The sequence below is a fragment of the Elephas maximus genome, chromosome 11 (assembly GCF_024166365.1).
Source record: "Elephas maximus indicus isolate mEleMax1 chromosome 11, mEleMax1 primary haplotype, whole genome shotgun sequence".
Taxonomy (NCBI): Eukaryota; Metazoa; Chordata; class Mammalia; order Proboscidea; family Elephantidae; genus Elephas; species Elephas maximus.
The window spans coordinates 92,653,264-92,880,239 of record NC_064829.1 but is presented as its reverse complement, the minus strand read 5'-3'; the positions used below and the strand labels follow the sequence as shown (position 1 = coordinate 92,880,239).

Here is a 226,976-nt window from a genome sequence, read left to right as displayed (position 1 = left end):
CACAAGACCGTGGTTTAAAGCTAGGCGAAACCATTTGCTTTACCCGGCCTCCAGCTTCTCATTTAAGAGGAAGGCGAAGCCACCAAAGCAAAAAAGATCCTTTGAAGACGAGTTGTACTCATAGCCATGAGTATAAAACGGAGTAGGACTGCCCCATACGGTTCCCAAGGCTGCAGGAATGCAGACCTCCACATCTTTCTCCCATGGAGCAGCTGGTGGGTTCAAACTACCGCAGTCCAGCGCTTAACCCCTGCGCCGCTAGGGCTACTTGGCAGGACCACAGACTTTGTTGTTAGGTGCCATCCAGTCCGACTCAGCGATCCTGTGTACAACAGAACGAAACACTGCTTGCCCCTGTGCCATCTTTACAATAATAGGTATGCTTGCGCCCATCGTTGCAGCCACTTTGTAAATCCATCTCCAGGGTCTTCTCCTTTTTCGACGACCCCTCTACCTTACCAAGCATGGTGTCCTTCTCCAGGGACTAGTCCCTCCTGATAACATACGGACTTAGGCAATACGAAAGAGGCCGTGATGGGCGTATTCCCAAAGGGGGCAGGGGACCAGGGCCAGGGTAATGAGCCTTAAAAAACCAAAAACCAAACAAACCCACTGCAGTGGAGCCTTAAAAACACCAAAATGCGGAACCAAAGCTGCGGCGGTGTTCCTAGGCGGTGCGACAAGGGGGCGGGGCCAAGGTGTTATACTTTGGGAAAGGGTGGGGCCAAGGAGTTCTACGTTGAGAAGGGGTGGACTACAGACTTCCCGCTTCGAGGTGGCGAGATGACGAAATTTACGCAGGGGGTCGGCATGATGGGAGGGGGAGGAGAAAGCAGCGCGTGGCGCGCTGCGTAGGAGGTGGTTCTCCGTGCACTGCCCGTAGATGTTTACGGGGAGACAAGCGGGGACATTCTGAAAGGAAACAAGGACGCAGACTGAGCGCTCACAAACAGGGTGAGCCCATTCGAGCAGCGAACAAACGGCAGGTCCTGGGGGGCGGGGCCCTGGGCTGTGGAGTTTAGCTGAAACTCCGGAGCTGGGGCAGCCGCGCTCGGAGGGGGTGGGGCCTCAGGGTGTGAGATTGACGGGAGCCGAGAACGCCTGAACGCATACCCACTTGGTTCGGGAAAGGGCGGGGCTTCAGAGTCGGCCGAGCCGAGAGCTACCGAACGCCGAACTGCCAGAGCTCGGAGGGGGCGGGGCAGCGGATACTGCCGAGCTGAGGGCGCCCGAACGCGGTTGCTTGCATTTGGAGGGGGCGGGGCAGTGGGTTCAGTTCAGCCGAGAAACACAAACCCCTGAACCTCATGCATTCGGGTGGGGGCGGGGATTCATACTTCTAGAGCCTGAGTCACAGCGGGAAGGCCTGAACGTTTTGGGGGGTGGCGCCAAGCTCTGAGCTTCCTGAAGAGGGTGAGGCCTGCAGTTCCTGCGTGGTGTAACTCAACGGGCTGGGCTCCTAACCCCGCGCTAACCGAAAGGTTGGAGGTTCGATTCCACCCAGAGGCACCTTGGCAGAAAGACCTGGCAGTCTACTTCCCAAATACCAGTCATCGAAAACTGTTTACTCTGACACACTTGGGGTCGACATGAGTCGAAGCCTACTTGATCACAACTGGTTATCACGATGAGAAAACGGAGACCCTGCGGCCTTCCCGATGGGGCTGGCTTTCGGAGTGGGCTGGACATTGGCCTCGGGAGGGCCTTCACCTAAGCGGAACATCTGAAGGGAGAGGGCTATGACAAAACGGGCACTTCGAAGGGGCTTTTTTTTTTTGGCCCCGGCTGGCAGTGATTTCCCTCTGATGCATGAAGGCGCCATGGCAAGTGCATCAGTGTAGGGAAAACGCGAGGAGTGCTAACCGCGAGCCTCAGGGGCGCGCTTGGAGCTTCTGCAATCCAGCGGCGCCCCGCGGACTCGAGAGGGGGCGGGCCTCTGTCTCCGCCGCCCGAACTCCGCCGGGATCGCCGGCCGGAATTCGTTCAGGTGTCGGGTCCTTGGTCTCCAGCGGCCGGAAGCTTGGCCGGATTGCCCGAAGAGATTCGGGGGCGGGGACTAGGGCTCGACAGGTGGCGAAGGGCCGGCCAGCGAGACCCCGCCCCCTGAGGCCTGGGGGCGGGGTTTCGCTGAGTCCTGGGAGACGGTGGGTGCGCTGGGCGGCGGGAGGCTGCAGCCGTGTCCGTGATCGCTTCCCTCGCCTCCCACAGGAGGATGCTGGTGGTGGAGGTGGCGAACGGCCGCTCCCTGGTGTGGGGGGCCGAAGCGGTGCAGGCGCTGCGTGAGCGTCTGGGCGTGGGGGGCCGCACGGTGGGCGCTCTGCCCCGCGGCCCCCGCCAGAACTCGCGCTTGGGCCTCCCGCTGCTGCTGATGCCTGAGGAGGCACGGCTGTTGGCCGAGATCGGCGCCGTGACCCTGGTCAGCGCCCCGCGCCCGGATCCCCGCAGCCACGGCCTGGTAAGGGGATCGGACACGCGAACTCCCGAGTCCTTTGGGGACAGGGGATGGGAGCCCCAGACACCGGGTCCCTGCAGTGGAGGGGGGCTGGGAGCCCTGGAGTCTAGATTACTGCCGGGGTAGGGGGCTGGAAGCTCAGGACGCGGGGTCCCTGCGGTAGGAGGGGCTGGGAGAGCCCGGACTCTGGGTCCCTGAGGTGAGAGGGGGCTGGGAGCTCAGGATCCTAGATTACTGTTGAGGTCGGGGGCTGGGAACTCTGAGGTGGGAGGGGGCTAGGAGTCCTGGACTATACACTCCCTGAGGTAAGAGAGGGCTGGAAGTCCCGGATTGTAGATTACTGTTGGGGCAGGAGGCTGGGACCCCTCAGGTGACAGGGAGCTGGGAGCCCTGGATTCTAGATTACTGGTGGGATAGGGAGCTGAAATCCCTGGATTCGGGGTCCCTGTGGCTGGGAGCCCAGATTGTAGACTATTGGGGTAGGGGACTCAGAGCCCTGAGGTGGGAGGAGACCGGGAGTCAGAATTCCTAGCTAAGGGCCTGGTGGTGCAGTGGTTAAGAGCTAAGGCTGCTAACCAAAAGGTTGGCAGTTCGAATCCACCAGCTGCTCCTTGGAAACCGTACAGGGCAGTTCTACTGTGTCCTGTAGGGTCGCTGTGAGTCGGAATCGACTCGACGGCAACAGGTTTGGTTTTTCGGTTTTTAAGGGCCTGGGGGAACTGAATACCTGAGACCTGGGCTTCCAGCTAAGTTCACTCCTCAGGCTCTGGCATCATTCAAGCGCCAGCAAGAGCAGGGCTTCCAGGAGCAAAGCGCCTTAGCAGCTGAGGCCCGTGAGAACCGTCGTCAGGAGCTCCTGGAGAAGATCACAGAGGGCCAGGCTGCGAAGAAGCAGAAGCTAGAACAGGATTCAGGGGCTGGTGGGAGCCAGGAGGCTGCTGGGAGCCAAGCTGTTGGAGAGAACGAGGCTAATGCTAGCCAGGGTTCCAAAGAGAACGAGGAAGCAGGTGAGGTTATGGGTTGGTGTCCAGGGACCAGGGGAAGGAGGGCCTAGAGATCTTTTGGAAATTCTGGTTGGGAATCTAGGGCCTGTGTCTCCCTGGGGGTGGGAAGACCTTGCCCCTTGGGTTCACCAAATTCTTTCTTCTCTGTATCTCCTGCAGGTTCCTCCTCTTCCCTAGGTTCCTCCTCTTACCAACCAGGGCCTTCAGATGGGGCAGCCCCCTTGCCTAGGTCTGCTCTGCTTGTTCAGCTGGCCACTGCCAGGCCTCGGCCCATCAAGGCTAGACCCCTGGACTGGCGTGTCCAGTCCAAAGACTGGCCCCATGCTGGCCGTCCCACCCATGAGCTGCGCTATAGCATTTACAGAGACCTATGGGAGCGAGGCTTCTTCCTCAGTGCTGCTGGCAAGTTCGGGGGCGACTTCCTGGTCTATCCTGGTGAGTTTGGGTTGGTTGATGCCACTTCCCTCACAACCCCATCATCTAGAAGTATTCTGCATTTTTTTTGTTTTTGCCTCATTTTTTCTTAGCCTCTGAAACCTACAGAAGGACAGGAAACACTAGCCCAAGCTTATTTGGAGGGTGGTTAAGTAATTTTGGAAGGGGCCCTGGTGGTGCAGTGGTTAAAGTGCTTGGCTGGTAACTGAAAGGCCGGTGGCTTGAACCCACTAGCTGCTCCATGGGAGAAAGACGTGGCAGTCTGCTTCCGTAAAAATTAAAGCCTTGGAAACCCTATGGGGCAGTTCTGCTTTGTCCTATGGGGTTGCTATGAACCTAGCAATGTTTAAGGAGGCTGTTGGTAGTTTGAGTCGGATTCTATTTGCAAAAGGAGTTAAATGCTTTTAATTTTTTTTTTTTTTTTTTGATGTTCTCTTTGGTTTAGTGTTAAGAATCAGTGAATACATATATAGATAACAAGTCAATATGAAATACTGAATATTTAACAATAAGGACATTTTAATGAGTTAGTCATTAAGTAACTTTATAGTTGTCATGAACCAAAAAAAAACCAAACCCAGTGCCGTCGAGTCGATTCCAACTCATAGCGACCCTATAGGACAGAGTAGAACTGCCCCATAGAGTTTCCAAGGAGCGCCTGGCAGATTCAAACTGCCAACCCTTTTGTTAGCAGCCGTAGTCCTTAACTACTACGCCACCAGGGTTTCCATAGTTGTCATACTATAGAAAAAATGTCATGGAAATTTAAACAATTAGCAGTTCTTAATTTAATAAGATAGTTGGCTTGAGAATGCATTTTCTCAAGAATCTAGACTTCTCTCTGCTTCAGATTGATTTCGGACATTTTGGGGAGAGCATTTTTAATTCCCAGGGCTCCTTAATATAAATATAAAAAAAAATAATAATAAAATAAAATAAATAAATATACTCTCCTTTTTATAGTAAGTGCTTTTAAATATTACAAAAACCCTTTGGTGAGCAGCCATAGCACTTAACCACTATGCCACCAGGATTTGTCTTTAAATATTTTCTGATTTCGGAACTTGCCTAATAATTTATTTCTAATAAATTATAAATGCAGTAACTTTTAAATTCTCTTAGATGTTCTGACACTTTATAAATTTACTAAAACTTAAGATTAAAATAATTTTAAATCAGTCAATTGCTAAGTCACACAGTATTTAAATGCAACCACAAGGCTGACCTGTTAGTTCTAAAATCAAAAACCCGTTGCCATTGAGTTGATTCCGACTCATGGTAACCCTATAGAACAGAGTAGAACTGCTCCATAGGGTTTACAAGGAGCGCCTGGTGGATTTCAACAGTCAACATTTTGGTTAGCCGCCGAACTCTTAACCACTTCGCCACCAGGATTTCCTGTTAGTTCTAGTGAGCCAATATTTCTAAAACAATAAGTACTTAGCATACCAATGTGCATAGATTCCTTGTCTGCAAAATGTTAGTATTTTGTGTTAGTATTTTGTACTAGTGTTATATATTAATTCATATAGTAATATAAATATTAGTATTCAAGGTTTGAATTTATCTTAAATATTTCTAAGCCTAATTCTAAATCTTCCTGAGGTTAAAATATGCTAAGCCTACAAGGAGACAATTTTGGAGTTAATATGTCTGCTTCTGAAAGGTCACAGCCTTGAAACAGCTATGGAGCAGTTCTGCTTTGCACACATGGGGTCTCCTCCATGAGATGGAACTGACTTGACAGCAAGTAACAACAAACTGATAAGACAAAAATGTCTAGTAATGTAATTACTGGGTCCAAGGGAATCTGTTTTAAACGTTTGGTAGTGATTACCAAAATGCTTTCCAGTCTGCTATCAATGTCTGTTTCAAGGTTTTCTACCCATTTGCCTTTGGAAACTGCTACAGTGAAAATCCTTTCTAGGCCCTGGGGGACCAAATTGATGGGCTGAGAGCTGGGGACCATGGTCTTGTGGGACATCTAGCTCAATTTGGCATAACATAGTTTATAAAAAAAATGTTCTACATTCTACTTTGGTGAGTAGCATCTGGGGTCTTAAAAGCTTGTCATCGGCCATCTAATATACTCCACTGATCCACCCCGTCTGGAGCAAGAGAGAATGAAGAAAACAAAGACATAAGGGAAAGATTAGTCCAAAGGACTAATAATGGACTGCAACTACCACAGCCTCCACCAGACTGAGTCCAGCACAACTAGATGGTGCCGGCTACCACCACCAACTTCTCTGACGGGGATCACAATAATAGGTCCCAGACAGAGCTGGAGAAAAATGTAGAAAAAAATGTAGAAATTGAGCTAGAAAAAATTCCAACTCACAAAAAAAGACCAGACTCACTGGTCTGACAGAGACTGGAGAAACCCCAAGAGTATGGCCCCCAGACACCCTTCTAATGTATCCCTCTCCCTCACCCAGGTGACCCGCTACGTTTCCATGCTCACTACATTGCTCAGTGCTGGGGTGCTGAGGACCCAATCCCACTCCAGGACCTGGTTTCTGCTGGCCGCCTCGGAACCAGCGTCAGAAAGACCCTGCTCCTTTGTTCACCGCAGCCTGATGGTAAGGTGGTGTACACCTCGCTGCAGTGGGCCAGCCTGCAGTGAACTCCAAAGGCCTAGGATAATGATGTGGCTATGTCTGCGGCAAGAGCCTTTCTAGAAGTTCCCGAGCTCATCTCCGCGTGGCAGGCTAGAACGTCCTCCTACCTCGCTCTGTGGTTAGTTTCAATTCCAGGTTTTTAAACACTATGTCTTTCTTATATCCCTCCCTGTTTCAAAGCACTTATTGGCTGCATTATTTTTGTAGTTATCTATTTCCAACTGTTTATCTCTTAAACTATGAGCTTCTTGAGTATGAGGGCTGGGTTTGATTCATCTCTGTTTTCCACAGGGCCTAGCTCCCAGGAAGTCTCAATAAACTTGTTGAATAAATGTCAAGTCTGATTTGAATCCATACAACAACCTTGGGAAGTGTGGTATTTTCATCCGCGTACACAGATGAGAAGAGGGCAGTGGTGGTTAAGGGGTGGAATTCTTGCCTTCCATGAGGGAGACCTGAGTTTGATTCCTGGCCAACGCACCTCGAGCACAGCCACCACCCATTTGTCAGTGGAGGCTTGCATGTTGCTATGATGCTGAACAGGGTTCTGCAGAGCTTCTAGACTAAGACTAGAAAGAAAGGCCTGGCAGTCTACTTCCGAAATATCAGTCAACGAAAACCCTATGGATTACAACGGACCAATCCCATTTTACATGGGGTTGCCATGAGTTGGGCCAGCTAGCAATAACAACATACAGATGAGAAAAAGGCTTGGAGGAGAGGGAAATGACTTGCCCAAGGTCACACAGCTAGGAAGTATCAGAGCTGGGATTTAATACCTGGTCTTTTTGTCTCCCAATTCTGACCTCTTCCCACCATACTAAACTTCCTTTCATAAAGCTTTTTAAAAACGTTTCAGATGTGTACAAAAAGATAAAGAACACAGCATAAAGAAAAGAAGGAAGTGAGCGCTGTCATTTCAAGATAGGAGTTTGGAGTGGGGAGGGGAGTATCAGGAAGGACACCTGGGGTTTCTGGGATGCTGACAGTGTACTTGGCTTGGGTAGTGTTTATTCAGGTATTTGATAATTTTTTTTTTGAAATACTATACATTTATATTTTAGATCTTTTTTTAATGGGTCTATTCCATAAGTGGAAACCTTGGTTGCATAGTGGTTAAGTGCTACGGCTGCTAAGCAAAGGGTTGGCAGTTCAAATCCACCAGGTGCTCCTTGGAAACTCTATGGGGCAGTTCTACTCTGTCCTGTAGGGTCACTATGAGTCGGAATTGACTCAACAGCACTGGGTTTGGTTTGGTTTTGGTTTATTCCATAAGTAAGAAGCCCTGGTAGTGCAGTGGTTAAGTTCTTGGCTAGCTGAAAGGCTGGCAGTTTGAACCTACCAGCGGCTCCTTGGGAGAAAAGACCTGGCTATCTGCACGCATAAAGATTACAGCCTAGAAATCTGTATGGGACAGTTCTGCTCTGTCACGTTGGGTTGCTGTGAGTCAAAAATCAATGGCACCTGACAACAATAACATTCCATAAGTTTTACAAAAGGTAAAGCCTATATATGTATAAAATGTCTATATAAAACAAAATTAACCTTTCTGCTTAAGAAATTGTCAGATGACCATCCCAACTGCCAATATTTGAACATACACCTAAACAGTCCAGCTTTATCGGCACGGATTTCCTTAGTGTAATATATACACCTAGTAGAAAATTCTGTGACTGAATGTCTCTACCTCTGGTTCCCCAATTTCTTTCACCAGAGGCAGCCCCTGCCTCCAGAGTCAAGATGTGCATTACATTTAGAAAGAAACCGGATAGCTTCCCTTTTTTACCTTTCCTAGACAGTCCTACGGGAAGAAATCTAAGATGAAAGATTTGTGACTAGCAAGTAAATTCATGCCACTGCGGAGAGATGGAATTAGAATATGATTCTGAATGTATCAAACACACCATACTTTAAAAATATATATATTTTATTGTGGTAAAACATATAACACAAGACATTTGCCATTTTAACCATTTTTAAGCGTGCAATTCAGTGACATTGAACAATTACCACTAACATTACTACTAACCATTTCCAAATGTTTTCCATCACCCTAAACAGAAACAAATTATTCCTTAAGCAATAACTCCCCCTACCCTCCTCCTTCCAAACCAAACCAAACCTGCGGCTGTCCAGTTGATTCCAGCTCATCGAGTTTCCAAGGCTGTGACTCTGGAAAAGCAGGTTGCCAAATCTTTCTTCCTTGGAGCTGCTGGTAGTTGATTGCTTTAACCACTGTGCCACCAGGGCTCCCTCTTGCCTCCAATCCCTGGTAATCACTAACCTCCTTTGGCCTCTACGCATTTGCCTGCTGTGGATATTTCATATAAGTGGGGTTATCCAATATTGCTTTTGAGTCTGACTAATTTCACTCAGCATAATGTATTCAAGGTTCATCCATGCCATAGCACGTGTCAGAACTTCATTTCTCTTTATGGCTGAGTAATATTCCATTGTATGTATGTGCCACGTTTTATTTATCTATTCATCTGTTGTTGGACACTTGGGTTGTTCCACCTTATAACGAATATTTTTAAATGGTCCCTAAGTGCTTGGCTGCTAACCCAAAGATCGGTTTGAACCCACCAGCTGTTTCATGAGAGAAAGATGTGGCAGTCTGCTTCTTTACAGATTTACAGCCTTGGAAACCCTGTGGGGCAGTTCTACTCTGTCCTATAGGGTCGCTATGAGTTGGATTCAACTCGACGTCAGTGAGTTTTTGGTTTTTACTTTCCTGTAAGGTTCCTAAACCCATTGCTGTCAAGGGTTTCCAAGGCTGTAAACCTTTACAGAAGCAGACTGCCACATATTTCTCCTCCAGAGTGGCTGGTGGGTTCGAAGCACTGACCTTTTGGTTACTAGCCAAGCACTTAACCACTGTGCCGCCGCCAGGACACCTTGAAAGGTCCCTGGGTGGCGCAAATGGCTTGCGTTCGACTATTAACCCAAAGGCTGACCATTTGAACCCACCCAGTTGGCTGTGGAAGAAAGGCCTGGCCATCTGCTTCTGTAAAGATTATAGACAAGAGAACCCTATGGAGCAGTTCTACTCTGTAACACATGGATCTGAATCAACTCCGCAGCAATTTTTTTTTTTTTGGGTCGGGGGCGCCTGTGTGCAGAGTGAAATTGGAGGCTGTAAGGAAGCTGCTGCTCTGGTCCTGGAGGGAAAGGATGAGCCCTAACCTGGGGCCTGGCCTGGGGAGATAGAGAGGGGGAGGAATAAGACAGAAAGGACAGGATTTGAGTACTAATGGACCACAGCCAGAGGGTGAGAGGTGGGGGTCTGAGAGTGAGGACAACATCAGAGTTTTACTCCTGGATTATGGGACAGATGATGAGAGTATTCCTTGGCTAGAAAGTCTAGAGAGAAAAACAAATTTTTAGGCACAGATCAGGAGCTTTGTTTGGGATGTGGTGAGTCCAAAGGTAGTAGGCACAGAGGTAGTGGTTTAGAAGACTGGGGTGGAGACTATCTATGGAAAAAGAACATAAAGATGATGCACTTGGTTATTTATTCATACCTTGAACAATTTATTGACTGTCAACAACGGGCCATTATGTAGATCAATTCCTTGTCCTGATCAGTAATTATTTGTTGCATAAATGAATGAATGAGGTCTATGTTGAAGGAGAACTACTTCTAAAAAAAAAAAATTTTTTTTTTTTTATAGCAAAAAGACACTAAGTGATCATTCCAGGTATGACAAAATTTCTACCAAGTTTTTAATGCTTGTCTACAAAAAGCAAGGATGATGGTTGAACAGCATGATTAACATATTTTAATGTCACTGAATTGCACATGTGAAGATCTGTTGAAATGGCAAACGTTTTGTTATCTATATAAGTACCACAATAATAATAATAATTAAAATATAGCAAGGAAAGCAAAAATGAAATAGTATCAAGATGGAAAGGTGAGCAAATCAGAAGTGAAATTTCAATTAGTCCTAGCTTTCTGCACCCACTCCGGAGACATTTGTAGTCAGGGTTCAAAAGGATTGACTTTTGGTTAGGCTTCAGGCTCACATTCTGGGTAGGACAGACTCCATTATTCATAGACTCAGTGGAACATCTGACCTCGAAGGAGCTTTATTTCCGAAGCCCCTACGTTTTCAGGGCCATTTCAGAGAGAATGGAATAAAGTGTGGAGGTAATTACTCCAACATTTATACCACGACTCAGAGGCAGGGTTGGCACCCTGACCTCTTGAACATTACGCTAGTTTGCGTGACTAAACCGTCTCCAAAAAAAAAAAAAAACCCCAAGCACGTTGCCATCCCGTCGTTTGCCGAGTAGAACTGCCCCATTCGGTTTCCAGCGAGCACCTGGAGGATTTCAACTACCTTCGTTTAGGTTAGCACCCATCGCTTTTAACCACTACGCCACCAAGGTTTTCAAGAAACACCTCAGAAAGGCAGAAAAGCAGGGTTCTGCACACCTTTCCCACTTCTCCGGTCATCCGCCTTCCCACCCGCCATCAGGAGCCGGCTTTCCTGCCCAGCCTAGCACGCCACTCTAGCCCAACCTCTCGTCTCGACTTCTTTTCCGTCTGCGATACGCCTCTTCTGATTGGCTCGGGTGTGCGCCATGCGTGCTGGCGTCACGCAGCAGCGGCGTTCCTATAAGAGCGCGGCTGAGGCGGTTGCGTTTCTTTTGCTCGGCGGGGTCGGCCGTTAGGTGATGTTTCGCGTTCTGCTCCCTCGTTTGGGTTTCGGTTGTAAAGTTAGGGTTTGCGAACTAAAGTTAATTATTTAATTAACATGCTAAAGATGGGGAGGATAAGAGGGTGGTTAGATAGAATTGCATGGTTAGAAAAACAGTGGGCCTGTTACAAAAGCTTTAGGGCTGTTCTCGCGAGGTTTACTTCGGGCGCCACGAGGCTCTAGAATCAAACGGGTGCGCAGTGGTGGAACTGCGCAGGGGCCTCCCGGATTGCTCACGTCCGGATTTCTTGTGCAGGTGCAGACGGGCAACTGGAGGCAGCATGCCTGTGGCGCGGAGCTGGGTATGTCGGAAAACCTATGTGACCCCGCGGAGGCCCTTCGAGAAGTCTCGTCTTGATCAAGAGCTGAAGCTGATTGGTGAGTTCTAGGGACAAAGGTTTGGCTTCCGGAATTGGGAGAAGGCTAGCACGTGGGTGCGTCCGTCCACGTGTTCATTGTAGTCTCGTCTTCTTTCTCGAATTTGGTACCATTCGTGGTTTAGAAAGATTTTCTAAATCCTGTAGCCAACAGTCTCCAGTTTTTGTGCTAGTCCGCCGAACTGAGTCTTATCCCGTCAACTCCCTCCCACGTGTAGGCGAGTATGGTCTCCGGAACAAACGTGAAGTCTGGAGGGTCAAGTTTACTCTGGCCAAGATCCGCAAAGCTGCCCGGGAGTTGCTGACGCTGGACGAGAAGGACCCACGGCGTCTGTTTGAAGGTACGTAGAAGTTCACTGAAAGAAACAATTTGGAGGGTTGCTGAGATTATGCTTTCCAGGCGGTCTGTTCTAACCGTGAAAGTGACATTGAGCAAGCGAAGTTAGTCTTTTAACTTTAGTGTTTATTGGGGATTGTGGAGTAGGAAAGGGGCCAATGGATTCAGATCCCATCCTCATCTTTTAGGTGTCTGACTTTGGTTTAGGCAAACATTGGAGTCTTAGGTTACTCAGGTAAAACTAACTTAAGTATTTTTGGGCACCTAGTTCTTGCCGTATGTGATGTAGCAAAAAAGTTCTCATGTAGCCTGCATTCTGATGTCGACATAGACAAAACTGAAATTTCTGGAATGGCTAATAGTCGTGAGGGAACTTGGGTGTGTGCAAGGTGACATGTAAGCGACCTGGTCAGGAAAGGAAGCAATCCACCTGGATCTCGCAGGGGAGAGTGTTTCAGTGATGACACTGGAGGGGAAGGCAGATCATACAAGGCCTTAGACTAATTTTTTAAGGTCCTGAGCTTTTACTCCGAGATGAGAGTTTTGGGAATGAGTTGGAGAATTGCTTTCCAGAGTGGAAGAATGACAGGATAGAACTCATTTTAAGTAATACCAGTGAGGCAGTAATACTACAATGGGTGATGTAAGGGCTGAAGCGAATTTTTTTTTTTTTTTTTAACACACCTTATCATGTACTATGTTATTGTAGGAGTAGGTGCTGATATTCCCATTGTACTGATAAGGGCAAATTGGTCAGGGAGGCCTCATTATACGTGGGAGTGGTGGACAGGCACCTGGCTCCAGAGTCTCGTGAATGCGGTGTGAGACCAATTATAGGAAGCTTCCAGTCACGTGTAATGAGCTACTACTTGGAAAATGAGGGTACTGTGGTTTTAATTACGGAATACAGTAGATGTTTAAATGATACTTAAACGTAAAAATAGCTTTTTAATTTGGTGTGTCTTTTTCCATTGTATCTAAGGTGTGGGTGCAGTTACACATTTGATTTCAGCAGATGTAAAAAGTTAGGTGATTCCGTAACTTGTTTATAGTTGGCCTTTGAAATGGGCTACCTCACAGATTTCATCTTGAAACAATACTACTTTTAGTCTGACCATGCATGGGTAATCTTAATTTATGGTGAAATACAGGAAGGACTGGGAATTGGAAGGCTTGGCTTCTTTGGGCAATTAGCTTTTCTCATAATTTTCAAATAGGGTTTTTAGTGTGATTTTTCCGGTCTTTCATTAAGGTATGTAGGGAGGAACTGCCTCTACACCTGTGGAGGCATGAGAGTAGTCATGCACAGTAGAAATTGAGAAAGGCCAAATGCATGTTTAGCCATCACAGGTTTACACATCCTTGAATCCATCCCAGACTTGTGGATGGTGGAGGTTTCCACTATTTCTGTAGTTCATATACCCCGTTGGACAAGCCTGTGAAAGCTCTGGGGATGTTGATTTCCAGAATCTCATGGGGGGAGGAGGAGCTAGCCACAGCTAGCTCTGGCTTCAAGCGGGGACTTTTCTGAAGATAGAACTGATCACAAAGGAGCTTATTTGGATACGGTCATGTGGGAAAGTAATGAAAAAAGCAGTAGTGAAGACAAAGTGAACACAAGGGTTACTTGTGGTATTCCAGGGCAGAAGTGAAAGTTGGATGGCAACTCGTCAGGTGCCAAGCTTTCTAGTCAAGGAAGCCATTTAGCCACGGGCCAAGGAGGAACCCACAAGCTCTACCTCATTTGTAGGTCGTTTTGTTTTTTAAACCATCACCGTGACCTTCGCTCATTGAAATAGGCAAGCCATGATGCTGAACCAGGCTATCCTGCAAAGCGGCGTGACACTGAGCTCATTTGTTTCAAAGGCTTTATAACAGCAAGTAAGGTAAACACCTTACAGGTATGAACTGTATCGTCACAGCACCTTAAGTGCAGGAATTGTAATCTGTATTTCACATTAAAGGACTAAAGCATTTTATAATTTGTATCTCATGCCATCAAAGACTAGGTGAAGGGCATGCCTGTTGTGGGCAAGGAACAACACCTGAGCCTGGGGTCATTGGAAGTAGTTAGGTTGTGGCTGACTCTGTTGGATACTTTTTTGCCATGCATCGTTATGTTATTTACATGTACTATCTTCCACGGAAAATGTCACAAATAGAGTGGTATAGTGAATGACGTTACACATTTAAACATAGCTACTCTTTAAGTTTTTCTGTTTTCATGCGTGAAAGCATAGATACTGATACTCCTCCCGTGTTACAGGTAAGAAAAGCTATGTGCCCCTACATCTGGTTAACTAGCAGGGCTTGCCTGACTCTAGTCTCTGAGCTTCTAATCAGAGTGCTTCGTTAGTGCTAGTAGTGGTTTAACAGCAGCCAACACAAGCCTGAGGTCAGTTGGAACCCTGAGTCGGTGCTTCCTCTCCCCTTTCCCAGGAAATGCATTGCTGCGGCGACTGGTCCGCATTGGAGTGCTGGATGAGGGCAAGATGAAGCTGGATTACATCCTGGGCCTGAAGATCGAGGATTTCTTGGAGAGGCGCCTGCAGACCCAGGTCTTTAAGCTGGGCTTGGCCAAGTCCATCCACCACGCCCGGGTGCTGATCCGGCAGCGCCACATCAGGTACTGCCTCTGGAGGGCCCCCTGGACTCCCCCTTCCCACCCCAATCCCTGTGCTGGCTGCCCTTACTAAGTCTGCTGTCCCTATCTCCTATGCAGTCCTCGGAGGTGGCAGGTGTGAGCTTACTTTGAGGGCCCAGATTTGCCCCCTACCAACAGCTCATGTCCCCATAGCCCAGCGCAAGGGTCACTGCGGCGCAAGCCGTACACCTTGTGAAGGCTTCCACCAAGCATGTGTGCAGCTGGACAGGTAATAGCTCTTGGTGTCCCCAGGCAAGGGAGAAGCCGCTGAACTGACTGGTGGGTTCACCTAATCTACTGGGCCCACTTGTAAAGTCTGTTACAGACTGATGTTATTAATTTGGTGAAATCAGTGCCAGAGGTCTGACGCTTGAACACCAGGGTGGCAGCTGGTACAGTGAAAAGGGCAGTCAAGGCAAACTGGGCTTTATCTGGGGGCTCATTTCCTCTTGTAAAACCTAACCATTAGGGGGAAAGCTTACTATACATGGTATAGTAAGTGGGCAAAATGCTTGCTAGTCTGCCCAAAATGCATTTTTGGTTCAGCCATCCTCTAGCCCTGTGTGACCCATGGGCAAGTGCTTTTATTTGTATATGAAATGGGTTCAGAGAACCCTGCCTCAAGTGCCTGTGCCTAAGAGAGTGAAACTGTACCTGAGAGTAAAGCTCAGGGCCTGGTACAGAGTTCAGAGTGTTTGAAAACCCAGCCTGGGTCCATGTGGTACCTACCACCTTATTGGCTTTGTAACCTTGTATGAGTTATGTGGGTAACGTGAATGAGAACTTGTCTGCTAAAGCAGTTGTGTAGATGAGGTGATGCCTTAAAGCCCTTGTCAGTACACAGGGATTTCCATGGGGTCTAGAACCCCACCCTGGTATTTATTCAGCATCAGTACAGCCCTGTCCACTGGAAGAAGAGGAGAAAGAATGGTGTCTTGTCTTGCAGCGGGGACCCTATTTTTCCTCCCAATCCTTTTCACCTACCATCCCTACCCCCTCCAGGGTTCGCAAGCAGGTGGTGAACATCCCGTCCTTTATCGTCCGCCTGGACTCCCAGAAGCACATTGACTTCTCCCTCCGCTCCCCATATGGTGGAGGCCGCCCAGGCCGTGTGAAGAGGAAAAACGCCAAGAAGGGCCAGGGTGGGGCTGGAGCTGGTGATGATGAGGAGGAGGATTAAGCCCCCCCACCCTCTCCTGGGTTGGGGACATTATCAAGTTTTCCAATCAGATAATAAAAACCGGATCAGCACTTTGGAGTTGGTGTTTATTATTGGGTCTCCTCTCCCTGACTTAGATTCTTTCCTGGGATCCAGTCTAACCCCTGTTGTGAACATTCAGTTCTGTGTAGTGAGGGGAAGCTCACACTGTATCCAAGACAGGTTGTCTACTTGCTTTAAAAAAAAAAAAAAATTTTTTTTTTTTTTTTTTTAATTAAAGTAAAAGCAGAAGAGTTTTATTGAGGGAGATATGATTTGTGAGTTTGGGGCACAAGGCGAAAGCACAATGTGCTCGAAGCTCAGACGGTGCAGGGGGTTTTTACAGAATAAAACAAGCACTTGATCACAACCACATCTTGCTTAACATCGGCTGAGTTATTGCTGACCCTGACGTTTCTTTAGCTCATGGTGTGTCAGCATTTTTCCTAGAAGTGTCTTGGACCTTCCTGGAATATGTCATGCATTGGGCACAAGAACAAAGTGCCATATCCTTGAGAGGGCATAACCACATTTTTCCCCCAAAAGTTGTTTTGCAGGGTACAATGGGAGGTTACAGGGTACAGAAGCTGCAATTTTTTTTTTTTTTTTGTATATATAATTGTGCTGTAAGTGAAAGTTTACAAATCAAGTCAGTCTCTTCACATAAAAACCTATATAGGCCTTGCTACATACTCCCAATTACTCTTTCTCTAATGAGACAGCCCGCCCTCTCTATTCTCTTTGTGTCCATTGTGACAGCTGCTAACCCCCTCTACCCTCTCATCTCCCCTCCAGGCAGGAGATGCCAACATAGTCTCAAGTGTCCACCCGATGCACTTTTAAAAATTTTTTAAAGGCATTTTTCCATCAGGGTTTATTTTCAAATACACTTTTTAGACCAGTACACTTTATGTGGAGATAACAAATACCAGTATTAAGAAATTATACAAAAATAGTCTGGTAGATATACTTATTTTTGGTAACACATTCAGTGCCACTAACACAGTAACTATAAGGTTACGTTAAACCACAGAACTGTAACTGCCACAGTTGCATGGACTTGGGCCTCTCCAGCTGAGTACATTTTCAAAAAAGGAATCCTGTTCGGCTATGCCAGTGAAACCTATTTAGGAGGGATGTTCCGAAGTGATCAGCAGCGTATTGCAGCTGACAAATTTCTAGAAAAAAAGCTAAATCCCTTGAGTTGGCACCTGGTGTGTGGTGGGGGTGCAGAGGAGAGTTGTTAGGGCAGTGTCAGAGGGACCCTGGTGAGCCTGAGAGGTTAGGAGTAATTGTGGTTGGCTTCCAAATACTAGTAGCAGGGTGACATCTGATTTGTAATATTAGAGAAATTATAGGGAAAAAAAAAAAAAAGGCCAGTAACCATTTGTTACCCATTGTTGAGTTGATTCTGACTAAATGACCCTGTAGGACATGGTAGAACTGCCCCATACAGATTCCAAGGAGCATCTGGTGGATTTGAACTGCTGACCTTTTGGTTTAGCAGCCTTAGCTCTTACCCACTACACCAGGGTATCCAGTCATAGATTAGAGATTGATAAATAGCACTGCATGAGGGATGTTCTTGCAAGGTTTCACAAGAGGAGGCACCCAGATGTTTTCTTCCCACGTTTCCACTTTTTGAATGTGGCCGAGTGTATAGAAGGAGTCTGATTACTTTTGTCATTCAGATACTTGAGTGCTTACTACATGGCAGCCCTTGTCCTCTTAGTGTGGGGGTTGCAGTAGCAGTGAGCAGAATGAGCATCTTTGCAAGATGCTTCCATCATCAAAGGGGGAGGCTGACCAACAGTGTTAAAGAAACAGCTCTATTTGCATATGGCCTGGGAGGAGGGGTCATTTCCAGACAGTGAGTAGCAAGTGGAGGTCAGGGCATCCCCTGGCACATCCGGCCATCTTACCCTGGTTCCTGGGATGAGATAGGGTAAGTAAGGTTAGGTGAGTGGAACAAGAGGACAAGCTGAGCCTGGCAGTCTTGGTTGCTGGTGAAGATGGAACGGTTGTGGTTTTTTGGCGGTAGCACTTGAAAAAATCTATAGACTACTTTGAAAGCAGGGATTTGAACAGATTCATATGTTACTGATTTAAAAGTAGACAATAAAAAATATCGGGCATAAAATGAAAAATGCACCTAAAGCATCATTTCACAAAGCATATGTAATAAGTTTTAAGAACAACATACAAAACAACCCCTGAGGATATTGTTAAAATGTAGATTCCGATTCAGTATATCTGGGGGTGGAGCCAGAATGAATCAGTTCGAAACCATGTTTGAAAGCTTGTTGCTTTTGAGGTGTGACATCAGACAAGGTCCCAGGTTTCTGTCTTACACAGATACGGGTCCAGTGAAATGGAAAATGGAGAATATGTTGTCTAGTGACATAGATGGCAGGTGACATTTAAGGAACCCTGCTCCCTCCTCCCCTACCCCTTGCTTCTGGGGGTTTCTGAAAACACTCATGGTCAGGAGGAAACCAGCTTCCCCTTTCCTCCGCCTTGTTGAGAAACTGCATCGCCCAGTGAAGGAAGGGACTTGGAGGAGAGATGTTGATATTAAGCAACTCGTTTAGTCTTTTGTAGCCTAGTTCCCGTTTGGGGGCTTTCTTACTTTGAGGTCAGTTAAAAGCTCAGCTTCAGAGCAGTGACATGCTTCTGGGTCCTTTGACACTGTTAGGTTGCTGTTCCCAAACATGTAAATATGAAGCCCGCAGAAGATTCCAGGTCTGTTTCAGGTAGCAGATAGTAGGCCCCCCAGGTTTGTCACTTGGTTAACTAGGGCCTGGTTGATGACAGAGTGCCATGAGATTATTGCAGTTGGCTGGATGAGTTTGGCAGGGACTGTAAGATCAGCTGAGTAATTTGGGTGGAGTCTGGAAACAATTTCCACAAGGTCCCAGGAGCTCCTGGGGTCCATGTCAGGTCTCCAGGCTAGCTGCAGTTCTTCAGTTAAATGCTCATGGGGGCAGCTCTGTTGCTTTCTGGGGTTCTTGCAGGCCCCCTCCGTGGAGACTGGGGCCTGGGTCTTGTCCTGGGTTAGTGAATAGCCACAGCTGCATACACGCTAGGTTCATTGGAGGGCTCCCCTGACTGGGAGGAAGGGGATGTGGTTGTCTCTGGTCTGAGGGTTGAGTGAATCAGCTGTGCATACGTCACTTCCTGGGGGTCTTCAGGTGCAGCAGCCTGGAGTGAGGGAGAGTGAGATGCAGGCACAAAGTTGTGGGGGTTTACCCATTACCCATTGCCCGTTGGGTCGATTCTGACTCATAATGACCGTATAGGATGAAGTAAAACTGCCCCATAGGGTTTCCAAGGCTGGAAATCTTTAGGGAAGCAGATTGCTACATCTTCCTCTCGAGGAGCTGCTGATGGGTTCAAACTACCTACCTTTTAGTTAGGAGCTGATTGCTCGATTACTGTCCCACCAGGGCTCCTGATGGGGTATGGGGTAGCCTGGGAAAATGGAGAGAAAGGACCCACCTGACTGTCCCTCTGACTGTCTTCTTCCACTTGTCTGTCCTTCATATCCTGCAACTCTCCAGACAGGGAGGAAGGACAGGGAGCCGCTGCCCACCTAGATCTTGAGTGGTGATTCACCTGGGCACACATCCTTGCCTGAGGGTTTTGATCTTCAGGGCTCTGCTGTAGAGAGAGTGAGGGCAGACTGGTCTTGGTTACATTCTTGCCCGCAGTCCATGTATATTTGGGGGCAGCAGGGGCAGGAGTGATGTGAAGTTGAAATGCCTGTCACGTGATCACAGAAAGCAGGCAGGTGGGGAGTTGGGTAGGTGAGTCTGGTGCTCAAGGGAGGTCAGGACTGGAAGTAGGAGTTGGGTGCGGAGCCATCCAGGTAGAGAGAAACAGTGAAACCCCACTGTACAGCTACAAGTGAGTTGGAGTCAGACCTACAGTAAGGTGAGTGGGATGGTGGGGTGAGCCTGCTATGCTGTATGGGAGCTGATCGTCACCTGTGTTCTAGTTGAGATACATTACTTGGTTTCCTACAGCCAAGGGGCTGAAGGAAAGAATACACAGAAAGCGGAGGCTGAGCTAGACCATGGGACTCCATAGTGGAATTTAAAAAGGTCCCCCCTCTGACCTCTCTATAAACCCAAGGCTTGGCTTTTCATCCCCACTAGATGAAAAGGCACCCTGGTGGCACAAGAGTTGAGCACTCTACAGAAAGTCCGGCCGGTCCAACTCACCAGCCGCTATGTGGGAGAAAGATCTGGTCATCTGCTACTGAAACCCTATGGAGCAGTTCTCTGACCTATATGGTTGCTATGAGTTGGGATGGACTTGAAGGCACACAACAACAGCCTTTGGCCCTGCCAGTCACACTTCGGCACTCAACAATTTGAAGGTCAGGAGAGGAGACAATGGCAGAGCAGTGTGCTTCAAATTCCTGCTGCTAATGAGTTGGGTGCTGGGAGGGTGGACAGGTATCCACCGGATTGAGTCAATGGACAAAAAGGTTGTTGGGGCGTGGTCACGGCCAGAGGGGACTCACCTCACTGTCCATCTCCATTTCTTCCTCAGGCTGTATGTCTCTCACGGCAGCATCTGGTGGGGACAGAACAAGGGGAACCTGTGTCTTAGCAAGATTCCCTGAGATCTCATACTGCCTCTCCCCCTCATTGATGGGGAGGCTGAGGCCCAGAGAGTGTCAGTGATGTGGGCCTGCCACATGGTATCAGATTTATTCTGTCTTACCCCAGGCCCAGGACCATTTCCAATCACCCTCCCTACCCCCATTTCCCACAGACATTCTGGGGGATGGATCACATCTTCACCCCCCAGGGTGACCCCTCCTCTCCCCCTCACACAAGTTCTCGTCCTGGTCCATGGCGGCTGGACTGGAGCTGGGGAAGGAGAGAGGAATGTTGGGTGGTGGAGGGGGAGCTGTGGGCAGGGTGGGAGGCCTGGGGTCTTTGGGGTGGTCTTACCTTTTCCGCAGGCCTCTGTCCTTTGGCTCTGATGCTGTGGTCCCTATAAGAAGTTGGAAAGCAGTCTCCAGCCCACCCTAGAGCCCTCCCCTAGGACTGCTTTCAGATCCACAGGGGATCTAACAACTGGAAAGATAGCAACTCTGTTACCTTCTCCATACAGAATTCATGAGAAAACAGTTCTAAACACTAAAAACAAAACTTGTATGTGTATCTCAACTATGAAGCTTGAAAAGCCAAAAAGATGCAGGAAATATTTATAGGTACGCTCACTTCTTTTTTCTTTTTCTTTTTGTTGAGAATTTACACAGCAAAACCCGTCCCCATTCCACAGTTTCTAAACATAATAATCGGTCACGTTGGGTACGTTCTTCACACTGTGTCAATATTATCATTTCTGTTCTAGTTGTTCCACTTCCATTTTCTTAATCTGCCTGCCTCCCAACCTTCTCATGTGTGCTTTAAAGTAACTTGACTTTTTGTTTATACTAAAACGACATCTTTACTCTTTGGCCTAAACTGTTACTTAGTTTAAAGGTGACTTCGGGGCGGGGGGAATAGTGTCACTTCAAGGTTTAAAGAACAACCCAGGGCTACAGTTTCAGGGACTCCTCCCGCCTTAAGAGGTCTGGATTCTTTAAGAACTTGAAATCTGTTCCACATTTTTCTCCCTTTTTATCAGGATTCCTCTCTTATGTTCCTGATGATATGCTCACTTTTAATCTCTTCGTTCTAGCTTTTCAGATCGTGAAATGCTGAAGGAATCTTTCTATGCTGACCTTCTCTCATCTCTTTGGTCTCCTTGGCCGTTGCCCTCAGAGTACCCTTGGTCTGTCCGCAGGGAACCCACCACCTCACGTGGCCGCCTCATCCCATTCCATACTCATGTCACTTACTGCCTTTTCCCTGGCGATGGTGTCTGATGAGGAGGAAGAGGAGGAGGAAGAGGACGAGGAGAAGAACAAAGGCCACCAAGACTCCGATCAGAACTTTCAGGTACTGTGGGAGACCTTGGGCATGAGTGAGGTCATAAATAAACTAGTGATGCCCATTTATTGAGCACCTATGCATGCCAGCACGTGCTGGGACTTTTGCATTCATCACCTCTGACCCGCTCAACAGCCATGCAACACTTGATTGCCACCCTAACCCAGCTCATGTTATAGAAGAGGAAACTGAGGATCAGAGAGGTCAATCATGTGCCCCAGATCATCCAGCCAGGAAGTGGTAGGGCTGGAATGGGGGGTCTCTGAATCCCCTTGTCCTTTTTTTCCTTGCTGCTCCTCTCCCTTCCCCTCCCCCCGATGGAAAACCAGAGAAGTGACCTGTCCACTAAACCCCAGCCCCAGCCCAGCCCAGCTCCATCCCCTACTCTGCAGGGCCCTGACACCCCGTCTCGGGGCCTGTCCGGACATCAGGCCTATGTATCTGGGAGGAGGGTGGAGAGTGGGGAGTCTACCCTGTACTGTGCACCATGTTGGACCAGACCCTAGGCCCAAGACTTTCACTGTTGTAATTTCCCTGTGTCTCCTAGCAGCCCTGGGGCAGGTGGTGGGAGGCCTGTTGTATAGGCAGTGAGACCGAGACTCAGAGAGGGAACATAACTTGCCTGAGGTCTCACAGCTGGGAGGTGGCAGAGCCAGGATTTGAACTTGGGGTGGGGGGTGGGTGCGGGTGGGGGTGGTGGTGGTGGTGTGTGACTTCTAAGCTCCACTCTTTGCCTATCACTACAACAGCTTCTGCAAAGACGGGGCTCCCCTAGTATGTGGAAGAACACAGATGTCCTCCCCCACATGGTGTCACAGCTGGGCAGCTTCCCCTTTTCAAGTGAAGACATGGATTCCAGAGAGAAAAAGGAAAGGCCTTTTCTAAGATCACTATCTCAAAAAGTGGCTGAGCCAACACAGAAGTCAGCTCTTCCAAACGAGAGACCTTCACTTACCCCTTGGTCGATCTGAGTCCCTGGGTGTGTGGTGCTGATTCTCGGAGCCTCCTGGGGAGCAAGACAGGATGAGGGGCTTCAGCCCACTGTTCCTCCTCCAGGCTGGACCCCATACCTCCCTCTGCTGTAAACACCCTGCTCCTCATCAGGCCCCAGCCCCACAATCCCTGGGAGCCTGGGGTCACCACTCTCATATCTGCCCATCTCCTAGCCCCCCAGGACACAAGCTATGCTGGAGAGATGAAGGAAAAATTCCAGCAGCTGAGAGGGCAAATCTAGGGTCCCCCTGGGGAACAAGACCTCTGTTACTCACCAGCTCTTGGTGTGGTCTCTGGGTGTGAGGCTACAAGGATTAGAGATTCAAGGAGGATGAGAGTTGGGGTGCCTCTGCCCTTTCCTCTTGGTCAGCTTTGATCCTCTCCAGCCTCCCTCTACCCACCATGGATATATCCGGTCCTCAGGGATGAGGATTGAGGATGAGGCAGGGATGTGAGCTGCCCTGTCTTTTTCCATCCCTCTGAGGGATGGATCCCGTCTGGGTGACCCTCCTTCAGTGGCCTTTCCCTCTCACCCTAGCCCAGAGCTACCCTGGGGACAAGTCACTGAACCGACCATCATGACATAGAGGGGACAGGTTCAGGGGGTTCTCACCTGAGACCACCAGCTCCAGGGGGTCACTGGGTTGTGACAACAGGTAAGGGAAGGCGCTGTGTGAGCTGTAACACCTGTAGGTCCCTCCATGGGCTGAGGTCACAGGACTCATGGTGAAGTTGGTCTGAAAGGGCCCAGTGTTGTTCTGCCAACTCATCTGCTGGGGAGGGGCAATCAAGCCCTCCTTGAACAGATGGAATGTATCAAAAAATTGGTCTGAGCGACACTGCAGAGTCACGCTGTCTCCCAAGGTCACTGAGGGGCCAGGATGGGCCGAGAGGGAGGGTTTCTCATATGTTCCTGTGAGAGAAGGAGGCCACAGTGTACAGGGAGCCATCTGGTCCCCATCTCCCTTGAGCTGACCACCATCTCCTCTTCAGGAACTCTCCCTCTGTGGCTCCTCTTTCCCCACCTCTCAGTTTCTCTGTTATGGTCTCTCTCATCCCTGTGTTTCTCACTCTCCCTTTCTCACACCCCTCCCTGAATGAAAGCCACCATCTCATCTCTGCTCCAGGACCGTGTCTCCCTTGACCCCATCTCTACCAGGGGAGACCCTGGGTCCACACCTCAGCAGACCATCTGGACATCGTGCTGGGCAGGGGTCCATACCTGCCACCAGGACGTACAGGGATCACTGGGGGCCAACCACCTGGAGAAGAGTGTGCATGCACCATAGCACCTGTACTGTTCCTTGTGGGTGTGGTTCACATGGCACAGGGTGAAGATGGGACTGTACTGCCTGTCAAGGCACTGGGAAAGGGAGTAAGAGCTGCTCATCCTTGGTCAGAAGGAACCTGTCAAAGCAGGCCTCAGAGCCACACTGCGGGGTCAGGCTGGCTCCAGAGAGCACCAGTGAAGCCTGGCTGGGCTGAAAGGGAGGGCTTTCTGTACACCCCTGGAGAAGAGGAGACAGTGGCATGGAAGGAAACGCACATCCCCACTGTCCACGGGGCTGCAGTGAGTGCACACTCGTCTCCTTCACACCCCCCTGTGATGCTGCTCCCAGGAGGCCACTGTCAACAATCCCCCATCATGACCAGGGCTCCCCTGGGCACATGGCCTATATCTGTTATTTTGGAGCCCCCAGAAAGAGATGCGATTGGGTGGGGGCTCCCTCACCTGTGACCTTGAGATCCAGAGGGTCGCTGGGGTGTGACCACAGGTGGGAGGAGGAGCGGACAGAACCATAGCATCTGTAGGTGCCCCCATCGTAGGTGCTCACAGGGCCCATAGGAAAGATGGCCTGGTGCCTCCCAGCAGAGAACTGAGATTTCCTGTGTTGAGGAGGGTCAGCTCTTCCCTCCTTGAGCAGATAGAAAGTATCCATCCTGTCCTGTGAGCTACAGGAGAGGGACACACTCCCTCCTGAAACAACCAGCGGGCTTGGATGGGCTGAGAGGGAGGGTTTGCTGTAGGCTCCTGAGAGAGAAGGAGGGAACTGAGCTAAATGGGGGGTACAGTCACCCCACATTACCCTACAGCCTACAGGTATAGTCTGTGAGGTTCCCTTTCCCCTGAGGCCACATTCCCTTCTGATACTGCAGGGTCAGACTGTCTCCAGAGAGCACCAGTGAGCCTGGCTCGGCTGAGAGGGAGGGCCTCTTGTACACTCCTGGGGTTGAGGAGGCAGTGGAATGGAAGGGGACACCCATGCCCACACTGTCCATGGGGCTGCAGTGGGTCCATGCTGGTCTTCTCCCCAGGCCCCTTTCTGTGGTTCTGGACCTGAGAGGACAGTGTCACTGACCACCCATCACCACCAGGGCCACCCTGGGTGCACAGCTTCGATCAGGCATCTTGGGGGTTCTGAGAAAAAGATGGGGCAGTGGGACTCACTCACCTGTGACGGTCAGATCCACAGAGTCACTGGGCTGTGACCACACATATGGGTAGTTTCTGAGAGAACCATAGCATCTGTAGATGCCTCCATGGGAGGTGCTCACAGGGCGCACAGAAAAGGTGGCCTGGTGCCTCCCAGCAGAGAACTCAGATTTCCTCTGTTGGGAAGGGTAGGCTTCTCTCTCCTTGAGCAGATGGAAAGTGTCCATTGTGTCCTGTGAGCTACAGGAGAGGGACACATTCCCTCCTGAAACCACCAGATGGCTTGGATGGGCTGAGAGGGAGGGTTTGCTGTAAGCTCCTGAGAGAGAAGGAGGGAGCTGAGGTAAAGGGGGATACAGTCACTGCACATTACCCCACAGGTGTAGTCTGTGAGGTTCCCTTTCCCCTGAGGCCACCGTGCCTTCCCTTCTGCCTGTGAGGAGGAGCTCACAGTGAAGGGGGATGTCCTGATTCCTCCCTCTTACCTGTCACAACAAGGAGCAGAGGGTCGCTCAGCTCTGACCAGCCACTCGAGCTGTGATATGCACACTGGAACTGCCCTGCATGGTGTATATCCATGGATTCGATGAAGAAACTGGCCCTATCCACAGAGTTCCTTGGTGGCCACGTTTCCCAGTACTGAGAGGCTTGCTCTTTATACAGACGGTAGGCATCAGCCTGCCGAGACCCTCGACACCAGATGGTCACAGAGCTCCCCATGGTGGTGATGGAGCCTGGATTAGCCCCGATGGAGGGTTTGCGGAGGGTCCCTGGAAAGGAATGAGATCTGGAGTTCTAAGGGGCTCCTCTTCCCTCAGTTCCCACAGCTTTCAGTTCGACGCTTCTCCCACCCTGGTCACCAGCAGCTCAGATCCTCTGTGCTTCCCCTTGAGCTGCCCAGGGACATTCACTGTGCTGCCCAGAGGTTGGAGCTGGGAGGCCTGGGGAGGACTCACCTGTCTTTACCTGGTTCCGCAGGCCCTGGCCCAGTCCTGTGAAAGAGTTCCCTGTGAGAAGCTCATGCTGACACCTACACACAGAAGCATCCTGTGTGGTCTGGGCCCCTGAGCACTGGGATGTGGCTGAGAACATTCCTCCCCTCAAAGTCTCAGATTCCTCTTGAGCCTCCTGAATCCCTGGGGTCTCCCAGGGACCAGGACCTGTGTGTGAGGAGGGGGTCCTCATCCCTTGCCCTTTTCCCCCAAGCTTACCAAGACATAGAAAGGCGGTGAGGGTCAAGGCTGTGGCACTGCCTTGCATGGTTTCCAGCACTCCAGACGAATTATAATGACCACAGAGCCTGGCAGGACAGACATGCACAGGGTGTGACAAGTCCTAGGCCCTGTGTTATGTGTCACGCGGTTTCCTTTTCAGCAGCCTCACAGGAAGGGGAACAGCCCTCAGCCCCTCTCTGTGGCCTGGCTCTGCTTTCCCCAGATATTGGGGCTGAGGACATAGCAGACTCCCTGGAAACCTTTCACACCAAATCTGAGTTCCAATCCTGCGTCTGCCTTTTACAGAGGTTGGATGAACTGGAGCAAGTCACTTTCCTTTTTGGAGACCCCATAAATGCAAATTTTCTTCCTTCTTTCCACCAGCCAGGCATTCCAAAAGTTTTATTGAGCATTTACCACGTCCGATCAGGGAGGCAGATAGTAGAGATTCGTTGATGAAGCACACAGATTCCTCCTGGATTCACGGAGCTCAGGTGAACACAAGACAGACCTTCAAATAAAAAGGAGCAACATAAGGACAATGAGACTAACAGGTGGACATCAAGTACCTGCACCATGGGAGTGAGGAAGACGTGGAGGAGGAGAGGTGATGCCATTAGGGTGAGCACCGAGAGAGGTGAGGGGAGGACACCCTCCATGAGAAAGAGCTTGGGCTGTTGTAGGAACTGAGAGCAATCGGGGGACACGGGGTCCCGATCACTCAGGGTTTTGTGCACTAAGGAAGTATTTTGGATTTTATGTTTAAGGCACCAGGAATTTTTAAGCAAGGGACAATATGGACAGATTTCTGTTTCAGGAAGACCCCCACTATGCAGAGAATGGCATGTAGGAGGGTTCTATTAATAATAAAGAATAATAAAACTCCAACATTAATTTAAGCCCTGGGTGAAGTACCAGTCAGTATTCTACAGGATTATGTGGATGTCTTATGTAACGCTTATACGCAGTTTATCACACAGGTAATTTACAGTTCAGTGTAATGAGATAGGAACTCTTCTTGGTCTTTATCTTATTCTGGGAGGTTGGAAACAAGTTTGCTATGTTCAAAGTGGCTAAAGGAGCAGCCCGTGAAAAGGCGCAAAACTGTTTAATAGTTCAGTGTGTGTGTGTGATATATACGTATGTACATTTAATTGTGATGACTTTGGTTGTGGAGGGAGCCCTGATGGCACAGCGTTCAGTGTTTGGCTGGTAACCAAAAGGTCAGCAGTTTGAATCCACTAGCTGCTCACTGGAAACCCTATGGGACAGTTCTACCCTGTCTTTTAGGGTCGTCATGAGTCACAATCCACTGAGAGAAGTGGGGTTATTAATTGGGAGTAGGGAGCTGTGTTTGCTGGAGATGGAGAGTTTTATCTCAGGCCTGATTATCAGCAGCTTGAAAAGTCAGGTGGAGGTACTTGGATCTTATTTCGAGGAAGATGGAAACTTGTGGAACAGTGAACTAGGGAAGAGAAGAGCCAGGTAGGATTGTTAGAAGAGCTCTCTGCATGTGCAGTGAGAAGAATGTACTGGAGTAGGGAGTAGGGGGATTGAGAGAGGGAGAGTAGGAAAGAGGCTTTGTGGTGGTACAGGCAAGATGTCTTCATCTTCAACTGAGCATGGAACGTGGTGAAGGATTCGGGGACATGGCTAAGACGGTTCACGGGCAGAGCTATTTAGATTTGATGATTGAATGTGAGGTGGAAGACAGTAAAAATTTGAGGGCTATCCCAGTCTCTTCCTTAATTGACTGTGGAAGGCAGTAAATCCATCACCAAGTGGATGACCCCAGTTGAAGGAGAGGCTATGGGGTGGTGTTTATAAGATTGTTCATTGTCTCCCAGTAGAAAGTACAACTTTTCTTCCTGGTCTGGTGTTGCAAATTTTCTTTCTCCCTAACACTTCCCCTCACTGACTTCCCTATTTCTATATGTAACAGCCTCTTTCTCCATGTCACCCTCATTCAAATTTTCTCAAGTATTTCTGCCTCATCAGTGCCTCTTTCTTCTGGGGAAGAACTGTCCACCTTATACTGTGGGTTCTTTCTTCAGGAACTGTGTAACAGCACTGGTTGGAGGCAAACTCAGAGACAGTAATTGAAGATGTGGCTGACACATTTACTGTCAATCTTGAGCAGGCAACTTCCTTTTCTGGAGTCTCATTGTCCTCCTCATAGTAAGGTGATAATGACTTCTCCTCTCGGGGTTGACGTGAGTATCAAGTGGGGCTTGAGACATGGAAGGAGTGCACTCTGGAATGGTCTCATGGGTCAGACAAAGTCATGTGGACGCTGAGATGATCATGGTATCAGATTTCACATCCAGGGACTTATTAAAGTCACACCACAGGGCCCACTTCTGCTCCAAGCACAAGGGATGGTGGATAAATGTTTTTAGATTATGTTCCCACAGACAGAACAAATGAGACAGATGAAAGTGCCAGAAAAGCAGAGTGAATCCTTTGAAGTAAGCAGGTGCCAGTGCTGGGTAGTCTTGTGGTGTGGTAGCAGGGAATGGGTCACAGGACCTGGTTGACTATGTCTGTGTGGAGACGGGAGGTGAAGCCCCAGCGGCGATACTGGACTCCTGGTTTGAAGCTGGACTCTATGAACCTACTGCCTGTTTATGAATAAGGATTGCAATTTCTCTGCTCACTGTTCTAGGGTTGTGGCCAGAATTCAGCTCTCTTCCCTAATGTATGGGTGAAAAATAGTCGCTTGAGTATGTGCAGATGTCAGTGTCTATTCCACATATGGTATGGGGACAGTTTTGAATAATGTGTGCAGAACCCTGTGTAGAACATTGAGATCAGAACACTTAAAAACCATGAGTCAGAAACAACTTCAGCAGAGTCACCTATTTGGGGCTTCACAGTCCAAGAGAATATGGATTATAACTTGTGTGAATGATTAGCACAATGGCAAAATGACAAAATATATGAGCTCAAACTGTATCCTCAGGAATACACTGATCAGCTCAATAATTGTGGAATTTCTCAATCAAGACAATAGAGATGATAGAGAAAATTGGAAGAGACTTAAAAATAAGCAGTCTTTAAATCAAACGGTTAAAGGAGGGAGTGGCATCTCTGATAGAAGGAAAGATGTTTATAGAAAAAGTAGGTGGTAGGGAAGTGTTATAGAAAAAAATCTGTCATGGAACAACAACAACAAAAAAACTCCAAAGTTTAATTCTGTAATAGGAGATAGGTGATGAACAATATAGTAATTGGGAAATAATACTCAGGAAATATCTCAAAATGTAAGAAAAACAAGTAGAAAAGTAGAACCTAAAAATCATAAAATGTGAGAGAAGAATAGAGTAATTAGGTCCCAAAATATATCTTTTATAAGTTTTAAGAGGAGAGGAATGAGAGAATGACAAACTGGCAGTAATCACATATATCAGCAGAGGGTTTTCTAGTAATAAAAGAAGACAAACAGCAAAGCATAGACTTTGAAAACTGAGCTGATACTGAGACTACATCACCCAAAGGTAAGTTGGAATTTTGAGCCAAAATGTAACCAGGTTGATAACCTAATAAAACAAACAAAAAAACACTGATCAATCCATAAAAAAAAATTCCACTTTCTTCAGGTGGCTTTAATACCCAATGTCTTATAATGGTAAAATTGTACAGAATACAGTAAAAAATTAGTCAACTTGCATAGAACCAAGAAAAAACTCAACAGTAATCAAAGGAAAAAATGAACGTTGAGTTGACCGAGATTTTAAAGCAGATTTTGTAACCAGCACCATGAAGCAAAGGAAAACACTCTTGAAACGTATGAAAAGATAGAAGTTCTCAGCATAAAACTGTCCATTTCATGTTCTGGTTATTAATGGATGTCTGCAGCTGTTTTGTCTCATTTTGAGTCACCCTACATCAGCAGATGAAGTTCCTGAAAGCTTTACTTCACCCACGTCATTAAGGGCAACACTACTTTGAGGAGGCAGCTGTTTTGAGTGCCTTCAGTTCTGAGGGGCTCATCTTCTGGCACTGTATCAGACAATGTTCTGTTGCTATGCATAAGGTTTTCACTGGCTGATTTCTTCAGAGGTAGATCACCAGGTCCTTCTCCCTAGCCTGTCTTAGTCTGCAAGCCCTGCTGAAACCTGCCCACCAAGGGTGACCCTGTAGATACTTGAAATACTAGGGACGTAACTTCCAGCATCACAGCAACACGTAAGCCACTACGGTAGAACAAGCTGCCTTGGAAATTCTCTGGGGCAGTTCTCTTTTTTCCTATAGGGTTGCTATGACTCGCAATTCACTCGATAGCAATTTTTTTAAATACGTATTAGGCGTATTTATTATTATTATGGATCAGATTAATACGTTATCAGAAGAAATAGTAGTAATTCTATTTCTGTTTGCTTTTGTCACTATTTTTAGAACTTTTGTAAAAATAATTTTTATTGTGCTTTAAGTGAAAGTTTACAAATCAAGTCAGTCTCTCACATAAAATTTTATATACACCTTGTTGCATACTCCCAACTACTCTCCCCCTAATGAGACAGCCAGCTCTCTCCCTCTACTTTCTCTTTTTGTGTCCATTTCACCAGCTTCTTTCTACCCCCCTCCACCCTCTCATCTCCTCTCCAGGCAGGAGATGCCAACATAGTCTCAAGTGTCCACCTGATCCAAGAAGCTCACTCCTCTCCAACCCATTGTCCAGTCCAATCCATGTCTGAAGAGTTGGCTTCAGGAATGGTTCCTATCCTGGGCCAACAGAAGGTCTAGGGGCCATGACCACTGGGGTCCTTCCAGTCTCAGACCATTAAGTCTGGTCTTTTTATGAGAATTTGGGGTCTGCATCCCACTGCTCTCCTGCTCCCTCAGGGGTTCTCTGTTGTGTTCCCTGTCAGGGCAGTCATCGGTTGTAGCCGGGTACCATCTAGTTCTTCTGGTCTCAGGATGATGTAGTCTCTGGTTCATGTGGCCCTTTCTGTCTCTTGGGCTTGTAATTACCTTGTGTCCTTGGTGTTCTTCATTCTCCTTTGATCCAGGTGGGTTGAGAACAATTGATGCATCTTAGGTGGCTGCTTGCTAGCTTTTAAGACCCCAGATGCCACTCTTCAAAGTGGGATGCAGAATGTTTTCTTAATAGATTTTATTATGCCAATTGACTTAGATGTCCCCTGAAATCATGGTCCCCAAAGCCCTGCCCCTGCTACACTGGCCTTCGAAGCATTCAGTTTATTCAGGAAACTTCTTTGCTTTTGGTTTAATCCAGTTGTGCTGACCTGCCCTGTATTGTGTGTTGTCTTTCCCTTCACCTAAAGTAGTTCTTATCTACCAACTAATTAGTGAACACCACTCTCCCTCCCTCCCACCCTCCCTCCTCTTAACCACAAAAGAATATTTTCTTGACAGTTTGAACTATTTCTCAAGTTCTTATAATACTGGTCTTATACAATATTCGTCCTTTTGCAACTAATTTCACTCAGCATAATGCCTTCGAGATTCCTCCATGTTATGAAATGTTTCAGAGATTCGTCACTGTTCTTTATCGATGCATAGTATTCCATTGTATGAATATACCACAATTTATTCATCCATTCATCCGTTGATGGACACCTTGGTTGCTTCCATTTTTTGCTATTGTAAACAGTGCTGCATGAAACATGGGTGTGCATATATCTGTTCGTGTAAAGGCTTTTATTTCTCTAAGATATATTCTGAGGAGTTGGATTGTTGGATCGTATGATAGTTCTATTTCTAGCTTTTTAAGGAAGCGCCAAATCGATTTCCAAAGTGGTTGTACCATTTTACATTCCCACCAGCAGTGTAGAAGTGTTCCAATCTCTCCACAGCCTCTCCAACATTTATTATTTTGTGTTTTTTGGATTAATACCAGTCTTGTTGGAGTAAGATGAAATCTCATTGTAGTTTTGATCTGCATTTCTCTAATGGCTAATGACTGTGAACATTTCCTAATGTATCTGTTGTTGTTGTTAGGTGCCATCGAGTCGGTTCCGACTCATAGCGACCCTATGCACAACAGAACGAAATGCTGCTCAGTCCTGCACCATCCTTACAATCGTTGTTATGCTTGAGCTCATTGTTGCAGCCACTGTGTCAATCCACCTCATTGAGGGTCTTCCTCTTTTGCGCTGACCCTGTACTCTGTCAAGCATTATGTCCTTCTTCAGGGACTGATCCCTCCTGACAACATGTCCAAAGTATGTAAGATGCAGTCTCGCCATCCTTGCCTCTAAGGAGCATTCTGGTTGTACTTCTTCCAAGACAGATTTGTTCATTCTTTTGGCAGTCCATGGTATATTCACTATTCTTCGCCAACACCACAATTCAAAGGTGTCAACTCTTATTCACTGTCCAGCTTTCACAAGCATATGATGTGATTGAAAATACCATGGCTTGGGTCAGGCACACCTTAGTCTTCAGGGTGACATCTTTGCTCTTCAACACTTTGAAGAGGTCCTTTGCAGCAGGTTTGCCCAATGCGATGCGTCTTTTGATTTCTTGACTGCTGCTTCCACGGCTATTGATTGTGGATCCAAGTAAAATGAAATTCTCGACAACTTCAAACTTTTCTCCATTTATCATGATGTTGCTCATTGGTCCAGTTGTGAGGATTTTTGTTTTCTTTATGTTGAGGTGCAATCCATACTGACGGCTGTGGTCTTTGATCTTCATTAGTAAGTGCTTCAAGTCCTCTTCACTTTCAGCAAGCAAGGTTGTGTCATCTGCATAACGCGGGTTGTTAATGAGTCTACCTACAATCCTGATGCCCTGTTCTTCTTCATATACTCCAGCTTCTCAGATTATTTGTTCAGCATACAGATTAAATAGGTATAGTGAAAGAATACAACCCTGAAGCACACCTTTCCTGACTTTAAACCAATCAGTATCCCCTTGTTCTGTCCGAACAACTGCCTCTTGATCTATGTAAAGGTTCCTCATGAGCACAATTAAGTGTTCTGGAATCCCCATTCTTCGCAGTGTTATCCATAGTTTGTTATGATCCACACAGTCGAATGCCTTTGCATAGTCAATAAAACACAGATAAACATCCTTCTGGTATTCTCTGCTTTCAGCCAGGATCCATCTGACATCAGCAATGATATCCCTGGTTTCACATCCTTTTCTGAAACCAGCCTGAATTTCTGGCAGTTCCATGTCGATATACTGCTGCAGCCGTTTTTGAATGATCTTCAGCAGAATTTTGCTTGCGTGTGATATTAATGATATTGTTGTATGATTTCCACATTTGGTTGGATCACCTTTCTCGGGAATAGGCATAAATATGGATCTCTTCCAGTCAGTTGGCCAGGAAGCTGCCTTCCGTATTTCTTGGCATAGATGAGTGAGCACTTCCAGTGATGCATCCGTTTGTTGAAACATCTCAATTGATATTCCATCAATTCCTGGAGCCTTGTTTTTCGCCAATGCCTTCAGAGCAGCTTGGACTTCTTCCTTCAGTACCATTGGTTCCTGATTATATGCCACCTCTCGAAATGGTTGAATATTGACTAATTGTTTTTGGTATAATGATCCTGTGTATTCCTTCCATCTTCTTTTGACGCTTCCTGCGTCGTTTAATATTTTCCCCATGGAATCCTTCACTATTGCAACTGGAGGCTTGAATTTTTTCTTCAGTTCTTTCAGCTTGAGAAATGCCGAGCGTGTTCTTCACTTTTGGTTTTCCATCTCCAGCTCTTTGGACATGTCATTATAATACTTTGTCTTCTCGAGAGGCCCTTTGAAATCTTCTGTTCAGTTCTTTTACTTCATCAATTCTCCCTTGTGCTTTAGCTGCTCAACGCTCAAGAGCAAGTTTCAGAGTCTCCTCTGATATCCATCTTGGTCTTTTCTTTCGTTCCTGTCTTTTCAGTGACCTCTTGCTTTCTTCATGGATGATGTCCTTGATGTCATTCCACAACTTGTCTGGTCTTCGGTCACTAGTGTTCAATGCGTCAAATCTATTCTTGAGATGGTCTCTAAATTCAGGTGGGATATACTCAAGGTCATATTTTGACTCTCATGGACTTGCTCTGATTTTCTTCAGTCAGTTTCAGCTTGAACTTGCATGTGAGCAATTGATGGTCTGTTCCACAGACAGCCCCTGGCCTTGTTCTGACTGATGATATTGAGTTTTTCCATCGTCTCTTTCCACAGATGTACTCAATTTGGTTTCTGTGTGTTCCATCCGGCGAGGTCCATGTGTATAGTTGCCGTTTATGTTGGTGAAAGAATGTATTTGCAATGAAGAAGTTGTTGGTCTTGCAAAATTCTATCATTCGATCTCCGGCATTGTTTCTATCACCAAGGCCATATTTTCCAGCTACTGATCCTTCTTCTTTGTTTCCAACTTTTGCATTCCAATCACCAGTAATTATCAATGCATCTTGATTGCATGTTTGATCAATTTCAGACTGTAGCAGCTGATAAAAATCTTCTATTTCTTCATCTTTGTCCCTAGTGGTTGGTGGGTAAATTTGAATAATAGTCATATTAACTGGTCTTCCTTGTAGGCGTATGGATATTATCCTGTCACTGACAGCGTTGTACTTCAGGATAGATCTTGCAACGTTCTTTTTGACGATGAATGCAACACCATTCCTCTTCGTCATTCCCAGCATAGTAGACTATATGATTGTCCAATTCAAAATGGCCAATACCAGTCCATTTCATTTGTTGATGTGGCATGACTCAAAATGAGAAGAAACAGCTGCAAATGTCCATTAATAATGAGAACCTGGAATGTACGAAGTATGAATCTAGGAAAATTGGAAATCATCAAAAATGAAATGGAACGCATAAACATCAATATCGTAGGCATTAGTGAGCTGAAGTGGACTGGTATTGGCCATTTTGAATCATACAATCATATAGCCTACTATGCATGTATCTGTTAGCTATCTGAATGTCTTCTTTAGTGAAGTGTCTATTCATATCTTTTGCCCATTTTTTAATAGGGTTATTTGTCTTTTTGTAGGTGAGTTTTTGCAGTATCGTGTAGATTTTAGAGATCAGCGCTGATCAGAAATATCATAGCTAAAAACTTTTTCCCAGCCTGTAGGTAGTCTTTTTACTCTTTTGGTGAAGTCTTTGGATGAGCATAGGTGTTTGGTTTTAGGAGCTCTCAGTTATCTAGTTTTTCTTCTGCACTCCTTAATAATGTTTTGTATACTGTTTATGCTATGTATTAGGGCTCCTAATGTTGTCCCTATTTTGTCGTCCATGATCTTTATCATTTTAGATTTTATATTTAGCTCTTTGATCCACTTTGAGTTAGTTTTTGTGCATGGAGTGAGGTCTGGGTCTTGTTTCATTTTTTTGCAGATGGATATCCAGTTATGCCAGCACCATTTGTTAAAAAGACTGTCTTTTCCCCATTTCACTGTTTTGGGGCCTTTGTCAAATATCAACTGCTCATGTGGATGGATTTATGTCTGGATTCTCAATTCTGTTCCATTGGTCCATGTCTCTGTTGTTGTACCAGTACCAGGCTGTTTTGATTACTGTGGAGGTATAATAGGTTCTAAAATCAGGTAAAGTAAGGCCTCCCACTTTGTTCTTCATTTTCAGGAACGCCTTATTTATCCAGAGCCTCTTTCCCTTCCATATGAAGTTGGTGATTTGTTTCTCCATCTCATTAAAGAATGTCATTGGGGTTTGAATCGGAATTGCATTAAATGTATAGATCGCTTTTGGTAGAATAGACGTTTTTATAATGTTAAGTCTTCCTAGCCATGAGTAAGGTATGTTTTTCCACTTATGGAAGTCTCTTGGTTTCTTGCAGAAGTGTACTGTAGTTTTCTTTGTATAAGTCTTTCACAACTCTGGTAAGATTTATTCCTAAGTATTTTATCTTCTTGAGGGCTACTGTAAATGGCATTGATTTGGTGATTTCCTCCTCGATGTTCTTTTTGTTGGTGTAGGGGAATCCAACTGATTTTTGTATGTTTATCTTGTATCCCGATACTCTGCTGAACTCTTCTATTAGTTTCAGTAGTTTTCTGGAGGATTCCTTAGGGTTTTCTGTGTATAAGATCATGTCATCTGCAAATAGAGATACTTTGACTTCTTCCTTGCCAATCTGGATGCCCTTTATTTTTTTATCTAGCCTAATTGCTCTGCTAGGACTTCCAGCACAATGTTGAATAAGAGTGGTAATAGAGGGCATCCTTGTCTGGTTCCCGATCTCAGTGGGAATGCTTTCAGGCTCTCTCCATTTAGGGTGATGCTGGCTGTTGGCTTTGTATAAATGCCCTTTATTATGTTGAGAAATTTTCCTTCAATTCCTATTTTGCTGAGAGTTTTTATCATGAATAGGTGTTGAACTTTGTCAAATGCTTTTCTGCATCAATTGATAAAATCATGTGATTCTTATCTTTTGTTTTATTTATGTGGTGGATTACATTAATTGTTTTTCTAATGTCGAACCATCCCTGCATACCCGGTATGAATCCCACTTTGTCATGGTGAATTATTTTTTTGATATGGTGTTGAATTCTATTGGCTAGAATTTTGTTGAGGATTTTTGCATCTACATTCATGAGGGATATAGGTCTATAATTTTCTTTTCTTGTGGTGTCTTTACCTGGTTTTGGTATCAGGGATATGGTAGCTTCATAGAATGAGTTTGGTAGTATTCCATCCTTTTCTATGCTCTGAAATACCTTTAGTAGTAGTGGTGTTAACTCTTTTCTGAAAGTTTGGTAGAACTCTGCAGTGAAGTAGGATAGTTTGTCTCCTTTGTGGTTACCTTATTATTTACCCCTATTTTTCTAAAGTTAAACCTAACTTTCATTCCTTTGTATCGCTGTATCTTCCTCTCCATATGGAAGGTGTGTGATTATATTTCTTAGTCCCTCTTTATTATTCTAATGTTGTCTTCTTTTATATAATAACATCAGCATTACCCTGTTTTGAGCTTTTTTTTTTTTTTTAAATCTTGCTTTCTTTTTTTTGGATTTCCCTGTCTAGGTTGACTTCTGGTTGCTCTGCCCAGTGTCCTAGTCTTGGGTTGATACCTGATATTATTGATTTTCTAACCAAAGAACTCCCTTTACTATTTCCTGTAGTTTTGGTTTGTTTTTTACGAATTTCCTCGACTTGTGTTTATCTGGAAATGTCTTAATTTCGCCTTCATATTTAAGAGACAGTTTTTCTGGATATATGATTCTTGGCAGGCAATTTTTTTCCTTCAGTTTTTTAAATATGTCATCCCATTGCCTTCTTGCTTGCATGGTTTCTGCCAAGTAGTACGTGCTTACTCTTATTGGCTCTCCTTTGTAAGTGACTTTTCTTTTATCCCTCACTGCTCTTATAATTGTGTCTTTATCTTTGGTTTTGGCAAGTTTGATTATAATATGTCTTGGTGACTTTCTTTTAAGATCTACCTTATGTGGAGGTCGATGAGTATCTTGTATAGATATCCTCTCATCTTTCACGATATCAGGAATGTTTTCTGCCAACAAATCTTCAATAATTCTCTCTGTTTTTTCTGTTGTCCCTCCCTGTTCTGGTGCTCCAATCACCCGTAGATTATTTCTCTTGATAGAGTCCCACATGATACTTAAGGTTTCTTCATTTTTTAAAATTCTTTTATCTGATTTTTCTTCAAATATGTTAGTGCCAAGTGATTTATCTTTGAGTTCGGAAATTCTAGCTTCTAGTTGTTCAGTTCTGCTCCTCTGACTTTCTATCGAGTTGCCTACTTCTGTAATTCCATTGTTAATCTTCTGAATTTCTGATTGATGTCTGTCTATGGATTTTTCCAGCTTATTAAACTTTTGATTATCTTCCTGAATAATCTTTCTAATTTCTTCAATTGCTTTAAATGTGTTTTCCTTGGCTTGTTCTGCATATTGGCTCATTTCCTTCCTGGTGTCTTGAAGGGTTTTGTATATTAAACATTTGTATTCTGCATCTGGTAATTCCAGGAATGCACTTTCATCTAAAAGATCCCTGGATTCTTTGTTTTGAGAGCCTGTTGAGGTGATCATGGTCTGTTTCTTTTTTTGACTTGATATTGACTGTTGTCTGTGAGCCATCTATAAGTTATTGTATTAGTTTATGCTCTCTTACTGTGTCATAGCTTCTTGCTCTGTTTTGTTTTTGTATACCCCTATGGGTTGCTTGAGTGAGCTAGCTTGATTATTTTTGCCCTTGGAGCTCTGATGTCCTGTCCCCAGATGGTTAGAGCTGTTATCAGGTATATTAGTCTAGGAGTCCATTCAGTTTTCTTATATGAATTCAGCTTAGGTTTCCAGGTAGCTGATCATCAAGTGTGTGGTACAGGCTGTGTCCTACAGTCTTAGAGGGGCAGGGGTGATTGGCGTATATACTGGTATCTGATTGCAGCAGAGGGTCACGCTCTGAACAAGGCAGGGGGCTGAGAACCGACCCCTGAGTGTCTCTGAGGAAAGCGTGTCCCTGTTCCCTAGAGCGTGCAGGTGGGTGGGTTCTGCAGACAAACCATGGGCACCCAAAGTTTTTGGTTGTAAGGCCTGGGAGGTACTAGTTATCTTTGGACCCCTGTAATGGGTGGCTCGGTGACCTGAGTGGAGCTACCAGTCCTTAGGTCCCTCATGTGGGTAGCTGGGGATCTTGTTTAATAGGCAAAGCAACATCAAACATCAAACACTCACCTCTCCACTGCACAGCTGAAATGGTTGGAGTCTGCCAACATGGGCCTATTCTCCGAAAATAGGCCCACACATGTCCATGCAGAAGGGAAAGGTGCTCAAAGTCCACGGAGAGTTTATGCCTGGACAGGAGCTGCTTCTGTCCTGAGCTTCCCTGGTTTGTGGAGCTAGCAAATTATCTTTTCCCCCAAATTCAAATTTTTTCCTTCCCCAAGGCCAGGAGGATGGCTCTAGGTGCTCAACATTGCCTATCTCAGGCCCAGGCAATTCAGCCGCTGAAGCCAGTTTGCAGGTGGGTGGGTGGGCGGGGGGGGGGGGGGCGGGCAGCGCATCAAAATATATGCAAGTACTTAGCTTTTGCCGAGAGCGCTGTTCTCCTCAGGTTCCGGAGGTGTGAGTAGGCTGTGTGGCTGGCTGCTTCTCCCTGAGGAAACTGCGCTGAATGCTAGTACCAGCCTGCCGCTGCTGCTCCAGGAGTGGTTCCTGAGGGCTCCCCGAGATTCAGGTCCAGTAACTCCTCTCCCCTTCTGAACGGCCTCTTCCTCCCCCTGCCCCTCAATTCATTGTCTAAGCTTGCCTTGAAGCTCGGGGCTCCCAGCTTTTCACAAATATACTCATTTCACTTGTTTCTTCATGTCTTTGTTGTAAAGATGGCTCCCTGGAAGAGTCTGTCTATTCCGCCATCTTAGCTTCACCTCTATTTTCAGAACTTTTTGACTCTAGGTCACTCATTGTCCTTGGAAAAATATTTGTGAGGGTTCATTAAAGCCTAAGCTGAAAGAGGGTTTGGTTTCTCCAGTGGGGATTTTTTCTAGCTTCCATCAGGCTCACTTTAAATTCAATGATCTGCTCTGGGGTATTTTTTGTAGTCGGGTACACATAATTTGGGCTGTATATTTGCCACTAAGTGTCAGTTGTGTTGTATCTTTTCAGGGCTTTGTTTCCTCTGTTCTTTGAGAGTGAGGGTTGCACTCTTGGTTTTAGGTACATTTAGCCTGAGGGGACCTTGGGAAAACTCGTATATCTGGTTGTCTACCCAGGGAGTGCATAGCACTGTCAGGACACCATTTTAGGGAACAGATATCCATTAAAGCCCCTCGTTATTGTTGGGCTTTGTCTCTTGTCCTCAGTGTCCAGAGAGATGTAAAGACTTAATAATAGTGATGGTGTGTCCTCACAGCACAGGCGCATCATCTCAACAGCATTAGTTTGTGCAATAACATTTGCTTTTTGAATTGATACAGAAACCGTGTCTTTGAAAGGAAAGGTGATCTGTCTGTATTAAATTCGCCAGCGTGTGATAATCTTTGATAGGTGTGGGTGGTTCATGCTTCCAGTTTAATGCTCCTTCCACCCACATCTACCACCTGAGTTTTCAGGTGCTATGAGATACAGAGCTATGGAAGGTAATGGTGGATTTCAGCAACAAAGAGTCTCGGAGTGCAGAGTGTGAGGATTCTCTACTGAAAGAGCTTTAAGAGCTCTGCTGAGCCAACCAGGTATAAACCCTTCTGGCCTTAAGTGGCCTTTCCTGAAGGCGAGGCTTTTGGCTGAATGAACACATGCCCTTGTTCCACAGTAAGTCCTACACTGTGTTCGATCTGAATAGTCTCAGCGCTAGGACAGCCTCTCTGTCATGTGTCTTATGCACCCTCTGCTGGGCCCAGAGGAGATGGCTCCATGCTGGAAGCAAACTACCTTCTCCATCTACATTCAGTCTTTTGCCATTAAGTATGATGCAAGCTGCAAGTTTTTGTAGATCACTTTTATCATTTTGTGGAATATCTTTCAATTTCTAGTTTGCTGAGGTTTTTTTTTTCTCTTTTAATTATGAATGGGTATTGAATTTTCTCTAATGCTTTGCCTACACCTTCTGATATGATCGTGTGTTTTTTCTTCTTTGGACTATTAATACGGTGTATGATATTTTAATCTAGAAAAACCCATAAATTTAATCTAGAAGCATCCTCATATTCCTGGATATGTCCTACTTGGACATGGTGTAGCATCTTTTTTATTTTATTGTTGGAAGTTGATTTGCTAATATTTAGTTGAGGATTTTTGCATCAGTATTTATGAGGGTATTTGTCTGAAGTTATTTTTATTATTATTTTTTTGTACTGCCTTTGCTGTTTTTCCATCAGAGTATTTTTGGCCTCATAATATGAGTTGGAAAGTAGTCCGTCACCTATTTCCTAGATTATACAGAACTGGTAGTACAACTTAAAACATTTTAGTAAAATTTAGGTGAAATTTATGGAACTTAAATGTAACCCTTGAAAGTGAACAATTAAGTGACATTTAGTACACTCACAATATTGCACAACCATCACCTCTGTGTAGTTACAAGACGTTTGCATCACCCGTTAATTGGTTGCTCTTCATTTGCCCCTCTCCCTGCTCCTTGTTACTGCCAATCTGTGTTCTGTGTCTATGGATTTACCTAGTCTGAGTATTTCATATGAATGAAGTTATGCAATATGTGACCATTTCATTCAAGATAGTAAAAGGAAGAAGAGCCCTGGTGGCGTAGCGGCTAAGAGCTCACCTGCTATCCAAAATCAGTTGTATAATTACCACCTTTTTTTTTTCATATGGGAGGTCTGGGTTCAACTTCTGGTAGGTGCACCACACTCCACCTGTCAGTGGTGTTTTGTGTGTTTCTATGATGCTGAACAGGTTTCAGCAGCATTTCCAGACTGTGACGGAACAGATTTGGCTACCTACTTCTGAAAATCCACAGCAAATACTCTGTGGATCACAACAGTCTGATGTACAAATTATCATGAGGTTGCCATAAGACCAGGCATTGTTCGTTTGGTTGTGCATGGGGTCACCATGAGTTGGGACTGACTTGATGACAGCTAACAACAACAATAGTAAACCTAATATTATAAAGAGATGCGAGATAAACAGTTTATGTCTCATTTCTTTAGTAATAATAATTTTTTTAAAAAATTTTTGTTGAGCGTTAAGTGAACGTTTACAAATCAAGTCAGTCTGTCACATCTAAGCTTATATACACTTTACTCCATACTCCCACTTACTCTCCCCCTAATGAGTCAGCCCTTCCAGTCTCTCCTTTTGTGACAATTTTCCCAGTTTCTAACCCTCTCTAGCCTCCCATCTCCCCTCCAGACGGGAGATGCCAACACAGTCTCAAGTGTCCACCTGATACAAGTAGCTCACTCTTCAACAGCATCTCTCTCCAACCCATTGTCCAGTCCCTTCCATGTCTGATGAGTTGTCTTCGGGAATGGTTCCTGTCCTGGGCCAACAGAAGGTTTGGGGACCATGACCACCGGGATTCCTCTAGTCTCAGTCAGACCATTAAGTCTGGTCTTTTTATGAGAATTTGGGGTTTGCATCAATTTTTTTTTTTTTTTTATCCCACTGATTTCCTGCTCCCTCAGGGGTTCGCTGTTGTGCTCCCTGTCAGGGCAGTCACCGGTTGTGGCCAGGCACCATCTAGTTCTTCTGGTCTCAGGATGATGTAAGTCTCTGGTTCATGTGGCCCTTTCTGTCTCTTGGGCTCATAGTTATCATGTGACCTTGGTGTTCTTCATTCTCCTTTGATCCAGGTGGGTTGAGACCAATTGATGCATCTTAGATGGCCGCTTGTTAGCATTTAAGACTCCAGACGCCACATTTCAAAGTGGGACGCAGAATGTTTTCATAATAGAATTATTTTGCCAATTGACTTAGAAGTCCCCTTAAGCCATAGTCCCCAAACCCCCGCCCTTCCTCCGCTGACCTTCGAAGCATTCATTTTATCCCGGAAACTTCTTTGCTTTTGGTCCAGTCCAGTTGAGCTGACCTTCCGTGTATTGAGTATTGTCCTTCCCTTCATCTAAAGTAGTTCTTATCTACTAACAAATCAGTAAGTAACCCTCTCCCGCCCTCCCTCCCTCCCCCCCCATAACCACAAAAGAATGTGTTCTTCTCAGTTTATACTATTTCTCAAGATCTTATAATAGTGGTCTTATACAATATTTGTCCTTTTGCCTCTGACTAACTCCAGATTCCTCCATGTTATGAAATGTTTCACAGATTCGTCACTGTTCTTTATCCATGCGTAGTATTCCATTGTGTGAATATACCACAATTTATTTACCCATTCATCCGTTGATGGACACCTTGGTTGCTTCCAGCTTTTTGCTATTGTAAACAGAGCTGCAATAAACATGGGTGTGCATATATCTGTTCGTGTAAAGGCTCTTATTTCTCTAGGGTATATTTTGAGGAGTGGGATTTCTGGGCTGTACGGTAGTTCTATTTCTAACTTTTCTTTTTTTTTTTTTATTAACTTTTATTGAGCTTCAAGTGAACGTTTACAAATCAAGTCAGTCTGTCACATATAAGTTTACATACATCTTACTCCGTACTCCCACTTGCTCTCCCCCTAATGAGTCAGCCCTTCCAGTCTCTCCTTTCGTGACAATTTTGCCAGCTTCCCACTCTCTCTATCCTCCCATCCCCCCTCCAGACAGGAGATGCTAACACAATCTCAAGTGTCCACCTGATATAATTAGCTCACTCTTTAGCATCTCTCTCCCACCCACTGTCCAGTCCCTTTCATGTCTGATGAGTTGTCTTCGGGGATGGTTCCTGTCCTGTGCCAACAGAAGGTCTGGGGACCATGGCCGCCAGGATTTCTCTAGTCTCAGTCAGACCATTAAGTATGGTCTTTTTATGAGAATTTGGGGTCTGCATCCCACTGATCTCCTGCTCCCTCAGGGGTTCTCTGTTGTGCTCCCTGTCAGGGCAGTCATCAATTGTGGCCGGGCACCAACTAGTTCTTCTGGTCTCAGGATGATGTAAGTCTCTGGTTCATGTGGCCCTTTCTGTCTCTTGGGCTCTTAGTTGTCATGTGACCTTGGTGTTCTTCATTCTCCTTTGATCCAGGTGAGTTGAGACCAATTGATGCATCTTAGATGGCCACTTGTTGGCATTTAAGACCCCAGACGCCACATTTCAAAGTGGGATGCAGAATGTTTTCATAATAGAATTATTTTGCCAATTGACTTAGAAGTCCCCTTAAACCATGGTCCCCAAACCCCCGCCCTTCCTCCGCTGACCTTTGAAGCATTCATTTTATCCCAGAAACTTCTTTGCTTTTGGTCCAGTCCAATTGAGCTGACCTTCCATGTATTGAGTGTTGTCTTTCCCTTCACCTAAAGCAGTTCTTATCTACTAATCAATAAAAAACCCTCTCCCTCCCTCCCTCCCTCCCCTCCTCGTAACCACAAAAGTATGTGTTCTCAGTTTTTACTATTTCCCAAGATCTTATAATAGTGGTCTTATACAGTATTTGTCCTTTTGCCTCTGACTAATTTCGCTCAGCATAATGCCTTCCAGGTTCCTCCGTGTTATGAAATGTTTCACAGATTTGTCACTGTTCTTTATCGATGTGTAGTATTCCATTGTGTGAATATACCACAATTTATTTACCCATTCATCCGTTGATGGACACCTTGGTTGCTTCCAGCTTTTTGCTATTGTAAACAGAGCTGCAATAAACATGGGTGTGCATATATCTGTTTGTGTGAAGGCTCTTATTTCTCTAGGGTATATTCTGAGGAGTGGGATTTCTGGGTTGTATGGTAGTTCTAGTTCTAACTGTTTAAGAAAACGCCAGATAGGTTTCCAAAGTGGTTGTACCATTTGACATTCCCACCAGCAGTGTATAAGAGTTCCAATCTCTCTGCAGCCTCTCCAACATTTATTGTTTTGTGTTTTTGGATTAATGCCAGCCTTGTTGGAGTGAGATGGAATCTCATCGTAGTTTTAATTTGCATTTCTCTAATGGCTAATGAACAAGAGCATTTTCTCATGTATCTGTTAGCTGCCTGAATATCTTCTTTAGTGAAGTGCTTGTTCATATCCTTTGCCCACTTTTTGATTGGGTTGTTTGTCTTTTTGTGGTTGAGTTTTAACAGAATCATATAGATTTTAGAGATCAGGCGCTGGTCAGAGATGTCATAGCTGAAAATTCTTTCCCAGTCTGTAGGTGGTGGTAATAATAATTTTTTAAAAATTGTGGTTATGTATGTATGGAAACGCTGGTGGCGTAGCGGTTAAGAGCTATGGCAGCTAACCAAAAGGTCAGCAGTTTGGATTCAGCAGGCAGGCACTTCTTAGAAACCCTATGGGGCAGTTTTGCTTTGTCCTATAGGGTTGCTGTGAGTCAGAGCTGACTTGATGGCAAAGTTTTCTTTTTTTTTTTTAAGTATATATATATATATATATATGTAAAACAAGCACTTACCATTCCAACCATTTTTATGTGTACAACCCAGTGACATTAATTATGTTCACCATGTTGTGTAGTTACCAACAGTAGGAAAGTAATCTTTTAATATCAGAGTTTTTCTAAAATATTTATTCCATATATGGAACTTTTACATTAATAGACATGTGAATTTCAGAAGATTTCATCAGACAGAGGAACGGAAGATTTTACAGTCATTTTTAAAAGTTCAACATTGTAGTTTTCTCTATGTTGATAAGTGCAGGTACTACAGTAAGCAAAAATTGAACTTTAGGTTATTTTTCACTCTTGGATTCCATGAATACAGAAAATAGATTTAAAAAAGCACCACACGAAAAACAGTGAGACGAAAGATGCAAAGTTAAAAAAAATAAAAACAACAGCAGAGTATGAATAAGAGTAGGAGGAGGAGGAAGAGGAGAAGGAAGCAAAGGAGAAGCAGAAGAGGAGGAGGAAGAAAAATAAGGTGAAGTGGGAGAAGAAGAAGAAGGAGCAGAGGATTATGAGGAGAGGAGGACTTGAGGAAGAAGAGGAACAGGAGGAAGAAAAAAAGGAGAATGGAAGAGGAAAAACTCACTTGAGGAGCGGCATTCCATGTAATGAGAAGACCGAAACCAAACCAAACCCACTGCCGTTGATTTGATTCCGACTCATAGTGACCCTAGAGGACAGAGTAGAACTGCCCCCATAGAGTTTCCAAGGAGCGCCTGGCAGATTTGAACTGCCGACCTTTCGGTTAGCAGCCGTAGCTCTTAACCACTATACCACCAGGGTTTCCATGAGGAGAAGGGAAGGAGATAAATAGTCTGAAACATGAAACAAACAAACAAACCAAACCCGTTGCTCTAGAATTCGGGGATCTTTAATGTGAACTATTCACTGCTCACAAAATCGAGAATCCTGTGCTAAGTCCACACACATCACCTGGGGTTAGAGTCCCCACTTACTCAGGAGATTTGAACATTTAGCCAGTGTGAGGCTATGGGATCCCCATTTTTTGTGGGCATCAGGAAACATTCACTGTACTGACTGTTATCTGGAGAGGATACCTGCTCAGCTCTTTAGTTACAATGGCTTCTTAACTCTGGGGAATGGGCTGCGACGAGCTCTTTGCTTCAGTCTAATCATTTGGAGTGACAGTGACAGACAGTGGAGTCTTGAATATTAACAAAAGGCAATGATTAAGGTTTTGTGAGTGTCTCTTTTAATTCTTCCTCACAAACATTCTGCTGATCTTTACCTAAGCACTTATACACATATACACCCTCATGGAACCAACAGTCTATGTAAATGAATGACAAGCAATCGTCATAGATACACAACTATACAGGCATATTTCATTTTACTTGGATCCACAATCAATGCCCACGGAAGCAGAAGTGGAGAAACGGAATGATGCAGTGCATTGGGCAAATCTGCTGCAAAAGTCCTCTTTCAAGTGTTAAAAGTAAAGATGTCACTTTGAGGACTAAGGTGCATCTGACCCAAGCCATAGCATTCTCAATCGCCTCATGTGCAGTGGAATTCTGGACAATGACTGAGGAAGACCGAAGAAGAATCGATGCATTTGAATTGTGGTGTTGGCGACCAATGAACTGCCAGAAAGATGAACAATTTTGGAAGAAGTAAATCCATAATGCTTCTAGAAGTGAGGATGGCGAGACTTAGTCTCAACTTACTTTGGACATGTTATTAGGAGGGACCGATCCCTGTAGAAGGGCATCATGCTTGGTAAATTAGAAGGTCAGTCAAAAAGAGGAAAAACCTGAACAGGATGGATTGACGCAGTGGCTGCAACAATGGGCTCATATGTAGCAATGATTGTGAGGATGGCACAGGACAGGACAGCATTTTGCTCTGTTTTACATAAGGTCGGTTTCAGCCGGAATCGACTCAGTGGCAACAGGTTCCCTTTTTTTTTTTACAACAACAATAGAAATGGATATAGGCAAAGTATATATAAAGGTGATTCTTGGAAAGTAATAGATAGTGTGTTTATATGGGAAGTCCTGGGTAGAGATCTTACTGTCTATAGCAGTAGGATTCACATTTGTGAGCTCATTTTAATAAACTGGGGAGCTTTAAAAATGCAGTGTTGGTGTCCCCTTCCCAGAGATTCTGGTTGAATTCTGATTTTAAATATAGTTTTTTTTTTTTTTTTTAAGATCTAAGATTGCTTGTAATCATGAATCAACACTGAGAACATGTTATTGAGAGAGTTCTAACGGAAATCTTTTCTAAACAGTGAGAAGTTTTTACTGAAATAAAAAAGAGGATAAAGTGCTAGCTATGAGTCGGAATCGAATGAATGGCAATGGATTTGGTTTTGGTTTGGTATGGTGGTTATGTCATTAACATACCAAGCATGAACCTGTAAGACCAGCATCTCCGAGGAGTCATTTCTTACTCTGCTCCAAGAAAGGGAGGCAGAGTGGCTGCAGTGTCTGACGGAAGTTTCGGTATGTGATGGTCGGTTGAAGAGCATACAGGGCATTGAAGGTCACAGAAAGAAGTTGGGCTTTTTTCTGAGTACATGGGGAGCTATCCAGGAGTTCAATGACAACAATTGTCTGAATGGATTTATGTTTGGGAATGATCATAGCAAAGGTACCAGTTCCATGAAGCAAAACACTAAATATATAGTTTCACAGTCAAGGTCAACCAAGTCTTGAAGGAGAAGCTAACTCCAACTATATTGACTGTGCATGTTTTGTGAACAAGATGGAGAGTACATGTGCACACATACAAACATGTGCATCTGTGCGTGTGCATGCAAACACACACACACACACACATACACACACACAGTCTGTCCCACTTAAGTCAGGTTGCCTCCACTTAAGGGCAGTAGGGCCCCTGGAAGTCCTGTGATTGCCCCCACTAGAATGCCTGAAAGAGAACACCCTCCTCAAGACTTAAAATTGTAGAGAGAAAGTGAGAGAGGCCCAGGGTTGGAAGATGCCTCTAATCAAGACACATGGCCTCCCTCCTGAGATGAGTGGTAGCTATCTGTGCTCACCACCTGGGAATAGCTCTGTGGGTGAGAGGTCAGGAGGGGCTTCTGGGAAATTGGTAATAGTGAGGGCCTGATGCAACCCCTCATCTCCCCAACCAAGTCCAGCCTCTTCTCCTTCTGGGTCTGACCTGACGTCTTACTTCATTTGCGTGAATACATAAGACCTCAAACAAGGCATGGAGGTGGGCTTTGGAGGGATTTAGCCTAATGTTCTAAGGCTCAGTAAGCTTAGTGACTAGAAGGAGCAGAGCCATGATTTGAGCCCAAGAGACTGACTCCAAAGACTTTTCTTTCAAGGACTATACAGTGCTCCCTCACTAGGCTCCCTGTCCACCTCTCCCCTTCCTCTGTCAGCCCAAGTATGAGTTTCCACTTAGTGAAATAGAGGAACAGGGAAAATGTACATGGCCAAGGCCACCCAGGCTGGAGATACCAAAACTAGGCTTTGAGATCTCTCTCCAAATGAGTCTACCTTGGGTTTTTACTGAATCTACTCACTCAACTTCTCCACCACCTCCTTCATAACTAAGCTGCTATAATTTTTCACTGCAATGACTTCCACAGCCTCCTACCAGGCTCATGGCTTCCATGCATCCTCCTTAAAATCAATTCTGTTTACATCTGCCAGTATGGCTTTTCTAAGGTTCAGTGCAAAGTATGACGCTTTTCTGATTAAAACCTTTTAATGGCTGCACATCTCAGAATAAAATCCAAACTCTCTGTCATTTCCTTTTATATAATTTGGCTCCTGTCTATGTCACTCAAGTCCACCTCATTTGCCACACATCATGCACAGTGTTGCTTTGAATAATACCAGGTTCATTGCTGCTTTGGGGCCATTGTACTTGGTGTTCTATCTGTTGGACATATCCTTCCACCAATCTTCTCATGACTGATTCTCCTTGTCATTAAGATGACACCTGAAATGTGATCTTCTCAGTGGGCTCTTCTCTACTATCCAATCCAAATTATCCCTTAGACTTTTGCTATCACATGATGCTATTTTACCTATTGTAGTCTTATGCAGGGTATTCTGTATGAATTTTTTAAAAACTTCTTCCTTTCCTCCTCACAGAACTGAAATATGAGTTTCGCGAGGACAGTGGCCTTTTTTTTCTATTTATTTTTTATTGAACTGTAGAAGAAGGTTTACAGAACAAACTAGTCTTTTGTCAAATTGTATACACATTGTTGTATGACTTTGGTTAAGAACCCCACGACATGTCAAAACTCTCCCTTCTCAACCTTGAGTTCCCTATTACCAGCTTTCCTGTACCCTTCTACCTTCCATTCCTTGTCCCAGGGCTGGTGCGCCCCTTTAGTCTTGTTTTGTTCCATGAGCCTGTTCAATTTTTGGCTGAAGGGTGAACCTCAGAATTGACCCCATTACTGAGCTTAAGGTGTGTCGGGGGGTCGTACTCTCAAGGTTTCACCAGTCTCTGGAGAACAGTGGTCTTTTCATCCTTACCTACTGCATATTCAGCAATGCAACATTGACAAGTGGACGATTAATATTCATGGTGCTGTCTTCCACTCATCCTCCCCACATTCTCTTCCTTACAGACCCTGATAGAGACAGGATGAGCAATGCTCCTTGGCAAAGAGTCGGGTTCACTGTGGTCCCTTCCTCCCTTTTGGAAGAGATCTCAGTCCCAGAGCAGCAAAGACTAAAAGTCTTCACTGATTTCCATGGTGGCCACAGTCTCCAATGCCATTGGAGAGCAGGAGATCAGAGTTGCTGAAGGTCAAAGAACTGGGAGGTGGCAAAGCCAACAGTCACACGTAAGACTTGCATCTCCCCATGGATTCATGAACTAGACTAAGAGTCCTTTTTTCTCACCAGTTTCAGTGGTTGGTTTTGTGGGTGATGTGCTCCTCCCAGTGTTCCTCCTTTGCGTGCAAGTGCTAGGGATTTCTAGGAAGTAGAACATAGAGGGAGTGAGAAAGTGTCCTAACTATGCCTCCCTGAAGTATTCTTTTTCCTCCTGGAGGGTTGGTCCCTGCCTACCCCTCACTCTGTCATCCGTCTCAGGACTGTTGGAGGTCCTGGGCTCCCTCCATTAGAATCACCAGGGAGATTATTTCCTCCCTGAGATGAGAAGGTCTAGAGAGGAAATGGAGTCCTTGGGTGGTGCAAATGTTTAACGTTGTTGGTTGCTATCTGAAAAGTTGGAGGTTGAAGTCCACCCAGAGGCACTTTGGAAGAAAAGCCTGGTGATTTGTTTCCAAAAAAAAAATCAGCCATTGAAAACCCTATGAAGAGGTGGGGCCAAGATGGCTGACTAGGTAGAAGCTACCTCGGATCACTCTTGCAATAAAGACTCAGAAAAACAAGTGAATCGATCACATACATGACAATCTACAAACCTTGACCATCAAACAGATCTAAAGAGTTGACCTGAGTGACAGAGACTGAGAACGAGCAACCACGGGGAACTGTTTTTGGAGCCTGGAGCCAGCATCCCAGTCAGAAAACCTTGGCGCCGGGCTTTGGACTGGGCGCAGGGGAACTGAGCACGGCATCCTGAGATGGCGCAAACACAGGACACAGCCCTAGCCCCCAGAAGTGACATTGGGGGAAGCCCAGCCAGTGCACACAGGCAGCGCAGCTACACAGCTGACAGGAGGAGAAGTCACCAGGAGGCAGCAACTGGTTTTGGAGCTTCCAGTGCAGCATACCAGCTGGGGAACCTTGGCGCTGGGCTTTGGACTGGGAGCGGAGGAACTGACCACGGCTTCTGAGATAGCACAAGCACAGGACGTGGGCCTGACCCTCGACGGCAATCTCGAGCCAGCCAACGCACACAGGCTACACACCCCTCAGGAATCTCAGATAAAACGGTCATCACCAAGCAAGATAAGTAACTTTGTCTATATTCTGGGGTGCTACCCTCTTCTATCTATCTGAGCCCTCCCCTCCCCTTCCCAGGCAGCTTCATTAACATTGGAATTTCCTGAGCCAGAGAGTGAAGTGCTCTGCGGTTTTTCTTTTTTGTCTCTTCCTAATCCATCCTCCTGGCCTGAGAGAAGCAGCTACAAAAAAACCAGGGACCAAAAATCCTTCCCTGACTTCCCGTAATTGGACTAAAAATACAGAACCAGCTCCAGCCAAGCATACGAGATCCACAGTCTTGGGCTTTCATCCCTACAGGGAACAAGGTGGTTATTATAATGTAAAGGCAATTCTGATAGGGATCTGACTGTAATTGTTTTAGCAGATTACTAGAAAGACAAGGTTCCCAGGTCTGATATCTCTGCGTATTCAACAGAGCCCTCACTGAGCCACAACGGGGAACTGAGGGCTGAAGCTCCCCCCAGACCACCTAGCCTCCTGCCATAGGGGTCTGAGGATGGTGACACCTACCAATCTGTAGAGGTACATGCATTGATTGCCTAAGGTACAGCTGCAGAGCCTACCCACCAAAATGCTTTAGGAATAGAGACACACCTACCTCACTAGCACTTGGGGGAAGCCTGTCAGCATCTTGCCCCCCCTGGAGTGTGAACCCCAGCTGCTACTAGAATCTGGTGCACACAACTATCACCACTCCTCCTCTAGGTGGATAGATGACAGTCTGCACCACACACTTGGTGACCCAAAATCAGATTCTACTCAAGAATAGTGAATGGACTCTTAGGCTTATATATCTGGTAACAGCCCAAACCAGCTGGTAATAGGACATAAGTGATTCAAGGGCTACAACAATCAAGACAGTGCAATCTAGTAGCCCATCTGCGTATATTGAAAGAAAACAAAACAAGATAAGACTCAGTGAGCAAATATAAAATAAATCATTACAATATCTTATAGATGGCTCGGAGACAGCAGTTGATATCAAACCACATAAAGAAGCAGACGGTGATTGCTTCTACAACTCCCCAAGTTAAAGAATCAAAATCTTTCCCAAATGAAGATACGATCCTGGAATTGCCAGATGCAGAATATAAAAAAACTAATTTACAGAATGCTTCAAGACATCAGGGATGACCTCGGAAATGAAATAAGGCAATCTACAGAAAAAGCCAAGGAACACACTGATAAAGCAGTTGAAGAACTCAAAAAGGTTATTCAAGAACATAGTGGAAAAATTAATAAGTTGCAAGAATCCATAGAGAGACAGCATTCAGAAATCCAAAAGATTAACAATAAAATTACAGAATTAGACAACTCAATAGGAAGTCAGAGGAGCAGAATCGAGCAATTGGAATGCCGAGTGGGGGAGATGGAGGATAAGGCAATTGACACAAATATAGTTGAAAAAAAATCAGATAAAAGAATTAAAAAAAAAAGAAGAAACCCTAAGAATCATGTGGGACTCTATCAAGAAGAATAACTCGCGTGTGATTGGAGTTCCAGAACAGGGAGGGATAATAGAAAATACCGAGAGAATAGTTGAAGATCTGTTGGTAGAAAACTTTCCTGACATCATGAAAGATGAAAGGATATCTATCCAACATGCTCATCGAACCCCATATAAGATTGATCCGAAAAGAAAATCACTAAGACATATTATCATTAAACTTGCCAAAACCAAAGATAAAGAGAAAATAAAAGCAGCCAGGGATAAAAGAAAGGTCTCCTACAAAGGAGAATCAATAAGAATAAGTTCAGACTACTCAGCAGAAACCATGCAGTCAAGAAGGCGATGGGATGACATATATAGAGAACTGAAGGAGGAAAACTGCCAGCCAAGGATCATATGTCCAGCAAAACTCTCTCTCAAATATGAAGGTGAAATTAAAACATTTACAGATAAACATAAGCTTAGAGAATTTGCAAAAACCAAACCAAAGCTCCAAGAAATACTAATGGAAATTTTTTGGTCAGAAAATCAATAATATCAGTTACCAACACAACACAAGGTCACAGAACAGAACATCCTGATTATCAACTCAAATAGGGAAATCACAAAAACAAATTAAGACTAATTTCAAAAGAAAAAAAATGTTCAAAACAGGGAATCATTGAAGTTGATATGTAAAAGATCACAATAATCAAAAAGAGGGACTAAATACAAGAGGCATAGAACTACCATATGGAGAGGAAAACAAGGCGATATAGGACAACACAAGTTAGGTTTTTACTTAGAAAAATAGGGGTAAATATTAAGGTAACCACAAAGAGGTCTAACAATTCCATAACTCAAAATAAAAACCAAGAAAAACATAATGACTCAGCAAACATAAATTCAACTACTATGAAAATGAGGAACACACAATTTACAAAGAAAAACGTCTCAGCACAAAAAAGTAAGTGGAAAAATGAAATTGTCAACAACACACACAAAAAGACATCAAAATGACAGCACTAAACACATACTTATCTACAATTATGCTGAATGTAAGTGGACTAAATGCACCAATACAGAGACAGAGAGTCTCAGACTGGATAAAGAAACACAATCCGTCTATATGCTGCCTACAAGAGACACACCTTAGACTCAGAGACACAAACAAACTAAAACTCAAAGGATGGAAAAAAATATATCAAGCAAACAACAAGCAAAAAAGAGCAGGAGTAGCAATATTAATTTCTGACAAAATAGACTTTAAAGTTAAATCCACCACAAAGGATAAAGAAGGACACTACATAATGATTAAAGGGACAATTGACCAGGAAGATATAACCATATTAAATATTTATGCACCCAATGACAGGGCTGCAAGATACATAAAACAAACTTTAACAGAACTGAAAAGTGAGATAGACACCTCCACAATTATAGTAGGAGACTTCATCACACCACTTTCGGAGAAGGACAGGACTTCCAGTAAGAAGCTCAATAAAGACATGGAAGACCTAATGGCTACAATCAACCAATTTGACCTCATAGACTTATACAGAACACTCCACCCAACAGCTGCAAAGTATACTTTTTTTCCTAGTGCACATGGAACATTCTCTAGAATAGACCACATATTAGGTCATAAAACAAACCTTTGCAGAATCCAAAACATTGAAATGTTACAAGGCACCTTCTCAGACCACGAGGCCATAAAAGTGGAAATCAATAACAGAAAATCAGGGAAAAGAAATCAAATACTTGGAAACTGAACAATACCCCGCTGAAAAAAGACTGGGTTATAGAAGACATTAAGGAGGGAATAAAGAAATTCATAGAATGCAACGAGAATGAAAACACTTCCTATGAAAACCTCTGGGATGCAGCAAAAGCAGTGCTCAGAGGTCAATTTATATCGATAAATGCACACATACATAAAGAAGAAAGAGCCAAAATCAGAGAACTGTCCCTACAACTTGGACAAATAGAAAGCGAGCAACAAAAGAATCCATCAGGCACCAGAAGAAAACAAATAATAAAAATCAGAGCTGAACTAAATGAATTAGAGAACAGAAAAAACAATTGAAAGAATTAAAAAAGCCAAAAGCTGGTTCTTTGAAAAAATTAACAAAATTGATAAACCGTTGGCCAGACTGACTAAAGAAATACAGGAAAGGAAACAAATAACTTGAATAAGAAACAAGATGGGCCATATCACAACAGACCCAACTGAAATTAAAAGAATCATATCAGATTATTATGAAAAATTGTACTCTAACATATTTGAAAACCTAGAAGAAATGGATGAATTCCTAGAAAAACACTACCTACCTAAACTAACACAATCAGAAGTAGAACAATAAATAGACCCATAACAAAAAAAGAGATTGAAAAGGTAATCAAAAAACTCCCAAAAAAAAAAAGCCCTGGCCTGGACGGCTTCACTACAGAGTTCTACCAAACTTTCAGAGAAGACTTAACACCACTACTACTGAAGGTATTTCAAAGCATAGAAAATGATGGAATACTACCTAACTCATCCTATGAAGCCACCATATCCCTGATACCAAAACCAGGTAAAGGCACCACGAAAAAAGAAAATTACAGACCTATATCCCTCATGAACATAGATGCAAAAATCCTCAACAAAATTCTAGCCAATAGAATTCAACAACATATCAAAAAATAATTCACCACGACCCAGTGGGATTTATACCAGGTATGCGAGGTTGGTTTAATATTAGAAAAACCATTAATGTAATCCACCATATAAATAAAGCAAAAGACAAAAACCACATGATCTTATCAATTGATGCAGAAAAGACATTTGACAAAGTCCAACCCCCATTCATGATAAAAACTCTCAGCAAAATAGGAATTGAAGGAAAATTCCTCAACATAATAAAGGGCATCTATACAAAAAAAAAAAAACTTTTTTTAGTTTTTTTATACAAAGTCTACAGCCAACATCACTCTAAATGGAGAGAGCCTGAAAGCATTTCCCTTGAGAAAGGGAACCAGACAAGGATGCCCTTTATCACTGCTCTTTTCAACATTGTGCTAACCAGAGCAATTAGGGCAAAGAAATAAAGGGCATCCGGATTGGCAAGGAAGAAGTAAAATTATCTCTATTTGCAGATGACATGATCTTATACACAGAAAACCCTAAGGAATCCTCCAGAAAACTACTGAAACTAATAGAAGAGTTTGGCAGAGTCTCAGGTTATAAGATAAACATACAAAAATCACTTGGATTCCTCTACATCAATAAAAAGAACATGGACGAGGAAATCACCAAATCAATACCATTTGCAGTAGCCCCCAAGAAGATAAAATACTTAGGAATAAATCTTACCAAAGATGTAAAAGACCTATACAAAGAAAACTACAAAGTACTAGTGCAAGAAACTAAAAAGGACCTACATAAGCGGAAAACATACCTTGCTCATGGATAGGAAGACTTAACATAGTAAAAATGTCTATTCTACGAAACGCCATTTATACATACAATGCACTTCTGATCCAAATTCCAATGACATTTTTTAATGTGATGGAGAAACAAATCACCAACTTCATATGGAAGGGAAAGAAGCCCCGGATAAGCAAAGCATTTCTGAAAAAGAAGAAGAAAGTAGGAGGCCTCACTCTACCTGATTTTAGAACCTATTATACAGCCACAGTAGTCAAAACAGCCTGGTATTGGTACAACAACAGGCACATAGACCAATGGAACAGAATTGAGAACCCAGATATAAATCCATCCACATATGAGCAGCTGATATTTGACAAAGGCCCAGTGTCAGTTAATTGGGGAAAAGATAGTCTTTTTAACAAATGGTGCTGGCGTAACTGGATATCCATTTGCAAAAAGTGAAACAGGACCCATACCTCACACCAACCACAAAAACGAACTCCAAGTGGATCAAAGACCTAAACATAAAGACTAAAATGATAAAGATCATGGAAGATAAAATGGGGACAACCCTAGGAGCCCTAATACGAGGCATAAACAGAACACAAAACATTGCTAAAAATGACGAAGAGAAAGCAGATAACTGGGAGCTCCTAAAAATCAAACACCTATGCTCATCTAAAGACTTCACCAAAAGAGTAAAAAGACCACCTACAGACTGGGAAAGAATTTTCAGCTATGACATCTGTGACCAGCGCCTGATCTCTAAAATCTATATGATTCTGTTAAAACTCAACCACAAAAAGTCAAACAACCCAATCAAAAAGAGGGCAAAGGATATGAACACACACTTCACTAAAGAAGATATTCAGGCAGCTAACAGATACATGAGAAAATGCTCTCGATCATTAGCCATTAGAAAACTGCAAATTAAAACTACGATGAGATTCCACCTCACTCCAACAAGGCTGGCATTAATCCAAAAAACACAAAATAATAAATGTTGGAGAGGCTGCAGAGAGATTGGAACTCTTATACACTGCTGGTGGGAATGTCAAATGGTACAACCACTTTGGAAATCTATCTGGCGTTTTCTTAAAAAGTTAGAAATAGAACTACCGTACAACCCAGAAATCCCACTCCTCAAAATATACCCTAGAGAAATAAGAGCCTTTACACGAACAGATATATGCACACCCATGTTTATTGCAGCTCTGTTTACAATAGCAAAAAGTTGGAAGCAACCAAGGTGTCCATCAACGGATGAATTGGTAAATAAATTGTGGTATATTCACACAATGGAATACTACGCATAGATAAAGAACAGTGACGAATCTGTGAAACATTTCATAACATGGAGGAACCTGGAAGGCATTATGCTGAGCGAAATTAGTCAGAGGCAAAAGGACAAATATTGTATAAGACCACTATTATAAGATCTTGAGAAATAGTAAAAACTGAGAAGAACACATTCTTTTGTGGTTACGAGGGGGCGGGGGAGGGAGGGAGGGTGGGAGAGGGTTATTTACTGATTTGTTAGTAGATAAGAACTACTTTAGATGAAGGGAAGGACAATACTCAATACACGGAAGGTCAGCTCAACTGGACTGGACCAAAAGCAAAGAAGTTTCTGGGATAAACTGAATGCTTCGAAGGTCAGCGGAGGAAGGGCGGGGGTTTCGGGACTATGGCTTAAGGGGACTTCTAAGTCAATTGGCAAAATAATTCTATTATGAAAACATTTTGAGTCCCATTTTGAAATGTGGTGTCTGGAGTCTTAAATGCTAACAAGCGGCCACCTAAGATGCATCAATTGGTCTCAACCCACCTGGATCAAAGGAAAATGAAATACACCAAGGTCACACGACAACTAAGAGCCCAAGAGACAGAAAGGGCCACATGAACCAGAGACTTACATCATCCTGAGACCAGAAGAACTAGATGGTGCGTGGCCACAACCAGTGACTGCCCTGACAGGGAGCACAACAGAGAACTCCGAGGGAGCAGGAGAACAGAGGGATGCAGACCCCAAATTCTCATAAAAAGACCAGACTTAATGGTCTGATTGAGACTAGAAGAATCCCGGCGGTCATGGTCCCCAAACCTTCTATTGGCCCAGGACAGGAACCATTCCTGAAGACAACTCATCAGACATGGAAAGGACTTGACAACGAGTTGGAGAGAGATGCTGATGAAGAGTGAGCTACTTGTATCAGGTGGACACTTGAGACTGTGTTGGCATCTCCTGTCTGGAGGGGAGAAGGGAGAGTAGAGAGGGTTAGAAACTGGCAAAACGGTCACGAAAAGAGAGACTGGAAGGAGGGAGCGGGCTGACTCATTAGGGGGAGAGTAAGTGGGAGTATGGAGTAAGGTGTATATAAGCTTATATGTGACAGACGGACTTGGTTTGTAAACTTTCACTTAAAGCACAATAAAAATTATTAAAAAAAAAAAAAAAGACAGTCCAGACTTGCTGGCCTGACAGAGACTGGAGAAACCCTGAGAGTATGGCCCCTGGACAGGCTTTCAGTTCAGTCATGAGGTCACTCCTGAGGTTCACCCTTCAGCCAAAGATTGAACAGGCCTACGGAACAAAACAAGACTAAAGGGGTGCACCAACCCTGGGGCAGGGACTGGAAGGCAGGAGCGGACAGGAAAACTGGTAATAGGGAACCCAGAGTTGAGAAGGGAGAGTGTTGACGTGTCATGGGGTTGTTAACCAATGTCATAGAACAATGTGTGTACTAACTGTTTGATGAGAAACTAGCTCTATAAATCTTCATCTAAAGTACAATAAAAAACGAATAAATAAATAAAAAGAAAAAACCCTATGGAGCACAGTTCTCCTCTGATGCACGTGGTTCATCATAACTATGAGTCAACTCCATAAGAACTGCTTTTTTTCTTTGTTTAGAGACGGAATGGGGGATGCCTGTGGATGGAAGATGCCCACAGTCAAGAGACATCATTTTCTCCACCCTCAGTATGAGTGGCATCTGTGCTCCCTACTTGGGGAATCACTCCGTGGATGAGACATCAGGACCGGCTTCTGAGAAATAAGGGAAAAGGGCTGAGGCTACTTTTGATCTTTCCAAATTGAGCCTGGCCTGTACCACTCCTGTTGAGTCTGTCCTGATCTCCTTCTTTGGCAGCCTGCAACATATGAACCCAATGTGGGCCTCAAACAAGACATGGAGGAAGGTGTTGGAGGACTTCTCTCTGACTCCCTCCATGACAGTAGCTGGGTCACCCTAGGCCTTACAGGTTCTTGCATTTTCTTACTGTCGTGTTCTTTGTCTACTTCCTTCAGAATCCCTGGCGTTCCCCATCACCTTCTGGGGCTGCCCTTAAAAATTAGTCTGATTATTGCCATAGGACAGGTTCCTCACCTGTAACCAAAATATGCAGTGGGTCACTTGGTTCTGACCACTTATAGGGAGATCGAATGAAAGATCTGTAGCATCTAAAGGTCCCACCATGGGCTGGGGTTACAGGGCCCAGGAGGAAGGCTGCCTGGAATGTATCACTCAAGCTCTGCGCTCCAGGGAACCAGGGTTCACGGACCTCCCCCTCCCTGGATAGATGATACATGTCAAATGAGCTCTCTGAGCTGCAGCACAAGGTCATGTTTCCTTCTGACAGCACTATGGGGCCCAGCGGGGGTAAGAGAGAAGGTTTCATGTATAGGGCTGGAAGAAAAAAGACCTTGTTTTTAGAGCATGGCCGTACTGACACTATCCTTGAGCAGGAACGCAGGGTTCTTCCTCATTTTAGTGAGCTATGTCTGCCTCTCCTTTGGCCACATCTCGAATCTCCATCTTGTGTCTCAGATGCATCTGTCCAGAGCACCAAGCACCGTGGAGTCCAGAGAGTTATTGCAGGATTCCCAGTCAGTGGCTCTCTGCTTCTCCTTTTTATCTTGATATCCTTTGCCCAGTGTGTGTATATGTGTGTGTGTGTGTGTGTGTGTGTGTGTGTGTATGCAAGCATGTGTGTGCTTGTCTTTCTATGTCTTTGATTTTTTTTTTTTTTGGACTCACTATTGCATCTGCTTGTATCTCTGTGGATCACTGTCCCTAAAAGTTGTATGAGATATGGAGTCCTGCTAGAACATGGAACAAAGTGGTCATGTTGGGGACCTCAGAAAACATGGTGCTCGGCAGGAACCAAGAGGTCATGGGTCTCACTATTTTCCAACCACAAGTAGCAAAATATGCTAGACTGCATAGGATTGTGAATGTCTCCTCGGCTGATACTCTGATACTGCAGGAAATAGCCAGCATGGCCCTGACACTGAAGGACTCGAGGAAGTGACCACTTGGTAGTGGAAAGTTGAAAGTAACCACTCCCCCTCCTTGTGCAGAAGGGACCCTTGTTAGGTTGTTGTTGTTAGGTGCTGTGGAGTAGGTTCATATTATAGCATGTTACTGAGCTCCATCTCAGGGTCATGACCTCTGTTCAGATCTCCCAGGGGCATGGCTGTCAGATGATATATGTTGTATCATTTTATTGTCATGGTAGAGGAAGAGGGCTGTGGTGTTAAAGTGGGAAATCACCCCTCAAATGTCACCCAGTACTTGACCTGGTGACCAACCGCTTCCCTGTACCCATACATCTTTCTTCCTCTTTCACATTGTCTGTCTCCCTGTCACTGTATTGTTTTCTCTTTGGCACATGATAAGTTCTCTGTTTTTTCTCATCTCCCTCCATATTTTCTCTCTTTCTCTGCTGAGTTTGTAAGTCTCTGTATACCTGTATCTGTTCTCCTGTACTGACAATGTGCTCAACAACCACGTCCCACCTTGAGGCACCCAGGACACACACAGACCAGGTGCTGGACAGACCATACTCACCCGTGATCCTGAGCTCCAGGGAGTCGTTGGCGGCCGACCATTTATAGGGGGAGTGACTGAGAGAATCTCAGGGTCCATAAGTCCCCACATAAGCAGACATTAAAGGACTCATGGTGAAGTCAGCCTGAGAGTGACCAGTAGAGAGCCTCTATGTTTCTGTGAATGCCGTGAACCCTGCTCCTTGTATAGGATGAATTTATCTAACACTAGTTCTGAGCAACAGTGCAGTGGCACATTCCCTCCTGAATTCAAAAGGGAGCTTGGGTGTACTGAGATGGAGGGTTTTGTGAACACATCTAGATAAAAAGAGGGTGTGAGCTAAGTTCCCCTTCCACACCCCTCCCCCTGAGACCCACCAAGTGACATTCTTCCCTCTTTCCCAAAGCCTGTCTAAGTCCTTTCCTGTACATGTTGCCTTGCATTTACTCCATGCATCATTCTCCATGTCTCTGGCCCACAATTTTTCATAGTCTTGGGTCCCCCTGCCTCAGCTTTATATCCATTTCAAGCTCTCCTGGTGGGGACCCATCCTGCTGTGTACTGGTTCTTGCCCCTTTCACTGTTAGAGCCACCCCTCACTCTTTTTCTTCCCTGCTGTCTATGGTGCTGGGGTGGAAGAGACTCAGTAGGTTATATTCCCTAGGCCCCCTCAGAGCTCTGCAGATCTCTTAGAAGCAAAGACGATGAGTGGCAGAGTATAAGGGGAAGGAGGTGGAGATGAAAGGGTCTGTTTCTCAATCAATGACTCAATCTGTGCCCTCTGGAGGCATCTCCTGAAGTGTTCTGTGTGGTCTGAGATTCCAGAACCTTCACAATGTGGTTACAACATCATTAGCAGAACCATTGTTTCTGGGATCAGGTAACATTACTCTTCCTTGTACCCACCCACCCCCCTCCCCCACAACTACCATTGCAGGCAGTAGCTGCATCCTGCTCTGACTAATCTGTAGGTTGATTCTTCTTATTGGCTTCTTACTTCTTCCTTCACCAGAACAGTCAATTCCCTGTATCAAATACCCCAGCAGCGTCAATGGAGGAGACGGGGAGACTGCACTAGGTAATGCTATCAGACAGTGTGACACCAAAATGACTGTTTCCGAAATTTTTGTGCAGGGTTTCTGCAAACATTTTTATTTTTTATAAAAATATCCCTGTAGCTAATTGTAACAACTAAAACATATTTCTGTAAGACCAGCTTACATGTATCACTATACCTACAATATATCCAGAACTCCATGCTAATTTACTTTTCGAACCTTCTAATGTGCTTCTGTGAGAGCTGTCACTGTTACCCAGTTCCAACGAGGCTTTGAATCATGTAGTTCCATCTGCATGTGCTACAAGCACGCACTGTTTTGTTCATAGCCGCCAGTGGTTTTATACTTGCTGATTTTGTCCAATTTTCTGGTGCTACAATATTGTGGCAATTAGTATTTGTGAACTTATACCAATAACTTTTTTGAGAATGAAGTAGTAATTAAAGGAAAAGGAGAAAAATAAAAAATGGTTTCTGCTCAGTTGCTAATAATGCCGGAAATAATAATATTATAATTCAAAGTAGAAGGATAATTTTACAAAACAATTTTGTTGTTGGTATTCATATAATCTAAGAAATATTACATTTATGTAATGTACAACTATATTACACATTATTCTATGACTAAAATTGATAATAAACATTACTAAAGATTCTGTATGATCTGGTGAGGGAGGAGGCCTACGGGGGGGCATGACACCATGAGTTACCCCCCTAGGTGACCCCAACCCTAGTGATGCCACTGAAGTACCTTCTCCTTAAATTCACTGAATGTCTTCTCTTTTCATAATTAGGTCCTGACTAGGAATCCTACAATAAGTGTCTGGGCCCAACTGGAATTTAGATTCCTGACAGAGTTGTTTTAGACAGAGGTGGGCATGGGCTGGGCTGGGCTTGTCTTACCTGTGACTGCAGTCTCTAGGGTTTTGCTTTCTGCTGATCACATGGAGGGGATGTGGCCACAAGACCCAGAACATCTGTAGGTCCCCACATGTGTTTTGGTCATGGGGCTCAAGTGAATTTTTTGTTGAAAATCTATTCAAGGACATGGGTATACTAGCTTGAATGTGACAAAACCAAGATGAGATGAAACCAAAGAGTCATTTTCCCTTCTAGTTCAGGCAGTTTGGGCTTCTTATGACCACTGGGGTGAGAAGGAGGTGTCAACCTTAGAGAGCAAAATGTGGAGCCTCCCTTAACCTTACTGTCTTCAGGGGCTTCTCCTCTCTCACATTCTTCCCGGGCTTCTCTCCCAAACTGGAGTCCCTGATGCTCAGGAATACTTGGTGGTGGGCTAGGGACACAGTCACCCCAGAACTGACATGACAGGTCTTCCCAGAACAGCAGTTTTACTTGTTGTTTTTGTTGAGTGCCATCCAGTCGGTTCCTACTCATAGTGGCTCCATGTACAACAGAATGAAACACTGCACAGTCCTACACCATCCTCACAGTCGTTGTTATGCTTAAGCCTATTGTTGCAACCACTGTGTCAATCCATCTCATTGTGTGACTTCCTCTTTTTTGCTGACAGTACACCACACGTGATGTCCTTCTCCAGGGACTAATACCTCCTGACAACGTGTTCAAAGTATGTGAGATGTCATGTCACCACCCTTGCTTTTGAGGAGCACTCTGGTTTACTTCTTCCAAGACAGATTTGTTCCTTCTTTTGGAAGTTCATGTTATATTCAGTATTCTTCTCCAATACTACAATTCAAAGGCGTCAATTCTTCTTCAGTCTACTTATTCATAGTCCAGCTTTCACATGCATAGGAGGCGAGTGAAAACACCATGACTCGGGTCAGGGGCACCTTAGTATTCAAGGTGACGTGTTTTCTTTTCAACACTCTAAAGAGTTCTTTTGCAGCAGATTTGCCCAATGCTATGGGTCTTTTGATTTCTTGTCTGCTGCTTCCATGGGTGTTGATTGTGGATCCAAGTAAAATGAAATCGTTAACAACTTCAATCTTTTCCCCATTTATCATGATGTTGCTTATTGGTCCAGTTTTATTTAGTGTTGAGAAAATGTTGAACAAATGTTTTATTTTCTTTTTTCCTTACATCTCCAAGCCTAGATGAGTACAATTTCATTTTTTGTTGTTGTTGGTCCTGGCAACCTTAGTTCTTTATCTCTCTCTTTTTCTTTTTTTCCTCTAAATTTTATTTGTTTTGTTGTTGTTGAGAATATACACAGCAAAACATACACCAATTCAACAGTTACTACATGTACAATTTATTGATATTGATTATATTCTTCGAATTATGCAACCATTCTCACTCTCCTTTTCTGAGTTGTTCTTCCCTCCTTAACATAAACTCACTGCTCCCCAATATTTGTATGTAATCTTTTGAGTTGCTGGTGTCAATTTGATCCCATATAGATAGTTGCAAAAGAGCATAATGCTGAAGGCAGACCTTTTTACTAGTTAAGCTAAAATATTATTTGGTTTTGAGTTCAGGGGAAATTTTTAATTTAAAGTTTAAATATTTTCTCAGGGCAATGGATTCAGGGGTTCATCCAGCCTCTATGGCTCCTAGAATCCATGAGAATCTGAAATTCTGTTCTGTATTTTCAACCATTTGATTATGATTTTTCTATGAAATCTTTGATCAAAATGTTCAGTAATGGTAGCCAGGGACCATCTAGTTCTTCTGATCTCATGGCAAAGGAGGCAGTTGTTCACGGAGGCAATTAGCCACACATTACGTATCCTTCTCCTATTCCCTGACTCTCTTTCTTCCTCTGTTGTTCCAGGTGAATAGAGACCAATTGCTGTGCCTTTGATGTCAGCTTGCAAGGTTTTAAGGCCCCAGGCACCATGCAACCAAGTAAGAAGTAGAACAGAATCGCTGAACTCATTATTAGGCCAATTAACTGGACTGTCCTGTGAAACTCTGTCCATAAACCTCCAAAGCAAGAAACCAAATCCCATGAAGTGTTTGGTTGTACATAAGCAGCCCCAGAAGCTACTGTTTGTTTTGTTTTTTGCGTTGTTTTAAATAGATCTATCACACAACTTTGCCAATTCAGCTTTTTACAGGCGTATGACTTATTGTCAGCAATTACAATAGTAGGCTGCACAACCTCCCTCTGTTTTTGAGATCTTCATTTTATTTTCATTTGTAAAAGCAATGCCTCCCCCCATTCCCCTCTCCACTGAGCCTGGCAAACTCTAATCTAGTTTTGTCTCTACGCATTTGTCTATTCTAGATATTTCATATGCATGGGGTAATGCAATATGTGACCTTTTGTGTCTACCTTATTTCACTAAGCACTATGTTTTCAACGTTCATTTGTGTGGTAGCGTGAATTAGAAGTTCATTTCTCTTAATGGCTGAATAGTATGAGCAAAGTTTTCTTAAAAGGCAATTTTCTATAACAACGAAAACTATACATGGGAGATGAGGGCAAGTTTACTTGATAAAAATATAAGGTAAAATATGAAGCTGGACTTAAAAAATTTGTTGTCCTACACCAGAATATGCCATACAAGGTTCAGTTGGTACTGTCTGGGGAAGAGTCTCTTCCCCTGAGATAGTGCCAGTGGGATGCCCTGCAGGTCCCTATCTCATGGACAGACCAGAGAATGCATCTTAGCTTCTGGTCCTCAGGGGGTTCTTTTGGGTCTGGCATTTGATTCTCCCCGCATATAGAGGTTACAGTAATTCATTCCAGATACTGTAGCTTTGGAATGTCACAGCCTCCATTATAAGAATGCAGAGCTGTGCTTAACCTGGTGTGGCGTGTCTAGGTAGAGTGTCCAGGAGAACTGAGACCCTAAGATCCACAGGGGATGCCAAGTTCCTGCAAGAATTTCAACCACAGGCCCCCCAGTGTTATCCCATCACCTCTAGCTCCTTGCTCCCCCCTCTTTCCTTGGTAAAACCCTTTGTATTCAGCCCACACAGTAAGTGGCTCATTCACTTGTGCCCAGATCCTCTGGCTCAGACAGAATCCTGGAAAGCAAACCACATTAGAGATGAGTCATCTCTATAATATCCGGAACACCTGTATGTCCCTCGTGTGCTGTGGTCACAGGGCTCATGGTGAAGTTGTTGAAAATCCTATTTTGGAGCTCAGGGACATGGGTCCCATTTCTTTGGAATATTTTGAATATGACAAACCTGAAATGGGAGCCACACTGAAAAGCCACTGAATCCCAGGTTCTCATAGGCCCCCAACTCCAAGGAACCCAGGCTATGAGTTCACTCAGGCAGGTAGAGGCCAGTTTTTCAGGCCTGTGTTTTCCACCATAGCCCTCTCCTCCCTTCCCTTTCAGGATTTACCAAGACATAGGAGGCTGATGAACTTGGAGTCCATTGTGCAGCTTCTGTTAGACAGGAGGAAGGAATCCAGCAAACTTTAAGCAGGGTCCCGACATCACAGCCCCTAGGCTTTGCATGTTGAGGACCACACAGGAAGATGACTGGCTCTTCTCACCCTAAGGATGGTGGGTGCCATGGGTCTGACTTGGAACCACATACCAGAACAGTCCTTCATACTTAAAGTATGAAATTTCATTTCCCTAAATTCTGAAATCACGTGATTTTAACATATTTTTCTGACTTTTGTTAGAAGTATCTTTCAATTTGTAATATGCAATACTCCCCTGCCAGACTAATACACACATATTATCAATGTTATAGAAATGTTTGCAAAGAAAACTGAAATGCGTTTCCCCCTGAGTATTTTTTAGTGGTTGTGTGCCTTTGAGTTGCTTCCAACCCATAGTGACTCTACAGGACAGTGTAGAAGCTCTACAAAAGGTTTCCTAGACTGTAATCATTAAGAAAGCAGATTGCTTGGTCTTTTCTACAGCGAAGCTGCTGATGGGTTTGAACTGCCAGCCTTTCGGTTAGCAGCTGAGCGCTTAAACATTGTGCCACTGGGGCATCTTTTTAAATGTAGTGTTGTTAGGTGCTGTCAAGTCGGTTTGGACTCATAGAGACCTTATGTACAACAGAATAAAACATTGCCCGGTGATGCTCCATCCTCACAATCGTTGTTATGCTTGAGTCCACTGTTGCAGCCACGTGTCAATCCATCTCTTTCAGGGTGTTCCACTTTTTCACTGACCGCCTACTTTACCAAGCATGATGTCCTTCTTCAGGGACTGATCCCTCTTGATAACATGTTGAAGGTATGTGAGATGTAGTACTCTGGAGTACTAGTTGTAAACTCTTCACTGACTCCAAGGGCAGAAGTGTGGATGCAGAGGCCAGATAGGGTAGCACTGTTGGTACAGAGGCCAGGAACACAGGGACATCTGCAGGTCAAGAAATCCTGAGGATAAAGCATCAGCCACAGAGGATTAGTCTTAGTCCTTGACACCTAATGTAAGTTTCCCTGAGGGTTTTCCTGCTAGCTTGGTCCCCAAGACTCCTTTTTTCTTTCCCATTTCTCCATTTGAATGGGATTTTTTTTTTTTTTTTTTTAATCTATCCTGTGCCTCTCCATCACTGCATTTTGGAAGCAGATAATTTGTTTTCTGAGTTCCCAGATCTTCATGTTGGGAGGAATGTTTCTCCAGGATGAATCATACCCACATTTCAATGAATTAGAAGATGAGATTTGGAACTTTCTGAGTTGATGATATCTAGGTGAGATTTTGGACTTAGTGTTGATATTGCAATTGGTGAAGACTTTTGGGCATGTTGGAATTGGGTGAGTGTATTTTGCATTTGGGCCAGACATGAATTTTGGAGCCCAGGTGGCAGACTCCCCCAAATACTCATGTGCACCCAGAACCTCAGAATGTGACTTTATTCGGAAATATGGTCTTCACAGATGTCATCAAATTAAGATGAGATCACAGTGGATTCGTACAAGCCCTACTCCAATGAATGGTGTCCTTATAAGAAGAGAGATATTTGGACCCAGAGACAGTGAGGGGGGAACATTATGTGACAAGGAAGAAGGATTGGAGTTATGTTTCCATAAACCAAGAAGTGCCAAAGATTGTGGGAAACCACTGGAATCTAGGAGAGAGGCAAGGAAGGAGCCTTCCCTCGAGCTTTGAGAGAAAACACTGCCCTGCTGACACCTTGATTTTGAACTTCTGGCCTCCAGATCTATGAGAAAATAAATTCTTGTCGTTTGAGGCCATCCAGCTCATGGTACTTTTGTACTGCAGCCCAACGAAAAAGATACATTGCACAAAAAAGCAAGCTTACCTTGTAAATGGGTTTTCCCTTTAAAGAGGATATCAGAGGTGTTTGTGGGGAGTACTGTTTGTGTTTTTCATTTTTTTGTGTGAGTATACACCACACAACTGTATCCCTTACAGATAGTAAGCAGTTGTGTCCTATAGAAGCACCACATTTTCTGTAAATGTAATTCATCATGACCCATTGCCATGGAGTAGATTCTGACTCAAGGTGACCCTATAGAACAGAGCAGAACTGCCCTGTATGGCTTCCAAGCTGTAAATCTTTAAGGGAGCATCCTGCCACATTTTTCTCCTGGAAACTCATCATATACAGGCTGTTTAGAGCACTGTTATGGTAACTGTTATTGTTGTGTGTCGTCGAGTCGAGATTGACTTATAGTGACCCTATAGGACAGAGTAGAACTGCCCCATAGGGTTTCCTAGGCTGTAACGTTTACAGGAACAGATTGCCAGGCCTTTCTCTTGTGGAGCTGCTGGTGGGTTCAAACCGCTGACCTTTTTGTTAGCAGCCAAGTGCTTAACTGCTGTGCCACCAGGGCTATTTATTTACACACCCTTATTACATCAACTGGAATTGTTTTCCACTGTATGTTGTGCATGAGACTTAGCACAGGGCTCTAGTTGGACCCCAAAGAGGAATCTTTAAATTCTGGGGCACGTTACAATTGTGCTTGTTCAAATATTCTATTATGGCAGAGGATCAGGAAGAGGAAAAGGATGGTAAGATTAGCTGCATCTTTTTTTTTAAAACAGTTGAAAGTCTCATTTCTTTCTCCAAAAACAGACTAAGAATCCTAAAAACAAAGTAAAATAAAAGTAGTCATCATGACTTTGGCAGGTGCTGGGAAACAAGGGTGAATAAAAGAGTGTCCTCTCTCAAGAAGCAATGGGGGAAAACGGTGAAAAATGAAGACAGTGTGGAGAAATTGGGGCATTTTTTTTTTATCATGATGATGTTGTTGTTGGTTGCCTTTGACTTGATTCTGATTCACTGTGATCTCATGGGTGCAAAGTAGACCTGCATATTGTGATAGATCTCCTGTATGCCATGGTAAAGATTGTGGACATTAACCTGCAGGACAGTGTTTAAACAAATATTTCATCAGCCAAGAACATTTTGTCAATTTTTTTTTTTAGTAGGATCGTAAAGCAATGTTTGGGGGTTTCCAGACCAAAAAAATAATACAGAGTATAAAAATTCACTGTATGAATATTTCTTTTCAATATTCCCTGCAGATTTACCCTCCTGGGGTGTGCGTGTTACCTCCTTCTCACCAAGAGGTAACACTAGGCAGTTGTTCAGGGAGAGGAAGATGCTTTGCTCTTTTGTTTTTACCTCTCTTATCAAAGTTGATTATTGTGGGACCCTCCCAGAATTAGAGTAGACACTGGCAAGTCAGAGGCCATCTAAAATAGCCTGGCTTGAAGTGTGTGTGTCATTTATGTTGACACCCCCTGTCCACAATGTGCCTCTTAGCCCCTCATATCTCAAGTGGTCAAGGAAGCATAATTCTCCCTTGTGCCCAGAGAAACTAGTTTTGAGTCAGCATGAGAGGCTGTTACCATAACACCTAGATCTAATAACATCTAACTAATAATAAACATGAAAAAGATTTCTCCCCATTGAAGGTCAAAGTGCAGGGAGTTATGATGAGTTATTATGTGTTACCTATTAAATTGGGGGAGTCCCCAGTGGTGCAAATGGTTAAGATCTTGGCTATTAACAAAAAGACTGGTGGATCGAATCCACCCAGAGGTACTTCAGAAGAAAGGCCTGGTGATCAACTTCCATAAGATCACAGCCATTGAAAACCCTGTGGAGCACTGTTCTACTCTCCCTCAAATTGAAGAGTCAGAGTCAGCTTGATGGCAACTGTTTTTTTTTTTTTTAAATAAATTGGAAAATACGTCAAGATATTGACTGAGATTGGAAATTTGTAGAGATATAGAGAACACTGTTCTGTAGGAATAAATTAGACCATCCCTCCTAAAGAACAGCATAGCCATATGCACTCAGGGATTTAACTTCTAAATCCAACTTTACCTAGATATTTCTCTATTAGCCATGTGACCTACAGAGTAGCCGTGAGAGTACAAAGATTTAGCCAGCAGAATGCTCACTGCTGCGTGTATATTAATCTATCAATAATAATAAAATGGCGGTGAATTTTAGTTTGAAATACATGTATTAATAAGTTCTCAATATACTGAATTACATGAAAATGTTGAATAAACAATGATAGACACACAAGTAAAAATTAACATGAAAACTGAAGAAAACACCCATAGGGAATTAAAGTAGATATCTGAGGTGGATTTATTAGTTATTTTTATTTTCTACTCTTTCCTATTAGTATTTTCCAGATTTTATACACAGAATATCATTGCCTAAATGAGAAAAGAAATCATACTAATGAAACAAATAGTCTTGGGATATGTTCTTTGATGTTTGCAAGACCCTCCTTTGTCTGGAGGGGTGTTGGGATTTTCGTCATTCATCAGACATGAGGCCTCCTATGTGCAGAATCCTCAGATGGTCTCTTGGGCTGCAGAGATTCATCAGACTCCTTCCTCCATCCTGTCTCGGGAAGCTCACAGTCCAGGCATGATGGACCAATGGAGAACAGTTAATCATTACTCATCATATTGGGCACATGGGAATGGTAGAACAGACATTGTGGGGTCAAAAAGATGCATCTAACTTAAGGTCATAAGATAAAGATACTTGTGTGAAAGTGGATGTTGCTATGAGTCGGAATCGACTTGACGGCACACAACAACAAGAGTTAGGCGATACAGTCATGTGGGAAAGCAGTGACAGAAGCAATGGCAGAAGGCAGGGTGAACACCAGGTGCTTAAGGGTTATTTGTGGATTTCCAGAGAAGTGGAAGTAGGGAAGGGAAGGCAGCTCCTCAGGTGTTAAAGCTTTCTAGTCAAGGAAGACAGGGACCCAGAAGGAGGAACCCACAAGGTCTGTTTCCTCTGCTGGTGGTTTTTTTTTTTACCATCACCTTGACGTTGCTTGTCGGTACAAGCAAGCCATGTTGCTGAACCAGGCGTTCCTTCGACGCTGTGTGACTGAGCAAAGTTTCCTCAGTCTCATGTGTTTAAAAGGCTTTAACTCTTTAACAGCAGCCAACATTTGACAGTGCTTCATTCAGTAAGAGGTGCTGGTAGGTAAGCAGCTTACAGGTATGAACTCCCATTCTTACTGCAGCATAAGAAGTGCAGGAATTGTAATCCATTTTTCAGATTAGGGGACTAGGGCATTTTACAAGGCCTACTTCCTGTCATCAAAGACTAAATGAAGTCAAGGGCCTGTTGTGGGTAAGGAAGAACCCCTAAGCTGCTGGGGGTCGTTGGAAGAAGCTGAGTAGTAGCTGGTGTCTATTGGATACTTTTCTCTGTACATTGTTAGGTTATTCACATATGCTATCTTTTACAGAAAATTTCACAAATAGAACGATACTATGAAGGACATGTACCCATTTGAACATGGCTACTTTTAGATTTTTCTATTCTCAGCCCTCGAATGGTAGGTACTGATATTACCCCCCATTTTACAGGCAAGAAAAGTGATGTACACTCACATCTGGTTAACTAGCAGGGATTCTAGTCTATGAGCTCCTAATCACAATGCTTTGTCAGTGGTACAAAAAAGAAACAAACAAAACAAGACAAACGAACCCATTGCTATCAATTCAGTTCTGACTCACAGGGACCCTATATGACAGAGTAGAGCTGCCCCATAGAGTTTCCAAGGAGTACCTGGTAGATTCAAACTGCCGATCTTATGGTCAGCAGCTGTAGCACTTAACCACTATGCAACCAGGGTTTCCTTGTCAGTACCAGTAGCCAAAACAAGCCTGAGGTTGGTCAGAACACTGAGTTGGTGCTTCCTCTCCCCTTTCCCAGGCAATGTGCTGCTGTGGCAGCTGGTTTGAATCAGGGTGCTGGGTGAGGGCAAGATGAAGCTGGATTACCTGCTGCGCCTGAAGATCGAGGATTTCTTGGAGAGGCGCCTACAGACCCACGTCTTCAAGCTGAGCTTGGCCAAGTCGGTCCACCATGCCCGGGTGCTGATCCGGCAGCGCCACAGCAGGTACCACCTCTTAAGGGACCCGGGTTTCCTCTTTCCCACCCCATTCCCTCTTCTGGCCACACGCACTAAGCCTGCTGTCCCTGTTTCCAGTGTAGCCATCGGAGGTGGCTGGTATGAACTCACTTTGAGCCCCTAGATTCACCCCCTGCAAACAGCTCATGGAGTTAGGTGTAACCTCATGTCCCCATAGCCCAGCGCAAGGGTCACCACAGCTCAAGCCATACACGTTGTGAAGGCTTCTGCCAGTCAGAGGAGAAGTCACTGAGGTTGAATTGACTCAGGTGTGTTTACCTGTCTATTGGGTCCACTTGTGAGGTCTGATTGTCATTAACTTGGTGAAATCACTGCCAGAGGTGTGATGCTGAAACCCCAGGGCAGCAGCTGGTGCAGTGCAAAGCACAGTCAGAGGGCAAATCGCTTTATCTGGTTACTCATTTGCTTCTTCTGTAAAATTTCACCTTTGGGGGAAAATGCTTGCCAGGTTGCCCAAGGTGAATTTCTGGCTCAGCCCTCCTCTAGCCCCATGTGACCCACAGACAAATGCCTCACTTTTATTCATCTCTGAAGTGGGTTCAGAGAACCTGCCTTGGGTTGCTGCACTTAAGACAGTGAATCTGCACCTGAGGGTAAAGCTCAGGGCCTGCTACAGAGTTCAGAGTGTTTGAGAACCTGACCTGGGTCCCCACGGTGCCACCTTACTGGCTTTGTGACCTTGTGTGGGTTACATGGGTAACATGTGAACGAGAACTTGTCTCCTAAAGCAATCATGTAGATGAGGTGATGCCCTAAAGCCTTTGTGAGCACACAGGGATTTCTATGGGGTCCAGAATCCCACTCTGGTATTACTTCAATATCAGTACCACGCTATCCACTGGAAGACGTGGAGGAAAATGGCGTCTTGTCTTGCAGTGAGGACCCTATTTTCCTCCCAATCCCCTTCACCTGCCATCCCCACTAGCTCCAGGGTCCGCAAGGTGGTGATGAATGAACATCCCATCCTTCATTGCATCCGCCTGAACTCCCAGAAGCACATCAACTTCTCCCCCCTGCTCCCCATTTGGTGGAGGCCGCCCAGGCCATGTGAAAAGGAAGAACGCCAAGAAGGGCCAGGGTGGGCTAGAGCCGGTGATGATGAGGAGGAGGATTAAGCCCACCCACCCCCTCCTGGGTCGGGAACATTATCTAGTTTTCCAACCAGACAATAAAAGCTAGATCAGCACTTTGGAATTGGTGTTAGTTGGTGTATCTTTCCCCTTCATGACTTAGAGCCCCCTTTGGGACCCAGTCTGACCACTGTTCTGAATGTTCAGCCTTATGTTGTGGGAGCAATCCCAGGCTGAATCCGAGATAGGTTGTCTACTTCCATTTTTTTTTTTAAGGTCTTTTCCATCTGACTTTTTTTTTCAAATTTTCTTTTTTAAAAAAATCAATACAATTTATGGGTAGATGACAAATATCAGTATTAGGAAATCCAATTATACAAAAAATACATCTAGTTTTGGGGTAGATGTATTTATTTTTGGTAACATACATTAAGTGGCACTAGTGACAGTTACCATAAGGTAATGTGAAACCACAGAACTGTAACTTTGCCACAATTGCATGGACTTGGGCCTTTCTGGCTGAGCACATTTTCAAAAAGGTGGAAACCCGTTCAACTATGTCAATGAAACCTATCTAGTAGGAAAGTTCTGAAGTGGTGACTCATCAGAGTATCTTGTAACTGACAGGCAGGATATGTTAATTATAATGTTGACTTAAGAACCCTATGTACAATAGAACAAAAAACTGCTTGTTCCTGCGCCATCCTCAGAATCATTATGCTTGAGTCCATTGTTGCAGGCACTTGTCAATCCATCTCATTGAGGGTCTTACTCTTTTTCACTGACCCTCTACCAAGCATGCTGTCCTTCTCCAGGGACTGGTTACTCCTAATGACCTGTCCAAAGTGTGTGCTGTTAAGGAGCATTCTGGTTGTACTTCTTCCAAGACAGGTTTGTTCATTGTTTTGGCAGTCCATGGTATACTCAGTACTCTTCACCAACACCACAATTCAAAGGCGTCAATTCTTGGGTCTTACATTGTCCAGCTTTCATATCCATATGAGAGGATTGAAAACATCGTGGTTTGGGTCAGGCACACATTAGTCCTTAAAGTGACATCTTTGCTTTTTAACACTTTAGAGAGGTCTTTTGCAGCAGATTTGGCCAACGCAGTACGTCATTTGATTTCTCGGCTGCTGCTTCCATGGGTGTTGATTGTGGATCCAAGTAAAATGAAACTCTTGACAACTTCAATCCTTTCTCCATTTATCATGATGTTGCTTATTGGTCCAGTTGTGAGGATTTTTGTTTTCTTCATGTTGAGGTGTAATCCATGCTGAAGGCTGTAGTCTTTGATCTTCGAGTGTTTCAAGTCCTCTTCACTTTCAGCAGACAAGGTTGTGTTATCTATCTTCCTCTAATCCTGATACCCTGTTCTTCTCATAGCCCAGTTTGTGGGATTATTTGCTCAGCATACAGATTGAATAAGTATGGTGAAAGGATACAACCCTGACACACACCTTTCTTGACTTTAAACCACGCAGTATCTCCTTGGCAATGGTATCCATAATTTGTTATGATCCACACAGTTGAATGCCTTTGAATAGTCAATAAAGCACAGGTAAACATCTTTCTGGTATTTTCTGCTTTCAGCCAGGATCCATCTGACATCAGCAATGATATCCCTGGTTCCATGTCCTCTTCTGAATCAGGCTTGCATTGCCGCAGTTCTCTAACCATGAACTGCTGTAGCTGCTTTTGAGTTATAAGGTAGTTACAACCTAATTCACAAGTTCACCAACTTTTTCTGGAAGCAAGAAGTTAAATCCCTTGAATTGGTACCTGGTGTGTCAGGTGGGAGTACAGAGGAGGAATGTGAGAGCAGTGTCTGAGGGGCCCTGGTGGGACAGAGAGGTTGGGCATCAGTAATCATGGCTGGCTTCTAAATACTGGTAGCAAGATGACTTCTGACTTGCAATCTTAGGTAAATTATAGATAAATGGAAAAGGCCAGTAATCATACAATTAAGATTAATAAATGGCACTTCAAAACTAACCACTTGAGGGCTGTGCTTGCATCAAGGTTTCACAAGAAAAGGCACCCAGATTTTTTCTTCCCGTGTTTGTACTTGCATTTTGAGTGTGGCTGAGTGTATAGAAGGGGCCTGACCACTTTTGTGGCTCAGATACTTGAGTGCCTACTACATGTCCTCTTAGGCTTGGTGCAGGGACTGCAGCAGTTGTGAGCAGAACAGGCACCTTTGCGAGGCATTTCCATCATCAAAGGGAGAGAGGCTGACCAACAGTGTTATAGGAACAGCTTCAGGAGTTAGCCATTTGCTTATGGGGTTGGGAGGAGGAGTGATTATTCCCAGGCAGAGTGAATAGCAAGTGGAGGTCAGGGCATCCCAAGCACTACAAGCTATCTTACCCTGTCTCTGGGACGAGATCAGTCAGGGTAAGGTAAGAGCAGAGCTGAGCCCTCCAGTCTTGGCTGCTGGAGAAGATGAACTGTGAATGGTTGTGGTTTTTAGATAGTAACACTTGAAAAACATCTATAGACTGATTTGAAAGCAGAGCCTTGAATGGATTCGCTCATACATTACTGATTAAAAGTAGACAATATCAGGCATCATAAAATGAAAAACTCACCTTAAGCAGCATTTCACAAAGCATATATACTAAATTTTGGGAAGAGCATTCATAAGAATCACCTGAGGATCGTGTTAAAATGTGGATTCTGATTCAGTATATGTGGGGTGGAAAGGCAAATTCTTAGCAGGGGGTTGAACCAGAATGAATCCATTTGAAGCCCTGTTTGAAAGCTTGCTGCTTTTAGGTGTGATATTTTTTTTATCAGGTAAGGTCCTGGGTTTCTGTCTTACAGATGTGATTTTGGTGAAATGGAAAATGGTGAATATGTTGTCTAGTGACATAGGCTGAGATGGCAGGTGACATTTAAGGAAACCTACACCCTCCTTCCCTATCCCCTGCTTTTGGGGGTTTCTGAAAACACTCATGGTCAGGAGGAAACCAGCTTCCCCTTTCCTCTTGTTGAGAAATTGCATCGTGTAGTGGAGAAAGGGAGTTGGAGGAGAGACTACTGAAATTTAGAAACTCCTTCAACCTTCTGTAGTATGTTCCCTGTTTGGGGGCTCTGTGACTTTGAGGTCAGTTAAAAACTCACTTTCAAAGCAGTGACACGCTTCTGGGTACTTTGACACTGTTAGGTTGCTGTTCCCAAACAAGTAAATATGAAGCCCGCAGAAGATTCCATTTTGAAATCCATTTTCAGGTAGTAGATAGTAGACCCTCCAGGTTTGCCATTTGGGTAATTAGGGCCTGGTTAATGACAGAATGCCATGAGATCATTGCAGTTGGCTGGATGAATTTGGCAGGAATTGTAAGATCAGCTGTGCGATTGGGATGAAGTCTGTGGAAGCAACTTCCACAAGGTCCTAGAGGCTCCTATGGGTCCATGTCAGGTTGCCAGGCTGGCTGTGTTTCCTCAGTTGAGTGCTCATGGGGGCAGCTCTGTTGCTTTCTGGGGTCTTTGCAGGCCCTCTCCTTGGAGACTGTGGTCTGGGTTTTGTCATGGGTTAGTGAATAGCCACAGCCGCATGGAAGTTGGGCTCACTGGAGGGCCCCCCTGACTGGGAGGAAGGGGGTGTGTTTGTCTCCTGTCTGAGGGTCCAGTGGTTCAGTTATGCATACAAAACCTCCTGGGGGTCTTCAGGTGCAGCAGCCTGGGGTGGGGGCAGAGTGAGGTGCAGACACAAAGTTCTGGTGGGGGTTTACCCATTACCCATTGCTGTTGGCCTTTATCTCGATTCTGACTGATAACAACCCTATAGGACAGAGTAGAACTGCCCCATAGGGTTTCCAAGGCTGTAAATCTTTAGAGGGGCAGATTGCTATATCTTTCTCATGAGGAGCTGCTGTTGGGTTCAAAGTACCCACCTGTCATTTAGCAGTCAATTGTTTAACCACTGCCCTACCAGGGCTCCTGATGGAGTAAGGGGTAGCATGGGCAAATAGAGAGAAAGAACCCACCTGATTGTTTGTCCTTCATGTCTTACAACTCCCCAGACAGGGTTGAAGGTGAGATGGCCCCTCCCCACCTAGGTCCTGAGTGGTGGTTCACCTGGGCATACACCCTTGCCTGAGGGTTTTCTTCTTCAGGGCTCTGCTGTAAAGAGAGAGTGATGGGAGACTGGTGTCCTTGATTCCACTCTTGCCCTCCCTTAGTCCATGTATTTTTGAGGGCGGCAAGGGCAGGAAGTATGTGAAGTTAAAATGCCTGTCATGTGGCTACAGAGCTGGCAGGTGGGGAGTTGGGTACATGAGTCTGGAGCTCAGGGGAGGTCAGGACTGGAAGTAGGAGTCAGGTGTGAAGCTATCTAGGTAGAGAGGAACAGTGAAAGCCCACTGTACAGCTCTAAGTGAGTTAGACCCAGACGTACAGTGAGGTGAGTAGGATGGCGGGGTAAGCCTGCTATGCTGTGTGAGAGCCGATGATCACCTGTGTTCTAGTTGAGATACATTACTGGATTTCCCACAGCCAAGGGGCTAGAGGAAAGAGAATACACAGAAAACAGAGGCTGAGCTAGACCATGGGACTTCGCAGTGGGAATTGAAAAACGTGGGCCCTCTGACCTCTTCATAAGCCCAAGGCATGGCTTTTTATGCCCACTAGATGAAAAGGAACCCTGGAGAGTTAAGCACTCGGCTGCTAACGGAAAGGTCGGCAGTTCAAACTCAACCAGCCGCTACATGAGAGAAAGACCTGGTCATCTGCTACTGAAAGCATATGGAGTACTTCTCTGTGCTGTGGGGTTGCTTGAGTTGGGATTGGCTTGAAGGCACACAACAGCAACAGCCTTTAACCCTCCAGCCAGACCTGGGCACTCAACAATGTGAAGATCAGAAGAGGAGACAGTGGCACAGCAGTGTGCTTCAAGAGGGAAGAGGCCAACTGTCTGCCACTGCTGAGCTGGGTGCTGTGAGGGTGGACAAGCGTCCAATGGATTGAGTTTATGGGCAAGAAGGTTGTTGGGGGCATGGTCACGGCCCAAGGGGACTCACCTGACTGTCCATCTCCATTTCTTCCTCAGGCTGTTTGTCTTTCACAGCAGCATCTGGTGGGGACAGAACAAGGGGAATCTGTTCCTCGCAAGATTCCCTGATATCCTCACATCACCTCTCCCTCTCCTAGATGGGGATGCTGAGGCTCAGAGAGGGTCAGTGATGTGGCCAGGGCCACACAGTATCAGATTTATGCTGTCTTACCCCCAGGCCCAGGACCATTTTCAATCACCCTCCCTACCCCCATTTCCCACCAACATTTTGGGGGCAGGTTCCCATCTGTGACCCCCAGGGTGACCCCTTCCTCTTCTCCTCACAAATGTTCTCTTCCTGGTCCTCCGTGGCTGGACTGGAGTTGGGGAAGAAGAGAGGAATGTTGGGTGATTGAGTGGGAACTGTAGGCAGGGTGGGAGGCCCAGGGTCTTTGGGGAAGTCTTCCCTCTTTGGTAGGCCTCTGTCCTTGGGCTCTGTCATTCTGGTCCCTGCAGGAAGTTGGAAATCAGTCTCCAGCCTACCCGAGAGCCCTCCCCTAGGGCTGCTTTCAGATCCACAGAGGGTCTAACAACTGGAAGGAAGGATGGCAACCCTGCTTTCTTCTCCGTACAGAATTCAAGAGAAAAGAGCTCTAAACACTAAAAACCAAACTTGTATTTGTATCTCAAATATAAAGCTTGAAAAGCCAAAAGGATGCAGGAAATAAATACCTGCATGCTCATTTTTTTTCTTTTTAATTTATTTTTGGTGAAAATATACACAGCAAAACCTGTTCCATTCTACAGTTTCTAAACAGAATGATCAGTGATATCGGTTACATGCTTCACACTGTGTCAATATTATCATTATTTCTCTTCTAGTTGTTCCACTTCCCTTAATCTCCTTGCCTCCCAACCTTCTCATCTTGCTTTAAAGTAACCGTTGACTTTTTGTTTATACTCAAATGACAGTGTTTGCTCTTTGGCCTAAACTATTATGTAGTTTAAAGGTGACTTCAGGGGATAATTTACCTTCAAGGTTTGAAGAACAGCTAAGGGCTACAGTCTAAGGGACTCCTTCAGCCTTTATAGGTCTGGATTCTTTAAGAACTTGAAATCTGTTCCACATTTTTCTCCCTTTTTATCAGGATTCCTCTCTTATGTTCCTGATTATATGCTCACTTTTAATCTCTTCGTTCTAGATTTTCAGATTGTGAATTGCTGAAAGAATCTTTCTACGCTGACTTTCTCTCATCTCTTTGGGCTCCTTGGCCGTTGCCCTCAGAGCACCCTTGATGTGCCCACAGGGAATCCACCACCACCTGTGGCCACCTCATCCCATTCCGTACTCATGTCACTTACTGCCTTTTCCATCGTGGTGGCATCGATTGAAGAGGAAGAGGAGAAGGAAGATGAGAAGACTTATATGGGCCACCAAGTCTCCGATCAGAACTTTCAGGTACTCTGGGAGACCTTGGGCATGAGTGAGGTCATAAATAAATTAGTGATGCCCATTTATTGAGCACCTACTGCATGCCAGCACATGCTGGGACCTTTGCATTCATCACCTCTGACCCTCTCAACAACCATGCAACATGCAATTGCCACCTGACCCAGCCCATTTTATAGAAAAGGAAACTGAGGCTCAGAGAGATAAATCATGTGTGGCAGGTCACCCAGCCAGGAAGTGGCAGGGCTGGATTGTGGGGTCTCTGAATCCACTTGTGCTTTTTTTTCCTTGCTGCCCCTCTACCTTCCCTCGCCAGGCAGAACACCAGAGGAGTAACCTGTCCACTAAACCCCAGTCCCCAAATGTCCCCAGCCCAGCCTAGCTCCGTCCCCCATTCTGCAGGGCTCCGAAACCCCCACTCGGGGCCTGTCTGGACATGGGGCCTTTGTATCTGGGAGGAGGGTAGAGGCGGAGGGTGGGGAGTCTACCCTTTACAGAGCAGCATGCTGGGCCAGGCCCCAGGCCCAAGACTTTCACTGTTGTGATTGCCCTGTGTCTCCCAGCAGCCCTGGGGTGGATGGTGGGAGGCCCTTTCTACAGGTAGTGAGACTGAGACTCAGAGAGGCACCATAACTTGCCTGAACCTCACAGCTGGGAGGTGGCAGAGCCAGGATTTGAACTTGGGGTGGAGGGTGGGTGCAGGTGTGGGTGCTGGTGGTGGTGTGGGATTTCCAAGCCCCGCTGTTTCCCTACCACTGCAGCAGCTTCTGGAAAGAGGGAGCTCCCCCCTAGTATGTAGAAGAGCACAGATGCCCTAGTCATTGCCCTGCCCCTCCCCCATAGTGTCACAGCCTGGCTGCTTCCCCTTTTCAAGTGAAGACATGGATTCCAGAGAGAAAAAGGAAAGGCCTTTTCTAAGATCACTATCTCAAGAAGTGGCTGAGCCAACACAGAAGTCAGCTCTTCCCAAATGAGAGACCCTCACTTACCCCTTGGTGGGTCTGAGTCCCTGGGTGTGTGGCGCTGATTCTCGGAACCTCCTGGGGAGCAGGACAGGATGAGGGGCTTCAGCCCACTGCTCCTACTCCAGGCTGGACCCCATACCTCCCTCTGCTGTAAACACCCTGATCCTCATCAGGCCCCAGCCCCACAATCCCTGGGAGCCTGGGGTCACCACCCTCATATCTGCCCATCTCCTAGCCCCCCAGGACACAAGCTGTGCTGGAGAGATGAAGGAAAAATTCCAGCAGCTGAGAGGGCAAATCTAGGGTCCCCTTGGGGAACAAGACCTCTGTTACTCACCAGCTCTTGGTGTGGTCTCTGGGTGTGAGGCTACAAGGATTAGAGATTCAGGGAGGATGAGAGTTGGGGTGCCTCTGCCCTTTCCTCTTGGTCAGCTTTGATCCTCTCCAGCCTCCCTCTACCCACCATGGATACATCCGGTCCTCAGGGATGAGGATTGAGGATGAGGCAGGGATGTGAGCTGCCCTGTCTTTTTCCATCCCTCTGAGGGATGGATTCCGTCTGGGTGACCCTCCTTCAGTGGCCTTTCCTTCTCACCCTAGCCCAGAGCTACCCTAGGGACAGGTCACTGAACCGACCATCATGACATAGAGGGGACAAGTTCAGGGGTTACTCACATGAGACCACCAGCTCCAGGGGGTCACTGGGTTGTGAGAACAGGTAAGGGGAGATTCTATGTGAGCTGTAACACCTGTAGGTCCCTCCATGGGCTGAGGTCACAGGGCTCATGGTGAAGTTGGTCTGAAAGGGCCCAGTGTTGTTCTGCCAACTCAGTTGCTGGGGAGGGGCAATCAAGCCCTCCTTAAACAGATGGAATGTATCAAAAAATTGGTCTGAGCGACACTGCAGGGTCACGCTATCTCCTGAGGTCACTGAGGGGCCAGGATGGGCCGAGAGGGAGGGTTTCTCATATGTTCCTGTGAGAGAAGGAGGCCACAGTGTACAGGGAGCCATCCAGTCCCCATCTCCCTTGAGCTGACCACCATCTCCTCTCCAGGAACTGTCACTCCACAGCTCCTCTTTCCCCACTTTTCAGTTTCTCTGTTATGGTCTCTCTCATCCCTATGTTTCTCACTCTCCCTTTCTCACACCCCTCCCTGGATCAAAGCCACCATCTCATCTCTGCTCCAGGACCCTGTCTCCCTTGACCCCATCTCTACCAGGGGAGACCCTAGGTCCACACCTCAGCAGACCATCTGGACATCGTGCTGGCCAGGGTCCATACCTGCCACCAGGACGTATAGGGATCACTGGGGTCCAATCACCCGGGGAAGAGTTTGCATGTACCATAGCACCTGTACTGTTCCTTGTGGGTGTGGTTCACATGGCACAGGGTAAAGATGGGACTGTACTGCCTGTCAAGGCACTGGGAAAGGGAATAAGAGCTGCTCATCCTTGGTCAGAGGGAACCTGTTGCAGCAGGCCTCAGGGCCACACTGCGGGGTCAGGCTGGCTCCAGAGAGCACCAGTGAGCCCGGCTGGGCTGAGAAGGAGGGCTTTCTGTGCACCCCTGGAGAAGAGGAGACAGTGGCATGGAAGGAAAGGCACATCCCCACTGTCCACGGGGCTGCAGTGAGTGCACACTTGTCTCCTTCACACCCCCCTGTGACACTGCTCCCAGGAGGCCACTGTCAACAATCCCCCATCATGACCAGGGCTCCCCTGGGCACATGGCCTATATCTGTCATTTTGGAGCCCCCAGAAAGAGTGATTGGGTGGGGGCTGCCTCATCTGTGACCCTGAGATCCAGAGGGTCGCTGGGGTGTGACCACAGGTGGGAGGAGGAGCGGACAGAACCATAGCATCTGTGGGTGCCCCCATCGTAGGTGCTCACAGGGACCATAGGAAAGATGGCCTGGTGCCTCCCAGCAGAGAACTGAGATTTCCTGTGTTGAGGAGGGTCAGCTCTTCCCTCCCTGAGCAGATAGAAAGTATCCATCCTGTCCTGTGAGCTACAGGAGAGGGACACACTCCCTCCTGAAACAACCAGAGGGCTTGGATGGGCTGAGAGGAAGGGTTTGCTGTAGGCTCCTGAGAGAGAAGGAGGGAGCTGAGGTAAAGGTGGATACAGTCACCCCACATTACCCTACAGCCTACAGGTGTAGTCTGTGAGGTTCCCTTTCCCCTGAGGCCACATTCCCTTCTGATACTGCAGGGTCAGACTGTCTCCAGAGAGCACCAGTGAGCCTGGCTCGACTGAGAGGGAGGGCCTCTTGTACACTCCTGGGGTTGAGGAGACAGTGGAATGGAAGGGGACACCCATGCCCACACTGTCCATGGGGCTGCAGTGGGTCTATGCTGGTCTTCTCCCCAGGCCCCTTTCTGTGGTTCTGGACCTGAGAGGACAGTGTCACTGACCACCCATCACCACCAGGGCCACCCTGGGTGCACAGCTTCGATCAGGCATCTTGGGGGTTCTGAGAAAAAGATGGGGCAGTGGGACTCACTCACCTGTGACCGTCAGATCCACAGAATCACTGGGCTGTGACCACACATATGGGTAGTTTCTGAGAGAACCATAGCATCTGTAGATGCCTCCATGGAAGGTGCTCACAGGGCCCACAGGAAAGGTGGCCTGGTGCCTCCCAGCAGAGAACTCAGATTTCCTCTGTTGGGAAGGGTAGGCTTCTCTCTCCTTGAGCAGATGGAAAGTGTCCGTTATGTTCTGTGAGCTACAGGAGAGGGACACGTTCCCCCCTGAAACCACCAGATGGCTTGGATGGGCTGAGAGGGAGGGTTTGCTGTAGGCTCCTGAGAGAGAAGGAGGGAGGTGAGGTAAAGGGGGATATAGTCACCCCACATTACCCCACAGGTGTAGTCTGTGAGGTTCCCTTTTCCCTGAGGCCACAATGCCTTCCCTTCTGCCTGTGAGGAGGAGCTCACAATGAAGGGGGATGTCCTGATTCCTCCCTCTTACCTGTCACAACAAGGAGCAGAGGGTCGCTCAGCTCTGACCAGCCACTCGAGCTGTGATATGCACACTGGAACTGCCCTGCATGGTGTATATCCATGGATTCGGTGAAGAAACTGGCCCTATCCACAGAGTTCCGTGGTGGCCACGTATCCCAGTATTGAGAGTCTTGCTCTTTATACAGACGGTAGGCATCAGCCTGCCGAGACCCCCGACACCAGATGGTCACAGAGCTCCCCATGGTGGTGATGGGGCCTGGATTAGCCCAGATGGAGGGTTTGCGGAGGGTCCCTGGAAAGGAATGAGATCTGGAGTTCTAAGGGGCTCCTCTTCCCTCAGTTCCCACAGCTTTCAGTTCGACGCTTCTCCCACCCTGGTCACCAGCAGCTCAGATCCTCTGTGCTTCCCCTTGAGCTGCCCAGGGACATTCACTGTGCTGCCCAGAGGTTGGAGCTGGGAGGCCTGGGGAGGACTCACCTGTCTTTACCTGGTTCCGCAGGCCCTGGCCCAGTCCTGTGAAAGAGTTCCCTGTGAGAAGCTCATGCTGACACCTACACACAGAAGCATCCTGTGTGGTCTGGGCCCCTGAGCACTGGGATGTGGCTGAGAACATTCCTCCCCTCAAAGTCTCAGATTCCTCTTGAGCCTCCTGAATCCCTGGGGTCTCCCAGGGACCAGGACCTGTGTGTGAGGAGGGGGTCCTCATCCCTTGCCCTTTTCCCCCAAGCTTACCAAGACATAGAAAGGCGGTGAGGGTCAAGGCTGTGGCACTGCCTTGCATGGTTTCCAGCACTCCAGACGAATTATAATGACCACAGAGCCTGGCAGGACAGACATGCACAGGGTGTGACAAGTCCTAGGCCCTGTGTTATGTGTCACGCGGTTTCCTTTTCAGCAGCCTCACAGGAAGGGGAACAGCCCTCAGCCCCTCTCTGTGGCCTGGCTCTGCTTTCCCCAGATATTGGGGCTGAGGACATAGCAGACTCCCTGGAAACCTTTCAGACCAAATCTGAGTTCCAATCCTGAGTCTGCCTTTTACAGAGGTTGGATGAACTGGAGCAAGTCACTTTCCTTTTTGGAGACCCCATAAATGCAAATTTTCTTCCTTCTTTCCATCAGCCAGGCAATCAGCAAGTATTTACTGAGCATTTACCACGTCCCATCAGGGAGGCAGGTACTAGAGATTTGTTGATGAAGCACACGGATTCCTTCCTGGATTCACGGAGCTCAGGTGAACACAAGACAGACCTTGAAATAAGAAGGAGCAACATAAGGACAATGAGACTAACAGGTGGACATCAAGTACCTGCATCATGGGAGTGAGGAAGACGTGGAGGAGGAGAGGCGACGCCATTAGGGTGAGCACCGAGAGAGGTGAGGGGAGGACACCCTCCATGAGAAAGAGCTTGGGCTGTTGTAGGAACTGAGAGCAATCGGGGGACACGGGGTCCCGATCACTCAGGGTTTTGTGCACTAAGGAAGTATTTTGGATTTTATGTTTAAGGCACCAGGAATTTTTAAGCAAGGGACAATATGGACAGATTTCTGTTTCAGGAAGACCCCCACTATGCAGAGAATGGCATGTAGGAGGGTTCTATTAATAATAAAGAATAATAAAACTCCAACATTAATTTAAGCCCTGGGTGAAGTACCAGTCAGTATTCTACAGGATTATGTGGATGTCTTATGTAACGCTTATACGCAGTTTATCACACAGGTAATTTACAGTTCAGTGTAATGAGATAGGAACTCTTCTTGGTCTTTATCTTATTCTGGGAGGTTGGAAACAAGTTTGCTATGTTCAAAGTGGCTAAAGGAGCAGCCCGTGAAAAGGCGCAAAACTGTTTAATAGTTCAGTGTGTGTGTGTGATATATACGTATGTACATTTAATTGTGATGACTTTGGTTGTGGAGGGAGCCCTGATGGCACAGTGTTAAGTGTTTGGCTGGTAACCAAAAGTCAGCAGTTTGAATCCACTAGCTGCTCACTGGAAACCCTATGGGATAGTTCTACCTTGTCTTTTAGGGTCGTCATGAGTCACAATCCACTGAGAGAAGTGGGGTTATTAATTGGGAGTAGGGAGCTGTGTTTGCTGGAGATGGAGAGTTTTATCTCAGGCCTGATTATCAACAGCTTTAAAAGTCAGGGTGGAGGTACTTGGATCTTATTTCAAGGAAGATGGAAACTTGTGGAACAGTGAACTAGGGAAGAGAAGAGCCAGGTAGGATTGTTAGAAGAGCTCTCTGCATGTGCAGTGAGAAGAATGTACTGGAGTAGGGAGTAGGGGGATTGAGAGAGGGGGAGTAGGAAAGAGGCTTTGTGGTGGTACAGGCAAGATGTCTTCATCTTCAACTGAGCATGGAACATGGTGAAGGATTCGGGGACATGGCTAAGACGGTTCACGGGCAGAGCTATTTAGATTTGGTGATTGAATGTGAGGTGGAAGACAGTAAAAAATTGAGGGTTATCCCAGTCTCTTCCTTAATTGACCGTAGAAGGCAGTAAATCCATCACCAAGTGGATGACCCCAGTTGAAGGAGAAGCTATGGGGTGGTGTTTATAAGATTGTTCATTGTCTCCCAGTAGAAAGTACAACTTTTCTTCCTGGCCTGGGGTTGCAAATTTTCTTTCTCCCTAACACTTCCCCTCACTGACTTCCCTATTTATATGCATAACAGCCTCTTTCTCCATGTCACCCTCCTTCAAAATTTGTGAAGTATTTCTGCCTCATCAGTGCCTCTTTCTTCTGGGGAAGAACTGTCCGCCTTATACTGTGGGTTCTTTCTTCAGGAACTGTGTAACAGCACTGGTTGGAGGCAAACTCAGAGATGGTAACTGAAGATGTGGCTGACACATTTACTGTCAATCTTGATCAGGCGACTTCCCTTTCTTGAGTCTCGTTTTCCTCCTCATAGTAAGGTGATAATGACTTCTCCTCTCGGGTTGATGTGAGTATCAAGTGGGGCTTGAGACATGGAAGGAGTGCACTCTGGAATGGTCTCATGGGTCAGACAAAGTCATGTGGACGCTGAGATGATCATGGTATCAGATTTCACATCAAGGGACTTATTAAAGTCTGACCACACTGCCCACTTCTGTTCCAAACACAAGGGAAGGTGGACAAATGTTTTCAAATTATGTTCCCACAGACAGAACAAATGAGACAGATGAAAGTGCCAGAAAAGCAGAGTGAATCCTTTGAAGTAAGCAGGTGCCAGTGCTGGGTAGTCTTGTGGTGTGGTAGCAGGGAATGGGTCACAGGACCTGGTTTACTATGTCTGTGTGGAGACGGGAGGTGAAGCCCCAGAGGCGATACTGGACTCCTGGTTTGAAGCTGGAATCTATGAACCTACTGCCTGTTTATGAAATAAGGATTGCAATTTCTCTGCTCATTGTTCTAGGGTTGTGGCCAGAATTCAGCTCCCTTCCCTAGTGTATGGGTGAAAAATAGTCGCTTGAGTATGTGCAGATGTCAGTGTCTATTCCACATATGGTATGGGGACAGTTTTGAATAATGTGTGCAGAACCCTGTGTAGAACTTTGAGTCTAGAACACTTAAAAACCGTGAGTTGGAAGCAACTTCAGCAGAGTCACCTATTTGGGGCTTCACAGTCCAGGAGAATATGGATTACAACTTGTGTGAATGATTAGCACAATGGCAAAATGACAAAGTATATGAGCTCAAACTGTATCATGAAGAATACCCTGATCAGCTCAATGATTGTGGAATTTCTCAATCAAGGCAATAGAGAGAAGAGAGAAAATTGGAAGAGACTTAAAAATAAGCATGATTTAAATCAAACAGTTAAAGGAGGAGGTGGCATCCATGATAGAAGGAGAGATGTTTAGAGAAAAAGTAGGCGTTACTGAAGTTTTATAGAAAAAATTCAGACATTGAACAAAAAAACTCAAAAGTATACTTCTGTAATAGGAGATAGCTGATGAACCATTTAGTAATTGGGAAATAATACTCAGGAAATAACTCAAAATGTAGCAAAGAAACGTATAAAGATGGAACCCAAAAAGCATCAACTTTGAGACAAGAAGAATGGGTAATTAGTCACAAAATAAATCTTTTATAAGTTTTAAGAGGAGAGGAACGAGAATGATGAACTGGCAGTTATCCCATATATTGGCAGAGGGTTTTTCTAGTAATAAAAGGAGACAAATAGCATAGCATAGGCTTTGAGAATTGAGCTAATACTGAGACTACATCACTCGGAGATAAGTTGGAATTTGCAGCCAAAACAGAACCAGCCTGATAACTTGGTAAAGCAAACAAAAACACCCATCAATTCAACAAAGAAAACTCCACTTTCTTCAGATGGTGGAGACACCCAATGTCTTATAATGTTAAAATTGTACAGAATACAGTAAAAAATTACTCAACATACAAAGAACCCAGAAAAAACTCAACAACAATCAAAGGAAAACATCGATGTTGAGTTGACCGAGATTTTAAAGCAGATTTTGTAACCAGCACCATGAAGCAAAGGAAAACACTCTTGAAACGTATGAAAAGATAGAAGTTCTCAGCATAAAACTGTCCATTTCATGTTCTGATTATTAATGGATGTCTGCAGCTGTTTTGTCTCATTTTGAGTCACCCTACATCAGCAGATGAAGTTCCTGAAAGCTGTACTTCATCCACGTCATTAAGGGCAACACTACCTTGAGGAGGCAGCTATTTTGAGTGCCTTCAGTTCTGAGGGGCTCATCTTCTGGCACTGTATCAGACAATGTTCTGTTGCTATGCATAAGGTTTTCACTGGCTGATTTTTTCAAAAGTAGACCGCCAGGTCCTTCTTCCTAGTCTCTCTTAGGAAGCTCTGCTGAAACCTGTCCACCAGGAGGGACCCTGTTGATATTTGAAATACTGGGGACATAACTTCCAGCCTCACAGCAACACACAAGCCGGTAAAGTAGAACAAACTGCCTGGGAAATCCTATGGGGCAGTTCTGCTCTTTCTTACAGGGTTGCTATGAGTCAGAACTGATAGCGATTTTTTTTTTTATACGTATTAGGTGTATTTATTATTATTCTGGGTCAGGTTAATACATTATCAGAAGAAATTGTAGTAATTCTGTTTCTGCTTGCTTTTTCATGATTTTTAGAACTTTTTGACTCTAAGTCACTCATTGTTCTTGGAAAAACCTAAGCTGAAAGACAGTTTCTCCAGTGGGGATTTTTTCTAGCTTCCATTGGGTGACTTGACACACCTACGATAAGGCTCACTTCAAATTCAATGATCTGCTTTGGGGTATCTTTTGCAGTCACGTACACATAATTTGGGCGGCATATTTGCCAGTAAGTGCCAGCTGCATTATTTCTTTTCAGGGCTGTGTTTCCCCTGTTCTTTGAGAGTGAGGGTTGCACTCTTGGTTGCACCCTAGTTACACTTAGCCTGAGGAGACCTTGGGGACACCCATATATCTGGTTGTCTACCCAGGGAGTGCGTAGCACTGTCAGGACACCATTTTAGGGAACAGATATCCATTAAAGCCCCTCATTATTGTTGGGCTTTGTCTCTTGTCCTCAGTGTCCAGACAGATGAAAAGACAGTAACAGTAACCGTGTGTCCTCACAGTACGTGCATCATCTCATGCAAGCATCACCATTAGTTTGTGCAATAACATTTGCTTTTTTAACTGATACAGAAACTGTCTTCGAAAGGAAAGGTGATCTGTCTGTATTAAATTAGCCACCACATGGTAATCTTTGATAGGTGTGGGTGGTTCGTACTCCCAGTTTAATGCTCCTTCCACCCACATCTACCACCTGAGTTTTCAGGTGCTTTATGAGATGGCAGAGCTATGGAAGGTAATGGTGGTTTTCAACAACAAAGAGACTCGGAGTGCAGAGTGTGAGGATCCTCTACTGAAAGGGCTTTAAGAGCTCTGCTGGGCCAACCAGGTGTAAACCCTCCTGGCCTTAAGTGGCCTTTCCTGAAGGCGAGGCTTTCGGCTGAATGAACACATGCCCTTGTTCCACAGTAAGTCCTACACTGTGTTCGATCTGAATAGTCTCAGCCCAAGGACAGCCTCTCTGTCATGTGTTTTATGCACCCTCTGCTGGGCCCAGAGGAGATGGCTCCATGCTGGAAGCAAACTACCTTTCCCATCTATGTTTAGTCTTTTGCCATTAAGTACGATGCTAGCTGTAGGTTTTTGTAGATGTCTTTTATCTGTTCGTGGAATATCTTTCAATTCCTGGTTTACTGAGGGCTTTTTAAATTTTAATTATGAATGGATACTGAATTTTCTCTAATGCTTTTTCTGTACCTTCTGATAGGATCGCATGTTTTTTCTTCTTTGGACTATTAATACGGTATCTGGTATTTTAATCTAGAAGCATCCTCATATTCCTGGATATGCCCTACTTGGACATGGTGTAGCATCTTTTTTATTTTATTGTTGGAATCTGATTTGCTAATATTTAGTTGAAGATTTTTGCATCAGTTTTTATGAGGGCATTTGTCTGAAATTATTATTTTTTTGTACTTCCTTTGCTTTTTTCACATCAAAGCATTTTTGGCCTCATAACATGAGTTGGGAAGTAGTCCATCTCCTATTTTCTGGATGAGATTATGTAGAATGGGTAGTACAACTTCAAACATTTCAGTAAAACTTAGGTGAAATTTATGGAACTTAAATGTAACCATTGAAAGTGAACAATTAAGTGACATTTAGTACACTCACAATATTGCATGACCATCACCTCTGTCTAGTTCCAAGACATTTGCATCACCCCAAAGGGGTTCTTCACACCCATTCAGTAGTTGCTCTTCATTTGCCTCTCTCCCTGCTGAGGTTTTTTGTCTCTGTTTTTCATTTCAAAAATTTATTTAATTTTTATTGTGCTTTAAAAGTTTACAAAGCAAGTTAGCCTCTCATATAAAAATTTATATACACCTTGCTATATACTTCTAATTGCTCTCTCCCTAATGAGACAGCACAGTCCTTCCTCCCACTCTCTCTTTTCGTGTCCATTCCACCAGCTACTGATCCCCTCTGCCCTCTCATCTCCCCTCCAGATAGGAGATGCCAACATAGTCTCATTTGTCTACTTGATCCAAGAAGCTCATTCTTCACCAGCATATTTTCTACCCGATAATCCAGTCCAATCGCAGTCTGAAGAGTTGGCTTTGGGAATGGTTCCTGTCTTGGTCTAACAGAGGTCTGGGGACCACGACCATGGGGTCCTTCCAGTCTCAGTCACACCATTAATTCTGGTCTTTTTACAAGAATTTGGGGTCTGTATCCCACTGCTCTCCTGCTCCCTCAGGGGTTCTCTGTTGTGTTCCCTGTCAGGGCAGTCATCGGTTGTAGCCGGGCACCATCTAGTTCTTCTGGTCTCAGGATGATGTAGTCTTTGGTTTATGTGGCCCTTTCTGTCTCTTGGGCTCATAATTACCTTGTGACTTCGGTGTTCTTCATTCTTCTTGCTCCAGGTGGATTGAGACCAATTGATGCTTCATAGATGGCCACCTGCTAGCATTTAAGACCCCAGATGCCTCTCTCCAAGGTGGGATGCAGAATGTTTCCTTAGTAGATTTTATAATGCCAATTGACTTAGATGTCCCCTGAAATCATGGTCCCCAACCCCCGCCCCTGCTACACTGCCCTTCAAAGCATTCAGTTTATTCAGGAGTCTTCTTTGCTTTTGGTTTAGTCCAGTTGTCCTGACCTCTCCTGTACTGTGTGTTGTCTTTCCTTTCACCTAAAATAGCTCTTATCTACTAATTAGTGAATACCACTCTCCTTCCTTCCTTCCCTCCCCACTCTTGTAACCATCAAAGAATATTTTCTTCTCTGTTTAAGCTATTCAGGAGCTCTTATAATAGTGGTCTTACACAATATTTGTCCTTTTGCAACTGATTTCACTCAGCGTAATGCCTTCCAGATTCCTCCATGTTATGAAATGTTTCACAGATTCATCACTGTTCTTTATTGATGCATAGTATTCCATTGTGTGAATATACCATAATTTATTTATCCAATCATCTGTTTATGGGGACCATGGTTGCTTCCAACTTTTTGCTATTGTAAACAGTGCTGCAATTAACGTGGATGTGCATATATCTGTTCGCGTAAAGGCTCTTATTTCTCTAGGTTATATTCCAAGGAATGAGATTGCAGGATCGTATGGTAGTTCTATTTCTAGCTTTTTCAGGAAGCACCAAATCAATTTCCAAAGTGGTTGTATGATTTTACATTCCCACCAGCAGTATATAAGTGTTCCAGTCTCTCCACAACCTCTTCAACACTTATCATTTTGTTTTTTGCATTAATGCTAGCCTTGTTGAAGTGAGGTGGAATCTCACTGTAGTTTTGATTCGCATTTCTCTAATAGCTAATGAGCTTGAGCGTTTCCTCGTGTATCTGTTCACCACCTGAATGTCTTCTTTAGTGAAGTGCCTGTTCATATTTTTGCCCATTTTTTAATTGGGTTATTTGTCTTTTTGTAGTTGAGTTTTTGCAGTATCATGTAGATTTTAGAGATCAGGTGATGATTGGAAATGTCACAGCTGACACTTCTTTCCCAGTCTGTAGGTAATCTTTTTACTCTTTTGGTGAAGTCTTTGGATGAGCATAGGTGTTTGATTTTTAGTAGCTCCCAGTTATCTAGTTTCTTTTCTGCATTGTTAGTAATGTTTTGTATACTGTTTATGCCATGTATTAGGGCTCCTAAGTTGTTCCTATTTTTTCTTCCATGATCTTTATCGTTTTAGATTATTTGTTTAGGTCCTTGATCCATTTTCAGTTAGCTTTTGTGCCTGGTGTGAGGGTATGGGTCTTGTTTCCTTTTTTTTTGCACTTTTTGCAGATGGATATCTACTTATGCCAGACTGTCTTTTCCCCATTTAACTGACTTTGGGCGTTTGTCAAATATCAGCTGGTCAAATGTGGATGGATTTTTGTCTGGATTCTCAATTCTGTTCCATTGGTCTATGTATCTTTTGTTGTACCAGTACCAGACTGTTTTAACTACTGTGGCAGTATAATAGGTTCTAAAATCAGGTAGAGCGAGGCCTCCCACTTTGTTCTTCTCTTTCGGTGATGCTTTACTTACCTGGGGCCTCTTTCCCTTCCATATGAAGTTGGTGATTTGTTTTTCCATCTCATTAAAAAATGTTGTTGGAATTTGGGTCGGAACTGCATTATATCTATAGATAGCTTTTGGTAGGATATACATTTTTTCAATGTTAAGTCTTCCTATCCATGAGCAAGGTATGTTTTTCCACTTATGTAGGTCTCTTTTGGTTTCTTGCAGTAGTGTTTTGTAGTTTTCTTTGTATAAGTCTTTGACATCTCTGGTAAGATTTACTCCTAAGTATTGTATCTTCTTGGGGGCTACTGTAAATGGTATTGATTTGGTGATTTCCTCTTCGATGTTCTTTTTGTAGGTGTACAGAAATCCACTGATTTTTGTGTGTTCATCTTGTATCCTGATACTCTGCTGAACTCTTCTATTAGTTTCAGTAGTTTTCTTGAGGATTCCTTAGGGTTTTATATGTATAAGATCATGTCATCTGCACATAGAGATACTTCTACTTCTTCCTTGCCAATCTGGATGCCAGTTATTTCTTTAGCCTAATTGCTGTGGCTGGGACCTCCAGCACAATGTTGAATAAGAGTGGTGATAAAGGGCATCCTTGTCTGGTTTCTGATCTCAAGGGGAATGCTTTCAGACTCTCTCCATTCAGGATGATATTGGCTATTGGCTTTGTATAAATGCCCTTTATTATGTTGAGGAATTTTCCTTCTATTCCTTTTTTGCTGAGAGTTTTTTTTATCATGAATGGGTGTTGAACTTTGTCAAATGCCTTTTCTGCATCAATTGATAAAATAATGTGATTTTTGTCTTTTGTTTTATATGTATGGTGGATTACATTAATAGTTTTTCTGATATTAAACCAGCCTTGCATACCTGGTATGAATCCCACTTGGTCATGGTGAATTATTTTTTTGATATGTTGTTGAATTCTATTGGCTAGAACTTTGTTGAGTATTTTTGCATCTACGTTCATGAGGGATATAGGTCTGTAATTTTCCTTTTTTGTGGTATCTTTTCCTGGTTTTGATATCAGGGATATGGTGGCTTCATAGAATGAGTTTGGGAGTATTCTGTCCTTTTCTGTATTCTGAAATACCTTTGGTAGTAGTGGTGCTATCTCTGCTCTAAAGTTTGGTAGAACTCTGCAGTGAAGCCGCCCGGGCCAGGGTTTTTTTTTTTTTATTGGACATTTTTTGATTACCTTTTCAATCTCTTATTTTGTTACGGGTCTATTTTTTTGTTCTACCTCTGTTTGTGTTAGTTTAAGTAGGTAGTGTATTTCTAGGAATTGATCCATTTCTTCTAGGTTTTCAAATTCGTTAGAGTACAATTTTTCATAGTAATCTGATATTATTCTTTTAATTTCAGTTGGGTCTGTTGTAGTATCGCCCATCTCATTTCTTATTTGGGTTATTTGCTTCCTCTCCTGTTTTCCTTTGTTGGTTTGGCCAATGGTTTATCAATTTTGTTAGTTTTTTCAAAGAACCAGCTTTTGATCTTGTTAATTCTTTGAATTGTTTTTCTGTTCTCTATTTCATTTAATTCTGCTCTAATTTTTATTACTTGTTTTCTTCTGGTGCCAGAGGGTTTCTTTGGTTACTCTCTTTCTATTTGTTCAAGTTGTAGGGATAATTCTTTGATTTTAGCCCTTCTTTTTTTGTATGTGTGCATTTATTGATATAAATTGACCTCTGAGCACTGCTTTCACTGTGTACCAAAGGTTCTGATAGGAAGTGTATTCATTCTCATTGGATTCTATGAATTTCCTTATTCCATCCTTAACGTCTTCTATAACCTAGTCTTTTTTGAGCAGGGTATTATCCAGTTTCCAATATTTGATTTCTTTTCCCTGCTTTTTCTGTTATCGATTTCTACTTTTATGGCCTTATGGTCAGAGAAGATTTTTTTTTTTTTAATTTCAATGTTTTAGATTCTGCTAAGGCTTGCTTTATGACCTAATATATGGTCTATTCTAGAGAATGTTCCATGTGCACCTGGAAAGAAAGTATAGTTGGTTGCTGTTGCGTGGAGTGTTCTGTATATGTCTATGAGATCAAGTTGGTTGATTGTGACATTTAGATCTTCCGTGTCTTTATTGAGCTTCTTTCTGGATGTTCTGTCCTTCACCGAAAGTGGTGTGTTGAAGTCTCCTACTATTATTGTGGAGCTGTCTATCTCACTTTTCAGTGCTGTTAGAGTTTATGTGTCTTACAGCCCTGTCATTGGGTGCATAAGTATTTAATATGGTTATATCCTCCTGGTATATTGTCCCTTTAATCTTTCTATAGTGTCCTTCCTTATCCTTTGTGGTGGAATTAACTTTAAAGTCTATTTTGTCAGAAATTAATATTGCCACTCCTGCTCTGTTTTGATTGTTGTTTGCTTGATATATATATATATAATTTTTCCATCCTTTGAGTTCGAGTTTGTTTGTATCTCTAAGTCTAAGGTGTATCTCTCGTAGGCAGCATAAAGATGGATCTAGTTTTTTAATCCATTCTGCCATTCTCTGTCTCTTTATTGGTGCATTTACTCCATTTACATTTGGTGTAATTATGGATAGGTATGAATTTAGTGCTATCATTTTGATGTCTTTTTTTGTGTGTTGTTGACAGTTTCTTTTTCCCCACTTAATTTTTTATGCTGTGTAGTTTACATATTGTCTTTTCCTCTTATTCATTGTTGATTTTGTTTCTGCTGGGTCTCTATTTTTTCCTTGTATTTAATTTTGGTAAGTAGGATTGTTAGTCTACTTTGTGGTTACCTTAATATTTACCCCTCTTTTTCTAAGTTTAATCCCAATTTTTATTTCTGTACATCACCTTGTCTTCCTCTTCATATGAAAGATCTATGACTACATGTCTTAGTCCCTCTTTATTGTTTAATTTTGTCTTCTTTTACATAATAACATCGCTTCTTCCCTGTTTTGAGCATTTTTTTTAATCGTGATTTACTTTTGTGATTTTCCTATCCGAGTTGACATCTGATTGCTCTAGCCCAGTGTTCTATTCTTAGGTTGATACCTGATATTATTGATTTTTCTAACCAGAGAACTCCCTTTAGTATTTCCTGTAGTTTTGGTTTGGTTTTTACAAATTCCCTAAACTTCTGTTTATCTGGAAATGTCCTGATTTCACCTTCATATTTGAAAGACAGTTTTTCAGGATATATGATCCTTGGCTGGCATTTTTTTTTCCTTCAATACTTTATATAAGTCATCCCATTGCCTTCTTGCCTATGTGGTTTCTGCTGAGTAGTCAAAGCTTATTCTTATTGACTTTCCTTTGTAGGTGACTTTTCGTTTATCCCTAGCTGCTCTTAAAATTCTGTCTTTATCTTTGGTTTTGAGAAGTTTGATTATAATATGTCTTGGTGACTTTCTTTTAAAGCCTACCTAATGTGGAGTTTGATGAGCATCTTGGATAGATATCGCTCATCTTTCATGATATCAGGGAATTTTTCTGCAATAAATTTTCAACAATTCTCTCTGTATTTCCTGTTATCCACCCCCCCGCCCCGTTCTGGTACTCCAGTCACTCGTAAGTTATTTCTCTTGATAGAGTCCCACATGATTCTTAAGGTTTCTTTATTTTTTTAAAATCTTTTATCGATTTTTCTTCAAATATATTGGTGCCAAGTGCTTTATTTTCAAGTTCACCAGTTCTGCCTTCCAGTTGCTCAGTTCTGCTCCTCTGACTTTGTATTCAGTTATCTAATTCTGTAATGTTATTGTTAGTCTTCTGAATTTCTGTCTAAGGATTCTTGTAGCTTATTAAATTTTTCATTATGTTCTTGAACAACCTTTTAATTTCTTCAACTACTTTATCTGTGTGTTCCTTGGCTTGTTCTGTGTGTTGCCTGATCTCCTTCCTAATTTCATTCCTGATGTCTTGAAGAGTTGTGTATATTAACCTTTTGAATTCTGCATCCGGTAATTATAGGAAGACACCTTCATCCAGAAGATTCATTGATTCGTTGTTTTGAGAACATGTTGATGTGATCATGGTCTATTTCTTTATGTGGCTTGATGTTGACTGTTGCCTCTGAGTCAGCTATAAGTTATTGTATTAGTTTATTTTATGTTTGCTTAGTGTATCCTAGCTTCTTGCTTTGTTTTGTTTTGATATGCCCAGATGGGTTGCTTGAGTGAGGTAGCTTGATAATTTTCGCCTTTGGAGCTCTGATGTCCTGTCACCAAATGGCTAGAGCTGTTATCGGATATATCAGTATAGGAGTCCATTCACTTTTCTTGTATCAGTTCAGCTCAGGTGTCCAGGTAGCTGATCAGCAACTGTGCAGTTCACGCTCTGTCCTACAGTCTCAGAGGGACAGGGGTGATTGGTGTAGGTACTGGTATCTGGTTGCAGCAGGGGGTCATGCTCTGAACAAGGCAGGGGGCTGAGAATTGTCCCCCAAGTGTCTCTGAGGAAAACGTGCCCCTCTTCCCTAGAGTGTACGGGTGGGTGGGTTCTGCAGATGGACCATGGGCACTCAATGTTTTTGGTTGTAAGGACTGGGAGGTTCCAGCTACCATTGGACCCCTGTCACGGGTGGCTGGGTGACCTGAGTGGAGCCACCAGTCCTTAGGCCCCTGATGTGGGTAGGTGAGGACCCTATTTAATAGGTAAAGTGATGTCAAACATCACTCACCTCTGCACTGCACAGGTGAAACAGTTGTAGTCTGCAAACAAGGGCCTATTCTCCTGAAATAGGTCCACACAAGTACATGCAGCGGGGAGAGGCATTCAAAGACCACAGACTGTTTATGCCTGGACAGGAGCAACTTCTGTCCTGAGCTCCCCTGTTTAGTGGAGCTGGCAATTTATTTTTTCCCACACTTGTGAATTTATTCCTTCTCCAAAGCCGGGAGGATGGGTCCGGGTGCTCAACAGGGCCTATCTCAGGCCCAGGAAAATCAACAGCCACTGAAGCTGGCTTCAGTGTGGGGTGTGCGGTAAACTATATGCAAGTACTTAGCTTTTGCCGAGAGCGCTATTCTTCTCTGTGTCCGGAGGTGTGAGTAGGCTGTGCGGCTGGCTGCTTCTCTCTGAGGAAACTGTGGCCAAAGGCCACCACCAGTTCACCCCAGCTGCTCCCAGGAATGGTGCCTGAGGGATCCCGGCAATTCAGGTACAGCTACTCCTCTCTGCTTCTGAACCATCTCTCCCTCCCCCTTCTGCTCTGTCCATTTTCAAACTTTGCCTTTGATGTTCAGGGCTCCTAGGTTGTCATAAATATAATTGTTTCACTTGTTTTTTCTTGTATTTGTTGTAAGAGGGAATGGCAGGAAGGGCCTGGCTATTCTGCCATCTTGGCCCCGCCTCCTTCCTTTTTTGTCCTCTTTTAATTATGAATTGATATCGAATTTTCTCTAATGCTTTGCTTGCACCTTCTGATATGATCTTGTGTTTTTTCTTCTTTAGACCGTTAATATGGTGTCTGATATTTTAATCCAGAAGCATCCTTGTATTTTGGATATGCCCTACTTGGACATGGTGTAGCATGTTTTTTATTTTATTGTTGGAAGTTGATTTGCTAATATTTGTTTGGAGAATTTTGCATCAGTGTTTATGAGGGTATTTGTCTGAAGTTATTTTTATAATTTTTTTTTGTACTGCCTTTGCTGTTTTCATACCAGAGTATTTTTGGCCTTATAATATGATTTGGGAAGTAGCTTATCACCTATTTTCTGGATGAGATGTATAGAATTGGTAGTACAACTTAAAAAGTTTTAGTAAAATTAGGTCAAGTTTATGGAACTTAAACCATTGAAAGGGAACAATTAAGTGACTTTTAGTACATTTACAATGTGGTACAACCAACACCTCTGTCTAGTTCCAATACATTTGCATCACCCAAAAAAGGTACTTCACACCCATTCAATAGTTGCTCTTCATTTGCCCCTCTCCCTGCTCCTTGTAACTGCCAATCCGTGTTCTGTGTCTATGGATTTACCTAGTCTGAGTATTTCATATGAATGAAATTATGCAATATGTGACCATTTTAATTTGAGATGGTAGAAGAAGCAGAGCCCTGGTGTCATAGTGGCTAAGAATTCATCAGTTAACCAAAAGGTTGGCAGTTTGAATCCACCAGCTGCTCCTTGGAAACTCTGTGGGGTAGTTCTACTCTGTCCTATAGGGTTGCTATGTGTTGGAATTGATTTGACAACTTTTTCTTTTCATTTTTTCTTTTTAAGAGGAAGCAATAGGTGGGAGAATAAAAAGAAAACTAATGTCCCCAAAGAAGGGAGTAGTGACAATTGGTGTTCAGTGGTATAATTCTCACCTCCCATGTGGGGATCGGGGTTCAATTCCTGGCCAGTGCACCTCACTCCATCTATTAGTAGTGATTTGTGTGTTTCTATGATGCTGAACAGGTTTCAGCAGCATTTCCAGACTGTGACAGAACAGATTTGGTTACCTACTTTTGAAAATCAACCAGTGAAAATGCTCTGGATCACAACAGTCTGATCAACAAATAATCATGAGGATGTCACAGGACCAGGCATTGTTTGTTTGGCTGTGCATGGGGTCACCTTGAGTTGGGACTGACTTGATGACAGCTAACAACAACAATAGTAAACCTAATATTATAGAGAGATGAGAGATAAACAGTTTATCTCTCATTTCTTTGGTAATAATAATTTTTCTAAATTGTGGTTGTATATATATGGAAACCCTGGTGGTGTAGTGCTTAAGAACTATGGCTGCTAACCAAAAGGCTGGCAGTTCGAACCTAACAGGCGCTCCTTGGAAACTCCATGGGACAGTTCTACTGTGTATTATAGGGTTGCTCTGAGTAGAAATTGACTAGACGGCAATGGGTCTTTTGGTGTATATATATATATACATGTAAAACAAACACTTGCCATTCCAACCATTTTTATGTGTACAACTCAGTGACATTAATTACATTCACCATGTTGTGTAGTCATCACCACTAGGAAAATGATCTTTTAATAGCAGAGTTTTTCTAAAATATTTATTCCAAATATAGAACTTTTACATTAACAGACATATGAATTTCAAAAGATTTAATCAGACAAATGAATGTAAGATTTTATACTCATTTTTAAAAGTTCAACTTTGGAGTTTTTTCTGTGTTGATAAATGGGGCTACTACAGTAAGCAAAAATTTAAATTTAGGTTATTTTTCACTTGGATTCCATTAATATAGAAAAATAGATTAAAAAGAGCACCAGAAGAAAAACAGAAGAAGAAAGATGAAAAGTTAAAAAAAAAAAAAAAAAAAAAAACCAACAACGGAAGAAGAGGAAGAATAAGAGGAGAAGGAGGAGGAGGAAGAAGAGAAAGAAGCCAAGGAGAAGCAGAAAAGGAAGAGGAGGAGAAGAAATAAGGAGAAGAGGGAGAAGAAGAAGGAGCAGAGGAGAAGGAGGATGAGGGGGGAGGAGTTGTGGAAGAGGAAGAACAGGAGGAAGAAAACAGGAGGAGAATGGGAAGAGAAGGAAAAGAGACAGAGGAGAAAAAACTCATCTAAGGAGAGACATTGCATGTAATGAGGAGAAGGGAAGGGGATAAACAGTCTGAGATGTAAGAGAGGACTGCAATTAACCTTATGAGGCTTTCCGTGAATGGAACCAAGCATTTTATGGCCCCTTTCCCCTAGTGTCCTCCAAGTAGATTTCTTGGTCTCCAGGAAGCATTCCCTGGATCTTTTTGAAGGCCTGTCTTATTGCAGAGCCCCACAGAAATCCCATAAATACTTGATCTTGTCTATATTTCAGCCCCATGCTTGGCAATGGCCACCATTTGGGGCTTGTCCAGGGTCCATTTTGTTGAACCCCTCCATTCACTCCAGCTGAGTTCAGACAAGTTTCTTTAGCCTTCCTGCTGTGGCCTCTCACAGCTCCACAAGGTCTCAGCCAGCAATGCCAACAGAGCCATGAAGATCAACCCTGCCCCACCCATCCTGATGAAACTCTCCCCACTGTAATCGTAGAGAATGAGGGCTAGGGGAGAATTCAGAGATCTTTACACATAGGTCATGACCATCCCTCCCCAGGAACTCCAAAATGGAGTCCATTTTCCTTTCCCATCTTGCCAAAATTCTGCCTGTCCAGACTCGTTCCCCCTTCCCCTTTGTCCTGTTTCGTCATGAGCCCTTATGAAGAATCCATGGTTGGTGAACTCTGTTTACCCTGGTGGCACAGTGGTTAAGCACTTGGCTGCTAACCAAAAGGTCGGAGGTTGAAACCCACCAGCTGCTCTGTGGGAGAAAGATGTGTCAATCGCTTCTGTAAAGAACTATAGTCTTGGAAACCCTATGGAAAGTTCTACTCTGTTCTGTAGGGTTACTACGAGTCTGAATTGACTTGATGGCAACAGGCTGGGTTTTGGTTTTTTCATTCTAAAAGATTTTGCTTGAGGCTTTCTGGTTCCTTCCTAATGAAAGTTCCTCAAAATCTCTGCAACACGGCACCCTCATTCTCCCTACACCTACTCTACCTCACACAGCCAGGTGTAAGCGCCTCTCCTTGTCCTGGAGAGTGAGCCCTCTTGTTGCCTGGAAGCAGGTGAGGAGGGGAAATTGAGAAAAACTCAGTTCAAATTCAGCTCCACTGAGATGTGGCTTTTCACCTGTAATCCTTGCTCATGGAAACTCACTTTCCTCATTAGTTACATAGAGTGCAGTAGTCCACGTTCCTCTCAAGTTTGTTCTGGGGATCCAATGAGATCTTGGTACTAATCTTAGTCTGTTTCCCTTATGTATATTTCGACTTCTCTCTCCATTCCGCCAAAAATTGAGACCAAAGCAAACCCCTCCTCCAGAGTGAAGGTGTTGGAGACATTCAAAAGCTCAGGAGTTGTCCTATCTGGATGACATTTGAAAGAGTGAAATAGGGAGTGAATCTAGCTAATGACCAGCAGGAGGATTCCCTGACAAAAGGATGAACTAGTCCCACTCAAGGAGCCCTGAGATGTTGTCTTATTTCCTTTCTTTCATTGTGAGTTTCTAAACCAGTTGTGTCCCCTTCCTGTGAGCACTGAGTTCCTGCTACCTTACTGGTCTGGAATGTGGCTTGATAACTGCCCGGATGGCGTTCCCAGAAGCTCCTGGAACTAGGAACACAGAAAGGACGAGGAGTTGGAATCTGCTGATAGTCATAGCCCAGCCTTCCCCTGATCCTGAAACCTCTGGTTTACTTTCTTTCTGCAGATTAATCAGGATTTTGGTTTCTCCTGAAGTGATGACCTCATCCTTGAATTTTACTTTTCCCATGGTCGGGCGTGGTTGCAATTCCACATTGCAGACTGAGTTTATACACTTTTCCTCGAACTCAGGGATCTTTTTTTTTTTTTTAAGTTGTATTTTAAGTGAAAGTTTATAGTTCAAATTAGTTTCTCATACAAAAATTTATATACACTTTTTTTTTTTTTATGTGACCCTATTTGCTATCTGTATAATATGACAGCACACTCCTCCTTTCCACCCTGGATTTCCCAGGTCCATTCAACCAGCTTCTGTCCTTTTTGCCTTCTCATCTTGAGTCCAGGCAGGAACTCTCCATTTAGTCTCATGTATCTACTTGATCTAAGAAGCACTCTCTTCATGAGTATCATTTTATGTCCTATAGTCCAGTCTAATCTTTGTCTGAAGAGTTGGCCTCAGGAATGGTTTCGGTCCTGGGCTGACAGAGAGTCTAAGGCTATGTCTTCCAGAGTCCCTCCAGTTCCAGTCAGACCATTAAGTCTGTTTTTTTTTTTTTTTTTAACTAGAATTTGAGTTCCGCATCCCACTTTTCTCCTGCCCCATCAGGAACTCTCTGTTGCGTTCCTTGTCATGGTGGTCATTGGTGGTAGCCGGGCACAATCTAATTCTTCTGGTCTCAGGCTGATGGAGTTTCTGGTTTATGTAGCCCTTTCTGTCTCTTGGGCTAATAGTTACCTTATGTCTTTGGTGTTCTTCATTCTCCTTTGCTCCAGGTGAGTTGGGACCAATTCTTGTATCTTAGAAGGCCTTTCCCTAGCTTTTAAGATCCCAGACACCACTCACCGAAATAGGATGCAGAACATTTTCTTAATAAACTTTGTTATCCTAATTGACCTAGATGTCCCCTGAAACCATGGTCCCCAGACCCCCACCTCTGCTACTCTGTCCCTCAAAGTGGTTGTATTCAGGAAACTTCTTAGCTTTTGGTTTAGTCCAGTTGTGCTGATTTCTCCTCTATAGTGTGTTGTCCTTCTATTCACCTAAGACAATTCTTGTCTACTATCTATTTAGTGAATTCTCCTCTCCCTCCCTCCCCACCCTTGTAACCATCAAAGAATGTTTTCTTCTGCGTTTAAACTATTTCTTGAGTTCTTAGAATCGTGGTCTCATACAGGATTTGTCCTTTTGCTACTGACTAATTTCACTCAGCATAACACCTTCCAGATTCATCCATGTTATCGGATGTTTTGCAGATTTGTCATTGTTCTTTATTTTTGTGTAGTATTCCATTGTGTGAGTATACCACAATTTGTTTATCCATGCGTCCATTGCTGGGCACCTAGGTTGTTTCCATCTTTTTGGTACTGTGTACAGCGCTGCAGTGAACATGGGTGTGCATATATCTATTCGTGTCATGGTGCTTATTTCTCTAGAATATATTTTATGGAGTGGAATTGCTGGACTGTATGGTACTTTTATTTCTAGCTTTTTAAGGAAGTGCCAAATTGATTTCCAAAGTGGTTGTACCATTCTACATTTTCACCAGCTACATATAAGTGTTCCAGTCTTTCCACAACTTCTCCAACATTTATTATTTTGTATTTTTTGTATTAATGCTAGCCTTGGGAAAAAAAAAAAAATTTTTTTTTGTTGTTGGGGCAAGGTGGTATCTCATGGTAGTTTTGATTTGCATTTCTCTCATGGCTAATGATTGTGAGCATTTCCTCATGTATCTGGTAGCTGCCTGAATATCTTCTTAGATGAAGTGCCTGTTCATATCCTCTGTCCGTTTTTTAAATTGGGTTGTCTTTTTTTGTTGATGTTTTGCAGTATCTTGTAGATTTGAGAGAGTAAACATTGATTGGATTTGTCGTAGCCAAAAATTTTTCCCAGTCTGTAGGTTGTCTTTTTACTTTTTGATGAAGTCTTTTGGTGAGCCCAAGTGTTTGATTTTTATGAGCTCCCAGTTGTCTAGTTTTTCTTCTGGTGTTTGTGCATTGTTAGTAATGTTTTGTGTTGTCTTTATGCCATGTATTAGGGCTCCTAGCGTTGCCCTGGAATTCAGGGATCTTGAATGTGAACTCTTGACTGCCCACAAAATTGAGAATCCTGTGCTAAGTCCACACACATCACCTGGGGATAGAGTCCCCACTTACTCAGGAGATGTGAACATTTGACTAGTGTGAGGCTATGGGATCCCCATTTTTTGTGGCATCAGGAAACATTCAATGTATTGACTGTTCATTATCTGGAGAGGGTACCTGCTCACCTCTTCAGTTACAATGGCTTCTTAACTCTGGGGAGTAGGCTGTGAGGAGCTCTTTGCTTCAGCCTAATCATTTGGAGTGACAGTGACAGACAATGGAGTCTTGAATATTAACAAGAGGAAATGAGTAAAGTTTTCTGAGCACGTCTTTTAATTCTTCCTCACAAACATTCTGCTGATGTTTATGTAAGCATCTAGAAATTTGTCCATTTCCTCTGGGTTTTCAAATTTGTTGGAGTACAATTTTTCATAGTATTCTTTTATGATTCTTTTAATTTCAGTTGGATCTGTTGTGATATTGCCCATCTCATTTCTTATTTGGGTTATTTGCTTCCTCTCCTGTTTTTCTTTTGTCAGTTTGGCCGATGGTCTGACAATTTTGTTGATCTTTTCGAAGAACCAACTTTTGGTCTTGTTTACTCTTTCAATTGTTTTTCTATTCTCTATTTTCTTTCTGCTCAAATTTTTATTATTTGCTTTCTTCTGGTACCTGAGGGCTTCTTTTGCTGCTCTCTTTCTATTTGTTCGAGTTGTAGGGTATCTTAGTCATCTAGTGCAGCTGTAAGAGAAATTCCAGAAGTGGATGCCTTTAACAAACAGAAGTTTATATCTCACAGTCCAGTAGGCTAGAAGTCCAAATTCAGGGCTTCAGTTCCAGGGGAAGGCTTTCTATGCTTACTCTGGGGGAAGGTGCTTTTCATCAATCTTCCCCTGGACTAGGAGCTTCTTTGTGCAGGAACCCCTGGTCCAAAGGGCATGTTCTGCTCCTGGTGCTACTTTCTTGGAGGTATGAAGTCCCCTGTGTCTCTGCTGGCTTCTCTCTTTTGTAAATCAAAAGGATTGTCTCAAGACACAATCCAATGTTGTAGATTGAGTCCTGCCTCATTAACATAACTGCCTCCTGTCCTACCTCATTCAATCATAGAGGTAGGATTTATAACACATAGGAATATCACATCAGATTACAAAGTGGTGGACAATCACAGAACACTGGGAATCATGGGCTAGCCAGATAGGTACATATAATTTTTGGGGATCACAATTCAGTCCATGACATAGGGTTAATATTTTGATTTTGGCCCTTTATTCTTTTTGCATGTCTGCATTTATTGGTATAAGTTGACCTCTAAGCTCTGCTTTTGCTGTGTCCCAAAAGTTCCTGTGAGATGTGTTTTCATTCTCATTTGTTTCTATGAATTTCTTTATTCCATCCTTGATTTCTTCTATAACCCAGTAGTTTTTAAGCAAGGTGTTGTTCAGTTTACAGGTATTTGATTTTTTTTTTTTCCCTTCCTGTTTCTGTTATTGATTTCTACTTTTATGGCATTATGGTCAGAAAAGATGTTTTGTAATATTTTGATGTTTTGGATTCTTGTCATTGAATTATGTCCCCCCAAAAATGTGTATATTAATTTTGCTGGGCCATGATTCTCAGTATTGTGTGGTTGTCCTCCATTTTGTAATTGTAATTTTATGTTGAAGAGGATTAGGATGGAATTATAACACCCTTTCTAAGGTCACATTCCTGATTTAATGTAAAGGGAGTTTCCCTTGAGTGTGGCCTGCACCACCTTTTATCTTACAAGGGATAAAAAGAAAGGGAAGCAAGCAGACAGTTGGGACCTCATACCACCAAGAAAGAAGCACATGGAGCAGAGCGCTTCCTTTGGACCGGGGTTCCTGCATGGAGAAACTCCTAGTCCGGGGGAAGATTGACAACAAGGGCCTTCCTCCAGAGCTGACAGAAAAAGCCTTCCCCTGGAGTTGCTGCCCTAAATTTGAACTTCTAGCCTATTAGAATGTGAGAAAATAAATTTCTTTTTGTTAAAGCCATCCACTTGTGGTATTTCTGTTTTAGTAGCACTAGAAGAGTAAGACAATTCTACTAAGGCTTTCTTTGTGGCCTAAAATGTGGTCTATTCTGGAGAATGTTTCCAAGTGCCTTGGAAAAGAAAGTATACTTAGCTGGTTTTGGGTGGAGCATTCCGTATATGTCTATGAGGTCAAGTCGGTTGACTGTGGCATTTAGATCGTCACTGTCTTTATTGAGCTTCCTTCTGGATATTCTGTCCTTCACCGAAAGTGGTGTACTGAAGTCTCCTACTATTATTGTGGAGCTGTGTGTTTCTCTTTTCAGTGCTATTAGTTTGTTTTATGTATTTTGGAGCCCTGTCATTGGTTGTGTATATACTTATGGTTATGTACTCCTGGTGTATTGACCTTTTAATCATTATGTGGTGTCCTTCCTCGTCCTTTGTGGTGGATTTTGCTTTCAAGTCTATTTTGTTAGAGATTAATATTGCCACTTCTGCTCTTTTTTGGTTGTTGTTTGCTTGATATTTTTTTTCCATCCTTTGACTTTTAGTTTGTGTCTTTGAATCTAAGATGTATCTCTTGTAGGCAGCATATAGATGGATAGTGTTTTTTTTTTTTTTGTAAGTTTAGTGCTGTCATTTTGATGTATTTTTTCTGTGGTGTTGAAAGTTTCTTTGTTCCACTTAATTTTCTGAGTTGTTTTTCTTCATGTATTTTCTTTTCATTTTTTTATTATGTGTTTGCTGAGTCTTTATGTTTTTTTCTTCTTTTTTATTTTGATGGGTAGGTTTGTTAACTTCTTTTGTGGTTTCCTTAAAATTTCCCTTTATTTTTCTAAGTTTAAACTGATTGTTTAGTTCTCAGTATCTCCTTAACTTCCTCTCCATATAGGATTTCTATGGTTACACTGTTTGTTTCCTCTTTTTTTTGTTTTGACATTGTCATTGTATACATATTGATGTCTCTGTTTCCCTATTTTCAGTCTTTTAGCTTTAACTTATTTTAGCAACTTTCCTACCTGGGTTGATAACTGGTTGATCTGTCCTGTGTTCTAGTCTTGGATTGTTGTCTGATATTGTTGGTTCTCTATCCAAAGGACTCCCTTCAATATGTCTTGTAATTTTGGTTTGGTTTTTACAAATCCCCTTATTTTATATGGAAGCAACCTAATTTTGCCATCAAATTTGAGAGACAGTGTGTGGTGTAGACTCTCACCTACAGTCCTAGACGGGCAGGGCTATATAGGGGTATTTAGAGCAGGCAGCGGTATCTGACTGCAGTAGGGTGCAATGTGTGGAGCAAGGTAGGAGTCTGACAACTGCCCTTGGGTGCCTGGGTAGAGGACATGTCCCTGTCCCTTACAGTGCATATTGGGGGGCTATTGCATCTGGTCCTTGGGCACCAGGTGCTATTGGCTGGAGGGACTGAAGGCACTACTTATTCTCAGGCCTCCGTTGTGGGTGGCTAGATGGAGTGGGTGGTATGGCCAACCCTCAGGCCCCTGGTGTAGGTAGGTGAGGGCCTTGCTTAAGTGGCAGGGTGGCATCAACTGTCATGAATCTGCAGCTCTCCCTTGGCTGCTGCAGTTGAAAATGGGCTTCAAATACAAGCCCTGCTGTTTTATGCTAATGAGGGCATGTGGTGTTGAATTGGCCCACACAGGTCTAGGCAGGGGTGAAGGATGCTGCATGTATATAGACTCCTCATACCATTGGCTGGGCAAAGGGGTAGGGCCTCCTGGCTGGCCTTGAATTCCTGGCTTAGGGGGCTTGTTTTTTTAAAGCTGGAAGACTGGTGTGGTCACAGATAGCCCTGAGTTCCTGGCTTAGGTAGCGTGGCAGTTGTTGAATACTGCCGGACTGGTGTTGGAGTAGAGTAGGGTAGGGGGCAGGCAAGGGGAAGGAAACACTTTTCTGCTGTTAAACTCTAGGGGGAGGGATATTTTGCCCCTGTATGGTAGATTAGACCCTTGCACTTAACCTTCCCAGGTCCAGCCCCCCCTTCCTCCTGGCTCCAGAGGCATCTGCAGACTTGTCACTACCCGGCCTCACCTGATATGATGAGATGCATCCTGAATGCGATCCCCCAAATATGCATGAAGAAGAGGGGACCACTTCCCACCCAGCTCTTGAGTGGCATGTATCACTGCTTGGGGGTTTTCATCTTCAGGGATCTTCTGGAGAGGATCAGTGAGGGGAGACTGGTCTTCTCCATTCCACTCTTGCCCTCCTTCGGTCAATTTTTCATACTGTTGGCAGAGTAATTCTTGAAATATTTAAATCAGATATATTCAGGCCCATGCTGACATAAAACCTAAGACTGCAGAATCTGGTCACTTCCTGTAGTTCCGGCCTCTTATCCTAATACTCTCTTTTTGTCTCCAACCACATGATCCATCATCCTCACTAAGTTTTTCCTGTCTCAGAACCTTGGCACTTGCTGTTTCCTCTGCCTGGGTGTGCTCCTCTATTAACTACTTGTATGTTTCTCTTCATTCAGGTCTCACCTCAAATGCCACCTTCTCAGCAAACCCTTCACTTAAATTCAGATTGTTGTTGTTATGTTGTTAGGTGCCGTTGAGTTGATCCAACTCATAGTGACATTATGTACAACAGAATGAAACACTGCCTGGTCCTGCGCCATCCTCACAATCGCTGTTATGCTTGGACCCATTGTTGCAGCCACTGTGTTAATCCATCTCATTGAAGGCCTTCCTCTTTTTAAATGGCGCTTTACTTTTTTTTACTTTACTGAGCATGATGTCCTTCTCCAGAGGCTGACCCCTCTTGATAACATGTCCAAAATATGTGAGACATAGTCTCATCATCTTTGCCTCTAAGAAGCATTCTGGCTGTATTTCTTCTAAGACAGATTTGTTTGTACTTCTGGCAGTCCAGGGCATATAGAATATTCTTTGCCAACACCACAATTCAAAAGTGTCAATTCTTCTTCTGTCTTCCTTATTCTTAGTCCAGCTTTCACATGCATATGAGGCGATTGAACACACCTTGGCTTGGGTCAGGAGCACCTTAGTCTTCAAGATGCCATCTTTGCTTTTTAACACTTTATTACCTGATTAGGGTCCATGCCCTGGAGCAGCTGAGCCAATGAAATATACTACAATTCAGAAAGAGTGAGAACGTTTATTAAGGAGATGTATACATCACCGGGGACCCAGCAGCAATACAGGCTGTCTCTATGGAGTCCCAAAGAGCAGTTTTACATTAGAGCTTATATAGAATCTTACAGGGTTAGAAGTGTCTTTGTAGTCCCCTGCCATGCATTTCTTTATTAGGCTAAAGACGTACATATCTGATACCTGGGCTCCAACTTTCCTGTGGGGGTTGTAGGCCACAGGTGGTTGGACATAACAAAAGGTTATTTGCATCGGTTTAAAACAAAGAACAAAGTCATTAACATTTGGTCAAAGCAAAGTCATTAACAGAGGCATGTGAAGGAGGAGGCAGGCAGAGGGAGCAGAAGAACTTACAGGTTCATCACCATATGTCAAGCTCTCAGTCACCCACTTTGAAAAAGGAGAAAACATGCTGGGGAGTATTGGGGTCACATATTCCCCCCTTTGCAACGTGGGTGACCATATTCACCTATCCCAAATTTCTACCTATTCTTTATAGATCACAGTGTTTCAGCCGAAAGCACCTTCTGCCAGCGACAGATTTGAGCCATCTATTGGACAGAGAATGTAATCTCACATATAAGCATAAATTGGAGATGGTAAGAGATTAACGGGCCTATAATAACCAATCTAATTTCACTAATAAATAAGATTTTTAGTCAGGTAAAATCTAGCAGTCAAGAAAAAACCTTTTTTGCGGGGGGGAGCGGTTTATAACAACCAATCTAATTTCACTAATAAATAAGATTTTTAGCCAGGTAAAATCTAGCAGTCAAGAAAAATCAAATCTTTCATGAATCTTGTAACAGTTCCCAGCTATAAATATCAGAATATTAACTCTGTGTACAAGAGTACAAACCTTGATGAGACAGGACTTGAGGGCCGAGTTAGGCATGTAATCCTCTGCCCAGAGAGGGCAGACAGAAATTAGTAATGTTTGACACTTCTCCAGTGATATAGACCTAAAAATTTTTATCTTCTAACGAGGGGTTGGGGGACATATGAAACAGAGAAAATACATTTTCTGTAGTGTTTTAGTATTAAAATAAGAGAGAATATATTTTCCAGTTTACCTTATAAGCTGTGATTAAGATCTTTAGTCTTTGAAAACATTGATTATTTGCTCTGGAATCTGTCTCACGATTGTTCCTTTGTAGAAAAACAAATTCCATTGTCAAAAAACAAGGTAATCAAGATTTTTTGTTGCTGATTAAACCATGTTTCTCTCTGAGGTGACAGAAACAATGAGCGATACTATCAGGACCTGAGATAATTGAACAAAACCCGGACCCATCTTGTGACCGTAACCAGGATGGAGCAAAGAGGCCCGCAAGACGTCAACAATAAGTCACTTTGTCATTATGTCTCCGTCAACGAAGAATCAACATTCCTGGAAATTTCTAAACCCTGGCCCTCTCCCTGTAAAACCCTCTTGTAGCCCTCTTGCGGCAGACAGAATCTGAGGGAAGTTTTGCCCCCTCTGTCTCTTGAACACGGTGTTCAATAAAGCCCTCTTGCTGCTTACCTCCTCCTGTTTCACTACTGGCTTTCACGGCAGGCGGCTCGAATCTGCAATTTACAGCAACATGTTTTTCTCAGGGACAAAGATTCTCTGGGGAAAAATCTCTCTGGCCCCTAGTAGTAATCCCATCCAAGCTAGCATTAAAAACATTTGTACTTTTTAACCCTAGAAAGTCTTAACTTCAGTCCATCGATGGGTTGGCCTTTTCACTCCTTTTGTCACTGTAGACTGGGCAAGGCTTGACTTGGAATGATAGATCCATGGTTTGACTCCTGCAAGCATTATGACTGTGTCAGTGCTGAGTGGTGCAGTGAAGGATCCAGTCCACTTAGGCTGTAACAGGAGGTCTTTCTACTTCCAGAGGAGCACCTGGTCACAGTTATCTTGAGAAGGAACTTCTGCCCAATGTAACTGGGAAACAATTTTGGTTAGAGAAAGCAAATATTTAAACATCATTACATTAGAGGGCTGGATGGAGGGTTGCGAGGAGAGTTGGTTGAGACAATATGGTCTCTCATAAAGTATCTCAAAAAGACTGATTTTAAGCTTTCCCCAGGGTACACTACGGACTCAGAGGAGGGCCAGTGGCAAAACATCTGTCTAGGGCACAGTTTACAAAGTGTTGTTTTGTGGTCTGATTCATTCTTTTACCCTTTTCCAATAGATTGAGGTCTCCATGTTGTGTGGAGTTTTCACTTTATTCTTAAAGCAGTTGAAACCTGTTGTACTTCTTTCTAGCTGTCTTGGTCCAGCAGGGAAAAGTCTCTACCCATCCTGAAAAAGAATCTATACACATCAGTAAATATTTCATCCGATGTTTAGTTCTGAACACTTCACAAAAGTTAGATTTGATTTCTCTCAAAAGCTGTGTTTGATGTACTGTTAGCTGACTGGCGGTGCGCCACAAATGTCCTTTTTGTTCCAATACTACAGTCACTGGATGAGGGACAAACACAATAGTATCATGTCCCAAAGTAAATTTGTTAGCCTCTTCAACAATAATGTTAGCTGTGGCAACTGCTCGGAGCAGGCTGGCCAGCCTTTTGAGCCAGTGTCCAGATTTTTGGAGAAACAGGCGACAGGGTGTCTCCATGATCCCAAGAACTGGGTTAATACTCTTCTTCTTTTATTTATATAATTTAAAGGATATTTGATAATCTGGCAGCCCCAGGGCAGGGGCTTTTATCGACTGGGACTTTTAAATCACAAAAGGCTCGTTGACACTCAGAGATCCATTTGAAAGGATCTCTCTCTGCCCCCTGAGTAGCCTGATTGAGGTTAGCTTCTAACTTTCTTAAAGACAGTCGGTCCAAAAAGTTTAAGACAGTCGCAGTATTTGTAAGAGCATTTCTCAGACTTGTTCCCTATCAGGAGGTCCACATATTGCAGGAATATTCCTCAGCTAAAGGGAGGTAATAGCTCTAGATCTCAGGCCAGTGCTGTTCCAAAATTAGTGGGGAGTTCTTAAACCCTTGAGGTAGCACAGTCTAACAGAGCTTTTTCTTTCTTATGCCCCCTTCCCATTCAAAAGCAAAGATTAGCTGACTCTCGGAAGTCAGCAGGATAAATCCAAAACAGTAAACTGAGTACTGGAAGGTGGAAGGGCTGATAGTAGGGCATGTAGGTTTAGGAGTACTGGGTATAAGGTCTTCACAACTTCATTAACAGCCCACAAATCGTGAACAAAATGGTACTCACCAGTTGATGTCTTCTTCACTGGAAGAACAGGAGCGTTGAGTGAGGATTGGCACTCCCGCAACGGTCCTCACTCTAGGTATCCAGTGGTAAGTCTCTGCAGCCCCAAGCGAGCAGAGCCTCAATTTGTTTAATCCGAGGAGGCATGACGTTGAGTAATCGCTCCACTGTCAAAGGGAGGACAGTCTGAGCTCGTCCTGGCCAGCCACTGGCCCAAACCCACGGGGTCACAGGATCGACCACTCTTTGAACTGTGGGATAGCACTGTTTGGGTGAGTGCTGAGAGCTGTTTCCACATTCCAGGTATTCCCTGGTGGTACTGTCATAGACAGGCCTTTTTTATCAAGTGATTTCAGCATGTACTTTACTTAGGAAATCTCGTCACAAAAAGTGGGATTGAGCATTTGGGCATGTATAGAAACTGGCAGGATAGCTTAGTTTCTCTTATTTCACAGTCTGTTGGCTGCAAAAAGGGTTTAGTCACCTCTTTTTCAGTCACGACTTGAGTATTGCTGGTTAAGGCAGTCCGTTTTGGCTCCTGGGTGAGTACTGAGAAGGCTGCTCTGGTATTAACCAAAAAGTCTACTGGCTGTCCTCCTCCTGGTCTTTCATAATTCTTTTAAAAAGCTTCTCTCCCTTTCAATCTTGCCTAGCCCTTTTCCATTCTTCTTTTTGGGGCACTCATTTTTTTTTCAGTGTCCCTCATCTTTGCAAAATGCACTTCGGTTTTTCTTTTAGTCAGGGCCCGTCCTTGTCTTGGTCTCATTGATGAAGTAAAAGGGCCAAACAGAAAATTTCAAAGGGCAGCTCCAGAGACAAAGTAAGGCATTATAATGAGATTTGCAGAGACCCGGGTTTAGAAACCAAAAGGGCAGAACGCACTCAGCATTTCTCAAGCCGAAAGAACCAAAGGAAAAATTCAAGCCTTGAGTTTGCAATACTGAAGAATTCTACAGAGAAAAATATTAAACGACACAGGAAACATCAAAAGAAGATGGAAGGAAGGCACAGAGTCACTATACCAAAAACAATCGGTCGATGTTCAACCATTTCAGACCATAGCTTATGATCAGGAACCGGTGGTACTAAAGGAAGAGGTCTAAGCTGCACCAAAGGCATTGATGAAAAACAAGGCTCCAGAAATTGACGGAAAACCAATTGAGATGTTTCAACAAAGGAATGAGGCACAGGAAGTGCTCACTCATCTCTTCCAAAAATTTGGAAGACAGCTACCTGGCCAACCAACTAGAAGAGATACAATCTTACAAGGGTTAGAAGTGTCTTTGTAGTCCTCTGCCATGCCTTTCTTTATTAGGCTAAAGATACACATATCTGATACTTGGGCTCCAACTTTCCTGTGGGGGTTGTAGGCCACAGGTGGTTGGACATAGCAAAAGGTTATTTGCATCGGTTTAAAACAAAAACAAAGTCATTAACATTTAGTCAAAGCAAAGTCATTAACAAAGGCATGTGAAGGAGGGGGCAGGCAGAGCAAGCAGAAGAATTTACAGGTTCATCACCACATGAGTTATGTCAAGCTCTCAGTCACCCACTTTGAAAAAGGAGAAAACATGCTGAGGAGTATTGGGGTCACAACTTTAAAGAGATCTTTTGCAGCAGATTTGTGAAATGCAGTGTGTTGTTTGATTTCTTGACTGCTGCTTTCATGGGTGTTCATTGTGAATCCAAGTACAGTGAAACCTTTGACAACTTCAATCTTTTCTCTGTTTATCATGATGTTTATTGGTCCAGCTGTGAGGATTTTTGTTTTCTTTATGTTGAGGTGTGATGCATACTGAAGGCTGTGGTCTTTGATGTTCATCAGTAAGTGCTGTAAGTCCTCTTCACTCTCAGCAGGCAGGGTTGTGTCATCTGCATAACACTGGTTGTTAATGAGTCTTCACCCAATCCTGATGCCCCGTTCTTCTTCCTATTGTGCAGCTTCTTGAATTATTTGCTCAGCATACAGATTCAATAGGTATGGTGAACGATTACAACTCTCAGGCACACTTTTCATTACTTTAAACCATGCTGTATCCCCTTGTTCTCTTCGAAGGACTGTCTTTTGATCTATACCAGGGTCTTCATCAGTAAAATTAAGTGTTCTGGAATTGCCGTTCCTTGCAATTTTATCCATAATTTGTTATGATCTTTTTTATACAGTCAAATGCCTTTGCATAGCAATACAACACAGGTAAACAGCTTTCCAGTACGCTCTGCTTTCAGCCAGGATCCAGCTGATATCAGCAATGATATCCCTGGTTCCACTTCCTCTTTTAAATCCAGCTTGAATTCCTGGCAGTTTTCTGTCCTTGTCCTGCTGCAGCCCCTTTTGAATGATCTTCAGCAAAATTATACTTGCATGTGATATTAATGGGATTGTTCCATAATTTCTGTGTTTGGTTGGATCACCTCTCTTTGGAATAGGCATAAATTTGTATCTCTTCTAGTCGGTTGGCCAGGTAGCTGTCTTCCAAATTTTTGGAAGAGATGAGTGAGCACTTCCTGTGCCTCATTCCTTTGTTGAAACATCTCAATTGGTTTTCCGTCAATTTCTGGAGCCTTGTTTTTCATCAATGCCTTTGGTGCAGCTTAGACCTCTTCCTTTAGTACCACCGGTTCCTGATCATAAACTATGCTCTGAAATGGTTGAACATCGACCAATTCTTTTTGGTATAGTGACTCTGTGCCTTCCTTCCATCTTCTTTTGATGTTTCCTGTGTCGTTTAATATTTTTCTCTGTAGAATTCTTCAGTATTGCAAACTCAAGGCTTGAATTTTTCCTTTGGTTCTTTCGGCTTGAGAAATGCTGAGTGCGTTCTGCCCTTTTGGTTTCTAAACCCGGGTCTCTGCAAATCTCATTATAATGCCTTACTTTGTCTCTGGAGCTGCCCTTTGAAATTTTCTGTTTGGCTCTTTTACTTCATCATTTCTTCCTTTTGACGTTCAAGAGCAAGTTTCAGAGACACTTCTGATATCCATTTTCGTCTTTTCTTTCTTTCCTGTCTTTTGGATGACCTCTGGTTTTCTTCATGTGTGATGTCCTTGATGTCATTCCACAATTTGTCTGGTCTTCGGTCATCAGTGTTCAACACATCAAATTTGTTCTTGAGATGGCCGCTAAATTCAGGTGAGATATACTGAAGTTTGTACTTTGGCTCTCGTGGACTTGTTCTAATTTTCTTCAGCTTCAACTTGAACTTGCAAATGAGCAATTGATGGTCTGTTTGATAGTTGGCCAGTGGGTTTGTTCTGACTGATAATATTGAGATTTTCCATCGTCTTTTTCCACAGATGTAGTTGATTCGATTCTGGTGTGTTCCATCTGGTGAAGTCCATGTGTATAGTTGCTGTTTCTGTTGTTGAAAAAAGACATTTGCAATGAAGAAGTTGTTGGTCTTGCAAAATTCTGTCTTGCCATCTCGGGCATTATTTCTATCACCAAGGCCATATTTTCCAACTACTGATCCTTCTTTGTTTCTAACTTTCTCATTCCAATCACTAGTAATTATCAATACATCCTGATTGCATGCTCAATCAATTTCAGATTGCAAAAGTTGGAAAAATCTTCAATTTCTTCATATTTGGCTATAGTGGTTGGTGTGTAAATTTGAGTAATAGTCCTATCAACTGGTCTTCAGTGTAGGTGTATGGATATTGTCATATCGCTGACAGCTTTGTACTTCAGGATAGATGTTGCAATATTCTTTTTGACAATGAATGCAATGCCATTCCTCTTCAAGTTGTCATTCCTGGCATAGTAGACCATACGTTTATCTGATTCAAAATGGCCAATACCAGTCCATTTCAGCTTACTAATGCCTAGGGTATCGATGTTTGTGTCTTCCATTTCATTTTTGACAATTTCCAATTTTCCTAGATTCATAGTTTGTACATTCTGCATTCTGATTATTAATGGATGTCTGCAGCTGTTTCTTCTCATTTTGAGTTGTACCATATCAGCAAATGAAGGTCCCAAAACATGACTCTGTCCATGTGATTAAGGACAACTCTACTTTGAGGAGGCACCTCTTCCGCAGTTGTCTTTTGAGTGCTTCCAACATGAAGGGCTCATCTTCCAACACTGTATCAGACAATGTTCTGCTGCTATTCACAAGGTTTTCACTGGCTAATTCTTTTCAAAAGTAGATTGCCAGGTCCTTCTTCCTCATCTGTCTCAGTCTGGAAGCTCAGCTGAAACCTGTCCACCATGATGACCCTGTTGGTATTTGAATATCTATAGATAGCTTCCAGCAACACAGCAGCACGAAAGCCCCACAGATGTGTGGGGGTAATTCAGACTAACCCTCTCGAGTTTCTTTTTCACTTTTTTTCATAACAGCACTTTGCACACCTGAATTTCTTTTTTTCATAACAGCACTTTGCATACCTGAGCACTATTCATTTATGTGTATGTTGTCTCAGACTTGCTAGAAGGTGAACTCAATGAAGATGGAGACGGGTTTGCTCAGTGCTGTACCTGCGGAACTTAAATGGAGCTTATAAATGGTGAGATTCCTCTAAATATTTGTAGAATGAATGAATGAAGGGAAGCAGAGGGGTCTTTCAGGTTATTTATTTAAGCATGTACTCCTTTAAGTTTTGGAGCCCTATAACCACCAGAAGGTCAAACAAAGGAAGAGGAGCTAAGAAATGGGACCATGAAGAAGGGCCCCATGAAATGGCAAGAAAACCAGGAGACAGTGAGGCCACAACAGGCAAGAGGCAGTATTTCTAGAGGGAGAGGTCAACTGTAGGATGATGAAGAGAATGGAGAGATGTGAGGACAGTGAAGCGTCTACTGGAATAAGTCTTTCACAAGAAGTTTTTTTTGGTGTCATGTCAGGAGTAGGGGACTCACTCTGTCCAGCTGTCCTTGCTCCTCAGGCTGTTTGCCTTTCCCGGCACGATTTGGCAGGGCCAGAACTAGAGGGTTTTATCTCTTGTAAAGTATTCCTGAGTTCTTTCAGTGCTGCATACTCCTCCCCTGTTTGCAGATGGGGCAATTGAGGTTCAGAGAGGGACAATGAAGCTCCCAAGGCCACACAGGATTGGACTGCAAACTGTGCCACCTCTCAGCCCCATAAGCATTCCCAGTCTATCCACTCCCTGGCATTGCCTGTGAAATCTCTGTGTCCCCATGTCTTATCCCAAGATGCTTCCTCCTCTTCCTCTCACAAAGATCTTCTTCCAGGACATCAGCAGCTCGGCTGGAGGCAGAGAGGAATGTGAGGTGGCCGTGAGGGAACTGTGGGCAGGGCTGGGGCCTGGAGATTTGGGAGGAGGAAGTGCCTGTTCTGCAGTCCTTGTTCTTGGATTCTAGATTTGTTGCCCCTGCAGGAATTTGGAAGTCATACTCTTGCAGGACAAGGTTAAGATCTACAGAGTCTAAGCCCGGGAAGTGTTATAACTTCCCACCCTCCATATGCATTTCATGAAAAGGAAAGCAAACCTTGAAAAACACTTGCATGTACTTTTCAAATATTTCCTAAAACTGAAAAAGCTGAAAGAACACTTTTAGTATGTGCAATGCAATGAATTGATATTTTATGGCTTTTTTAGTCATGGTCTGGTAACTCCCACAAAACGATTGGTTGAGACTATGCAAATAAGGTGCTTATGTACCACTAAGAACGTTGGGAAGTCTGCTAATGCAAATAAGGTGCAGGGAACTCTTGTGAGGGTGAGAGTATGCAAATAAGATGCACGGAACCCTTGTAGGGGATTGGTTTGTTTTGCCATCTGCTAGAGTTATAGGGAGCCAATTCCAGAAGTTACATGGGGAATTTACTCCCATCAAAAAGAAGAGCCAGGAGCAGAGTGCTACATTTGGACCCAGGGTTCCTGCTCTGAGAACCTCCTAGATCCAGGAGACAGGGAGAGCTGTAACACTGGAGATAGCACTCCATGTTGAGGAGATGCAGCAAGCATGGCAGAGTCCAGCAGCAGAGAAATGGAGACAATAGGAGAGGCATGTGATGGCACTGTGGGCTTCCTGGACCACAGAATTAAGCGATTACAGTGGGCTTGCTGACTCACAGAGTGAGGGAACTTAGCACATTTGAGCAGGAGGCTTCCTGATGGAGTGGAGTGCCTCCAAACATTTACTGGTGAAGCAAAAGAAAGAGCTTCAAGACTTGCCCAAGTGGGGCAGAGGCCAGGCCTGCTGAGAGGCAGGGCCAAGGTTGAGCAGAACCTCTCAAGCAGAGCCTGGTGGCAGAGTCCTGCCTAAGGGCATGATTAAGAAGAAGCTGTCCTGATCAGAGAACTACATCCTGAGTTGTTCCTCTTACTTCCAAGTTCATCCTGATCCTGAATTTTGACGTGTTACATCTGTAATAAACGCCATAATTGTGAGTATAGTCTCTGAGTTCTGTGTGGCCATTGCAAGGAAGTATCAAACCCAGTAGAAAAGTAGAGAGTGCCATGGAAGGGACGGCTGGCGACAGAATTGGTAAAAAGTTTTGAGAGTGGAGGTATTGTAACCAAACACCACTGGGGTTCTTGTCCTGTCTTATTAGCCGATTGAAATAAGACGGACACTGATTGCAACGGAAACAGAAAGTGGCAAGTCTATTTTCTGCGCATACAAGGAACGCGTGCGGTCCAGTGACCTTAAGGCCACGTGCTCGCTGACTAAGGGGGCTGGGGAGCTTTTTGTTTCTAATGGCATCAGGCGGTTGGGCTTGGTACCTGGAATTTCCTGCCTTTAGCCCTCCCACACCTATGTTTGGGGGCGGCGGCGGCGGGGGCGGTGGCGGCGGGGGCGGGGGGTGTCAGTTGAAGGATGTGATTTCAATCTGTGCATGCTTCACGGTGTAACTAGGGCTACTCAGTGGATGGAGCCACTACCTGCTGCGAATTCCTGCTCAAAACAACCTTGTGGTTAGCAAGACAAAGAGAGGGGGGAAGGGGTGTTGATTGGGGTTTTCAGTATGGCTGAGCAGCCTGTTTCAGTGTGTCTGACCTCCATCTCAAAGGAGTCAGCTTAGAGCTGCTGTTAATGGTGATTCTTTCTCCTTCCCCCAAAGTTAGGAGAGGAACTCTGATGCCACCATTTTACATAAACTGGGTTCTGGGGTTTTATATGTTCACTGACATTAAGCTTATTCCTTCTAGATTTTCTGATTGTGAAATGCTGCAGGAGTCTTTCGAAGATAGCCTCCTTTCAACTCTTTGGGCACCTTGGCTGATGCCCTTAGTGAACCCTTGTTCTCCCTACTGGAAACCCACTGCCTCATGTGACCGAAACAGGCTGCTCAGCCATATCTTGAACAGTACCTGAGCCAATTTTTTTTTCCTTCTTCTTTCTTCTTTCTCTCCTTTCCCTCCCCTAGCCCATCCCCGCCTCCAAGTGAGATCCTGATGTTAGCTCCCCAAAAGGTTAAGTGTTAACCAATGTTTCCTCTAAGACTGTGGAAAACAAGTGATATTGATTTAAGCCTGTCAAATAAGACGAAGGATGGCGCCAGCTACCCCCTGAGCTGATGGGATAATGGCAGGACAAGATCAACATGTTTGAGATAAAAAATATATATATATATATATATATATATATATATATATATATTTTTGAGATATGACCACCGAAACCAAACAGAAGAAAGAGAGCTCACATTCCACAAGTCCCTAAAACTTATGGCCCCCTTTCCCTTAAAAACCCGAACACATCGGTAATCTGGTGAGACAGACGACTTTAGGAGGAGATCATTCCCCTCTGTCTCCATATACCAGCATATCTAATAAAGCTCTTGCTACCCACCTCACCCCTGTCTCAAGAACTGGCTATTTGCGGTAGGTGGCTCTAACTCGCGAAATTGCGGTAACATGATCAAGTCATTTCATTGCCTAGTCCAATACTTACTGCATTTGTTCAGATGTCTGATGAAGAGAAAAAGGAAGAGGAGGAGAATGATGAAGGCTACTGAGACCCTGATCAGAACATTCAGGTACCTTTGGAGACCATGGGCATGAGTGATGTCATGAATGACACAATGATGCCCAGAAAGTGAGCACCTACTGTATGCCAAGAACTTGCTAGAATCTTTGCATTCATCATCTTTCACCCTCAAAACAACCATTCAACATGAGAGTGTCACTCCTTACCCTGCCTGTTTTACAGATGAGGAATATGATGCTCAGAGAGGTTAAATCACATGCCAGAGGTCACACAGCTAGGAAGTGGCAGAGCTAGGATTTGATCCCAGGGATGTGGGTTCCTTGTGCTATCTTCATACTGCCCATTGGAGGACACTAGCTTTGAAATCTGGGCCCCTTATCTGACAGGAGAGTCCTGTCCCTGATGCTTCCAGCTGGAGCTGAGTCACCTTCCTTATTACCCTCCCTTCTCCTAACACAGAGGTCAGCTGAGGACCTGGAGGCTGCATAGGGTAGACTGTATGTCCCTTGACACCCTAACCCTGATTGGTCTCTCATCTGCAGAACCCTGAAGCACAACATGGTGTCTGTCTGGACATGAGGCTTGAGTGAGTGAGTCTGGGAAAGGAAAGGAGGGTTTGCCTTACTGAACTATGTAGTGGGTGGGCCTCATTACTCCAATCTCCCAGCATCCCTGTGAGTGAGCTCACAGTCAATGACCCTGAGACTCAGAGAAGAGAAGGGTTTTCCCAGGTCTTACAGTGCAAGCAGTGGTGCTGAAAACTGAGCCTGGGAGCCTGACACAAGCCCTTGCTCCCTCCTCAAAAGCTGAGCCCCTGAGTGATGGGGAAAGGCCTGATGCACCATGGCCCCTCCATTGGCTTCTCTTTTGCATCATATTTATTTATTTATATCCACAGAGTTTGGTCCTGGCAAGTCTTCCCTGGGAGTCCTCTTCTCCCCAGAGATCACAGAGCAGAACTGAAAGGAATTTTAAGATCTGGTCCAGGACTCTCCTTTCATATTGGGGAAACTGAGGCCTGGACAGTGGAAGGGCTTGTCGAAGTCAACGTCTGCAGGGTCCCTGACCTCATAGCGTTGTTTAGCCCCTGCTCCCTGGATGCCACATATCTCCCCTCCCGATCAAGAGACCCTCACTTACAGCTCAGTGGCCTGATTCCATGGATGTGAGTTGATGATCCTTAGAGCTTCCTGGGGAGCAGGATGGGATGAGGGATTGGGGATGCCCATCTCACACTTTAGCCCAGCTGATCCTCCTCTGGGCTGGACCCCATACCTCCTTCTGCCCTGCCTTACCCATCCTTTTTTATACCCACACCCAGAGCCCCCAGGAGCCCTGGCATCACCACCTTCATCTCTGGCCATCTCCCAGCTCCCCTGGACACAAGCTGAGTCTCAGAATTTAATGGTCACTAGACTCTGGGGAGCTGATCAGAGCAGGCCTACAGGCCTGGCTGCCTCTGGGTCCCCAACTACTCTGAGACTCTTCTTCAAGTCCCCTAGTGATTGGGTGAAGAGTGGGCCTGGGTAGGAGGGCTCTGTTGGCTCCTTCCCTCTGAGGCGGGGGGGGATCCCCTCTGGGTGACCCTCCTTCAGAGCCCTTCTAACTTCCATCTTATCCCAGAGGCTCCCTGGGTACAGAGCTGTGAACTGACCATCAGGACACAGAGGGGACAGGGTCAGGGGTTCTTACCTGAAAGTACCAGCTCCAGAGGGTCACTGGGTTGTGATAACAGGTAGGAGAAAGCGCTCTGTGACCCATAGCACCTGTAGGTCTCTCCATGGGCTGAGGTTACAGGGCTCATGGTGAATGTGGCCTGGTATACCCCAGCTTGGTGCTGGGTTCTCAGATGCAGGGGAGGGGAGTTTGCCCTCCCCACTTTGAAATGAAGAAAAGGTTCCAGGCAGCTCAGTGACTGATACCACAGTGTCATGTTCTTTTCTGAGGCTGCGGTGGGGCCTGGCTGTTCTCTGAGTGAAGGTGTGAAAGGAAACTCTCCTAGAGAGAAGAGGGAAGGTGAGGGACGGCTGACCTCCAACTCACCATGAGGACTCTTCAGTCTCAGTTTGTTGCTGTTTTTTCTGAGTCTGTCACTTTCTCCCTCCCAGCCCTGTGTCTTTCTTCCTCTCTTGTGACCATCGCACCTGGGGGTCCTCCTGCAGGGTCTGTGCAGAGTCAGAGCACTTGGATGAACTTTTCTGGGGCTCCTCACCTGTGACCAGGACGACCAGGGGGTCACTGGGGTCTGACCACTCTTGGGAGAGGGTTTATCCACCCTAGCATCTGTACTGGCCCTGAATATGGTTCCCACCGCCCAGGGGGAAGTTGACCTGAGACGGCGCAGCCTTGGGCTCCTGGCCCAGGAACTGAGGGAGGTCACCTTACTCCTCATTGGATGGAGCAAACCTGTCATAATAGACATCAGAGGGACACTGAGGGTCAGGTTCTCTCCAGAGGCCATAATGGGGCCCTGCTGGGTCAGACGGGAGGGCTTCTGGGATGTTCCTGGGAAAGAAAGACAAGTAGTGGACTTGAAGTGGCAGGTTCCTTGTAAACACCTCCTCTTTCCCTGCTGGGGTTTCCAATGTCACTGTGTTTATGACTCTGTCGTTCTGGTTGCAGGATCCATTATCTCCCCTCTCCCACCTCCCTTCCTGGGGCTCCCCTGGGGGCCTGTCTCAGGCTTTAAGTTGTTCACGGGCAAGGCTGTGACTTCCCCACCTGAGACCAGGAGCTCCAGGGTATCACTGGGTTATGACCACACTTGGGTGTGGGGAGGGAGGGTGGTGTTCTAACAACTGTAGCATCTGAATATCCACCTGTGGCTGGAGGTCACAGGTCCCACAGGCAGCTAGTTTTGGCGCTGCCAGCTGGGGTTTTTCTGTGGTCCAAGAGTAATTGTGTTCTTCATTAGACTGATTGAACCTGTCATATCCCTGCTGTGAGCCACAGTGGAGGGTCACCTTCCCTCCTGGTGTCACCACAGGGCTTGGCAGGGCTGAGAGGGTGGGTTTATAGTCAGGTCCTAGGAGAGAAGTGGCAGCTGTGTTAGGTGGGAGCTCACACCTCCCCTTTTATCACCTTGTGCTGGATAGCGATAGGGGAGACACTCCTGGAGAGCAGGCCGCTTTCATGTGTCTGGATCCCCGATGTCGTCTCACCCAACACCACCAGGTCCAGGGTGTCACTGGGTGTTGGCCAGCCACTGTGGCTGTGATAAAAATCAAAAAACCAAACCCATTGCTGTCCAGTCGATTCTGATTCATAGTGACCCTATGGGACAGTATAAAACTGCCCCAAAGGGTTTCCTAGGAGCAGCTGGAGGATTTAAAATGCGAATCTTTTGGTTAGCAGCCCAGCTCTTAACAACTGCGCCAGTTGGGCTCCATGGCTGTGATAGTAACAGTGATATTGCCCCAAAGACTCCTTTCCCAAGAATAGGATGGAGAACATGGCTTCGTTCCTGGGCTGAAGTGGTTTCTCAGTGTCCCAGGGTGATGGAGTTCATCTCTATCCAAATGGTACTCCTCAGCCTCCAGGGAACCTGACACCAGGTGATAATTGTCTCCCCAAATGTTATCATTGAGCCTGGCTCAGCCCAGATGGTGGGTATGGGGAGGTCCCTGGGAAGGAATCAACAGCTGAAGTTCCAACATTTCCCTCCTTTATTCCCTCACCTGTCATCCTCAGGACCCTCCCAGGGTTCTCAGACCCTCCCAGGATTTTCCATCAATCTTTTCTTCAACCCCAGCTGCCTGGTGGTGGCACCTTGTGCCCAGTGAGGAGATGGGACCTGTGAAAATTGGAGAAGGACTCACCTGCCTACACTTGGATCCTGTGGCCCAGACTCACCCCTGGAAGAGAGATCCAGGTGAGAAATTCGTTCCCTGAATTCTGAGCAGATCCTCTCCTCCTCTTGAGCCTCCTGAACCTCTAGTCTTCTGATAGTCCAGGTCCTGCTTGTGGGGCCGGCCCCTTTCAGACTAATGTTTCCCCTCCCCCTCTTCACATCTCACTTAGGCAGAGCAGGACCGTGATGTTGGGGGTCATGGTGTTTCCTTCCACTGACCCCAGCTGTGCAGAAGATTGAGACCACAGCTTTTAGCAGGAGAAGCTGATGCACAGGGTGTGGCCACACGGAGGCTGGGACCTACCGGTCATGAGTGGTCATATCAGTAGCCCCATGTGAAGAGGAATGGCCTCTCCCCAGGGGCCTGGGTTTTGGTTACCTAGAGCTGGAGCTGAAGTGGCCCCAGGCTCTTTGAAGACATTTCAGACAAAAATGAGTTCTCCCCTGAACCTGGCCACTGTCTACCTGACACACTCTCATCTGAGAAGTTCCAGTGTATCAGCTAATAGATCCCATTGCCAATTTGGTGTCAGTCTCTCCCAGGCTGAGTGTGATCAAGGAGATATTATCTCCCTTCTCAGAAGCTCTTTCCATGGCACACCCTTCACTCCTTCAGCACACACATAAACATGTCGTTACTGGGCTCTTACCATTCCTAGTCATCACGCCAGTCCCTGGACATGGTTTACAGAAGACACAGATTCATACTCTGCCCTGCAGAGCTCAGATTCACAGAGGCCAACCTTCAACACTAACTACACAGTTAATGTCTAGTTATACTGTGGTTATGAGTACAAAGAAAAGTACAGGGAAATATCATTTATTCATAATAGCTGCAAATCCTCAAGAAACCCAAATATCTATCAACTGGTTAATGAATAAACAATTTTTCATATATTCATACAGTGGGATACTACTTAAAAAAAAAGAAAAAGAGACTGTTATTGATACAGTCAACAACATGGATGGATCTTAAAATCATTTCTCTGTGTGAAAAATCCACATGCAAAACACTGTACTACAAGTTTTCAATTAAATGACATTGTAGAAAGGCAAAAAACATAATGATAAAAATAAGATCAAATTTTTCTTGTGGCTGTGCAGGAGAGGAGAGTTACTGTAAGTGACTTGAGGGCATGTTTTAAGATGAAAATATTCTAATCCTGACTGTGGTGTTGGTTACCCGGTGTACACATTTGCTAAACTCACTGAAGTGATACATTTTTATTTTACGTAAATTGTTATTTTTGTTAGGCACCGTACAGTTGGTTCTGACTCATTGCGACCCTAAATACAACAGAATGAAACACTGCCTGGCCACGTGCCATCCTCATGACCGTTGTTATGCTTGAGCCCCTTGTTGCAGCCACTGTGTCAACCTATCTCATTGAGGATCTTCCTCTTCTTCAATGACCGTCCACTTTACCAAGCATGATGTCTTTCTCCAGGGACTAATCCCTCCTGGTAACACGTCCAAAATATGTGAGACAAAATCTCGTCATCTTCTTTTCTAAGAAGCATTCTGTCTGTACTTCTTCCAAGACAGATTTGATGTAAATTATACATCAATATATGGTCATTAAAAACCTTAGAGATCGTAACCAAAATTAACTATTAGAATTGAATACCTTAAATGCATTTAACGAAAGAGTAATGAGTAATTGAAAATCCATTTTATGTTCAAATCAATAACCTAGAAACATCAATAACAAAAATAAAAACACCAAAAAATAAAAAGATTGTCTTTTATTTCCCCAAGCATATTAAATGTATTTATTATTCTGGTTCTGATTAATTCATTACCCCAAGAAATTATAGTTATTTTGTTTCTGTATGCCTTTTCCCACTGTGTTTAGAAATTTTTGACTCTAAGTCACTAATTGTCCTTGGGAATGCGACGCTTCTTTAAAGCCTAAGCTGAAAACGGGTTTCTGCAGTGGGAATTTTCTCTAGCTTCTAGCAGGTGCCTGGAGATACCTACAATAAAAGCTCACTTCAAATTCAGTTATCTGCTTTGGAGTATTTTTTTAAGTATAATTTATTTTATTTTTTTTTTTTTATTTTTTTTTATTTTTTATAATAACTTTTATTAAGCTTCAAGTGAACGTTTACAAATCCAATCAGTCTGTCACATATAAGTTTACATACATCTCACTCCCTACTCCCACTTACTCTCCCCGTCTTGAGTCAGCCCTTTCAGTCTCTCCTTTCTTGACAATTTTGCCGGCTTCCCTCTCTCTCTATCCTCCCATCCCCCCTCCAGACAAGAGTTGCCAACACAATCTCAAGTGTACACCTGATATAATTAGCTCACTCTTCATCAGCGTCTCTCTCCCACCCGCTGACCAGTCCCTTTCATGTCTGATGAGTTGTCTTCAGGGATGGTTCCTGTCCTGTGTCAACAGGAGGTCTGGAGAGCATGACCGCCGGGATTCCTCCAGTCTCAGTCAGACCATTAAGTTTGGTCTTCTTATGAGAATTTGGGGTCTGCATCCCACTGCTCTCCTGCTCCCTCAGGGGTCCTCTGCTGAGCTCCCTGTCAGGGCAGTCATCGATTGTGGCCGGGCACCAACTAGTTCTTCTGGTCTCAGGATGATGTAGGTCTCTGGTTCATGTGGCCCTTTCTGTCTCTTGGGCTCTTAGTTGTCATGTGGACTTGGTGTTCTTCATTTTCCTTTGCTCCAGGTGGGTTGAGACCAATTGCTGCATCTTAGATGGCTGCTTGTTAGCATTTAAGACCCCAGACGCCACATTTCAAAGTGGGATGCAGAATGATTTCATAATAGAATTATTTTGCCAATTGACTTAGAAGTCCCCGCAAACCATGTTCCCCAGACCCCCGCGCTTGCTCCGCTGAGCTTTGAAGCATTCATTTTATCCCGGAAACTTCTTTGCTTTTGGTCCAGTCCAATTGAGCTGACCTTCCATGTATTGAGTGTTGTCTTTCCCTTCACCTAAAGCAGTTCTTATCTACTGATTAATCAATAAAAAACCCTCTCCCACCCTCCCTCCCTCCCCCCCTCGTAACCACAAAAGTATGTGTTCTTCTCAGGTTTACTATTTCTCAAGATCTTATAATAGTGGTCTTATACAGTATTTGTCCTTTTGCCTCTGACTCATTTCGCTCAGCATAATGCCTTCCAGGTTCCTCCATGTTATGAAATGTTTCAGAGATTCGTCACTGTTCTTTATCGATGCGTAGTATTCCATTGTGTGAATATACCACAATTTATTTACCCATTCATCCGTTGATGGACACCTTGGTTGCTTCCAACTTTTTGCTATTGTAAACAGAGCTGCAATAAACATGGGTGTGCATATATCTGTTTGTATGAAGGCTCTTGTATCTCTAGGGTATATTCCGAGGAGTGGGATTTCTGGGTTGTATGGTAGTTCTATTTCTAACTGTTTAAGATAACGCCAGATAGATTTCCAAAGTGGTTGTACCATTTTACATTCCCACCAGCAGTGTATGAGAGTTCCAATCTCTCCGCAGCCTCTCCAACATTTATTATTTTGTGTTTTTTGGATTAATGCCAGCCTTGCTGGTGTGAGATGGAATCTCATCGTAGTTTTAATTTGCATTTCTCTAATGGCTAATGATCGAGAGCATTTTCTCATGTATCTGTTGGCTGCCTGAATATCTTCTTTAGAGAAATGTGTGTTCATATCCTTTGCCCACTTCTTGATTGGGTTGTTTGTCTTTTTGTGGTTGAGTTTTGACAGAATCATGTAGATTTTAGAGATCAGGCGCTGGTCGGAGATGTCATAGCTGAAAATTCTTTCCCAATCTGTAGGTGGTCTTTTTACTCTTTTGGTGAAGTCTTTAGATGAGCATAGGTGTTTGATTTTTAGGAGCTCCCAGTTATCGGGTTTCTCTTCATCATTTTTGGTAATGTTTTGTATTCTGTTTATACCTTGTATTAGGGCTCCTAGGGTTGTCCCAATTTTTTCTTCCATGATCTTTATCGTTTTAGTCTTTATGTTTAGGTCTTTGATCCACTTGGAGTTAGTTTTTGTGCATGGTGTGAGGTATGGGTCCTGTTTCATTTTTTTGCAAATGGATATCCAGTTATGCCAGCACCATTTGTTAAAAAGGCTGTCTTTTCCCCAGTTAATTGACACTGGTCCTTTGTCAAATATCAGCTGCTCATACGTGGATGGATCTATGTCTGGGTTCTCAATTCTGTTCCATTGGTCTATGTGTCTGTTGTTGTACCAATACCAGGCTGTTTTGACTACTGTGGCTGTATAATAGGTTCTGAAGTCAGGTAAGGTGAGGCCTCCCACTTTCTTCTTCTTTTTCAGTAGTGCTTTGCTTATCCGGGGCTTTTTTCCCTTCCATATGAAATTGGTGATTTGTTTCTCTATCCCCTTAAAATATGACATTGGAATTTGGATCGGAAGTGCGTTAAATGTATAGATGGCTTTTGGTAGTATAGACATTTTTACTATGTTAAGTCTTCCTATCCATGAGCAAGGTATGTTTTTCCACTTAAGTATGTCCTTTTGAATTTCTTGTAGTTGAGCTTTGTAGTTTTCTTTGTATAGGTCTTTTACATCCTTGGTAAGATTTATTCCTAAGTATCTTATCTTCTTGGGGGCTACCGTGAATGGTATTGATTTGGTTATTTCCTCTTCGGTGTTCTTTTTGTTGATGTAGAGGAATCCAAGTGATTTTTGTATGTTTATTTTATAACCTGAGACTCTGCCAAACTCTTCTATTAGTTTCAGTAGTTTTCTGGAGGATTCCTTAGGGTTTTCTGTGTATATAATCATGTCATCTGCAAATAGTGATAACTTTACTTCTTCCTTGCCAATCCGGATACCTTTTATTTCTTTGTCTAGCCTGATTGCCCTGGCTAAGACTTCCAACACGATGTTGAATAAGAGCGGTGATAAAGGGCATCCTTGTCTGGTTCCCGTTCTCAAGGGAAATGCTTTCAGGTTCTCTCCATTTAGAGTGATATTGGCTGTTGGCTTTGCATAGATGCCCTTTATTATGTTGAGGAATTTTCCTTCAATTCCTATTTTGGTAAGAGTTTTTATCATAAATGGGTGTTGGACTTTGTCAAATGCCTTTTCTGCATCAATTGATAAGATCATGTGGTTTTTGTCTTTTGTTTTATTTATGTGATGGATTACATTAATGGTTTTTCTGATATTAAACCAGCCTTGCATACCTGGTATAAATCCCACTTGATCAGGGTGAATTATTTTTTTGATGTGTTGTTGGATTCTATTGGCTAGAATTTTGTTGAGGATTTTTGCATCAATGTTCATGAGGGATATAGGTCTATAATTTTCTTTTTTTGTAATGTCTTTACCTGGTTTTGGTATCAGGGAGATGGTGGCTTCATAGAATGAGTTGGGTAGTATTCCGTCATTTTCTATGCTTTGGAATACCTTTAGTAGTAGTGGTGTTAACTCTTCTCTGAAAATTTGGTAGAACTCTGCAGTGAAGCCGTCCGGGCCAGGACTTTTTTTTGTTGGGAGTTTTTTGATTACCGTTTCCATCTCTTTTTTTGTTATGGGTCTATTTAGTTGTTCTGCTTCTGAATGTGTTAGTTTAGGTAGGTAGTGTTTTTCAAGGAATTCATCCATTTCTTCTAGGTTTTCAAATTTGTTAGAGTACAATTTTTCATAATAATCTGAAATGATTCTTTTAATTTCATTTGGTTCTGTTGTGATGTGGTCCTTCTCATTTCTTATTCGGGTTATTTGTTTCCTTTCCTGTATTTCTTTAGTCAGTCTAGCCAATGGTTTATCAATTTTGTTAATTTTTTCAAAGAACCAGCTTTTGGCTTTGTTAATTCTTTCAATTGTTTTTCTGTTCTCTAATTCATTTAGTTCAGCTCTAATTTTTATTATTTGTTTTCTTCTGGTGCCTGATGGATTCTTTTGTTGCTCACTTTCTATTTGTTCAAGTTGTAGGGACAGTTCTCTGATTTTGGCTCTTTCTTCTTTTTGTATGTGTGCATTTATTGATATAAATTGACCTCTGAGCACTGCTTTTGCTGTGTCCCAGAGGTTTTGATAGGAAGTATTTTCATTCTCGTTGCTGTCTATGAATTTCCTTATTCCCTCCTTGATGTCTTCTATAACCCAGTCTTTTTTCAGGAGGGTATTGTTCATTTTCCAAGTATTTGATTTCTTTTCCCTCGTTCTTCTGTTATTGATCTCTAGTTTTATTGCCTTGTGGTCTGAGAAGATGCTTTGTAATATTTCGATGTTCTGGACTCTGCAAAGGTTTGTTTTATGACCTAATATGTGGTCTATTCTAGAGAATGTTCCATGTGCGCTAGAAAAAAAAGTATATTTTGCAGCAGTTGGGTGGAGAGTTCTGTATAAGTCAATGAGGTCAAGTTGGTTGATTGTTGTAATTAGATCTTCCGTGTCTCTGTTGAGCTTCTTACTGGATGTCCTGTCCTTCTCCGAAAGGGGTGTGTTGAAGTCTCCTACTATAATTGTGGAGGTATCTATCTCGCTTTTCAGTTCTGTTAAAATTTGATTTATATATCTTGCAGCCCTGTCATTGGGTGCGTAAATATTTAATATGGTTATGTCTTCCTGATCAATTGTCCCTTTTATCATTATATAGTGTCCTTCTTTATCCTTTGTGGTGGATTTAAGTCTAAAGTCTATTTTGTCAGAAATTAATATTGCTACTCCTCTTCTTTTTTGCTTATTGTTTGCTTGATATACTTTTTTCCATCCTTTGAGTTTTAGTTTGTTTGTGTCTCTAAGTCTAAGGTGTGTCTCTTGTAGGCAGCATATAGATGGATCGTGTTTCTTTATCCAGTCTGTGACTCTCTGTCTCTTTATTGGTGCATTTAGTCCATTTACATTCAGGGTAATTATAGATAAATAAGTTTTTAGTGCTGTCATTTTGATGCCTTTTTATGTGTGTTGTTGACAATTTCATTTTTCCACATACTTTTTTGTGCTGAGGCGTTTTTCTTAGTAAATTGTGAGATCCTCACTTTCATAGTGTTTGACTTTATGTTAGTTGAGTCGTTACGTTTTTCTTGGCTTTTATCTTGAGTTATAGAGTTGTTATACCTTTTTGTGGTTACCTCATTATATACCCCTATTTTTCTAAGTAAAAACCTAACTTGTATTGTTCTATATCGCCTTGTATCACTCTCCATATGGCAGTTCAATGCCTCCTGTATTTAGTCCCTCTTTTTGATTATTGTGATCTTTTACCTATTGACTTCCATGATTCCCTGTTATGTGTATTTTTTTTTAATTAATCTTAATTTGTTTGTTTTTGTGATTTCCCTATTTGAGTTGATATCAGGACGTTCTGTTTTGTGACCTTGTGTTGTGCTGATATCTGATATTATTGGTTCCCTGACCAAACAATATCCTTTAGTATTTCTTGTAGCTTTGGTTTGGTTTTTGCAAATTCTCTAAACTTGTGTTTGTCTGTAAATATCTTAATTTCGCCTTCATATTTCAGAGAGAGTTTTGCTGGATATATGATCCTTGGTTGGCAGTTCTTCTCCTTCAGTGTTCTGTATATGTCGTCCCATTCCCTTCTTGCCTGCATGGTTTCTGCTGAGTAGTCAGAACATATTCTTATTGATTCTCCCTTGAAGGAAACCTTTCTTTTCTCCCTGGCTGCTTTTAAAATTTTCTGTTTATCTTTGGTTTTGGTGAGTTTGATGATAATATGTCTTGGTGTTTTTCTTTTTGGATCAATCTTAAATGGGGTTCGATGAGCATCTTGGATAGATATCCTTTCGTCTTTCATGATGTCAGGGAAGTTTTCTGTCAGAAGTTCTTCAACTATTTTCTCTGTGTTTTCTGTCCCCCCTCCCTGTTCTGGGACTCCAATCACCCGCAGGTTATCCTTCTTGATAGAGTCCCACATAATTCTTAGGGTTTCTTCATTTTTTTTAATTCTTCTATCTGATTTTTTTTCAGCTATGTTGGTGTTGATTCCCTGGTCCTCCAGATGTCCCAGTCTGCATTCTAATTGCTCGAGTCTGCTCCTCTGACTTCCTAGTGTGTTGTCTAATTCTGTAATTTTATTGTTAATCTTTTGGATTTCTACATGTTGTCTCTCTATGGATTCTTGCAACTTATTAATTTTTCCAGTATGTTCTTGAATAATCTTTTTGAGTTCTTCAACAGTTTTATCAGTGTGTTCCTTGGCTTTTTCTGCAGATATCCTAATTTCATTTGTGATATCATTAAGCATTCTGTAAATTAGTTTTTTATATTCTGTATCTGATAATTCCAAAATTGTATCTTCATTTGGGAAAGATTTTGATTCTTTTGTTTGGGGAGTTGGAGAAGCTGTCACGGTCTGCTTCTTTAAGTGGTTTGATATGGATTGTTGTCTCCGAGCCATCACTGGGAAACTAGTTTTTCCAGAAAATCCGCTGCGTGCAGTCCAAATCCCTGTGGGACGGTTCCCCGGCTCGGGTGCTGCTCTTTCTGCTCCAAGATCAGTCACTGCCTCCCGGGGACTTCTCCTAACGGCTGCGTCCCACGCCGCCCGTGGAACCGGCTAGTCCCCCTCCCGGGGTTAGTTCAGGGGGGTGGAGCAGGTCTCTGTGCTTGTGCCGTACCTGACTGGTATGCTGGCTCCAGGCTCTGGAAACAATCGCTGCTTCCCCGTATTAGTTCGTTCTCCGTCTCTAAATCTGTGTTTGTTGTTCAGGGTTCGTAGATTGTTATGTATGTGATCGATTCACTTGTTTTTCCGTGTCTTTGTTGTAAGAGGGATCCGAGGTAGCGTCTGCCTAGTCCGCCATCTTGGCTCCGCCTCAATTTATTTTATTTTTTAGTGATTCTTACTGGCAAAACTATCCTTCATAAAGTTAGTTATGAAGATATCTCTTTTCAGGAAGTGTAGGGTGATTCATTTATTCATGTACTCCTTTAAGATTTAGCCCTCCAATGACTAGAAGATTGAAAAAGGAAGAGGAAGTAGGAGAGAAGACCACAAAGAGGAGTCCATGAGGTTAAAGAAAACCAAGGAAAAAGTAGGTCACAGAAGTCAGGATGCAGTGTTTCCAGTGGGAAGAGTCAACTGTGGGAGGATGCTGAGAGTTGAGAGGTGTGAAGACAGAGAAGCATCCACTGGGTGCTCCATGTTTTCCTCGGGTTGTTTGTCTTTTATGGCAGCATCTGAGGCCATAATAAGAGGGTTTTATCTCTGGGAGAGTTTTCTGGAGATCTTTCATTCCTGCATGTTCCTCCCCTATTCCTAGTTGGGACAGTTGAGGTCCAGAGAGAGACAGTGATGTGCCCAAGTACACACAGTATTGGATTGCATTCTCTGTCACCCCTAAGCCCCATAACCATTACCAGCCTATCCTCTCCTTGGCATTAACTATGAAATCTCTGTGCTCCCATGTCCCATCCCAGGATGGTTATTCCTCTTCCTCTCACAAAAGTCTTCTGCCAGGAAGTCAGCAGCTGGGCTGGAGCTGGGGAAAGCAGAGACGAGTGTGAGGTGGCTGTGAGGGGTCTGAAGGCAGGCATGGGGTCTGATCGTTTAGAGGAAGAAGTACTTCTTCAGTCCTCTGTCCTTGGGTTCTGGATCTGCAGCTCTGCTGGAAGTTGGAAGTCAAGCTCTCTTAGGATAAGTTTAAGATTTACAGAGTCTAAGCCCTGTAAGTGTTATAACCTTTCACCCTCCATTTCGTTATAAAAGGAAAGTAAACCTTGAAAAACACTTACGTGTGTATTTCAAATATTTCCTAAAATTGGAAAAATTGAAAAAGCTGGACGAACACCTTTAGTATGTGCAGTGCAATGAATTGCTGTTATATGGTCCTTCTAGTCATGGTCTGGTAACTCTCACAAAATGATTGTGTGGGACTCTGTAAATAAGGTGCTTGTGGCCCACCAAGGAGATGGAACAGTCTGCTAACTCAAATAAGATGCACACAACAACAGCCTTTGACACTGCAAGTCAGATCTGGGCACTCAACAGTTTGAAGGTCAGGAGAGGAGACAGTGGCAAGAAGACCAAAAGAGGGTGGGACGTCACAGCAGCCATGAGATCCTGCGCTTCAAGAGGGGAGAAGTCAGCTGCCTGCTGTTGCTGAGAGTTGGATGCTGTGAGGGTGCACAAGTGTCCACTGGATTGAGTTTACAGACGAGAAAGTTGTGGGAGCATGATCACGACCAGAGAGTACTTACACAACTTGACTGTCCAGCTCCATTTCTTCCTCAGGCTGTTTTTCTTTCATGGCAGCATCTGGTGGGGACAGAACAAGGGGAGCCTGTTTCTTGGCAAGATTCCCTCATATCTCACACCACCTCTCCCCTTCCTAGGTGGGGAGGTCGAGTCCCAGAGAGGGTGTCAGTGACGTGGCCGGATCCACACAGTATCAGCTTTATGCTCTCTTACTCCCAGGCCCAGGACCATTTCAAATCATCCTCCCTACTCCCATTGCCCACCGACATTTTGGGGCCCTCCATCTCTCATCCCCAGGGTGACCTTTCCTATCCTCCTCACACAAGGTCTCCTCCTGGTCCTCAGTGGCTGGTCTGGAGCTGAGAAAGGAGAGAGGAGTGTTGAGTGGTGGACAGGGAGCTGTGGGACGAGTTGGAGCCCAGGGTCTTTGGGGATGGTCTTACCTCTTCCACAGGCTTCTCTCCTTGGGCTCTGGCACTAAGGTCCCTGCAGGAAGTTGGAAATCAGTCTGCAACCCACCCCAGAGCCCTCCCCTAGGGCTGCTTTCAGATCCTCAGAGGATGTATCAGCTGGAAAGATGGCAACCCTGCTCCCTTCTTCATAAAGAAAAAGAGAAAGCAGTTCTAAACACTAAAGGACAAAACTTGTATTTGTGTCTCAAATACGAAGTTTGAAAAGCCTTAAGGATGCAGGAAACATTTACACGTATGCTCACTTTTTTTTTCTTTATAATTTTATTTTTAGTGAAAATATTCACTGCAAAACCCGTTCCCATTCCAGTTTCTAAACATAATGATCAGTTGCATTGGTTACACGCTTGGCATTGCATCCATACTCTCGTTATTTCTGTTCTAGTTGTTTTGCTTTCATTTACTTAATCTGCCTGCCTCCCAACCTTCTCATCTATGCTTTAAAATAGTTGCTGACATTTTGGTTTTGTACAGATATTTTTTTTTTTTTAAGTAATGCAATACTCAAATGACAATCTTTACTCTTTGGGCTGAACTGTTATAGTTTAAAGGCAACTTCAGTAGTTTCATTCAAGGTTTGAAGAGCAACGCAGAGCCATAGTCTCCAGGACTCCTCCAGCCTCAATAGATCCAGTAAGTCTGGGTTCTTTAAGAATTTGAAGTTGTGTTCCACATTATTCTCCCTTTTCGTAGAATTCTGGCATTATGTTCCTGAGGGTATGCTCACTTTTGATCTCTTCATTCTAGATTTTCAGATTGTGAAATGTTGAAAGAGTCTTTCTAAGCTGACCTTCTGTCGTCTCTTTGGGCTTCTTGGCTGTTGCCCTCAGCGCACTCTTCGTCTGCCCGCAGGGAACCCACCACCTCATGTGGCCACTTCCTTGCATTCCCTACTCACGTCACTTACTGCGTTTTCCATGGTGTTGGTGTCAAATGAAAAGGAAGAGGAGCAGCAAGAGGAGGAGAAGACTTATATGGGCCACCAAATCTCCAGGCAGAACTTTCAGGTACTCTGGTAGACCTTGGGCATGAGTGATGTCATAAGAAAGTCAGCGATGGCCTTTTATCAGGCACCTTCTGCAGGGCAGCACATGCTGGGACCTTTGCATTCATCATCTCTGACTCTCACAACAGCCATGCAACTTGGAATTGCCACCCCCCCCCACCCCACCCATTTTAAAGAAGAGGAATCTGAGGCTCAGAGAGGTCAATCATGTTCCTCAAGTCACCTAGCCAGGAAGTGGCAGGGTTGCCATTGGGAGTCTCTGAATCCCCTTGTGTTTCTTTTTCATGCTGCCCCTCCACCTTCCTCCCTCCACAGGTTAAATACCAGAGGAGAGACCTGTCCACTAAACCCCAGTCGTCACACATCCCCTAGCCCAGCTTGGCTCCGTCCCCCACTCTGCAAGGCACAGACACCCCCATGCGGGGCCTGTCTGCACATGGGGCCTGTGTATCTGAAAGGAGGGTGGAGGTGGAGTGTGGGGAGTCTACCCTGTATGAGCATGGTGTTGGGCCAGGCCCAGGACTTTCACTGTTGTGATTCCCCTGTGTCTCATGGCAGCCCTGGGAGATGGTGGGAGGCCTGTTCTACAGATAGTGAAACTGAGACTCAGAGAGGGAACATGACTTGCTGGAGGCCCCACAGCTGGGAGGTGGCAGAGCTGGGATTTGAACCCCGGGGAGGGGGGTAGCAGGGGAGAGTACAACCTTCAAGCCCTGTTCTTTCCCTACCACCATGGCTGCTTCTCAGAAGAAGGAGTTCCTCTCAATTTGTGGAAAAACACAGATGCCCTTGTCATTGCCCTGCCCCTCCACCATATGGTATCACAGCTGGGCTGCTTCCCCTTTGAGAGTGTCAACAGGGATCCCAGAGAGAAGAAAGACCCTTTTCTAGGGTCACCATTTCAAGAAGTGGAGAGCCAACACAGAACTCAGCTCCTCTCACCCTCTTACCCCATCTCCCAAATGAGAGACTGTCACTTACCCCTTGGTGGGTCTGATTCCCTGGGTGTGTGGCACTGATCCTCAGAGCCTTCTGGGGAGGAGGACAAGATGAGGTCCTTGAGCTCATTGCTCCTTCTCCAGGCTAGACCCCATACCTCCCTCTGTCATGAACGCCCTACTCCTCATCAGGCCCCAGCCCTACAACCTCTGGGAACCTGGGTCACCACCCTTTTCTCTGCCCATCTCCCAACCCCCCGGACACAAACTATACTGGAGAGATGAAGGAGAAGTTCCATCAGCTGAGAGGGTGAATCTGTGGACCCCTGGGGAAAGAGGCTTCTGTTACTCACAAGCTCTTGATTTGGTCTCTGGGTGAGAGGCTGCAAGGATTAGAGATTCAGGGAGAATGAGAGTAGGGGTACCTCTGGCCTTTCCTCTTGGTCAGATTTGATCCTCTCCAGCCTCCCTCCACCTACCAGGAATGTATCTGAGCCTCAGAGGTGAGGACTGAGGCTGAGGCACAGGCAGGAGTACCCTGTCTTTTTCCACCCCTCTGAGGGGTAGACCCCCTCTGAGTGACCCTCCTTCAGAGGCCCTTCCCTCCCACCTCAGCCTAGGGACAGGGCCCTGAACTGACCATCAGAACACAAAGGGGACAGGGTCAGGGGTTCTCCACCTGAGACCACCAGCTTCAGGAGGTCACTGGGTTGTGACAACAGGTAGGGGGAGGTGCTGTTTGAGCTGTAGCACCTGTAGGTCCCCCCATGGGCTGAGGTCACAGGGCTCATGATAAAGTTGGCCTTAAAGGACACAGCTTTGTTCTGCCAATGAACATGCTGGGGAGGGGCAATGAAGCCTTCCTCGAACAAAAGGAATGTATCAAATAAGAGGTCTGAGTGACACTGCAGGGTCATGCTGTCTCCTGAGGTCACTGAGGGGCCCAGATGGGCTGAGAGGGAGGGTTTTTCATATGTTCCTATGAGAGAAGGAGGCCATAGTGTACAGGGAGCCATCCAGTCCCCATCTCCCTTGAGCTGACCACCATCTCCTCTCCAGGGACTCTCCCTCTGTGACCCCTCTTTCTGTTTCTCTGTGATGGTCTCTCTCATCCTTATGTCTCTCACTCTCCCATTCTTGCTCCTCCTCACTGGATCAAAGCCACCATCTCAGCTTTACTCCGGGGCCCTGTCTCCCTTGACACCACCTCCACCAGTGGAGACCTCAGAAGACCGTCTGGACATCGTGCTGGGCAAGGATCCATACCTGCCATTAGGGCTTACAGGGATCACTGGGGGCCAACCACCCAGGGAAGAGTTTGCATGTACCATAGCACCTGTACCGTTCCTTGTGGGTGTGGTTCACATGGCACAGGGTGAAGATGGGACTGTGCTGCCTGTCAGGGCACTGGGGAAGGGAGTAAGAGCTACTTATCCTTGGTCAGAGGGAACGTGTCACAGCAGGCCTCAGGGCCACACTGCAGGGTCAGGCTGCTCCAGAGAGCACCAGTGAGCCTGGCTGGGCAGAGAGGGAGGGCTTTCTGTGCACCCCTGGAGAAGAGGAGACAGTGACATGGAAGAAAATGCACCTCCCCACTGTCCACGAGGCTGCAATGAGTGCACACTTGTCTCCTTCATACTCCCCCCTGTGATTCTCCCCCAGGAGGCCACTGTCAACAATCACCCCATGATCCTGGGCTCCCCTAGGAACATGGCCTATATTTGTCATTTTGGATCCCCTGGAAAGAGATGGGATTGGGTGGGGGCTCCCTCACCTGTGACCTTGAGATCCACAGGGTCACTGGGGTGTGACCACATGTGAGGGGAGGAGTGGGAAGAACCATAGCATCTATAGGTGCCTCCATGGGAGGTGTTCACAGAGCCCACAGGAAAGGTGGCCTGGTGCCTCCCAGCAGAGAACTGAGATTTCCTGTGTTGGGTAGGGTAGGCTTTTCCCTCCTTTAGCAGATGGAAAGTGTCCATTCTGTCCTTTGAGCTACAGGAGAGGGACACACACTCTCCTGAAATAACTGGAGGGCTTGGATGGGCTGAGAGGAAGGGTTTGCTGTAAGCTCCTGAGAGAGACAGAGGGAGCTGAGTTAAAGGGGAAGGGGGGTACAACTACCCCACATTACTCTACAGCCTACAGGTGTAGTCTGTGAGATTCCTTTTTCCCTGAGACCACATTCCCTTCTGACACTGCAGGGTCAGGCTGTCTCCAGAGAGCACCAGTAAACCTGGCTGGGCTGAGAGGGAGGGCCTCTTGTACACTCCTGGGGTTGAGGAGACAGTGGAATGGAAGGGGATGTACATGCCCAAGCTGTCCATGGGGGGTGCAGTGAGTCCATGCTGGTCTTCTCCCCAGGCCCCTTTCTGTGGTTCTGGACCCGGGAGGACAGTGTCACTGGTCGCCCATCACCACCAGGGCTCCCCTGGGTTCACAGCTTAGATCAGGCATTTTGGGAGATCTGGGAAAGAGAAGGGGCAGTGGGACTTGCTCACCTGTGACGTTGAGATCCACAGGGTCACTGGGGTGTGACCAAACGTGAGGGGAGTGTCAAGAAGAACCACAGCATCTGTAGATACGTCCATGGGAGGTGCTCACAGGGCCCACAGGAAAGGTGGCCTGGTGCCTCCCAGCAGAGAACTCAGATTTCCTCTGCTGGGAGGGGTAGGCTTCTCTGTTCTCGAGCAGATGGAAAGTGTCCATTCTGTCCCTTGAGCTACAGGAGAGGGACACATCCCCTCCTGAAACCACCAGATGGCTTGGATGGGCTGAGAGGGAGGGTTTGCTGTAGGCTCCTGAGAGAGAAGGAGGGAGCTGAGGTAAAGGGGGATACAGTCACCCCACATTACCTCTGTGAGGTTCCCTTTCCCCTGAGGCCACATTGCTTTCCCTTCTGCCTATGAGGAGGAGCTCACAATGAAGGGGGATGTCCTGATTCCTCCCTCTTACCTGTCACGACAAGGAGCAGGGGATCACTGCACTCTGACCAGCCACTCGAGCTGTGATATGCACACTGGAACTGCCCTGCAAGGTATATGTCCATGGATTTGGTGGAGAAACTGGCCCTATCCACAGAGTTCCATGATGGCCACGTATCCCAGTATTGAGAGTCTCGCTCTTTATACAGACAGTAGGCATCAGCCTGCAGAGACGCCTGACACCAGATGGTCACAGAGCTCCCCATGGTGGTGATGGGGCCTGGATTAGCCCAGATGGAGGGTTTGTGGAGGGTCCCTGGAAAGGAATGAGATCTGGAGGTCTAAGGGGCTCCTTTTCCCTCAGCTCCCACAGCTTTCAGTTCGACGCTTCTCCCACCCTGGTCACCAGCAGCTCAGATCCTCTGTGCTTCCCCTTGAGCTGCCCAGGGACATTCACTGTGCTGCCCAGAGGTTGGAGCTGGGAGGCCTGGGGAGGACTCACCTGTCTGTACCTGGTTCCGCAGGCCCTGGCCCAGTCCTGTGAAAGAGTTCCCTGTGAGAAGCTCATGCTGACACCTACACACAGAAGCATCCTGTGTGGTCTGGGCCCCTGAGCACTGGGATATGGCTGAGAACATTCCTCCCCTCAAAGTCTCAGCTTCCTCTTGAGCCTCCTGAATCCCTGGGGTCTCCCAGGGACCAGGACCTGTGTGTGAGGAGGGGGTCCTCATCCCTTGCCCTTTTCCCCCAAGCTTACCAAGACATAGAAAGGCGGTGAGGGTCAGGGCTGTGGCACTGCCTTGCATGGTTTCCAGCACTCCAGACGAATTATAATGACCACAGAGCCTGGCAGTACAGACATGCACAGGGTGTGACAAGTCCTAAGCCCTGTGTTATGTGTCACACAGTTTCCTCATCAGTGGCCTCACAGGAAGGGGAACAGCCCTCAGCCCCTCTCTGTGGCCTGGCTCTGCTTTCCCCAGATATTGGGGCTGAGGACATAGCAGACTCCCTGGAAACCTTTCAGACCAAATCTGAGTTCCAATCCTGAGTCTGCCTTTTACAGAGGTTGGATGAACTGGAGCAAGTCACTTTCCTTTTTGGAGACCCCATAAATGCAAATTTTCTTCCTTCTTTCCATCAGCCAGGCAATCAGCAAGTATTTACTGAGCATTTACCACGTCCCATCAGGGAGGCAGGTACTAGAGATTTGTTGATGAAGCACACGGATTCCTTCCTGGATTCACGGAGCTCAGGTGAACACAAGACAGACCTTGAAATAAGAAGGAGCAACATAAGGACAATGAGACTAACAGGTGGACATCAAGTACCTGCATCATGGGAGTGAGGAAGACGTGGAGGAGGAGAGGCGACGCCATTAGGGTGAGCACCGAGAGAGGTGAGGGGAGGACACCCTCCATGAGAAAGAGCTTGGGCTGTTATAGGAACTGAGAGCAACTGGGGACACGGGTCCCTGATCACACAGGGTTTTTGGCACTATGCAAGTATTTTGGGTTTTATCTTTAAGGCATCAGAAAGTTTTAAGCAAGGGACAATATGGGCAGATTTTGTTTCAGGAAGACCCCCACTATGCAGAGAATGGCATGTAGGAGGGTTCTATTAATAATAAAGAATAATAAAACTCCGACATTAATTTAAGCCCTGAGTGACGTACCAGTCAGTATTCTACAGGATTATGTGGATGTCTTATGTAACCCTTATACACAGGTTTAACACTCAGGTAATTTACAGTTGAATGTAGTGAGATAGGAACTCTTCTTGGTCTTTACCTCATTTTGGGAGGTTGGAAGTAAGTTTGCTATGTTCAAAGCCACTGAAGGAGCAGCGAGTGAAAAGGCACAAAAATGTTTAATAGTTCAGTGTGTGTGTGTGTGTGATGTATACGTATGTACATTTAATTGTGATGACTTTGGTTGGGGAGGGGGCCCTGGTGACACAGCGTTCAGTGTTTGGCTGGTAACCAAAAGGTCAGCAGTTTGAATCCACTAGCTGCTCACTGGAAACCCTATGGGACAGTTCTACCCTGTCTTTTAGGGTCGTCATGAGTCACATTCCACCCAGGGAAGTGGGGTTTTTGATTGGGGGTAGGGAGCTGTGTTTGCTGGAGACGGAGAGTTTTATCTCAGGCCTGATTATCAACAGCTTTAAAAGTCAGGTGGAGGTACTTGGATCTTATTTTGAGGAAGATGGAAACTTGTGGAACAGTGAACTAGGGAGGAGAAGAGCCAGGTAGGGTTGTTAGAAGAGCTCTCTGCATGTGCAGTGAGAAGAGTGTACTGGAGTAGGGAGTAGGGGGATTGAGGGTGGGAGCAGGAAAGAGGCTTTGTGGTGGTACAGGCAAGATGTCTTCATCTTCAACTGAGCATGGAACGTTGTGAAGGATTCGGGGACATGGCTAAGACGGTTCACAGGCAGAGCTATTTAGATTTGATGATTGAATGTGAGGTGGAAGACAGTAAAAAATTGAGGGCTATCCCAGTCTCTTCCTTAATTGACCGTAGAAGGCAGTAAGACCATCACCGAGTGGATGACCCCAGGTAAAGGAGAAGGTACGGGGAGGTGTTTATAAGATTGTTCATTATCTCCCAAAAGAAAGTACAACTGTTCTTCCTGGCCTGGGGTTGCAAATTTTCTTTCACCCTAACACTTCTACTCACTGACTTCCCTATTTCTATATGTAACAGCCTCTTTTTCTAAGTCACCCTCCTTCAAAATCTCTTAAGTATTTCTGCCTCATCAACACCTCTTCCTTCCAGGGAAGAACTGTCTGCCTTAAAGTGTGGGTTGTTTCTTCAGGAACTGTGTAAGAGCACTGGTTGGAGGCAAACTCAGAGATAGTAATTGAAGATGTGGCTGTCACATTTATTGTCAATCTTGATCAGACGACTTCCCTTTCTTGAGTCTCATTTTCCTCCTTAGAGTAAGGTGATAATGACTTCTCCTCTCAGGGTTGTTGTGATGATCCAGTAGGGCTTGAGACATGGAAGGAGTGCAATCTGGACTGGTCTCACGGGTCAGATGAAGTCAAGAGGACGCTGAGATGATTATGGTATCAGATTTCACATCAAGGGACTTATTAAAGTCTGACCACACTGCCCACTTCTGCTCCAAACACAAGGGGTGGTGGATAAATGTTTTTAAATTATGTTCCCACAGACAGGACAAATGAGAGAGATGAGTGTACCAGAAGCAGAGTGAATCGTATAAAGTAAGCAGGTGCCAGTGCTGGGTAGTCTTGTGGTGTGGTAGCACAGAACAGGTCACAGGGCCTGGTTGACTATGTCTGTGTGGAGACAGGAAATGAAGCTCCAGAGATGATACTGCACTCCTGGTTTGAAGCTGGAATCTATGAACCTACAGTCTGTTTATGAATAAGGATTGCAGTTTCTCTGCTCACTATTCTAGGGTTGTGGCCAGAATTCAGCTCCCTTCCCTAGTGGATGGGTGAAAAATAGTCACCTGAGTATGTGCAGATGTCAGTGTCTATTCCACATATGGTATGGGGACAGTTTTGAATAACGTGTGCAGAACCCTGTGTAGAACTTTGAGTCTAGAACACTTAAAAACCATGAGTCAGAAGCAACTTCAGCAGAGTCACCTATTTGGGGCTTCACAGTCCAGGAGAATATGGATTATAACTTGTGTGAATGATTAGCACAATGGCAAAATGACAAAGTATATGAGCTCAAACTGTATCATGAAGAATACACTGATCAGCTCAATAATTGTGGAATTTCTCAAACAAGGCAATAGAGAGAAGAGAGAAAATTGGAAGAGACTTAAAAATAAGCAGTCTTTAAATCAAACAATTAAAGAAGGGAGTAGCATCTCTGATAGAAGGAAAGATGTTCAGAGAAAAAGTAGGTGTTAGGGAAGTTGTATAGGAAAAATTCAGTCATTGAACAAAAAAACTCCAAAGTTTAATTCTATAATAGGAGATAGGTGATGAAAAATGTAGTAATTGGGAAATAATACTCAGGAAATATCTCAAAATATAGTAAAGACAAGTAGAAAAGTAGAACCTAAAATTCATAAAATGTGAGACAAGAAGAATATTTAGGTCCCAAAATGTATCTTTTATAAGTTTTAAGAGGAGAGGAATGAGAGAATGACAAACTGGCAGTAATCACATATATCAGCAGAGGGTTTTCTAGTAATAAAAGAAGACAAGCGGCAAAGCATAGACTTTGAAAACTGAGCTGATACTGAGACTACATCACCCAAAGGTAAGTAGGAATTTGGAGTCAAAATGTAACCAGGTGCATAACCTGCTAAAACAAAGAAAAAACACTAATCAATCAATAAGAATAATTCCACTTTCTTCAGGTGGCTTTAACACCCAATGTCTCATAAAGGTAAAATTGTACAGAATACAGTAAAAAATTACTCAACTTGCATAGAACCAAGAAAAAACTCAACAGTAATCAAAGGAAAAAATGAACGTTGAGTTGACCGAGATTTTAAAGCAGATTTTGTAACCAGCACCATGAAGCAAAGGAAAACACTCTTGAAATGTATGAAAAGACAGAAGTTCTCAGCATAAAACTGTCCATTTCATGTTCTGATTATTAATATGTCTGCAGCTGTTTTGTCTCATTTTGAGTCACCCTACATCAGCAGATGAAGTTCCTGAAAGCTTTACTTCACCCACGTCATTAAGGTCAACACTACTTTGAGGAGGCAGCTGTTTTGAGTGCCTTCAGTTCTGAGGGGCTTATCTTCTGGCACTGTATCAGACAATGTTCTGTTGCTATGCATAAGGTTTTCACTGGCTGATTTTTTCAGAGGTAGACCACCAGGTCCTTCTCCCTAGTCTGTTTTAATCTGGAAGCTCTGCTGAAACCTGTCCACCAAAGGTGACCCTGTTGATATTTGAAACACTGGGGACATAACTTCCAGCCTCACAGCAACACACAAGCCACTTCAGTAGGACAAGATGCCTTGGAAATTCTATGGGACAGTTCTACTCTTTCCTATAGGGCTGCTATGAGTTGGAATTTACTTGATGGCAATGTTTTAATGCATATTAGGTATATTTATTATTGTTCTGGATCAAATTAATACATCATCAGAAGAAACTGTAGTAATTCTGTTTCTGCTTTCTTTTTGCCCTATGTTTAGAAATTTTCGACTCTATAACACTCATTGTCCTTGGAAAAATATTTGTGAGGCTTCGTTAAAGCCTAAGCTGAAAGAGGGTTTCTCTAGTGGGGATTTTTTTCTAGCTTCCAGCAGGTGCCATGAGACACCTAAAATAAGGCTCACTTCAAATTCAATAATCTGCTTTGGGGTATTTTTTCTAGTCAGATACACATAATTTGGGCTGCATATTTGCCAGTAAGTGCCAGCTGTGTTATGTCTTTTCAGGGCTGTTTCCTTTGTTCTTTGAGAGCGAGGGTTGTACTCTTAGTTTTAGTCACATTTAGCCTGAGGGGATCTTGAGGACACCTGTATATCTGATTGTCTACCCAGGGAGTGTGCAGCACTGTCCGGACACCATTTCAGGGAATAGATATCCATTAAAGCCCCTCGTCATTGTTGGGCTTTGTCTCTTGTCCTCAGTGTCCAGAGAGATGAAAAGACTTAGTGATGGTGTGTCCTTACAGCACAGGCGCATCATCTCCACAGCATTAGTTTGTGCAATAACATTTGCCTTTTTAACTGATACAGAAACTGTTTCTTCGAAAGAAAAGGCGATCTGTCTGTATTATATTAGCCACCATGTGCTAATCTTTGATAGGTGTGGGTGGTTCATACTCCCAGTTTAATGCTTTTTTTCCACCCACATCTACCACCTGAGGTTTCAGGTGCTATGAGATGGCAGAGCTATGGAAGGTAATGGTGGATTTCAGCAATAAAGAGTCTCAGAGTAGAGAATTTGAGGATTCTCTACGGAAAAAACTTTAAGATCTCCGCTGGGCCAACCAGGTGTAAACCCTCCTGGACGTAAGTGCCCTTTCCTGAAGGCAAGGTGTTCAGCTGAATGAACTAATGCCCTTGTTCCCCAATAGGTCCCACATTGTGTTCAATCTGAATTCCGTCTCAGTCCAAGGACAGCCTCTCTGTCATGTGTCTTTTGCACCCTCTTGTGGCCACAGCGGAGATGGCTCCATGCTGGAATCAAACTTCCTTTCCCATCTACATTCAGTCTTTTGCCATGCTAGCTGTAGGTTTTCCTAAGTCACTTTTATCGTTTTGTGGAATATCTTTCAATTTCTAGTTTGCTGAGGTTTTTTTTTTCACTTTGAATTATGAACGGATATTGAATTTTCTCTAATGCTTTGCTGCACCTTCTGATCTGATCTCGTGTGTTTTCTTCTTTAGACAGTTAATATGGTATCTTATATTTTAACCTAGAAGCATCCTCATATTCCTGGATATGCCCTACTTGGACATGGTGTAGCATCTTTTTTATTTTATTGTTGGAAGTTGATTTGCTAATATTTAGCTGGAGATTTTTGCATCAGTGTTTATGAGGCTATTTTTCTGAAGTTACGATTATTATTTTTTGTACTGCCTTTGCTGTTTAGGCGTCAGAGTATTTTTGGCCTCAAAATATGAGTTGGGAAGTAGTCTGTCACCTATTTTCTGGGTGAGATTATATAGAATTGGTAGTACAACTTAAAACATTTTAGTAAAATTTAGGTGAAATTTTTGGAACTTAAACGTAGCCATTGAAAAAAGTGAACAATTAAGTGACATTTAATACATTCACAATGTTGCACAGCCATCACTCTGTGTAATTCTAAGACATTTGCATCACCCAAAAAGGGTACTTTATACCCATTCAGTAGTTGCTCTTCATTTGCCCCTCTCCCTGCTCCTTATAATTGCCAATCTGTGTTCTGCGTCTATGGATTTACCTAGTCTGAGTATTTCATATGAATGAAGTTGTATAATACGTGACCATTTTAATTCGAGATAGTAAAAGGAAGAAGAGCCCTGGTGGCATAGTGGTTAAGAGCTCATCTGCTTACCATAAGGTTGGTGGTTTGAATCCACCAGCTGCTTCTTGGAGCTGTATGGGGCTGCTCTACTCTGTCCTATAGGGTTGCCGTGAGTTGGAATTGACTTGACAGCAACTTTTCTGTTTCTTTTTTTTTTTTAAGAAGAAACAACAGGTCATGGAATAAAAAGAAGATTAACACCCTCAAAGGAGGGAGTAGTGAGATCTGATATTCAATTGTATAATTACCACCTCCCATATGGGAGGTCTGGGTTCAATTTCTGGTCGATGCACCTCACTCCACCTGTCAGTGGTGTTTTGTGTGTTTCTATGATGCTGAACAGGTTTCAGCAGCATTTCCAGACTGTGACAGAACAGAGTTGGCTACCTACTTCTGAAAATCAACCAGCAAATACTCTGTGGATCACAACAGTCTGATCTACAAATTATCATGGGGATGCCATAAGACCAGGCATTGTTCGTTTGGTTGTGCATGGGGTCACCATGAGTTGGGACTGACTTGATGACAGCTAACAACAACAACAATAGTAAACCTAATATTATAGAGAGATGAGAGATAAACAGTTTATCTCTCATTTCTTTAGTAATAATATTTTTTTTAAATTGTGGTTATACATGGAAACCCTGGTGGCGTAGTGGTTAAGAGCTACGGCTGCTAACCAAAAGGTCTGTGGTTCGGATTCAGCAGGCGATTCTTAGAAACCCTGTGGGGCAGTTCTGCTTTGTCCTATAGGGTCGCTGTGAGTCCGAACTGACTTGATGGCAATGGGTTTTTTTTAGTGTGTGTATATAAAACAAACACTTGCCATTCCAACCTTTTTTATGTGTACAACTCAGAGACATTAATTACTTTCACCATGCTGTGTAGTTACCAACAGTAAGAAAATAATCTTTTAATATCAGAGTTTTTCTAAAATATTTATTTCATATATGGAACTTTTACATTAATAGACATACAAATTTTAGAAGATTTAATCAGACAGAGGAAAGCAAAATTTTAGTCATTTTTTAAAAGTTCAACTCTTTAAGTTTTCTCTATGTTGATAAGTGCACGCCTACAGTAAGCAAAAATTGAAGTTTAGGTTATTTTTCACTCTTGGATTCCACGAATACAGAAAATAGATTAAAAAGAGCACCACACGAAAAACAGTGAGACGAAAGATGAAAAGTTAAAAAAAAATAAAAACAACAGCAGAGAAGAGGAAGAATAGGAGGAGGAGGAGGAGAAGGAGGAAGAGGAGAAGGAAGCAAAGGAGAAGCAGAAGAGGAGGAGAAATAAGGAGAAGAGGAAGAAGAAGAAGGAGCAGAGGAGGATGAGGAGAGAAGGAGCTGAGGCAGAGGAGGAACAGGAGGAAGAAGAAAGGAAGAAAATGGGAAGAGAAGGAGGAGAAAAAACTCACCTGAGGAGAAGTATTGCATGTAATGAGGAGAAGCGAAGGGGATAAATAGTCTGGAACATTAAAGAAACAAAGAAAAAAACCAAACCCGTTGCCCTAGAATTCAGGGATCTTTAATATGAGCTATTCACTCCTCACAAAATTGAGAATCCTGTGCTAAGTCCACACACATCACCTGGGGTTAGAGTCCCCACTTACTCAGGAGATTTGAACATTTAGCCAGTGTGAGGCTATGGGATCCCCATTTTTTGTGGGCATCAGGAAACATTCACTGTACTGACTGTTATCTGGAGAGGATACCTGCTCAGCTCTTTAGTTACAATGGCTTCTTAACTCTGGGGAATGGGCTGCGACGAGCTCTTTGCTTCAGTCTAATCATTTGGAGTGACAGTGACAGACAGTGGAGTCTTGAATATTAACAAAAGGCAATGATTAAGGTTTTGTGAGTGTCTCTTTTAATTCTTCCTCACAAACATTCTGCTGATCTTTACCTAAGCACTTATACACACATACACCCTCATGGAACCAATAGTCTATAAATTTTCTTTTTTTTGTAATGTCTTTACCTGGTTTTGGTATCAGGGAGATGGTGGCTTCATAGAATGAGTTGGGTAGTATTCCGTCATTTTCTATGCTTTGAAATACCTTTAGTAGTAGTGGTGTTAACTCTTCTCTGAAAGTTTGGTAGAACTCTGCAGTGAAGCCGTCCGGGCTAGGGCTTTTTTTTGTTGGGAGTTTTTTGATTACCGTTTCAATCTCTTTTTTTGTTATGGGTCTATTTAGTTGTTCTACTTCTGAATGTGTTAGTTTAGGTAGGTAGTGTTTTTCCAGGAATTCATCCATTTCTTCTAGGTTTTCAAATTTGTTAGAGTACAATTTTTCGTAGTAATCTGAAATGATTCTTTTAATTTTATTTGGTTCTGTTGTGATGTGGTCCTTCTCGTTTCTTATTCGGGTTATTTGTTTCCTTTCCTGTATTTCTTTAGTCAGTCTAGCCAATGGTTTATCAATTTTGTTAATTTTTTCAAAGAACCAGCTTTTGGCTTTGTTAATTCTTTCAATTGTTTTTCTGTTCTCTAATTCATTTAGTTCAGCTCTAATTTTTATTATTTGTTTTCTTCTGGTGCCTGATGGATTCTTTTGTTGCTCACTTTCTATTTGTTCAAGTTGTAGGGACAGTTCTCTGATTTTGGCTCTTTCTTCTTTTTGTATGTGTGCATTTATTGATATAAATTGGCCTCTGAGCACTGCTTTTGCTGTGTCCCAGAGGTTTTGCTAGGAAGTATTTTCATTCTCGTTGCTTTCTATGAATTTCCTTATTCCCTCCTTGATGTCTTCTATAACCCGGTCTTTTTTCAGGAGGGTATTGTTCATTTTCCAAGTATTTGATTTCTTTTCCCTAGTTTTTCTGTTATTGATCTCTAGTTTTATTGCCTTGTGGTCTGAGAAGATGCTTTGTAATATTTCGATGTTTTGGACTCTGCAAAGGTTTGTTTTATGACCTAATATGTGGTCTATTCTAGAGAATGTTCCATGTGCGCTAGAAAAAAAAGTATACTTTGCAGCAGTTGGGTGGAGAGTTCTGTATAAGTCAATGAGGTCAAGTTGGTTGATTGTTGTAATTAGATCTTCCGTGTCTCTGTTGAGCTTCTTACTGGATGTCCTGTCCTTCTCCGAAAGTGGTGTGTTGAAGTCTCCTCCTATAATTGTGGAGGTATCTATCTCGCTTTTCAATTCTGTTAAAATTTGATTTATGTATCTTGCAGCCCTGTCGTTGGGTGCATAAATATTTAATATGGTTATGTCTTCCTGATCAATTGTCCCTTTTATCATTATATAGTGTCCTTCTTTATCCTTTGTGGTGGATTTAAGTCTAAAGTCTATTTTGTCAGAAATTAATATTGCTACTCCTCTTCTTTTTTGCTTATTATTTGCTTGATATACTTTTTTCCATCCTTTGAGTTTTAGTTTGTTTGTGTCTCTAAGTCTAAGGTGTGTCTCTTGTAGGCAGCATATAGATGGATCGTGTTTCTTTATCCAGTCTGTGACTCTCTGTCTCTTTATTGGTGCATTTAGTCCATTTACATTCAGGGTGATTATAGATAAATAAGTTTTTAGTGCTGTCATTTTGATGCCTTTTTATGTGTGTTGTTGACAATTTCATTTTTCCACATACTTTTTTGTGCTGATGCGTTTTTCTTAGTAAATTGTGAGATCCTCATTTTCATAGTGCTAGTTTTTTTTTGACTTTATGTTAGTTGAGTCGTTACGTTTTTCTTGGTTTTTATCTTGAGTTATAGAGTTGTTATACCTTTTTGTGGTTACCTTATTATTTACCCCGATTTTTCTAAGTAAAAACCTAACTTGTATTGTTCTATATCGCCTTGTATCACTCTCCATATGGCAGTTCAATGCCTCCTGTATTTAGTCCCTCTTTTTGATTATTGTGATCTTTTACCTATTGACTTCCATGATTCCCTGTTGTGTATTTTTTTTTTTAATTAATCTTAATTTGTTTGTTTTCGTGATTTCCCTATTTGAGTTGATATCAGGATGTTCTGTTTTGTGACCTTGTGTTGTGCTGATATCTGATATTATTGGTTCTCTGACCAAACAATATCCTTTAGTATTTCTTGTAGCTTTGGTTTGGTTTTTGCAAATTCTCTAAACTTGTGTTTGTCTGTAAATATCTTAATTTCGCCTTCATATTTCAGAGAGAGTTTTGCTGGATATATGATCCTTGGTTGGCAGTTTTTCTCCTTCAGTGTTCTGTATATGTCGTCCCATTCCCTTCTTGCCTGCATGGTTTCTGTTGAGTAGTCAGAACATATTCTTATTGATTCTCCCTTGAAGGAAATCTTTCTTTTCTCCCTGGCTGCTTTTAAAATTTTCTGTTTATCTTTGGTTTTGGTGAGTTTGATGATAATACGTCTTGGTGTTTTTCTTTTTGTATCAATCTTAAATGGGGTTCGATGAGCATCTTGGATAGATATCCTTTCGTCTTTCATGATGTCAGGGAAGTTTTGTGTCAGGAGTTCTTCAACTATTTTCTCTGTGTTTTCTGTCCCCCCTCCCTGTTCTGGGACTCCAATCACCCGCAAGTTATCCTTCTTGATAGAGTCCCACATGATTCTTAGGGTTTCTTCATTTTTTTTAATTCTTTTATCTGATTTTTTTTCAGCTATGTTGGTGTTGATTCCCTGGTCCTCCAGATGTCCCAGTCTGCATTCTAATTGCTTGAGTCTGCTCCTCTGACTTCCTAGTGCGTTGTCTAATTCTGTTATTTTATTGTTAATCTTTTGGATTTCTACATGTTGTCTCTCTATGGATTCTTGCAACTTATTAATTTTTCCAGTATGTTCTTGAATAATCTTTTTGAGTTCTTCAACAGTTTTATCAGTGTGTTCCTTGGCTTTTTCTGCAGTTATCCTAATTTCATTTGTGATATCATTAAGCATTCTGTAAATTAGTTTTTTATATTCTGTATCTGATAATTCCAAGATTGTATCTTCATTTGGGAAAGATTTTGATTCTTTTGTTTGGGGGGTTGGAGAAGCTGTCATGGTCTGCTTCTGTAAGTGGTTTGATATGGATTGTTGTCTCCGAGCCATCACTGGGAAACTAGTTTTTCCAGAAAATCTGCTGAGTCCAGTCCAAATCCCTGCGGGACGGTTCCCCGGCTCGGACGCTGCTCTTTCTGCTCCAAGACCAGTCACTGCCTCCGGGGGACTTCTCCTACCGGCTGCGTCCCACGCCGCCCATGGAACCGGCTGGTCCCCCTCCCGGGGTTAGTTCAGGGGGGTGGAGCAGCTCTCTGTGCTTGTGCCGTACCTGACTGGTACGCTGGCTCCAGGCTCTGGAAACAATCGCTGCTTCCCCGTATTAGTTCATTCTCCATCTCTAAATCTGTGTTTGTTGTTCAGGGTTCGTAGATTGTTATGTATGTGATCGATTCACTTCTTTTTCCGTGTCTTTGTTGTAAGAGGGATCCGAGGTAGCGTCTGCCTAGTCCGCCATCTTGGCTCCGCCCCCCTGGAACCAATAGTCTATGTAAATGAATGACAAGCAATCGTCATAGATGAACAACTATATAGGCAGATTTCATTTTACTTGGATCCACAATCAATGCCCACGGAAGCAGAAGTGGAGAAATGGAATGATGCAGTGCATTGGGCAAATCTGCTGCAAAAGTTCTCTTTCAAGTGTTAAAAGTAAAGATGTCACTTTGAGGACTAAGGTGCATCTGACCCAAGCCATAGTATTCTCAATTGCCTCATATACAGTGGAATTCTGGACAATGACTGAGGAAGACCGAAGAAGAATTGATGCATTTGAATAGTGGTCTTGGCGACCAATGAACTGCCAGAAAAATAAACAATTTTGGAAGAAGTAAATCCATAATGCTTCTAGAAGTGAGGATGGCGAGACTTAGTCTCAACTTACTTTGGACTTATTACGAGGAGAGACCAATCCCTGTAGAAGGGCATCATGCTCGGTAATTTAAAGGGTCAGTCAAAAAGAGGAAAAACCTGAACAGGATGGACTGACACAGTGGCTGCAACAATGGGCTCATATGTAGCAATGATTGTGAGGATGGCACAGGACAGGGTGGCATTTTGCTCTGCTGTACACAGGGTTGATTTGAGTCAGAATCGACTTGATGGCAGCAGGTTTGGATTTTTTTTTTTTTTTTTTTTACAACAATAGAACATAAATGGATATAGGCGCAGTATATATAGAGGTGATTTTTGGAAAGTTATAGATAGTGCGTCTATATGGGAAGTTCTGGGTACAGATCTTACTGTCTATAGCAGTAGGACTCACATTTGTGAGCTTATTTTAATTAATTGGGGAGCTTTAAAAATGCAGCGTTGGTGTTCCCTTCACAGAGATTCTGGTTTAATTCTGATTTTAAATATAGAGTTTTGTTTTTTTTTTAAAGATCTAAGATCGCTTCTAATGATGAGTCAACACTAAGAACATGTTATTTAGAGGGTTCTTTTCTGGGTTTTTTTTTTTTTTTAAAGGAAATCTTTTCTAAAAAGTGAGAAGTTTTTACTGAAATAAAAAAGAGGATAAAGTGCTGGCTATGAGTTGGAATCGACTCAGTGTCAATGGATTTGGTTTTGGTTTGGTATGGTGGTTATGTCATTAACATACCAGGCATGAACTTGTAAGATCAGCATCTCCGAGGGGTCATTGCTTACTCTGCTCCAAGAAAGGGAGGCAGAGTTGCTGCAGTGTCTGAGGGAAGTTTGTGTGTGCGATGGTTGGTTGTCACCGAGCTGAAGAGCATACAGGGCATTGAACGTCACAGAAAGAAGTTGGGCTTTCTTCTGAGTACATGGGGAGCTATGCAGGAGTTCAATGACAACAATTGTCTGAATGGATTTATGTTTGGGAATGATCACAGCAAAGATACCAATTCCATGAAGCAAAACACTAAACATACAGAGTTTCACAGACAAGGTCAACCAAGTCTTGAAGGAGAAGCTAACTCCAACTACATTGACTGGGCATGTTTTGTGAACAAGATGGAGAGTACATGTGCACACATACAAGCATGTGCATCTGTGCATGTGCATGCAAACACACACACACACATATACACACAGTCTGTCCCACTTAAGTCAGGCTGCCTCCACTTGAGGGCAGTAGGGCCCCTGGAAGTCCTGTGATTGCCCCCACTAGAATGCCTGAAAGAGAACACCCTCCTCAAGACTTAAAATTGTAGAGAGAAAGTGAGAGAGACCCAGGGTTGGAAGATGCCTCTAATCAAGACACATGGCCTCCCTCCTGAGATGAGTGGTAGCTATCTGTGCTCACCACCTGGGAATAGCTCTGTGGGTGAGAGGTCAGGAGGGGCTTCTGGGAAATTGGTAATAGTGAGGATCTGAAGCAACTTCCCATCTCCCCAACGAAGTCCAGCCTCTTCTCCTCCTGGGTCTGCCCTGACCCCTTACTTCATTTGCCTGGATACCTATAATCTCAAGGTTGACCTCAAACAAGGCATGGAGGTGGGCTTTGGAGGGATTTAGCCTAATGTTCTAAGGCTCAGTGAGTTTAGTGACTAGAAGTAGCAGAGCCACAATTTGAACCCAAGAGACTGACTATTTTTTGAAAGATTTTTCTTTCAAGGACTTTACTGTGCTCCCTCACTGGGCTCTCCGTCCCCGTCCTCTGCCAGCCCAGTTATGAGTTTCCACTTAGTGAAATAGAGGATCAGGGAAAATGTACATGGCCAAGGCCACCCAGACTGGAGATACCAAAACTAGGCTTTGAGATCTCTCTCCTAATGAGTCTACCTTGGGTTTTTACTGAATCTACTCACTCAACTTCTCCACCACCTCCTTCATAACTAAGCCGCCATAATTTTTCACTGCAATGACTTCCACAGCCTCCTACCAGGCTCATGGTTTCCATGCATCCTCCTTAAAATCAATTCTGTTCACATCTGCCAATATGGCTTTTCTAAGGTTCAGTGCAAAGTATGACGCTTTTCTGATTAAAACCTTTTAATGGCTGCACATCTCAGAATAAAATCCAAACTCACTGTCATTGCCTTTTATATAATTTGGCTCCTGTCTATGTCACTCAAGTCCACCTCATTTGCCACACATCATGCACAGTGTTGCTTTGAATAATACCAGGTTCATTGCTGCTTTGGGGCCACTGTACTTGGTGTTCTATCTGTTGGACATATCCTTCCACCAATCTTCTCATGAGTGACTCTCTTTTCATTAAGATGACACCTTAAATGTCATCTGCTCAGTGTGCTCTTGTCTACCATCCAATCCAAATTATCCCTTAAGCTTTTGCTATCACATGATGCTATTTTACCTACTGTAGTTTTATGCAGGGTATTATGTATGTATTTTTTTTTTTAACTTCTTTCTTTCCTCCACACAGAACTGAAATATGATTTTCCTGAGGACAGTGGCCTTTTTTTCTATTTATTTTTACTTTTTGTTGAACTTTAGAGGAAGGTTTACAGAACGAACTAGTCTCTCATCAAATAGTACACGCATTGGTGTACGACTTTGGTTAAGAACCCCATGACATGTAAACACTCTCCCTTCTCAACCCTGAGTTCCTTATTACCAGCTTTTCTGCACCCTTCTACCTTCCATTACTTGTCCCAGGACTGATGCGCCCCTTTAGTCTTGTTTTGTTCCATGGGCCTGTTCAATTTTTGGCTGCGGGGTGAACCCCAGGATTGACCCCATTACTGAGCTGAAAGGGTACCCGGAGGTCATACTTTCAGGGTTTCTCCAGTCTCTGGAGGACGGTGGCCTTTTCATTCTTATGTATTGCATATTCAGCACATACAACATTGACGGGTGGACAATTAATATTCATGGTGCTGTCTTCCACTCCTCCCCACATTCTCTTGCTCACAGACACTGATAGAGACAGGATAAGCAATGCTCCTCCCTTTTGGAAAAGATCTCAGTCTCAGAGCAGCAGAGACTAAAAGTCTTCACAGATTTCCATAGTGGCCACAGTCTCCAATGTGTTGGAGAATAGATCAGAGATGGAAAGTGACCAGCTGAAGGTCAAAGAGCTGGGAGGTGACAAAGCCAACAGTCACACACAAGACTTGCATCTCGCCATGGATCATGAGCTAGACTAAGAGTTCCTTTTGCTCACCAGTTTCAGTGGTTGTTTTTGTGGGTGATGTGCTCTTCCCAGTGTTCCTTCCTTGCTTGCAGGTAGTAGGGATTTCTAGGAAATAGAACATAGAAGGGGTGAGGGAGTGTCCTAACTCTGCCTCCCTGAAGTGTTCCCTTTCCTCCTGAAGGGTTGGTTGCTGCCTACCTCTCACTCTGTCATCTACCTCAGGATGGTTGGAGGTCCTGGGCTCCCTCCATTAGAATCTCCAGGGAGATGATTTCCTCCCTGAGATGAGAAGGTCTAGAGAGGAAATGGAGTCCCTGGGTGGTACAAATGTTTAACGTGGTTGGCTGCCAACTGAGAAGTTGGAGGTTGAAGTCCACCCAGAGGCACTTTGGAAGAAAAGCCTGGTGATCTGTTCCCCCCCAAAAATCAGCCATTGAAAACCCTAGGGAGCACAGTTCTACTCTGATGCACGTGGGTCACCATAAGTATGAGTCAACTCCATGGCAACTGCTTTTTTTGTTTGTTTGTTTAGAGAGGGATTGGGAGATTTCTGTGGATGGAAGATGCCCACAGTCAAGAGACATCATTTTCCCCACCCTCAGTATGAGTGGCATCTGTGCTCCCTACCTGGGGAATCACTTTGTGGATGAGATGTCAGGAGTGGTTCCTGAGAAATGGATAAGGGAAAAGGGGTGAGGCTACCTTTGATCCTTCCAAATTGAGCCTGGCCTGTACTACTCCTCTTGAGTCTGCCCTGATCTCTTTCTTCATCAGCCTGCAACATATGAACCCAATGTGGGCCTCAAACAAGACATGGAGGAAGGTGTTGGAGGACTTCTCTCTGACTCCCTCCATGACAGTAGCTGGGTCACCCTAGGCCTTACAGGTTCTTGCATTTTCTTACTGTCATGTTCTTTGTCTCCTTCATTCAGAATTCCTGGCCTTCCCCATCACCTTCTGGGGCTATCCCTAAGATATGCCCTTAAAAATTAGTCTGATTATTGCCATGGGACAGGTTCCTCACCTGTGACCAAAATATGCAGTGGGTTACTTGGTTCTGACCACTTGAATGAAAGACCTGTAGCATCTAAAGGTCCCACCATAGGCTGGGGTCACAGGGCGCAGAAAGAAGTCTGCCTGCGATGCACCATTGTGGCTCTGCACTCCAGGGAAACAGGGTTCATGGACCTCCCCCTCCCTGGATAGATGGTACATGTCAAATGAGCTCTCTGAGCTGCAGCACAAGGTCATGTTTCCTCCTGACATCACCATGGGGCCCAGCGGGGCTAAGAGAGAGGTTTCATGTATAGGCCTGGAAGAAAAAAGATCTTGTTTTTAGAGCATGGCCATACTCACAGTATCCTTGAGCATGAACGCAGGGTTCTTTTCCTCATTCTGGTGAGCTACGTCTGCCTCTCCTTTGGCCACATCTCCCATCTCTACCTTGTGTCCCAGATGCAGAGCCCAAGGGAGTGCAGAGAGTTATTGCAGGATTCCTAGTCAGTGGCTCTTTGCTTCTCCTTTTTATCTTGATGTCCTTTGCCCAGTGTGTGTGTGTGTGTGTGTGTGTGTGTGTGTGTGTGCGTGTGCATGGAAGCATGTGTGTGCTTGTCTTTCTATGTCTTTGATTTTTTTTGGACTCACTACTGAATCTGCTTGTATCTCTGTGGATTACTGTCCCTAAAAATTGTATGAGATGTGGAGTCCTGCTAGAACATGGAACAAAAACGTGGTGCTTGGCAGGAACCAAGAGGTCATGGGTCTCACTATTTTCCAAACACAAGTAGCAAAATGGGCTAGACTCCATAGGATTGTGAATGTCTCATAGGCTGATACTCTGATGCTGCAGGAAATAGCCAGCATGGCCCTGACACTGAAGGACTCGAGGAAGTGAGCACTTTGTAGCGGAAGGTTGAAAGTGACCACTCCCCACTCCTTGTGCAGAAAGGACCCTTTATATCATGTTAGTGAGCTACATCTCAGGTCAGGGCATGGCTGTCAAATGACATATGTTGTGTCATTTTATTGTTATGGTAGAGGAAGAGGGCTGTGGTGTTAAAGTGGAAATCACCTCTCAAATGTCACTCAATGCTTGAACTGGAAAAACCAACCCCTTCCCTACACCCATACATCTTTCTCCCTCTTTCACATTCTCTGTCTCCCTGTCACTATGTGTTTTCTCTTTGGCAAGTAACAAGTTCTGTGTTTGTTTTTTCTCATCTCCTTCCATGTTTTCTCCCTCTCTCTACTTTGTTAGTCTCTGTATATGTGTATCTATCCCTTGTACTGACAGTGTGCTCAACAACCAGATCCCCCCTTGAGGCACCCAGAACACACAAAGACGAGGTGCTGGACAGACCACACTCACCTGTGATCATGAGCTCCAGGGGGTCACTGGCGGCTGACCACTCATATGGGGAGTGACTGAGAGAACCATAACATCCATAGGTCCCCCCATAAGCAGACATTATAGGGCTCATGGTGGAGTCAGCCTGAGAATGCCCAGTACAGAGCCTCTTACTAAGTTTCTGTGAATACTGTGAACCCTTTTCCTTGTACAGGATAAATTTATCAAACACTAGCTCTGAGCAACAGTGCAGTGTTACATTCCCTCCTGAATTCAAAAGGAAACTGGGGTGTACTGAGATGGAGCGTTTTGTGAACACACCTAGAAAAAAAAAAACTGTTTGAGTTGAAATGAGTTCCCCTTCTCACCCCTCCCCCGAGACCTGCTGGGTGACATTCTTCCTCCCCCTGTCACAAAGCCCTCTAAATCCTTTCCTGTACATGTTGCCTTGCTTTTACTCTATGCGTCATTCTCCATGTCTCTGGCCCACAGTTTTTCATAGTCTTGGGTCCCCCTGCCTCAGCTTTATGTCCATTTCAAGCTCTCTTGGTGGGGACTCAGCCTCTGTACTGGTTCTTGCCCTTTGACTGTTAAGAGTCACTCCTCATTCTTTCCCTTCCCTGCTCTCTACGGTGGTGGGATGGAAGAGACTCAATAGGATACATTCCCTAGGCCCCCTCAGAGCTCTACAGATCTCTTAGAATCAAAGAGGATGCCTGGCAGGGTATAAGGGGAAGGAGTTGGAGATGAAGGGTCTGTTTTTCAATCAATGACTCAATTTGTGCCTTCTGGAGCCATCTCCTGAAGTGTTCTATGTGTGATCCAAGATTCCAGAAACTTTGGGATGGGGTTACTACTTCATTAGTGGAAACATTGGCTCTGTGATCAGGTGACATTAACTCTTCCCTGCGCCCTCCCCCCACCACCCCCATTGCAGGCAGTAGCTGCATCCTGCTCTGAATAATCTGTAGGTTGATTCTTCTTATTGGCTTCTTAGTTCTTCTTTCTCTGGAACTTTCAATTCCCTGTATTAAATACCCCAGAGGCATTGTTGGGGAAAAGAGGGGAAACCACACCAGGTAATTCTGTCAGATGGCGTGACACCAAAATGACTGTCTATAGAATTTTTGTGCAGGGTTTCTGCAAAAGTTTTTATTTTTTATAAAAATATCTGTGTGGTTAGTTAAAGCAACTAAAACATTTTTTTGTAAGCCCAGCTTACATGTATCACTATAACCACAATACACCCAGAACTCCATGCTAATTTACTTTTTTTTTTAACTAGGTGTAATTATAGTTTATTGCAATGACGTTTTCTAAATGAACTGTATAATTGTGTGTGAACAAAATCTATATTTGTAATGAAATGCTTATTTTATGTGATGTTACGGAAATTCTTCAGCTTAGAGCTGGAGTGAATATTAAAGTATGAAATATTTTACTGTGCTTTTATGTATTGATGTATGTGTGATAAAATGCTTTGTATGTCTAGTATTTGGTGAATAAATTCTTATCAATTTTATGTGACTACTAAGTGTTAGTAGTGAAACATCACCTACATCAAAATTAAGTTCGTTTTTAGTGTGTTTTATAGCACTTAGTTGAGAATTCCTACTAAAAATTATTTCAAATCTTTAATATTTATACAGTATGTTAGGAGTGTTTTATCAAAATAATTCTTTTTTTCATTTTTTTGTGCTTTAGGTGAAAGTTAACAGTTCAAGTTAATTTCTCATTCAAAAATTTATACATATATTGTTTTGTGACATTAGTTGCAATCCCTACAATATAATAGCACACTCCCCCTTTCCACCCTGGCTTGCCTGTGTCCATTCGACCAGTTCCTGTCCCTTCCTGCCTTCTCATCCTGCTTTTGAATAGGAGCTGCCCACTTGGTCTTGTATATCTGATTGAACTAAGAAGTACCTTCCTCACGTGTATTGTTTTTTTGTTTTATAGTCCTGTGTAATCTTCGTCTGAAGAGTGGGCTTCGGGAGTCGTTTCAGTTTGGGCTAACAGTACGTCTGGAGGACATAGTTTCAGGGGTTCCTCCAGTCTTTGTCAGACCATTAAATTTTTTACATAAATATGAGTTCTGTTCTACACTTTTCTCCTGCTCTGCCCAGGACTTTCTGTTGTGTTCCCTGTCAGGACGGTCATTGGTGGTAGCCAGGTACCATCTAGTTCTGGTCTCAGGTTGGAGGAGTCTCTGGGTCATTTTGTCTTTTACTCCTTTGGATTACTATTTTCCTTGTGTCTTTGGTTTTCTTCATTCTCCTTTGTTCTGAGTAGGATGAGATCAATTGATTTTTCTTAGATGGCCACTCACAAGCTTTTAAGACCCCAGGCACCACTTGCCAAAGTGAGATGTAGAACATTTTCTTAATAAACTGCATCATGTCAATTGACCTAGATGTCCCCCGAAACTATGGTCCCTGGGCCCCAGCCCCAGCCACTCTGTCCCTCAAAGTGTTTGGATGTGTCCAGAAAACTTCTTTGCTTTTGCTTTGGTCCAGTTGTGCTGACTTCCCCTGTATTGTGTGCTAATTTACTTTTTGAACCTTCTAATGTGCTTCTGTGAGAACTGTCATTGTTACCCAAGTCCAATGACACTTTGAATCATGTAGTTCCATCTGCATGTGCTACAAGCACGCACTGTTTTGTTCGTAGCCACCGGTGGTTTTATACTTGTTGATTTTGTCCAATTTTCTGGTGTTTTAGCTACAATATTGTGGCAATTAGTACTTGTGTACTTATACCAATAACTTTTTTGAGAATGAAGTAGTAATTAAAGGAAAAGGAGAAAAATAAAAAATGGCTTCTGCTCAGTTACTAATAATGCTGTGAGTACTAACTTATAATTCAAGGTAGAAAGATTATTTTACAAAACAATTTTGTTTTTGGTATTCAGATAATCTAAGAAATATTATATTTGTGTAACATACAACTATATTTATCACATGTTATTCTATGACTAAAATTGATAATAAACATTACTAAAGGTTCTGTATGATCTGGTGAGGGAGACGGCCCATGGGGAGCGTGACACCATGAGTAACCCCACTGGCTGACCCCAACCCTAGTGATGCCACTGAAATACCTTCTCCTTAAATTCTCTGGATGTCTTCTCTTTTCATAGTTAGGTCCTGACTAGGAATCCTACAATAACTGTCTGGGCCCCACTGGAGTTTATACTCTTCACAAAGCCATTTTGGACACAAAGGTGGGCAGGGGCTGGGCTGGGTTTGTCTTACCTGTGACCACGATCTCTACGGGGTTGCTTTCTGCTGACTACATGGCGGGGATGTGGCTGCAAGAGCCAGAACATCTGTAGGTCCCCACATGTGCTTTGGTCACGGGGCTTATGGTGAATTTGTTCTTGAAAATCTATTCGAGGGCTCAAGGACATGGGTATAACAGATTGAATGTGAGAAAACCAAGATGGCATGAAACAAAAGAGTCACTTACCCTCCTAGAGGGCTCAGGCTGTTTGGGCTTCTTATGACCACTGGGGTGAAAAGGAGGCATCAGCTTTAGAGAAGAAAATGTGGCGCCTCCCTTCACCTTAGTGTTCTCAGGAGGCTTCTCCTCCCTCACATTTTTCCAGGGCTTCTCCCCGAAACTGGAATCCCTGATGCCAAGAATACCAGTGGTAGGGTAGGGACACAGCCCACCCCAGAATGGACATGACAGGTCTTCTTAGAATAGCAGTTTTACTTGTTTTTTAGGTGCCATCTAGTTGGTTCCGACTCATAGCGGCCCTACGTACAACAGAACAAAACACTGCCCAGCCCTGCACCATCCTCACAGTTGTTGTTATGTTTAAGCCCACTGTGCCAGTCTATCTTATTGAGGGACTTCCTCTTTTTAGCTGACCCTCTACCAAGCATGATATCCTTCTCCAGGGACTGATACCTCCTGACAACATGTCCAAAGTACGTGAGACGTAGTCTCGCCACTCTTGCTTCTGAGGAGCATTCCAGTTTACTTCTTCCCGGACAGATTTGTTCGTTCTTTTGGAAGTCCATGGTATATTCAATATTCTTCTCCAACACAACAATTCAAAGGTGTCAATTCTTTTTCAGCCTACTTTATTCATCGTCCAGCTTTCACATGCATAGGAGGCGAGTGAAAACACCATGGCTTAGGTCAGAGGCACTTTAGTCTTCAACGTGAAGTCTTTGCTTTTCAACACTTTAAAGAGGTCTTTTGCAGCAGATTTGCCCAATGCAATGGGTCATTTCATTTCTCAACTGCTGCTTCCATGGGTGCTGATTGTGGATCCAAGTAAAATGAAATCCTTGACAACTTCAATCTTTTCCCTGGTTATTATGATGTTGCGTATTGGTCCAGTTTTACTTAGTGTTGAGAAAATGTTGAACAAATGTTTTATTTTCTTTTTTTCCTTAGGTCTCCAAGCCTAGATGAGTACAATTTTTTTTCGTTGTTGTTGTTGTTGGTCCTGGCAAACTTAGTTTTTTCTCTCCTTCTCTGTCTTTTTTTTTTCCTCTAAATTTTATTTGTTTTCTTGTTGTTGAGAATATACACAGCAAAACATACACCAATCCAACAGTCTCTACATGTACCATTTATTGATATTGATTATATTCTTCAATCCATTTTCACTCCCCTTTTCTGAGTTGTTCCTCCCTCATTAACATAAACTCACTTGTCCCTAATGTTTCTATGTAATCTTTTGAGTTGCTGGTGTCAATTTGATCCCATATAGATAGTTCCGAAAAGAGTATAATGCTGAAGGCAGAGATTTTATACTACTTAAGCTAAACTAAACTATTGTTTGGTTTTGAGTTCAGGGGAAATTTTTGATTTAAAGTTTAAAGATTTTCTCAGGGTAATAGATTCAGGGGTTCATCTAGCCTCTATGGCTCCAGAAAGTCTAGAATCCACAAGAATCTGAAATTCTGTTTTGCATTTTCAACTTTTGATCAGGATTTTCCTATGGAATCTTTGATTAAAATGTTCAGTAATGGTAGCCAGGCACCATCTAGTTCTTCGGATCTCAAGGCAATTAGCCACACATTATATATCCTTCTCCTATTCCCTGACTCTCCTTCTTCCTCTGTTGTTCCAGGTGAATAGAGACCAATTGCTCTGCCTTTCATGGCAGTTTGCAAACTTTTAAGAGCCCAGGGAGTATGCAATGGACTCAGAAGTAGAACAGAAGCACTGAACTCATTATTAGGCCAATTAACTGGAATGTCCCATGAAACCATGACCATAAACCTCCAAACGAAGGAGCCAAATCCCGTGAAGCTTTTGGTTGCACATAAGCAGCCCTAGAAGCTACTCTTTTTTTTTTTTTGCATTGTTGTTGTAAATAGATCTATCACACAACTTTGCCAATTCAACTTTTTACAAGTGTGTGACTTATTGTCAGCAATTACAATAGTAGGCTGTACAACCTCCCTCTCTTTTTGAATTCCTCATTTAATTTTCATTTGTAAAAGCAATGCTCCCCCCTTCCCCTCTCCACTGAGCCTGGCAAACACTAACCTAGTTTTGTCTCTGTGCGTTTGTCTATTCTAGGTATTTCATATGAATGGGGTAATGCAAATTGTGGCCTTTTGTGTCTGCCTTATTTTACTAAGCATAATGTTTTCAAGGTTCATTAGTGTGGTAGCATGAATCAGAAGTTCATTTCTCTTTATGGCTGAATAATATGAGCAGAGCTTTTCTTAAAAGGCAACTTTCTATAGCAATGAAAATTATACATGGGAGTCAATGGCAAGTATACTCGATAAAAATGTAAGGTAAAATATGAAACTGGATTCAAAAAATTTGTTGCTCTACACCAGAATATGCTATACAAGATTCAGTTGGTGCTGCCTGGGGACCAGTCTCTTCCCCTGAGATAGCGCCAGTGGGATGCCCTGCAGGTCCCTATCTCATGGACAGATTGGAGAATGCATGTCAGCTCCTGGTCCTCAGAGGGTTCTTTTGGGTCCAGCATTTGATTCTCCCCGCATATAGAGGTTACAGTAATTCATTCCAGATACTGTAGCTTTGGAATGTCAGAGCCTCCATTATAAGAATGCAGAGCCGTGCTTAACCTGGTGTGGGGTGTTTAGGTACAGTGTCCGGGAAAAACTAAGACCCTAAGATCCACAGGGGATGCCAAGTTCCTGCAAGAATTTCAACCTCAGGCCCCCCAGTGTTACCTATCACCTCTAGCTCCTTGCTCCCCCCTCTTTCCTTGGTAAAACCCTTTGTATTCAGCCCACACAGTAAGTGGCTCACTCACTTGTGCCCAGATCCTCTGGCTCAGATAGAATCCCAGAAGGCGAACCACATTAGAGATGAGTCATCTCTGTACTGTCCGGAACTTCTGTGTGTCCTGCACATACTGTGGTCACAGGGCTCATGGTGAAGTTGTTGTTGAAAAGTCTATTTTGGAGCTCAGGGACATAGGTCCCATTTCTTTTGGACATTTTGAATATGACAAACCTGAAGTGGGAGCCACATTGAAGAGTCACTGAATCCCAGGTTCTCAGAGGCTCCCATCTCCAAGGAACCCAGGCTATGAGTTCACCCAGGCAGTGAAGAGGCTAGCTTTTCAGGCCAGGATTTTCCACCATAGCCCTCTCCTCCCTTCCCTTTCAGGATTTACCAAGACATAGGAGGCCGATGAACCTGGAGTCCATCGTGCAGCTTCTGTTAGACAGGAGGAAGGAATCCAGCAAACTTTAAGCAGTAACAGGATGTGGTGGGCAAGGTCCCTGACATCACAGCCCCTAGGCTTTGCACGTTGACGACCACACAGAAAGGTGACCAGTTCATCTCACCCTAAATGTGGTGGGTATTATAGGTCTGACTTGTGAACCACATACTGGAATAGTCCTTCATACTTAAAGTATGAAATTTTATTTTCCTAATTTCTGAAATCATATGATTTTAACTTATCTTTCTGACTTTTGTTAGTCAGAATTTTCAATTTGTAATATGCAATACTCTCCTGCCAGGCTAATACACACATATTATCAATGTTATAGAAATGTTTGCAAAGAAAACTGAAATGCGTTTCCCCCTGAGTATTTTTTAGTGGTTGTGTGCCTTTGAGTCGCTTCCAACTCAGACAGCGTAAAAGCACTCCAAAAGGTTTCCTAGACTGTAATCATTATGAAAGCAGATTGCTTGGTCTTTTCTCTAGCGAAGCTGCTGGTGGGTTGGAACTGCCAGCCTTTCGGTTAGCAGCTGAGTGCTTAAACATTGTGCCACTGGGGTGTCTCTTTAGGTGTGGTGCAGGTGCCGTTGAGTTGGTTCCGACTCATAGAGACCTTATGTTCAACAGCATAAAACATCACCCAGTCCTGCGCCATCCTCACAACCGTTGTTATTCTTGAGCCCGATGTTGGAAGCACTGTGTCAATCCATCTCTTTCAAGGTCTTCCTCTTTTTCCCTGATCCTCTACTTTACCAATCATGATGTCCTTCTCCAGGGATGGATCCCTCCTGATAACATGTCCAAAGTATGTGAAATGTAGTACTCTGGAGTACTAGCTGTAAATTCTTTACTGACTCCAAGGGCAGAAGTGTGGATGCAGAGGTCAGATAGGGTAGCACTGTTGGTATAGAGGCCAGGAACACAGGAGTGTCTGCAGGCCAAGAAATCTTGAAGATAAAACATCAGCCACGGAGTATTATTCTTAGTCCTTGAAACCTAATGTAAGTTGCCTGAGGGTTTTACTGCTGGCTTGGTACCCAAGACTCCTTTTTTTCTTTCCAATTTCTCCCTTTTGAATGGGAATATCTACCTGTGCTTATCCCTCATCGCATTTTGGAAGCAGATAATTTTTCTGAGTTCCCAGATCTTCATGTTGGGAGGAATGTTTCCCCAGGATGAATCATACCCACATTTCAATGAATTAGAAGATGAGATTTGGAACTTTCTGAGTTGATGATATTTGGGTGAGATTTTGGACTTAGTGTTGATATTGCAATTGGTGAAGTTGAAATTGGGTGAATGTATTTTGCATGTGGGCCAGATATGAATTTTGGGGCCCAAGTGGCAGGCTCCCCCAAGTACTCATCTCCACCCAGGATCTCAGAATGTGACCTTATTTGGAAATATGGTCTTCACAGATGTAATCAAATTAAGATGAGATCACAGTGGATTAGCACAAGCCCTGCTCCAATGTATGGTATCCTTATAAGAAGAGAGGTATTTGGACACAGAGACAGTGAGGGGGAAACTTTACATGACAATGAAGGAAGGATTGAAGTGATGTTTCCACAAGCCAAGAAATGCCAAAGATTGTGGGAAACCCCTGGAATCTAGGAGAGAGCCAAGGAAGCATTCTTCCTTAGAGCTTTGAGAGGGAACATGGCCCTGCTGACACCTTGATTTTGCACCTCTGGCCTCCAGATCTGTGAGAAAATAAATTCTTGTTGTTTTGGAGCCACTCAGCTCATGGTACTTTGTATAGCAGCCCTAGGAAACATATACTTTCCAGGAAATAGCAAGTTCACCTTTTAAGTGGGTTTGCCCTTTAACGTGGATATCAGATGTGTTTGTGGAGTATACTGTTTGTGTTTTTCTTTTTTTGTGAGTACACAGCACACAACTGTATCCCTTACAGACAATAAACAGTTGTGTTTCGTAAGTAGCACCACATTTTCTGAAAATGTAACTCATCATATCCCATCGCCATGGAGTAGATATTGACTCATGGCAACCCCATAGGACAGAGCAGAACTGCCCTGTATGGTTTCCATGGCTGTAAATCTTTAACGGGGCAGCCTGCCACATTTTTCTCCCGCAAGCTCATCATATACAACCTGTTTAGAGTATAGCTGTTGTGTGTCGTCGAGCTGATTTTGACTTACAGTGACCCTATAGGACAGAGTCAAACTGCCCCATAGGGTTTCCTGGCTGTAATCTTCATGGGTACAGATAGCCAGGTCTTTCTCTTGTGGAGCTGCTGGTGAATTCAAGCTGCTGATGGTTTTTCACCAGCCGAGCGCTTAACCAGCCACCAGGGCTATTTCTTTAGAGTACACACTCTCTACATCAACTGGAATTGTTTTCCACTGTGTGTTGTGCATGAGACTTAGCACTTTGCTCTAGTCAGACCCTAAATAGGAACCTTTTATTTCTGGGACACAAAAAAATTGTTGTGCTTGTTCAAATATTCTATTATGGCAGAGGATCAGGAAGAGAAAAAGGATGGCAAGATTATCTACATCTTTTTAAGAAAAGTTAAAAGTCTTATTTCTTTTTCCAAAAAGCAGACTAACAATCCTAAAAATGAAGTAAAATGAAAGTAGTTGTCATGACTTTGGCACGTGCTGGGAAACAAGGGTGAATAAAAGAGTGCCCTCTCTCAAGGAGCAATGAGGGAAAATGAGGAGAGGGTGAGGGAAATCGGGCATATCATGATGATGTTGTCATTGTTGTTTGCCTTTGACTTGACTCTGATTCATTGTGATCTCATGGGTGCAAAGTAGACGTGCATATTGTGATAGGTCTCCTTTATGCCATGCTAAAGATTGTGGACATTATCCTACAGGACATCGTTTAAACAAATATTTCATCAGCCAAGAACATTTTGTCAAAAATTTTTTTTTTCCAGTAGGACCATAAAGCAATGTTTGGAGGTTTCCAGACCAAAAAAAAAAAAAAAGAGAAAATACAGAATATATGAATTCACTGTATGAATATTTCTTTTCAATGCTCCCTGCAGGTTTACCCTCCTGCCGAATGGGTGTGTGTTACCTGCTTCTCACCAAGAGGTAACACTAGGTAGTTGTTCAGGGAGAGGAAAGTGCTTTGCTCTTTTGTTTTTACCTCTCTTATCGAAGTTGATTACTGTGGGACCCACCCTGAAATAGAGCAGCCATTGGTAAGTCAGAAACCAAAGCCAAAAACCAAACCCAGTGCCGTCGAGTCAATTCTGACTCATAGTGACCCTGTAAGACAGAGTAGAACTGCCCCATAGAGTTCCCAAGGAGCGCCTGGCGGATTCAAACTGCTGACTCTTTGGTTAGCAGCCGTAGCACTTAACCACTACACCACCAGGGTTTCCCTGGCAAGTCAGAGGCCATCTTAAACAGCCTGGCTTGGAGTGTGTGTGTCATTCCTGTCCATACCCCCGCCCACAATGTGCCCCTTAGCCCCTCATACCTCAAGCAGTCAAGGAAGCATAATTCTCCCTTGTGCCCAGTGAGACAGAGAAGCTAGTTCTGAGTCAGCATTAGAGGCTGTTACCATAACACCTAGATCTAATTAACATCTAATTAATAATAAACATGAAAAAGATTTCTCCCCATTAATGGTCAAAGAGCATTGAGTTATGATGAGTTATTATGTGTTAACTACTAAATTGGAGGAGTTCCTGGTGGTGCAAATGGTTAAGATCTCGGCTATTAACAAAAAGGCTGGTGGTTTGAAGCCACCCACAGGTACTTCAGAAGAAAGGCCTGGTTGTCAATCTCCATAAGATCACAGCCATTGAAAACCCTGTGGAGCACTGTTCTACTCTCACTCAAGATGGATGAGTCAGAGTCAACTTGATGGCAACTTCTTCTTTTAAATTAAATTAGAAAATATGTTAAGACATTATCTGAGATTGGAAATTTATAGAGATACAGAGAACACTCTTCTGTGGGGATAAATAAGACCAACCCTCCTGAAGAACAGCATGGCTGCACGCACTCAGGGATTTAACTTCTAAATCCAACTTTACCTAGATATTTCTCTGTTAGCCATGTGACCTACAGAATAGCCGTGAGAGTACAAAGATTTGGCCATCAGAATGCTCACTGCTGCATATATATTAATGTATTAATAATAATACAATGGTAGTAAATAACAGTTTGAAATACATGTATTAACAAGTTCACAATATACTGAATTACATGAAAATGTTGAGAAAGAAATGATAACCACACAAGTAAATAGAAAAATGGAAACTGAAGAAAATGCCCATAGGGAATTACAGTAGATACCTGAGGTGGCTTTATTAGTTATTTTTATTTTCTGCTCTTTCCTACTTTATTTTCCAGACTTTGTACACAGAATATCATTGCCTAAATGAGAAAAGAAATCATGCTAATGAAACAAATAGTCTTTGGATACGTTCTTTGATGTTTACAAGACCCTCCTTTGTGTGGAGGGGTGTTGGGATTTCTATCATCCATCAGACATGAGGCCTCCTATGTGCAGAATCCTCAGATGGTCTCTTGGCCTGCAGAGATTCATCAGACTCCGTCCTCCATCCTGCCTCAGGAAGCTCACAGTCCAGGCATGATGGACCAATGGAGAACAGGCAATCATAACTCAGCATATCAGGCACATGGGAATGGTAGAACAGACATTGTGGGGTCAAAAAGATGCACTAACTTAAGGTCATGAGATAAAGATGCTTGTGTGAAAGTGGATGTCGCCATGAATTGGAATCGACTTGACGGCACACAACAACAAGAGGCGATACAGTCATGTGGGAAAGCAGTGACAGAAGCAGTGGCGGAAGGCAGGGTGAACACCAGGTGCTTAAGGGTTATTTGTGGTTTTCCAGGACAGAAGTGAAAGTTTGGAGGGGAAGGCAGCTCCTGAGGTGTTAAAGCTTTCTAGTCAAGGAAGCCAAGGACCAGGAAGGGGGAACCTACATGGTCTCCTTCATCTGCCGGTGGTTTTTTTCTTTTTTTTACTATCACCTTGACATTGCTCATTGGTACAGGCAAGCCATGTTGATGAACCAGGCTTTCCTTTGATACTCTGTGACTTTAGCAAGGATTCCTGAGTCTCATCTGTTTAAAAGGCTTTAACACTTTAACAGCAGCCAACAGAGATGTTGGTAGGTAAGCAGCTTACTGGTATGAACTCCATTCCTACTGCAGCATAAGAAGTACAGGAATTGTAATCCATTTTTCAGGTTTGGGGACTAAGGCATTTTACAAGGCCTGCTTCCTGCCATCAAAGACTAACTTAAGTCAAGGTTCCAGTTGTGGGTGAGGGACAACACCAGAGCCTAGGGTCATTGGAAGAAGCTAAGTAGTAGCTGACATCTGTTGGATGCTTTTTGCCATGCATCATTAGGTTATTCACATATGCTATCTTTTACAGGAAATTTCACAGAGAGAATGATATTATGAATGACATTTAAACATGGCTACTTTTGTATTTTTCCATTCTCAGCCCTAAAAGCGTAGGTACTGATATTAAACCATATTACAGGTAAGAAAAGAGATGTATGCTCACATCTGGTTAACTAGCCGGGCTTCCCTGACTCCAGCCTGTGAACTCCTAATCACAGTGCTTTGTCAGTGGTACAAAAAACAAAACAAAAACAAACTCTTTGCCATCAAGTCAGCTCTCTCTCATAGTTACCCTAAAGGACAGAGTAGAGCTGCCCCATAGAGTTTCCAAGCAGTACCTGGTAGATTCAAACTGCCGATCTTATGGTCAGCAGCTGTAGCACTTAACCACTACACAACCAGGGTTTCCTTGTCAGTAACAGTAGGCAACACAAGCCTGAGGTTGGTCAGAACACTGAGTTGGTGCTTCCTCTCCCCTTTCCCGGGCAATGTGCTACTGTGGAGACTGGTTCGAATCAGGGTGCTGGGTGAGGGCAAGATGAAGCTGGATTACATGCTGCGCCTGAAGATCGAGGATTTCTTGGAGAGGCATCTGCAGACCCACGTCTTCAAGCTGAGGTTGGCCAAGCCGATTCACTACGCTGGGGTGCTGATCTGGCAGCGCCACATCAGGTACCACCTCTTAAGGGACCCGGGTTTCCTCCTTCCCACCCCATTCCCTCTGCTGGCCACGCTCACTAAGCCTGCTGTCCTTATCTCCTATGCAGCCCTTGGAGGTGGCAGGTACGAGCGCACCTTGGGGCCCTAGGTTCGCCCCCTGCAAACAGCTCATGAAGTTAAGGGCAGGCTCATGTCCCCATAGCCCAGCACAAGGGTCACTGCAGCTCAAGCCGTACACCTTATGAAGGCTTCTGCCTGTCAAGGGAGAAGTCACTGAGGTTGAATTGACTCAGGTGGGTTTACCTGTCTACTGGGCCCGCTTTTGAAGTCTGGTTTTCATTAACTTGGTGAAATCACTGCCAGAGGTGTGTTGCTCAAATGCCAGGGTAGCAGCTAGTGCAGTGAAAAGGGCAGTCAGAGTGCAAATTGGTTTACCTGGTTACTCATTTGCTTCTTCTGTAAAATTTCACCATTGGGGGAAAATGATTGAAGGTTTGCCCAAGTTGAATTTCTGGCTCAGCCCTCCTCTAGCCCCGTGTGACCAATGGGCAAGTGCCTCACTTTTATTCATCTATAAAGTGGGTTTAGAGAACCTGCCTAGTGCTGCTGCACCTAAGAGAGTGAAACTGCACCTGAGGGTAAAGCTCAGGGCCTGCTACAGAGTTCAGAGTGTTTGAAAACCCAACCTGGGTCCCCACAGTGCCACCTTACTGGCTTTGTGACCTTGTGTGGGTTACATGGGTAACATGTGAATGAGAATTTGTCTCCTAAAGCAATCAAGTAGATGAGGTGATACCCTAAAGCCCTTGTAAGCTCACGGGAATATCCACGGGCCTAGAACTCCACTCTGGTATTACTTCAATATCAGCAAAACCCTGTCCACTGAAGAAGAGGAGAAAGAATGGTGTCTTGTCTTGCAGTGGGCACCCTATTTCTCCTCTCAATCCCCTTCACCTACCATCCCTACCCTCTCCAGGGTTCACAAGCAGGTGGTAAACATCCCGTCCTTTATGGTCCACCTGGACTCCCAGAAGCACACTGACTTCTCCCTCCGCTCCCCATATGGTAGAGGCCGTCCAGGAAGCATGAAGAAGAACGCCAAGAAGGGCCAGGGCAGGTTGGATCCGGTGATGACAAGGAAGAGGATTAAGCCTACCCACCCCTTCCTGGGTCAACATTATCTAGTTTTCCAACCAAATAATGAAAACTAGATCAGCACTTTGGAATTGGTGTTCACTGGCATATCTCTTTCCTCTTCATGACTTAGAGCCCCCCTTGAGACCCAGTCTGACCACTGCTCTGAATGTTCAGTCCTGTGTAGTGGGAGGAAGCCCAGGCTGCATCTGAGATAGGTTGTCTACTTGCCTTTTTTTTTTTTTTTTTAAAGCTTTTCCATCTGACTTTATTTTCAAATATATTTTCTTTTTAAAAAAATCAATACAATTTCTGGATGGATGACAAATATCAGTATTAGGAAATCCAATTGTACAAAAAATACATCTAGTTTTGGGGTAGATGTATTTATTTCTGGTAACATACATTAAGTGGCACTCGTGACAGTAACTATAAGGTAACGTGAAACCACGGAATTGTAACTTTGCCACAGCTGCATGGACTTGGGCCTTTCTGGCTGAGCACATTTTCAAAAAGATGGAAACTGATTCAGCTACGCCAATGAAACCTATCCACGAGGGCAACTCTGAAGTGCTGACTCTTCAGAGTATCTTGCAGCTGAGAAGCCGGACACGTTAATCATCATCATGTTGTTAGATGCCGTCGAGTTGGTTGCCACTTAACAACCCTGTGTACAATAGAAGGAAACACTGCCTTGTCCTGCGCCGTCCTCACAATCGTTATGCTTGAGCCCATTGTTGCAGCCATTGTGTCAATCCATCTCATTGAGGGTCTTACTCTTTTTCGTTGACTCTCTGCCAAGCATGCTGTCCTTCTCCAGAGACTGGTCCCTCCTAATGATCTGTCCAAAATGTGTGAGACATAGTCTTGCAATCCTTGCTTCTAAGGAACATTCTGGTTGTACTTCTTCCAAGACAGATTTGTTCATTCTTTTGGCAGTCCCTGGTATATTCAGTACTCTTCACCAACACCACAATTCAAAGGTGTCAATTCTTGGGTCTTACTCATTGTCCAGCTTTCGTATCCACATGAGGTGATTGAAAACACCATGGCTTGGGTTAGGCACACATTAGTCCTTAAAGTGACATCTTTGCTTTTTAAAACTTTAAAGAGGTCTTTTGCAGCAGATTTGGCCAATGCAATATGTCGTTTGATTTCTTGACTGCTGCTTCCATGGGTGTTGATTGTGGATCCAAGTAAAATGAAACCCTTGAGAACTTCAATCCTTCTTCTGTTTATCATGGTGTTGCTTATTGGTCCAGTTGTGAGGATTTTTGTTTTCTGTATGTTGAGGTGTAATCCATACTGAAGGCTGTAGTCTTTGATCTTCAAGTCCTCTTCCCTTTCAGCAGGCAAGGTTGTGTTATCTGTCTTCCTTCAATTCTGATGCCGTTCTTCTTATAGTCTAGCTTGTGGGATTATTCGTTCAGCACAGGAATTGAATAAGTATGGTGAAAGGATACAACCCTGATGCACACGTTTCTTGACTTTAAACCACGCAGTATCTCCTTGGCGATGTTATGCATAATTTGTTAGGATCCACACAGTCGAATTCCTTTGAATAGTCAATAAAACAGAGGTAAACATCTTTCTGGTATTTTCTGCTTCCAGCGAGGATCTATCTGACATCAGCAATGATATCCCTGGTTCCATGTCCTCTTCTGAATCAGGCTTGCGTTGCCGCAGTTCTCTGACCATGTACTGCTGTAGCTGCTTTTGAGTTATAAGGTAGTTACAACCTAATTCACAAGTTCACCAACTTTTTTAGAAGCAAGAAGTTAAATTCCTTGAATTGGTGCCTAGAGTGTCAGGTGAGAGTACAGGGGAGGAATGTGAGAGCAGTGTCAGAGGGACCCTAGTGGGCCAGAGAGGTTGGGCATCAGTAATCTTGTCTGGCTTCTAAATACTGGTGGCAAGATGACTTCTGACTTGTAATCTTAGGTAGGTTATAGATAAATGAAAAACGCCAGTAATCATACAATTAAGATTAATAAACAGCACTCCAAAATTAACCACATAAGGGCTGTGTTTGCAGCAAGGTTTCCCAAGAAAAGGCACCCAGATTTTTTCTTCCCACTTTTCTACTTGCATTTTGAGTGTGGCTGAGTGTATAGAAGGGGCCTGATTACTTTTGTCACTCAGATACTTGAGTACATAGTACATTTGTGGAAGTCTTTGTCCTCTTAGGCTTGGTGTGGGGACTGCAGGAACTGTGAGCAGAACAAGCATCTTTGCAAGGCATTTCCATCATCAAAGTAGCAGGGGGAGGGGGCTGATTAATACTGTTACAGGAACAGCTCCAGGAGTCAGCCATTTGCTGGATCATTCGCAGGCAGAGTGAATAGCAAGTGGAGGTCAGGGCATCCCCAGCACTATAAGCTGTCTTTCCCTGGCCCCTGGGGTGAGGTCAGTCAGGGTAAAGTTAGATGAGAGCTGAGTCCTCCAGTCTTGGTTGCTGGAGAAGACGAACTGCCAACGGTTGTGGTTTTTAGGTAGTAACACTTGAAAAAAATCTACAGACTGATCTGAAAGCAGAGCTTTGAACGGATTCATTCATACATTACTGATTAAAAGTAGACATTATCAGGCATCATAAAATGAAAAACTCTTTCAACTTAAGGAGCATTTCACAAAGCATATATAATAAATTTTGAGGACAGCATACTTAAGAATCACCTGAGGTGCTTGTTAAAACATAGATTCTGACTCAGTGTATCTGGGGTGGAAAGGCAAATTCTTAGCAGGCGGTCAAACCGGAGGGAACGCATTCGAAGCCCTGTTTGAAAGCTTGTTGCCTTTAGATGTATTATCAGGCTTGGTCCTGGGTTTCTGCCTTAGAGATGCGGGTTTGGCGAAGTGGCAAATGGAGAAATGTTGTCTAGTGACATAGTGTTAGATGGCAGGTGACTTTTAAGGAACCCTGCACCCTACTGCCCTACCCCCTGCTTCTGAGGGTTTCTGAAAACACTCATGGTCGGAAGGAAACCAGCTTTCCCTTTCCTCTCCCTTCTCGAGAAGCTGCATCGCACATTGGAGGAAGGGATGTGGAGGAGAGACGATTGAAATTTAGCAACTCCTTCAGCTTTCTGCAGTGTGTTCCCTGTTCGGGAGCTCTGTGACTTTGAGACCAGTTAAAAGTCCACTTTCAAAGCAGTGACATGCTTCTGGGTACTTTGACACTGTTAGGTTGATGTTCCCAAACATGTAAATATGAAGTCTGCAGAAATTTCCATTTCCAAGTCCGTTTTCAGGTAGTAGGTAGTAGGCCCCCCAGATTTGCCACTTAGGTAATTAGGGCCTGGTTGATGACAGAATCCGATAGGATAATTGTATTTGGTTGGATGAATTTGCCAGGGACTGTAAGATCAGCTGTGTAATTTGGGTGGAATCTGTGGAAACAACTTTCACAAGGTCCTAGAAGTTTTGGGGGTCCATTTCAGATTTCCAGGTTGGCTGGGTTTCCTCAGTTGAGTGCTCATGGGGGCAGCTCTGTTGCTTTCTGGGTCTTTACAGGCCCTCTACTTGGAGACTGTGGTCTGGGTCTTGTCCTGGGGTAGTGTATAGCCACAGCCGCATACAAGATGGGGTCATTGGAGAGCTCCCCCGACTGTGAGGAACAGGGTGCGGTTGTCTCCCGTCTTTGGGTGGGGTGGTTCAGCTCCACATATGTCACATCCTGGGGGTCTTCAGGTGCAGCAGCCTGGAGTAGGGGGAGGGCGAGATGCAGGTACAAAGTTGTGGTGGAGGGTGACCCATTACTCATTGCAGTTGGTTATTGAGTCGATTCTGACTCATAACAGCACTATAGGACAGAATGGAACTGTCCCATATGGTTTCCAAGGATGTAAATCTTTAGGGAAGCAGATTGCTACATCTTTCTCTTGAGGAGCTGCTGGTGGGTTCAAACCACCCACCTTTCAGTTAGCAGCTAATTGTTTAATGACTGCCCCACCAGGGCTCCTGATGGAGTACAGGGTAGCCTGAGGAAATGGAGAGAAAGGACCCACCTGGCTATCCCTCTGACTGTCCTCTTCCACTTGTCTGTCCTTCATGTCCTGCAACTCCCCAAACAGGGAGGAGGGAAAGGTGGCCACTCCCTGCCTAGGTCTGGAGTGGTGAGTCACCTGAGTGCACATCCTTCCCTGAGAGTTTTCATCTTTAGGCCTCTGATGTAGCGAGAGAGTGAGGGGAGACTGGTCTCCTTGATTCCACTCTTGCCCTCCTTCAGTCCATGTTTTTTTGGGGGGTGGTAGGGGCAGGAACGATGTGAAGTTGAAGTGCCTGTCATGTGACTACAGGGTTGGCAGGTGGGGAGTTGGGTACATGAGTCTGGGGCTCCGGGGAGGTCAGAACTGGAAGTAGGAGTCAGGTGTGAAGCTATCTAGGTAGAGAGGAACAGTGAAAGCCCACTGTACAGCTATAAGTGAGTTAGACCCAGACCTACAGTGAGGTGAGTGGAATGGCCAAATGAGCCTGCTATGCTGTATGGGAGCCGATCGTCACCTGTGTTCTAGTCGAGGTACATTACTGGTTTTCCCACAGCCATGGGGCTGAAGGAAAGAGAATACACAGAAAGCAGAGGCTGAGCTAGACCATGAGACTCTGTAGTGGGAATTTAAAAAGGTGCCCCCTCTGACCTCTCCATAAGCCCAAGGCTTGGCTTTTCATCCCCACTAGATGAAAAGGTACCCCAGTGCACGAGGGTTAAGCACTCAGGCGCTAATAGAAAGGTCGGCAGTTCCAACTCACCAGCCACTACCTGGGAGAAAGACCTGGTCATCTGCTTCTGAAACCCTGTGGAGCACTGCTCTGTCCTGTAGTGTTGCTATGAGTTGGGATTGGCTTGAAGGTACACAACAGCAACAACCTCTGACCCTGCCAGTCAGACTTGGGCACTCAACAATTTAAAGGTCAGGAGAGGAGACAGTGCACAGGAATGTGCTCCAAGAGGGGAGAGGCCAACTGTCTGCCGCTGCTGAGTTGGGTGCTGTGAGGGTGGACAAGTGTCCACTGGATTGAGTTAATGGACAAAAAGGTTGTGGGGGCGTGGTCATGGCCAAAGGGGACTCACCTGACTGTCCAGCTCCATTTCTTTCTCAGGCTGTTTGTCTCTCACAGCAGCATCTGGTGGGGACAGAACAAATGGAACCTGTTTCTTGGCAAGATTTCCTGAGATCTCATACCGTCTCTCTCCCTCCTAGAGGGAGGCTAAGGCCAAGGCAGGGTCAGTGATTTGGCCTGGCTACAGGGTATCAGATTTATGCTGTCTTACCCCCAGGCCCGGGACCATTTCCAATCACCTTCCCTATCCCCATTGCCCACCGACATTCTGGGGGACTCCCCTCTCCTGCCCCCATGGTGACACCTCTTCTCCCCCTCGCACAAGTTCTCGTCCTTGTCCTCAGTGGCTGGACAGGAGCTGGGGAAGAAGAGAAGAAAGTTTTGTGATGCAGGTGGAGCTGTGGGCAGAGTGGGAGGCTTGGGGTCTTTGGGGAGGTCTTACCTTTTTGGCAGGCCTCTGTCCTTTGGCTCTGATACTGTCTTCCCTGTAAGAAGTTGGAAATCATCCTACAACCCACCCTAGGGCTGCTTTCAGATCCACAGAGGATCTAATAACTGGAAAGACAGCAACCCTGCTCCCTTCTCCATACAGAATTCAAGAGAAAACTGTTCTAAACACTAAAAACAAAACTTGCATTTGTGTCTCAAATATGAAGCTTGAAAAGCCAAAAGAATACAGGAAATATTTACATGTATGCTCACTTTTTTTTCTTTTTGATTTTATTTTTGGTGAAAATATACACAGCAAAACCCGTTCCCATTCTACAGATTCTAAACGTAATGATCGGTCATGTTGGGTATATTCTTCACATTGTGTCCATGCTCTCATTATTTCTGCTCTAGTTGTTTCTCTTCCATTTACTTAATCTGCCTGCCTCTCAAACTTCTCATCTATGCTTTAAAATAGTTGTCGACCTTTTGGTTTTATATAGATGATTTTTTTTTCTTTTAAGTAACACAACACTCAGATGACAACATTTACTCTTTGGTCTAAACTGTTACTTAGTTTAAAGGTGACTGGTGCGGGGGGCGGGGGATAGTTTCACTTCAAGGTTTGAAGAACAACCCAGGGCTACAGTTTCAGGGACTCCTCCTGCCTTAAGAGGTCTGGATTCTTTAAGAACTTGAAATCTGTTCCACATTTTTCTCCCTTTTTATCAGGATTCCTCTCTTATGTTCCTGATGATATGCTCACTTTTAATCTCTTCATTCTAGCTTTTCAGATTGTGAAATGCTGAAGGAATCTTTCTACGCTGATTTCCTCTCATCTCTTTGGTCTCCTTGGCCGTTGCCCTCAGAGCATCCTTGGTCTGCCCGCAGGGAACCCACCACCTCATGTGGCCGCCTCATCCCATTCCGTACTCATGTCACTTACTGCCTTTTCCCTGGCGATGGTGTCTGATGAGGAGGAAGAGGAGGAGGAAGAGGACGAGGAGAAGAACAAAGGCCACCAAGACTCCGATCAGAACTTTCAGGTACTGTGGGAGACCTTGGGCATGAGTGAGGTCATAAATAAACTAGTGATGCCCATTTATTGAGCACCTATGCATGCCAGCACGTGCTGGGACTTTTGCATTCGTCACCTCTGACCCTCACAAGAACCATGCAACATGCAGTTGCCACCCCCACCCAGCCCACTTTATAGAAGAGGAAACTGAGTTTCAGAGAGGTCAATCATGTGCCCCAGGTCACACAGTCAGGAATTGGCAGGGCTGGGATTACGGGGGTCTCTGAATCCCCTCGTGCTTTTTTTTCCTTGCTGCCCTACTACCTTCCCCTCCCCGCCAGGTGGAATGCCAGAGGCGAGACCTGTTCACTAAACCCCAGTCCCCACACATCTCCAGCCTAGCCGGGCTCTGTCCCCCACTCCGCAAGGCCCTGACACCCCCATATAGGGCCTGCTTGGACATGGGGCCTGTGTATCTGGGAGGAGGCTGAAGGTGGAGGATGGGGACTCTACCCTGTACTGAGCACCATGTTGGGCCCCGCCTCTGGCCCAGGACTTTCACTGTTATGATTTCCCTGTGTCTCATAGCAGCCCTCGGGGAGATGGTGGGGGGCTTGTTCTACAGGGAGTGAAAATGAGACTCAGAGAGGGAACATAACGTGTCCGAGACCCCACAGCTGGGAGGTGGCAGAACCAGGGTTTGAACCCTGAGTGGGGGTCATGGTGGTGGTGTTGATATGCGACTTCCAAGCCCTGTTCTTTCCCTACTGCCACAGCAGCTTCTGGAAAGGGAGAGCAGCCCTCAGTTTGTGGAAGAGCACAGATGCCCTTGTCATTGCCCTGTCTCTCCCACACATGGTGTCACCGCTGGGCTGCTTCCCCTTTTCAAGTGAAGACATGGATTCCAGAGAGAAAAAGGAAAGGCCTTTTCTAAGATCACTATCTCAAGAAGTGGCTGAGCCAACACAGAAGTCAGTTTTTCCAAACGAGAGACCCTCACTTATCCCTTGGTGGGTCTGATTCCTCAGGTGTGTGGTGCTGATCCCTGGAGCCTCCTGGAGAGCAGGACAGGATGAGGGGCTGCATGCAGCCCACTGCTCCTCCCCCAGGCTGGACCTCATACCTCCCTCTGTTGTGAACACCCCACTCCTCATCTGGCCCCAGCCTTACAACCCCTGGGAGCCTGGGGTCACCACTCTCATATCTGCCCATCTCCTAGCGCCCCTGGATACAAGCTGTGCTGGAGAGATGAAGGAAAAATTCCAGCAGCTGAGAGGGCAAATCTGTGGTCCCCCTGGGGAACAAGGCCTCTTTTACCATCTCTTGGTGTAGTCTCTGGGTGAGAGGCTACAGGGATTAGAGATTCAGGGAGGATGAGAGTTGGGGTGACTCTGCCCTTTCCTCTTGGTCAGCTTTGATCTTCTCCAGCTCCCTCCACCCGCCATGAACATATCTGGTCCTCAGGGATGAGGATGGAGGATGAGGCAGGGATGCTAGCTGCCCTGTCTTTTTCCATCCCTCTGAGGGATGGATCCCCTCTGGGTAACCCTCCTTCAGTGGCCTTTCCTTTCCACCCTAGCCCAGAGCTCCCCTGGGGACAGATCCCTGAACTGCCATTAGGACACAAAGGGGACAGGGTCAGGGGTTCCTCACCTGAGACCACCAGCTCCAGGGGCTCACTGGGTTGTGACAACAGGTAAGGGGAGGTGCTGTGTGAGCTGTAGCATCTGTAGGTCCCTCCATGGGTTGAGGTCATAGGGCTCATGGTGAAGTTGGCCTGAAAGGGCCCGGCATTTTTCTGCCAATGAAGGCGCTGGGGTGGGGGGACGATCAACCCCTCCTTGAACAGATGGAATGTATAAAAAAATTGGTCTGAGCGACACTGCAGGGTCATGCTGTCTCCCGAGGCCACTGAGGGGCCAGGATGTGCCGGGGGGGAGGGTTTTGTTATATGTTCCTGTGAGAGAAGGTGGCCATACTGTACAGGGAGCCGTCCAGTCCCCACCTCCCTTGAGGTGACTACCATCACCAGGGACTGTCCCTCTGTGGCCCCTCTTTTCCCACCTCTCAGTTTCTATGTGATGGTCTCTCTCATCCCTATGTCTCTCACTCTCCCTTTCTCACACTCATCCCGAGATCAAAGCCACCATCTCATCTCTGCTCCAAGACCCTGTCTCCCTTGACCCCATCTCTACCAGGGGAGACTCTGGGTCCACACCTCAGCAGCCTGCCTGGATGTCGTGCTGGGCAGGAGTCCATACCTGCCACCAGGATGTACGGGGATCACTGGGGGCCAATCACCCAGAGAAGAGTTTGCACGCACCATAGCACCTGTACCGTTCCTTGTGGGTGTGGTTCATATGGTCCAGGGTGAAGATGGGACTGTGCTGCCTGTCAAGGCACTGGGGGTGGTGGGGTGGGGTGAAAGCTGCTTGTCCTTGTCCGGAGCAAACCTGTCATAGCAGGCCTCAGAGTCACACTGCAGGGTGAGGCTGGGCTGAGAGGGAGGGCTTTCTGTGCAGCCCCAGAGAAGAGGGGACAGTGGCATGGAAGGAAATGCACATCCCACTGTCCATGGGGCTGCAATGAGTGCACACTGGTCTCCTTCACACCCCCTGTGATTCTGCCTCTGGTAGACCACTGTCAACAATCATCCCATCATGACCAGGGCTCCCCTGGGCACGTGGCCTAGATTTATCATTTTGGAGCCCCTGGAAAAGATGGGGTTGGGTCGGGTCTCCCTCACCTGTGACGTTGAGATCCAGAGGGTCACTGGGGTGTGACCACAGGTGGGAGGAGGAGTGGAAAGAACCACAGCATCTGTAGGTGTCCCTATCATAGGTGCTCACAGGGCCCACGGGAAAGGTGGCCTGGTGCCTCCTAGCAGAGAACTGAGATTTCCTTCGTTAGGGAGGGTAGGATCTTCCCTCCTTGAGCAGATAGAAAGTGTCTGTTCTGTCCTTTGAGCTACAGGAGACGGACACACTCCCTCCTGAAACAACCAGAGGGCTTGGATGGGCTGAGAGGGAGGGTTTGCTGTAGGCTCCTGAAAGAGAAGGAGGGAGCTGAATTAAAGGGAGGGTAGAGTCAGTCCACATTACCCCACAGGTGTAGTCTGTGAGATTCCCTTTCCCCTGAGGCCACATTGCATTCCGTTCTGCCTTTGAGGAGGAGCTCACAGTGAAGGGGGATGTCCTGATTCCTCCCTCTTACCTGTCATGACAAGGAGCAGGGGGCCACTCCACCCTGACCAGCCACTTGAGCTCTGATATGCACACTGGAATTGCCGTGCATGGCCTGTGTCCATGAATTCGATGCGGAAACTGACCGTATCCACATAATTCCATGGGGCCCACTTATCCCAGTATTGAGTGACCCCCTCTTTATATAGCCAGTAGGTATCAGCCTGTGGAGACCCCTGACACCAGATCGTCACAGAGCTCCCCATGGTGATGATGGGGCCTGAAGTAGCCCAGTTGGAGGGTTTGGGGAGGGACCCTGGAAAGGAACGAGACCTGGAATTCCAAGGAGTTTCTCTCCCCTGGACTCCCCCAGCTTTCACTTCAATGCTCCTCCCACCCTGGTCACCACCAGCTCAGACCCTTTGTGTTTCCCCTTAAGCTGCCCAGAGGCATTCATTGTACTGACCAGAGGTTGGAGCTGGGGGCTCTGGGGATGATTCACCTGTCTGTACCTGGTTCCGCTCCCCCCAGCACAGCCCTGTGAAAAAGTTCCCTGTGAGAAGCTCATGCTGACACCTACACACAGAAGCAACATGTGTGGTCTGGGCCCCTGAGCACTGAGATGAGGCTGAGAGCATTCCTCCCCTCAAAGCCTCAGCTTTCCCTTGAGCCTCTTGAGTCCCTGGAGTCTCCCAGGGACCAGGACCTGTGTGTGAGGAGGGGGTCCTCTTCCCTCACCCTTTTCCCCCAAGCTTACCAAGACACAGAAGGGAAGTGTGGGTCTGAGTTGTGGCAGTGCCTTGCATGGTTTCCAGCGCTGCAGACAAATTACAATGACCACAGAGCCTGGCAAGACAGACATGCACAAGGTGTGACAAGTCTTAGGCCCGGTGTTACGTGTCATGTGTTTTCCTCATCAACGGCTTCACGGAAAGAGGAAGAGCCCCTCTCTGTGGCCTGGCTCTGCTCTCCTGAGATGTTGGGGTTGAGGACATAGCAGACTCTTTGGAAACCTTTCAGACCAAATCTGAGTTCCAATCCTGAGTCTGCCTTTTACAGAGGCTGGATGAACTGGAGCAAGTCACTTCCCTTTTTGGAGACCCCATAAATGCAAATTTTCTGTCTTCTTTCCACCAGCCAGGCATTCCAAAAGTTTTATTGAGCATTTACCACTTCCGGTCAGGGAGGCAGATACTAGAGATTCGTTGATGAAGCACATAGATTCCTTCCTGGATTCATGGAGCTCAGATGAACACAAGACAGACACTAAAATATTTTGACAATGGATAATTTAGTACAGCTTTGCCAAGCTGTAGAAAGGGAGCAAAACAAGGGACGATGAGACTAACTGGTAGACATCAGGTACCTGTATCATGGGGGTGAGGAAGACGTGGAGGAGGAGAGGTGACGCCATTAGGGATGAGCACCGAGAGAGCTGAGGGAAGGACTTCTTCCACGACACAGAGCTTGGGCCGTTGTAGGAACTGAGAGCAATCAGGGGACACGGGGCCCTGGTTACACAGAGTTTTGTGCATCATGAAATTATTTTGGGTTTTATCTTTAAGGCAATGGAAAGTTTTAAGCAAAGGATAATATGGACAGTTTTCTGTTTTAGGAAGACCACTGCTGTGCAGAGAATGGAATGCAGGAGGGTTCTACTAATAATAAACAATAATAAAACTCCAACATTAATTTAGGTCCTTGGTGAAGTACCTATCAGTATTCTACGTGATTTATGTGGATTTCTTATGTAACCATTATACACAGCTTATCACACAAATAATTTACAGTTCAGTGTAATGAGATAGGGACATTTCTTGGCCTTTTTCTTAGTCTGGGAGGTTGGAAAGAAGTTTGCCTTGTTCAAAGTGGCTGAAGGAGCAGCACATGAAAAGGCACAAAATTGTTAATAGTTCATTCAGTGTGTGTGTCTTTATATGTATGTCTGCTTAATTGTGAGAACTTTGATGGGGGGGCAATCCTGGTGGCGCAGTAGTTAAGCATTTGGCTGCTAACCAAAACATTGGCAGTTTGAATCCACCAGGAGCTCCTTGGAAACCCTGTGTGGCAGTTCTACCCTGTCCTGTAGGGTCATTATGAGTTGCAATCAACTGACGGAAATGGGGTTTTTGGTTGAGAGAGGTAAACTGTGTTTGCTGGGGATGGAGAGTTTTATCTCAGGCCTGATTACCAAGAGCTTTAAATCTCAGGTGGAAGTACTTGGATCTCTTTTTGAGGAAGATAGAAACTTGTGGAACAGTGGAACCAGGGAAAGGAAGAGCCAGGTAGGGTTGTTCGAAGAGTTCTCTGCACGTGCAGTGAGAAGAATGTACTTAAGTAGGGAGTGGGGAAACAGAGAAGGTAAGCAGGAACGAGGCTTTGTGATGGTACAGGCAAGATGTCTTCACCTTCAGCTGAGCATGGAACATGGTGAAGCATGGACAACAAGGTTCAGGGGGCAGAGCTATTTAGCTTTGATGATTGAATGTGAAGTGGAAGACAGTAAAAAACTGAGGGCTATCCCATTCTCTTCCTTAATTGACTGTAGAAGGCAGCGAGACCATCACCGAGTAGATGACCCCCAAGTGAAGAAGAAGGTATAGGGAGGTGTTTATAAGATTGTTCATTGTCTCCCAATAGAAAGTACAGCTCTTCTTCCTGGTCTGGGATTGCAAATTTTTTTTCTCCCAAACACTTCACCTGACTTCCCTATTTCTATAAGTAACAGCCTTTTCATCACCCTCCTTCAAAACCTCTGAAGTATTTCTGCCTCATCAGTGCCTCTTTCTTCCCGGGGAAGAACGGTCTACCTTATACTGTGGGTTCTTTCTTCAGGAACTGTGTAAGAGCACTGGTTGAAGGCAAACTCAGAGATAGTAATTGAAGACATTGCTGTCACATTTACTGTATATCTTGAGCAGGTGACTTCCCTTTCCTGAGTCTCGTTTTCTTCCTTATAGTAAGGTGCTAATGAATTCTCCTTTCGGGGTTGTTGTGAGGAACCAATGGGGCTTGAGACGTGGAAGGAGTGCAATCTGGCATGGTCTCGTGGGCCAGATGAAGACAAGTGGATGCTGAGATGAGCGTGGTATCAGACTTCACATCAAGGGACTTACCAAAGTTGCACCACACTGACCACTTCTGCTCCAAACACAAGGGATGGTGGATAAATGTTTTTAAATTATGTTCCCACAGACAGAACAAATGAGAGAGATGAACGTGCTAGAAAAGTAGGGTGAATCCTTTGAAGTAAGCAGGTGCCAGTGCTGGGTAGTCTTGTGGTGTGGTAGCAGGGAATGGGTCATAGGACCTGGTTTACTATGTCTGTGTGGGGACAGGAGGGGAAGCCCAGAGGTGATACTGGACTTCTGGTTTGAAGCTGAAATCTATGTACCTACTGCCTGTTTATGAATAAGAATTGCAATTTCTCTGCTCACTGTTCTAGGGTCATGGCCAGAATTCATCTCCCTTCCCTAGGGTATGGGTGAAAAATATTCACTTGAGTATGTACACACAGCAGTGGCTATTCCATGTATGGTATGAGGACAGATTTGAATAATGTATGCAGAACTCTGTGTAGGACATTGAGTCTGGAACACATACAAACCATGAGTCAGAAGCAACTTCAGCAGAGTCACCTGTTTGGGGCTTCACAGCCCAGTAGACTATTGATTATAACTTGTGTGAACGATTAGCACAATGACAAAGTGTATGAGTTCAAACTGTGTCATGAAGAATACACTGATCAGCTCAGTAATTGTAGAGTTTCTCAATCAAGGCAAGACAGATAATAGAGAAAATTGGGAAGAGACTTAAAAATAAGCATTCTTTAAATCAAAGAGTTAAAGGAGGGAGTGGCATCCATGATAGAAGGAGAGATGTTTAGAGAAAAAGGAGGTGTTGGGAAGTTGTATAGAAAAAATTCAGTCATTGAACAAAAAAACTCAAAAGTTTAATTCTCTAATAGACAGCAGACAGCTGATGAACCATTTAGGAACTGGGAAATAATACTCAGGAAGTATCTCAAAATGTAGCAAAGTGTAAAAATAGAACCCAAAAAGCATAAAATTTGAGACAAGAAAAATAGAGTAATTCGGTCCCAAAATATATCTTTTATAAGTTTTAAGAGGAGAGGAATGAGAGAATGACACGAACTGGCAGTTATCACATATATTGGCTGAGGGTTTTCTAGTAATAGAAGAAGACAAATAGCATAGCATAGGCTTTGAAAACTGAACTGATACAGAGACTACATCACTTGGAGGTAAGTTGGAATTTGGAGTCAAAACGTAACCAGATTGATAACCTGCTAAAACAAACAAAAATACCAATCAAATGATAAATAAAGTTCCACTTTCTTCAGATGGTTTTAACACCCAATGTCTTATAATGTTAAAATTGTATATAATACAGTCAAAAATCACTAACATACAAAGAACCAAGAAAAAAACTCAACAACAAAGGAAAAAAATCAACGTTGAGTTAACCGAGATTTTAAAGCAGATTTTGTAACCAGCACCATGAAGCAAAGGCAAACACTCTTGAAATGTATGAAAAGATAGAAGTTCTCAGCATAAAAATGTCCATTTCATGTTCTGATTATTAATGGATGTTTGCAGCTGTTTTGTCTCATTTTGAGTCATGCTACATGAGCAGATGAAGTTCCTGAAAGCTTTACTTCAGCCACGTCATTTTCTTTTGTCAGTTTGGCCAATGGTTTATTGATTTTGTTAATTTTTTTGAAGAACCAGCTTTTGGTCTTGTTAACTCTTTCAATTGTTTTTTTACGTTCTTTATTTCATTTAATTCTGCTCTAATTATTTGCTTTGTTCTGGTGCCTGAGGGTTTCTTTTGTTGCTCTCTTTCTATTTGTTCAAGTTGTGGGAGTAATGCTTTGATTTGGGCCCTTTCTTCTTTTTGTATGTGTGCATTTATTGATATAAATTGACCTCTGAGCACTGCTTTCCCTGTGTCCCAGAGGTTCTGAAAGAAAGTGTTTTCATTCTCATTGGATTCTATGAATTTCTTTATTCCATCCTTAATGTCTTCTATAATCCAGTCGTTTTTGAGCAGGGTATTGTTGATTTCTTTTCCCTGCTTTTCCTATTATTGATTTCTACTTTTATGGCCTTATGGTCAGAGAAGATGCTTTGTAATATTTCAATGTTTTGGATTCTGCTAAGGCTTGCTTTATGACCTAATATGTGATCTATTATAGAGAATGTTCCATGTGGACTAGAAAAGAAAGTATAGTTGGCTGCTGTTGGGTGGAGTGTTCTGTGTATGTCTGTGAGGTCAAATTGGTTGATTGTGGCACTTAGATCTTGCGTGTCTTTATCGAGCTTCTTTCTGGATGTTCTGTCCTTCACGGAAAGTGGTGTGTTGAAGTCTCCTACTATAATTGTGGAGCTGTCTACCTCACTTTTCAATGCTGATAGAGTTTGTTTTATGTATCTTGCAGCCCTATCATTGGGTGCATAAATATTTAATACGGTTATATACTCCTGGTATACTGTCCCTTTAATCATTATATAGTGTCCTTCCTTATCTTTGTGGTAGATTTTACTTTAAAGTCTATTTCGTCAGAAATTAACATTGCCACTCTTGCTCTTTTTTGATTGTTGTTTGCTTGATATGTATTTTTTCCATCCTTTGAGTTTTAGTTTGTTTGAGTTTCTAAGTCTAAAGTGTGTCTCTCGTAGGCAGCATATAGACAGATTGTGTTTTTTTTAATCCATTCTGCCACTATCTGCCTCTTTATTGGTGCAATTAGTCCATTTACATTCAGCATAATTTCGAATAGGTATGACTTTAGTGCTGTCATTTTGATATCTTTTTTTTGTGTGTTGTTGACAGTTTGTTTTTCCCACTTAATTTTTTGTGCTGAGTAGTTTATCTTTAGATACTGTCTTTTCCTCTTCTTTGTTGTTGAATTTGTTTCTTCTGAGTCTCTATTTTTTTGTATTTTGTTTTGATGAGTAGGATAGTTAGTCTTCTTTGTGGTTACCTTAATATTTATTCCTGTTTTTCTAAGTTTAAACCTAACTTTTATTTCTTTACATTGCCTTGTCCTCCTCTCCATATGAAAGATCTGTGACTACATTTCTTAGTCCCTTTTTATTGTTTGAATGTTGTCTTCTTTTACATAATGACATCGCTGTTTCCCTGTTTTGAGTGCTTTTTTATCTTGGTTCATTTTTGTGATTTCCCTATCTGAGTTGACGTCTGATTGCTCTGCCCAGTGTTCTGGTCTTGAGTTGATATCTGATATTATTGATTTTCTAACCGGAGAACTCCCTTTAGCATGTCTCGTAGATTTGGTTGGGTTTTTATGAATTCCCTAAACTTCTGTTTAACTGGAAATGTCCTAATTTTACCTTCATATTTGGGAGACAGTTTTGCTGGATATATGATTCTTGGCTGGCAATTTTTTTCCTTCAGTGCTTTATATAACTCATCCTATTACCTTATTGCCTGCATTGTTTCTGCCAAGTAGTCCGAGCTTATTCTTATTGACTCTCCTTTGTAGGCGACTTTTCATTTATCCCTAGTTGCTCTTAAAATTCTCTCTTTATCTTTGGTTCTGGCAAGCTTGATTATACTATGTCTTGGTGACTTTCTTTTAAAAATCTACCTTATGTGAAGTTTGATGAGCATCTTGGATAGATATCTTCTCATCTTAGATGATATCAGGGAAGTTTTCTGCCAACAAACCTTCAACAATTCTCTCTATTTTCTGTTATCCCTCTCTGTTCTGGTACTCCAATCACTCATAGGTTATTTCTCTTAATAGAGTCCCACATGATTCTTAGGGTTTCTTCATTTTTTAAATTCTTTTATCTGATTTATCTTCAAACATATTGGTGCCAAGTGCTTTATCTTCAGTCTCACCAATTCTGCTGCCCACTTGCTCAATTCTGCTCCTCTGACTTTCTATTGAATTGTCTAATTCTGTAACTTTATTTTTAATCTTCTGAATTTCTGATTGCTGTCTCTATGGATTCTTGCAGCTTATTAAATTTTTCATTATGTTCTTGAATAACCTTTTTAATTTCTTCAACTGCTTTATCTGTGTGTTTCTTGGCTTGTTCTGCATATTGCCTGATCTCCTTCCTGGTGTCTTGAAGAGTTCTGTATATTAATCTTTTGAATTCTGCCTCTGGTAATTCCAGGCATGCATCTTCATTCAGAAGATCTCTTGATTCTTTGTTCTGAGAGCTTGTTGAAGCTATCATGGTCTCCTTCTTTATGTGATTTGATATTGACTGCTGTCTCCGTGCCATCTATAAGTTATTGTATTAGTTTCTTTTATGTTTGCTTCCTATATCCTAGCTTCTTGCTTTGTTTTGTTTTGCTATGTCCATATAGGTTGCTTGAGTGAGCTAGCTTGATTATTTTTGCCTTTGAAGCTCCAATGTCCAGTCGCCAGATGGCTAAAGCTGTTACCAGGTATATGAGCTTAGGAGTCCATTCACTTTTCTTGTATTGATTAAGCTCAGGTGTCTAGGTAGTTGGTCATCAAGTGTGTGGTACAGGCCCTGTCCTACAGTCTTAGAGGGGTGGAGGGATTGGTGTAGGCACCGGTATGTAGTTGCAGCAGGGGGTCATGCTCTGAACAAGGCAGGGAGCTGATAACTGTCCCCTGACTGTGAGGAAAATGTGTCCCTGTTCCCTACAGCACACAGGCAGGTGGGTTCTGCAGATGGATCATGGGCACCCAATGCTTTTGCTTGTAAGGACTGGGAGGTGCCAGTTATCCTTGGACCCCTGTTGTGGGTGGCTGGGTGACCTGAGTGTAGCTATGAGTCCTTAGGCCCCTGATGTGGGTAAGTGAAGACCCTATTTAATAGGCAAAACAGTGTCAAACATCAAACACCCACCTCCCCACCACATAACTGAAACAGTTGCAGTCTGCCAACAAGGGCCTATTCTTCTGAAATAGGCACACAGGTCCATGCAGAGGGAAAAGGTATTCAAAGTCCACAGACCATTTATGCCTGGACAGGAGCTGCTTCTGTCCTGAGCTTCCCAGGTTAGTGGAGCTGGCAGATTATCTTTTCCCCAACTGTGAATTTATTCCTTCTCCATGTCCAGGAGAGTGGCTCAAAACACGCAACAAGACCTATCTCAGGCCGAGGGAAATCGACAGCCACCAAAGCTGGCTTGGGGGCTGGAGTATGCTAAAATATACGCAAGTACTTAGCTTTTGCTGAAAGCTTCATTCTTCTCTGGTTCCGGAGCTGTGAGTAGGCTATGCGGCTGGCTGTTTCTCTTGGAGGAAGTTGCTGCTGAATGCTACCACCAGCCCACCACAGCCACCCCTGGGAATGGTGCCTGAGGGATCCCAGCAATTCAGGTCTGGCAACTCCTCTCCGCTTCTAAACTGTCTCCCCCTCTCCCTGCTGCTCAGTCCACTTTCTAACCTTGCCTTTGATGTTCAGGCCTTCTAAAAAAAAAAAAATTTTTTTTTTCTAGCTTGTCATAAATGTAAATGCTTTTTTGGGTTTTTCCTGTAAGAGGGTTCACTGGAAGCCTCTGACTACTCTGCCATCTTGGCCCAGCCTAGGCTGTAATCTTTACAGAAGCATGACCATAATCCTCCAAACCAAGGAACCAAATCCCATGAAGTATTTCGTTGTACATAAGCAGCCCCAGAACCTACTTTTTTTTTTTTTTTTGGCATTGTTGTAAATTGATTTATCACACAACTTTTGCTAATTCAATTTTTTACAGGTGTACCACTTATTATCAGCAATTACAATAGTAGGTTGCACAACCTCTGTCTCTTTTTGAGTTTCCCATTTTACTTTCATTTGTAAAAGCAACACCTCCCCCATTCCCCTCTCCACTGAGCCTGGCAAACACTAATCTAGTTTTGTCTCTGTGCTTTTGTCTATTCTAGGTATTTCATATGAGTGAGGTAATGTAGTATGTGAGCTTTTGTGTCTGCCTTATTTCTCTAAGCATAATCTTTTCAAGGTTCGTTCCTGTGGTAGCATGAATTAGAAGTTCATTTGTCTTTATGGCTGAATAATATGAGCAAAGTTTTCTTTCTTTTTTTTTTAATGGTGCACTGTAAACATATTTATTAATTTTAATATATCACAAGAGTAATAACAACAATCAAAATATGATAACATTTCCTGAATGTTTACTATAGGTTACATAGTAACCTAATTAACCTAACTTAATTCTCACAGCAATTCTCTGAGGTAGATACATTATTGTTATCATAATCTCCATTTTAATTTTAAGAAAATTGTAAGTAACTTGACCAAAGTCCCACAGCTAGAAATTTGGTAGCCCAGGATTTGAACCTAATGCCAGAGCCCTCACTATTTATCTTTTTATTTTACTCTCTCCCAAGGAAACTGATCTATTGTCTAAAAAAGCTCAATCTTGGACTACATAGGAAGATGATTAAAAAAACAAAACAAAACAAAAAACACCCTGTGTGTCAGAGTAAAACTGTGATGCATTGGTTTTTGTTTGTTTAAATTCCTTTTTTATTAAAAAAAATTCTTTTGTGGGCTTTAAGTGAAAGTTTACAAACCAAGTCAGCCTTTCATACAAGATCTTATACACACCTTGCTACATACACCTAGTTGCTCTCCCCCTAATGAGACAGCACACTCCTTCTCTCCACCCTGTATTCCAGTGTCCATTCAGCTAGCTTCTGTCCCCCTCTGCCTTCTCATCTCCCCTCCAGACAGGAGCTGCCCACATAGTCTCATGTGTCTACTTGAGCCAAGAAGCTCACTCCTAACCAGTATCATTTTCTATCTTGTAGGCAAAGCTTCTCTTAAAGGCAATTTTCTATAACAGTGAAAATTATACATGGGAGATGAAGACAAGTATAGTTTTTTCAAAAAATTTATTTACTGTGCTTTAGGTGAAAGTTTAGAAATCAAGTCAGTCATACAAAAAGTTATACACGCGTGGCTGTGTACTCCTAGCTGCTCTCTCCTTAATGAGACAGCACATTTCTCTTCTCCACCCTGTATTCCCCATGTCCATTCAACCAGCTCCTGTCCCCCTCTTCCTTCTCATCTTGCCACCAGATAGGAGTTGCTGACATATTCTCAAGTGTCTACTTGAGCCATGAAACTCATTCCTCACCAGCATCATTGTCTATCTTATAGTCTAGGCCAATCCCTGTCTGTAGAGTTGGCTTCAGGAATGGTTCCAATCTTGGGCTATCAAAGGACCCAGAGACCATGACCATCAGGGTCCCTCTGGTCTCAGTCAGACCATTAAGTCTGGGCTTTTTACAAGAATTTGAGATCTGCATCCCACTCTTCTCCTGCTCTATCAGGGATTCTCTGTTGTGTTCCCTGTCAAGGCAGTGATTGGTGGTAGCCAAACACTATCTAGTTGTTCTGGTCTCAGGCTGATGGAGTCTCTGGTTATGTAGCCCTTTCTGTCTCTTGGGCTCATATCTACCATATGTCTTTGGTGTTCTTCATTCTTCTTTGCTCCAGTAGGTTGAGACCAATTTGTGCATCTTAGATGGCCGCTTGCTAGCATTTAAGACCCCAGACACCTCTCACCATGCAGAACAATTTCTTAATACATTTTGTTATGTCAGTTGACCTAGATGTCCCCTGAAACCATGGTCCCCAAATTCCCATCCCTGCTGCTCTGGCCTTTGAAGGCTTTGGTTGTAGTCAGGAAACATCTTTGCTTTTGGTTTAGTCCTGTTGTAGTGACTATCGTTGTATTGTGTGTTGCCTTTCCCTTACCTAAAAAATTTATGTCTACTATCTAGCTAGTGACTAACCTTCTCCTTCCCTCCCCACCCTCGTAACCATTAAAGAATATTTTCTTCTGCGTTTAAACTTTATCTAGAGTTCTTATATCATACAATATTTGTCCTTTTGCACTTGACTAATTGTGTTCAGCATAATGCCTTCCAGATTGCTCCATGTTATGAAATGTTTCACAGATTCATCGTTGTTCTTAATTGTTATGTAGTATTTTTTTTTTATTCCATTGTGTGAATATACCATAATTTATCTATTCATCCATTGATGGGCACCTTGGTTGCTTCCATCTCTTTGCTATTGTAAACAGTGCTGCAATGAACATGGGTGTGCATATATCTGTTTGTGTGAAGGCTGTTATTTCTTTAGGGTATATTCCAAGGAGTGGAATTGCTGGGTGGTATGATAGTTCTATTTCTAGCTTTTGAAGGAAGCACCAAATCAATTTCCAAAGTGATTGTATCACTTTACATTTCTACCAGCCGTGCTTAAGTGTTCCAGTCTCTCCACAACCTCTCCAACATTTATTATTTTGTGTTTTTTGGGTTAATGCCAGCCTTGTTGGAGTGAGATGGAATCTTATTGTAGTTTTGATTTGTATTTCTCTAGTAGCTAATGATCGTGAGCATTTCTTCATGTATCTATTAGCAGCCTGAATGTCTTCTTTGGTAAAATGCCTGTTCATATCCTTTGCCCATTTTTTAATTGGGCTATTTGTCTTTTTGCTGTTGAGTTTTTGCAGTACCATGTAGATTTTAGAGATCAGGTGCCGATCGGAAGTGTCATAGCTAAAAACTTTTTACCAATCTGTAGGTAATCTTTTTACTCTTTTGGTGAAGTCTCTGGATGAGCATAGGTGAGGACAGGTATACTTGATAAGAATATAAGGTAAAATATGAAACGCGATTTTAAAAATCTGTTGTCCTACACCAGAATATGCCATACAAGGTTCAGTGGGTCCCTGTCTGGGAACCAGTCCCTTCCCCTGAGATAGTGCCAGTGAGATGCCCTGCAGGTCCCTATCTCATGGACAGACTGGAGAATACATGTTAGATCCTGGTCCTCAGAGGGTTCTTTGGGTCAAGCATTTGATTCTCCCCTCTTATAGAGGTTACAGAAATTCATTCCAGATACTTGAGCTTTGGAATGTCACAGCCTCATTCATACAAATGCAGAGCTGGGCTTAGCCTAGTGTGAGGTGTCTACGTAGAGTGTTCAGGAAAATCTGAGACCCTAGGATCCACAGGGTATGCCAACTTCCTGCTAGAGTTTCAGCCACAGGTCCCTCAGTGTTATCCCATCAGCTCCAACTCCTTGCTCCCTTCTCTTTCCTGTATTCAGCTAACGCAGTAAGTGGCTCACTCACTTGTGTCCAGATCCTCTGGCTCAGGCAGAATCCTGGAAGGCAAACTACATTACAGATGATTCATCTCTATAATATCCAGAACATCTGTATGTCCTGCATGTGCTGTGGTTACAGGGCTTATGGTGAAGTTGTTGAAAAGTCCATTTTGGAGCTCAGGGACATGAGCTTTTGGATATTTTGAATATGACAAACCTGAAGTGGCAGTGACACTGAAGAGCCACTGAATCCCAGGCCCCCATAGGCTCCCAACTCCAAGGAACCCAGGTTATGAGTTCACCCAGGCAATGAAGATGCCAGTTTTTCAGGCCAGTGTTTTCCACCATAGCCCTCTCCTCCCTTCCCTTTCAGGATTTAGCAAGACATAGGAGGCTGATGAACTTAGAGTCCATAATGCAGTTTCTGTTAGATAAGAGGCGGGAGCCCAGCAAAGTCTAAAAATTAACAGGAAGTGGTGGGCAGAGTCCCAACATCATAGTCCCTAAGCTTTGCATGTTGACGACCACACAGGAAGATGACCAGTTCTTCTCACCCTAAGGATGGTGGGTGCTGTGGGTCTGACTTGTAAACCATGTAAAAGAATAGTCTTTCCTATTTAAGGTATGAAATTTCATTTTCCTAAATTACACAATCACATGATTTTAACACATCTTTGACTTTTGTTAGTCATAGCCATCTTTCAATTTGTAATATGCAGTATTCCCCTGCCAGACTAATATATAAATTTTACAGAAATGTTTGCAGAAGAAAAATGAAATGCATCTCTTACTGAATATTTTTTAGTTGTGTGCTGTTGAGTCGATTCTACTTATAGTAACACTATAGGACAGAGTAGAACTGCCCCATAGAGTTTTCTAGACTGTAATCTTAACCGAAGCAGATCATCAGGCCTTTTCTCTCTCGAAGCTGGTGATGGGTTTGAACATTTTGGTTAGCAGCTGAGCACTTAATAGTAGTGCCACAGGGCTTCCTTTTAGGCATGGTACTAGTTGTAAATTCTGTATTAACTCCAAGGGCAGAAGCATGGACGCGGATGCCAGATAGGGTAGCACTGTGGCAACAGAGGTCAGGAATGAAGGGGTGTTTTCAGACCAAGAAGTCCAAAGGATAAAGCATCAACCACAGAGGCTTATTCTCAGTCCTTGAAACATAGTGGAATTTTCCCTGAGGGGTTTCATATTGGCTTGGTACCCAAGGCTCCTTTTTATTCCCAATTTGTCCCTTTTGAATGGGAATGTCTATCCTATGGATATCCCATCATTGTATTTTGGAAGCAGATAATTTGTTTTCAGGGTTCACAGGTCTACATGCAGGGAGGAGCTTTTGCCCGGGATGGATCATACCCACATTTAAATGAATTACAAGATGAGATTTGGAACTTTTTGAGTTGATATTTGGATGAGACTTTGGGCTTGATTTTGGATTTTGGAGTTGATACTGTAATGGGTTGAGACTTTTGGGGATGTTGGGCTGGACGTGAAATTTGGGGCCTAAATGTCAGATTCACCCAAATGTTCATGCCCACTCAGAACCTCAGACTGTGACCTTATTTGGAAATAGTCTTCACAGATGTAATCAAGTTGAGATGAGATCACACTGGATTAGTGTGAGCCTTAGTCCAATGAATGGTGTCCTTATAAGAAGAGGAATGTTTGGACACAGAGACAATGAAGGGGAAGTCATGTGACAACGAAGGAGGGATTGGAGTGATGTTTCCACAAGCCAAGAAACATCAAAGATTGTGGGAAACCATCAGAATCTAGGAGAGGCAAGAAAGGATTCTTTGTTTTGTTTTTTTTAGATTGTCTTTTAATATCCTGAGTATGCATCTTTATTTGGTAAGAAGAACTGGAGTCTTGATTACTGCCACCCCCTCCCCCAGGGATGAATAGGAATGGGGTAAGTAGGGGTATTCAGTGAAAGAAGGGGAGTAGGCAAGGGGCCCTACCATCTGTTGAGTACATACTCTCTACCAGGCCCCTTCTATAGGGGTAAGGAGGACTTTCACAAATGTAAGCTCCCCATATCCTCAGCCTAAACCTGAGAGAGATGTGACTTTAGTCTAATGTTCTAGTCAATAAAATTGAGGCTCAGAGAATTTAGTGACTGAATAGCAGAGCCATGATTCGAGCTTGAGAATCTCACTCTAAAGCTTTCGTTTTTCAAGGACTGTACCATGCTCCCTCACTAAGCTCTCTGCCCAGCTATCTATTTCCTCTTCTAGCCCAAGTAAGAGTTCCTATTCAGTGAAATAGAGGCTCAGGGGAAACATATGTGCCCAAAGGTCACCCAGCTTAGAGATAATGGAACTGGTTCTGAAATCTCCCTCCTGATGAGTTTCTCGTGAGTGTGTTCTGAATCCTCTCAACTCCTTTTCCACCACCAACTTCATTTCTGAAACACCATAACTGTTCATCACAAGGACTGCCATAGCTTCATACTAGGCTCGTGTCTTCTACTCAAGTCCATAAAATTAATTCTATATACATCTGCCAATATATTCCTTCTAAAAGATGGTTCAGATCATGACATTTAAAAAATTAAACACTTTTAATGTTTTCCTGTCTCGAGCAGAATAAAATCCAAACTACTTATCATTGCTTATAAACCTTTCAATAATTTGGCTTCTGTCAACCTCTCTCAACTCCTCCTCACCCACGACACATCAAGCACACTGGTGCTTTGAACACTCTAATCTTATTGTCATGTTGTCACTACACTCTCTGTTCTGTCTTTTGGGGATATCCTTCAACCAGTCTTCTCTTGACTGATTTTTCTTGTCATTAAGATCATACCTTACATGTTACCTCCTCAGTGGGGTCTCCCTTACCACCCACTCTAATTATCCACTTAAGCTTTCTCTACCAGGTGTCTGTATTTTATTTCTCTATCACATGTCTCTACTGTAATTTTATGTAGAGCATTCTTATTGCATGCCATTTATTTATTCATTACACCTCTTTCTCTCCCTCCACATATCACGGTTTTATGATGTTCATGAGAACAGTGGCCTTTTTCTTAACTGTTGCTCATAGAACCTTGATAGATGGACAATATCCATAGTGATTCCTTCAATCCCCACCCATTGCCCAACATTCCTATCCTCATAGATCCTGATGGAGATAAGATAAGCATCATTCTTGGGCAAGGGACTGGTTCACTCTATCCCGTTTTGAAAAAACCTCAGCCCCAGAGCATTAGAGGCTAAAAGGCTTCTGAGGTACCCACACTGGACACAGTGTCAAATGTTGATAGAGAATCTGAGGATTAGAGAAGGAAGGTGACCAGCCCAAGGTAGCAGAGCTGGGAGATGGCAAAGCCAACACTAGCACTTCTGTCTTCCCAGGAATCCATGAATTAGGCCAAGAACTTCCTTTGCTTACCTGTTTTGTTGGTTGGTTCCATTGCTGATGGGCAAGTACTTGCAAAGATTTCTAGGAAATAGGACAGAGAAGGGGTGAGTGAGTGCCCTAACTCTGCACCACTGAAGTATTCCCTTTCTTATTGGAGGGTTTGTCCCCTGTTCACCCCTCACTCTAACGTCTACCTCAGAGCTTCTAGGGGTCCTGGAATCCCTCCACCAGAAAACCCTAGTGGAATACTCCCTCTTTGAGATGTTGTGTTAGGCAGAATAATGGTCCCCTGGAATAATGGTCCCTAGAACCTTTTATGGCAATGGTTGGTCACCAGCATGGAAATAATGGAACTAGCAAAAATGACTTTTCAGATGAGATTAAGGTCAAGGACCTTGAGATGAGGACATTTTCCTTCATTATCCAGGGAGACCCAAATTAGCCATACCCACTCATTGCCGTAGAGTCGATTCTGACTCATAGTGACCCTTTAGGACAGAGTAGAACTGTCCCATAGAGTTCCCAAGGAGCACCTGGTGGACTTGAACTGCCGACCTTTTGGTTAGCAGCAGTAGCATTTAGCCACTATGCCATCAGGGTTTCTAGGGGCAGTAAGCCACAGAGACACAGGCAGAAAGCAATAGAAAATCAAGGAGAAGCAGAGGCATAAAAAGACACGCTCACACATTAACCATATGAGTCATTAAAACCAGAACATCTTCCCTGGCTGCAGTCAGAGGGAGATATGAATACTAAAGAAGGGTCAAAGAGATGCAATGTTATTGTCTTTGAAGATGGAGGAAGGGATCACAAAGCAAGAAATTCAGGCATCCTCTAGAAACAGGAAGAAGCAAGCAACAAATTTTCCCCTAGAGCCTCAAGAAAGGAATGCAGCTCTCCTGACACCTGGATCTTAGATCAGTGATATCCATCTCAGACTTCTGATATCTGGCACTGGAAGATAACACATATGTGTCATTTTAAGCCACTAGACTTGTGGTCACTATGAGATGGAATCGACTTGACAGCAATTTTTGAAAAAATTATTGGTAATTTGTTATTGCAGAAGAAAAAAAAAAACATTGCTGTGGAGTCGATTCCAGAAACAGGAATTTAATGCAGATATGAAGATCTAGAAAAGGAATAGTAGATTCCCGGGATGGAAGATACCCATAATCAACAGACGTTGTCTCCCTCTGAAGATGAGCAATATCTGTCCTTCCAAGCTGGGAAATCACTTTCTGTGAGTGGAAAGTCACGAAGGGCTTCTAGAAAATGAATAATGGTCAGGGGTTGATGCTACCTCTCATCTCCTCAAACTGTGGCCACCATTTTTTCCTACGAGTCTGCTCTGACCTGTTTCTTTATTCACCTGCATACCAAAGACACCAAGGTTGGCCTCCATGCAGGAGATGGAAGGGGGTTTGGCAGTTCCTTCTCTACCATACCATACTCAACAATACTCTCAAGCTCATATCTCTTTTCCTTTCTGTATTTCTCATTGCTTTTTTCTCTCGAGAATTCCTAAGTTCTTCCTATCACCAGCAGGAGCCCCCTCAGATATAGCTTTAGAATTTAGTGTGAGTTACAAGACATGGGACAAGTACTAAGCTCCTTACCTGGTACTACAAGGTGAAGTAGGCCACTTGGGTCTGATCATTCATAGGGAGAACAATGGTAAGACCCATAGCATCTATAGATCCCACCATGGGTTGGGGTCACAGACCCAGAGGGAAGTCAGCCTGGAGTATACCACTGTGACTCAACACTCCAGGGAGCCAGGGTTCATGGACCTTCCCCTCTTGGGTAGATGGTATGTGTCAAATGAGCTCTCTGAGCGGCAGCACAAGGTCGCTTTTTCTCCTGACATCACCACACTGCCTGGGTGTGTGAAGCTGACAAAGAAGCTTTCTTGTGTAGACCTAGAAGAAAATGCAATCTTGATTTTAGGAGACACATCTTACTCATGGTGTCCTTAGGACATGGACAAAGGATTCTCTGTCCTCATTCTGGAGAGTGTACTCTTCATGCCTTCTCTCCTCTCTACGTATCATTTTTTCCTCTATGATCTTGACTCATTGTGTGAGTGTGTGTGTGTGAGAGAGGGTTGTGTGTGTGTTTGAGCCTGAGTGTGTGAGAGTATGTGAGTATGCGATTGTGTGTGTGCATGAGAACGTATGTGTGAGTGTGCACATGTAAGCAAGTCTGTGAGTGTGAGTGTGTGATTGTGTATGGGCATACAAGTATTAAAATGTGTGAGTATGCCTTTTTATGCCTCTGCTTCTCCTTGATTTTCTATTGCTTTCTGCCTGTGTCTCTGTGGCTTACTCCCCCTAGAAGCCACAAGAGACGTGGGGTTTTCCCAAATACTGGAACTAAATAGCCATGTTGGAGAACCTCAGAAAACATGGTGGTACTACTATTTAACATTGTGCTGGAAGTCCTAGCTAGAGCAATAAGGCGAGAAAAAGAAATAAAGGGCATCAAAAGTGGTAAGGAAGAAGTAAAACTGTCCCTATTTGTGGATGATACGATACTATACATAGAAAACCCAAAAGACTCCACAAGAAAACTACTGAACTAATAGATTCAGTACAGTAGCAGGATACAAGATAAACATACAAAAATCAGTTGGAGCTCTATACACCAATAAACAGAATTATGAAAAGGAAATCAGGAAAACAATACTACTTATTATAGCCCCTAAAAAAATAAAATACTTAGGTATAAATCTAACCAGGCATGTAAAAGCCTATATGAAGAAAACTACAAAACATTACTGTAAGAAACCAAAAGAAATCTGCATAAATGGAAAAACATACCATGCTTATGGGTAGGTAGTCACAACATTGTGAAAAATGTCAGTTCTACCTAAAGCAATCTACAAATACAATGCAATCCCAATCAAAATGCCAACAGCATTCATTAAAGAAATGAAAAAACTAATCATTAACTTTATATGGAAAGGGAAGAGGCCCTGGATAAGTAAAGTACTACTGAAGAAGAATAAGGTAGAACCTACTACACAGCTACGGTAGTCAGAACAGCCTAGTGCTGGTAGAGCAACAGACACATTCACCAATGGAACAGAACTGAGAACCCAGATATAAATCCAAAAATCAGGTCACCTGATCTTTGACAAAGGCCCAAAGTCCATCATATGGGGAAAAGAAAAGACAGTCTTTTTAACAAAAAGTACTGGCAAAACTGGATGTTCATCTGCAAAAAAATGAAACAGGACCCATACCTCACACCATACACAAAAACTAATTCAAAATGGATCGAAGACCTAAATATAAAACCCAAAATTATAAAGGTCATAGAAGAAAAAATATGGTCAATGCTAGAGGCCCTAATACATGGCATAAACAGGATACAGACCATAACTAAACAATACACAAACACCAGAAGATAAGCTAGATAACTGGGCTCTTCTAAAAATTAAACACTTATGCACCTCAGAAAATTTCACCAAAATAGTGAAAAGAGAACCTACAGACTGGGAAAAAATTGGGGGCTATGACAAATCCAACAAAGGTCTAATCTTACAAAAAAAAAAAAAAAGAGAGAGACCAGATTTACTAGTCTGGCAGAGACTGGAGAAACACCAAGAGTATGGCCCCTGGACACACTTTTAACTCAATACTGAAAAAACTCCGGAGTTTCACCCTTCAGCCAAAGATTAGACAGGACCATAAAACAAAATGAGACAAAATGGGCACACCAGCCCAGGGGCAAAGATGAGATGGCAGGAGGGGACAGGAAAACTGGTATTGGGGAACCCAAGATCAAGAGGGGTACAGTGTCTTGGGGTTGGCAACCAATGTCACAAAACAATATGTGCATTAATTTTTTAATAAGAAAGTAATTTGCTCTGTAAACCTTCATCTAAAGTAAAAAAAAAAAAAAAATGTTTTCCTTACTTTTAAAGCTCTACTTCCTATGTTAGGATGTTTCCTACCCTGGGAGGACCTTGGAGCAGTGAAGGAATTGACAAACAAACAAAAAAAAAACCAAACCCATTTCTGCCGGGTCTCATAGAGACCCTATAGGACAGAGTAGAACCACCCCATAGAGTTTCCAAGGAGAGTCTGGCAGATTCGAACTGCCAACTTCTTGGTTAGCAGCCATAGTAGCACTTAACCACTGCACCACCAGGGTTTCCATGGAATTGACTACCTAGATTGAAATCTTAGTTCCACTACTTATCAGCTTGTAACCTTGGGCAATGTACTTAACCTATCTGTGCCTCAGCTTCTTCATCTGTAAATTCAGGATGATGATAATAATAGTATTCACCTCTAAGTCGTTATGAGGCTTGTATGAGTAAATATCAGCAAAGCACTAAGAACAATGCTGGCACATAGCAGAAATCATATGTGATTGTTGTTATTCTATTTCTAGGTTGTCAGGCATATTTGGGGATCATCTGGTGAGAGACAGTAATTTATTCATACCCCACTTAGGTGGACAGAGTGCAGAAGCTGGGCCCAACATTAGGCAATCTTCTAGGGAGGTTTAGGCAAATTGGCAGTGGTCGTTGGGAGGCCTGTCACCAGGTAATAGGGGCAGGATTCCTGGGAAGAAGGTGGGACCAACTGGTAAGAGCAAGTTCGAGCTAAATTCCTAAGAGGAGACTTGAGCAATAAATGACTGCTTTAGTGATTCGCAAAGGAGACAATTCTACTATAAATGCTTGGCATTCAGACTGGGAGAATGGGATGTGTGGGGGGGGGGGAGAAAAGAAAAGAAAACATGGTGGTGTCCTTAGGCCCGTCATCTGGAACCCTGAGTTCATGGTCTCACTATTTTGAAAAGTTATGGGCTAAAAAGTGCCAAAATCTCCATAGGATCCACGATAGCCCCTCAGGCTGATGCTGTAGGGGAAGGTCATAATGATCCTGTAAGTCAGGGTGTTGGAAGTGAACACTTGGTAGTGGAAGGTTGGAAGTGACTGCTCTCCCTTTTGTGTGGAAGAGCTTGATAAATCATATACCTGAGTAACAGTGTCCCAGTCTCTATTCAGACCTTCCAGAGATCTGTTTGGCAGGGGATGTATGATGCACGTATTCTCATGGCACAGGAAGGGGGCTGTGGTGTTAAAGTGGGAAACCACCTCTCTCAAATGTCACTTGGTGCCTCAACTGGGAAAATGAACCCCATCCTTATGCTCAAGCATCTGTCTTGATCATCAGTCACATTCTTTGTCTGTCATTGTCTGTTTTGCATTCTGTTTGGCTTATAAGAAGTTCTTTGCTTTCCTCTTTATCCTTCTAATATTTTCTCTCTCTCTACTGAGTTTGTTAATCTCTGTCTACCTGTCTCTCTCCCTCTGTGCGGACAATGTGTTCAACAACCATGTCCCCCCTTGAGGCACCCGGGCACATAAGGACCAGAGGTTAGACAGACCACACTCACCTGTGATCATGAGCTCCAGGGTGTCACTGGGGGCTGACCACTCATAGGAGGAGTGACCAAGAGAACCATAGCATCTGTAGGTCCCCACATGGGCAAACATCATGAGACCCATGGAAAAAAAGCCTAGGAACGTATAGCATGGAGCCTCATAAAAAGCTGGTGGGAATGCTTTCAGCCGACCTTGGATAGTATCAATTTATCAAACAGTAATTCTAAATGACAGCAGAGGGTCACATTCCCCCCTGAATTCACATGGGAACTTGCGTGTGCTGAGATGGAGGGCTTTGTGAACACACCTAGAAAAAAAGAGGGTGTGAGTTTAAATGAGTGCCCCATCCTCAACCCTTCCCCTGAGACCTGCTGAGTGACATTCTTCCTCCATCTCTCCCAAAACCTGTCTAAGTCCCTTCTTATGCCTGTTTTCTTGCATTCTCTCTGTGCATAGTTCTCAATCTTTGATAGCCTGGGGTCCTCTGCCTCATCTCTGTCTACTTTTCTGCCTCTCTTGGCTTGAGGCCCTGATTCCCTTCTGTGTTTGTTCTTAGCTCTTTGGCTTTTAGGTTTACTCTCTATTCTTTCCCTCCCTCATCTGTATGATGAGGTGGGGCAGGGGTGACCCTACAGGATGCATTTCCTAGATTCCTTCCAGAGTTCTGCAGATCCCTTAGAACAAAGGAGATTGGAGAGAAGATGATGAGGAGGAAAGAGGGTGTTTCCCAATCCATGCTCGAACTCATGCTTCTGTAAGCATCTCCTGAAAAGGCCATGAAGACAGGGTTATAGCTTTAGTAGTGGGAATCCTGGTGCTGGGATCAGGTAATATTGCTTCTCCATGTGTCTTCCTGCTTGCAGATGGTAGCAACATCCTGCTCTTGCTAATACCTAGGTTACTTCTCTTCTTTATTTGCTGCCTTCACTGGAACACTCAATTCCCTATATTAAGTACCCTGTCTAAATTCTGAGTAGCTTCTCTTTCCAGTGTACGTCCTGACTAGGAATTTTACAATAATCCCCTGGACTCCACTGGGATATGGACCCTGAACGGGGCTGTCTGGGACACAGGGTGGTCATGGTTTGGGCTGAACTCCTCTTACCTGTGATCATCATCTCCAGGAGGTCACTGTGTGCTGACCACACGTGAATGCCTCTGTAATATCCAGAACATTTGTAGGCCTCCGCATGTGCTGTGGTCACAAGGCTCATGGTGAAGTTTTTCTTGAAAACTCTATTCTGGAGCTCAGGGATGGAAATGCTATTTCCTTTGAATATTTTGAATATAACAAACCCAAGATGGGAATGACCGTGAAGAGTTACTTTTCCTTTTAGAGGAATCACAGGACTAGGTCAGGCTTAGAGTTTGGGCTTGTCATGATCTCCTGTGGGAGAAGGAGGCACAGCATTAGAGAGAAAAATGTGGAGCTGCCCTTCCCCTCACTGTCCTCAAGGGCCTTCTTCTCCTTTACATTCTTCCAAGGCTTCTCTCCCAAACTGGAACTCCTGATGCCCAGGACTAGCTGGTACTGGGCCAAGGGCACAGCTCACTCTAGCATGTACATGACAAGTTTCCCAGAATGACAATTTACTTAGAGTGTCTGGAAATTATTGAATAAAGGTGCTCTTAAAAACTATTATGCATCACCACAAAAAATATATACATAGGTTAGAAGGACAACTTCTGTCTCTTAGAAGGACAGCTTCCTGAGCATATGAGACAAAGAATGAAACTCCTTTAAAAAATTTCTTCTACACCTAAATGTGCCACAAGGCCCAGGGGTTGACCAGATCCTTCTCAGATGGTGACAGCAGGAATGCCCTTTAGCTCAACTGTCATAGGCAGACTGGAGAACCTGAGTTAGTTCATAAGGCCCAGCACTGGGTCCTTTCCTCATTACAGAGATTGTCCTAATTTGTCCCTAGAGATTCCAGGTTCTGAATATCAAATGTCCCTTCAGGTCACCTCAGATCCTGGCTCAGTCCAGAGGGAGTATCCGGTGAGATACTCTCTAGAACAAAGAAACCTTCTAGGGTTTCCAGAGATGCCTCCTCTTGTTCTCCTAGAAGGTTTACCACAAAGCCCTTCCTGAGTCATCAGCATCAGCCCACATTCCTGTGTTCTGCCCTCCTGTCTGGGAGACCCTTTGCGTTTGACCAACACAGCAACCCTGGACCTGACAGAAACCTGAAGGGAAAACCACAGTAGAGATGATTCACACCATATCACTCCCACCTCCCAGTAATTCTGCCTTGTCTGGGATACAATCCTTGGCGGATGGGCCTGGGGTTGAGCAGTAGTGGATGAACTTAGCCTCTGTGGCTAAGTTCCTGTGCTGTGGAGAGCCCAGGTCTTCAGGCTAGGTTTTCCCACAAAAACCCCTCCTCTCTTCTCATCCATGGCTTACCAAGACAGAGGAGACTAAAGAATTTGTGGTACATGGTGTTGCTTCTGTTGGACAGGACACTGGAGCTGAGAAAAACTGAAAAATGAACATGATGCTCTGGGGATGGTCCGAAAATCACAGTTTATAGAGTTCACAGGCTGCTCACCACACAGGAAGAAGACCAGCTCCTTCTCACCTTAAATATGGGTTGTGGGGGCGAGGTGATGATATAATTTTCAGAGTAGATTCATGGTTTCAACACAGCCCCTACCTAAGGCCTGACTTGAACTCCATCACTTAACCAGTCCCCCATAGCCATAATTTCAAATTTGATTTTCCTACATTCGAAATTATAAAAATGGTTAAATGGCAAATTTTTAGTTATATAAATTTAACCACAATAAATTTAAAAAACAAGCAAGCAAACAAGAACAAAAATAATATAAAGATGTTTTAATGTATCTTTCTGCCTGTTTTTGAGATATATGTGTTATTTAATTTACAACATGCAATATCCTCCTGACAAGATAACATACATGCCTTGTTACTGTTCTAAAAATGTTTGCTAAGTAAAAATCAAATAAATATTCCAATTAGTATGTTCTAGGCCTAGTACTTGTTGCAAATTCTTAAGTTTCTCTGCCAAGCATCAAATAGTTAACAACATAAGGATCTTTCATCCTGATGTTTCAAAATGAGAAACCCAGGGTGGAAAGGGGAGAATGCTGACACATTGTGGGGAATGAAACCAAGGCCATGAAAATGCTTTGTGTCCAAACTATCAAATGGGTATCTAATTTTCTCTGTAAACTTTCACCTAATGCGCAATTAAAAAAACAAACAAACAAAAAATTCTGATTCTGAAAGTAGGGCTTTGGGGGGTGCCAAGATGGCTGACGAGCAGAAGCTTTCGCTGATCCCTCTTGCTACAAAGGCTGGAAAAAACAAGTGAATTGATTAGATACATGACAATCTACAAACCCTGACCATCAAACACAGAACTAAGGAGTTGACCTGAGTGACAGGAGAGTGAAAAGCTGCATACTGAAGCAGCCACCATTTCTGGAGCCCTGCGTGCTGTGCCTCAGCCCTGAGCCCTTGCGGATCATTGGTGCCAGAGTGGTGGGGCTGATTGTGGCTTCCTGAGACAAGGCAAGCATGAGGATGCAGCCCTAACCCTCTGGGGCAATCTCAGCAGGGATCCAGCCAGTGGACCCAGGCTATACACTGATGAGCCTGACAGGGGAACAAGAAATAGTGGGGAAGCAGTGACTGGTTTCAGAGCCTGGACTGCAGCGTCCCAGCCAGGAGTCCTTGATGTTGGACTTTGGACGAAGTGCGGCAGGGCTGATCGTGGCTTCCTGAGGCAGGGCAAGCACTGGACGCATCCCTAACACCCTGGAGCAATCTCAGCAGGGACCCATCCAGCACATGCAGGCTACAAACCAACCTGGTGCTGGGCCTTGGAGAGGGCTCCACAGGGCTGATGGTGGCTTCCTGAGACAAGGCAAGCACGGGACGCAGACCTAACCCTCTGGAGCAATCTCGGTGGGGGCCCAGCCAGCACACACAGACTATACACACCTCTGGAATCTCGGATAACAGTCCTCACCAAACAAGATAAGTAACTCTGCCTATTTTGCCATGCTACTCTTTCTTAACAATATAGTCTGCTATGCTGGGAATGACAACTCGAAGAGGAATGGTGTTGCACTCACCATCAAAAAGAACGTTTCAAGAAGTACATCGCTGTCAGTGATAGGATAATATCCATATGCCTACAAAGAAGACCAGTTAATACGACTATTATTCAAATTTACCCACCAACCACTAGGGCCAAAGATGTAGAAATAGAAGATTTTTATCAGCTGCTGCAGTCTGAAATTGATCAAACATGCAATTGAGATGCATTGATAATTACTGGCGATTGGAATGTGAAAGTTGGAAACAAAGAAGAAGGATCAGTAGTTGGAAAATATGGCCTTGGTGATAGAAACAATGCTGGAGATCAAGTGATAGAATTTTGCAAGACCAAAGACTTCTTCATTGCAAATACCTTCTTTCACCAACATAAAAGGCGACTATACACATGGACCTCCCCAGATGGAACACACAGAAATCAAATTGACTACATCTGTGGAAAGAGATGATGGAAAAGCTCAATATCATCAGTCAGAACAAGGCCGGGGCCAACCGTGGAACAGACCATCAATTGCTCTTATGCAAGTTCAAGCTGGAACTGAAGAAAATCAGAGCAACTCCATGAGAGCCAAAATATGACCTGGAATATATCCCACCTGAATTTAGAGACCATCTCAAGAATAGATTTGACACATTGAACACTAGTGACCGAAGATCAGACGAGTTGTGGGATGACATCAAGGACATTATCCATGAAGAAAGCAAGAGGTCATTGAAAAGACAGGAAAGAAAGAAAAGACCAAGATGGATGTCAGAGGAGACTCTGAAACTTGCTCTCCAATGTCAAGCAGCTAAAGCAAAGGGAAGAACTGATGAAGTAAAAGAACTGAGCAGAAGATTTCAAAGGGCCTCTCGAGAAGACAAAGTATTATAATGACATGTGCAAAGAGCTGGAGATGGAAAACCAAAAGGGAAGAACACGCTTGGCATTTCTCAAACTGTAAGAACTGAAGAAAAAATTCAAGTCTTGAGTTGCAGTAGTGAAGGATTCCATGGGAAATATTAAATGACGCAGGAGGCATCAAAAGAAAATGGAAGGAATACACAGAGTCATTATACCAAAAAGAATTAGTCGATGTTCAACCATTTCAAGAGGTGGCGTATGATCAGAAACCGATGGTACTGAAGGAAGAAATCCAAGCTGCTCCGAAGGCTTTGGCAGAAAACAAGGCTCCAGGAATAGATGGAATATCAGTTGAGATGTTTCAACAAACAGATGCATTGCTGGAGGTGCTCACTCGTCTATGCCAAGAAATATGGAAGACAGCTTCCTGGCCAACTGATTGAAAGAGATCCATATTTATGCCTACTCCCAAGAAAGGTGATCCAACCAAATGTGGAAATTATAGAACAATATCATTAATATCACATGCAAGCAAAATTTTGTTGAAGATCATTCAAAAATGGCTGCAGCAGTATATCGACAGGGAACTACCAGAAATTCAGGCTGGTTTCAGAAGAAGACGTGGAACCAGGGATATCATTGCTGATGTCAGATGGATGCTGGCTGAAAGCAGAGAATACCAGAAGGATGTTTACCTGTGTTTTATTGACTATGCAAAGGCATTCAACTTTGTGGATCATAACAAACTATGGATAATATTGCGAAGAATGGGAATTCCAGAACACTTAGTTGTGCACATGAGGAACCTTTACATAGATTAAGAGGCTGTTGTCTGGACAGAACAAGGGGATACTGATTGGTTTAAAGTCAGGAAAGGTGTGCGTCAGGGTTGTATTCTTTCACCACACTTATTCAATCTGTATGATGAGCAAATAATCTGAGAAGCTGGACTATAAGAAGAAGAACGGGCCATCAGGATTGGAGGAAGATTCATTAACAACCTGCGTTATGCAGATGACACAATCTTGCTTGCTGAAAGTGAAGAGGACTTGAAGCACTTACTAATGAAGATCAAAGACCACAGCCTTCAGTATGGATTGCACCTCAACATAAAGAAAACAAAAATCCTCACAACAGGACCAATGAGCAACATCATGATAAAAGGAGAAAAGATTGAAGTTGTCAAGGATTTCATTTTACTTGAATCCACGATCAACACCCATGGAAGTAGCAGTCAAGAAATCAAAAGATGCATTGCATTGGGCAAATCTGCTGCAAAGGACCTCTTCAAAGTGTTGAAGAGCAAAGATGTCTGTTACCTTGAGGACTAAGGTGTGCGTGACCCAAGCCATGGTATTTTCAATTGCATCATATGCATGTGAAAGCTGGACAACGAATAAGGAAGACTGAAGAAGAATTGACACCTTTGAATTGTGGTGTTGGCAAAGAATATAGAATATACCATGGACCGCCAAAAGAATGAACAAATCTGTCCTGTAAGAAGTACAACCAGAATGCTCCTCAGAGGCAAGGATGACAAGACTGTGTCTTACATACTTTGGACCTGTTGTCAAGAGGGATCAGTCCCTGGAGAAGGACATCATGCTTGGCAGAGTACAGGGTCAGCAGAAAAGAGGAAGACCCTCAATGAGATGGATTGACACAGTGGCTGCAACAATGAGCTCAAGCATAACAACAATTGTAAAGATGGCTCAGGACCAGGCAATGTTTCATTCTGATGTGCATAGGGTCACTATAAGTTGGAACCGACTTGACGGCACCTAACAACAACAACAACACTCTCTTCTATCTATCTGATCCCTCCTCTCCGTGCCCCAGCTAGCTTCATTAACATTGGAATTCTCTGGGCCAGAGAGTGAAGTGCTCTGTGTTTTTTTTTTCTTCTAACCCATTCTCCTGGCCTGAGAAAAACAGCAATTAACAATCAGGGGAAAAATCCTTTCCTGACTTCCCTAAACCGGAATAACAATACAGAACCAACTCCATCCAGGCATAAGAGATCCACAGTCTTTGGCTTTCATCCCATCCCTACAGAGAACCTGGTGGCTATTATAATGCAAAGACAATTCTGATAGAGATCTGACTGTAATTGTTTTAGCTGAGCAGTAGAAAGGCAAGTTTTGGAGGTCTGATATCTCTCTACCTATTAAACAGGGTCCTCACTTATCTACAGCAGGGAACTGAGGGCTGAAGCTTCATCCACACCACCTAGCCACCAGCTAAAGGGGTCTGAGGATAGAGATGTCTACCAATCTTTAGAGATACAAGCATTGGGTGCCTAAGGTACAGCTGCAAAGCACACCCACCAGAATGCTCTAGAGAATAGAGACACTCTTACTTCACTGGCACTTGGGGGAAGGCTGTCAGCATCCTGCCCTCCTTGGAGTGTGACCTCCTGCTGATACTAGAAACCAGCACATCCAACCATCACCACTACTCCTCTGGGATTATAGATGAGAGCCTACACACACACTAGGTGACCCACTATCAGGACACCTGAGCTGAGTCTATTCAAGAATAGTAAATGGACTAACAGGCTCATATACGTGGTAACAGCTCAAACCAGCTGGTAACAGCACATAAGTGATTCAAAGGCTACAACAATCAAGTTAGCACACTCTAGTAGCCCATCTGGGTGTATTGAAACAAAACAAAACAAGAAGACTCAATGAGCAAATATAAAATAAACCATTACAACATCTTATAGATGGCTCGGAGACAGCGGTCAATATCAGATCACATAAAGAAACAGACCATGATTGCTTCTACAAACCCCCAAATCAGAGAATCAAAATCTTTCCCAGGTGAAGATACATTCCTGGAATTGCCAGATGTAGAATATAAAAAACTAATATACAGAATGCTTCAAGACATCAAGGTTGACCTCAGAAATGAAATAAGGCAATCTACAGAAAAAGCCAAGGAACACACAGATAAAACAGTTAAAGAAATCAAAAAGATTATTCAAGAATATAGTGAAAAATTTAATAAGCTGCAAGAATCCATAGAGAGACAGCATTCAGAAATGCAAAAGATTAATAATAAAATTACAGAATTAGACAACTCAATATGAAGTCAGAGGAACAGAATAGAGGAATTGGAATGCAGAGTTAGGGAGATGGAGGATAAGGCAATTGGCACCAATATATTTGAAGAAAAATCAGATAAAAGAATTAAAAATAATGAAGAAACCCTGAGAATCATGTGGGACTCTATTAAGAAGAATAACTTCCGTGTGATTGGAGTTCCAGAACAGGGAGGGATAACAGAAAATACATAGAAAATAGTTGAAGACCTGTTGGCAGAACACTTCCCTGGCATTGTGAAAAATGAAAGGGTATCTATCCAAGATGCTCATTGAACCCCATACAAGATAGATTCCAAAAGAAAATCACCAAGACATATTATCATCAAACTTGCCAAAACCAAAGATAAAGAGAAAAATTTAAAAGCAGCCAGAGATAAATGAAAAGTCACATATAAAGAAGAATCAATAAGAGTAAGTTCAGACTACTCGGCAGAAACTATGCAGGCAAGAAGGTAATGGGATGACATATATAGAGCACTGAAGGAGAAAAACTGCCAGCCAAGAATCATAACATCCAGCAAAACTCTCTCTCAAATATGAAGGTGAAATTAAGACATTTACAGATAAACACAAGCTTAGAGAATTTGCAAAAACCAAACCAAAGCTACAAGAACTACTAAAGGAAATTCTTTGGTCAGGAAATCAATAACATCGGATACCAACACAACTCAAGGTCACAGAACAGAACATCCTGATATCAACTCAGATAGGGAAATCACAAAAACAAAATAAGATTAATTAAAAAAAAATGCTCAAAACAGGGAATCATTGATGTCATTATGTAAAAGATTACAATAATCAAAAAAGAGGGACTAAATACAGGAGGCATAGATCTTCCAGATGGAAAGGAAACCAAGGCAATATAGGGTGATACAAGTTAGGTTTTTACTTAGAAAAATAGGGGTAAATATTAAGGTAACCACAAAGAGGTCTAACAATTCCATATTTCACAATAAAAACTGAGATAAACATAATGACTCAGCAAAAATAAATTCAACTACTATGAAAATGAAGAACACACAATTTACAGAGAAAAACTTCTCAGAACGAAAAAATAAGTGGAAAAATGAAATTGTCAACAACACACAAAATAAAGCAGCAAAATGACAGCACTAAACTCCTGTTTTTCTATAATTATGCTGAATGTAAATGGACTAACTGTACCAATAAAGAGACAGAGAGTGGCAGATTGGATTAAAAAAACACAATCCAACTATATGCTGCCTACAAGAGACACACCTTAGACTTAGAGACTCAAACAAACTAAAACTCAAAGGATGGAAAAAAAAATATCAAGCAAACAACAATCAAAAAAGAGCAGGAGTGGCAATATTAATTTCTGACAAAATAGACTTTAAAGTTAAATCCACCACAAAGGATAAAGAAGGACACTACATAATGATTAATGGGACAATTTACCAGGAAGATATAAGCATATTAAATATTTATGAACCCAATGACAGGGCTGCAAGATACACAAACCAAACTCTAACAGAATTGAAAAGTGAGATAGACACCTCCACAACTATAGTAGGAGACTTCAACATACCACTTTCAGTAAAGGACAGGACATCCAGTAAGAAGCTCAATAAAGACATGGAAGATTTAATTGCTACAATCGACCAATTTGACCTCATAGACTTATACAGAACACTCCACCCAACAGCTGCAAAGTATACTTTCTTTTCTAGTGCACATGGAACATTCCCTAGAATAGACCACATAAAGCAAGACTTTGCAGAACCCAAAACATCTAAATATTACAAAGCACCTTCTCAGACCATAAGGCCATAAAAGTAGAAATCAGTAACAGAAAAACTAGGGAAAAGAAATCAAATACTTGGAAACTGAACAATACCCTGCTGAAAAAAGACTGGGTTATAAAAGACATTGAGGAGGGAATAAAGAAATTCATAGAATGCAATGAGAATGAAAACAGTTCCTATTAGAACCTTTGGGACAGAGCAAAAACACTGCTCAGAGGTCAATTTATATCAATAAATGCACACATACAAAAAGAAGAAAGAGCCAAACTCAAAGAACTGTCCCTACAACTTGAACAAATAGAAAGAGAGCAACCAAAGAAACCCTCAGGCACCAGAAGAAAACAAGTAATAAAAATTAGAGCAGAATTAAATGAATTAGAAGACAGAAAAACAATTGAAAAAGTTAACAAGGCCAAAAGCTGGGTCTTTGAAAAAATTCACAAAATTGATAAACCATTGGCCAGACTGACTAACGTAAAAGAGGAGAGGAAACAACCCGAATAAGAAATGAGATTGGCCATATCACAACAGACCCAACTGAAATTAAAAGAATGATATCAGATTATGATGAAAAATTGTACTCTAACAAACTTGAAAACCTAGAAGAAATGGATGAACCCCTAGAAACACACTACCTACCTAAACTAACACAAACAGAAGTAGAACAACTAAATAGACCCATAACAAAAAAAGAGATTGAAACGGTAATCAAAAAACTCTCAACAACAAAAAAAAGCCTTGGACTGGATGGCTTCACTGCAGAGTTCTACCAAACTTTCAGAGAAGAGTTAACACCACTACTACTAAAGGTATTTCAAAGCATAGAAAAGGATGGAATACTCCCCAACTCATTCTATGAAACCAGCATATCCCTGATACCAAAACCAGCTAAAGACAGCACAAAAAAAGACAATTACAGACATATCCCTCATGAACGTAGATGCAAAAATCCTCAGCAAAATTCTAGCCAACAGGATTCAACAACATATCAAAAAAATAATTCACCGTGACCAACTGGGATTTATACAAGGTATGCAAGGTTGGTTCAATATTAGAAAAATAATTAATGTAACCCACCATACAAATAAAACAAAAGACAAGAACCACATGATTTTATCAATTGATGCAGAAAAGGCATTTGACAAAGTCCAACCCCCATTCATGATAAAAACTCTCAGCAAAATAGGAATAGAAGGAAAATTTCGCAACATAATAAACGGTATTTATACAAAGCCAACAGCCAACATCATCCTTAATGGAGAGATTCTGAAAGCATTCCCATTGAGAATGGGAACCAGACAAGGATGCCCCTTATCACCACTCTTATTCAACATTGTGCTGGAAGTCCTAGCCAGAGCAATTAGGCTAGATAAAGAAATAAAGGGCATCCAGACTGGTGAGGAAGAGGTAAAAGTATCTCTGTTTGCAGATGACATGATCTTATACACAGAAAACCCTAAAGAATCCTCAAAAAAAAAAAAAAAAAACTATTGAAACTAATAGAAGAGCTCAGCAGAGTATCAGATTACAAGATAAACATACAAAAATCAGTTGGATTCCTCTACACCAACAAAAAGAACATCGAAGAGGAAATCACCAAATCAATACCATTCACCATAGCCCCCAAGAAGATAAAATACTTACGAATAAATCTAACCAGAGCCGGAAAAGACCTATACAAAGAAAACTACAAGGCACTACTGCAAGAAACCAAAACGGACCTACATAAGTGGAGAAACATACCTTGCTCATGGATAGGAAGACTTAACATTGTAAAAATATCTATTCTCTCAAAAGCCATCTATATATACAATGCAACCAAATTCCAATGACATTTTTTAATGAGATGGAAAAACAGACACCTTCATATGGAAGGGAAAGAAGCCTCAGATAAGTAAATCATTACTGAAAAAGAACAAAGTGGGAAGCCTCACTCTACCTGATTTTAGAACCTATTATACCGCCACAGTAGTCAAAACAGCCTGGTACTGGTACAACAACAGGTACATAGACCAAAGGAAAAGAATCAAGAGTCCAAATATAAATCCATCCACATATGAGCAGCTGATATTTGACAAAGGCCCAGTGTCAGTTAATTGGGGAAAAGATAGTCTTTTTAACAGATGGTGCTGCCATAACTGGATATCCATCTGCAAAAAAAATGAAACAAGACCCATACCTCACACCATGCACAAAAACTAACTCCAAATGCATCAAAGACCTAAACATAAAGTCTAAAACAATAAACATTATGGAAGAAAAAATAGGGACAACGTTAGGAGCCCTAATACAGGGCATAAACAGAATCACTCTGAATACAATTACGTTTATACTAAAATAAAAATAACATTGGATTAAAAACAGTTCACCTCACAGCTTTGTTTGTTTGTTTCATCCAAATGCATAATGTTAGCCTGTCTTCGTGGCAAGAAACCCACAGATACCTTCAAGTATATTCAAGCAAAATCTTTAAATTTTTTTTTTATTGAACTTTAGGTGAAGGTTTACGCCACCAGCTATGGCTCCTTAAAGAGCCTGATGATGTACAAACTCTCCAACACTTGGAAATGTACTCTTCATTATTTTTTCCACTCTCCAGGTAAGATTTGATTACTTAAGGCAGAGGATAAATTAGCTGCCAATATTTAATTAAATGATTATACTCTACAAAGATGTGAAGTCAATGTAGCCATTTAAATACCTATAGCTGTAAGCAACTTTTTAACGTGTGAGATAATTTCTTTTATACAACAGACAGTAACTCCAACAGTAAAATAGAGTGAAATGATTCATAAAACTGTGTGGTTTATTGAATTAGAAGTGGGATGTAGAGACCTCAGGAGAGCCATGATGGAAAGTTGCCATCGAAACAAACAAACACATTGAGCAAATACTGTTTGAAATCACGACACTTTTATTGGTTACCATGTGAAAAATTTCCGATTAAAGATTTTGCTTGATGTCTGGGGCCTTAAAAGCCTGTGAGCAGCCATCTAGGACACTTCACTGGTCTCACCTCTTTGGGAGCAAGGAAGAATGAAGAAAACTAAAGACACAAGCGAAAGATTAGTCCAAAGGACTAACGGACCACATCTACCATGGCTTCCACAAGACTGAGTCCAGTACAAACAGATGGTGCCTGGCTACCACCACTGACTGCTCTGACAGGGATCATAATAGAGGGCCCCGGACAGAGCTGGAGAAAAATAGAGAACAAAATTCTAACTTGAAAAGAAAGACCAGATTTGCTGGCCTGACAGAGACTGGAGAAACCCTGAGAGTATTGGACCCTGGGCACTCTTTCAGCTCAGTAATGAGGCCGCTCCTGAGGTTCACCCTTCAGCCGAAGATTGAACAGGCCCATAGAACAAAACAAGACTAAAGGGGCACACCAGCCCTGGGGCAGGGACTGGAAAGTAGGAGGGAACAGGAAAGTTAGTAATAGGGAACCCAGGGTTGAGAAGGGAGAGTGTTGGCATGTCATGGGGCTGTTAACCAATGTCATACAACAATGTGTGTACTAACTGTTTGATGAGAAACTAGTTTGTTCTGTAAACCTTCATCTGAAGTTCAATAAAAAAAATAATTTAAAGATTTTGCTTGAATATACTTGAAGGTATCTGTGGGTTTCTTGCCACGAAGACAGGCTAACATTATGCGTTTGGATGAAACAAACAAACAAAGCTGTGAGGTGAACTGTTTTTAATCCAATGTTATTTTTATTTTAGTATAAACTTAAGTGTATTCAGAGTGATTATAATCTGGACTGATAAGAACAAGCCAAACCTATTGTCGTCCTGTCAGTTCTGACTTGTAGAGGCCCTATAGGAAAGAGTAGTTGCCCCATATAGTTTCCGAGGCTGTAATGTTTATGGAAGCATACTGCAACATCTTTCTCCCACAGACCGGCTGTTGGGTTTTAACCTTCTGGTTGGCTTAACCACTACACCACCAGGGCTCCTAAGGAACAAGCCACAACATAATAAAAAGCAAAGAGTACAGGGCTTCAAAGAAAAAAAAAAATGGCAATTTTGATACTGATAATAGCAAAAGTGTGGCTCCTGAAAAGAGAGTGTCAAGTATCATATAAATTTCAAAAGATTCAGTGAAATTGGGAAATTTTGCGTTTAACATTTATATTAAAAACCCAGAGGATATAATTGTGTGCTTTTCCTGGTAGTTAACGTAGGGGGCTATTACAGAGTGTAAAATTTGGAATTAGATGTGGGGCATACTCCAATTCTTGAAATCCATGCCTGAATTTGTAACTATTCACTAAAAATAAATATGTTAGTGCGGTGCAGTGAATTACTTAATATGGCCCTTCTAGTCATAGTCTTTGTGACTTCAACACAAGGACTGAGTGGAACTGTACAAACAAGGTGTTTGTAGCCCAACAAGTGGATTGCACAAACTGCTAATAATGCAAATAAGGTGCTTTGAACTCTTGTGGTGGTGGGATCATTCATAGAAGGTGTATGGAACCCTAATGAGGGGATTGATCAGTCTTGCCATCCCACTAGGCTTAAAATGAGCTCATTCCAGAGAAACAAGGGGACCTTACTTCCATCAAGAAGGAAGAGCCAGGAGTGAAGTGTGTCTTTTGAACCCAGGTTCCTGTGCTGAGAGCCTCCTAGACCCAGGTGACACAGAGAGAGAGAGATGCAACACCAGAGATGGTGTGAGCTGGTGAGAAGCAATGGCAGAAAAATGACAGCAGCAGAAACAGGAGACTGGTGTGAGATGGCACTGTGGGTTTCCTGGCTCACTGAGAAAGGAAGCTACAGTGGGTGTATCAACCCACAGTGCAAGAGAGTTGAGAGCCTTTGGGCAAAAGGCTTGCTACCAGAGTGGGATGCCTCTGGGCACTTGTCGGTGGAGCTAAAGAGCTGTGTAATACTTGACCAGACAGGGGAGAGGTCTGGCCAAAGTGAGAGCTGAAGGCCAAGAGAGGAGGCCTATCCTGAGAGGAGCCTTTCCTCAGGGAACCAAGAAGAGCCTGCCCTTAGGAGGTCAAGAGGAAGGATTACTTTACACAAGTTCTCAGAGATGGTCTTTTTGCGGATGACCCTATTAGGCTGACAACCAAGTACTCACGGAAACTGAGGAAGAACACTTGGGCAGGCATCTGTTCTATCCTTCAGTGTTTTCTCCCACAGCATGACCACAATTTCTGGAGGAAACAGGACGTGTCCAGAGTGGACTAAAGCCCCAGATGCATTCTGACACCTCCTTTCCCAGGAAGTCATTGGAACACAAGTTCTGAACTGATTGGGCCTTTTGAAATCCAGGATAGGATTTGTTCTTTTCCTGATGGGAGAATAAAGACCTAGAGTTGGATAAAATTTTGCCAGGGCCTCCAACCCAGGAGTTGTCGATCCAGCTCAACTTCTGGCTATGACTTCCCATGAATCCCCCAACCACTCTGATTCCCAAAATAAGAGACACCCTTTATTCTTCATATTATGGGCATGACTCCAGGGGTGCCTGGTGATGACTCTTAGTGGCCCCTAGAAATCAGCACGATTGAAGGGGTGAAGAACTGAGTCTGCTCTTCTCTCCCCAACTCACCTTGGCTTCTTCTCCTTCAGATATTTCCTCCCACACACTGACCACCTAAAAGGCACCAATGACTCCAATGCTCCAGATACATGAGGTCTCTCGCCTTAATTTCCATCACCTTCCCCAGTTCCTCTGGGCTACAGCCCCTTTTGTAAAGATTTGAACAAGACAAGAATAAACTGAGAACGGAAGACCAGACCTGTGGGAGACTGATTCCTCTGGCCTGAGACTTGACTGTCATGGAGTTCGTGTCCATGTGGGTGAGGGGCTGAAGCTCTAAATGCTGCTTGGAACAGGGACAGGAGGATGATGTGGAGCTGGGGCTGCCTTTCTAGCCTTCTTCAGCCCAAGCTCCTTTCCTCCTAGGAGGGATTCATTCATCCTTCAACCTCTGCCATCCCATCACCTAGAACAGCCTAGAATCCTAGGGTAGTTGTTAGGATGGAGAGGTTGTTGGAATTTCCCACCTTTTCCACCCCTCTGTGGGACAGGGCCCCCTCTTGTTGCTCCCTTCCTTCCCATCATAGCACAGAAGAATCCAGGGACTGACTGTGAGCTGACAATCTGAGCCCTGAATGGACATGGGATGGGGGCTCTTCACCTGGAGCAGGAGATCCAAAGGGTCACTGGGGAATGACCACTGATGGGGTAAGTGCTAGAAGAACCATAGCATCTGTAGGTATCCCTATGCGAGGTGTCCACAGGATCCACTGGAAAAAAGGTCTAGTGCCTTTCAGCAGAGAACTGAGATTTCTTGTATCGGGGTAGGTCAGCTTCTCCCTCCTTGAGCAGATAGAAAGTGTCCATTGTGTCTTTTGAGCTACACAAGAAGAAACCATTACCTCCTGAAGCCACCAGAGGGCTTAGATGGACTGAGAAGGAGGATTTGCTGTGTATTCCTGAGGGAGAAGAAGGGAGCTGAGTTAAAGGGGGGCTACTCTAACCTCACACAAGTGTGGTGTGAGGTCTCACCTGAGGGACCTTCTGCTCCCTTCTGCCTGTGAGGAGGAGCTGACCATGGAGGGATGTCCTGGCCCCTGTTTCTTACCTATCACTACCAGAAGCCGAGGTCACTCTGCTCTGACCAGCCTATTGAACAGTGATATGTACACTGAAATCGCGCTATATCATATATGTTAACGTATTCATTAGAGTAACTAGCCTTGTCCCTGGAGTCCAATAGAACCCAGGTATTCCAGAGTTTAGAGACTCCCTCTTTACACAGATGCTAGTCAAATGCCTGCAGAGACCTCTGACACCAGATGGACTTCCCCAGGTGATTATGGTACTTGGGTCAGCCCAGATGGAGGATTTAGGAACGGTTCCTGGAAAGGAATCAGACCTGAATTTCAAGGGGTTTGAACCTCAGTTTCCCCAGCTCTCACTCCAAGATCCCTCCATGACTGGTCATCACCAGCCCAGACTCTCTGTGCTATCCCTGAGCCACCCAGGGGTTTCCTTGTCCTGGACAACAATGTTGTAACTGGTGGGTCTGTGGGAGGACTCATATATCTATACCTGGTACCAGTGGCTCCATCACATCCCTGGGATAGAGTTCTCTATGAAAAACTTGTTCCTCCCATCCACACACAGAAGTTCCATAGGTTGTCCGTCCCCTGAGTGGGGTCAATCCTGGAGCTGAGAAGGTTCTCTCCACCTCCAGAGGCTCAGCCTCCACTTGAGCCTCCTTAGTACTTGGAGCTTCCCAAGGGATGAGGACCTGGATGTGGCAAAAAGGACCTAATCCCTTCTCTTTTCCACCAAAGCTTACCAAGACAAAGATGGGTTGGGAGGATTGGGGTTGTAGCTCTCTCTCCCATAGTCTCCAGGGCTTAGACAAATTATAATGTCCACAAAAGACAACAGGAGCATCAGACCCACATGGTGTGAAAAGTCTTAGGGTCTGTGTTATGAGTCACGTGGTTTCGTCATCTATGTCCTCACAGGAAGTGGAAAACCCCCTCCCTGGGACATGGCTCTGATCTTCCCAGTGGTTGGAGCTGAGGAGATAGAAGGCTCTCAAGATCTTTCAGACCAGGTTGGGTCTAACTTGATACCCAGCACTCTGCAGCTCAGATGCGTCCATCTCATCCACCTCATACAAAACCCAAATCCAGAGCATGAGACTGGACAATTAGGGCTCAGGAGCCAACCCAGTTTCAGTTATAATTCTGAGTCTGCCTTTTATAGAAGTTGGATGATCTAGAACAAATCCCTTCCCTTTTCTGACCCTCCCTAAATGCACATTTTGGTCCTTCCTTCCATCAACCATGCAATCAACAAATGTTTATTGAACACTGAGCATGTGCCAGGAATGGTGCCTGATATTGGAACTTCAAGGGCAAAGCGCACAGATTCCTTCCTGGACCCATGGAGCTCAAATGAAGAGAAAACAGACATTGCAAATATTTCAATAATGAGTAATTCAGCTACAGTTTTAGCAAGGTGTAAGAAAGGAGTAAAATAGGTGGATAGCATGCAATCTGGATCATGGGAGTGAAGAGACCTTCTGGAGGAGGGAGAGATCACGGCTTATGTAGGAATTGTCATACATGAGGGGAAGACATTCTCCATCGGAAAGAGCTTAAACTGTTCTAAGAACTGAGAGGAATCAGGGACACGCTGGGACCTGGTCACACAGGGTCTTGTGCCTCATGCACATGATTTGGATTTTATATTTAAGGCCACAGAGACTTTAAGCAAGAAAAAGTATAAAAAATTTTCTCTTTTAGGAAGACCACTAGTATGCAGAGAATGGTATGTGGCAAGACCACACTTAAACTAAGCAGTAATAAAACTCCAAAATTACCTCAACCTCTACATTATGGGAGCAAGCCTAACAATGATTGTGAGGATGTCAGATGACTGGGCAGTGATTTGTTCTGTCATACATAGGGTCACTATAAGTTGGAACCAACTTGACAGCACCTAACAACTATATGATGTGCCAATTATTATTCTAAGTGGTTTGTGAGGGTTTCTCATGTAACCCTTACACAAACCCTATGACACAAACACATTTACAGTTGAGTGAAATGTAGCAGGAAGACTTCTTAGTCTTTATCTTAGTAAGGGAGATTGTAAAGGAGTTTCCTATATTCATATTGGCTGATAAAGCAGCCCAGGAAAAGGCTCAAAATGCTGAATACCTTGTCTTAGGCTGGGTTCTCTAGAGAAGCAAAACCAGTAAAGCATATAAATATATGTATAGAGAGATTTATATAAAGGAAATGGCTCACGTTGTTGTAGAGGCTGGAATGTTCCAATTCCGTGGCTGGAGGCTTCTCCTGATTCATGTAGTCACAGGTGCTGGCAAATCCAAGATCAGTGTGTCAGACAGCAGAGCTCTTGTTCACAGGCTTAGAAGACCGATGAATTCCAAGACTGGCAGGTAAGTCTGCGAGTAAGCTCAAGTCCCAAGAACCAGAGGCCAGATGAACAGGAGCCACTTGCAGCGTCCAGAGCAAGGAAAAGCCCATTAGCCTTGCCAGAATGTCCACTTATATTCAGCGCAGGCCACACACCCAAGGAATCTCCCTTTCAACTGATTGGCTACTCACAGCAGATCCCATCATGGAGGTGATCGCATTATGTCAAAGCTCGTCATGGAAGTGGTCACATCATCATACGATTGCCAAACTATGTCATAACTGCCAAACCACTGAAATCATGGCACCAAGTTGACACACAACCCTAATGATCACATACCTTAATGTGTGTATAAGGTTGTATGTATGTGTGTTTTCTGAGGCAGAGGTGGGAGGAACAGTGTTTGCTGTGGCTGGAGAGTTTAGCTCAGGCTTGATCATTGACAAACTTGAATTTCAGCAGGAGGAACTTGTATCTTCTTTAGAGAAATATGGAACCCTGTGCAAGAATATTGAGCATGCAGGGTCAGAGCCATTTCAGAATGGGGTCTTTGGGGAGAATAAACTACAACAGGGAGAAAGAGCCTAGAGTAGGGACAGGAAGGAGTCTGGTGTGATGGCATTGGCATCACGAGGTAGAACTGTTTGAACTTGATGATTGGATGTGAAGCAGGAGAGGGTGCCTTGGTTGACTGGAGAAGCCAATGGGGCCATCAAAGAGAAGATGAACCCATACAGAGAAAGAGGCATCTGGAGATGTTTATAAGACTGTTCATCGACTCTCAGAAGAAAGCACATTCCTTTTTCATGGCCAGGATTGTGGGTTTTTGTTGTCCTAAATACTTCCCTTAAATTACATCCCTGTTTCTATAAGTGGAAAGCCTTCAGAGCCTCTGAGTTGCTTCTGCTCCTTAGTGCCCCTTCATGCCCTGTGCAGAGCTCCCCATCTCATACTCTGAATTCTTTCTTCAGGCACTAGGTAAGAGCACTGGTTGAAGGCAATTCAGAGATTTCAAATGAAGATGTAGCCGTGACATAAGTGATGTCAATCTTGAGCAGGTGACTTCCTCTTTGTGATTCTCATTTTCCTCCTGGTTAAAAAAAAAAAAATTTTTTTTTCTCTAGTAAGATGATAATGACCTCTCCCCTCAGGGTTGTAAGAATCCAGGGGTGCCTCTCATATGGAAAGGGCTCAATCTGTGATGGTTTTATGGAACACGTGAAGACGTGGGAGGGACTGAATTTATTGTGGTGTCAGAGTTCACATCAATGGGCCAACTGAAGTCGTACCCCATGGCCCAATTCTGCTTCAAACTGATAGAAATGCTGGATGAAATGTTTGGACAAATATGTGGCCATAGTCAAAACAAACACTTCACAGGAAGTGGTGAATCCTGTGAGGTGGCCCCTGCGTTAGAGTCTTGGGGTTCATATGGGCATGGATCACCTCTTGCAATCTCCAGCCAAAGGTGTGAATGGGAAAACCAGGTATTGATAGTCAGTTGTTGGTATTGAGTGTTGAAGTGAATGTTCTGTCCTCCTCAGGCTTTGTCTTCATGGACACAATTGGAATGGAGAAAGAGGGTTAGGATCCTCGTCCTACTTCTTCTGTCCTCCTTCTCAAATTTCCCTCCTTCCTGCTCCCTCTTTAACAAGGAGACAATTGAGCAGGCATTTTTTCAGGGTGTATTTTGCAAGAAGATGCTACATTCAAGGGGTGCAACTCACATTTTAGAAGCCATAGTTTCTGTATTTGTGAATGACACTCTTGTCAATGTTCTTATGAATGTATCCTTGTGCATATGTGCACATTTTTTCCAGGGTATACATTTAATGGTCATACCTCTGAGTTTCTGCCTTTCAACTAGGTGATTCCAATCTACTCCCCTAACTTGTTGAAAATGTTCGTACATGTATCTGTAATGTTTTGGAATTCTGGGAGCTCAATATTCTTTCCCACAATTGATTTTTTTTATTTTTTCCTTGTGACTCTCATGTGAATGTACTAGGATTTTGATATTATAATTGCATTGAAATTGGACTATAACTTTCGGGTAAAAGTTATTATATTAAAACTAGAAGAAACAGAGATGCAAATAGAGGCCATGAGAGTGGCACGTTGCAGTTGTCTAGTACCTATTTGTGAAATACAATTCTGTGCATCATTCCCAACTCTGCCTTTCGTGACATCACAGTGGGACCTTAAAGCTGGTCATGAAGAGAGTATTTACATCACAGAAACTGACAAATGCCACAAATCAGGCTTTGTAAGAATAATTTTTCAGAGAGCTTATTACCTGGACACCTCTTGGCTGTTACATCAAACACCAGTGTGTTGATTCCAAGTGGTGATTTTGTCAAAACCACAGTAGATATCTGTATGAATACTGAAGAGTGACAATGAATGGAGTTGTGAGTTCCACAGAGTGTGTTAGGGCATGATTTTGTATTTACCTTTTCTAGGCTGAAATTTTATTTTTGTTTATATATTCAGTTATTGAAAATAGATTCCATAGTTTGAGCTGAGGAGATGGACTCTCCATAGCAAACATAGGGAATTTGGTAATTAGAAATAATGAAAAATATATTACATGAATGTGGTCCAGAAAATGTATAGAGAGGTCATATGGGATGTAGCCTCATGTTCACAGGATGGGAAAGAGAAGGAGCCCATAAAGTCAACAATGATAGGAAAGGCAAGTGCCACCTTTAATAACAGAAAAGTCTAATACAGGGAATACCCCAGATATTGTTCCTCTACCTGAACAATGTTTCCTCCCACTCCAGATTAAGCAGACAATTATATGTCCTTGACTTTCTTTCAGAGCCTCTTGTCAACATCAGTTTTTTTCCCAAGGCTTATCTGGCTTTTTCTTGCCTGATATAGCAGTACCCTGAGGACCACTAAGATCAAGCCAGCCAAGGCCATCTGGATGAAATTGCCCACTGTGTATTCTTGAGAATTTGAACCTATGGACTGGGGACAAAGAGCTTAGAGAGGACATGGCAAGCCAAAACCACTCTAAGAGTTCTGGATGTCCAACCATGGCATTAGCTCACCTTAACAGGTCATGTATCCTGTGTGTCCCTGCCTCATAATTGAGAATACATCCTTACTCACCACTCTTGGAGTCTGACTTGTATATTGATGAACTGATGGTATCCACTGCTTCTGAAAACAAAAGAGATGGGTGAGTAGCTGAAACCCAACCACAGCCTTTCTCCTGGTTTCTGTGTCCTTATATCTCCTTGCATCTGATGATGTGAGTTTTACGTGCTTTCTTAATGAACCCTTCCTTCCTCAATTGTAACTGAGTTTCTTCTGGTCTTCTCATTTGATTCCTCTAGGATTCCTGTCTTCTTTGAATTTAGACCTAGTTTCTGAGTCACAGTAGAACAAAGTTGGCTGTACCCCAAGAGCTTAGGCTTGGCAACAAAGAAGGTTTCCCAATTTAGAAATAATTGAACTAACATACACTGTCTTTTCAGTCTGGAAACACAGGATCCCATAAGCTTAGTCCCCTGTTTCTTAGTCATCTAGTGCTGCCATAACAGAAATACCACAAGTGGATGATTTAACAAGATAAATTTATTTCCTCACAGTAAAGTAGGCTAAAAGTCCAAATTCAGGGGTCAGCTACAGGGGAAGGCTTTCTCTCTACGTTGGCTGCAGAGGAAGGTGCTTCTCATCAATCTTCCCCTCGACTAGGAGCTTCTCCAAGCAGGAACTCAGGGTCAAAAGGACAAGCTCTGCTCCCAGCACTGCTTTCCCCAACTCTTTGCTCACTTCCCTTTCCTTTTATCTCTTGTAAGATAAAAGGTGATGCGGGCCACACCCAAAGAAAACTCCCTTTACGTTGGATCAGGGATATGACCTTAGTAAGGGTGTTATAATCCTACCCTAATCCTCTTTAACATAAAGTTTCAATCATAAAATGGAGGACAGCCACACAATACTGGGAATCATGACCTAACCAAGTTGACAGATATTTTGAAGGGACACAAGTCAATCCATGAAACCTTAGAATGAGAATTTCCACTTATTCAGCAGCTGAGAACCCAGGATCTGTGGATGAGTGTTGGATTGTCAGGTGCTCCTGGATGTCAGGAGCAAAAAGGAGCGAAAGCATGCAGCTGAGTCCCCTTCTATCCACCTTGGACAGCCCTCTCCCTCTCTTGGTCTGCATTCCAATCTTCACCTAGTATTATTTTTCTTTTATTAATTATTCATATAATTAGGAATACCTACCTTGAGAGATTATATACATATATATGTATACACACACAGACACACACATGCACATGTATATATATATATACATACACATGCAAAGACATATGTATATATATTTTTCTAAATGATAGTGTTATGTCAGTGGGCCATAAAAACCATATTTCTGCTTTGTTGGAGTTAAATTTAATTGGGAAGACCAATAACACACATGTAAACACATACCCTAATAAAAAATATTACATGGACAGTCTCAACTATGTATATCCTGTAAATATTTCTAAAAACTGATACATACATACTTCATACATATTTATTTAAAAAGAAAGGGAGGATTTATGCAGTATATGTTACGATAACTACATGATGTAAAGTAAGATGGAGGCAGGTCTGTTTGAACAGTGTCATCAGTGAAGGTCTCACTTGGTGATGACATTTAAGTTGATTCCAGAAAGGATAGGGAGACAGATCAGGAGCCAAGTGAAGACCCAGACAAGGAGCTACACAGCTCTGACCTTAAAGTCCACCCTCCTCCCTGCTCCTCTGTGAATAGACTTCTTCACTGAGTATTGGGATCTGAACTGAGACAAGTTTAGAAACTTCTCATGGCCTGGGACTGACTGTGTTATTCACCAGCCATGGGCCAGAATCATACGGGAAAGGGTTGGAACACCCAGAGTTTCTGATTCTGAGATGAAGACATCATGAGGGAAATGGTTGTGGGATCCTCTGTCTTCTCCCACTTCAGTATAAATATGTTTCCTCCTGGATTCACTCACATCTTATTCCAGCCCTGTATCAACATTTAGCCTTGTTTGAGACCTCAGGAATGGGTGGAACATCCTGGTTTATGTTTACCCTCTCACAGGCTAGTTCCTCCTCTTGGAGGAACCACCCCCAGGGCTCTCCTCATTTCCATCATTTCTGCCTTAGTTATCTGGTGCTGTTAAAACAGAAATAACACAAGTGGGAGACATTAACAAGCAGAAATTTATTCTCTCACAGTCTAGGAAGTCAGAAGTCCAAATTCAGGGGGCCAGCTCCAGAAAGATGTTTCCCTGTATTTTATTGACTACGCAAAGGCATTTGACTTTGTGGATCATAACAAATTATGGGTAACATTGTGAAGAATGAATTCCAGAACACTTACTTGTGCTCATGAGGAGCCTGTACATAGACCAAGAGGCAGTCGTTTGAACAGAACAAGGGGGTACTGTGTGGTTTAAAGTCAGGAAAGGTGTGCATCAGGGTTGTATCCTTTCATCATACTTATTTAATCTGTATGCTGAGCAAATAATCTGAGAAGCTGGACTATATAAGGTAGAACAGGGCATCAGGATTGGAGGAAGACTCTTTAACAACCTTTGTTATTCAGGAAACACAACCTTGCTTGCTGAAAGTGAAGAGGACTTGAAGCACTTGCTGATTAAGATTAAAGACCACAACCTTCAGTATGGATTACAACTCAGCATAAAGAAAACAAAAATTCTGACAACTGAACCAATAAACAACATCATGACAAATGGAGAAAAGTTTGAAGTTGGCAAGGATTTCATTTTACTTGGATCCACAATCAACAGTCATGGAAGCAGCAGTCAAGAGATCAAAAGATGCATTGCATTAGGCAAATCTGCTGCAAAAGACCTCTTCAGAGTGTTATAAAGAAGACTAAGGTCCGCCTGACCCAAGCCGTGGTG

At 43.7% G+C, this 226,976-nt stretch overlaps 5 protein-coding genes, 2 long non-coding RNA genes and 1 pseudogene across 36 annotated transcripts; 4 read left to right on the top strand and 4 right to left on the bottom strand.

Annotated features, from left to right (window-relative positions):
* Positions 1-804: 804 nt before the first annotated feature.
* Positions 805-6,892, top strand: TSEN34 (tRNA splicing endonuclease subunit 34). Of its 2 annotated transcripts, none has more exons than XM_049901559.1 (5): positions 805-954; positions 2,209-2,455; positions 3,216-3,459; positions 3,616-3,891; positions 6,330-6,892. In XM_049901559.1, the coding sequence occupies exons 2-5, from the start codon at positions 2,213-2,215 to the stop codon at positions 6,515-6,517; spliced, it is 951 nt and encodes a 316-aa protein (XP_049757516.1). In that variant the 5' UTR covers positions 805-954; positions 2,209-2,212; the 3' UTR covers positions 6,518-6,892. The 2 variants fall into 2 exon arrangements, with proteins under 2 accessions (XP_049757516.1, XP_049757517.1); XM_049901560.1 differs by lacking the exon at positions 805-954 and adding an exon at positions 1,313-1,987.
* Positions 6,893-11,090: 4,198 nt separating this feature from the next.
* On the top strand, positions 11,091-15,832 carry LOC126085717 (40S ribosomal protein S9). Of its 2 annotated transcripts, none has more exons than XM_049901344.1 (5): positions 11,091-11,192; positions 11,475-11,596; positions 11,814-11,936; positions 14,372-14,558; positions 14,655-14,753. In XM_049901344.1, the coding sequence occupies exons 2-5, from the start codon at positions 11,500-11,502 to the stop codon at positions 14,674-14,676; spliced, it is 429 nt and encodes a 142-aa protein (XP_049757301.1). In that variant the 5' UTR covers positions 11,091-11,192; positions 11,475-11,499; the 3' UTR covers positions 14,677-14,753. The 2 variants fall into 2 exon arrangements, with proteins under 2 accessions (XP_049757301.1, XP_049757300.1); XM_049901343.1 differs by lacking the exon at positions 14,655-14,753 and adding an exon at positions 15,579-15,832 and having other exon boundaries at positions 11,092-11,192.
* An 800-nt stretch (positions 15,833-16,632) lies between these two features.
* On the bottom strand, positions 16,633-140,409 carry LOC126085029 (leukocyte immunoglobulin-like receptor subfamily B member 3). Of its 26 annotated transcripts, none has more exons than XM_049899944.1 (15): positions 140,291-140,409; positions 140,036-140,071; positions 83,623-83,907; positions 83,252-83,456; positions 25,172-25,266; positions 24,451-24,750; positions 23,332-23,631; positions 22,994-23,023; positions 22,681-22,731; positions 21,635-21,748; positions 20,739-20,781; positions 20,617-20,654; positions 20,303-20,355; positions 19,273-19,434; positions 16,633-18,975 (listed from the first exon to the last, which is right to left on the bottom strand). In XM_049899944.1, exons 1-15 carry the CDS (start codon positions 140,337-140,339, stop codon positions 18,829-18,831), a joined length of 1,908 nt encoding a protein of 635 aa, XP_049755901.1. In that variant the 5' UTR covers positions 140,340-140,409; the 3' UTR covers positions 16,633-18,828. The 26 variants fall into 26 exon arrangements, 24 of the variants coding, with proteins under 24 accessions (XP_049755901.1, XP_049755905.1, XP_049755904.1 ...); XM_049899948.1 differs by having other exon boundaries at positions 140,036-140,109; positions 140,291-140,370; XM_049899947.1 differs by lacking the exons at positions 140,036-140,071; positions 140,291-140,409 and adding exons at positions 84,094-84,167; positions 84,349-84,537.
* On the top strand, positions 26,752-79,633 carry LOC126085038 (uncharacterized). Its single transcript, XR_007519163.1, has 3 exons — positions 26,752-27,003; positions 71,947-72,133; positions 79,540-79,633. It is a non-coding gene; the product is annotated as an uncharacterized LOC126085038 (long non-coding RNA).
* Positions 133,439-139,144, bottom strand: LOC126085037 (uncharacterized). 3 transcript variants are annotated; one of them, XR_007519162.1, is made up of 4 exons: positions 139,111-139,144; positions 136,653-136,703; positions 134,198-134,681; positions 133,439-133,479 (listed from the first exon to the last, which is right to left on the bottom strand). It is a non-coding gene; the product is annotated as an uncharacterized LOC126085037 (long non-coding RNA). The 3 variants fall into 3 exon arrangements; XR_007519161.1 differs by lacking the exon at positions 139,111-139,144 and adding an exon at positions 136,963-137,066; XR_007519160.1 differs by lacking the exon at positions 139,111-139,144 and having other exon boundaries at positions 136,653-136,864.
* A 16,176-nt stretch (positions 140,410-156,585) lies between the features above and the next one.
* Positions 156,586-164,385, bottom strand: LOC126086200 (killer cell immunoglobulin-like receptor 2DL5A). The gene is made up of 3 exons (XM_049902377.1): positions 164,251-164,385; positions 157,907-158,030; positions 156,586-156,866 (listed from the first exon to the last, which is right to left on the bottom strand). Exons 1-3 carry the CDS (start codon positions 164,332-164,334, stop codon positions 156,586-156,588), a joined length of 489 nt encoding a protein of 162 aa, XP_049758334.1. The 5' UTR covers positions 164,335-164,385.
* Positions 164,386-164,530: 145 nt separating this feature from the next.
* LOC126086199 (40S ribosomal protein S9-like) lies at positions 164,531-171,749 on the top strand (annotated as a pseudogene).
* Positions 171,750-175,208: 3,459 nt separating this feature from the next.
* LOC126086198 (leukocyte immunoglobulin-like receptor subfamily B member 3) lies at positions 175,209-181,689 on the bottom strand. Its single transcript, XM_049902376.1, has 9 exons — positions 181,455-181,689; positions 181,166-181,260; positions 179,895-180,039; positions 179,010-179,023; positions 178,166-178,311; positions 177,034-177,152; positions 176,805-176,857; positions 175,706-175,857; positions 175,209-175,491 (listed from the first exon to the last, which is right to left on the bottom strand). Exons 1-9 carry the CDS (start codon positions 181,687-181,689, stop codon positions 175,209-175,211), a joined length of 1,242 nt encoding a protein of 413 aa, XP_049758333.1.
* Positions 181,690-226,976: the final 45,287 nt, after the last annotated feature.

Bases quoted from the DNA above. Each gene is read 5' to 3' on its own strand.
- LOC126085029 (XM_049899936.1), bottom strand. From the start codon at position 84,322: ATGAGGACCCCCTCCTCACACACAGGTCCTGGTCCCTGGGAGACCCCA. The intron at 22,732-22,993 runs GTGAGTAACAGA...CTTGCTCCCCAG, and splicing joins AGAGACCACACCAAGAGCTG to GAGGCTCCGAGAATCAGCAC. The intron at 20,356-20,616 runs GTGAGGGGGAGA...TGTCCCCACCAG, and splicing joins GGACCAGGACGAGAACTTGT to ATGCTGCCGTGAGAGACATA.
- LOC126086198 (XM_049902376.1), bottom strand. From the start codon at position 181,689: ATGGGGAGCTCTGTGACGATCTGGTGTCAGGGGTCTCCACAGGCTGAT. The intron at 176,858-177,033 runs GTGATTGGAAAT...TGTCCCCACCAG, and splicing joins GGGCAATGGGGATAGGGAAG to ATGCTGCTGTGAGAGACAAA. The intron at 175,492-175,705 runs GTACTCCATCAG...AACTGCAATGAG, and splicing joins CCATTTCCTCAGGCTACCCT to TAATGGGTCACCCTCCACCA.
- TSEN34 (XM_049901559.1), top strand. From the start codon at position 2,213: ATGCTGGTGGTGGAGGTGGCGAACGGCCGCTCCCTGGTGTGGGGGGCC. The intron at 2,456-3,215 runs GTAAGGGGATCG...TTCACTCCTCAG, and splicing joins ATCCCCGCAGCCACGGCCTG to GCTCTGGCATCATTCAAGCG. The intron at 3,460-3,615 runs GTGAGGTTATGG...TATCTCCTGCAG, and splicing joins CAAAGAGAACGAGGAAGCAG to GTTCCTCCTCTTCCCTAGGT.
- LOC126085717 (XM_049901343.1), top strand. From the start codon at position 11,500: ATGCCTGTGGCGCGGAGCTGGGTATGTCGGAAAACCTATGTGACCCCG. The intron at 11,937-14,371 runs GTACGTAGAAGT...CCCCTTTCCCAG, and splicing joins CCCACGGCGTCTGTTTGAAG to GAAATGCATTGCTGCGGCGA. The intron at 14,559-15,578 runs GTACTGCCTCTG...TACCCCCTCCAG, and splicing joins ATCCGGCAGCGCCACATCAG to GGTTCGCAAGCAGGTGGTGA.
- LOC126086200 (XM_049902377.1), bottom strand. From the start codon at position 164,334: ATGTCCAAAAGAAATGGGACCTATGTCCCTGAGCTCCAAAATAGACTT. The intron at 158,031-164,250 runs GTATGTGCAGGA...GGGCATTCTCAG, and splicing joins CCATGAGCCCTGTGACCACA to GCTGACTCCACCATGAGCCC. The intron at 156,867-157,906 runs GTGAGTGTGGTC...TCTAAAAACAAG, and splicing joins CCTGGAGCTCATGATCACAG to ATCTTTTTTCTTCCAGGCCT.